Source organism: Pipistrellus kuhlii, unplaced genomic scaffold (genome assembly GCF_014108245.1).
Source record: "Pipistrellus kuhlii isolate mPipKuh1 unplaced genomic scaffold, mPipKuh1.p scaffold_m20_p_2, whole genome shotgun sequence".
NCBI classification, from domain to species: Eukaryota; Metazoa; Chordata; class Mammalia; order Chiroptera; family Vespertilionidae; genus Pipistrellus; species Pipistrellus kuhlii.
The window spans coordinates 16,088,947-16,332,739 of NW_023425515.1; the positions used below are offsets into that span (position 1 = coordinate 16,088,947).

At 39.6% G+C, this 243,793-nt stretch overlaps 2 protein-coding genes across 5 annotated transcripts; one reads left to right on the forward strand and one right to left on the reverse strand.

The window, feature by feature from the left end:
* Nucleotides 1-47,198: 47,198 nt before the first annotated feature.
* Nucleotides 47,199-229,041, reverse strand: PLCH1 (phospholipase C eta 1). Of its 4 annotated transcripts, XM_036444237.1 has the most exons (24): nt 228,841-229,041; nt 203,527-203,645; nt 124,781-124,927; nt 122,243-122,486; nt 115,928-116,057; nt 111,851-112,021; nt 103,946-104,039; nt 101,350-101,553; nt 93,744-93,864; nt 89,626-89,797; nt 86,115-86,222; nt 73,232-73,393; nt 70,465-70,536; nt 66,753-66,847; nt 66,326-66,423; nt 62,825-63,004; nt 62,626-62,733; nt 61,175-61,299; nt 58,058-58,142; nt 56,038-56,184; nt 55,729-55,808; nt 53,923-53,982; nt 53,163-53,517; nt 47,199-50,366 (listed from the first exon to the last, which is right to left on the reverse strand). In XM_036444237.1, exons 2-24 carry the CDS (start codon nt 203,603-203,605, stop codon nt 48,289-48,291), a joined length of 5,115 nt encoding a protein of 1,704 aa, XP_036300130.1. In that variant the 5' UTR covers nt 203,606-203,645; nt 228,841-229,041; the 3' UTR covers nt 47,199-48,288. The 4 variants fall into 4 exon arrangements, with proteins under 4 accessions (XP_036300130.1, XP_036300134.1, XP_036300133.1 ...); XM_036444241.1 differs by lacking the exon at nt 53,923-53,982 and having other exon boundaries at nt 47,199-50,363; nt 66,753-66,844; XM_036444240.1 differs by lacking the exon at nt 53,923-53,982 and having other exon boundaries at nt 66,753-66,844.
* LOC118722588 (MICOS complex subunit MIC27-like) lies at nt 208,236-209,751 on the forward strand. Its single transcript, XM_036444246.1, has 2 exons — nt 208,236-208,828; nt 209,046-209,751. The coding sequence occupies exons 1-2, from the start codon at nt 208,267-208,269 to the stop codon at nt 209,288-209,290; spliced, it is 807 nt and encodes a 268-aa protein (XP_036300139.1). The 5' UTR covers nt 208,236-208,266; the 3' UTR covers nt 209,291-209,751.
* Nucleotides 229,042-243,793: the final 14,752 nt, after the last annotated feature.

Here is a 243,793-nt window from a genome sequence, read left to right on the forward strand (position 1 = left end):
CACATTTCAAAGTGAAGGAATGAATCCTGGTGTTGCATGTGGTGGTAAAGCAAATCCTCCAGTGGTTTGCATAGCAATATGTGTGAACAGCAATGCAATCTGTCTGCTAGGCCCGCTGCCCCCTCCGGGATGCCATCCAGTTAGCTGTTTTGTATCACATAACCCTGCGACCTTGCTTACAGCTGGTGGACCAAGGAGGCCTGCCTGGCTGAAGAGCTGCTTGGCTCAGGAACCTGCCAAACAGGCACAATTGTGACTGAATTGAGCTATTCAGATCTCACCACTTAGACCGGTTGAGAGTCTTGCGTTTAAAAAAAGAATTAGCAGTTGGTAGAGGGAATAAAAATAGTCTGCTTACCGAATAGGCAGACAAAGTTCCTATCTAATCACCAGTGCCAAAAAATGTTATTTTTGGAACGAATTGCCATTTTTAAATTGTGTAAAGCATTAAAGTAATCATCACAAGGGGTGGGATCAGAACTTCAACTAGTCTTATTTATATTTGCCTTAGAACTTCCTATGCCATTTACTTTGAAATCTGGGGTAGGGAGGGGGGATTGGCCTACACATTTTCTAGTTCAAATATCTTTTTAAAAAAATACATTTTATTGATTTTAGAGAGGAGGGAAGGAGAAAGAGAGATAGAAACATCAATGATCAGAGACTCATTGATCGGCTGCCTCCTGCATGCCCCACACTGGGGACTGACCCACAAACCAGGCATGTGTCCTGACCGGGAATTGAACTGTGGCTTCCTGGTTCATGGGTCAACGCTCAACCACTGAGCTAGGCTGGCTGGGCTCTAGTTCAAATATCTTAATATGAAACTGAAAAAATACACAGAGAAGGGGCAGAAAGAAGCAATAGAAGCCAGGCGAGAAGAGAAAATGCAGCAGCCAGAGGACAGGAGCAACAAATGCAAAGTCAAGGACATGCTGAGCCCCCTGGTGACCAGGCAGCAGAGAGGGAACTCAGGCACCTGTTTCTGAGGGGACATCTACTGAAATGTCCCAGGTGCCCCAGGGCTGCTGCTGTGGCCTCTCTCACCTCCCCATGCAGTCTGCTGTGTATCCTTATATCCCGAGCCTGTGTCTTTGCTTCAAGAAGCTTAAAAGAGCCAAACTATGGCATCATGTGAGCATGTAAAAGAAATATATTCACATATTATCACCAAAGCCAAAGGTAAGGAACTTTAAAGGGAGTGGACAGACTATCATGATTTATATGGCTCGGTTGAGAAGTTTAATTCAAGATGAACTTTGAGTCGAAAGGCAAACTGTGCAGAATGTGGAATAACTTCAGAACACAAAGGCTGGGATGAATACAGGTGAAACCAGGTCTTAAATGGCAATACTCAGGAAGCCAGGGATATGTGGCCCAAGTACTGTGAAGATCCAGAATAATTCTACTGTTTACATTTTAAATTCGAAACCCCAGTCTTTAAGCATAATTTCCTGTTCTTATCATCAGTCCCACACCCACTTTCCTGCGTTTTCACAGCATTCAGTCCCTTGGTGCCTGCTTGGAAGTTAGTGAGTTCTTGTCTCTATAGATGCTCAAGAAGGAGAAGGATGATTATCTATCAGGGATATGACTCAAGGCTCCCCTGGCCTTCTGAGAGTTAATGCTGCCCTAAAGGTGGAGAGATACAGAATTCAAGGACATATTACAAACGTGATTCACATGCTTGAGTCTGGTAGCTGCAGGGGCCTGACCTTCCAATAATTCCCTGTTTAATGACCAAGGTTCTAAATTAGGCTCTAAACAACCACAAAATAATTAAAGTGGTAAATACTGAAAAACAGGAGCACTGGGTTAGAAAACAATTGTGCCAATTTAAATAAGCTGGGTAATGTTATAGCCAGTGCCTTATAAAAGGCAAGATATACAATGACTATAAATAATGTGTAACCTAATTTATGGGAGGAAATTGGTGCTGCTTAATAATCCTACACAATGTTTCGGTTTAAGACTTTTTAGGGCCATGACATCAGCCTCAAGGTCAATGGAAACTTGCCTCAGTTATTAGACTCCAATTTAGATCAAACTCAATTAGATGAAACTTACTAGTTCTGAGAAAACATAGCATAAAATAAACTGTTCATAAAGTTGAAAACTGAATGACAGCAACAACAAGCCAAATATATTGAACAAATCTGTCACCAATCTGAAATCTGTAAATGGCAATCAATCTCCAGACTGCTGGGACTACCCTTGCATAGAAAGTCTACATTTGTTGGACTTGGGAGTACCATCTTTTATCTTTACGTTATCATCAAGACAGACAATAATTAACTATCCATCTTTATTTAGCTTTAAAAAATCAAATAAGAGGATGTTTTATGCACCAATGACTGTCTCAGCCATTGGCTACCAATTTATAAAATTAAGGAGTAGAATGTTAGGATAATCCCAGGTGACCATGTAATTATTTTTCTCTTCCTCAGGGAGCAAAAGGAAGTTAACAGAGTGTAACCATTGTTTGTGCCTCTTTTCCAGAAGGTAAATACACTGAGAGAGAAGAAAATGTAACACCTGTCTAAGATGCTGCTCAAAGTTCTCTGTTAGATTGTACTGACTCACTCTCTACTGTTCTTATAGAGGAGAGAAAGAATCTCATTTCTCATGGTCCTGAATGAGTTAAAAGAATTATTTTTTTAAATATATGTTATTGATTTATTTTTTTATTTTTTTTTTACAGAGAGGAAGGGAGAGGAATAGAGAGTTAGAACATCAATGAGAGAGAAACATCCATCAGCTGCCTCCTGCCCACTCACTACTGGGGATGTGCCCGTAACCAAGATACACACCCTTGACAGGAATTGAACCTGGGACCCTTTAGTCCGCAGGCAACGCTCTATCCACTGAGCCAAATTGGTTAGGGCGAGTTAAAAGAATTATTGACAGACACAACTGACCCCAAATTTCTGCTCTAAAGGTCTGCCTCCCCATTACTTCTATTCGCTACTGGATCAGCCACTGCATTTCTACCAAAGACCTATGAGCAAAACCTCTCTATTACATCCCATTACCGAGCGAGCTCTGTCTTGGGATCCAGACTATGCGGATCTTCAAATTTCACATTTAGCAGAAAGCTGGAAGCAAAAGAGATAATATATGACTATTTCTTAGCATTGTGTTTGAGTGAAAAAAAAAGGGAAACAGACCCTTTCACTTAGCATCCTAAAATAGCCATCCAACTGCAAAGCAACCAATAGCAATAACTACAAACCTTGGCTTTAGAGGCATCCTCTAATTTAGGAGAAGACCTATGACACTTTATTCAGTGGTTGACTGACTAATAACTACTATGTGTCCTTGCAACTCCAGGACATTGACACATGTGCTTATGTGGTGAGCTGTTTACATTAGCCAGTGAAATAATCTCATGCAAATGTTTAGACAATAGTAAAAGAAATGCAATGAGAACAGCTTTAGCATTTTCACAAAGGGTAAGTCACGGGGGTGTAAAGTACAGCATAGGAAACATAATAACTATCTACAGTGCCAGGTGGGTACTAAACCTATTGGAAAATCACTTGTTATATGAATTTCTAACTACGATGCTGTATACCCAAAAGTAATATAATATTGAATGTCAACTGTAATTGAAAATAATTTTTTAATCCTCCTTCCCTCCCAAAAAACGCTTATCATTGTTTATCTGGAAAAATAAATATTAATTTGATGTTTAAGGGCTGCCACTATGGTGGATGATTTTAATTCCTCTTTTAAAATATGTCTAGAACTCGGTTAGGTAATACAAACCTAAAAACAATTTGAAAAATACTTCAGCTGTGTGTATGCTATGGAGTGTTAAGCAGTTCCAATGAAATAAATAGGGGGAAATGCATCTAGCTCATTAGCTTTATTCAGCCATCCCCTTTATGACCAAAAATTCTTCAGGAAAATAATACAATACTGAAAGCAAGTTTGAAATTAATGTCTCAGAGGGAAATGGTCCTAAACCCTAAGTAAGTTGAGTTTTAAAAGAAAAATAACAAAACCACTAGCTTGAAAGCAAAACATTTTTTTAAAAGGGATGCAGTAGGGACTATTTCGCATTTTAAGTAATGAAACTATTTCATTTCATACAAGCCAGGTATGATGTTTACACAAACCATTAGAAGTTGCTGGAATTTATGAAATCCTAAGGAATCTTATAACACAGGCTGTATGATGGGTCACACAATGCTGACTATAAACTAGCAGAGATAGCACAAATTGAGATTTTGAATTCCCAAAAATGAGATCTGACATGTTTAATGGGTGTGCTTATATTAATTATGGCACTTAGGAGCCTGTATTAGAAAGACACTAAGCAAGTCCATGTTCTCTTGGAATGCGGCTGCCCACATAAGAGAACCTAACAAGTCAATTGGGGTATAAGTGGTCCTGTCTCAAAGCCAGTCCAGGAGAGCCCAGAGCTGATGACTTCCTGTCTCCCAGCCACGCGCAGTTGCCTTGGTGACTTTCTCCCTCATCCTGGTGCGCTCTCCAAAAATACAACAAGCCAGATGCCTGCGGGTTCGCATGTGCCTAATGGAGCCACGCGGAGCAACAAATGACCTGGAAATATTTAATGCAGCTTTTGTCAGAACTAATTACTGGGATGTTCTCATACCCACTCAGGGACTAATTTACTAGTTTGGGTATCATTTCGGGTGCAAAGCTATGGGCCAAGGCTGCTCCCCACTTCACCGCTGCATGCAGAGTCTCTGGATATGTGCCCGGACCCGAGAGGAACCACTCTCAAGGGTGGGACTAAGGAGAACACAGCCCATATAGAATATTGCAGAGGTGCTGGCCTGAGGCATGCCTTCAGGGCCTTGGGTTCTCAAGGAGCTCTCTTTTTCTGGAAAAGAGAGGCCCAGTATGTTTCCTACAAGTTGTCCTGTGACATGTTGCCACTGCATCTATGTACCATGTGTTATGGACTAAATATAATATTTGTGACACCCCAAATTTGTATGCTGAAACCCTACCCTCAACGTGATGGTATTAGGAGATGTGCCTTTGGAGGTCATTAGAGTTAGATGAGGTCATGGAGGTGGAGCCCTTGTGAATGGGATTAGTGCCCTTACAAGTCACAAGGGAGATCAAGTGTGGGCAGACAGGAATTCCCTCTCCCTCTCTCTGTTCTCTGAGCTGTTGGGATTCAAGGAGAAGTCTGCCTCTGTAACCCCACAGAGGGCTCTCACCAGAACCTGGCCATGCTGGCACACTGACCTTGGATTTCCGGCCTCCAAACTTTAAGAAATAGCTTTGTGTTGTTTATCAGATACCAAGTCTTTGTTGTTTGTTAAAACAGCCTTAACTAGCATACCGCCCCATAGCAGTGAGCACTAACATAGCAATTCCAATATGTTCCATATAAAATTATTCCAATTTTATATGCATATCACGAGGGTACAGGGCTCTCAGAGCGTAAAAATCAGGCTTGCGCTTGGGGTACATCGATGTCTAGTGGGATAGGCTCAGCCCCTCAGAGCACCCTCTCCACTTGCCACCCTGCCACGGGTCTGGAAAGGGCCTAGTATGCCGGTGCTAAGGGCTCCAGGTAGTCTCTCTAGATGGCACCTTCTACTTCATTCAACTCCTCACTCAGTCTCAGGGACTCGTGTTGCACACCCCTCACTTTGTTTCATCGTTGTTCTCCTTGGAGACTTTGGAAGGAGAGAGTTGAGTACAATATTCTTTTGTTCCTGGCTGTCATCATCAGTCCTTGCTAAGCCCTTGTCTTTTTGGGTTTTTTTTGTTTTGTTTTGTTTTTTTGCTTGTTTATTTAAGCCCTTGTCTTGTCTTATTTCTGTATTTTCTTCATCATAACCCAACCAATGCTTAATTCCCTTCCCCCTAACCCAATGGCACTTATTCTAATGTGTTTAATATATATCCTTGGGTCTTAATGTGTCTTGGAAAGATATGCAAATATGATTTCAATTGATATAAGTACTACTATATTGAGTTTCCAAGAGGAAATGACTCCTTCCTGGATATAATATTCCCTGTGACTGCTTTGTGCAATTCCTTTATTTGCACCCACTGTATTACCAAGTACAGCCATGTGGCTCCTTGAGATTCTCAATGGGGAGGCCTGACAATTCCTGCTCCTCCACATGATATCATCCAACTTCTAACTTTTGGCTGTCTGATGGTTATAAAGTGAGTCTTTTTATTATTTTCATTTGCATTTTTCTGATTTCTACTAAAATTGGACATCTCTTCACATAGTTGTTACCCATTTAGATTTCTCTTTCTGAGGATTGCTTACTCTTTAGACTATTTTATGTCTCTTATAAGGTTTTTAATTTTTTTATTATAACACTTTTCTTCATCCCTTGTAGGCTAATTCTAACTACTTTGTTATATTTGTTGTTAGAAAGTGTCTCTTTCTATAGCATTTTCTAGAAAATTATTGCTATGGTTGACTTTTCTAAATTTAACTAGAAAACTTCTAAACACTCTTATTAAACTAAGAGTTTGTTTATTAAGCTCTTTTTCTATGTGAATTCATATGTCCTCTGCAAAAAAAATGATGAGCTTGCTCTTCATTCCAATTGTTCTATCTCTCATTTCCATTTCTTATCTTTCTGCATGAGCCAGGATCTTACTATTTATAGAATAGTAAGCAGTATTGATATGCCATATTCTTCTTTTGTTCCTAATATAAAAAGAAGTAAAGTAAATTTAAAGTCTCTCCATTAAACATGATGTTTTCTGTAGAGTTTTGTACATAATATTTACCAGGTTAAGAAATTTTCCTTCATGTCTTAGTTAACTGTGAAGTACTATTGTCCATTAAGAGAAGTTAAAATTTATCAATTTTTTCTATCTATTAATGTGATGGGTTTTAATGATAGATTTTCTGATTTTATGTTAGTCTTGCATTTCTGGGATCAATACTATGGTACTAGATCCTATTATCCAGATATATAAAAGCCTAAGTGACCATCCAACCAGTAACTATGACACGCAATGACCACCAGAGGGCAGATACTCAGTGCAGAAGTTACTGAGCTGTGGTGACTTGGCAGCTGTAGTTCTCAGGTAATGCATCTGAAACCAGAGAGGAGGGAGCCCGATTCCAGGGTACATCACCCAAGAACTGTCCTCTCACAATCTGAGGCCTCTCAGGGGATGTTGGAGAGCCAGTTTCAGCCCATCCCCACTGGCCAGGCCGAGAAACCCACCAGTACATGAATCTGTGCACTAGGCCTGTAGTATTTATATAATATGTAATTGTCTTTCATTATCTAATATTTTACCTAGAAATTTTCTTTCTCTGTCATAAATACAATGTAATTATTTTTTTTCTTTTGTTTTACTGACTCTGTTTTAGGAATCAAAATTATGCCAGCCTCAAAAACAGCTAGGGTTGCTGTTAGTGTTTTCAATTTTCTGGACCAATTTACTTAGATGACAATTATTTGCTCCTTAAAATTCTATTAGAATCCATCCATTAAAATAACAAGACTTAAACTCCTTTTTGAAGATCGGATAATTTCCTTTTCAATTCCTTTAGTAGCCTTTGGTCCACTTGGAATTTCTGTGTTCAGATCTGAGAGTGATGGTTGCTTATAATTTTATTACCGTATTTTTCGGACCATAAGACACTCCGGACCATAAGACGCACCAGTTTTTAGAGAAGGGAAATGAAGAAAAAAAGATTCTGAAACAAATAGTGTCCTAAAATATTTTATGTGCATTAAAACCCAACATCACAGTCATAAACACATGTAATCAACCCTGTAAAGTAAACAGCAGCATTTAGAACCATTTTAGAGCCAGGCAAGCACACAGAGACCACACAGAGCCAGGCAAGTAAAAAAACTTTTTTAAAAAGTATATGTGTAGGCTATATTTGGATCATAAGACGCAGGGACTTTTTCCCCCCACTTCTGGGGGGGAAAAAGTGCGTCTTATGGTCCGAAAAATACGGTATTTTAAGACCTCTTTTAGGTCTTATAATTATTTCCTCCTTTTCATTGAGTGTCTTATTTGCATGTTCTCTTTTGTCCTTTATTAGTTTTCTCAAAGATTTGTCTAATCTTCTTATTTTTAAAACTAGTATTTTGAAAGTTTTCAATATGTTATTCTCTATTTTTATTGCTCTTCATATTTTTGCTCTAAGACTTATTCTTTCCTTTCTTCATTTTTCTTGGGTTTTTATGGTGTAACTTTTCCTATCTTCTTAGTCAAAACACTTTATTTTTTTATATAAGTGAAAGCTATAAATTTTCCTTCACAAATTGATTTAGCTCTACTCAACACATCTTGATATTAAATGCTTTTATTTTCAGTTTCCTTTCTGCAATTTTTTCTTAAATACTTCTCTTCTAGAAACTTCCAATCTGAGCCTTTAATTGATTTAGTCCATTTACAATTCTGTTCATCGGATTTTTCTGTAATTTTATTTCATATTTTCAATTATCATCATGTTTTTAATTTATCATATATTTGTGGAGAAGCAGGTCCTTCATTACTAATTTCTATTAGATAAATTAATATATTTTTCTGATAGTTTGACAGTTCACATTGTATTTTTATTCTTCTGTTCATTTCTAACTTCTTAAGATCTATATTTTTTATTGTTTCCTATCAATTTCTTAATATTCATATTTATATATTCTGCTCAAACAAGTCAAGGGTGAGAGATACTATAAAATGCCCACTCAACAACTGCTTAAACTTCATACCAGCATATGGAGGCTAGAAAACTGAAAAATGCATTCTAAGATTTCTGTGCAACTAGAGTGCCAGATATGGCTTATGCTTCTTCAGTTCATTGCATGCAAACTAGATCTTGAATTTCACTCCTTGAAATGTCTAGGAATACCTTTGCCATCTATTCATTTGAACATTTATTGATGTGAATCTACAATAAAAAAATTTCACACTTGTAATCTATTCTACTAGTACATTTTCAACTGGAATCTACAATGTGTACCTGGAGAACATTCTTAATCACCACATTAGAAATAGTTTCTCTCCCACTTAGCTGAGCTTTTGAAAGAATTCTCTCTCTCTCTCTCTCTTTCTCTCTCTCTCTCTCTCTCTCTCTCTCTCTCTCTCTCTCTCTCTCTCTCTCTCTCTCTCTCTCTCCCTTTCCTTCAGAAAAAAATTTTAAGAGTTTATTTGAGCCAAATTGACATCATATGCCAGGGAACAAGAACTCAATTGCTCTGGAGATACTATAGATTTGCCACTCAACAACTGCTTAAACTTCATACCAGCATATGGAGGCATGAAGTTTCTTTTGTGCATTTGAAACTAAGGGGGGCAGGGAGCTAAAGAAACTTCTTAAGTACTGAAAGGAATTTTAAAAAGCAATGGAATAGTTAATAATTGTTATATTCCTTATGTATTCCTTCAAATTTTTGAATTGTTTTCTTGCTCTTTGAAATATTTGGATGGCTTAAGAGATATTTTTTTATTCAAATCAAAGTATAACAACTGTTTCTAAAAGATGTCATTTGGGACACATTTAGATTTGTTGGAAGGTCAGTCAGAAGTGATACTGAGTTCAGTAAATTGCTACTTGATTTACAGTCAGTGGAATTGGCATTTTTTTCTTCGTCATTTTCTTCCTTGGCACTGAAAATACTGGAAACGGTATGTAAGAGTTGTTGTTTTAAATTTATTTTTGTTTGTTTTATTTTGCTTTTAGGACAAATTTGGAAGCCTTTTTTCTATAAGGCCCCACATGTATCCTAAAAATATAATTCCTCTAGCAGGGGCCAAACTCTACTCAATGATAGCCCTCTGCCCAACCACCACAAAACCTGGTGTGAGCAGAGTCCATCCCACTCTGTGGCATGGATGCAACCAGGCCCTCTGGGGCCAGCAAAGTCATGGGGTGGGCCCAACCTACCCAGCCCCTGTTGAATTTATTGCTTTCTCCAGATGGTTTTGGTTCTGGAGCTCCCTGCTTGCTACCCTCCTGACCTCAGCCACACCCACTCCATTTCCATATTTCATTTTCACGCCTGGAAAACCAGCCATGCCCCAGCTCCTTGCCCTGCCCAGGAGGGAGGTAACTGAGCAATGTGAAGTGTAGCCATTGTGCTCTCGTGAATAGCTGAGTATCAAAATGCTTACCACATGGGGGAAGATGGGAGAGAGGAGAGTTGTCTTGCAAAGAATACAGCATGGCTAAGGTCTACAATGCTATGGTCATTTAGTAAACGGGAGGTGGGAGGAACCATCTGTTTACTGTGCTAAGTAAGCAAAAAGCAGACATCAGGGGAGACAAGTGACGGAGTGGAAGTAGAGTTGAACTGAAATTCAGGAGACTGGTGTGATAGCCCCAGCTTTGCAGCAAGATGATCTTGGGAAAGGTCAATTAACCCCTGAGGACCTCAGTAGCACATCAACAGTCTGGGACTAGATGACATCAAAGCATTTTAAACCAGCATACTTTCTTCTTGACCCCAATTGACCGCTGCTACTACTACAGGCATATATCAAACACAGCCGTTTTTAATAATATGGATTCAATATGCTAAATGGAATGTCCACAGAAAACCTAATTCGGTAGGCTGTTCCTGATGTGACTCCAATGCCTTTGAAAAGTGTACTTTGGTCTGCCCAGCACTGACCCCAGCTGACTAATAAAGAACAGTAGCTATATCCATATTAAAAAATGCTTTGTCACCCGCACAGTAGTTAATATGGTTGATTCTGTGGCAGAAAGTTTCAGTTTTCAGTTGGTTTGTTTGTAAGCTAAAATGGAGTCACTTTCCACAAAATTACTTTCTATACATTTTGGTAATAAGCAAGACAGTGGCTGCCAGGCAAAGAGGAAAGGTCATATCTTGAATGGTGACAAGCATCGCTATTCTCACCTCAGATGGCAAGATAGGCAGGTTACTCCTAACATTTCCTTGGCTCCTTTCATTAGCTTGGACATTTACATAAATAAGAATTATTTCACGTGTATTTTTCAGAAGTTGACGATTTAGGATTAACTCCTCATATAGAAAAATTGCTGTTAATTTGTAGGGCAAAGAACATAACTATGACTCAAGGCACAGGTTCTGATATTTTGCACACATTGCAAAAAAATATTGAATTAGAACATTAGGCTCATCTCATTTTTCATTGATCCAAATGCCTGGTGCAAAGAAAACAGTATGATTTGTATATATACTATACCAATAATTGAATAGTCTGAAGTGGCATTAGAATGAAAGCATTAATGTTGTTAAATTGTTTTACAGAAAAAAGCATGGAACAAAATCAAAGTAAAAAGAGAACATCCTATGAGGAAGAGTTTACTGGGTTGAGACTATTTATTATATATAAATAATCCACTAAAATAACTCCCTATTTAAAACAGCATCATCTTTTTCCCTCTGTATTTGACTCTCACACTGATATTAAGGGCTAACTTGGTTTTATATTAGAATGATCAAAGATATGTAGTATTTTATATATATTATATCAGAGAGGAAGATAAAGGGAGAGAGAGACAGAAACATCAGTGCTGAGAGAGAATTATTGATTGGCTGCCTCCTATACTGGGGATAGAGCCTGCAACCCAGACATGTGCCCTGACCAGAAATCAAACCCTGGCCTCCTTGTTCATAGGTTGATGCTTAACCACTGAGCTACACCAGCCAGGCTTAATGGATATTCTTAATTAAAGTATGATTTTCTATCAAATATACTTTTAAAAATCCCTTGTATCTAAACTTTAGTGTGTTTTTGCAAAAGTCTTTTTATCAGAACTCTTTCACTTAATCAATAGATACTTAATTGACACTGCTGTGTGCTGGGATGATTAAATATCCTTTAAAGTATTAATTAAGGTTAAGTTAAATGATGAGGGTGAGTTTCTAGTCCAATAGGACTGGCTTCCATATGGGAAAAGGAAGAGGCACTAAGGATGTTTGCACACAGAGGCAAGACCATGTGAGGACATAGTGAGGAGGGAGCCAGCCATCTGCAAGCCAAGGAGAGGGACCACATGAAAAACCAAATCTGTGACACCTCCCATCTCAATCCAAAAAAATATATATTCAGAAAATATTAATACTTTGTTATAAAAAAAACATGTAATTTCAGAATCTGAATCCCACCTCCACATCAAGTAGTATAGAACTTAACATCAATGCACCCAGGCTCTCCCAGGGCCAAGGCATGGAGAACGGGAGGTGAAGGCCCTTTCTGGCCTTTGAGCCTTATGACATCCTTTGTCGACATTACTCCTTCAGGTTGGGATATCTGTGAAGCTGAAATGGTCCCATTGGCCTGCATGCATCATCACATTATTTTTCTTTTCTGAGGTCATGTCACCTCCTCTTATATTGTATTACTCTTAGACTTGATCATGTTGAGTCCTGTTCTGTGTCCTTTGCTTTAAAGGCCCCCATTCTGTTTTTCCTCTGGCCTCACCTCTCCCTATGGGCAAGGAGTCCATGAAGCAAAGTGGCATGCCCCTGTGGAGTCTGTGTTTCCCTACCAGACCCATTCCTCTGGGTTCCTGGGATACTGAAATTCCCTAATCAGAAGGCCCTGAGCCCATTTCTTGAGCCTTTTCCCAGGATGGGGTTGATAGGGAAAAAAAAGGACAGGTCTATATAAGGATAGGTATGGAATTCTGGGGATCCTGAGAATTCTACCTTTGAACCTGATCTTTCACATTATCATAAAAGCTTTAAGATCCATCTTGCGAATGTTTGGACTTGAATGAGACCCATCATCTTTTTTTCCTTCCAATTTCTCCCTTTTGGAATGAGAATGTCTATCCCAGATTCACAGTTGAGAGGAATTTTGGGATGGGACGAATGTATTCTGCATGCAAGAAGGTCATGAATTTGGAAAAGCCAGGGACAACATGTTATAGACAATGGTGTGCCCCTCCTAAAATCCATACATAGAACCCATAACCTTTAATCTGATGATACTTGAAGACAGGGCCTTTCAGGAAGTAACAGAGGTTAGATGAGGTCATATACGGGTGAGTCCTCATGATGGAATTGGTGCCTGTATGAGAAGACATATGAGAGTGCTTGCTGTGTATTCTCTCCCTCTCTTCCCTGTGGGGCACTGCAAGAAGGCAGCTGCTTGCAAGCCAGAAATAGAGTCCTTGCTAAATCAGTCAGCACCTTGATCTTGAACTTCCCAACCTTAAGAACTGTGAGAAAATAAATTCCAATATTTAGATCATTCCATCTATGGTATTTTGCTATGGCAGCCCTGGCAACTCCTGGAGCCCTGTCAGAAATGCAAATCTCTGGGCTCCACCCCAGACCTACTGACTCAGAAACTCTCGGTCTGGGGCCCAGCAGTCTGTATTTGAACAAGCACTCCAGGGGATCCTAATGCTTGCTTTTACTGCTCCAGGTACCATTTCTATTCTTTTATGTTCCTCCACCAGAACAACTTAGAGAATATTTTTTATGAGAACTTAGCTTTAGACTTTTTAGAGCTAAAAGTGCTCCTTATTCCATTATCAGCAGGATCTCAGATACCCCATCAAGTTTTTGAATACAAAATGCAACTGCTGATATAATGTATGTTACATTGATGTGCCTGGTTAAAAATACCCCAAAAATCAACCAGTATGCTCTATCTCCAAGAATTTTCAGATGCATCCTTTTGTTTCAAAGCAGATACCCCCCACCCCCATTTATTTTATCTTCTTTAAAATCTTGGTGGTAAGGCCTTAGAAAGTACATTTTGGAAACACATATCTCCTTATATGTATATAGGCATTAAAATCACAAGGAGAGCCTGGCTGGTGTTGCTCAGTTCAATTCCTGGTCAAGGCATATACATGGGTTTCAGGCTTGATCCTGAGTGAGGGGCATGCAGGAGGCAGCCAATCAATGTTTCTCTCTCATGGATGTTTCTCTTTCCCTCTTCCTTCCTCTCTCTCAAATCAATAAAAACATATTTTAAAAAGATTTTTTAAGTCACAAGGGTATATGACAATTGCTTATTGCTTCAACCTCTTTCCTGAGATTCTTGGAAGAGTTATGTCTTCATAGCAATATTTAAATAGGGAGGGAATTTGGTATAAAAATAATAATTAATACTTGGATTTAGGTAAGCACAGCATGCCAAATTTTCATATGTGCCCCGGAAGAAGAACAGAAAAAGGAAGTCATATGTCTTAATGTACTTGTGAGACACCCTTTACATACCTCATGTTTTATTCAACCATCACAGCATATTGAGGTTGGTAACATTATCTCCAATTATAAGGGAACAAAATGTAGACTCAGATAGCAGGCATATGTATCTTACTAAAGGAAACTTGGTCAGCCATTAGAAGTCTTGGGATTTGAACACAAGGTTGTCTATGTCTAGGAAAGCTGCCACATTCCCAAATTATCACAATGCCTGTGGAAATTGCACGACAACCTTACAATCTGATCATCTTTGCAAAAAAACATCTGCAATATTGCAACTGGTTTGTTCAGGCTCTCATAACTTTTGCTGTATTTGCTAGAAGAATCTCCTAATGAACATCTCTAGTTGTTTTACCCATGTACCTTGGCTAGAAGTGGTTCTCTGAAAAGTGAATTTAATTACATCACTCTTCCAACTAAAAATTCTCAACCTCAGCCTTCAAGACTAAGCCCAAACTCCTTGACATGCCATCCAAGGACCTTCCCATCTAATCATTGGGCTACATGATCAATGCTCTCCATGTCATCTCCCACCACTCCACTCCAGGAAGTCTATATGCTCTACCTTTACCACTTACAATCCCTGCTCACATCATGTCTCTTGCCTCTCTTCCCTGACAGATATTCTTCTTTCCACTCAGAATGCTCTTCCTGGCCCATTTTTACTTAACCAGCTCCTACTTGCTTTTCCAAGCCAAGCTGCAGATTCACCTGTTTTCAGAAGCCTCTCTCAATCTGCGCTGTCTGATTGGAGTGTGTCTCTTCTGTCTCACTGTTCCTTCTGTCACGGCACTTGCCATGGTGTATTAGAACTATACACTTATACAATGCTTTGTCCCAGGGCCTGCCAGCCCAGGACCACTAACTAAGTGAGCAATGGTTTCCTCGTGCAAGCCCACTCTGCCTGGGCTTTGTGCACCTTTGAAATTGCCCTTCCACATTTGTGGGAGTCCTCATGTGAAATCTCAATTTGCTCATAATTAATTCCCTGTGCCTCCACAGCCACAGAAGACCTATCTGGAGACTATTTCCAGTCGGTCTCCAAACAGTTTCCCCTTCAGGACTACTTTCCCTTCCACTATCTACTGCTGCTACTGAATGTGCTGCGTCCATTTAATGTTCCAGGTCCTTCCTCAAATGTGACAGAATCCACGTGGTGCCAAAGCAACTACATTGCTTCGTCAGAGATTTTTGTGTGAAAACAATTACTTCTGTTTTATTTTGTGTTTCACTTACAGTTCCCACACTCTGCCAAAGCTTCAGACAAAGGAGGTATGGGCCCCATTCCATTCTCAAAGCTAGTTTGATAACGAAGACCATAAATTTGAGCTTAGCTTGTCCTGACTATTTCCCAGGAGAAATTCTTCTCCTGGAGGCTCCTTATTTTCACATGCAGATAGATTCCTAGTAGTTTGGTCCTCTCAGTAATCTAGATTTTTCCCCAGAAAGTTCCACTCCCAGAAATAAACTCAATTTAGGCTTAAACTGATTGTCCCCACTACTCTCTCACTCATAATGCAAGGTAATGGTATTAAAAATAAAATAGGGCATGGCTATTATTTCTCTAAATTGAAAATACTATTGCAACCGAATACTTCATGGAAAGAAAAAAAATGCATACTTTCCAGAGCCCTAACTTCAGTAAAAGAGAAAACTTAAGGTGTTCTTCACAGGGGTGGTCTCTGGCCTTGGTGTTTGCTTTCTTGGTTCTTCTAGCCCTGGGAGCCTTACCTTGCTAGGAAAGGAACAATATATGAGGCTGATTGAAGCCAGAGCTGAACACAAAGTGCCACTATGGTCGTTTATGATTAAACCTCCCCTGGGTAAAAAGTTGCATACATACTTTGTAGTTTCCAAACATCCTCACACAGCTACAAATTCCCCAGAATCCAGCATTTTACAGAGAGTGTTTTATAGCCTGGCAGAGCTGATTTCGTCTCCTACAAGAGACAGATGAGAATTTGGCCAATGGGCTCCAAAGAAGTCTCTCTTTTAAAGAAGGGGATAATTATCATCAAATTTCTTTCTTTTCCTTTGAAAGTGACACTTTGCTAGATTCAACACATTTTTACCTTGATGAGTGTTTACCTAGGGAAGTCCCAACCCAGAAACTTCTAGTTCAAAAACAGCTTGTGTGGCCAGCCAATTTGAGGAAGTCTAGTTGCGGGAAAACCCACTAGTTAAAAGTGAGGCTACAGAGCTGTGTGGCAGGATTCAGAAAGAGAAAGCTTATTTCCCCCCAAATTGGAAGGCCAATGCCTGGCTCTTAGAAAAACAAGCACATCCCTGGTGCTAGAAGTGTAGCCGTTGCCATGACACCCATCCAGCTAAAGCTTCAAATGCTACAGAGGCTCCACAGAGGCCAGATCCTCAGAGCTGATGGTGACAGTAAGAAGCAGCTGCTAAGTATATCTTAAAGCAACAAGAAAACCCCTCTGACAGGCTGCAGAGGGTCTCATGTTTAAGGTAAGCTCTGGGCAAGAACAGAGCTGCTATGGATAAATTCCTTGTCTGCTCTTTTAAAATGCACTATACTAGGGCAACAAAACCCAATCTATAGAACACTGAGAGTATCTACCTCCTTCAGTTTTCTCTGTACTATACATTGTAATTCTGTCCCTCTTTTTTCTTTTTTTTTTTTCCTTTAGCACATTAGGGAACTTTTTTTTAAATTTAATTTTCATGGTTTGATTTTAGCATCCATTTGTCCAATTTCTTCACTTAACACGTGAGGAAATTCATGTTCCAAGATGTTTAATACCTAGCTCAATCAAGTTCATATCCTTGGTAAATAATTGAGCCAGGTCTGTCTAATTCCAAACAAGATCTATACTTTTTCTCATTGGTCTATATTGCTTCCCTAAAACTACTGGCAACTATAATATATCCTCTTAATTAAGAATGATTTGGGCTTCAAGTAACAATAATAACAAAAAACTGAGTGTCTTAAACTATAAAGAAAAGAAATCTGGAACCTGGGTAGTTACAAAACCCACTCAAAGTCAACCTAGGGTCAGGACTCTGAGGCGGCATCTCTGCAATTTTCATGTTCTTCCTCACGTGATCACAACATAGTCATTGCAAATGCAAGCATAAAGTCTAAATAATCATATCCAAGATCAGGACAAGTGAACAGCTGCATAATAGGAGGAGGAAGATGAATTAGAATCATGATGATGGTCCTTCCTTTTATCAGGGAGTAAAATTCTGCCTAGTTTTCTCCCAGTTGACTTTCTCTTGTTTCACTGGACAGAACCTTGGACAATGGTATCTGCAAGGGAGACTAAAAAGTGATCATTTGGCTTTTCACTGCTGCTACTACAGGAGGCAGTTAATAGAAGTGCATTGGGATGGCCATTAAGAAGCCAACCAAAAGTGTTTGTTCCATGTCCTCACGGCCTCCAGGGAACCTTTGTTGTATGGCACACTTCCTTGATTCAGTGCTCATAATCTTTTTCTAGAATTATTCTAAGAGCCTCTTAACTGAGAGTCCCTAATCTATAATCTATCCATTTAGTGGTAGAATTTGACTGAATCTTGAGTTGTCTTCTTTATACTTTTCAACCCTTCCTATCACCGGACCTAACAAACCAGCCCTGTATTTAATACATAAGCATTTTGAGAACAGTTATTTAGATTTTCTATGTGGAAAATATTTACAACAAAAACACAGCAGAAGAACCCACTGTCTTTCCTTTCCCCCATAAGCAGTCTCATCCTGCTTAGTCCTGGTGTCAATCACACAACTTTCCACATGACAGAAATCCCAGATGAACTTGAAATGTTGTACCGTGTCTAGAGGAAGAAAGAAGCGCACACACTCAGATGCCAAAATCAAAAATGGGACTTATAATCCTTACATATTTATAAATTGAATGGAAATTTACCGTTTTTTTTTTATTTTTATTTTTAACCCAACCATTGCAGTCTTAGTGCTGGTTTTCAGATTTATTGACTTGGAAAATTAAGACTTTCCTAGGGGATGTTTTATGCTTGCCATTTAGTAAAGTCACTAACGAGTTGACTTAAGGCCCCAGACTCAAGAAAACTTTATCCAAACAGCCACAGAGAACATCTGAACTTATTTTCTGTTTCCATAAACAAGGGCTGGAATGGTGCATCAATACACAGCAGCAATGCCTAAGCGCCTAAGCACCTAAGCACTGCAGATTCCAGGAGGGGTCATTAGCATTGTATTCCATGTAAATGGGCCCTCTCTGGAGCTTGACAACAGCAGCCAACCAGTAGCTGCTACAAAACCCAGCAAACAGCACACCTATTAGCCTGAGAAATTGTCCCCAGAAGATCTGTGCTCAGCAATGAGACACTTTTTTTTTTTTTTTTCTGCTTGGACTTTCCCTGTAAGATTATGCATAAAAATTGTTCTGCTCAGAGCCCAGGCTGATTGAAATCTGAGCTGTTCAGTTGTCTTTCAGTCTTCATACCAGGATGCACAGCTCCGGCTTTTAAATGACAGGAGAGAGGGCACCTAGGTTCTTCAAATCCTCTCTAGGGAATGAAGACAAAGGACATGATGAGGGAACGGAGGTTTGGTGAGGATCAGAGGTAAGTGCCAGGCAGAGACTGAGCAGAATTGGGAGGACTCAAGCTATTAGGTCTCTGGGGGAAAAAAGATGAAGACTACTATTTTTTCAGGCAGAAACTGTGCCAATTTGGGAGAGCCTGAGTAAAGTGTACTGGAACAGAGAATATAGATTAAACCACGGGAATCAGATTTAGTAGAAGAAAACAGGCATGGGGTTTTTAATGGTGCTTTTCATTCATTCAGCAACAGTAGACGTTGTGTCTATTGTGCAGGCACCCTGCTATGCCGGGTACTAGGGTGGGATTCAGCAGTGGAGGCAGACACCATCCTTGCCCCAGGTACAGTAGCTTACAGTCTGGTGGGCAAGGTAGACATTAAAAAATTATCATACTAATAAGTATTCGATACAGTACCCCAAAACATGGCAATTTGGCATTTTGAATATTTCAAGCTAAAGAAATTCGAATAACAAAAAACAGCATATGCAGGTAGAACTTTTGACTTGCCACTAAAGTAAGTCACAAAACCTTTATACAAGAGGTGCCCTCACTACACCTGATGGAGTGTCCTATCTACTTCAGTCTATCTCCTTGGGCAGAGAGAAATCTGAAACAAGGCCTCGCTCAGTTCTCTCCCCAACCCTCTCAACCCTCCTCCACCCCATTTACTACACTGAGCTCACTGCTGTCCTAACTCCTCTTCTATAACTTTCTACCCTTCATCAAACGTAACATAAAAGCACTCAGGATTAACCATTTCTTTGGGTCTTCAAGTCCTTATGAAGGCTCCCATGTCACATAAAACATAAATGAATTTGTATGTTTTTCTTTGTTAATTTTCAGACCCAGCCAGGAATCTAAGAGGATCCAGTAAAACTATTTTCTTCCCTCCACAAGCATTTCAAAGGAAAAATACAGCACAGCCAAAGAGTAAAAAACACAGGAACATACCCAGACTGAGGCGGAGTGTGCACAGGTGGAACAGGAACTTTTAGGTGTAAAATACGACAGTTTTAGGAAATTTCAGAAGTTTTAGAGGACCATGGAGGAAGCACAGGGCTGCAGAGAAGCAGAAGGTATATTTCCATAGACTAAGGGAGCTGAAAAGCTGCAACAGGTACATTTCCATGGAATGAGGGAACTGGGAACAGCAAAAGGTCTACATTTACAAAATAAAGAGAAGGAAGCCTTCATCCAGAAGGAGAAGAAGAACGCCCAAAGGGAATAGGAAAACAATAAGGAAGGAGGGAGAAGAACCTCACATGTCCCATATGATGTTCAACCTTTGAGTCCAGGAGTTACTATAGCAACCAGTCCAAGGGAACAGTGACCAATCAGAGGGAATATCAAGGCACCAGGATCTGCAGCCGTTATAAGCCATAGGGAAAAGGAATTCAGTGGGACCCTTTCCCCCTCCCCATATGGGAGTCCATTCTGTGGGGCTTTTTCCTTCTCCCCTTATGGGAGTTGTACTTATTCTTTAATTACCACCTTTGCTATACTGTTACAGAAAACCTAAGAAGAACAAAGCAATACTTAGAGAGATGGAGTTACATATATTACACGTGGGTCCAGAGGAAAATGTCTCTCAAATTCTGGAACCCAACATGCAGGAATTTTCCCTATCTATATGTTTTTACCTTCTTTGTCTCCCAAATATGGAGTGTTTCCAGCCCCTTTTGCAAGTTCTTAAAGAACCCATATGTAGTGGGGCCTTGAGATCTCAACCAGAGGCCTGGCCTATCACCAGCACTGGTAAACTTGTCTGGGAAAGGTTTAATGGCCTCTCTGAAGTGGGAGTAGTCTTAGCAAGCAAGAGTTTACAGAAGCCAAATAGCAGGTTTAAAATTTCAAACAGCAATTTTTATATAAGATGGATGTTTCAATACCATCTTCTGTCCATGGATTCATTCTTCGACTCCGGCGGACAAAGAATCTGGGTTCCAGTCCAAAAATTCTGTTTCACTGGGAAGTGATGATTAAGCCCATGACCGATGAGTAGAGTCCAGCCCAGTGAAGAAGCCACTGGGTGCTGGAGGCAGAGGAAACAGCAGGCCGGGAGGCCCTGTGTGCAGAAGAACTTGGCACATTTGAGGACAAAAAGGAGGCTAGTGTGAGCTTGCTGGGCACTGCAAAGCCCAGAGCTCAGATTGGCTACAGGGAGCAGAGGCTTTTCTAGAAAAACCTTTTCAGGTCCTGAACTTCAAATCACATCTAACAAAAGAGTTCCACTGGGCAGCTTGTCAACAACTGTGCAAGAGGCCACCTTGCTCTGAACCATTGTTATCTGCACTGAACCTTCAGCAGAGCATAAATGTGTGCCCTAAAGTGATTCAGAGGTATTAGTAGAGGAAGAACCAGGTCCAAAAAAGGCCAATGGCTATTCAAATCACTGATATTGGGATACTGGGTCAGGTTACCGAGGCCTCCCTTCAATCACACATTAACAATTGCTAACTATTCAAGGTAGGGGAGTTGGCTTCAGACCAAAGCACCAGCTCCTCTGCAAAAAGCTCCCTCCCCTTCCTGTCGCTTCTGCTGCACACTATTGACAGGCAGGCAACCTGGCCAGTGACTTCAAGGTCCCTTTATTTCCTAGCATTTGGAAAGGGAAGAATTTCTATAATATGAGGTTTCAGGGTTCATTTATTCCAGTTGCCTGTTACCTGTTGCAATCACAATGGAAGCCAACTAAAGCAATCCCACCCGGTGGACAGGAGGAGAGAGAAGAGCTACATGAGTTCAAGGAGGCTGCCTGCCATCCAGGATGGTTTGAAGGGCAGCTTGTCACCCTACAGCCTTCTGCAGCCCCTCATTTACATAACAAACTCACATCCTGGGGCTCAAGCAGCTAATTAGAAGACAAGTTTCTCCCTAAACTGGAGGTTATCTTCCTCCATCATGCAAATAAGGGCAGAAGTTGTTCATTCCTTGCATTCTAATCCAGGCACAGGCTTGGCCAAAAATAAAAAATAAAAAAACCTTCCCACACTAACTTCCACTAAAATGCTAATGTGGAACTAGCTTGAGCTCTTTAGACCTGTGCGCACAGAAAGAGCCAGTTCCAACCCTCTCCAGAATGGACTTGGGCAAAATAGCAAGGTGGAGGGCATCATTCTGTTTTGTTTTATTAAAGTCTAAAAGGACTCAGTAGTGAGAGACTAACTATGCAATGAGACAACAGCCAGACAGTATATAAAATAGACCTCTGACCCACAGCCTACGGCAAGGAACCCAGGAAAACAATCCATTATCTACCTTAGCCAGGCCCAGAAGCTGACCCACGGTCTAAATCAGACTTATAGGAAGTCAGACATTATCTCTAGCAAAATCCAGGAAACCAGACAAAAACCCATGTAACAATCATCCCCAAAAGGCCAGGACTTGATTAATAACTGATAGCTTTCCTGCCTCCAATATAGGACCAATTAGAGAGGACCAGGTATGCACCCCCAATCAATCACAATGGAACCCAACTAAAGCTCCCCCGGGCCAACCGCCTCCAAGCAGGCATACCTCAAGCCTTCCCTCTTCCCAATGGAATGCTGTCCCGCTCCTCCACCAGCCTCAGTGTGTCTGCCAAAAGCTAAATGACAATAGCTGGCTCCCTTGTTGTAACAAAGTCGACAACACAGCCTTTGCTTGTTTTCATTTGATCAGTCTCCAATTCTCTCCACACTAGGATTCCATCATTTGCTGGGTACCTGGCACATCACTGGTCATCACCTCTGGACCTCAGTTTCCGTCTCTGTACAAGTGAGTTAGTATTGCTACCCCTGTCCCTGCTATGGTATTATGAGGAAGAAATAAATGCTTTGTAGACTAAAGCACTAAAGCAACTAAATTCTTCTATTAGCAGAGGCAGCTGGGAGTTAACAAGAGAGGGGAGCTAGACTGGCTGGGCTTGATTGAGTCTGGACATTATACTTAATCAGGTTTAGGTCTAGAAGTTACAGTTTCATACGCCCCAGGGAATAGCTGAATCTCTGCCAAGAGACTTAACATCACTTAGTCCCCATAAGAGGAGAAAGGACTGGCTTTCCAATCTCCAGAGGGAACCACTGTCTGCCCGGATTACTGAGGACAAGAACCTGAGGGGGAGAAAGAAGGGTAGAAAAGAAGAAATTCCTGTGTTGAGGCCTACACAGTAGAAGCCAAGATGATGGCAACCATAAAGGGGAGATGTCTAGCCTGAGAAAAGGCTTGGACTGGATGAGGACATGGAACCCAAAGGGTCTAAGAAAGGTATAGAATAGGGAGAGGACTCCACACAAGCCCACGAAAAGCCAGGAAAGAGATTGGTGAGCTTGCTTGAAAGAAAGCTTAGCCCTTCCCAAGCATGAGAGAATGAATACAATCAAAGCTTAACAAACAGCCGAAACTGGTTTGGCTCAGTGGATAGAGCAATAGCCTGTGGACTGAAAGGTCCCGGGTTCGATTCTGGTCAAGGGTATGTACATTGGTTGCGGGCCCATCCCCAGTAGGGGGTGTGCAAGAGGCAGCTGGTCGATGTTTCTCTCTCATTGACCTTTCTAACTTCTATCCCTCTCATTCCTCTCTGTGTAAAATCAATAAAATATATATATTTTAAAAAAGCTTAACAAAGGCCCTGCTCAGGAGAAAGTCTTCGCCCCTTCCTTTGGGACTGTCTGCTCTTTGCAGCAGCCCCATGGCTCCAAGCTCAGTCCCAAGCACAGACCTGGTTACGGGGCAGTCGGTCAGGAACAGAGACTAAGCTAACTGGATGGGGACAGAGACTGAGCTGGATTAAGCTTTGGCATGTCCTGAACTGAACTACAAAAGTGTCTGGTGCCTTGCAGATGCCAGGCCAATGGTACAGAATCTCTGGACCCCAGCCTTTCTCCTCAGCTTGTGCAGACAAGGCTGGACTTCTTTCACAGCAGGACGGAGCTGACCACCTATCACAGATGAGACTCTGAATTTCTATTCCAAAACACCTTACCACCACTCCTCATCCTCTCATGTGTGAGTCCTTGACATGCTTTTCTCATGACTGTGGAAGAGCCCTATTTCCACTGGCCACACTTCCTACTCTGGGTGTCTACACTGTCCTTCCACCACTTTCCTCTGATCTTATCCTTCCTCCTCTCATTTCACAACTCTTGGCCTTAGTTCAGCATTTTGACTTTACGATATAAAACATGTGAAAAAATCATGTAAATGTCCATTGATACAGAATTTTAGAAACTGAGACATGTATTTTTCTCCACTGACAATGATTTACCCGTGGTCGGCAAACTGTGGCTCACAGGCCACATGCTCTTTGGCCCCTTGAGTATGGCTCTTCCACAAAATACCAAGGCCTAGGAGAGTCTATTTTGAAGAAGTGGCGTTAGAAGAAGTTTAAGTTTAAAAAATATGTCTCTCAAAAGAAATTTCAATCATTGTACTGTTGATATTTGGCTCTGTTGACTAATGAGTTTGCTGACCACTGCCTTAGCCTCTCTACCATCCTTTCTTCTCTCTCTCCTATCCTTCACCCACTCCATGTGAGTTTCTCTTCCCTAGGTATGCCTTTTATCCTGCCAGCTTCTCTGTTGTTGTTTTTTTCTCTCTCTTCTTCCTCTGTTGTTATTGGTGGCTTCTGTTCTCTGATGCTAGATTTGGGGATTTTCAAACATAAAATCCTGCAAGTTTTCCCTATTCAAGTACAAATGTTGCTGTGGTGGGTCTGAGAGCATTTTAAAAGAAATACAGTTTCATTACTTCGAAGGACAAAAAACGATAACACTGGTTAAAAAGGGAATAACAAAGCCTTGAAGGACTCAGAGTTGCAATTAGCCTATTCATTGTGTGAATGCAAATTCAGGTTAACGATAGATAAGCATTTTCCTTGTTTGTGCTCTTAATTCCATTAGCAAATCTTATTCTCTTAGTTGCATAAAAGCCCATTACAAAGTAATGTTCATTGCAAAAATTAATCCCAGGGTCTCCTATAATTGCAAATATGAATCCCTGTTATAGCTCAGTGCTTTGCTCACATGATTGCAGGCAATTCTCCACACAACATAACTGTGTACCATACACTCTGTTGCAGCAACAAGGCCTGCCTTGCATGTGTGTGCCTAGAGCAGTGATTCCTGGGGAAAATGGTTCTCAAATTTGAGGATGACCCTGTATGCTGCTGTCAGGGCCAGGAAACCTTTTCCCTTACCCCTCTTGTCCTTCTGTTGGTAAAATAATTTAAATGACATACTGCAGATTAACAGGAGAAAATAAAATTTTAATACATGCATGGGGAATTCACATAAGCATGAAAATTCCAAAGACAGTGAAGCTGCTTGAAAAGTAGGTTCCTCATGCCTGGCTTGGATGGCTCAGTGATTGAGCATTGACCTATGAACCAGGAGGTCATGATTCTGTTCTCAGACAGCACACATACCCAGGCTGTGGGCTCGATCCCCAATGTGGGAGTGCAGAAGGCAGCTGATCAATGATTCTCTCTCATCATTGATGTTTCAATCTCTTTTTCTCTCCCTTCTTTTCTAAAACCAATAATATATACATATATATATATATAAAAAGTAGGCTTCTAATCAATAAATTAATACATAAAAGAATAATCAGTTGACATCCACAAAGTGTCAGCATCAGATGGCAGCTTTAAATCTACAGTGCTGATGATATATGAAGTGAAATTTTAGTTGATGCAGGAAGCATATGATTAGGAGTCCCCATCAATCATTCCATGTAATCCATGCCTTACTCTTTCTTTAAAAAATGGTGCAAGATAAATCCTGCCAGAAACAGTGATTATTTTCCATAATATTCTGAAGCTATAATAATGTAAACTCTTTGAGAAATGGTAATAAACACTGGTGATAATAGTTGTGATTTCCTTCTGTTAGACAGTGGGAGGTTCACATACTAAGAATGCCAGAAGTTGGGAAAATAATGTGTTAAATAAAGGGCACTTCTAGTAGATGTTGCAGGTAAATACCAATTATTGGTCTACGTCTGTCAAAGCAGGTACATTTGAAAAAACTCAACATAATCCAGAATTTTTTTAAAAAAATGTTTCTGACAGAATGAAGAGGACTTTTTATATTCAAGACATCTTATACAACTGATATGCAACAATCTTGTGAAATATACTCCTATACAGTGTCTCATCATCATTATCATACTATTGCTAATGCAATGGTTAATGATCCTAGTTTTAATAGAATTGATGAGTTGAAATGGAATCATATCATCAATCCTGGGATTATTAATAGGTAATAAGATCAATACTGCTCCTGTTATTGGCGAAGGGTTTGAGCTTCCTATATGGTAAGTATATATTTGGCAGGTCTTGATATACAGATTTCTTAGGAGAGAAGATATATGGGAATTAAGGCAACAACTACCTCTAAAACTGTAAGAAATACTAAAATAATATATTCAATTGAGAGCACCAAAGAGCTAGTTGACAACAGGGCTAACATTCCATCTCTGATGAGGAGAATTACTACATGGCTGTCACATTTGCTGTAAGCTGCATGTCAAGGGCTATTGGTTGACTATTAATATGGTTCAGAGATAAGTAAACAGATGTTCCATTGGGTAGAAAATGTACTTTTGATTATCGAGCAAACCAATAATAACTGTCCCTGATAGTTGTAGTTTTTTATATTTGAGTGATTGTAATAAATGTCTGGTAAATCACCCCTAACAGTTTTATAGAATAAATAAAATAAGTCACATAAAGATTAGAGATCAAGTTTGTTCTTACTGGCTGTAGACTAATCATCGCTGGAATGTAATGAATTATGAAAAATGGTTTGGTGGGAGAAACAGGATTGTTGGAAATATCAACAAGATGACAATAAGTAACCCTAATAATGTGGAATACTAAAAAAGACAAATATATTTTGCTTCTTTTTGCTTCTCAAGGGGCTGTTTCAAGTGTTTTGAGCAAGCATAATAGTGTAAAAAATTGAATTAGAATTTTTAAATTGAAAATTGCTGTGATGTTAGAATTTCTGATAAGACAGTAATGTTTCCTGGTGCTGTATCTAATTGGGGTATGTCATCAAGGAACAACTTATATTCTCAATGTTTAACCAAAAATTAACGAAACAAGTTCCTTAAATTGTTTATAGTAAAGCTGCAATTCATCTTTTGAAATATTCTACAGGTGCCATTTCAAGTGCTACAGTTGAGTCACAATTTCGAAGCACCGCTCTTAACAAATACTAGATCTTGTGAATCTTACCACTTTTTGATTTAAAACTTCTGAAATAGCATCTCTTTTTGTTTGTTTCTTTGTTTTGCCTGCAGCTGGCATAGCTCATGAGTAAAGCACATCTCTTTATAAGATTAATATACTGATTAAAAGTTCTATGGGTGGTATTATTTATCAAGTTCTGGGAGACAAAATGTCCCAGGTTTTGAATCTGCTGCTGAAGTTATGTATGAATCAAAGTTAATCATAGTCTGTATAATTTCAACATCATTGATAGCCTTTATGTTGTTTTTGTGGTTATGAATAGGCTATTAATTTTATCCACTAAGTGCAGAATTCAGCAAAGAATTCATAAAGATTAAAAAAAGAATTAAAGTAATTGCAGGTAACATGGTTCAAACTCTTTCTACTTCATGAGTATCTATTGTGCTTAGGGAAGATAATTTTGCACATAATGAGATGCAATTATAAGGACATAGTCACAGAAAGGTAGCTATTTTTCTTAATAATAAAAGCTCCATTTTGAAACTATAGTTGGAATCGGTATACCATCATGATATAAGGACTTATAGCTAATAAATAACTTTGACAGATGAGTATAACTATTTTTACTTATAGTTTATCTGTGAGAAAAATCTTAGCTATAATGAGATTAAAGCTAATTTTGAGGAATTTGATTTTCCAGGAGATGGTTGCTTTAATGTTTCCAGTGTTTTCAGTACTTAAGATTGTGTAAAAGTTGATTTTTCAAATGTTTGATATAATGGAGGGCATACTTCTGTTTTAAGGCAAATGTTTTTTTAATTATAAATGTTATTAGTATTACTGTTCTCAGTGAGATAAATGACCCTCAATGTGAGAGTGTTTGATGCTTTGTAAGCATGTAGAACCTAGATAGTATGAGTATTGTCATAGCATACCAGAAAGACTACAACCATGTTGTTAAATTAACATTTGGTGATACTATTGTAAAGTGGACTTTTGGCTCCTGTAACATATGATGATTATTCTGAAATAATAGGTATCAGTCTGCAAAGCCACCTGCTGCTACAGACAGGTCATGGTGGGAAAGGGGCAAAATCAAAATATGCATTGTTGGGATGGTTAATTTTATGTGTCAACTTGACTAGACAATGGTAACCAGATATTTGATCAAGTAGACTGGTATGATGCTGGGAAAGTACATTTCAGATGAGATTAACATTTAAATCAGTAGAGTTTGAGTAAAGTAGATTATTGTTGATAATGCGCATGGGCCTTGTCCAATCAGTTGAGGGCCTTAAGAAAAAAGATTGCTCTCCTGAAGGAAAAGGGAATTCTGAAAGAATTCTGCCAGGCTTTGAACTCAAGCTGCAACACCAATTCTTTCCTGGGTCTCCTGTCAGCCTATTTTATAGGTTTGGAATTTGCCAGCCTTCATAATTGTGTAAGTCAATTCCTTAAAATAATCCCTCTCCTTCCTCTCTCCTCTCTATCTCTTCTTCACCCTCCATATCTCTCTTGTCATGCCTATTTCAAATTTAGTTCTTAGAGAGGAAATATCTCAGCTCATTCAAAATAAAACTAAAGGGCAATTCGCTCAAAGAATACTAATGAATGACAGATATTGTCAGAGAAAAGTTAACTACTCTAATGATTTTTCCTTGCTTTTGGTAAGAAATTATCTTTCCCTTAAAGAAAAAAGAAAAGGCCTGTACTTGGCAAAGTTGAAATGATTCATCTTATTCCTCCAAGGTGAAGTGACCCACATACTATTTCATCATTTCAGACTAGCATTCATGTTAGGTTTCAAAGAAAATGTGATTGCTCATAGGTAAAAACTAAGCATACCACAAGGAAAAGTCATAATATTCAACCTTTTCATCCTTCTAGTTTGCCTTTTCCCTCCTTCCAGCTTACATCTCTTTACAGCTTGTCAAAATGAGACTCATTTACAAAACCAAGTATTTAGATGAGAAACTTTTTGCCTCAGTTTCACTGTATGTGGAAGACAGTTACTGGGGAAAATCTCAAATATTTTCTTTCATCTCTCTATTTATCTCAGTTCCTTGATCCTGCTCTTTTATGAATGCCCACAGTCTAAATCTTATTTTCTTAAGAATCATAACCCCAACATTAGGAAGGAGAATGATAAATTTGTTTACTTCCAATGGACATGGTTTCTCCCAAAACATTCCCCCTAATTAGTTGGATTTTCTAGCTTTCTTGCACAGACAGCATGGAACTTTGCATGTATTTGTTTTGTCCCTCCCCTTTGGTTCCTGGATAACTCCGAAAGATTTAGTTTAGATGTAATCTCTGAGCTTCTCTCCTTCTTCCTTTAAGACAGGTGCCCCTCTTTTCTGTTCCCACAGAGAGCTAGGCATGGTGCCTAAAATATCCAAAGGCCAAGATTTGAACCCTAGTTTTCCATTAATTAACTTTTTTTTTTCTCTCCTCTAGTATTTTGGTTTTGATGCTCTTCATGCAATATAATCCCTTTGTGGACCTGCTTCTAAAACCAAAAACAGATGTTCACCACCAGCATAAGGGACTCTTTTATAGCCAATGCAGAGCCTGGATTGAGATAGGCAGAAAGCTGGAAACTTTTCTAGTGTGCTCTAGAGCTCTAGTAGGACCCTCAGACAACAACAAACCAACAAACAAAACAGAGCACGTATTCTCCTTTCTGAGAATGGTGAGAAAGAGCAAATGAAGCCTAAGAGAAGAACGAATGGGACATCACATGAGAATTAACAGACATCTTGAGCTTGAAACACTCCCCAGTGTTTGTTAGAAGAAACTAAAAACCTAGAATCTTCTGTGCTTTTAAAAATGTAACATTGGCTGAGACCGGTTTGGCTCAATGGATAGAGCGTCGGCTTGGGGACTGAAGGGTCCCGGGTTGGATTCCGGTCAAGGGCATGTACCTTGGTTGGGGGCATATCCCTAGTAGGGGGTGTGCAAGAGGCGGCTGATCGATGACTCTCTCTCATCGATGTTTCTAACTCTCTATCTCTCTCCCTTCCTCTCGTTACAAAATCAACAAAAATATATTTTAAAATGTAACATTGGTGCGTCCAAATATCATTAAATTCTTTTGGAAGAGGAACCTATACCATATTCGAGACATGAGACAATATAAACCCAGCATTTTGGGGTTATGCATATTCTGAATAGAAATGCATAAATAGATTTATTCCAGGCGAATAAGCACAAGGAGGCAGCTACTGATTATATAAGTAATTATTCTCCCTTAAGAAAAATATTTTACAACAATAATGGAGCAGTGAGGAGAAATCAAGCAAGTCAAAATGCCTTCAGATACAACGAAAGGCCTGGGAACTGCAGAGAAGGACGCCATGTGTGAAGAACCCACTCAACTTGGCAGCTCTTAGGAAATATAATAATTCAGGATCAAGAACTTATGGCCCCTTCAACTGCTCTAACAAGGAATTCTAGGGTACCAACCCGCACCTAACCTGCCAAAATATAGTAGATTCTGAGGAGGAACTATATTTTATCCTTAAAACTAGAGGTAAAATTGACAGGGAGGTGGGAAATGATCAGAAATGCCTACATGGAGAAAAATACGAGTAAAAATAGTACAATTCTCTCCTCATCAGCTCATCAAGAACCAAAAATAATTTTCCCTCTGGTTATTTCTTGTTAGTGGTCTGCAAAGCCCCTTGAATATTAATTTAATCATCCCCTCAGATGATATATTAAAGAAAATAATTTGTTTCAGAATTCTTGGGAAATTTTTTCTGGGTTTCAGACATCATCTACTGTATTCCCTGTTTTTTTTTTGCCACTAAATAAAGCATGTGAAGCATTCACTGAGAAATGAGAAAAGCTCCCTCAAGCATTTTCAACACAGTGCTAGGACTAAATTCAGCTTTGTAAAATCAATAGATTTGGTAACACTTACAAATCCAAAAGAATGTCAATGTCTTCACTTATATAAGTGGTCAGTGTTGACATCAAGAAAAAGAAAAATTACTGAGAACCAGCTTGATAAATATGTTCTTAAGAAAAGCATAAAATGGACAAGCAAATGAAGGTCTGACCTCCTCATCAAACAGAGGCAAGAACTTCTACATTTAGACTTTTTTTCCTCTGATAGTAAGACCTCTGAGAAATAACATTTTCAAAGGTTTTTTTTTTTTTTTTCTTACCACTGTTGACTACAGGATATTTTGAAAAGTGCAGTCATCGAAAAAAGCTAAATGGCACCACATCAACTTCATCATCTGTAGCCATTTGGATTTTAATTTTCACTAAAGGTTATTCCATTCTCCCCTCCCCACCCCACTCCAACTTCCACTCTACAGACCTGGAACTGTCACCTTCAGCTCTTTCTTTGCTCTTTGATGCCTTGAAATTAGTTGTTTTCAGAATATGTTGCATGACAGAGAAGAAGGGGATTTAATAATATATTATAATTTACAAATCTCACTTGGCAAAATATGTGCACATAAATCAACATTTAAGGCCCCAAATCTTTTTAGTCTCCCACTGAATACACTCAGTGTTCCACATGTGAATACATTCAGAGGAATAATGCATAATGAAAGTGCATTACTTGATAAAGGTGGCTAAAACAATAAATAAATCAACAAGACAAACCTAACTTTGAGCTTCATTCAAGCCTTTAAGATAAAGGTGGGAATCAGTCATTTAGTTTTGTCCTAAAGCTGCCAAGGTGAAGGCCTGAGGGAGAAAAGCATCTAGCCTCTAGCCACAATAGTAGTATCATACTACTAAAAAAAAAAAAAAAAGAAGAAGAACTTTTACACACACACACACACACACACACACACACCACACACCACACACACACACTCATATACATCCTAAGAGAGTTTGGTAAAATAAACAAACTGGGCAGAGATTTTGGAATAGGGCAGAACTAAATTTGAATCCAAGGTTCTCATCATGGTCAAACTACTCTTGATCTTGGTCAAATAATTTAATCTTCTTGAGCTTTAAGTCCTTCATATGGAAAATGGAGGAAATTAAATCTACTTTCCAGATTTTGTGAGGATTAGTAAGATATTACGTGTACATGAACCTGACAGATAGTAGGCACACATCCGATGGTGGTCATCACACCTTTCATGTTCCCCACTCCCCAGATGAAATAGGCTGGCAAGAAACAATAAAGGAACCATAACTCTCTACATAGTGAAGAAAAACCTCACCTATGTTTCTGAAACCCTAGTATTATTGGCTTCTCCTAGAAAGGGTGAGGTAAATAAAGTCTAGATTTAAATTATCTTACTGTTAGCTCCTCAGATACATAGAGTCAAAAAATATATAAAACAGTACATTTCCTTAGATTTGACTTATTACTGGGGTAAGATGTTAGTTCTTAACTATTAACTCACCCACACAGCCATCACCTTACAGAGAACAGAGAAATCTCCTCGCCTACTTCAGCATTATCTTCCCTCAGGTTCCTTGGACATTGAAGAGGCTTCTCTTTGACTTTAGAGTGCCTTTAGAATATTTTTTTTGTGTGTGTATCCAGATAATCATCCCTTCATTCTACTAAATGCCATCTACATGGTTCTTAGGCAGATAATTCTGGGAGGTAGAAGAGGTAAGAGAGAGAGGGGAAAAGTCCTTTATATGGATGTCCTCGTTTAAGGTGTGATAACTTCCCAGTGATGAGCACTTACACACTATACAGAAATCCTGTCAGCCTCTCTATAGTGTTCTTATATGTTTTTCTACCAACAAGAAAGAAAAAAAGGAGAAAACAGACCCATCCTGTTATGGCCCCCCTCCATGGAAGCTTCCCATTCTCACAAAGACCAGTGTCCTCAATCCCTTCTGTAGGTGAAAAGATACTGAGTTTTCTTCATACTTTGACAACACCGAGTCTCCAGATTTATTGTAGCTGGTCTCTCAGGGCAGTCTCCATCTTAGAGTAACAACATCCCATTTGGCTTAAGGTAACCACTGAAGCAGACATGTCCATTCCCTGACCATGTTTTCTCAGTACTCACTTCTATTCCCAGAAGGCAGCTCACTGCAAAAATCCCATGACTCCTTGCCCAAGAAGTTTGGTCTAGTTACAATAACATATCAATTCATACACAGGACAAGCCAGAAGTACCCAAGAATTGATGTCCCAGAAGTCCTCAACAAATCATGTAAAGGATACAGTGAGAAAATATCTTAGCTTTCTCATCTTTCAGTTGAATTAACTCCGGTGTGTGTTCTAAGCTGTTTCCCTGAGATTAAATTCCAGTTGCCTCGAGTGGGAACTGCTTTGATAACACATCCTTTATTGGTTTCCTTCCCTTTGCTGCCTCTCTTTCCCACTCCCAAATAAACCTCCCTGGATTTGCTCCCAAATGAACCACTTGCTCTTGAACCCTTGTCTTAGAGTCAAACTCTGGGGGAATCTGAACCAAAACACCATTCCTGCCCAAGCAGACCCCATCTTTTGGGGACTGGCAATTATGGTACATTACATGCTCTGTCTCTGACAGTTGGACCTTGAGTGGAATCGCACACATACTATTTCAGGAAGGCCAAGGCTATTCAAAGGGTGTGCTCATTAGTTCTTTATGGACTGCTGTAGCCCCCTACCCCAACATAGGTTATTCTTGAGTCAGGTTCCTTAGTTGTTCTGCTCAATTCTATGAATTACCTTATATAATTTCAATAAATTCATTTTGGTATAAAATAGCTACAGTTGCTTTCTGTGACTTGCAGTCAAAGAAACCAATGAATATAAACGAGATGATATGGTAAGCCTTTTACAGCTATAAAGATTTTGTGATAAAAATAAATGAGTTATTAAAAATATTAGAACACTAAATGCCATATATTTATTATTCATAAAATCAAGTCAATAGAAGTCACATTAAAATGTCAGTGTTTGTATGTGTTGTTTTTTTCACATTTTACTTTAAATAGCATCTTCAGCTGGTAAGAATGTCTCTCTAATATTTCTACTCAATTTCCATGAATGGTGATTGATCTGGAAGAGTAAAATAACTGGGGGTGGAGGGTCATTATGGTTGCTGTTGTTTTGTTTTTTATCTGGGGTGGCTATTAAATTCCCATTTCCTAGTGTAGATCTTTAATTAAATGTTCCTAAGAGTAAAACGTTCTTACTCTTTTTTCTATACAAATAATCCATAATGCTCTAATCATAGAGAAACCTACTTATGCTAATTTTACATGATTGAGCAGGATAATTCATAGAGAAAAGCTATTTAAATATGATTTAAAGAGAGGCTCCTAATACTCAAATCTAGGAAAAGTTGGGAAACAAAACAAATAATGAGGGTAATGGATTACAACCCAGAATATAAAATGCATGTATTCATGAGTCCACAGCTAACTGACTAAGAAAATAAATTGTAGAGTAGAATTCCAATTAGTAATTGTAGAAGGAACAATGACAATGTAAAATCATCATTTGGTAACATTACAGTCATAACTATTCCAGCCAAGAATCATCAATAGATGCTAAAATCTGTAGGTGAAAGTGTGATGAGAAACAGAGTATTTACACAGTCTCAAAAACCCTCCCCTAAGATATCTACCATATACAAAGTGAAAAATAGTAATGTTCTAATGGAGAGACTTGGAAAACTCTGCTTTGTCCAAGTAATCCAAGTGAACATTGCCATAATGATATAAAATGACATCATAGCTTCCTGACTTGATCTGCTGAAAAGGTGATGACTAATTTTCTGTGTCCACTTGCCTGGCCTATGGGGTAAGTACCAAGGTATTTGTTCAAACATTATTCTGGGTATGATTGTGAGGGTGTTTCTGGATGAGGTTAACATCTGAATTGGTGGACTGAGTAAAGCAGACTGCCCTCCCAACATGGGTGGGCTTCATCCAATGGGTTGAAGGCCAGAGTAGGATAAACAGGCTGAGTAAGAACGCTTTCTCTCTGCCTTACTGCCTTTGAGCTGGGACATCACTCTTCCCCTGCCTTTGAACTCAAACTTCCACTGAAAAGGTACCATTTGCTTTCTTGGTTCTGGACTACTTAGGCGCCATAATCGTATAAACCAATTCTTTCTCTCTCTCTCTCTCTCTCTCTCTCTCTCTCTCTCTCTCTCTCTCTCTCTCTCTCTCTCTCTCTCTCTCTCTCTCTCTCTCTCTCTCTCTCTCTCTCTCTCTCTCTCTCTCTCTCTCTCTCTTAATTCTCTGGAGAACCCTGGCTAACACAGATATTTTGGTACTGAAAGTAGTTGTGGAGGAAAATAAGTTTAAGAATGAGTTTTCTGAATTGATTCTGGTGATTCTGGGCTTTTTTGCTCTCTAATCTAATTAGATTTAAAGATGCTAATGGCTCTTTTTCCAGTGGTAGAGAGAGCACTGATAGTCCATGGCTTGATCTGGCAATAGAGATACACAAAATGTCTGCATTGGATGCTCATAATCAACCATTTATAAGAAGCAAGGAGCTGAGTGTGAACATGGCACTTACAAACATTTTTGGGAATCTAACAAATATAATGAGGTTGGTTGGTAGCTCTTAATGTTGTTAGACAAAGTAGTGAAAAGAAAATGATGAGCTCATGGATACAAATTCTTAGCTCAGGTACCACATTAAGGACCTGAAAACTTCTATTAGGGTCCACAAGGACCCTAATCTCCTGTAGCTGCAGGGCTGAGATTGCTGAAAAGCAAAAGCAGATTCTCATCATGTTATTGACTGAATTACAATACAAGTTGAACTCCCAGCCTCACAGAGTGTCTACAGTTAAAGTGAGGACGTTGAATTGGAAAGAATGGGACCCTGAAAGCTAGCATGGGGACATATGGGGATCCCTGACAAAGCTGTGGACACTGAGCTCCCAAATTCTGATGAGTATTCTTCGCCAGTGGAAGAGACCAACCCACCCTGAGTGGAAGCAGCATTGCACCAGGTATATGAGATTTTTATCAATAATGCATGACCTAAATTTAATTATGACAAAATATGAGACAGACCAAAAATGGAGGGACAGTTATTTTTCAAAAGTGTCAAGGTCATGAAAGACAAAAACAAAAAACAAAACAAACAGGTTAAGGAACTTTCACAGATTAAAGGAGACCAAAAAGGTATGCAACTAAATGCAATGTGGAATTCTAGTGTGGAATCTGGTTCAGAAAAAAGATCATAAGTGTGATAATTGATAAAATTTGAATGAAGACTATAGATTAGTAATAGTATTGTATCAGTATTGACTTCCTGTTTCTGACCATTGTACTGTGGTTATTATAAGATGTGAACATTTGGGGAAGCTGGGTGAAGGCTGTGCAAGAATTCTTTGTGCTATTTTTATAACAGTTTTATCAGTCAAATGATCTCAAAATGAAAAAAGTTCAGAAATGAAAAAAAAAAAGTTCAAAACATTACTTAAAGTAAATTACACAAATGAGAACTGAAATAGCAACTGGAGGTGGAGGATACATGGAAGGAGTAAGTGTGAGAAACCCAGAACATTGATTATGCCCTCTGACACTGTACTGTGGTCTCGCTGTGAAAAGCAAAATGGAAATAAGGAACTAGCTTTAAAAATAAATCACACCATAGCCTGAAGAATAATGCCAAATGATGACTTATTCAATGCATAAATGTCAAGGGAATACAGAGTAAAAACAAATTGAAGAGCTTGGAAGTCTTAAGAAAAATGTGACTATAAACAAGTGATGAATTTTGATATATGAGTGATTTCTTTCTTCTATAATTTTTTATAATAAAATATAAACATGTGGCTGGCTGAGATGGCTCAGTGGTTGAGCATCGACCTATAAACCTGGAAGGTATGGTTTGATTCCTGTTTGGGGGACATGCTTGGTTTGTGGGCTCAACTCCAGTGAGGGGATGTGCAGGAGGCAGCCGATTAATGATTCTCATCATTGAAGTTTGTGTCTCTCTTTCACTCGCCCTTCCTCTCTGAAATCAACAGAAATCTTTTTTTTTTTTTTTAAGAAGAAGAAAAGAAAATGGACTTTCGAGCAGAATTTGATTTGAACTGGCAATGTCAGGCTTTATCACAAGTACCATTTTGCTCCAAATTGGCAGCTGGGAGAATCAGCAGAGGGCAGGAGACAGATGCTCCTAAGTGTGAATTTCTATTTGAGATACATCCTCAGTCAGTTCATATATTCTGTGTTTCGAAAACATGGACACCAACACTCTGGACTCCCGGAGGTTAATTGAGTAGGAAAAATAACATGATGAAACCATTTGAGAAAGATACGTCCTGGGAACTGAATTTGCAAATGAATTTCAAGTAGGATCAACTCAAAAGCCAAGGAGATAATGAATTACAATCGAATAAGACAGGCAGGGCCGCTTCTTTGAAGAGGCTGTGTTTCCTTATTAAAATACACACACTATTCTTCCCTTCCACAAAGAAACGCATTCTCTCAGAGTTTGCTTTTATTTATTTATTTTTTAATCCTCGCCCGAGGATATTTTTCCATTGGTTTTTAGAGAGAGTGGAAGGGAGGGGAAAAGACAGAGAAAGAGAAACATGGATGTGAGAGAGAGACACCCCCCCACAACAGAGTCAGGGATACAGCCTGCAACTGAGGTACACACCCTTGACCAGAATCAAACTGGGACCCTTCAGTCCATGGGCTGACATTGTATCCACTGAGCCAAACTGGCTAGTGCTCCAAGTTTGCTTTTTGGGGCCATTTCCTGTTTTCCAGGCTATGGTGGAGAGAGGTATGCACAGAGAAACAGTTCTCTCCTGCGGACATTTGATGATGGGAGCATGATGATAAATGAGGACTGACATGCCCTAGCAATCAGGGAGACGAGAGGGAGAAGGGATGGGAGAAGCTGGAGATTGCAGGAATTTATCCTGCAGAATGTGAGCCCCGTTCTGTTGTCAGACCTGCCTATTATTCATAAAAGGCCAATAGCTTGACCTTGCAAATTTACCTAATTTTTTCTAAACTATGTGCAGAACGCCTTCTTCAAATGCTGTCATCTTTCCCTCCGTGACACTCTCCCAATTTCTTCCTTCATTACTGCATGTTTCTCATCTCCTTTCTTCTGCTTACCATCTAAAAACCTTTTCTGCTCTCTCTACATCCTCTATCTGGGCAACCCCACCTGATCTACCTGTGCCGGACATTCCCAAACCCATATCCAGCCCTGATCTCTACCTGACACTCCAGGCTGTCAACCTGACCTCTCCAAATGGGTGTCTAATGGGAATCTCAAATTATCCTGACCATGAGGAGTCTTTCCCCTGACCCACCCATACTTTTTCCTCATCTCAGTAAATGGAACCACCATCCACCAACATGTCCGTGACAGGAGAAAAAGAAGCCCCTTCTGCATGTGTTCATGTTATTTCCTCTTCTTGGGAAACCCTTCCAGCTCCTTCCCCATCCTTTTCTCCTGAAAATTTACTATTTAGCCTTCAAAAATCAGTTCCAGCATCATCAGCCCCAGGCAGGGCTAAGCACATAATGTTATGGACCTAAGACATAATGAAAACGTTCATGGAAAAGTCAAGATTGATTGCCACCCAACCCAAGCATAGAGCCTCTACCCAGGGGCACACCTGGTACCTGAGCTGAGGGTGCAAGAGAGGTCTCCACCCAGTTGCCTGCCAAACATGCCTGTGGTGCTGCCTGCCCAGGTGGGGACATCTGACACCTTGCCTACCCAAAACACTGCAGGGTCCAAGCCTAATGGAGGGCGATGACAGCAAGTAGCCACCACCACCCCTCCCCCTACTGCCTGCCTCTCTGCCCCAGGGCTGCTGAGAATCCCTCCTAGGAAGATAGGGAAGCAGCAGAAGGTAAATCTGAACTAAGCCTCTGGCATATGCTCCACGGCCCATTGGACTTTATTTGCAAAATATATTCTCAAAGATAAAACTAGTAAAAGTTTCAAAGAAGGGACCACAAAGCATTAAACCCCCAGCATGGGCGCTTCTGAGCATGGATCCTAAGCTACTAATTGTAAGCCAGTAATGCCTGAGATTGTCCCTGACCAGCCCCACTCCACCCCCCCCAAACTGAGCTAGCTGCCCCTTGCTGTGCTCTCTGCTCACCCCATGTTTGCCTTTGTCAGATTATGTTAATAATATCTATTTATATGTATGTTTCACAAAATCTTTTGTAAAATTTATATAAGGTTAGAGAATTCGGCTAAATTTTTTAAAATTAATTTCTAGATCTTGGTATTAAAACTGCTTCTAATGGGCCTTAGAGAAAATGTTAAAATGACCAGACAAATCACTAACTGGCTGAGCTAGACCAAGAGTATGCACTGTTGTTATTTGGCCCTGCCACCATCACTTGCACCGTGACAGCTGTCTGCTCACCTCCCAGAACATCCTCAGCAATGGATCACACCTGACCTACAGTTTTACATCCCAAAACTACTATGCCCACTGCCACCACCACTATTTGGGGAGTTCCCATGTACAGCTCTAGCTGACAAAGAGAGTTCTGACACCTGCCAGACTACACCCACGGAGGCTCTGGCTTCCTCAGGTAGCTGGAAAAGGCTATGTAACACAGCTGGGAAGGTGGAGAAGATAATAATCTAAGAAAGCAGATGTCAACAATGAAAGGCAGGAGACAGACGGAAATCAACAGGTATTTGTCCTTCATTTTTACCCTAATAGACAGAGCTGAAATGCAGTAATTTCATTTGGCCTCTCTGGAAATGTCTTACAAGACTGAGCAACCATCTATGTTAGCTCTGAATCCATGACCAGCTTGGTAATTCTTCTTGTCATTTCCCTCCCTCATTCCTTGCCTGGTTCCTTTCCCCCTTACTCTTGCTTCCCTGGGACTGTACCTCCATAAAACATTAGTATAAAAGCTGTCCCTCAGATTGTCTTCTGTAAAAAGCCAGCCTGAGGCAACTGGTAGCAGAAGTGGGGTAGTGATAATGGCTGGCATGCTGTGGCATCGGAATTACTGATGCTCTTCCCTATGGTTGATTGGGATAAGGTGGAGGTTTAGTGTAAGCCTTAGGGATATCAAGTTGCCACTGCAATTAATCAGTATAAGGGTAATGATAATTATGGGACTACTGCCATGGTTGGCTACTTATGATGGTATTGAATTCCTTGACAGGCTCAGGGCAGCTGATTGTCCTTTTAAGACATTCTGTGAAAGGTATAGATAGCTCTAAGGCAAATGGTAAAACCAGATTATAAATATATCAAGAAAGAACCAGAGAAACATCAATTGGGGAAAGTATTGAGGATGTTAGATCAAGAATCTGGAATTTAAGATGGACAGGAGAATTCATTCAAATGGACAACTCATCCATAATTTGGAACTTCATGTCTAGCAGGTCTTAATGATGTCCCAATAATGTTTAGTGTCTACCAGTCCTAATGTTATCTGGTATCACTGCTGAAAGCCTGCATTCACAATGGCTTTGGAATTGTGTTGGAATTTACTTGGCAGAAGAATGAGGAAGGGGTCAGAAGGCTCAGGAAAAAAGGGAGAATTAGAATGAAGACATGCAAACTCACCACCTGAGTATATTCTCCAGGGGGGACTAGGGCAGAATACCTTGACTAAGAAATGCACTGATCATGGGGGCACAGACATTGCTGAGAAACTCACTGTTGGGTGTCTTTTTTCAGGCCAGGGTTGACAGTGGAAGATCCTGGCATACCACTGGGCTTCTTAATATCATTGGGAATATTGGGGTTCTGGAAAAATCAGAGGCCAGGTCAGTATAATTGTCATACTAAGCAGAATGGCTTAGAATGGCAATCAAGGTGTTTTGGCCCCAAATGCCAAATGATCTACTATTACAGCTAATCAATGCTGTTTTCCCCAAAGGTAAATAACAGACAAATAACCCTCTAGAATAGTGGTTGTCAGAGCATGATCTAAAGAGCAGCAGCTTTAGCATCATCTTGGAACTTGTCAGAAAAAAAAATTCTCAAGCCCACTCCATTTGGTGACATGGCCCAGCAATCCTTTTTAACTAGCCCTCTGCTTGATTGGATACATGTAAATGCTTGAGAACCATTAAACTAAGGTTTGATTTTTAAAGCCAAAAAGAATTGGCCACTGATGAGCATAGGCTGATGTTAAACACTATAATGGGAAATTGCAATTTCTAGTTACTAAATATAAGTCACTTCAAAGATCCAAAGCCCATTGTTGGAAGGGAAATCTGTGTCCCCACAATGACACCAAAAAAAAAAAAAAGCAAATAATTCTCCAACTCTTCCAAATTGGCCAGGATAATTGTGCACTGAAAAAGGGGAATAGCCCTGGCTGGTGTGGCTCAGTTGGTTGGGCATCATCGCATGCACTGAAAGGTCACTGGTTTGACTCCCAATCAGGGCACACACCAAGTTGCTGGCTCAAACCCTGATCAGGGTGTGTGTGGGAGGTAGCTGATCCATGTTTCTCTCTCACCTCAATGTTTCTCTCTCTTTCTCTAGGAGCAATAATAACACATAAATAAAAAAAAAGAAAGAAAGAAAGAAAGAGAATATCCAGACTTCTTGAGAATGGTGAGAATGAGGTAACACCCGACACTGACATCAAAACATGGTCCTCCAGTTAAAATGGAACCTTGTAGATACCAGACTACAAATAGTGTTTGAGCTCAAGTCCATCTTGATTTAATAGATTCAAGGACTCACTCTGTTGCTCTTTCTTTAGTCTCTGAATGCCTAATGGGATAAACATGCTTAGAAGTTGTCATTTGGTTTTCTGACCTGTGAATTAAGGAACCTTATGATAAAAAGGTACAATGCATCTTCCTTCCAGGCCAAAACATTAAATCATCAGTATCACCTCCCTGAAAAAAATTGCAGAAACTTGTTGCAACAAAGATTTAAAAGATTCAGGGATGGAGGTTCCCATAATATACCTATCTGGCATATTATTTCACCCATCTGGCCTCTGCAACAAAAGGCATATGGCTCTTGGTGGGTTGCAGTGGATTATTATAAACAAAGCAGTATCACAAATGACAGTCTCTATGCTTAGATATGAATTTTATTGGAGTAAGTCAAATCAACCTCTGGCATATCCTTTGAGGCTTTTTCTCTACTGAATCTTTATATCTGATTATTTTTAAAATATATGTATATTATTGATTTTTTTAAAGAGAGGAAGGGAGAGTCATAGTTAGAAAAATCAATGAAAGAGAAACATTGATCAGCTGCTTCCTGCATACTCCCTACTGGGTATGTGCCAGCAGCCAAGGTATGTACATGCCCTTGACAGGAATTGAACTTGGGACCCTTGAGTCCACAGGTCGATGCTCTATCCACAAGCCAAACTGGTTAAAGCTTTATTTCTGATTCTTATTAACAGAGAGGGCCAAAGGCAGTTAACCTTTATATTGCAAGGAGGGCAGTACATCTTCACTCTCTTGCCGGAGGTCTGTGTTAATTTTCCTGCTGTCTGTAATGGTCTATTCCAGAGTGGTATCAATCATCCTGATATTCCGCAGTCCATCATACTAGCCTTTTATACTAACTGACATTTTACTAATTGGACCTAATAAGGAAAATGGGTCAAGAACTTTGAATGCCATACTAAAACACATAGATGTCAGAGGGTAGGTGGTAAGTCCTTGATAATTAAGGAGCCTGACACATCAGTGAACTTTTTAGGAATCCAGTGGTCTGGAACATGAAGGGACACACCCTCTGAAGTAAAGACTGATCATGGCACAAGTAACTGTGCAATGGGAGTTGCCTGATATACGCTTGGTGTTAACACAAACTCCCAGAAAAAGATTGAAAGGCATAGAAACAAATTACTGTGTTAAGGAAATGGTATCCTATATAATAAAAGCCTAATATGCTAAGTGCTTGGTTGTCCGGTTGGCCATCCAACCAATCAAAGCATAATATGCTAATGATATGCTAAGGCTGCTCAACTGCTCACTATGATCTGCACTGACCACCAGGGGGCAGACGCTCTGACCAGTAGTTAGCTTGCTGCTGAAGTCCTGCCGAGATTGGAACTGAGCGAGATGGGCTGGACACACACTGGAGCCCTCGATGGTCCCTCCCCAGCCTTGATCATACACCAATGTGTCCCTTGGCTTGCCCTGCACCCTCTTGCAATCCAGGCTGAGGGACCCTCTCCCCCTCATGCTCAAATTTTGTGCACCGAGCTTTAATCTTTTAAAAAAGGACACAAGTAACTCAGAAGATGCAAAAACTATGACTTGTTGGCTTAGAACTCCATATTACCTGTCCCTGTTGCACAGGTGCCATTTCCTAAGCTCATACCTATAGCCTCATGGGAAGTTACCCATAACCAACTGATGGATAAAGAAAAGTCTTGAACCTAAGTCTTGATCAAAGACAGTTTCAATGCCATATTGGAGTTCTATAGAAACGAATCACTGTCACAATACAGTCTCTCTCAGGAGTGACTCTGAAAATATGGGAATAGCCACAGGAGGTTCAAGGGTGTCAACTAGCTTCTCTTTGGCCAACCCACTGCTTGCACAATAGGCAAATGAACCAAGAGGCCCTGGTGAGAAGCTCAGAACCTATACATGGATCCAAAAGCAGGCGCTCCAGAAACCAAGAGATAGAACTTGGCTTATCCTCTCTCACCATCACTCTCAATGACCCAGTTGCAGAATTTGTACTTTCTGTCCCTACAACCTTGTATCTGCTGGGTTTGGAGATCTTGATTCCCAGGGGAGCATTGCTTCCCAGAAAACACAGTATTTTATTGAACTGGAATTGAACTATTTTTAACTCAGCATGCCAATGGACAATAAAAGAATTTCTATACATAATGGTTTGATTGTCATTCCAATTGTTGCTACACAATGGGGACAAATACAAGTATATCTACATTGCAGGACTCACTGAGGCACCTCTTGGAGATTCTGTGCCCAATGATAGTTGTAAATCTACACTCACAGCAACTATTGCCTGACTATGGAAAACAACTGAGAGTTCATGTATACTAGGGATGAGAGACTGTGCAACATACCAAGCAAGCAACCTAGAGCAGCTGATATACTGACTAAAGATGAGTGACAGACAAGGGAGTTGATAAATATCAGCTTTGACCCTGGGTCCCACTGCAGCAGTGAAAACTATTGTTTGGTTTCTAATCCTCTTTAAATCTCAGGTGATTGAAACTTACCACTACTTGGAAGGATTGGCCTTGCACCTCCATTTTTAAGAAGTAGAGAAAGCAATCTGTTTTCAGACAAGATCTAGGATATCATAATAGGATGCAAGTGAATCTGATTGGTGTAAGGATGTAGTATAGGAAACTCAGTCTATGAGTTTCCATCACTCCCTGTCTACCCCATTCCACCCAGACAGCAACCATTTGCAATGCTTCTAGCTATTTGAAATATAAACTAGTGTCTTAAGTCCCAGCCACTGCCACTGAATACTGAAGGCCCCCACATTTATCCCCAAATGACGGGGAGTGACTGCTATACTACAGGCCAGAGGCTCAGACTGCCCCAGGGGCTGCCTGGAAGGGCTACATAATACAACCTGGACATATAGGAAGTTAATGCCTTGTAAGGTGAACTTTACTACTGAAAGATAGTAGATGGGAAGGACACCAGGAAATACATTTCTCACCCTTCCTTCTCTCTGATAGACTGCTCTGAGGTGTGGTGTTTCCATAGGCTTTTCAGGAGCCATCCTGCAAATCTCAGCATCTGGCTGATTGTGTTAGGAAGATGTGGTGATCTTATTAGCTCATCCTCTTGAATTTTTTTTTTTTTTTTTGGTGCCTCAATTGCCTTAAACCTCATTCCTGCTTCCTTAGGAATGCACCCACCTCACCACCCCCAATACAATGTTAGATTTTTGCTGTAGATACTGAGCAAGAAGTCAACTATTTTAGTTTCTTTTAAAGAGTCGGTGATTCAGGACTCTGTTTCCAATCTGACATTAAGGAGCTTGAAGTCTCCACTCCATTCTAACAGCAGTTATAAAGCAGAACAAAATGAAAAATTAACTTTTTTTTTAAAGATCTGTCACAGATATAAGGTCACAGGGCAAACGCCTGCTCCAAAAATTGGAGAGAATTTTTATACTTGAATACAGAAAATCACAACTTACCAGAGCAAAAACCCAGGAACAGTCACCTCCATGGGAACCAATGCCAGAGTAGGAAAATCGGTAATGGATGAATTACTGGAGGCTCTGTGTGGACAATCTGAGAATTAAAAACTCCAGGGTGAACCAGTCACAGGGCCCCCACACCTTTGTGAGTTTTGCCTCCAGGAGCTCCACTAGGTCCTCACAGTGAATAGAAAATTTCCCACAAGTTTCCAGCAGCGCAGGACAAAAAAGAACCATGTTAAAATATGCCAGAGGATTTTGTTCTGAACAAGCCTGGTACCTATTTGCAGCCAGTAAACATTTGATAAATTGATAAGAGAACACGGGCAAATGTGAGAGAAAACATTTGTCCAATGTCTCAGTTTGTTGTGTGTGTGTGGAAGGAGAAAAAAGCATGGAATCTTGTTCTAGGCCTTGAGCTAGGAAAAGGGCACAGGTCTAATTACTGCCCTCAGAGAAGTCAAAGTCCAGTGGAGGAGGCAGACATGTGAACAGATTGATACAATGGAGGGGAAATGGAGACCCCCAAATGGAATCAAGTAATTCTAGATGGATTGGGTACAACCAGGGAAGAGAAGATGACAATCAGAGAAGACTCTCTAGAGAACAGGATCTTCCAGGATACATCTCGGAAAACGCAGTGTGCAAAGAAGGAAAGGGCATTCTAAGGCAGAGGAAACCAGGTTGTAGAAAAAGACAAGGACACCAAATCAAAGAAGACCTTGTGTGCAATAATATGGAACCTCATTTTACAAATACGGGGTTCCACTAAAGGCTTTTAAGCAGGAAAGATGGCTTGATCAGATTTATGTAAAGAAACTTTACTCTGTCTTCTGTGAATATTGTCACTGCTGTAGACAACTCTCCCAGCCACCTGTCACTGCTCAGCCTTAGAATATTCCATCTAGCTTGTAAGAAATAAGTCAAATGAGAAAACTTTGAAACTGCATAGTCAGAGATTCCTGGACTTGCTAGCTCACAAAAGGAAGAAAAAAATTGGAAGCCTGTTACTATCTTGCTGGAGATCTCACCTGCTATTTGATTTCCTTGTGACTGTGTAAGATTCTGATCCATTCTACTAAAAAGTGAAAGAAACCATGCTTTGGAATCTAATCTGAGCACTGGAAGTTTGTGGTAAAATTTAAGATGTATTGCCTCCTTTGCATTATTAGGCCATCCCCAAACAGTAATTATGAAGTTGCTTTCTCTTTTCTTCATAAATTCTATTAGTAGAAGAAGATTGCATGTATGAGCAACAAACACACATGGACACCAAGGGGTTGGTCTGATAACCCATCACTTGGCACCAAACATATTTTACTACTTTGTGACAGGATTGACATCCAAATGTTAACTCCTGGATTTCCGTAAGAACACAAATTCTGTCAAATTACAATAGGCAGGCAGCTATAGTCTATCCCTTTGCAAATGAATTTCAACACAATTACATCGTGCCAATCTCTTTTAAGACAAGGACACTTTAAAAACAAGCCAAAGTCTAAAGATGAAACTTTGTGGGTTCAGAACTCCCAAGAAGACAAAAACATCTCAAGTTCACTAAGGGAATGAAGAGGAGTAACTCTCCCCTCCCACCATTGCATCTCCATCCCAACCAGCATCCCAGTGTTTGTCCAAAGAGAGGAGGACCTTCAGCATTGGGGAAGATCAGAACTGGGGACTGAGGGTAACCAGGGTCTGATTGCTTTTTTTCCCACTCCTCCCTCACACAACAAAGCTTCACGTAGTCTGATTTGCCAAACAAAGCATCTTGCCTGCTTCCCCCCAACCCTGGCCCTAGGATTTGGGAAGGATTTTTTTTAATCTTATTGTTTAAAGTATTACATAGGTCCTCCTCCTCTTTCCCCCTCACCCCCCTAACCTCTTCCAGCCCATTTCTCTCCTCCCCACATCCCCCCACCCAGGCCCTCACCACCCCATTGTCCACGGGTTATGCCTATATGCATACAAGTTCACTGGTTGATCTCTTCTTAACCACCCTCTCCTGCAGGAAGGAATATTTTTAAACCAGCAATATCAACACCAACTGCAAGGAACTCATTATATTTGACTTCTTTTCAAGTCCCCTTACAAATATGGCCTTTGAAGCATAATGAAAACACCCAGAGACATAAATTGCTGCTTAAAACTGTCTCCTGTAGAACTTATCCCTTCTGCTGCAAAAAGATGAAAAGGAAATACTTTCAAGTGTTCTGAGTTCTGAACTTAATGGTCCATCATATGAACTTCAATTGGGGGGGGGGGCGGGGAAAGAGGGGAGGGGTCACCAAGTGTTTAAAAATCTGCTTTAATTATATTTTCATGAATTCCCAAAGAACATCGTTGCAGTGAATGTTACAAAAAAGCAGAGACAGACATCTGAACATGCAATAAAAAAATGGATTCACAGTGAAAATAATGTATGTTGGTACTAAAATATAGTTACTTGGCTCTCTGAAGGAAAAGGTTTCTTCTAATTATCTGTTCACTTGGGTTTTATTAGGAGAAAGTTTTGTGAGTTGTTTTTTTTTGTTTTGTTTTGTTTTTTCCTCAAAAGCTTTGGGGGAAGTTTTCAATTTCTGCTACAACTGTTGGCTACTGGAAGTCCCTCCTTCTGAAAGCCATTATTTGCAGCCTATTATTCAATCAGAAAATTCAAAAGTACAGCAAACAGCTCAGCAACTGTGTTCTTGTTACATACAAAGCCATTAGCAAAAATATGTAACAAATTTTAGGTCAAACAAACAAGTTTGACCTTATACTAGCATACAGAAGTTTGCTTTATTCCACACCCTCACTGCCTGCTGTAAAATGAGAGGGTCTGAGGGGGGAGTAGCTACCAGAACTCTTATTCTGGTTGAGGGAGAGGAATCTTAAAAGGTAAGGTAACGATTTTAATCACCTTTTAACCGAGTTGTAAAAACGCATCTGGGCTTCTCAACAAAGGAGGAAGAATAGGAACGATGATAATGGCTTTAAAAATAAAGAATGCATCCCTTCCTCCTTTGCAAAGTCTCTTAGCTAACTCAAGTTGGAGAGTGAAAATGACTGCGTTGGTGACTGTGATCTGAGGTGAAACATACATACACGGTCACCCAAGCTGCTGAGAAGGTTCACATGAAGGGCATGCACATATTTCATACCAACAGAGTTCACACTACAGGGGAGAAAGATCATACAGGTACGTGGGGGAATGCCACCCAAGTCTATACATAATCGCATACACAGGAAGAACTCATGGAGTCAAAGGGAGACCAAAATACAAGTTTAAAAAACACATGTCCAAACCATTTCAAAAGCCAAGGACCCTGCTTGCTTACTGAAAACTCTTGACGGTCCCACAGAATACCTTGTAAACATTGGAAATGCAGCGTTATGCAATTCACAGTCTCAAAAGAAAATAAATTTCTGGTTTATCATCGCTGCTTGGCTCTGTCTGCAAAACAGAATGATCCGAACAGAGCTGGTCGGCGTGGCCCGCGTGCAGGGCCGCGCATGCCCCCTCGGGGATGCCCCGGCCCTCCAGGCCGCCGGCCTTGGTGTTGCTCAGGTAGCCGGCTATGTAGGAGCCTGTGGAGTGTCGGTTCCCCGAGGGCGCGGGCGCCGTGGGCTTGTTTCGAAGAACCACCCCACCCACGTGGGTGGTGGGGTTCCCACCCCTTTGCCTGTTGGCTTCCTGCTTCTCCTTGGCGCGGCTGGCGATATTGCGCACCCTGCTCTGGCTTCTGGACGACAGCTTTCTGACCAGCGCCCTGGGGAGCTGATGGGCATCCTGCTTGGCGTACAGCACCTGGCAGCCGTCTTCCTGGTCCAGGGACACGAGTCTCCGCAGCTGCTCGGTCAGGGCATCCATAGGCTCTAACGATTGTGTCTTCACAGCCACCCCCTTCCTGTCCCGGATGCCCGTGGTGACAAAACTCTTGCTGATACACTGGTACTTGCTTTCGAAATTGCAGGCGATGTCCTCCGAGGTCAAGTCCCCCAGGCTTTTGGATTTGCAAGGACTGGGTAGCTTCAGAGCAGGCAGGGCAGGCTGCTGCGACTGCTTGGGGGCAGGGGCATGCAAGTCGTGGGCACCAGACAGGGGCACGCAGGTCTGGTTCGTCTTTGCATCAGAACCGGAGAAGTGCTTGTGCATAAAACCAGCACCCGGATAGGCCAGACAAGAACGACTCTGACTTTTGACATCTTGACCAGTGTTGAATGTTTCAGAGACAGGAGGCGGGAGCATTGCTTTGCAGTAGCCATTTCTTGGGCCTCTTTGAAAGTGGTCTACCACGTCCCGGCTGTACTTCAGTTTGAAAGGAGACTCTAGGGGACTGGTGCCTTCTCGCCTGTAATCATAGGTGGTTATGGACAGGTTTTCTGAGTCTCCTTCTATTTCCACGAGACTGCTCCCCCCAGAAATTAAACAGAGTGTGGGGTCGGCGATTCCATCCCCCAGGGTCACGTCGGTGGAAGAGGCGAGGCTGTTGTTCCTCAGGGTTCCCCAGTCTTTCCCATGGGTGGGACTTTTTGGTAGCCAGCAGTGAGACGTGTGAGAGGAACAAGGCAGGTTGCTGTCCGCGCCCTCTGTCTTGGCCTTAGCTGAAGGATCATCATCTAGTTTGGTTTTGGAGCCGTTAGGAGTTTCACAAACCACTGTGTGTGTTGAGTGTTCAGAGGTCTCAGGACTTAATGCAATCCTCTCAGGAGTTGAGCAGAATAAGGATGCCTTGGGTTTTCCCTTGGGAAAGTCATGCTTGAAGGGCGTTTTTAGGTCCATGATGGGCAAGGGAGGATGGTCTGACCTCACACGGGAGCCGCGAAGAGGAGAAACAACCGTGAGGTTAGACTGATCCCTGGTCTCCTCAAACTGGCCAATCAGTGCTGAGATGGAGCTGCCCGGCTCATTCTCTTTCGTTAAGGTGACATTGTCGATAAGACGGGAAATGTCACTCTCCTGCAGAATCTTGGTAGAATGTAAGTCAGGTGTGTCAGGACAGAGCGTTGAGACGTCTGACAAAGAAAAGGATGTTGTAGCTCTACCCTTACTGCCATTGCCATCCACGCTTTTAATCTCCAGATCACTCTGAGAAAGGATGCTTCCTGACAATGTGCCTTTCCCTTCCCCAGAGCCCCCAGCATTCCCATTCTCCTTAGCTTTCACCCTGTACGGATCTTGCGTGAGGTTAACTGCAGGGTTAAGAGCCAAATGCTTCTTTGGGGAGAGAGGTTTGTTGGGGCAGCGGTGTTCCTGGCCTTCGCCTGACACGGTTGGTTTGGTCCTCCCGCCCTTGGGACCTGGCACTCCCTCCTGTTCTGTGATTGGCATCTGGGTGGTGGACGCAGCAGAGCCCCCTTGGCTGATGTCTTTGTGGAGGAGAGCGCTGGAGGAAGAGGATAACTTTTTGCTGAAATGTGGAAAACGTTGGTCTTTTATGCTTGCCTTCCCATTTCTGCTGCCATCCTCGTCCTCTGCTGAATGAAACAAACAACATTTTAGGTGACATGGGGCACTTTATGTAGAAGCTGCACACACTCATGTTTGTCTCCAGACAGACAAATGGAGAATGTAAATCTGTCACATCGTGAGAGGATATAATCATGGGTTGCATAGATTTTCGACAAAGTATCTGTGTGATGGAATGGTAAAATATATGTATAGGAATTTCATTGAAGTTTCCTTTGAATATTGATTACATCAGTTAAGAATGTAATATTCATTATCCAAAATAATAATAATAATAATGTCAATGAGTTACCATACTTTTACAGTGAGGATTACCTTAAGTTGTTTCCTATTCAGATTTGTACTACACAGAAGCATGGCAATAAAAACAGAACAAGACAGCTCTGTTAAACAAAGTATTGTGGTACCTGTAAGCAAGATACTATAAGTTTTCAGAGTTAAACATGTATTAACAGTACAAATCATATTATCTTTAGAAAAATTGTTCTGGCAAAAGATATAATTAATTTCTAAAACAAAAGGGAAGGTGCAATAAGTATATTAAAATGTCAATATATTGGCTTTAAAATGTAAAATTGAAGAATCGGTCACTTATTCTATGCCACTGTGAATGCCTAATTTTCTGTTATCATATTTTTGTTTCTAGTAAACACACTTTATATTGCAATCTCCCCTACACGAGGCAGCAAAATATCAAGCACAGTAAGGAAAACTGTAAAAACGCACAAATCACAGCAATTTGGGGTACCCCACCATGCTTATTATAGTGCTAAGACAATATTGGGTGTTTAAGTATTCTTGATCAGATTCTTTTAATACTATTTCAATGCTTTCAGTCATGATCTATAAAAAATAATTTGTTTAATTATTAAATATTTTCCTAACTAAAAATATTCATCATAAGTCTTTAATAAACCCTAAAATTATAAGGAAAATAATTAAATTTCCAATGATGTTACTACTCAGAGTTAGGCACTGTATGTTTTTGTGGAGGAATAGAACGATGTATAGAATTTTATATTCAACATTTTCACCAATTAATATTTTTCTACATTATAACTTGAATCATTCCATGGCTATATATTAATCCACATTTGCCACAAACTTTATATATACATATACATATACATATACATATACATATACATATACATATACATATACATATACATATACATATACAAAAGACTAACTTACATTATTGTTTTTAAAATGGAAAAAAGAAAATCACCTCAATATTGCTTTCTAACTCACCTTAATGCTATTAACATCTTAATTTTGGCACTGACAAAATTTTTTGGCATTGACTACCAATTTTTATGAAATGTAGTTTTATTTTCTCCCAAATGGAATGCTAATATAAATTTTGAAGCATGTATTTCATCTCTCCCCTGATATTCCTCTTAGCAAAAATTTAAGACTTTTAAACTCCTTTTTTCTTATTCAAATAAGCCATTCAAAAATTGGTGTGTCTCCCTAGAATATCTTTAAAATAAAAAAAATTAATATAAGCAAAATGGTGCTTGTGAGAAGTTGATTATTGAAATTAGACTGTATGACTCAAAGGAGAATTTCCTAAAAGAAATAGGTATCACATTCGACTTGTCTGAAATTATCCTGATTTAATTAGAACATACTTGTTTCAGAGACATGAAATGAACACAGTTTGGGTGCTAAATTATTCTAGAATAAGTCAGGAGAAGGAGTCACCGACACAAGCCAAGAAGTCTTTGGTACATTGCAAGGCAAGCCTCACTGCTTATCAAGTTCTTGATATGAGGGAAATATTCTGCTCAAATCAGGGAACAGCTGGGTAACAGGCTTGAGGAGCCTATAACCCGGAAGGAGCTGCAGCCTGGCTGCCTTCCCAGCAGCATCCAGGGATCGGGGAAACGAGGCCACAGGAAAACAGCGCCTGAGCCACCTCTTGAGGAATCAGAAATGTTTAAGTGAGGATAGCAACTTGCTTTAACATCTGGTTTTTCCTCTTTCTCCATGAACATTCCCAATCACAGAAATGTTTTATACGTTGGGAAGAGAAATATAACTATATCCAACTTCAGAAAAATCAACACATTCCTATTCAACCTGGGAACAATCAGTATATAAGGTACCCACCGAGAAAACCAAGGTCTTGCTCGTTTTCTGCAGGTGTCCCCTCTCCCTTCCAGACCCAGCAGATCCCTGCAATCGCCCCTGCTGGTGTCTCTTCCCTCTCTGTCACTTTCAGATGGCAGTGTGAGTTTAGGCTTAAGCTCTTCTACCACCCTCTCCCCAAAGTTTAAAATCTGGTCTAAAAAAAATAACTTTAGTGCAGCCGATGTTGCTCAGTGGTTAGTCTGGCTGGTGTGGCTCAGTGTTGACCTTTGAACAAGGAAGTTATCCTTTGATTCCTGGTCAGGCACATGCCCAGGGTTGCAGGCTTATCCCCTAGTAGAGGGCTTGCAGGAGGCAGCTGATTAATGAGTCTCATCATTGGTGTTTCTCTCTCTCCCTCTCCCTATCCTTTCCTCTCTGAAATCAATACAAATACATACATACATATATATACATATATATATATATATATATATATATATATATATAATATTTATCTATACACATATATATTATATATTCATATCTATATTCATATGTATATTCACATATATATTCATATATATATTTTTTTAAATAACTTTAACAACTACTTATTTTTCAGTGTGTTTTACTTTGACTACGCATGTCAACCACACATTATAATAACTAGAGACCACAATGCCGCTCACAGGGCTTTCTTTGCAGAGTAACGTAAAGCAACTTACCCAGAGAGCTTTCTCTGCCGTCGGGGTCCTTTGCCGTCTCGGATACCGGCAGCGACAGAGCGCCCAGGAAGCACTTGTCCACGGGCATGGAGGCCGGGCGCGCCTGCAGGCTCCTGGCGGTCCTCCTCACCACGCCATCCGGAGCCCGGGCGGCCTCGGGCGCGGGCTCCCTCACCTCCACCACCTCCTGGAAGCCCACTTTGCTCTTCTTCCTGCCCTTGGCCGGCGCGCTGGCCGTGCGGCGCAGGATCCGCTCCCCGATGGACCGCTTCCGCACATAGTGGGCATTGCCCTCCGAAGAGCAGTGCCTGGGGTTCTTATTGAACAGGCCCTTCAAGCCCTGGAGCTGTCTGTTCTGCAGATACAAAAAGGACCCACCGCAAAGTCAGTGCAGGCACGGGTGTCCACAGCGTGCTCTTTTTAAGATGACAGCTCATGAAAAAATGGAATTACAAAATGGAAACCATCAGCCATTGCAAGATATTCAGACCAAGGAGACGGCAGCTCACAGCATGTTTGCACAGCGTCATGCACATCTTATGCACCTTACTTCGTTCCCTACCCAGAGGTGACGAGGGGGCAGGAAAAGCTTTCACAGTTAACGGACTGTTAAAAACTTCGGCTGCCTTAAAGCAAACAGATGTGTGTTTCAAACTGGGAAGCAGGAAAATGGAGTGACATGAGAGAGCATGAGGCCATAACGGTTTAAAAAGAGACGTATGTCAGCAAGAACAAAGCATCACCATGCGGAGCAAACTACCTTGGTAGCTCCTAGAAAGTGCAAGATAGTGTAACTGGGGTTGAGTATCAAAGGGCTCCACTGCAAGGGGAGAGACAAACAGACAAATCACAGTTTGGGCTCAGTTCACGGTGGCACAAGTGAAAATGAAAGAAAAAAAAAATGCATAGAGGCTTCTCTAAACCCTGTCTTGGGGTTTCAGTGATGTCAGCCACAGGTTCATTCATGGCTCCACTCACCACCACCGCATGGAAGTTTGTGCATCCCAACCCAAACAGACCTTCAAAGTAATAAATTTTATGACGTCTAAGTGGACACTGTTTAGGAGAGAGGAGTCCTGCGGAACATGTTCTTTTTCATGTTTTTATTTATTTCTGGATTAAGTTTTTAAACAGCTTCTGAATTTTATTATTTCCCGTCAAGTATGATAAATGCTAGAAAAAAACTACTTAGTTACCCTAGGATTCCTAGAAATCCAAGAGTCATTTTTCGATCATTTATGTCTGTGTGTATTTAGGCCAGAGGAAAAAAATATCAACAAGCAGCACAAACAGAAACCTAGGACGAGGCGTAGAGAGTCAAGGAATAAAACTGCATCACTCTTAGAGATTAGATTCTCAGACATCCCATCACATAAGACTGATGTGAGAAACATACACCCCTAATTGGGGCTGAGCTCATCCACTCCTTAGAAATTGCCTTTTGTCGTGGTAAGATTAATATCAGCCAACATTTTTGAGCATTTATTATGTGGCAGGCAGCCTTCTAAGGATAACAGTTATTTATTTATGAGGTAGGCACTATTTTTACTCCACACTTACAAGGTGAGAAAGCTGAGGCTCAGAGGATGTAGTATATGCCTCTGCAGCGAAGCCCCACGCTACGCATTCTTTCTGGGAAAGAACCACCGTATTCCTGGGCCTTACTCAGTGCTCTCAGAATCCCTCCGAATCCCAGCTGGTTCTGCAAACACATTCCAGTGGCCAAGTCTCCAATTACTTGGCACGACCAGAGGACAGCCTATTGATTTATAAACCTCGAGGGAGTCGTACCGTGAAGTGAGCGGTGTCAGGAGAGAACTAGAATATAATACATTTTTGTGGTCTTTTTCTTAAGCCCTGTGGGTGGCTTTAAATTTCATTCTTGAATTTTAGGTTTTCTATTAAATATAAATGGCATCCAATGAAGGCAGCCTGCCTAGAACTGGCTGGAATCACAGCTTAGTTAGGACAAGTAATTCATCACACATCTGAGGCACACACATTTTTCATTGCAGCCAGCTGGGATTTTTTAAGAATAAGAATTAAAATTAAAAAATCAACATTTAGCTGAAACCGGTTTGGCTTAATGGGTAGAGTGTCAACTTGGGGACTGAAGGGTCCTGGATTCGATTCCGGTCAAGGGCATGTACCTTGGTTGCGGGCATATCCCCAGTAAGGGGTGTGCAAGAGGCAGCTGATCGATGACTCTCTCTCATCGATGTTTCTAACTCTCTATCTCTCTCCCTTCCTCTCTGTACAAAATCAATAAAATATATATATTTTTTAAATCAACATTTAACTCCATCTCCACTGTGTTAACCAATGATCACTTGAGAGAATAGTTTTCTGTCAAGCCCAGAGGGACCTGCTGGGAGGAAGGAGTGGGTACACACCCCTAGGAGCAGGTGGATGGGGACCTGAGCACAGGAGAGCACAGGGCTCCATGAGCTTCCCTACAATTTTCTGCTCAGGAGGTACAGTCCTTTGATGCAATTAGTCAGTAAGTAACTTGGTTAAGGACCATCTGATTGTTACATGTAGCTTTAACCCCTGTAATCTTGCTCACCTTTCCATAGATTTCATTGATGGTTATGTGAACAAATATGGATGCTTCTGTCAGCCCTTCCAAATAGACATGCCGGTAGCCTGATAAGAGAAGAGAAGGCAGTTTTCTTTCATTGCACTTGCATTTAGCTTCCCCACCGGTACAATCAAATTAGGATTTTGACTTTACATTTCACAAAGCACATCCACACACATATTGCCACACAACGCGTTTAACATGTCACACATTGTGTATATCAACACCCTATATTAAATCTTCCAAAGAAAATGAAATGGCCAGTCTAGAGAGGAAAGGCCAGGCCGTACCTACCAGGCACTAAGCTGCTGAAGGTCACGGTTCGTTGTCCAACGAAGTCTCGTCCAATAGGATCGTGATCCCACACAAGGAACCGAACCAAAGCTATTTCTGGCATGTGTACTGTAAATGTCAGGGTTTCTTCCCACACAGGGTTAAATCCTCCGAGAAACAGAAAAAGAAAAATCAGAAAAGCAAAGGGGTTGGCTAAAAATGAATTGGCCACAACATCTGCAAAGCAGGCAGTGAAAATTGCTTGCAATGGTTATTAAACTCATACAGAAGACCAAGCCGCCCCATGATGCCTTACTGAAATAAAGCCTCGGAATTTACCCCATTGCTAGAAAATAATTGGTAAGAAAATTGCCTGTAAATGATTACATTTATTCTAATAATCTTTGATGCCAAATTGCACTGCAGAGAAAGCTCTATCACACAATATTCAGGATGCTTCAATGAGGTCAAAATAGCTATAGTAGGGATCTAACAATGTTTTAGCATAAAATTATAAAGGATGATTCCCACCCCCATCCCCACAAGAGAATTATGCCTCTCGCTCATCAAAAATTCTGCTGCTGCAATAATCACTAGCAAGTGTTTCATAAGGAAGGTGTCTTGCAGATTTCAATGCTTAGATATCATGCTATTTAATTCTTAAGGCAATCTTCTAAGGGTGGTAGATCAGGGTTTGTTTTTGTTTTCTTCTATTGAAGAAAAAAGAAATGTGTATTACCAACATTCAAAAATTACACAGGTAACACATACTCCTTTTTTTTAAGTAGGAAAATAATTTTATAGTTGAAAACTTGATGTTCAGAGAAAATAATGTGCCTAGGGGCACACAATTAGTAACATTGCCTAATTAGACTATTTATTAATGATTACTCATGGCTTCTTGTGAAGCAAGACCTTACTACATAAAGATGAAGTATTTTTATAGCTACTAAAAATAAATAGAAAGGTCTATAATCCAATTCAAATTCTATATGAAAAAAAAACTTTATTTCTTGGTAAGATTCTCTCAGATAAAATAATTATTTAAATTGATAAAAATTTAAGTACTCTATAAGTTTTTCCTTTCTGAAAAGGAATATAAATTTTGTTATAATGTATGCACTTGGGGGCATCAGCATTTAACCCTGTTAAACACTTCCGCTAATGGTGTAATTATGGACTGAAAAGCATTGAAACACAGTCCCTCCTGAGCAAAAGAAGAAATTTTCTTTGTCTTGACTTAGTGATGACCTCTCAATTACTTCTGGGTGAAAAAAAACTTTGAACACTGATAGGAAAATGCAATATAGGAAGTTCTTAAGCATGGTACTTAAGTAATAAGTCTGTGCTACTCTTCTACCCCCAAATTCCTCTCCTTAAAGTAGTGCTTAGAAAAACTCCCCTTCAGAACGCTCTTTGAATTTCTCATCTCTCCAATGTTCTGAGAATTGAGAAGAACAAGTATGCAATAATGTTTATCAAACATATGAACAAGCACAATTTTAGATGATTGCAAAGGAAAAGACACGAAGGTTGGGTAGAGAAAGTGGTCTTTACATTAGAGCCAAAAATACAAGGATGCTGCCCATTCGCCACATGTGCATATTCAAGAAGAAGACTTGCCAGAGCATGCTGCCTGCGCCTTAGAGTCTCACATGCTCCAGAAAACAGGAGAAATCATCAGGACATAGATGTCCATAATAAAAACACAATATAAAAACAGGACGGAGGCATTTTCCTAAGTGGAGTTTTAACTCAGCCCTTTAAAAATAGAATTTATTCTTTTCATGAGGAAAAAAAAAAAAATTTGGTTTGAAAGCAAAAATCTCGAGAGCCTACATTGCAATGTCCATCAAAACATCTCATTCATTCATTAATTCTATGTTTACTTAGTTTTATGTGTTGAATAACCCTTAACAAACTCAGGTGGCAGTTATGGACTTTAGGAATTTCTGTTCTACATAGACACATTTTTTCTGTTTCAGTGTAAATTCTATTTCTAGACCACCCTGATTAAAGTGAACACAGGTTATCATCTTACCATTGTCATCCACCACACGGGTTTGATCTTTACAACAATCTACTGGCAATCCAATAATTTCAACTTCAACAAAAGGATCGATGATCTATAAAGAGAGTGTATTATAATGATTCATACATTTCTATGCAAGTGTTAATTAATATGAGAATACTGGCCCAAAGGTCTACAATTCAGCAGTAACCCATTTTATTAGGTACTTAACAAGAAAAAGAAACTGTACTAGGTGCAATAAATACAGCTACATGGGACAGAAAAAAAATGGATTAAATTTTTGTTTGCCAATATCTATTAATGCTATACAAACTTTACTCAATGATCTACAACTTCAGTTCAGGATATACACCCAACATATATGTGAGTTTTTGTCTCTGTACAAATGCTCAGAGCAGCTGTATTCATAATAGTGACACTGAAAACAACCTAAATGTATGTTATGAGTGGGATGAATAAATTATGAAATATCCATTTAATGAATACTATACAACAATGAAAAAGAACAATTTCCACTATCCTATCTAATAAAGAAAGAATATGCTAATTGTCTTCCCCGCCCTCAAAGATGGTGGCACCCACAACCACAAGATGGCGGTGCCCAGTTCCCTCAGCCCCCCAGCCACCTAGGGCTGACCCAAGGCACTGGCAAGCTTCTGATGGTGACTTCCCAGCCTCCCAGGGCCACCTGAAGCTCAGGTAACCAGGGCCAGCCAAGGCTTGCTCTGCCAGCAGTGGCAGCAGCAGAGGTGTGATGAGGCATCGCCTTCCCCTGATCGCCAGGTCACCTCCCACCCCTGAGGGCTCCCAGACTGTGAAAGGAGACAGGCCTGGATGAGGGATCCCCACTCCAGTGCATGAATTTTTATGCACTGGGCCTCTAGTATAGACATAATGTTGAGCAAGCCAGACACAAAGAGTGAATACTGTAAAAAGTAATTTACAAAAAGTTTGAGCACAGACAAAATTATTATGATAGGAGTTGGTGTTTGATGAGGGAGCAGTACTGACAAGGATGGACAGAAGCTTTCTGAGAATTCTGTCTTTGAATTGGGTTATATAATAATTAATAGAGGTTATCCTCATTGATCTGTGAATTTTGATGTAGTTAAATCAGTGGTACTAGAATATAAAATTAAATACTATAAAATTAAAAAAGATTTTAAAAGATTTAAAAATAATAAAAAGAAAAAACATGAGTGTTTAGTCTTCCTCCCACTCCCTCCACATCACCCCTCCTCTAGGAGAAGGCATCCTGCTTTGCTGACCATCTGGAAGCTCATTACCTATTGCAGGTTCCAGATAATGAGCAATGAAGGACTCAAACCCAAAGGGAACCAAGAGAGCAGAGAGAATGTTTGAAGTCCAAGAAAATAACATTTTTAGAAGCTTAGCAAGTAAAGAGAATGTAGATCCCTCATCTGTGAGCCAGAGATAACTGTGTCTGCTTCACCTCACCGTGACCCAGGTGAGACACGAGAAGAATAAAATCAGACAGTAGCAGCAAGTCCACAGAGAAATTGGGAGGTAGGGCACCTAACAGATGGTAATTTACTAGATGTGGAAAGCAACAACGACGACAAGGAAAAAAAAGTGAAAATTAAAGATGACAATTTCTGATTGGGAGCAAGAAAAATTGTCATTTGATTCTCAGAAATATGAATAACATGAGAGGATAATGGAAGCCAGGGTGGGAAGAAAAACCTCTATCTTTATTTTCATTACCCTTTGACTAAAGGACAACATAGTAGTATTAGTACTGCAGTTTTGTCTCTTATAGAAATCACAGATGTTCTCATGTCATGCTATGGTTGTTGAAGAAATCTTCATGAATCAGCTATACTCATCACAACTTAAAATTCTAACAATTATTAGACCACCTCCAATCTTACTATTTACTTACTGCATTAATAAACATGTATATTTGTATGTCACAATTTGTTTATAATATTTTGATAATTGAATTTTAATGTAACTGGTTTCTGTGTGGCCCTATTTTATACATTTAAAAACATTATTCTGAGAAAGACCTCATCAGACACCAAAGGGTTCCATGGCTCAAAAAAGTTATAATATCCTAATAAAGAACCTTATAAGCCAAGATAAGGAGGTTGGACATTGTTTTAATTACAAAGAAAGATGATCCCTATACATTTAAAAGATTACTCTAACTCCACAGACTCTGTATTAATTACAAAGGTAAAGAGATGCCTATTTAATAAAGACAAAGAGTTTATGGTGATACTAAACTGTAGAGCTGCATGGTTTCCCATAGCATTCACAATCCAGAAATGATGGTTTAACAGGTAGGAGTGGCAAAGAGCCTGATGGGCCACTCCTGAGAGGATGGGCATGAACATAAATAGGAGGAGCTGACAGGTTGGGAGAAAATTGTGGCCAAGAAAGTCAAGACTAGGTGTAATGGGAACAATTGAATAAAAGCTCTGTAAAGACAGGATGCTGTGGTCATAGAGAAGACATTTTTAAAAATATATTTTATTGATTTTTTTTTTTACAGAAAAGAAGGGAGAGATATAAAGAGTTAGAAACATCAATGAGAGAGAAATATCAATCAGCTGCCTCCTGTACACCCCCCACTGGGGATGTGCCCACAACCAAGGTACATGCCCTTGACCGGAATCGAATCTGAGAACCTTCACTCCACAGGCCTATGATCTATCCACTGATCCAAACTGGTTAGGGCTAGAGGAGACATTTTAAAACCATGCTATAGAGGAGTAGCAAGTAATGGCAAGGTTCAGAATGTGGCCAAGAGCAGGTGGTTGATGTGCAGCAGAGAGGAGGGGATGAGGAAGGTGGGTGGAAAATTAGTCTTATGCAATGCTTCTATTAATAATAAAGTTTTTTTTGTACCCCAATGTTAGCATTTCCTATGTCGGTCTTGAATAATAAATTGAATCATATAAACTCATGCCTCCAAGGACTGGGTGTGCTTTGCCCGTAAGAGCTAGTTAATATCCAGTGAGCTGAGATCAGTGGCTCATTTATAAACACACACACACACACACACACACACACACACACACACAGTACCTGATATTTTGGATGAAGTGTGAACCCAATAAGATAGTCACAAAATTAACCACTGGGTCACACGTGGCTTACCTCTCCTCGGTCTCCAAACATGGAGTCTGGAGGTTTGGGAAGCTGTTGTCCACTGATCACTTTCAGGATGAGCTGCTTTTTGGGGTTGGCAGGAAGTGGGTCACCAGAGAAAGGGTTGAAAGTACCTAAGCCAAGTAAGCAGATGTTAAAATATAACATTAGTAGCATGGAAACACACACACATACACACACAGCTAAAGCTTGTAGAAAAAAAGAAATGACAAGTGCTGAGTTACTAGATTGTGTCTTAGAGCCAAGAAATTATCAGATAACTATCATTGTGGCCTCTGCATGAAGGCAATAGCAGCTGGCATTTCCATAGCTGTGGCTTTTGGTAGAATCCATGCTCCCAAATCAAAGGAATGGGCCAATTTAAAGCATGTGTCTGCAATGCAATTATCAACCGTGGCATGGGGGCAATAGTATAGGGAAGGGGAACAGTTATGTCAGATTTAAATAATTTCCTAACCTAAACTATATTGGCTATAGAGTGAATATAACAAACAGAAAGACAATCTGAAATTAAGTAAATAGCAGAGAAAAAAAAAGTACATACAAGGTAAAGAATCCTGAAGATACACCTGTCAACACATTTTAACCTAAATTATTAAAAATCCAATTTGGAGAATTTTAATAAGCAGAACCAAAAAGCATGCCCCCCCCCAATCTAAAATGACATTATCTTTATTTCTTATTAGCACTATTTTGTACTGGAATTCCAATTTGGAGAATTTTAATAAGCATGGTTTTTTTTTAATCTAACACTACATTATCTTTCCTCTTTTATTAACACTGTTTTGTAATTGGACCATATTGACTAAAGAGCTAGATAAGCCCAGCAGGTGTGGCTCAGTGGTTGAGCAACAACCTATAAAGCGGGAGGGTCAGAGCTCGATTCCTGGTCAGGGCATATTCCCGGGTTGTGGGCTTGAGCCCCACTGTGGGGCATACAGAAGACAGCCAATCAATGATTCTTTCTCATTATTGATTTTTCTCTCTCTTGCTCACTCCCTCTCCCTCCCTCCTAAAATCAATACAAATATATTTTTAAAACTACAAAAATAAAGGGCTTGATAAAATTGTTTCGGGTGGTATTTTAATTTTGCCACCAGATTTCCAACTCATACACCCTAAGAAAGCTTCTGAGATGGCTCAGACCTTAGTCATGGTAGACAGTCCAATTTAGAAGTAATTCTCAATGAATGAATGTCATGCTGGGCACTGGATTTCAGATGACAATCCATTGCTACCCCTGTCCTCTTTCACATGCAAAACCTCAGGAGGGAACATTCTACACATCATAGCGTGACAAGAGTTTTAATTTACACTCCAACTTGAACCTACCTCTTTTTTTAAATCGTGTTGCTAAATACTGGACATCACACTTTCTAGAGAGCTCCTTCAATAGAGGTCACCTGCCTTCAGATAACAACTAGGAAATTAACACATACCTTTGCACATTTGCTGGGGTTTGAGGACATAGCCACAGTTTCCATTTGTCTTGAATTTGGCTCGGTTTAACTGCATGATTCGCCCTTCAGACTGGTAGTTCAGTGCCACTGCGCAAGTTCAAGGTTTGAGAGAATTAGGCAAAATGTCAGCATAGACTCAAGACATGAAGAAGACCACACCTTCCCAAGGGGTGCATACCTAGCTGGCAGCCTGCGTTCCAGTAGGGTAGTGGGTTGAAGTTGCTGGAGTCAATACGATAGGCAGAGGGGTAAATCCTTGTGAGTTGCTTTTGGTTATAAATCATGAACTGCTCTGATTTCTGCTGAACCACCTGGTGTGCTCTTGTTTCACTGAATGATAACACGTTTCCTGTGGTTCCTGAAGTTTTCAATAAAGAAAAGACAAAAGTGAGAACTACAGCAAAACAACAACAAAACAAACAAAACAAACAAACAAAAACAAAAAAAACACCCAACCACTTACCAAAGACCTAATAATATATCAGATTATACCCACTGTAAAAATGTGGAGGCAACTCTTGAGCAAGAAAGAACCATATAATCCCATCCTGGGACTGTTTTGACATTTTGAGGCCAAAAATGAACTGTGCTGAGATAAGTGCCTGTTTTGAGGTCCCATGTTCTCCCAAGACTTAGACCAGTGTTTTTCAACCTTTTTTGGGCAAAGGCACACTTGTTTCATGAAAAAAATCACGAGGCACACCACCATTAGAAAATGTTAAAAAATTTAACTCTGTGCCTATATTGACTATATATAAAGTAATTCTCTTGAATAGGAATCAAATAAACACAAAGAAAGTATTTTATAATTACTTTATTATGAAATATTAAGTAAACAAAATAGTGAAAAATTATAAAATTCTTGTCTTGTCTGCACCTACGTACGGCACACCAGGCAACATCTCTAGTGTGCCGCGGAACAGCGGTTGAAAAACGCTGACTTAGACCATCTCACTAGTTCTCCTCTATCTAGCTGGTATGAACAGGGTGGGCAGGAGAAAAAATTTCGGTGCATAATTCAAAAAGAATGTCTTTGCCAAAGATATAAACAGCATAGATAAATAAAACTATCTGTGTAACTTAGTCTTGACAACAGGGAGACATTCATTGAAGGCATTCATCTAAAAAAGCACACATGGGAATCATGTATTAACTAATAGCATTCAGAAATAAAGAAAAAAAATACAATTCCAAAAAAACTAAATTTGAGTTTTTAGGTTAATTTGAACAGAATTATAGAACTATAATTATATTTGGGAGATAAAAATTACAATGGAGAAAGAGTTCAAAAGGCATTATAAAGAAATAATGTTTCATAAATAAGAATAAACATCCACCTCCCCAAGTTTATAAGCAATGGAAAAATAACAGGAGGTAAACAAGCAGGAAGCTTATATTAAAATGCTTGCTTGGACATCAGGACGGGTCAGTCCAGGGCCAAGGATACTGCAGGTTTGGGGTAATGATGGGGTAAACCTCCAAATATTTAATATCCTACCCTTTCCCCAATCCCATCTTTTGCTCCTTGTCTACAATATCCCCAATACTACCACCTCTTCCCCAAACATCCACACCTCACCCCCAAAATGACCACCATTTGTCTCCTGGACCTGCTGGGAAAGGTCAGTCTAGATAAAGAGCCAAACTTGCCCAGAGCCTCATTTTCATTCCAATGTGTTCTGTGACAGCTGAGCATGTCTGAACCCACACTGTGTGACATGGCCCATGAAACCAAGGAGTAGAGCTATCGTCCAGCCGGGCCACTGACCCGAATTATATCCTGATTGTGCATGTTTATTAGAGCACAGTCTCCCAGGGCCCCATTGTCCTTGGGGGTTGTACAGCCTTAGGTAGGAAATACTGGCCAGAGCTGGAGCTCGAAATAGTCATAAATACAGGTGGGAAGCAAAGCAATTAGAGAATTCATTTTTCATCTGATGATGTGCTTCAGATTAACTCTTTCCCTATCATATATAGTTTTTTGACATTAACTTATTAACATAGTTCACAGCACAATTATTCCAAAAATGATGTTATTTGAGGATTTTGATGAATACTTTGAACATGATGGGAGAAAATATAGTCTTTTTGACAATTTAATGCAGATAATATAGTACGGTAATCAGTGTCACCATTTGCTGTTTCTCCACATAAATATGCATACCACATTGTCATCAAGATGACCCTGATAGGCATATGTCAATTAATACATTAATGCAGTTGAGTTGCTTTGCATCAGAATAAGTCATTCGCTCATTGTCTATTGCTCATTTTAAGGCTGAAAAGAAAACCCACAAAAGAGAAAAATAGCTGAAGTTCAAGACCTAAACAGTACTCAATACTATTTTCTTTTAAGCTAATAGAATTATGATTTCCTAAGGCATTTGTTAGAAATTATATTCCTCCAAACCAAAACTCCTTCAATTCCATTGAACCACTCCAGATTTATTTTCTAGCTGTGGGCAGTTATTACAAGAATGTGTTTGTTGCCAAAACTGGTTTGGCTCAGTGGTAGAGCTTCGGTCTGCGGATTGAAAGGTCCCGGGTTCGATTCCGGTCAAGGGCATGTACTTTGGTTGTGGGCACATCCCCGGTAGGGGGTGTGCAAGAGGCAACTGGTCGATGTTTCTCTCTCATTGATGTTTCTAGCTCTCTATCTCTCTCCCTTCCTCTCTGTAAAAAATCAATAAAATATAGATTAAAAAAAAAAAGAATGTGTTTGTTGTTCACATGCTGAGAATTCTACAGGTTATTATGTTCTCACATGAAATTAATTTAAAAATGTTATGTCACTACTTGAAGAAGAAATCTACAGATAGAAAAAGATACACTTGCAAGTTAGAAGTGGGGAAAAGAGATCTGAGGAAAAATTCTAGAGGTTTGTGAGGACATAAGTCACCACAATGTCATTTCCCTTCTCTAAGACTTACTGAGAAAATGGGAGATTTTGATTTACATTTAACTTCCACTCAATTCAAAGTAGATTGAAAAGCCACATGACCATAGTTTATGTCTATAAACATTCATTAACTGGACAAAACAGAAATGAGAAGGGCTGAGAATAAAGGGGAAAAGAGCAACTAACAGGAAAGCCTAGGATAAGAACAGTTGTGACTAGAATTTCTCAACCCAATTTGTGGTAATTAATAGGTGAAAATTCAGTGAAGGGTCAGCACTTCTGAAATTTTTCTTTCTTTCTTTTTTTTGTTTTTGTTTTGTTGTTGAAACCTCAATCTTTGGATTAAATTGTTTTCATCAAAGTCAAAATTTCCAGTGAGAAAATAGGAGGCTTTTCAACGTGTTCTTGAAGCCAATTAAATTTCTTCTTTTCTCCTGGATGTTCACATTGGGAATGGCCATCAAACCAGGGCAGGTCTCTATAGTTCAAGTGTGGGGGAAGCCCTACTCTGACACATATGTCTTTTTTATAATAAAATCCTCTTCTGCCCTGAAGGAAGTTTCTCTGGCCTCTAGACAATCATGCAACCCCAGTAGTCAACAGAGGCCTCCCTGTGAGCTAAAAGCTTGGTACTGGTAATCAGTTTCCTGACAACTCAAGTTGGATTTTACCCAGTTCCAAAAATGTGTGCTGATGATCTGATTAACAAAAGATTAATTAACTGTTGACAAAGAAAGGTCAAGGATATTTATCCAGAAGAAAAAAACACTCAATCCTTACCATCGTCCACAATGTCTTGGGCTGCCACAGAGTTTGTGTACACCACCAGATCAGAGAGCTCTCTGCAGAGCTTCATGGTTTTCCTCCTGCGGCCCAACCTGTAAAATACACAAGGGACTCATGATACTTTAGACCTGGAAGAAGTGTGGGCCTTTGTTGACTCTACCTTGCTTACCTGCTCCTCATGGAGTCAGGCCAGCATGTTTCCTAGTTCAATATTTTTTCTATTATTGTACAAAACCTTACTTATATGGTGAATTCACAGCTCATTCAAAATCAGTCTCATATCCAGTTATCTTTACAGGCCTCTCTGCACTGAGCACCTTACCTTGTGATCCAGTTCTCAAGACACAAACAACTAAAACAGCCAAGGTGATGGGGATGGAGAGGCCCAGAGAGACTGAGCAAGAAACATGGAGACACCTACCTGTACAGCTGGCCTATCTCTTTGCCAGGATTCTGCTGTGCATCCTCCTCCTCATCATTACTGTAAGATTTAGACTGTGGTTTTGTGGTTTTCTGCTGGAAAAACAATCAGTAAACTTAAGAACAAACTCACTGCATCAGGTAGATCTACAATATTCACAGGATGGAATGGGCTTTCACACACACACACACACACACACACACACACACACACACTAACTTGGAGGGAGAATAAATGCCCAGATATTGCAGATTGCCTGACCATTAATAACAAGCATGGCCATGGCCATAATTATAATACTAAGGCAAAACTGAGGATTTCATGCTCTAAAATTGACCTGTAAGCCACATAAAATGTAACTCTTCGAAAGACCTTATTAGTCATGCATTGACAGTCTCAATAAGGAATGATAGTCAAAGAAGTAACATCTATTTAAATACTATTAAGGAATAACATATCATCTTTATAGGAAGCTCACTATTTATGTTGACTTTTAAAAGGCAGATTTGATTTTTAAAAAATCCAGAAGTATTATTTTTATCTAGAGGCCTGGTGCATGAAATTCATGCATTGGGATAGAGGGTATTCCTCAGACCAGCCTGTACCCTCTCCAATCTGGGACATCCCTCTCACAATCCAGGACTGCTGGCTCCCAACCGCTTGCCTACCTGTCTGCCTGATTCCCCTAATCACTCTGCCTGCCAGCCTGATCACCCTCTAACCACGCCCCTTCCAGCATGATCAATGCCTAAATGCTCCCTGCCAGCCTAATTGCCCCTAAGTGCTCTCCCCTGCCGGCCTAGTCGCTCCCAACTTCCCTCCCCTGCTAACCTGGTCACCCCTAACTGCCTTCCCTTGCCAGCCTGGTTGTCCCTAATTGCCCTCCCTTGCTGGACCGATTGCCCCTAACTGTCCACCCCTGCCAACCTGGTCACCCCTAACTGTCCTCCCCTGCAGGCCTGGTCACCCTCAACTTCCCTCCCCTGCTGGCCATCTTGTGGCAGCCATCTTGTGCTCACATGAGGGCGGCCATCTTGTGTGTTGGAGTGATGATCAATTTGCATATTACCTCTTTATTATATAGGATTATTATAATAACTACCATGCCTTCTTTTAATCAGTATGCATTCAAATAACCATCTATATCAAACTGCTCAATTGAGGGTTTTTTGTGTGTGTGTGTGTGTGTGTGTGTGTGTGTGTGTGTGTGTGGTTTTTCTGTTGAGATTTTGACCTCTTTTAATTTCTAGCAGCAGAATGAAATTGTTACTCATAGGAATCAGGCTGAAAGGCTTCAGGAATAATCTGGTGGTATCTGGATACATTCACTGTTAGACATAAAACCTTTTTGAAATGATGAGGTTTTGTTCCCATCACATTGGAGAGAACCCCAATATTTGGCAACACATACCTTCACAATACAAATTATGGGGAGAAAATTACAGAAAACCTTGCCATCAAAACAGTTTTCACAAACAAAGGCAAGACCTTCACACAGAGTGCCCTGGACATCTGGGGAATGTAGCTTTAAAAAGGAAAGGGGCTCCATACTCACATTGCCATTAGCCCACATCATTTTCAGATTGTCTCATACTCAACAAATAAAAAACTAGCTACACTGTTGGCATACACACTGAACTCTGTAGTACTCACAGTGAACCATCAATTTGTTCTAGAATCTTCTTAGGTGTTAGTTATGACTCACAATCCTTGGTGCACATGGTGTGGGAGCCCTAGCCTCTGAGGATCTCATGTGCAAGCCGATCAACCTATCTAACTTCCTATTGTGTTTTCTTTTCTTCTTCTTCTTTTTTAAAATATATTTATTGATTTTTACAGAGAGGAATGGAGAGGGATAGAGAGTTGTAAACATCGATGAGAGAGAAACATTGATCATCCCACTGGAGATGTGCCCGCAACTAAGGTAAATTCCCTTGACTGAAATCGAACCTGAGACCCTTCAGTCTGCAGGCTGACACTCTATCCACTGAGCCAAACTCGTTACGGCCCTATTGTGTTTCTTAAAAGGGAAGGACAATAACATCTATTTTAAAGAATTATTATTGTGGTGGTGATTAAATAAGATGGCATGGGAAGTCATCCTCTAAGCTACATAATATTAACTTTCAATTTTAAATACTATTAATATTTATTAAAATAATATATAACTAATCTGTGGGCATTCATTTTTATGGCTTGAGACATAATAAATTCTATTTCTATGGTAGCACAAGTACAACATAAAAGGTATACTTTGGAAAAGAACTTTAATTTAAATCAGTAGCTGTAATCAAGAAATGAAATATTCTCTAATTCTACATATAATTAATACCTTGAGGTGTTAAAATAAGTGTCTTTTTGAAGTTCATTTTTAACATAAAAGGTAAAAAGAATTAAGAAATGAATCACCAATGGCAGATTATATTTGGGGAAATGATGATATATTTTCTTTAAATAAAGTTTGAACACTTTTTATCATGCTTAATGTACCATGTAATCCATTTTTCATTTTACTTTTTTGCTTAATGTTTTGCATGATGAGTTCTTTAGAGTGATCATCTTTTAGTGGCTGCATAATTGTCCATTGTGTGAATGAATCATGATTCACTTAAGAAGTGCTTATGGGTGAACATTTTGGTTGTTTTCAGTTTTTTGTTATAATAACTATTTTGGGGACCTTTTAAGAAATTATCCTACTGATGGGGCAGGAAATTCCAGATACAATATTCCTTAACACAAGAACTGTCCTTAAGAAACCTCATGCACAAAGTTCACCATCCAATAATTGATTAATTATATAACCTTTTTATTGAGGAAAGTACAAGAATTATAAGCACCCAGCATGATGACATGCACAAAATGAAACCATCAAATGAGGAAATGAATTATTATCTACACTCCAAGGCCTTTTGATTCTTCCCAAAGGTAACTACTAATCTGATTTTTACCCTATAGATTTGGTTTTGCCTGTGTTTAAACTTCATATAAATGGAATCAAATTGCATGTACTCTCTGGCTTCTTTTGCTCAATATCATCTTTATAAAAATCTTATTATTGTTTATAATTGCAATTTTGTCCTTTTTGCTGATAAATACTACTTGTGTAAAAATAATTTTTATTCATTCTATTATTGATGGACATTTAAACTATTTCCTATTTGTACTATTAGAAATGCATATTCTCAATAGCATTGTATGAGAGTTTAACTTCCTCACTATCACTGGGTGTTGTCAATCTTTTTATGTTTACTATCGTGGTGGGTGTGTATGGAATCTCAATCGCATGTTAATTTATATTTCCCAGATAAAGGTGAGCACCTTTTCCAGATTAGCCATTTCAAGTCTTTTGTTAAGTGCCATTTAAATCTTTTGCCCAGTTTATTATTATTATTATTATTATTATTATTATTATTATTTAGGGTACCTGTCTTTTTTACTAATTTGCAGGTATTCTTTATATTGTCAGGATACAAGACCTCTAGCGGATGTATGTATTGAAAATATTCTTTCCTAGTATTACTTGCTTTTTGATACTATTGATGAAGAGCAATTCCTAAATTTCCAAGTAGTTTAATTATCAATATTTTCCTTTTCTGAGGTCCTATTTAAGCAATCTTCAGTTATTCCAAGGTCATGATGATATTCTCCAGTTACCTTCCTGACTTAATTTAACTTAAGTGGATTTCACTCATTTTTCAATCTCAATTAGTACCTTATGTTTTCCAAAGTTGGTCATGAGAGATCGTCCATGTGATTTCTTTCCACTCTCCGTCACATCTGGATGCTGAGAAAATAAACCATAATATAACTATTTTTCTTCTTTACTTTTATCTTTTCCTTAGTTTTGACAAAATGGCAGGCAAACCTCTCTGTCTGCCTCTAGGTGGGAAGCATGAGGTCACTTCCTCCTGCTACGCCCCTCCAGTACAAGGTGGCAGAGTCTGCCAGGAGGGCACTGACATGGAGAGGCCCAGGTACCAGCCAGGAGATAGGAATAGTCAGCAGCTGCCCAAAGCTGGGGTCAAAGGCCTCTCAGTGGCCCATCCAGTACCTGATCACAAGGCTCTCCACAGCATAGGATATAGTCTTTAGAATGCCATGAGTGGGGATAAAACATCTTTAGTTAAAATAGATTACATTTTGAAAGATGGTGAAAAACAAATAATTAAGAGCCAATTCTACCAAAAAAAAAAAAAAAATCACATTGATCAAACACTTATTTGGAATTTTGAAAACATTAAATATAAATAAAATCCAAGCATATGTATGAGGTAATAAGATTATTTTTATTTCAGTAAACCAGAGCAAAGCTTAGCTATTCTTTGAAATAATTCCCTCTGTGGTGAGCATTGGAAAGATATATGGTGGTCTCTGAATTTTCCCCATGTGGGTTAATTTTCTAGGCTAGAAATCTCCCTGCTCAAGCCTCTCTCTCATTAGGATGCAGGAAGGCCACTCTGCTAAAAAGATTTAGACTTTTCTTAAGTTATCAACCCTAAAAATGTGTTCATTACAAATGACATGGTTTAAGGAGAGACCAGCACAGCAGGCCATGTCCTCCCAGAACTTCCTGCTAAACCGAGAAGAAACAGGGATAACCTCATACATGGAATACATGTGGGTAAGCAAAACTATTTAAAACCAAACAGCCAGGGAGGGCATCCATATGGACTAATCAGAGATGCCATTTAGAATGGGGAGTGGGAAAGACTATTAATTGGAGAAAGAGGCAGTTCAGAAAATACTAGTGGGATAGGAGGCTATCTGGTAGTTTTAGTTGACAGTTTATATATGTGAACTGCCTTCGAAGATCTATTAAAGCTGATCACTATCTGTTCAAAAATCCTGAAATTAAGAAGGTAGCAGATGTGGTCATAAAAGCAACACTGCTCTCTAAGTTAGGAGACCTAGTCCTGCCACCAAGTGGCTACATTGTCCTTTGGCAAGCCTCTTCTGACCTGTTTTCTTATCTATGAAATGGAGGAGGAATGGCCCAATTAAATTCTAAGCTCCTTTCAACTTCTAATAGCTCATCTATAGGGAGATCATGCCACTTACTGTCCCAACAGGACCCATTTAAGAGTGAAATGGGGTACTTTTAATAATTACACTAGGACAATAGGTATAAATCAGGGCGGTCCCAGGCAAGTTAAGGTAAATGGGCGTCCTATGTAGTAGGCACCTACTAAGCCCCAAGGATTATGCTAAGTGCATTACATATATTCTCATTTAATATATACAACTATTGTTTGAGACAAGTATTATTAAAACATCAATTTTACAGATTAAAAAAAAATCTGAAATATAGTGAAGTTAAAGAATATATCCAAAGTTACAAAGCTATCGCTAGTGATCAAATATGGATTCTTCTTGCCAGGCTCACCCCCGTCCCACTACCTCTTTATATAGAAGTGCAATATAAAATATATCCCTCCATTCATTCAACAACTATTTATGAAGGTCTTGCTAAGTCCCAAGCACTAAAGAGCAGCACAACAATGGTTATCAAGAATGAAATGGTTCTGGTCTTCATGGAATCTATAGTCTAGTTAGACGGACAGACACTCAACAAGTAGTTGCCAATGTTCTTTTAAAACTTCAGAAAAGAGAAGATAAAATAGGCTACTGTGGGCAATATAAAGGGGATAGCTAACCCAATCTAGCACTCAAGTCAGGACTCTTTTAAGATATCACATTGAACCTGGAATTTAAAGATTAAGCAGTACTTAGAACAAATGTGGGAATGGGGTATTCCAGGCAGAGGAGACGTAATGTGAGGAAGACAGTGGCATAAACATGGCTGGTATGACAACTGTGAGAAGTGATATGACAAGGAAAATAAGGAAATCTAAGACTGGAAAGGTAGGCGAGGATGCAATGATGCAGGTCCTTGGAAAGCCTCGTCGAAGAATTTGTTAGTTATCCCCAGCGTAATGGGAAGTCACCAAAGAATTGTGAACAGTAGAGTAACATGACCAGATTTGCATTTTTAAAGAACCATGCTGATTTCAGAGTGGAGATTCTATTGAAGAAGGGCAAGAGAAGTCTAGGTGAGAGCTGACATTGGCCTAGATTGGGACACAGCCACAAAGACGACGGAAAGTGGACAGATGGGAGACACATCCAGGAAATACAATCAACAGGGCATGGAGGCTGACCAAACCCAGACAGAAGGAAGGCTGCAGTATGTGGTGGGCTCAAGCTTCTCTGCTCATCCGCACATGCGTGAGGAAGGTGAGTCCAGGGGTGTTGGGCTTTCTCCTGTCATTTTCAGCTCCACCCATCTAACTTTTAAACTATTTCTCACATTATTTTGCAATAGGAGATTTTTATTTCTCAAGCAATAGAAAGAAAGGAAGATACAATAGAAATGGATGAAACTGGAGAAGCATTTCCCAAATGACAAATGTTCAGAAACAACACATGTGATATGCTTTCTTTTTCCTGTAGAAGGTCAAGTACCAGAGGGCATCTTATACCTGCTTCAGGTGTGCATGCAAGCCTTCATGCGTGGCCTTCAGTAGAGCCCTCACTGTGAAACTATCAGGATCTTCTTTGTCTCGAATTTGAGATTCTTTTAACAGTGACTCCAGTTTTTTCCTTATGAAAGACTCCACCTGGTGCTCAGTGGTCCCGTTATTCTGCAAAGAATGAAGTGATGGAAATGATTTTCCTTAAGAAATACAAAAATCTATTAGAATACCCCCTTCATTCAAGCCAACATTGCTTTTATAATTTGATTCTCTCTCAATTTACTGTAATAAGTTAACCTTATTGTACCATGTCGGTCCTCCCTCTCCCCCCACCAATCCCATTTAAAATTTATTGTCTTGACTACATTCAACCCTCTTACAGTCTTATTTTGTCATTTCCATTTCAGAGATGCAAAATCTGATGCTTAGAGAAATTAAATAAGCTGCTCAAGTTTTCAGAGCTGGTAAACAATTGACATAGAATTCAAACTCAGGTCTCTGCATCCTTCCCACTGTGCTACTTTATGCTTTCAAATGAGGAAAAGCCAGTAAGAATTTTTGGAGACTAAGTTTTCCATATCCACATAGGTAAATCTGAGCAAAAATATGCTATTTAAAACACACCGCTTTCTTCACTGAAGGGAAAAGAATGTTATGGAATCTCTGCATGATAATTAAGATTTCAACAGTGATGAGGAGAAGGGCTTTCCTGCCATCCATAGTTCTAGCAAAGGTAAAGCATGTTCTATAAACACAAGAATAGATTAGTTTTCCTACAGCAGAAATTTATAAAGGAGGGTAGTGAAAGATAAAGCTGGAAGATAGTAGAGGCACTTGAAAGCAGGAGTGGAGTCACTGACAGTCTCTGGGTAGATAAGTGCCTGAATAGCATTTTAGACATATTATTAACAGGTAGTGTGTCTGAGAGAGGAAAGGTGCGTGAGGTGCGTGCAGATGAAAATCCAGAACCATGGGCCCCACCACAGCACTGAGAGCCTAGGCCAAAGCACTGGTGGGCAACAGAATAAAGAGAAGACAGAGCTTGAGAGCAAAATTCATTTTGCACAAAACAAATACACATCAAGCTGCTGTATGCCAGGTGAGAAACATTAACAAGGCACAACCCCACCGAATTCTTGCTGTCACAGAGATAGACAGCCTCATCAATGGATAATTATAGAAGCAGGTGCAAGTAGAATGACAGATGTAAGGGGTATCACAGGCACACAGAGGAGAGGGATGTAGGAGAGACTTGGGAATGTAGGAGAGACTTCCAGGAGCAGAGGACTCCAGAGCCAAGCTGTAAAAATATGAGTGTATTAGTTTTCTGTGGCTGCTGCAACAAACCACGTTCTGGTTGTTCAAAACAACAGAATGTTATTCTCATACAGTTCCAAAGGCCAGAGTAAATAAAATCAAGGTTTATAGAGTTGCACTCCCTCCCAAAGATGCTAGCTTTCTTGCTTCCTTCAGTGTACAGTGGCACCAAGCATTTATTGACTTGTGGCAGAATAACTCCTGTCTCTGCCTCCTCCTGGGTGTTCCCTTCCTGTCTGTGTCCTCTCCTTTTCTTTTGAGGACATTTGACATTAGATTTTTAAGTCCCACCCCGTCAATCCAAGATCCTTAATTACACCAGCAAATACCCTTTTCCCAAATAAGGTCATATTCACAGGTATGAGGGATTCGGACTTGGACAAATCCTTTGGTGGCAATAAATAAATCTACTACAATGACTAAGAGCTGATAATCTGGCACAGTAGGGTGAGAGTATCCAACATGAGCAAAAGCATGAGGAAAACAATGTCCAGGTGAACTAGTAACCATCTGAACATGGAGAAAAGAGTACAGGGAAATATAGGAAAAAACAAACAAAACAAAAAAACACCAACTATATTGTGCCAACACTCACAAAGCACACTCATTCTATATAATAAAAGCCTAATATGCAAATAGATCAAATGGTGGAATAACTGGTGGAACAACCAGTTGTTATGATGCACACTGGCCACTAGGGGGCAGATGCTCAATGTAGGAGCTTTCCATAGTCGGCAGGCCCCAAGCCAGTCAAGGTGGGTGCCAGAGCCCACCCCACCCCAATCACCCTGCTGGTTGGCCTGCAGAGGGAGGCAACTGACAGCAGCAGTTTGGGGTGGGACCAATGAGCAGGTGGTGCCAGGCTGTCCAAGGCAGGTGCCAGTGGTGGCCCCCTGATCACCCTGCTGGTCACCCCACAGATTGGCCTGACTGCCAGCCAGGCCTAGAGACCCTACCTGTGCACGAAATTCATGCATGAATTTCGTGCACCAGGCCTCTAATATAACAATATTTCATTTGAGCTGCCAGACACCCTTTAAGGTAGCACTAAGGTTAGAAAAACTTTACTCATAATAATATAGAAGCAGAAAGATTCAAAAGCTTGTCCAAACACACATGCCTATGAAGTGGCTGGGACTTGAACCTAAGTCTTCCAACATGAAATTGTGCCTATTTTACCATACAGTGCACACATATTTCAGCCATTTCTTTTATACTGTTCCAAATAAAGATAAATTCTTGAGTCAAGTCAATCATGAGCAGGCTCATATTTTAAACAAGCATTATTCCCTTTTGACACCTGGAAAATATATGGCCAGTATCCCTCATTGGAAAATACTAGGTTTCACTTAAGGTCGGAAGGGAATCCAAGAAAAGAACTCCAGGAAGCAAATCCACAATGCATTTGATCAAATGCCACAGAGCCTGGCAGGGGGCATGCTTGGGTGGAAGACACAAAGAGAAAGCCTGCAAGAGCTCCCGGTGTGCCCAGGTCATATGGAATGCCCCCAGTTCCCCTCCCTATCCTTCTCTGGATCAGGGCACACGGAGTCAGAGACAGTGGGGAGATGAACTGTGGCCATTATACCCAGACACAGCAAGGCTAACCATACAAAGCCAAGCCAACTGGTGCTGGTGAAATCATGAATGATTAATGCAAAGGCTGTACTTATTCACTTTGCAGCCTCTAAACATGGGGAGTTGTTGCTGAAGGAATGATATGCTATGATTTTGTTTTCTGTGATTTACATTTTGCCATAGAATAAATAAATAAAAATATATTAACAAATAATATATTTTCATTAATATATTATCACTGGGTCTGGGAGCCCAATAGCACTGCTTAAAGGAAGCTGAGACAGACACAGGGCCTCACAACCTGCCAGCCATTGTGCAGCAGCACCAGGGACTACAAGCTGAACACCACATGCTTCTTGCTCTTTTGTTCCCTGAGCCAGTGGGAAAGGGAGGATGCATGGTGATGAGGGGGAGGGGAAGGCAGCCCTTTAGTATGGCAAGGAATGGTTTCCCCAAGGGAAGTAATCACCATTGCGAACCTCTTTTCTGATAAGTACATATGATCAGGAATACCTACTACAAATAAATAAATCAAACTTATAAACACATTCATGCTTTGTCTCCAGATGAAAGAAAAGGATCGCTGAAAAAAAGTGAAGGGTTACCAAGAATCTTGGCCACTGCTCCAGGCTGGGAAGCATCAGGAAAAGGGAAAGATTGGACTAGAGGGACTGACCCTTAAAGGCTGACCTTCTCAAACAGTGGTGCTCTACACTGAACACTGGAATCACCAGATGAATGTTTCTAAACCACAGGCCACACCCAGACCATTTGCAGGGGACTCTCTGGGCAGGGACCTTGCACTGGGATTTTTGAAAGCTCCTCTGTCATTCCAATGTGCAGCCAAAGTTGAGCATCTTTGCTTTAAACCAAACAAGCAAACAAAACACTGGATTATCTCACCATCCCTAAATGTCTTCTGGCTCTCTGGGCTTGAGTCTGGAGGCAGAAGGAACAATATCATAGATGTGCTTACTAAGTGAGTGCTCTACAGCTTTGCAAACCCATAACCTGAAAGCCTTAGGCTGAAGAGCAAATGCTACTCAGCCATGTATTTCCATCCTCCACTGTTTCCTGTCTGCTCCTTAGCTCCCTTAAAACACCTTCTTCTGTTCAAGGACCAGGTGAGGACTTCCTTGAACAATAATCATGCTGCTGCTGCCATTCTTGTTACTGATGATGTCTAGCATATACTGAGCACAAATCATGTGTCAGGCATTTTTCTGAGTTTTTTGCAGGGAATGAACTTAGCCCTCATTTTAAAGTTAAATTATTTTATTCTCCTAGCACATAAAGAGTCAAATTTTGCAAACAGTCAGAGAATGAGAGTGACTTATATTTCCAACAGGGAGAAATCACTTATTCTTATAATAATAGAGCCTGTTGATTTGATTTGCTCTCAGTACAAATCAGACAGAATATATATAGAATCCTTATTTTTTTTCTGTTTGTCTCAAGTTGCTTTCAAATAGCAACAGGTCTTTCAAAAGCACAGATTCTCAGGAGGATTCGGAGGTAATTTCAGACGGCAGAACTCTCAAGATTTGATTGCTTGTCACCCAATGTCATGGACCCCTAGGATTATAGATCTGCTCCTTCTCCAGCTCAGATGTCAATTTTGGCCAGGACAGAATACTACTGCCATAGTTCAAAACCAAGAGGGACAGTCAATTTCCAGGAGTGTGAATGCAATTTATAAAAGGGGTAGTCAGGGAGGGAGGGAGAGAGGGCGGGAGGGAGGGAGAGAGAGAGAGAGAGAGAGAGAGAGAGAGAGAGAGAGAGAGAGAGAGAGAGAGCACCTCAATAACATTTTGAAATGTTATGATGTCCATTTAGAAAAAGAAAATAAAGAAACTCAGGTTTAGAAAGGTGGGTGAGCTCCTCAAGGTCATACAGTTAGCAAGTGGTAGAGCCAGCTTGGAACTCGGGTAGCCTGGCTCCAGAGTCTGTGTGTTTAACAATTGCAACAGTCTCTCTCTAATCTCTGGGTATCTCAGCCTGTCCTGAGCTCTCTTTCCTATGATGCCACTTCCACTAAATCAAAACCAAATGACCTATCAGTTTAAATTTGTAATTCATTTCTTGCTCAAAATGTGATTGTGCCTCTACAGTTAGATGGACTCAACTTTGAGGGGGTCATACACAATTAATGTCACTCTGAAAGTCAAGGATAACCCATGTATTTCTCCTTACCTGAATTAATCACATTGAAATGAATAATTTTGTAGTTCTAAGAATCTTCTAGAAAAGCTTCATGTGATCCTACTTATGTAATATGAAATGAGGGGGGATCTCAGGAGGAGGCAGTTCCCAAATCACTAGATAAGAAGGGTGAATACAGAATGAAAGAGGGCGAAAGGGGAAAATCCCACTCAAAATAAAGCCTTTAACTAAAAACTCTAAAACCAATGGGGAAAAGTAATGCCAAGACAGAGAGGTAAAAACATCAACGCCAGGTACAGGAATTCACACTTTATAATTAGTGTATTTAGATGCTCAACAATATGAAGAAATAGCTCCATAAAAACACACAGAAGAAACTAAGAAGTCAAATAATTAAATAAGAGCAAGTGTCTATAAAAAAGAACCAATAAATTTTGAAAATAAAGAGTATAGTACTGAAATGAAAAGAGCAACAACTAAATAAACTCTAGACCAGTAGTTGGCAAACTCATTAGTCAACTGAGCCAAATATCAACAGTACAACAATTGAAATTTCTTTTGAGAGACAAAATTTTTAAACTTAAATTATATAGGTAGGTACATTGTTATTAAATTAATTAAGGTACTCCTAAGCTGGTCTTTGCTAAAAACTCAAGGGGCCAAAGAGCTGCATGTGGCTTGCAAGCCACAGTTTGCCAACCACTGCTCTAGACCAAAGTCAGAGAGATAATTAATGAATTGAAAAATAATATTGTAAAGGCACCCAGAAGTCAGCACAAAGATAAAAATATATATATGATGACTAAACTAGAGGCCTGGTGCATGAAATCTGTGTAGTGTGTGTGTGTGTGGGGGGGGGGGGGAGAAGAACAGTGTCCCTCAGCCCAGCCTGCACCCTCTCCAATCTGGGACCACTCAAGGGATGTCCGACTGCTCATTTAAACCCAATCCTACTGGGATTGGGCCTAAACGAGCAGTCGGACATCCCTCTCACAATCCAGGACTGTTGGCTCCCAACTGCTCCCTGCTTGCTCCTAACCACTTTTGCCTGCCAGCCTGATCACCCCCTAACCACTCCCATGCCATCCTGATTGATGCCTAACTCCTCCCCTGCCAGCCTGTTTGCCCCTAACTACCCACCCCTGCAGGCCTGGTCACCCCTAACTGCCCTCCCCTGCAGGCCTAATCTGCCCCCAACTGCTTTTCCCTGCTGGCCTGGGTCCCTCCCAATTGCCCTTTGGTGCAGGCCCGGTCGCCCCCAACTTCCCTCCTCTGCCGGCCTGGTCACCCCTAACTGCCCTCCCCTGCTGGCCATCTTGTGGTGGCCATCTTGTGTCCACATGGGGGCAGTCATCTTTGACCACATGGGGGCAGCCATCTTATGTGTTGGAGTGATGGTCAATTTGCATATTATTCTTTTATTAGATAGGATTGAGACCTAGTGCATGGGTGGGGCCAGCTGGTTTGCCTTGAAGGGTGTCCTGAATCAGAGTGAGGGTTCCCTTGGGGCATGGGGCGGCCTGGGCAAGGGGCCTATGGTGGTTTGCAGCCCTGCAACACACATATCCCTCCCCTGATGACCCAAGCAGAGGCCCTGGTATCTGGGACTTATTTATCTTCTATAATTGAAACTTTGTAGCCTTGAGTGGAACCAAGCCACCTACTCCCTCCTTGGCTGCAGCCATTTTTGTTGGGAAAAATGGCTTCTACAATTGAAACTTTGTAGCCTTAAGCAGAGGCCAAGGCAGGCCAGGGCAGGTGGAAAGCTTGGCTTCCTCATTGCCAGGCAAACCCAAACCTCCTGCTCTCTCCGTGGCTACAGCCGTCTTGGTTGGGTTAATTTGCATACTCACTCCTGGCTAGTGAATGTAGCGTAGGTATGGTCAATTTGCATATTACCCTTTTATTAGATAAATAAATTTAACATAACTTCCAGAGAAAAAGGACTGAAAAAGTGGCATAGAAACAATATTCAAAAAAACAACAAAAAAACAGGTTGATTTCCAGAATGAAAGAAAATATGAGCTAATAGGAAATGAATCCTGAATGCTAAGAAAATAGCTAAATAAATCCACCGCTAGTCATGTAACAGTGAAAATACAGAACAATGAGATGGAAAGGGAAGACAGATTACCAACAAGAAAAGAAAAATTAGACTATGAAGAGACTTCTCCTCAGCAATTGTAGTTCCCAAAAGACAATACTTTTGAAACACAAGGAATATATATATATATATATATATACACACACACAGTCACACACTGCTTAACAATGGGGATGCATTTTGAGAAATGTGTTAGGAGATTTTGTCATTGTGCGAACATCACAGTGAACTCAGACAAACCTAGATGACATAGCTTACTAAACACCTAAGCTCCATGGTATAGCCACTGCTCTTTGGCCACAAGCCTATACAGCATGTTACTGTATAAAACAACAGTAGATTAAATCAAGCACAAGAGAAAATGATAAAATCAAGAGGCACAGTGAACATGAGATGTATGAGGCTACTGCCGGTGTAACACAGCATACTGTAATTTTTTTTCATAATTAGAAAAATACACTCTAAAATAATGATAAAATGTATGGTACATACATAAACCAATAACATAGTCATTAATTATCATCATTGAAGATTATGTGCTGTACATAGTTGTATGTGCTATATTATATACAACTGGCAGTAGGTTTGTTTTCACCAGCATCGTTACAAACATGTGAGCTATGTGTTGTGTTATGATGTTACCATGGCTATGACATCACTAGATGATAGATAAGAATATTTCAGCTCCATTATAAATCTGAAGGAACCATTGTCTTTATAATCTTAAGGAACCATTGTCATATATGCGGTCCGTGGCTGACCAAAATGCCATTATGCAGTACAAGACTGTAATATATACACTATGTTAGACCTTAAATGTTCACTACCTTAACTCTTTGACAGGATTGCAAAGTGTAGCAGGTAGTAGAAACCACTGGAATTTTCCAGGGATCTTCCAGGCCACTTTGCCCATTCCCCACTCCTTGCTGCCAGGATACAACAGCATGTCCAGCATGTAGGCATTTAGTCTCTGTGTGAATACTTTCTGTAGCAAGACCTCACCACCTCATGAGGTAACTCATCCCCTTTATGAGTGTTGACAACTCTCAGCCCAACGAGACCGATAGGCCTTATAATAGCTCGTTTATAAAATAAATAGCTTAGGAGAAAAGATGAATTTGTGGTGAAAGGAGTAGGAAGAGAGGAAAACAGTGGCTAGGCCTAGGGTGAGATGCAGACTCAGATTGCATAATGTTTCTAGGACAGTAGTGTAATAAAAAGTTGTTACATATTACTATGCTAGGATTCCTTTAAAACTGGTTGGAAGGCTTGGTGTTTACAAGATGAACTTCACAGAGGATTTTAGAAGAGGAGGAAAAAATCGGTGAAGTTGAACTTTAGTGGTGGAAAGTCTGTAAGGCACCTTGACATTAGAAGGCCCCATGAAGATGAATAATGGTGAGTGGGCTTGCTGAATCCTATCTGGAAACTGCTGGAGTTGAAAGGAAACTGCTCCCTGGGCCTTTGAGCTGTGTGATTCTCGGATCATGGAACACACTGCTATACCTCATGGCTAAACCATCACAAGCCAGAGTTTCTCTATGGCTAAAGCCACAAAACAGTAGGAGGCAGAAACTTAAAGGATTCAATTAATTCAACAGAAAGGAATTGTGACATGAGAAATACACTGTCTGTGTGATTTGAATCCCTTAGTTAGAAATAGCAGTAGACTAACAGGAATAGGAAGCCTGTCTGAGGGCTCTGCTTAGCACGAGGTAATGCTGGGCGAGCCACAATCCTGCTTCTGACCTTTGCATTCACTGTTCCCTCCGCCTGGAACATTCTTCCCCAGATACCAGCATGGCTAACTCTTCACTTCCTTCAGGTCTTTGTTCACATGTGACCTCCCCTCTGAGACCTTTGCTGCCCAATTTAAAACTTCAATAGACCCTTCACATACACACACTTTTCCACTTTTTCTCTCGTTTCATCCCTTTCATCTCGTTTCATCACTGCCAAGTACACTATAGATGTTATTTGGTTATTTTAATTCTTGTCTATCTTCTCCTTCTCTCAATAATGTATAAACTTCATAAAAGCAAAGATTGTTTTCTGTTTTGCTTACCAATAGATGCCCCAACTCCTATAGCATGATGGTGGCATCTCCAATAAGAGATGCTACATAAAAATTGGTTGAATGTGCAAATGCATCTGTTTAAGCCTCAGGAGTTAGTATTGCAATGTTCATGAATGCTAAGTTAAAATATTTATTGCAATAATTCAGATATAACATAAATCTGACCCACACCCTGTTGCATTACAACTGAGGTTAAGAACTTTCTCTAAGGTTTCACATAGTTATGCATAGTCCATCCTCTTTTGCAGAAATATGATCAGGCATTCAGAGTAAGATCAGGCAATTTACATTTGACATTCAGATAATGCATTTGAGCCCTCTGCTGACAATAGGAGTATAAATTGACTGATTACAGGATAACACTTTGGTTTCCAAAAGACAACAGCCCCATTTCTTAGAAGTGTTCAAAATTAGAGAAAAAAGATTTGGAAAAATGAAGTAAAAATTACAAACTTCCACTAGAATGCTGATTTCATTTTTCTTTTTAAGTGTATTTTTATTGATTCCAGAGAAGAACGGAGAGGAAGAAAGAGATAGAAACATCAATGATAAAAGAGAATTTGGATCTGCTGCCTCCCACATACCCTTCACTGGGGAACAAGCCTGAAACATAGACACATGCCCTGACCATAAATCAAACCGTGACCTCCTAGTTCCATGGTTGGCAAACTGCGGCTCGCAAGCCACATGAGGCTCTTTTGCCCCTTGAGTGTGGCTCTTCCACAAAATACCACGGCCTGGGTGAGTCTATTTTGAAGAAGTGGCATTAGATGACGTTTAAGTTTAAAAATTTTGGCTCTCAAAAGAAATTTCAATCGTTGTACTGTTGATATTTGGCTCTGTTGACTAATGAGTTTGCCGACCACTGTGACCTAGTTCATAGGTTGATGCTCAACCACTGAGCAACACCGGCCAGGCTAGAATCTTGATTTCTTTATGTATTTTCTCTCTAAAAGTAAAACAAAAACATGCTTGTAAAATTTCACAATTAAGGTGTTTTCCACCTTCACTGAGGGCCCAAATCAAAGGATCTAAATTAAAAATCATAACTATCTTTATGGAATCATGTTTGAAACTATCTTCCTGTATGGGCTCTTAGAAAGCAACTAAGAAGCTTTGAAGATAAGAGAAGCTCAGTTGGATTTTTAAAAAATATATTTTGTTGATTTTTTATAGAGAGTTAGAAACATTGACTAGCTGCCTCCTGCACACTCCCTACTGGGGATGTGCCCACAAGCAAGGTACATGCCCTTGACCAGAATAGAACCTGGGACCCTTCAGTCTGCAGCCAACACTCTATCCACTGAGCCAAAGTGGTTAGGGCTCAGTTGGATATTTTAACAGGTGAAGTTACTGATCTTTCCCTATTAAGAAAAAAAACTATAGCTACTTAATTTTATAATTAAAGATATTTAATTTAGAAAGTTAAAAGGCTCCCTGGCATTAAAGAAAAAATTATATAAGTGGGTGGATGTAGAAACCAGACAACTTGGGTTTTACTCAGAGCAAAAAATAACTACATTGTAATAATAGCTAAATTTTCATCATCATTTTCACTAAAAACAGCATCATTCCCTAAACCCACAACTCAGTCAAACCTCTCTGTTCCCTGTTTCAAATGATAGATTCCTCTGAGGCTAGCAACCAAGAGATCTTGGAACAGGATGCAAAGATAATGAAAATCAGAGACAAAAGTCTGGTTTGTAAAACAAAGCTAAAAAACATTTGAGCCACATTACCCGTAATCACAAGTAATTAATCACAATATGTAAATATCTGGTAGAGTAAAAAAGAAACTACTTAAAATATTAAGTGCATTTTCACTTATGTAAATAGGTTTAGATTAATTTTCTAAAACCGGAAGCCCCCTTAGCAAGTGGTAATAAACTGAGCCAAGATAAACTATCAAAAGGCGAGAGATGAATATAGATGGTGATTTTTCCTTTTCTCTTCAAGCTGAATCTTTTAAAGTGTACCAAAGCCGAGAAAGAAGTGTCTACTGAGACTTCAGCTGTCATTCAGCTCTTGCCTCCTTTCAGAATGATGCTGGCTCCCTTTGGTACCTACAGGGAGGTAGCACAGTTACTACTGTCTAGAAGGGAACAGACCTGTTTTTAACAATGTAATAGATAAACTCAGGGCAATGATGCAAATTAGAAGAACTTATACAAAACTTCTGTTTTATTGAGAGCAGAGTAATACAGTAGTCCTGATATCTAGAGCAATACTACTTTCCTACATAGGTGAAATTGTAAGCCCTATAACAAATTAACATGAGCAAATGGTACTCTCAGGGTGTCATGTGATCCTGACAATCACATGAGTTGCAGAAGATGGGGGTGGAGGGTGAGGTTGAGAAATTCTAGTCCCCCAGGTGGGAGGGGGTGTCCCTTTTAGCCTTACATTTCCCTCTGGCTTGCATTTCCCTCAGATGACCTGGCTGAATAATGCTTTAAAAAATATATATATATAGATATAGATATAGATATAGATATAGATATATAGATATATAGATATATAGATATATATTGATATATATATATAATTTTATTTTATTTTATTTTATTTTATTTTATTTTATTTTATTTTGCAGCTCTTGCCTCCTTTCAGAATGATGCTGGCTCCCTTTGGTACCTACAGGGAGGTACCTACAGGGAGGTACTAATTTGCATCATTGCCCTGAGTTTATCTATTACATTGTTAAAAACAGGTCTGCTCCCATCTAGACAGTAGTAACTGTGCTACCTCCCTGTAGGTACCAAAGGGAGCCAGCATCATTCTGAAAGGAGGCAAGAGCTGTATATATATATATAATTGATTTATATATATAAAATTGATCTTTTACAGAGAGGAAGGGATAGGGAGAGAGTCAGAAACATTGATGAGAAAGAAACATCAATCAGTTGCCTCCTGCACACCTCCCACTGGGGATATGTCTGCAACCAAGGCACAAGCCCTTGACCAGAATCGAACCTGGGACCCTTGAGTCTGCAGGCCGGCGTTCTATCCACTGAGCCAAAGTGGTCAGGGCTGAAGGGTGCTTTTTTAGAACTGCAGCTCCTTGATGTAGGACAGGGGTCTGAAGCACCAGGCGGGCAACAAACTATTCCATGCCCTTTTATTTAAGATGTGGCGACTTAAAGAGCAAGCCAAGAGTCCTATGTCTGAAGGAGCTGGGAAATCCTCTGGCCCATGATCCATTTTCTTAGCGTGGGGATGTGCATCCTAAAGCCCCCGTGCAGCAAGGTGCTATGAGTCGGCCGTGACAGGCAGCATACGGGGCTGCTAGCAGGAGGCAGAGAGACAATAGGAAAGCCAGTCTATTTTACAAAGACAGTGACATTTGGAACTGCAATTTGAGTTTTGCTGAAGTTGTAATAGCAGGGGATTTGTCCCTGGAGACAGGATCAGATGGGTTAATCACTAACATTCAATCCAACTGGAAGACACAAGACTCCTTGACACATTCACTCAGTAAACATTTGAGTGTCTGTGTGTAAGCACATGAAGTAACTTTCAATAAACATCCTTTTTTTAAATCCAATAAATATCCTTATCTTGGTGAGGGTTCCAACACAGCTGCAAGTTTAACTGCAGCATTTTATTGCAGCACATAGAAGGTAAGAATTATGGCCAACTCTGTCACTTACATAATGGAGCTTAAACTTGCACTCATCTTCAATTTCATCTGCACTGTCTTCATCTGAAACATCCCCTTCCTCTGCATCATCTCCAAGGTGATAAGGCAGTTTCTTACCCTGAAATGAAATAAAACACTTAATATAAAGATGAAAATCAATTCACAATAGCCAAAAGATGGAAGCAATTCAAGTGAGTCAGTAAACAAAATGTGATATGCATACAATGGCATATCTTTCAGGCAAAAAAAGGAAGAAAATTAGGACACTTGCTATAGAATGGATAAACCTTGAGGACATTAGGCTAAGTAAAATACCCATGACAAAAAGCAAACTATATGATTCCAGTTACATGAGGCACCCAGAGAAATCAGATTCATAGAGACAGAAAATAGGATAGTGGTTATCAGGGCTGTGGGGAGGGGGAGATGGGGATTTGTTTAAGGGGTGTGGCATTTCAGTTTTACAGGAGGAAAAGAGGTCCGAGGATTAGTTCCATAGCAGTGCGATGTGAATGTACTTCACACTACTGAAATGGACATTTGAAAGGGAAGAGATGGCAGGTAAATAGTAATATTGCATTTTACTACAATTTAAAAAAAATTTAATGCAAAAATAAAAATGTGAAATCCTTTGTCCAATCATTACTTCATACTGACTAGTAAGCAGACAGTTTGAGTTATAGGCAAAACAAGGAAGAAGAGACTTTCAAGAAAAGGTAGGTTAATTACTTCCAACTAATTATACATTAATTAGAGATGTTATATTTACAAATAAAAATCAGGCTTACTTTTGAGAATAGTTGACTCCTTATAACAAGCATAACCTCATTCTACATCCTTAAGAGAAGCTATAAATAGGGTTGAAAAGTGTGTATGTGTTTTACTTATCCTATCTAATAAAAGAGTAATATGCAAATTAACCACCACTCAGCTACACCACAAGCCACTCCCACTAGCCAATCAGAGCAAGTAGGCAAATAAACCCAACCAAGATGGCTAAAGCTGCAGAGAGCAGGAGGAAGGCTTGGGTTTTCCAGGCAATGGAGGAAGCCAAGCTTTCTGCTTTGCCCTTGCCCGCCTAGGCCTTCACTCAAGGCTACAAAGTTTCAATTATAGAAGGTAAACAAAACCAAGCAGAAATGGCTACTGGCCATGGAGCAAGCAGGAGGCTTGGCTCCACTTCAGGCTACAAAGTTTCAATTGTAGAAGATAAATAAATTCCAGATACCAGGGCCTCTACTTGGGTCGCCAGGGGGTGTGGCTGGCCTGCAAACCACCACAGGCCCCTCACTCAGGCCGCCCCACACCCCAAGAGAGCCCCCACCCTGATCTGGGACACCCTTCAGGGCAAACCAGCTGGTCCCCACCCATGCACCAGGCCTCTATCCTCTCTAATAAAAGAGTAAAATGCAAATTGACCATCACTCCAACACACAAGCTGGCTGCCCCCATGTGGTCAAAGTTGGCTACCTCCATATGGACACAAGATGGCCGCCATCACAAGATGGCCAACAGGGGAGGGCAGTTGGGAGGCACCCAGCCTGCAAGGGAGGGCAGTTAAGAGGGACCAGGCCTGCAAGGAAGGGCTGTTGGAGGTGATCAACCCTGCAGGGGAGGGCAGTTAGGGATAACTAGGCTGGCAGAGAAAGAAAATTGGGGCAAACAGGCTGGCAGGGGAGCAGTTAGACATCAATCAGGCTGACATGGGAGTGGTTAGGGGGTGACCAGGCTGGCAGGCAAAAGCAGTTAGGGGCAATCAGGAAGGCAGGAAGGCGAGCAGTTGGGAGCCAGTAGTCCTGGATTGTGAGAGGGATGTCTGGTTTCCCATTATCAGGATTGAGCCTAAACGGGCAGTCAGACATCCCTTGAGGGTCCCAGATTAGAGAGGGTGCAGGCTGGACTGAGGGACATGACCACCACCCCCCAACCTCTCCAGACCCCATGCACAAATTTTGTGCACCGGGCCTCTAGTTATTATAATAATAAATAACTTGCCTATCTCCAAAGTAGTACATAGCCATTCAAATGATACCTTTTGGATCAGAAAACTCTCTGATGCTAAAGGAACATAGGAAAATCAGTTCCCTTGTTTTTGCTTTAAATGGGAGCATGATGGTTTATAGTTCTAGAAAACCTCCTTAAAGTCTGAGGAATGACCCTATTAGCAAATAGACCTTGGCTGCCTTGCAATACTTCACTCCTAGTCCACATTTCCCACCACTCTTTCCATTGAGTTCCTCAGATTCCAAGCTCTGACTCCTTCTGACACCTATCAGCCCTGGGACATCCTGTGTCAAATGACCAAAGTCCAGGGATTCAATCCATATCAATATTTACCTTAAGTTTCACTGTCTAAAATGCAAAGATTTCAATCAAATGGCCTTACTCTGCATTGAACCTTCTGATTGCTGGCTAAAGATAATTCAAGAAACATGGAAGCATTTACAAGCTGATAAAGGTAACAGTTAGCTTACTAACCCAGCCATCAGTATTCATCACAAGAGTTTACTTTAGAAAGATTTCAAGAAAATTGACAGTGTTATCCCTGGCATTATTTGGAGTTTGTATTTAAATGCTACCTTACAACAGCTTTTTGATGGAGTCGGTCTATAATTTTCATTTAACGACAGAAAAACAGGTTTGACCAACTCCAAAGATGAATACATCTTTCTCATCCACTGTCCTCCCTTAAGGTTTTGCTATGACATCACAGTTTCTTTGACTTTTTTTGCACCTCATATGTGATGCCTGGCTTTTCTGTACACACCCATTTTAGGCAACATATAATCCAGTTTGAATATTCATACCCTACTGCTCTTCCTTAGGTTTTTAGTCACAAAACAATACAACTATCCGAGATGGTTTTAATCCAAACACAAAACGAACTGGAATTAAGTCAAGTCACAAAGCAATCTGCTACCTCAAGGAACTGTCTTTCTGGCTATTTCTTGCATTCATAATATTCGTTGCAGGGATTAAGTTTCCCTTCTCACAAAAATCTGCTTGGGAAATGTCACTTTAGTCATCAACTGCTCCTTTACATACACGCGAGTCCTGTGGGTGCCATGTCTGTGCTATGCTCTGCTGGGATAGAAGCTCTTCTCATTTAACCAGGGCAGAGCAACTGTGAAGACCCTCTTCTCTTCCCCCGCCCTCCTGCCCCCGACAGAAATTGGAGAGAAGAACCTGAAAGAAATGCTTTCAGATATGGACAGAGGAACCCTGTACCCCACACAGTTCTCCAATATGAACCAATACAAGACTAACGAAGTAAGCCTTTGGCTTACAGTATTGATGTTCTCACTTCATAAAAATAAATTCCAGAATCTGTGATCACTCCATAGTTAGCTTTTTCTTAAGGCATGACTATAAATAATTTGGAGCAAAGTGCATACACAAATCAAGACAACCCTTCATGTACGAGCTGTAATTATTATTCTCCTGAGAAACCAGTCTGTAGGGAGGGAGGGAGGGCTGAGTTAGTCATTCATGCCTTTAAATGTGTTCCTTTGGGTAGTTACCTTCACGAGGATTTTGCCTTTCAGGCTTTGAGGGCTTGGAAGCTGCTTGGATTCTCCTGGGTCAATAGATGACAGGTCCAGCTTGTCCTGGAATATTCCTTTCAGGTACTGAGCAATCTTCCTTTGCTGCTGGATACTGCAGTGGTTCTCAATCGACAGTATGACCGGGAACCTGCGAGAACAGCAACACATTCTAAAGGCAGAGCACAGCAATGATTTCAGCAATCATTCTGTGTCCATTATGTTCCTGCAATCCTAGTAACTTGTGAGAATGTGAGTATTAAAGTGCTTCAAATGAGGACAATGAGAGATGTATTAAAAAAAAAAATACCTCCTCTGGGTATATTTTGCTAGATATAATGGATGAAATACCAATCCTTATGGGATTGCTTAGTTCGATATTTTGGATCATGGAAAAAAATAAACCATATCCCTCTAAAGATAGATAGATGATAGATAGATAGATAGATAGATAGATGATAGATAGATATAAAGATACATAAATATATGTAGATATAGCTATATAGAGAGAGATTGATTTAAATGAAGGAGAAAATTTTAAGAGATATAAGAAACTTAAAAAGTAAAACTCATATAATGTAATTTTGTCTTATTCAAATGTCCAAAAACATCTCAGAGACCCCTGAATATTATAAAATGCAGATGTCTACATTTAATATATAATATATATTAAAAATAAAACATACAAATAAAATACATAATCAGGCCCCAGCTTGGATACTACTCTTGAAGATAAAATAATAGAATTTATCAGATCCCATGAAAAGTATTTCAGTCATTTGTAGATAATTATATACTAGTCTTTGCTTTCAGAAAAAAAGAAAAGGAAAGCTCAAGCATCCCATCTCCAACAGCACTCGGGCTTCTGCGCGGAGAACTTGGGACCAGAGTGAAGTGATCAGCAAAGGCAACCTGAGAGGTGGCACCCAAGCCAGCAAAAGAGCAGAACTGATTGTGTGATATTCCTCCTCTTCTGGTTTTTTTACCCCCTAATATGGAGAAATTATTTCAAATTCAGATTATTTATTTTTTTCAGTTTTCTATCACTATCTTCAAAAGTAGTAGGTAATATATAGGGTGTCCCAAAAAAATGTATACACATACTTTGAATAATTTAAAGGCAGTGTTTATTAAAATACATTTCATTTTCAAAATTGAGCCAACAGCTGTTAAAGTATGTATACATTTTCTGAGATACTGTATTTTTCCAGTTACAAATCAATATTTAAATTGTCTAATATATCTATGTAGAGAAAGTTGTTGGGGTTTTTTTTTAATTTCTGGGCTTGTATAACAAGCATAAGCTCCACCATATATGTTGTGACCTCCTGAAATTACATTCTATCCTCATTAGTAAAACATGAGGATAGAATATAATTTAAGAGCTGATCTCTGTGGCTGAAGCTGGATTGGTTATCTGACTAAATCTCTTTGCTTTGGTGTCCTCACACGGATTTTACATAGAGCAGTAGAAAACGAGATAAAAAACAAACTAGCAACCCTTAGTGGTCTATGCAATCACATCATAGAATCCTAACAATGAGTGTTTAAACGATCGACCTATTTATACAAAGCCTATTTGTGTCTAAAGATGCTTGATATAAAGCAGTGTTTTTCAAAAGGGGAGGAGGGCAACTGTCTGCACCCACTCTCCTGGGCCAGGGGACATCTATCAATCTCTGAAGACAAGTTTGGTGGTCACAATACGAGGGCTGCTACTCACATTGACTGGGTAGAAGTCAAGGATGCTGCTAACCATCCCCCATGCAACAGACAATCCCACAACAGCAGTTACCTAGCCCCAACTGTTAACAGTGCAAAGGTTGATAAACCCTGGTTTAAACATGCAACTAAAATTTAAGAAGGCAAAGAAGAATGGACTTTTAAAGTGTGCTAAATAGGCTTGTGAGTTGTTTTAATTTGAAGTGCTCTTCTTAAGAATTCCAGAACTTGAAGCAAGCACTGTCAGGTCACCAGAAACTCCCTTAAGGTACACAGATAACAGGTCTTCTCAACAGGCTACTTCACATATTGGGAATGGAGTAGTAAAGTCCCTTCTTCAACTCAGCTAAGACTAGCAGTAATGGTACATCCGAAATCAGTACTTGAGGTTCTTCCAGGAAGAACATACTGTAAACTAAACCTGCTACGCAGTAAGTGCCTCTTATTAGAACAGCATTTTAACCTCATGGTTCATTTATGATAAGACCAAATATTAAAAATTTTAAAGGCTACTAACTTTCATAAGATGAATTTAATACAATTCTAATTTGAATTTGCTTCTTTAAATTCAAAAATTGTTTCTTGCGTGTCTGCCAGGCAATAAAGAATGAATAAGACATAGCCTCATATTTTCAATGAGTTCCTGATCTTAAAGACTTCAAAGAGAAAGCAAGTAACCAACAATTATAAGAAAGTGCTATATGACATAATAGAAATATGCTCAGGCACTAAGAAGAGAAAAAGGGAGCATTTAATTCAGCTGGAGGCATCAGTAAGCAGTAAGTCTGCCAGAGGGACATTGCTTAAACAGTATGGTAGGATGAGTAACAGTTAGGCAGGTGGAATAATGGGGAAAGGTGTTGCAGAGAATAGCATATGTCAGAGTAGGGAGTTGTGAAAAATCCAGGATCACTGGGGAATCCTAAAGACAGTCTGTGAAGGCAGAATCCTAAGTCTCGTGGAAGAAGACAATGGAAGAGAAGGAAGAAGCCAGGCTTTGAAGGGCATAGAAGACACATCTGTGTACTAGAGGGAGATTTTGGGTGGGACTTTAAGGCAAGAAAGACAACTTGCTTGTATTCTCAGAGAGAGAAATATTGCACCAGTGTGGAGATGAGCAAAAGGGGAAGTAAAAATAAAGAGAAGACAATAGAGTCAAAGGGTTATTTAGGAAGTAGAATTGAACAGAATTGGCTGAATTGAGAATGACTCCCAATTTCTGGCTAAAGCCACTGATAGACAGGGCTACCACTAAAAAAAAAAAATAAAAAAAAATACAGAGCCAGAGTAGGTTTGGCAGAGTGAGATAGTAAGTTAAGTTTAGGGGATAAGCTGCCTGATGTTAGAAGTGTTATTTTTTTTTTTCAGTGTTGTGGCTCCCTGCACCTACTATGCCTTTCTTAGAGTAGACACCATTAAATATCTAAATAAATATTTTAATAAATAATGGCATATACTAATTTTGCCATTTATAGGATGGATATGCAGATGAATGTTTACTAAGAATTTTTCTATATAGTTCTGAAACGTGGGGGGCAAGTAACCAAAAAAGTGGGCTAAGAGCAACAACTTGAGAAATAATGACTATTAAAGAAATGATGAAATGAAATAGAAGACCACATAGGCCAAAAATGGTGAGAAATAATGACAGCAATGGAGGAGAGAATATTATACTAGAAACCAAAAGAAGCAAGTATTAGGGAGAAAATAGTCAACAGTATCATAGACCAAGGAGGGGTCTGCTAACATAAGCTAGACACTGCATATTTGGATATCCAGCAAGTCTGGGACCTAGATATTATTTTACTGAAATTTAATAAAATATCAAGAAACTACTATGTATAGTAACCCATGTTTCCAGACTTTATAGACACTCTTGTACACCATGGTTTAGAAATTTTGAGATCACTCTTTGCAAGATCACACTTTAAAGAGGCAATGTCTAGAGACAGGATGGGGTACAGAATAAATGGAGCATGAGAAAGTATGTACATAGAACCCATATATTTGTTTTATGTTTTGTTGGGTTGGAAGGAGAGAACCACGGTAGCAGAAAAGAGATGACTAGCCCTAGCTGATTTGGCTCAGTGGATAGAGCGTCGGCCTGCGGACTGAAGGGTCCAAGGTTCAATTCCAGCCAAGGGCAAAATGACTGGATTGCAGGTTGGGGCCAATCAATGTTTCTCTCTCATCACTGATGTTTCTATTTCTTTCTTCCTCTCCCTTCCTCTGAAATCAATAAAGAAATATATTAAAAAATAATAATAAAAAGAGATGACTATTCCAAGGATAAGTGTGTGCTTTTGTAGTCACATTACATCGGACGATGCTCCATGTGTCTCCTTAGCTTCCCACCCAGGTGTTGCTACACTTACTCATTCTTCACAAAGGCGTGTTTGTTGATGGTCTCCACAACATCTCTGAAGGGGATTTTTGAAGTGAGAGTATAACCATGGTGAACGACTGGCTCTCCATCTGGGCCATCCCAACAGTCAACTGCCAAAAACAGAACTTCACATCAACAACCAAAAGTTTCTGACATTTACTAATATTACTGGAAACATCAGACAAATGTTATTTTATTTTTTGAGATTATACATATACCATGTTATGATCATGAGGATGTCAAACAGAGAAATAGGTGTTTATTAGAATAAGGAATTAAAGATAATTTGTGAGTGCTTATACGTGAACAAAAGCGTCATATTCACAGTCAGCTTAGCATGTACTATAAACTCTCATTAGAAATTGATCTGATTCACCCTGGTCAGTGTGGCTCACTGTTTGAGCAGTGTTTCATTCTCCAAAAGTTCTCTGATTGATTCCTGGTCAGGGCACATGACAGGGTTGTAGGCTTGATCCCCAGTAGGGGGTAGGCAGGAGGCAGCTGATTGATACTTCTCTCTCATATCAATGTTTTCCTCTGTAACTCTCCCTTTCTCTCTTTCTAAAATCAATAAAAACATTTTTTTAAAAGAAAATGAAATTGATCTGAATCCAATCAAGTGTTCCAAGGACAGTGATATTTCTTAACAGGTTGTTTCTTTAATTTCATTTCTTCAGTTTACTAAGGTCTTTCAAAAAGTCACAGTGACTACCTCAATAACAAGGATTTTCATTACTGTTTATTTAAAACCATTACATTTCCTTTAGATTTATTTCTATTTTATTAATTCTACAGTAGTTACAAAATAGCATCAACTTCTTAAGTTCAAATCCCCAGGTGCTGCCAAGATTTATGTGAATTTGGGCAAATGATTGAATCATTTAATGTCTTACTTTTCTCATCTATAAAAGGAAAATAGCAATAGTACTTGGTCATAAGCCTTATTGGTGATTAAGTACATGCAGAGTTACTTAGAATATGGCACATAGTAACTGATATGGTTATTGATAAACTGATATTGTTATATGTATATACAATCTCATTAGCTCCAAACTGGAGAGACACTGGCTTCCTCATCATCCTCCCTGACTTAGAGTTTGCCTTCTCTTGTTTTATCAGACTCATTTCTCAAAACACTGCTCCTTTTGCTCAAAAGCCTACCAGGTACATAACACAGCATCCAACACATATTATATACCCAGCAGATATATGCTAAATATCCTACAGCAGCCCCTGCCTGCTTAACCCCAAGGCCCCTAAATCTGGTGCTAGAGACTGGATAGCCATTCACTCAGCCTGCTTTCTCTTTCACCCAGGCTGGACCAACTAACCAGTCTTCCTTGCAAAGGGATGTGGTCATCAAAACGTAGGCAGAAATGGTGGGTACCACACCTAGGTCTGGTCTACAAAACCTTGCCCTACACCAAGCATGTCAAACTTTTGGCCCTTGTGGCACGTGGCCCACAACAAATATTTTTGTGACCAATATAATGGTATATAAGAAACATTTTAATAAAAATTTTGTAACTTAATTTTTACAATATCCTGTTATACATAATTATTATTGTAATAACGAACTACATTTGCTAATGACTGATTATTATAATCGTGTTGCATTCATTTCCCTTACTCGCCTGATGTACAGGCACATCATTTTGCTCCATGAATACTTTAGCAGCCAATTGCCACATCATTTGTCTTGTACTGAATTATTTGGTGTGTGCAACAGGAAATATTTTGCTTTCAGAAAAGAAGAAAAAATAGCTTTATTCGCGTTACACTTATTAATTTGTGCAGTTATTTAGTGTCTGGTAAGTTAATGTTCAAAAAATATTAATTTTTATTAAAATGTTCTATTATTTTATATTAATAATTTTTCATTTATTTTCAGCCCTTTGTATTCAGCATGTCTCTATCAAAATAAAACTAGGTATCTATGAAAATTGAAGTTTTTGTTTTTTTGCGGCCCACGTAAATTTAAACCTTGTTTACTTGGCCTGTGTTAGCCTTTGAGTTTGACATGCTTGCCCTACACAATCATTCCTGCTCTCTCTTCTGTGACTTAGAAGCCATTGTTGAAGGTGGCACAGCCACAGGATAGAAAAAGCCTGGCCACTAAGATTCACCCATTAGGAGCAACCGTTTTGAATTTCATATAAGCAAGAAATGAACTTCAGTTGTTTTAGGGAAACAGACTTTAGCTTTGACAGTTAAAGGTTCTAGTATTTTCTTAATTAGTATCCTATCAATAGCTCCTATCTGACAAGTCAACCTTATTTCTCCTACAGCCAAACTCACGGACTTGTTCTTCCAGGTAGGCAAGTTTCCTCACATACAATCCTGCCTCATGCCTTCCCTTCTTTCATTGATGGTCACTGAATTGCCTCCTTTCACTTTCACTCTGTTTATCTAAATCCCAATCCAGGCTAAGCAGGATTCTCTGTAGAACCTTGACAGTTCTCATGACATTGTCCTCCCTGATGGGAGGGGGTCACAAGCTCAGATGCCAACAAGAGCCTAGCAGGTAACACAAATGAGACTAGTAGGTCAACAGCAAAAGTATGTCTAATGAGACAACGACTTCTCACTCTGGTTACCAAATCTGAGAAAAATCCAAAACCTAGGTGCTATTGCTGTAAAATTTTCCATAGTGTAGTTATTGACAATTAATCTATTTTTAAAAATACAATGTGGACCAAACATAATTCTGCAGGCTGGATCTGGCTTAATGGCATGCCAATTGACACTGCCTTTTAATTAAGGCCACACAGTTCAGGACCAAAGCTATTCTCTAGTTTAGTAACACGTTTCCTATCAATATATGTTGTGTGTGTGTGTTTTATATTATCTCAAAATAATATCTCCATTTCCTTCTAAAACATGTTCACCATAACCATAATGTAATTTGATGGTTTATGTCATATGTCAGCTTGGCCGCATTTTGGTCAAACACCAGTCTAAATGTTGCTATAAAGATATTTTTGTATGTAATTAACATATACATCAATAAGTTTTTGGTAAAGCAGATAATTCTTCATAATGAGAGAGGTGGGTCTCAGCCAATCAACTGGAGACCTTAAAAGCAAACTCTGATATTTCCTAAAGAAACAATAAACACACACACACACACACACACACACACACAGAGAGAGAGAGAGAGAGAGAGAGAGAGAGAGAGAGAGAGAGAGAGAGAGATCTCCTATTTGTTCTGTTACCTAATACAGTTACCTATATTAATCAATTAAGCATTAGTTGTTAAAATATTTTTAGGAGAAAATATTGAGAAAATAAAAGAAAAAAAGAACATTTCAAGTTAATAGCATAAAAATACTGGAAACAAAGTTTAAAAATAAATATGCTATTGAGAAGACCAAAAGTTTTAGAACACACTATGCAGGTGATAATATATCAAAAAGATTTTCTCAGAAAAGAAGTTCCATCCATCCTTTGACATACACTTGGCATTCTTTCATTGCTCTTTGGATATAGGTGTTGAAAGAATAAACAGGTGTTTCAAAAATACAGAATTTTAACAATTTATACTCTGATTTATAGTCTCATTTTGGATGAGAAAAGGCATAACAGGGTTCCTCACAAATGAACTAATCTTTTCAAAAAAAAAACGCAATATAGACAAGGCAATGCCATCCCTGACCTGACTATCATGGACACATACAAATGGCTCTTAGAACTACACTGATCATAAAAGGTGCTCTTTGCTGAGAGTTTCACACAGGCAGAATATCCATTGCCAATGATGGTTTGCCTAATGTTCAGATTTTAGGTCTGATTTCTTGACTGTCTGTTATCTATAGTAATCTATAACAATAAAAGTGTAATATTTTAATTAAGCCAGATGTTCTTGTGGATTCTTCCAGATGAAGCCGAGACTATGAGGGAAGCCTTTGTGCCAGGTGCCAGAGGGAAGCTGGTGCTGGCAGCCGGGGGAAGGAAGGCCTACTCTTGCACAAATTTTGTGCATCAGGTCTCTAGTATGAGGATAACAACACTCCCAATGGTGCTGGCATCCTAACAGGTGGTATCGGTAACCATGTTCAAATGGCAGTAATTCAGATTTGCTGTAAAAGCTCATGCTGTCATGAGAATGCTGGCAAGGTCAAATTCTTCTAACCAATCCCTCAAGCCACAAAACAGCCAGGGCCCATTTTTCATCCAGATAATAAAATAGAGGCCCCTGAAAGCACTCTGACAGGATTGGTCAATTCTAAAGGCCGAGCAGCAGCTAACACGACATCTCTTCATAATGTCACTTAAAAACGTTCCACCTGATAGAGCTCCCAGTGATAACAGGAAAGGTTGTAAACCGATTATACCAGCGATGCAACATCACTTCTGTAATGAGAGTGAAAATCTCCTGGGCAGAACATGCATATTTATTAAGCAATTCAGGCTGAAAATCAGGGGAATAAAAGGCCTTGTAAAAAAATGTTATCAATTTGATTTTCTGACAAGCCCACTTTACCAAGAAAGTCTGACTGATTACTCTTCCCTAAGACACTATATACATCCTGACCAAGGACATTACTGCAGCTGAACACTAGGATGGAGTGTGCCATCTCCCTCCATTCCCACCCCTGCCCCGTATCTCTATGCTTGTCAGACATGTATAACTTGTTGAGCACTGAGGGAACAAAGGGTAGAGTAATGGCTAGGAGCAGAATGCCACCTCAAGACCTTTTGTTGCTTGAAAGCTTTTTCTTTATGTTAATATTTTATGATCATCTTCATTATTTAGTTGCTTAAGTTACTCACTTGTCAATCACTGTTGTCTGGGGGTGTTCTCTGAATCCACAGCAAAAATGCCATGTCTTAAAGCATTATATCCAGAGTGCTAAATCTGTAGTGAGCTTAATGGTTCTCTACACAGATAGTTATAATGACTATCCACTTTTTAAATATGCTAATTTACTTTTGTAACTTTACTACTATTTTATATATAACATTACATCTTATACTTTTACAGCAGAAAAATCTCCAAGCCAGAAACTATCTGACAAAGGAAGACCCATCCAGTTAACAGGTTTGCCTTACTGCCTTACTGCTTCATTCATTTCCCTAGGCTACTCCAACACCCAAAGAACAACCTCTTGTCCATGTTGACTCACAGTGTATCCCCATCAAAAAGCAATTTCCATTTGATCCATGAGATCTTCATTTTATTAAAACAAACTCCCTTTTATTATCAGGCCCTTTTTGGGATTCTCCCTCAACCTCCTTATCTCAGTTAATAACTAGATTACCTAGAAGGACACTACTTCCTTTCTCCACAGATTCTTTTTCGTATAAATCAAAAAACCAGGATGCATTCTTTAGGACTTTATTGCTACATTTAAACAATTATTCTTCTACTAGAGGCCTGGTGCACGAAATTCATGCAAGGGGCTCAGCCCTTGAAGCCCTGGCTTCATCTGGATGGTCATTCTGCTGTTCTGTCTAATTAGCATATTACGCTTTTATTATTATAGATATCTGGCTTACAGTTCTTAATCTCTAACTTTTCATCTTTTAATATTTTAACTTTTAATCTCCTAGTCAGCATCATTTGTGAGTTAAAACATCCATGTGGGCAATCTACTCAATCTCTTAGCTTTGACCTCCTCAACTCCAACAATCTCTGGCTTCACTCCATTCATGCTAGCCCCTGGCCTCACTTTTAACTGCATCCAAAATCCTACCTGGTGATCATAACTCTCTGTTCTTGTTTTTTGTGTGATTACAACTTTTTCCTTATTTCTCTTTGAGTCTTCTAGTCTCATAACCTCATTTTGTAGCCCTTTATTCACTTCACTTCCTTTCTTAGACCCATGGGCTTAATGTCAATTACTTAAAAGAGCTCTTACCAACACCTTGAAGACATTTCATCAGACCTAAAAATCCAGAAGCTTGGATCAATTCTATAATCTGTCCACACTGCTCCTGTATCTAATCTGCTGGGGAGAGGGTGGAAGGAGTACAAGCATGCTGATTTTTTTAAAGACTATTTTTGAAATTAGTTGGGGCTTTCCCAACTGATCTTGCCAACTCCTTACCCATTACCTGATGACGTCTGCAAGTTTCTGATCTTTCTAAGCCCCCAAGCCAACCTCCACCCATTTTATACTTAGTAGATGATTCTCTCTCCTAGTTCCTTAAAGAAAGAGAAATTCAGACATGAACCCCTTTTTTTAAAAAAATCCCTGTCCTTTTTATTTCCTCTAAAAACAAACCTCTATCCACAGTTTATTCTCTTTCATATCGCAAAATCTTCCCAGCCCTGTATCATCGAGTCCTTCTCTAATGCAGAAAAATGCTAAGGCACTAACCTAGTTTAGCTGCTCCCTTGACATCTTTGACCATTCCTTTCTGATATTTTCATCCCTTAGGTCCAAGTGTTAGTTGTCCCCACTGGATCCCCTTGCTCTTCCTACTTCTAAGTGTTGGTTTAAGTCCTCAGGCCTCGTTCTCCTGCCCACTCTTCTTAGTGATCCTGTACACTTTTATAATTTTTAACTACCACAGATACAGCTCAGAATTATGGAATCTTTAACTTGCCTGGATGCTCCTACTGAGTTCAGATATTGTTATCCAACTGACTGATGAAAATGTCCACAAAAATGTGACAAAGCCACTGTGAATTCAACAATTGGAAAACTGAACCAGTTAATGCTCTTCCCCTTAGATTCCCCATAGTATGTGGTGGTGCTATCCATTCATTCTAGTTCTCCCTTTCATTCTTTACATTCTTTACTTCTCTCACCAGGTCCTGTTAAGTTTATTTTTTTAAATATCCATATAATAGTCTTTCTCACTTAGTTCATGGTTTTATAACCCTTCCTTTGAATCTTTGCAACAGCCTTCCCATCATTCTATTTGCTCTAACTTCATACCCCTCTTCCAAACACACATCCGAAAAAAAGTTTCCTCCTACACTGTTGACCAAGAAATCTTTCTAAACTTCAAGCCTAATTATATCACTATAAGTATTAAAACTCTCTCTTGGACCCTAGATACCAAAAGCTGAAGTTGAAATTCCTCTCTACAGCACTCATAACCCTTTATGACTAACCCAAGTCTATCTTCTCAGCCTACATGATTTGTCATACTTTTCTACCATGTATATGATTCAACTGCTGGAATTCTCATACTGTACTATTGCTTTTAACTTCCACCCTTCTACTAGACTACGGTCCTTGGAGATAGAAACCATGTCTTACATCTGTGTACTCACCCCCAGGAACCCACTATAAATCGAAAAAATTTTGGCTGATTGATAGACCATGAAGTATTCCGAAAACAAATAGCCATCTTGAACTATTTTCCCCACTATTGAATTAAAAATACCTAACTAGAAAAATTTTCATTGTTAGTACAATTTTTCAGCAACCAAAGGTGTTATTTCCCAACTGCAAGCACTGATCTCTCTCCCTCCTGATAGAGAAGATTATGAGTTAAGAAAGATTTTACAGTATAATGGAAGGAAAATTGTTGTCATTAATGTGCATACATTTTTAAGGTCTCCATTATTTATAGTAGACTTGACGGACAGCTAAGGACGTGTTCACCGACACAAACCAGAGCTCAGGCAAAGAACATACCTTCCACGCAGCGACAGCCCTCTTGTAGCACCCGAGCGTACATGTCCACCTTGGACTGAGAAAGGAGCTGGTCCCCAGTCAGGTACGTGTTGTGAGAAGATGCGATGTAGTAGTTACACAGGGGCTGATCCATGTCCTGGTACACTTCATGGTGCAATGGGTTAAATATGTCACAAGCAGGACTTCGCATGAAGCTGGTGAAGCCTTTGGAAGAGAGAGTGGAGTACTATAGCTTTCAAGCATATGTACTAGTACTTGATTGACTGTAATAGGAACAAGAGAGATCAAAGTATGTTCATAGTAATTATCTTCATGATTACCCTCAGGATTGCCTTGCCAGGGAACACTGAAGCAATGAGAAGATTTGTTGGGTCAAGTAATGCCAAACGCTTGAATATGACTTTTGGGAGTAGCAGTTTAAATATAACCTACAGAAAAACAGACTTTTTAAGAATTTTGATTGAGTGTGTTTCCTACAAAGCCATTCATTAACTATGAGCTAAAGCTAGGATTATGCTATGTGACCTAATTGGTGACTGGCGAGATGTTAAAGCATTATTTATACTAAGCAGTAGAATGCTGTACTAACAATTTGATAGATTATTAAATAAATTTGAAAAATAAGCATGGCCAAATTTAGGGTGTGATTATTTAACTATGAATTGGATTACAAAGATGTTGCTAATTGCCAGCACATTTAATAACTCTGAAATAATGCTTAAAGGTTGTGTAGAAAACCCTATCAGTTTTTCTACAGTTTTTCAAAACACAACGTCTAAGTAGAAGAGGCATTCATTAATATACAAATAAATGCGTGAATGACTCACAAGTACTTAAGTGGAATGGTTATTAGGGAAAATTGTTTCAAGGATTCAAGAATCATGTAGTAAAACTCTATCTGTAAATATCCTCTGAGACTCTGGATAATTTCTTCATGCCTTTCCTTATGGACAAAACTTAGAAGTCATGTTTAATCCATCTTCTAAGGCCACACCAAGGAAAAGATTCACTTCTTAGCAAATGTCCAAATCAGTTTATTTTTTTTCTGGCTGTCTTTAAATGGTTTTTGATTATTCCTCTTCATTTTAATTACTCTCAGGAAGTAAGTACATGGCACCAAAACCCCCTTGTCCACACAGCCTGGGAGCAAGGGGACTAGGTCAATGATAAAAATGGTGAGATGAATCATGGCTCTGCATGCTCTTCAAGGCAGCAAATGGCCCAGTGGTCTTTTACTAAGATATCTATTCTGTCTGCAAAATTCTCTTCTCCTTCTCCTTCTCCTTCTCCTTCTCCTTCTCCTTCTCCTTCTCCTTCTCCTTCTCCTTCTCCTTCTCCTTCTCCTTCTCCTTCTCCTTCTCCTTCTCCTTCTCCTTCTCCTTCTCCTTCTCCTTCTCCTTCTCCTTCTCCTTCTCCTTCTCCTTCTCCTTCTCCTTCTCCTTCTCCTTCTCCTTCTCCTTCTCCTTCTCCTTCTCCTTCTCCTTCTCCTTCTCCTTCTTTTCTTCTTCCTTTTCTTATTTTTTGAAAAGTTTCATAATCAAAACTTTACAATGTTTTTAACAAATGTTTAAATAAACACTTCAAACATCAGAAAAATACAGAATGCAATTGAGTTTAACTTAGTTATTATATTGAACCCTAGTTCATTTATTTTGTTATTGAAATTCTTTTTTTATATAAAAAAATAATAAAAAATAAAGATTCTCTTCTTTAGTAGAAGCTTGCAATTGATTTTCTTACATACTTTACATACACACAATTTAGACATGCATGTAGCTAGTAGCTACATTCATATCATATTATTTATATATAAGATCCTTGGATCTAGATTCTGAGTATCTGTCTGTCAACAAATTACTTAACTTCATTGAGCTTCACTTTTCTCGATGATAAAATGAGATGATTGTATTAAAGAGATTTGTGGTTCCAACAAACCTCTCCACTGCTACCAACTGGGTAAAACTGGCTCATTGTCAACATTTTTAAGAAACATGTTTACTTTCAAGTCCCTAGTTTTCTAGATTACTTATTTTAGGGCCTAATGTCCCTTCATAAAATTATCAGGTTGAGGCTATTCCCCAAAATTAGCTATTTGAAAAAAGGCCAAATATTTCCTAGTATCTTCATACATAGTGGCTTGAAATTGACTTGCGAGGAATAAATTGTCATTGCAAAAGTAAGAGAAATGGCAATATGATGGCATCTGCTTTGTAGGAAAATAGGTATTGGAATCATCAGTAATTCCAGAGATCTCTCTGATTTCTTTTCCTAAAATTTTTGCAAGAATTTAACTTAGTGAAATAAATTCAAAAATGCAAAATTAGCCGAGACCGGTTTGGCTCAATGGATAGAGCGTCGGCTTGGGGACTGAAGGGTCCCGGGTTCGATTCTGGTCAAGGGCATGTACCTTGGTTGCGGGCATATCCCCAGTAGGGGGTGTGCAAGAGGCAGCTGATCGATGACTCTCTCTCATCGATGTTTCTAACTCTCTATCTCTCTCCCTTCCTTTCTGTACAAAATCAATAAAATATATTAAAAAATAAAAAATAAAAAAAATAAAATAAAAATGCAAAATTAAGAATTTTTGTTATTTTACCTTCTATGCCAAGAACGTTTTTCGCCTTATTTTCTTCTGAAACTTCAAATTTTCTTATGATGTCAAGGCAATAGTCTGTTGTCACGTTATTCATCTAAACAAAACAGAACATTAGTCAAGTACCTGAAATTTCATGATACGTGTTCCTCTATATCAGTGGTCAGCAAACTCATTAGTCAGTAGAGCAAAATATCAACAATACAGCGATTGAAATTTCTTTTGAGAGCCAAATTTTTTAAACTTAAACTTCTTCTAATGCCACTTCTTCAAAATAGACTTGCCCAAGCTGTGGTATTTTGTGGAAGAGCCACACTCAAGGGGCCAAAGAGCCGCATGTGGCTCATGAGCCACAGTTTGCCAACCACAGCTCTACACTAAAAAAGCATAGTGCAAAGTGGGTTAATGAAGGTGTTTGTAGTGTTTGTATTTACTAATGTACATCCACTCTCTGCAGAAGATCATGATCTCAATCTTCCTTGTATCTTTCACATTCAATCAGTGAAAATAATCCTTCCACTACTAGAAAAATGTGCTCTATGAAGCAATAAAATTAATTAAATAGAATTAATAATCAATGTAATAATAAATCCATTGCCAAAAATCCACTCACTGTGAGCTAGTAGCTATGTGCAAATGCAGACACTGAAGTTGGCTAATCATAAATTTATGTTGAAAGAAAATTATTCTTTACCAAAACAGAGTGTTGTAGGTAAATCTACCGTGCATTATCTGTATATATCCTTCCACTGAATCATGAGAGCAGCCTGTCATATTGATTCAGGAACACAAAGGTTAGTAAGAAAAAACAAACAAAAAAATAGGTGAGATGGCTAGGCTTCTGTAACAGAAAGCTCTGGAGCTGGATGGCTTGTCATTGATGGTGTGATCTTGAATGAGTCACTTGCTTTCTCTGTGGCTTCCTTATAAGGTAGCTGTGGTGATTAAGTGAATTAATATTTATAAGAATATTAATGGGAGGCACCAAAAGGCAGGACATGATATATGACATGATATATGCATGAACCTTACATACTTAGTGTCACTGGGAAAAGTAAACTCTTCAGGAATAATTTCTTTAATTAAGTATCAAACAAAGGATGGGATATTTGATCAAAACTCCATTAAGCCCCATAGTTTAACAGTGATCTTTAAAATGAAGAATGATAGAGGAGGCTAATCTTGTGAGCCAGTATTTCATATTTCAGTGATACTTCTCAGAAATGATATTATCACTTAGCAAAATCTAATTTTTCTAAACAGTCTATTTAATAGCATTTAATTTTTTTTCATGGGGGAAAAAGTTCTGGTATGTGCTTTTTTTTTTTCCTATTTGAAGGACACAGAATACTTCTTTCCCCCCGAACTAGCTGCATAATGTATAATTCATCCTTTGCATAAAATGTATAATTCTTACTTTTTCAGAGGCCAACATTACCAGACACCATATGAAATTATCATAAATAAATGAAGCCATGCTATCTGCAAGGAACTCTACTGACCAAGGCAGGTTTTGAGCATCATTAATTTGTCTGCTGCCCACTAAGTAGATTCATCACAAGCAGTCCACAAGATAAATACTTCTCACAAAGTAAAAAGACTGAGTTTATATTGCAATTATTTGGAATGGAGCTAACTGCAGATGAGCAAGAACATGTTACTAGTTCAAAACTCAAAGCAAAATATGCTAGCAAAAAAAAAATCATATTCCCAGACCCTTTGCAAGTTTTCTAGCAAAGCTTTTCCAGTGACCTCTCTGAAATCAATAAAAATATTTTTTAATGAACAACATAAACTGGTGAACAAAAATAGATTCAGAGACAGAGAACTAATGAACAGACCATCAAAACTCAGAGGGAAAGCAGGGGAGATCAACCAAAGGACTTCTATGCATGCGTGTATATATAAGCATAACCAATGGATGCGGACACTAGGGGGGTGAGGTCATGTGCTGGGGGGTGGGAGTGGCCATGAGAGGTCAATAAGGGGGAAAGGAGAGATATGTAATATTATATGCAATACTTTAAACAAAGAATTAAATATCTATGTGTAGATATTTAAAGTATCACATCCTTAATTTAAAAAGTCAAAACAAAGATACTTAGACTAAAAGCAGACACACACACACCCATACCCAAAAGCACATTGGAAAGCTAAAAATGCCAAACATTCCTAGCTTTCCTTGTGGGATGAGTCTTCATATTCCCAATATACTCTTAATAGTTATGTAAATGATGCTATTTTTTATTTTATATACTTTACACATTATCTATTAACTATTTATGTGTTAGATAAAAATTTAGCTCTTTTGACCAGCAAAACTGGCTTTCTCCCTCTGCCTATCTTCCCAATATGATTATATATTAATTTTTATTAAATTACTATTCACTGTGTAAACTGTTCTGTCTATGCAAATGTTGAACACTGAGTGTGTTATATGATTGTTTCTTTTCTTATAGAATACTTTTTAAAATTTAATTGCTGCAATTCATCTGCATTTGGTTAAGACCCTATCACAAATGTTTACTTTATCCTTGGCCCTGCAAAATTTCTCTATGATTTGGCACTCAGCAAACCCTGCCTATCTAGAGATTACTATCTTTTGGTGCTAATCATTTTTTGTTGTACTATTTATTTGATAATTTTCTCCCTTTTATTGCTTATCTTTTTTTGTAATTCCTGTTATTCAGAAAGTGCACCTTCTGGATCAATCTACTGATTTCCTTCTCTTTCCTCTCTATTCTCCATTTCTTTATATGCAATGTTCTCAACTTTATGTTCTAAACCATTTATTGTCCTTTTCTTCCTCTGAATCTTTTATCCATTTTTAAAATGTCCTCCAAGTTTCTTGACTCTATTTGCTTACCTTGGTCTCTTCACTTTAATAGTAGAGAATTTCCTCAAATATGTCATAAGCCCTAGCTATTTAAAACTCATTTTTTAAATTGGCTATTTAAAAACATATTTAGCCCTGGCCAGTTTGGCTCAATGGATAGAGCATTGGCCAGCAGACTGAAGGGCACTTGCCTGGGTTGCGGGCTGAGGCAGCTGATCAGTGATTCTCTCTCATCATTGATGTTTCTGACTCTCTCGCCCTCTGAAATCAATAAACATATTTTAAAAAATAAAATAAAAACATATTTAAACTATGGCAATAAAAAGTGGTTGGATGCTCTATATTCATGAATAGAGCTTCCTGACTCGTGGGCTTCACTGTGGCATTCTCTGGCCAGACTATTTTATTAAGAGACTTTTTATGTAAACATCTTTAGGTTTCGCTTTCATGGATTGGTGTGTTCATTTCCTAGGGCTGCTGTAACAGACTACCACAAATTTGGTGGCTTATTCTCTCTCAGAACAAAGAAGAAAAAGGAGCAACTGGTAGAACAACCTCAAAAACATGATGTACAAGTTTATGTCAGATAAACGAAGTTACAGAAGAGGAGGACCCTCTAGTACAGGATCAGAAAAGCCCTGAAAATGCCCCTGGAATGAACACCCCCATGCATATTTCAGATGAAAGAACTGCATGAAAAGAAATCTGCTTTTGTCTTACACATGCAGTTAGCCTTTGCTCTTAATCACTAACTAGGAGGTTTTTCAAACTATAAGGGTGCTTCAACATTTCTGCCCTCCCTTCCTCTCTTCTTAGTCCTTAGGGAAAAAAAGATAAAAAGAGGGCAGCAGCTTGCTAAAAAACATTGTCAAGGAGGATGGGAGAATTCAATCAAATGATCATCCTGAACCAAAAATCTCAAAAAGATTGAACACAAAACACATGCACCCCCAGTGCCAAGAAACTGAACTCTGGAGAGACAGGTTGGTTATGTTTTGGCAAACACGAGGGAGGGGAGGTGGAGACTGAAATGAATAAACTCAAACAGCTCTCGTACTTTGGATACACAGACTGGTAGATGTCCATGATCCTTATCTGTAGATGCAAGAAAAACCTCAGCCAGGTAGCTTATTGCTTATCTAGCGCTTCTTCAAGGATATAAAAGAGTAAAAATTTCCCTTAATACATGCACATTTTACAGATGAAAGTCCTAATCAAATAGCACTTAGAACTGTCAAAGACATAAACTCAATTTTCAGGAGGCCTCAGTAAAATAAAAATCTGACCCATGGGTGAATGATTTCACATAATCCTTGATGACATATGTGGCCAGCAGTGGATTTTATTTCCAACAGAGTAAATTTAATACTGTGGTGTCTACACCAATCTCATGCCACCAGAAACAAACGAATGACATACTGTCATATGGATCAAATTGGCTCAGATGTGTTTCATTGTGAAAATCCTGTTTTAAAACTCAAAACCCCACAAGATTCTGGATTAATGTCTCTCTTGCCTCAGATTTAGATCACATCCAATTTTTCTCTATTTTAAAGAATGCTGAAATGCACAACTTTATAAGTTTTTCTCTATACACAATTATTTCCTTAGGATAAATTAATAAAAGTAAAATGGAGTGGTCAAAGTATAATAAATTATGTAAAATTTGATAAGTAAACTGACCTGTAAAAAGATTATATGAGTCTATAACTTCACCAAAAATATAAGAAATGGACATCATTTTGTGTAGTATTTTTTCAAACCTTTATTAATTTGATGAGTAAAACTGTTCTCTTGGTCTTATTTCACATTTCTAAATAACTTATGAAGTGTGAACATTTTCCATAGGTTTATTGACTTTTTGTGAAATTTTTATAACTTGCAAATATTTTGTCCATTTTTCTATTGGATTTTTTTCCTCAATAACCTATGATAGACCTATCCATATTACAGAAGTTCACTATTTCTATCTTTTATATATTAGAAATATTTTCCCAGTTTGTACTTAATATTTTATATTGATAATATTTGACCACATATAAATTTAAAGTTTCAGGACATTAATATTTTTCTTTATGGTTTATGCCTCTTGATGTATCTTTCTTTTTTTTTTTTTTCCAGGTTATTCTCATATGCAGCTTCTAGCTAATTTAGAAAATTAAACTGGATACATCTGCAAGGGGCAGATGTCACAGAACACTGGCTTCTATTTTCCCCAAATAAAATTCACTGGTTGAATGCCACTATAACCAAATGGAGGGAAGACACACGGGCCCAAAACAAATGACATCCACTATTGCTATTCAAATGGATTAGGTTGATTCCACTAACTCAACTGAAATGAAAGTCAGTAGCTTTAAACATTTTAATTTTAATTTCTCACATTGCTGTGCTTGTGAATATCTGTCAAAGGGTTTTCTCAGTCATCATTCCAATCAGTTTTCAATTTGACATTGTGAGATAGGGAAGGGAGATGTCAGCTCCCCTTTGTGTAGATCAAGAAACCAGGCTCAGAAACCATATTGATTGATCTGCCTAAGAGTTTCCAACCAATAAAGTTTACAGGGCATGGAATGTAGGCCTTGTGGGCTCCCGGTCTAATGATCATTCCACTTTGCTATGAAGTGCTCTTCAGATGAGAATGGAGAGTAGTTATAATTGCAGGAAACAGAGAAGTAGAAATGTAGAAAGGCCACATTATCTTAGTGTTGTTGTTTTTTAAATTACGCCTTTCCCAATTTCTTTTTTTTTAATCTTTATTATTGAAAGTAAGACAATGTACCCCTTTTCCCCCTCATTGGCCCCTTTTAGCCCAGCCCTCCCCCCAACCCAGGCGTTTACCACACTATTATCTGTGTCCATGAGTTATGCATATATGCATATAAATTCTTTGGTTAATCTCTTCCCATCCTCACCTTCCCTCTGAGATTCATCAGTCTGTTCCCATTTTCTACCTGTCTTATTGCTGACATTAATAGGGCATCTCTGCCTTTGCCAAATTACCAAACTAAGTAAAATTATTGATTTAGATAAAACATTTTGCTATTACTATCTGGTTTCATCCTTCAAAAAGCAACAACAAAATTACAAAATCTGAATCTGTTATTCCTAAAATGTATGAGATTGAGGTAATGGAGCAAAGTATTACCAGGTCTAGTGTCTTTTCCTACACTAACCAACTCCCTGATTGTCTGACATTAACTGGGCGCACTAACTATGGAGAGTTACCATTAGACCCACAGGCTAAGAGCTTAGTCCATGGTCTGCTCCCAGCTCAGACACCAGCCACAAATGAAGTGTCAGGTTATCCCCTTTTCTACCTACCCTACTACAATTTGGGGGTTCTGTCAAAGAAAAACCAGTAGTTAGAGCAGTAAAAGAAGATTTTAATCACTGTGTACTGCAATAAGGGAAAACTCAGTATACAACTGATTCAATTCCAAATACAGGATGAACCCATGGAGATTTGTAACCAAAGAGCAGGCTGGGGCTTGGTGGAGAAAACATCAGGGATAAGAGGGATCCTGGCTGAATTGACCAAATCAAGTTCCTGCTGGAGGCAAGCCAAATAACACCTTGTGGAGAACATAGATCAGGAATTTTTTCAGATGTGGAGGGTGATCAGATGGTTCTGGTTTAACTGATTTTTGTTTCAGGATTCTTGTTTCAGCTGAGTTTTGGAGACAAGGTGCAAGGACGGGGCCTGGTTTAAAAAAAAAAAAAAAAAAAAAGCGCTCACAAGAGGCTGCCTAAAGTTTAATCAAAGGGAAAAATCTTTGTCCTTTCCCATGGCTTTGTTTCCATAATTCACTAGAATGACTCACAGAATTCAGAAAAGTGCTTCACTTACTGTTACTTGTTTATTATAAAGTGTATCACTCAGGAGCAGACAAATGGAAGGATGCATAGGGCACAGAGGGGGGATATGTGAAGACTCCTTGCCGCTAAGCATTTCTATGTGTTCACCAAGTGGGGAACTCTCCAGCCTGCTTCCCCCACTCCACTAGTTTAGGGTTTCTTTTTATAGAGGTTCCACTGATCAAACCATTCCTGCTATTTGTGACATGTTTAAATCCTAAAGGAATGATGCTAAGTGAAATGTGATACAATATTACATTTATATATGAAATGTAAAAAAGTCAAAATGATAGAAGCAGAGAGTAGGACTGGGGGGTTGGGAGTGTAGGAGAACAATGTTGAATGATTGAATAAGATCTGGAGACCTTATGGACAACATGGTGACTATAGCTAATAATATTGTATTATATACTTAAAATTTGCTAAGAGAGCTGATCTTAAGTATTTTTGCTACACACACACACACACACACACACAAAATCATAGCTATATGAGGTGTTGAATACTATTACGTTAATTAGCATTGAGATCATCATTTCACAATGTATACATATATATATCAAAACATCATATTGTACACCTTTACTATTTTTATTCATCAAGTAAACCTCAATAAAGCTGGGGAAAAAATTAATGAGAAACAGAGTTTAAGGTAATATATATATATATATATATATATATATATATATATGTGCAAAAAAACAAGACTTGGCCACAATTCAGCTGACACAATATTAAAAGATCTTATTTAAATATATTTAGGAATTCCCTTTGCTAATCAGGACTTAATTTACTTAGCCTTCTCATATGGTCAAATGCCAATTTCCCATCAGAATTACCAATGAATTATTATATTGGTAGTTAGGATTTATGTCATAGTTAATAAATACTTAGCTACATTGTTATTATAAAGAAAATTACTATTGTGACTAAAATGAAATGTGTAAGTTACCATTGTTTACTTTTTGTAAAAATATACATATCTATGCTCAACATCTTTAAGGTAAAAAATTATATGTGTTCAATTTATCATTCCCTCTTTAAAAAGCTGCTGAAACACGTTTTAAATAACTCATAGTAAGATTTTTTTGGAATTGTGATGTTTCTACCTCTACCCTAAATTTAAACTATATCTACATCCAACCCGAAGAAAATACCTTGCATCTTTCACAAATATTTTTAAGTAAACATTCAACTCAGTAGTCTAATAATACCTTTTGTTCCACCTTCAAAAACTGAGCCAGTTCTTCCACAGTTAGGTGATCTTTCTTGTCACTGTAGCTCAAGAGCAACAAATAAAGGTCCCGTCTCAATGACATCATTTTGTAAAAAACACAGAACTCTTCAAATGTCAGAGTTCCCTGATTCTCATCAGTATCAGCTTCCTGAAAGAGGCACATTAAAATCACGTCAGGGTGAGAGTTTAAAACAGGAAATTCAGTGCTGGTAAATATTTACTATGAAAAAGAGAGTGCACATTTTACAAATGGTAAACATTCTTTCCTAGCACAAATGGATCAGTTTTAAAATTGGCTATCTATTAGGCTACAAGCAACATCACAAATTATAAAGAATCAAGCTTATTTTAAAAACTAATTTCTCTCAGAACTGTAAATTTATAAATCAACAAAGAAAGTTAAAAAAAAACACTGTGTGTCAGAACAACATAATACCCTTCTAAACAGAAACTAAAACATATAGAAGTGAACCACATATTAAAATATGCATCACATATTAAAATTTGTGTGATGAAGTGAAAGCAATAGAGGAAACTTGAAGTTTTCAATTTATTTGAAAGCAAAGTAAATTAAAAAAATAGAGAAGTTAATAATTCAACTTAAAAATCTAGAAAAAATAAGCTAAAGAAAAATAGAAATAAATTATAAGCAAAAGCAGAAAGCAATGACATAGAAAACAAATGGACAGACAAAGGTGAACAATTAAACCAAAAGTTTTAAAGAAACTAATGAAAAAGCTATCATATGTCCAAGCTATCATAAACAAAAGAAGACACAATAAACACATTAAAAAAATGCCAGTCTCTCATCACTTTCTGAGCTGCTTTTCAATCACATATAAATTTATCTATGACAGAAGCTCTGCTGATTTTGCATTGTTAGCTTACAGCTCTTACAGCCATCAGCATCATGGGTACCTCTTTGCCTTTATTCCACAGAAATCTGAAAAATCCATCTGCGTGGATTGGTAGTTCAAATTATTTGTTTCTAGCAATTATTAAGAAAGAATCTTTCACCATGTATCTTCCTTCTGATTGAATGAATTTGTCATAAAACTGTTGGGAATATATCATGAAAAATCAATCCATTTACATGCTCTTCTTCATTCTACATGTACATAATTGCAACTGAACAAAAACTGACAAGGAATCAATGGCATTTTGAAATACTAGATTTTGTGAAGTACAGGCAGCTGTGATATGATTTTAAACATAGATTTGAAAGTCAAAGTTTTTATGAGCAAACGCTTTGACTAATATTTAATCATACCCAAGTTTCTTTGTGAGGCTGATTGCCATTGCCTTCTGTCACTTTAAAAGTAGAGATAGACTGGTCCATGGAATATCAATTTGGGTGTTTGAGCCTCCTGGTTGTAGAGTTTTTGGATCCTAAGAAATTAGGTCTAATGGTCATGTTTCTTCCATAATTTTGTTTCAAAATATCTAACCCTGGCTACAGAGATGAAATATTTTTCAAGACTTCCTTATGTATGCCTAAGAAATTAAGAATAGTAAAATTCTGATGTTTAAATCATAGCATCAAAGATTTCAAAAGAAGCTATCTATACATTAAATGATTTTATTTTTTTTGAAAGTCAGTTGAGCCCTAGCTGGTTTGGCTCAGTGGATAGAGCATTGGCCTATGGACCAGAGTCCTTTGTTCAATTCTGGTTGCAGACCCAATCCCCAGTAGGGGGCATGGAGGAGGCAGCTGATGAATGATTCTCTCTCATCATTAATGTTTCTATCTCTCTCTCCCTCTCCCTTCTACTCTGAAATTAGTAAGAATATATTTTTTAAATAAATAAATAAATATTAAAAATCACTTGAATCTTGCATTGGAATAAATAATCAAAGAAAATGTTAGGGAGGCTTTAATGTCTTTATTAACAATTCAGTAAAAATTAAGAGAGAGCCGAAATCGGTTTGGCTCAGTGGTAGAGCATTGGTCTGCGGACTAAAAGGTCCCGGGTTTGATTCCAGTCAAGGGCATGTACCTTGGTTGCGGGCACATCCCCAGTAGGGGGTGTGTAAGAGGCAGCTGGTTGATGTTTCTCTCTCATCGACGTTTCTAGCTCTCTATCTCTCTCCCTTCCTCTCTGTAAAATATCAATAAAATATATTTTTTTAAAAAATTAAGAGAGAGAATGTTCCTGAAATAATACTAAGATCCTTGATTCTCCCACCAAAAGTACTTACAGAACCCTACAAGAAGCAAGGCCCAGCAGCAATGTTCTACATGCAGCTGCAGGCCCAACAGCTTCTCCACTCACTTCTGGTCTGATCAGTTCTTTAAATCAAATGTCATAAAAAGAGACCTTTAATGTTTTCTTAAAACTTCTCTAAAGGGTTTCCTGTGAGCCCAGAGACCTTTGACATACACATTTCCTGATTCACCCTCTAAACTGCTTGATGCATTAAACATAAAAGGTGTCTGAAGTGGAAAAACACAGAAGTAAAAATAGATCAATATCTTACGTTTCTACCCTATCTTCCAAAAAGTACCAAGAAAATTATTATTTTTGTAGACATAAACTTTACCCTCCTTTTTTAAGGTTGGCCACTCTGATTCAATCAGCAGCTACCTCTTCAGTACTATGAACACCTCCTATGGAAAGGTTCAGATGGGGATGTGGAGTTCACAACAGGACAAAAGTGAGATATCACAGAGAGAGCCAGGAACATGGCAAATCTTTTTTACACAGTTTAAAGAGAAATCACAAAATACATGACAACCCATTCCAAAGTCCCTCATTCTATCTCTGGGATTTCCTCTACAGCATATCTCATTCCTTCCTCTCAGGTTGTTCTCTGGTGCACTGGGACCAAGTTCCCTACAATGCAGACCATATCCAGCCTAGAGTTTCAAATGACAGGACCACTGTAGAGATCACAGATGGAAGCCAGCCTCCACCTTCCATTCATTGTTTCTGCCCTTACCCCCTCTAAGGACAAGTGGTTAGAAAACAAAGAACAAAAGATCATAAAATATTTACCCCCTATACTTCTTTTTAGAGGTACAAAATACCACCTATGTAGTCAATGAGAAAATCATTGCAAATCATGGATTATTCATGTGACTTACCTCCAAAGAAGAGGCTTTCCTGAATTCATATCCCAGTAATCTACACTAATAAAAGAGAAAGTTGCAAATTGACCATACCTTTGCAATGCCCACCAGCCAATCAGGGATGAATATGCAAATTAACCCAACAAAGATGGCAGGTTATATTGCATACACAGGCACTGAGCAGCTAGAGGCGAGATGCTTGTGTCATTGCCATGGCAGCGACACAGGCATTCTGCTGCTGGGGGTCTCTGGGCATCATGGAAAGGTGGCTTCAATCAAAGCAAAGGTGGTGCTGGCAGCCAGGGGAAGGAAGGCCCATTCCTGCATGAATCTTCGTGTGTGGGGCCTCTAGTTACTAATAATCTAACACTGTCTTCACACTAACTCAAACTTAGCAGAGCTGACTTCTACACATTATATGGAGGGCTAAGTTTGGTCCCAAGGATTTTTTTCTCAAGGAATTACCAACAGGAAAGGAGCATCTCATCTAATACCAACAGGCAGTTGAAGAAACTTGGGGAGAGCTCCCTAAAGAGTAGCAGTGATACAGCACTTCTAAGTCCTATGGATTCTGAATTTTAAACTCATCTAAAACAAAACAAAGGACTCTTGGGGATTTCAACAAGTGCAATTTTTTTTTCATGTCTTTATTCTGATCCTCACAACAGTCTGTGAGGTGGACAGGTGAGATATTGCCACCCTCTCTAGGAGACTTGATCACATTTACTCCATTATTTGTTAGGTCAGATGCTTATGATCACTCTCTGAAAAGAGCAACAAGGCAGTTTAGGAAGTGAAATTATAAATGAAAGTGTGTTTTTCCCTTGAAGGAACAAAATGTCTCTGTTCATCAAAGAAAAACAAAGCAATACACAGCAGGTAATACTAGCTTCCCCCAAAAAATAGCCCTTTAAAATACCCAAATATACTAATAACCACTCATGTGCATTTTAGCTAAGGCAAACTTGACTGTCAAAAACGTACCTGAAACATTTGTCTGACTTTTCTTCGGGGTAGGTTGACATTTAGTTTATGCATCAATTGGTGTATCTCTTCAATATTCAATAAGCCGTCACCATTCTTATCAGCTTCCTCAAAGGTCTGCTTCACCCACATGGAGCAATGTCAAGAAAAACACTTGTGTTTTCACAAAATTAAAGCTGCTCTCTATCGGAACACTCAGAAGAAATTCCTTTTGGGAGGCTCTTAGTGAGCTACTAATAGTGACAACAGAAGAAATGGGGGGAGGAGAACATAAACGGATGATTCCCTTCTCTAAAATGAGTCGAGCCATGCTATTGTGAGGGCTTCTCCAACGCCAACATTGTTATTCAATCTGTTAAAGTATCTCTACTGTGATGAAACCCCAACTATTCCAAGCTTAGGCCTTCTCTGTCTATAACCTCGCTTTAGTATCTTTTTTACCTTCACAATACTCCATGGGACACAAACTTTTCAATTCCCTTTTCTGAGTTCCACTCCTACACTTAGAAATTTAGACCATCTAGTTCAATCTCCTAATTCACATGAGGATATAAACGAAAGGAGAAGGAGAAATTTAGTAAGGATTAGTAAGGGAATCAAGTACATATGGTAGGTGCTATCATTAACATCATCACCTTTTACAGATAACAACTCTGAGGCAAAAGAGTTTAAGTAACTCACCCATGTGAAGTTGGGGCTGGAACCCAGCACCAGTCTGAGTCTTCAACCACAACACCATATTGCTTCTAATAGATATGAGTACTGCATCTGCCTCCAATTCAACATGTTCATACTGCAGAAATAGCTTGAATTACACTTTACACTGGATGAATTTTTTTTTTTTGTATAGCCGATTAAGATTCATTATTCTCATTATTCATTCACAGTTGAAGTTTTCAGGCCTAATTGAAATGTAATAATCATGAACATTCCAAATCTGTTCCCTCAATTAACGTAATTAAATGTGAGTCCAATTAAGGATGTCATACTATTATTAAGACATTATCTAAAACCCTATCACATTATGACAAAACCACATGAGAATGGTTCCCTAACTCAAATAATGTTCCCTATTTTTGATATCAGCTTCCTTTTTATCATTCATTAATTTCCTCTTTCCTTTTCTCTCCTCATTTAAACAAATATTATCTGCTTCTGATTTTTTTTAACTGTTCTGTGCAATTCTTGGGTACATATACTTTCAAGATAGCATATTTTAAGAATATGAAATCACTCAATTATTAACTAGTTAATTCAAATATGGAAACTTTCTACTGCCGGTAAATATGGACAAACAAATCAGGTTGAAGAACTATTACCTAAGCTTGTATAAATTCTATTTAGAATATATAACTTTAAGATGTTAAAAGTAGCTGAAGCCGGTTTGGCTCAGTGGTAGAGCGTCGGTCTGCGGACTGAAAGGTCCCAGGTTCGATTCCAGTCAAGGGCATGTACCTGGGTTGCGGGCACATCCCCAGTAGGGGGTGTGCAAGAGGCAGCTGGTCGATGCTTCTCTCTCATCGACGTTTCTAGCTCTCTCTCTCCCTTCCTCTCTGTAAAAAAAAATCAATAAAATATATATTTAAAAAAAAAAAAGATGTTAAAAGTAATTCACATGGTAACTACACAAAATATAGCCATAGGATATATGCAAAAGAGAATGAGAAATGACTTAAATATTACACTGCAAAAAAAAAAATCAACTAAACACAAAAGAAGACAAGAATGCAGAAAATGAGGGACAAAACCATAAGGCATACAGATAAGAAATGGCACAATTACAGAACTCCCTTCTTATCAGTAATTACTTCAAATATAAATGGACTAAACTTTTTGGTCAAAAGTCAGAGACTGGCATTGGTGAAAACACATAGCACAACTATATGTTGTCTTAAGAGATGCACTTGAGATTCAGGGGCACAAACAGGTTGAAAAAGAAAAGATGGGGAAAAATACTTTCTATGTAAATTAGGGGTGACTATACTAGTGAAAAAAAGGTTATAAGAGACAAAGAATGACATTACAGATTTATAAAAGGTTTGATACAGCAATAAGATACCAATATTGCAAGCATTTATGCATCTAATGACAGACCATCAAAATATATAAAGCAATACCTGAAAAAATGAAAAAGGGAATAGTTCTATAATAATAGTTGGAGGCCTCAATATCCTACTCATAAGAATGGAACAACCAGCTGAAACTGGTTTGGCTCAATGGATAGAGCATTGGCTTGGGGACTGAGGGTCCCGGGTTCGATTCCGGTCAAGGCATGTACTTTGGTTGTGGGCATATCCCCAGTAGGGGGTGTGCAAGAGGCAGCTGGTCGATGACTATCCCATCGATGTTTCTAACTCTCTATCTCTCTCCCTTTCTCTCTGTACAAAAATCAATAAAATATATTTAAAAAAAAAAAAAAAAAAAAGAATGGAACAACCAGATAGAAGATAAGTAAAGAAATAGAGGACTCAGCACCATAAACCACCTAGATCTCACAGACTCACACACAACAACCTATACAACAATAACATACAAATTCTACTCAAGTGCACATAGGACACTTTCTAGAATAGACCATCTTTTAGGCCACAAATTAAGTCTTTAGATTCACAAAGATAGATATACAAAGTGACTTTTCTGATCACAATGGATAAAGTTAGAAGTCAGTTACAAAAGAAAATCTGAAAAATTCACAAAACTGTTAAATTTAAACAATACATTCTTAAACAGCCAATAGATTGAAGAATAAATCACAAGAGAAATTAGAAAATACTTTCAAATGAATGAAAATTAAAGCACAACATATAAAACCTTATGAGATGCAGTGAAAGCCATGTTAAGGAGGAGATATAAAGCTATAAATTCTTAGATTAAAAAAAAAAAAAAGAACTCAAGTCAACAACCTAAAAAACTAGGGGAGAAAAAAAACTTAACCCAAAACTAGCAAAAGGAAGGATATAAGAAAAGTTAGTACAAAGATAAGTGAAATAGAGAATAGAAAAACAATAGAAAAAATAATCAATGAAACCAAAAGTTAGTTATTCAAAAATATCAACAAAATTGACAAACCTTAAGCTAGATAGCCTAAGAAAAAAACAGAGAAGACTCAAATTACAAATATCAGGAATGAAAATGAGATCATTACTACTGATTCTACCGAAATAAAAATATAATGAGAGTAGTAATTACAACCATACACCAACAAATTGGATACAGATGAAATGGAAAAATTTCTAAAAAACACAAAACCTACCAAATCTAATCAGAAAGAAATAAAAAATCTGAATATATCTATAACTAATATTGAGATTGAATCAGTAATAAAAAATAAGAAAAAGTCTCTCAACAAAGTAAAGCCCTGGTCTTGATTGCTTCACTAGTGAATTCTACCAAACATCTAAAAAACTAATACCAACATATCTTAAATTTCTCCAAAAAAATTTAAAGAGAGAACATTTCCTCACTTATTCTGTGAGGCCAGTATTACTCTGATATCAAAGCCAGACAAGGACACAAGAAAACTACAGACCAATTTCTCTTATGAACATTGATTTTTTTTTTTTTAAATACTCAGCAGCCCTAGCCGATTTGGCTCAGTGGATAGAGTGTCAGACTAAAGGATCCCTGGTTCAATTCCTGTCAAAACTACATACCTCAGTTGCAGGCTCAATTCCTGGCCCCAGTCAGGGTGTGTCCAGGAGGCAATCAATCGATGTGTCTCTCTCTCATTGATGTTTCTTTCTTTCTTTCTTTCTTTCTTTCTTTCTTTCTTTCTTTCTTTCTTTCTTTCTTTCTTTTCTTTCTTCCTCTCTCTCTCTCTTCCTCTCTCTCTCTCTCTCTCTCTCTCTCTCTCTCTCTCTCTCTCTCTCTCTCTCTCCCCTCACCCCCTCTCTCTGATTCTTTTATTCTCTCTCTTAAAAATATTTGTTTAAAAACTTTAAAAAGAAGAATAAAATTGGAGAACTAAAACTTCCTGATTTCAAAACTTACTACAAAACTACAGCAATCAAAACAGTGTGATACTGGCATAAAGACAAATATATACACTACTGGAATAAAATACACAGCCCAGAAAGAAACTCTCATATATATGATTGAACGATCATTGACAAGGGTGGCAAGACAATTTGATTAAAAAATAAGTCTTTTCAACAAATAGTACCAAAAAGAAACTGAACATCAATATTCAAAAGAATGAAGCTGGTCCCTTTACCTAACACCATTTACAAAAATTAACTCAAAATGAATTAAGGACCTAAATGTAAGAGCTAAAACAATAAAACTCTTTGAAAAAACATAGAACAAAAGCTTCATAACAATTTATTTGATGATGATTTCTTATATAGGATATCAAAGGTACAGGAAACAAATGGAACTTCATGAAAATTTTAAAATGTTATGCATCAAATGACACTGTCAACAGAGTAAAAAGACAGCTCACAGAATGAAAGCAAATATTTTAGAATTATCTGATAAGAGATTCATATCCAGGCTATATAGAGAACTCCTAAAAGTTAATGACCAAACAAAAAATGCCAACCTGCTTCAAAACTGGGCACAGGACTAAAGTAGCCATTTCTCCAAAGAAGTTATATGAATGGCCAACAAGCACATGAAAAGATGCTCAACATCACCAATATTAGAAAAATGCAATCAAAAGCCCTGGCTGGTTTGGGTCAGTGACTAGAGTGTCAGCCTGTGGACCGAAGGGTCCCGGGTTCGATTCTGATTAAGGGCATATGCCTGGTTGCAGGGCTCAATCTCCAGAAGGGGGTGTGCAGAAGGCAGCCAACTAATGATTCTCTCTCCCTCTCCCTTCCTCTCTGAAATCAATAAAAATATATATTTTTAAAAACTACCACCTCACACTCATTAAAATGACCACTATCAAAAAAATAGAAAACAAGTGTGGTGAGGATGTGGAGAAATCGGAACCCTTGTGCACTGTTGGTGGGAATGCAAAATGATACAGCTGCTGTGGAAAACAGTATGGCAGGTCCTCAAAATATTAAATATATAATTAACAAAAGGAAGCAAACACATTGAAGATGGCAGAACCTAGGTCTCTGTGACATCACCGGGCCACTGGTTAACCAACCCTGGAACTGCCCCATTTCAGATCTGTTGTTCATGAAGAAGAAATACTCCTTATTCAATAAATATTGCTTTAAACAATATTAGTATGGTTGTGTGGCTTGCACCAAAAAGCATTCTTACTGGGTCAGTATTTTTGTTTGTTTTTACCAAAGGTTAGGAAGTTAAGAAGCAAACTAACAGAATAGAGCACCAAACGCTGTCCCTATGTTTGTGTTTTCTTCCTATGTTTGTGTGTTTTCTTCTCTTATGTACCCCAGTTGCATTTATCTTCATGCTGAGAATAATGATGAAAGCATCATGGCCCCTCAGCTTAAGAGGTCACACTGTCAAAACCCTTTCCTGGGCTGAGTATTTCCACTCTGCTCCAACAATACCCCAGGTGAGGGATTACAGATAGAATAATGTACATCTATCACCACTCTTGGCAAAAAATTAAGGCGCACAGTCCAATGACAGCAAGGAAATGGTATTACTCCCTACACAAGGACAGGAGGCACCTGTACTCTAAGGCCATTCAAAATGCGCAGAAGAAACAAGAAAGCAGTCTCAGACCCTCACTTCACAGCTAAGAAAACTGAGGCCAGAACCACCATGTCGCATGCCCAGCTGGATCCCAGCAGGAGAGGTGCCTTTCAGACCAAGTGCCTCAATCATTTAACTTGTTGGCACCGCAGAACCACAGGAATGGGTTTAACCAATAAAGAAAACTCAGCCTCCAGTCTCTCAAGCAATTTACAGAGGATAAACGTTATTAAGTAAAAAGAAAGTTCCCCTGGAGTGTCAATCAGTTCCGTTTCCAAACTGTACGTTAGAAAAGGGAAAAGAAAAGTAGAAAGGAGCTAAGTCCTAAGTACATAATTGAAACTCAAAAAAATTTATTTGTTAAACTAAACTGGCTCTAACAATGCAGGGTTTTTCTCTAATACAAATAAATGCTTTCCTGGTTGCCTCCTCTCTCTGGGGAAACTTCATTTTGGATATTTCTTAGAGTTAAATTCAGTCTCTTCCAAAGAAGTCTGTTCTGACTTTATATACGCTTGTTTTTATGTGTTTCACACATTCACTTACTTTCTGTGAGAGTGAGGAGGTAATTGTGAGGGCTAGGGGTAAAGAAAGAAAAAAACTGGGGGGACAATAAGCATACACACACACACACACACACACACACACACACACCATTCCACACAGAACTCAAAAACAACGCTTTAGGAAGGATATTGGTCATGAGTCCTTTGCCTTTTGGCAAGGGAATCTTCATCACTGATGCCAGCCATCAGGTACTTGAGGCCTGTGATCCAGGTGCGGGCCTCCTCGGGGTTGGAGGTGATGAGGTCCAGGGACTCCATGTGGTTACCATGGTAGATGGTAAAGCAGCAGCTGGGGTCAAAGTTCCCCTCCGCTTGTCTGTGGAATATTTCAGACTGCCGACCCTCGGTGACTTTGTAAATGGAGTCGATAAGTACTGTGAGGCAAGTGAAACACATGGCAGGTGAAGAAATGGATACGGACTAAGAAAAAGGAAAGGCAAAATCACTTTAAACTTTCAAAAGTAAGCATGAACAAATGCATTGCCTGTGAGCTGTGGTTTTATGTCTAACTGTTTTATGTCTAACTGCTAGGAACATTTTCTACGTGAGACCTGACCTTCCTGGGCAGACTGGGCAATGTCCTCCCAGGCATTGAGTCAAGATGGATTGAAATTTATGATAAAATGATATGTATGCCCAGCAGGACAAGAAGCCTGGTAGAAAAGGGAGCTGATAAATATGCCAAATTTATAGTTCACCTATTTATGCAGGGAAAACATACAAAGACCTAGAGTCAACTTTAGTGTTTTAACATGAGAAGATAGAAAATTGGAAGGAAAAACAGTGTAATGGCAACCAAATAGCATAGTGAAAAGAGATTGGCATTTATGGTAAGGATTCCACTAGGAGACGGTAGAGCAGGGCTTAGAGAGGTGGAAAGGAAGAAAGTGGCATCCCAGGGAAAGAGGCATAAAGATATAGAAGCATAGGGCCCACTCCAGGGATGGAGAGCAGGCCATTCAAGCTGGACTGCAAAGCTCAAGAGGGGAATCCAGGAGTGAAAGCTGGAGAGGTGGTTAGAGGCTGGATCATGCAGAGCCTAGAACGGTAGATGAGAGATTAGCACTACGTATGCAGTGGGGCAGCACGGAACATTTGTATCAGAGAAGCACTACAGGGATATATGATGTGCTTTAAACTGAAACAATATGTCTTCTTTGCCTCTCTATTGATAAGCACAAATCAGAAGAGTTGCATATCCTGTTCATTGCCTACATATACCATCCTTTTCTCCCCCCGCCCCCCACCTCTGCCTTAATAGCAGATTTTCTTCTGGTATCAACTCATGGTCGCTTCATGATTCAGGAAAATGAGTATGTGCCCAGCCCCAGGGCAAATCCTGGTGGGGCTCAGCCATGGGGTGTCCCCATTCATATTTCTTATGATGGATTTAGGTGTGGGAATGCATCCCAGCTCTAACCAAGGAGACTTGGGGCAATGTGCCATGAGTGAAAAGTCTAGAAAGAGGTTCTTCTCTTCTAAAAAGGAAGTAAACAAAGAGAAGGTCCCTTCCTGCCTCTTCACCGTTGTCAGGTTGTGAGGCCCAGAACAGCTGAATCCTTGGTTACAAAGCCAATGCACTAGGGGCAGAGCCAAGAGCACTCAGCAAAACAGAACTAGATTGGCCTGCCAATCTCTGGGTTTCTTGTCATGTGAGTTAATAAGTTTGTTTGTTGTGTAAGCCTAATTTGGTCCGGGTTCTCTCCTACTGGCAGGGGAAAGCATAAGAACTGGTCAAAGCAGGAAAAAAAACTAGCAAAATGGAAATTGGTTAGGAGACTTCGCAATAGGCCACTGGAAAGGTGACGAGACCTGGGACAAGGTTCCTGTGACAACAGGATGGAAGGAGCAGATGAGAGAGGCATTACAGGAGACCACCGGACTTGGTGCTGAGTAGAAGGTGTGAGAGACAGGCCTTAACAAGGAGACAGACAGATCAAAGCTATTTTACTTGATTTCATTAAAACAATTTCCTTAACGTATTATTCAGTCAACTGTGCTCAGAAAATGGCAAAACACTTTAACCGATCTACATTCATAACATCCATTGGAATTATGATACCCATAAACTTTCATAGGAAAATGAAAGACCTCAGGCTATAAAATCTCATATGCCAAATAAAATATACTGTATATACATATACATATACATATACATATACATATACATGCGTGTGTGTGTGTGTGTGTGTGTGTGTGTGTAATATCTCCAACTCAGGGGAAATATTAACATTTACAGCATTCATGAACAAGAAAATTTTTATGGATTTAAATTCCCAAATAATTTAAAAAGCAAAAATGGTTATAACTTATTCCTCCTCTCCATATCCTTTAATAGCTGACCCCAAAACTTGAAAAATATGGATGTTCCAGAGCACATGTGTCAAACACAAGGCCCGCGGGCCAAATCCATCCCGCCAGGCCTTGCAATGTGGCCCGCACCGCGCTGTCATCACTGCACTCCGCTGCGTTTCCATCACAATGACAGTTTATAACTGTTCAGTAAACCATTCGGCCCGAGATTTAGGCTGGATTTTAGATTTTGGCCCCTTCTCTGATTGAGTTCGACACCCCTATTCCAGAGGTCTGAAGCTTCCACAGAACCCACCCAATATAGCCCAGGTGTTACTGTGTCAGGCCACACACAAAATTCAGAGATGGATCTTACTTTTCGCCTTCTCACTCTTCCTGGACGGTCTCCATCGGAGGCGGGTCCGGTGCTCATCCAGGTAAAAGAGACGGACGAGCCCTTTGGTCCCACGCTTTAGTTTGATCATCTGTGTCCCCGACTGCATTACACTCATGCATCTTTCAACTGTAAGAGATCAAAAGCATATTCAGCTGTCAGACAATGCACAAGGGTACTGATGTTCAGAAACTTCACTGTCAAATAAAACCTCTGATTTACCCCGGAAGACACCCAGGATCAGAAGGCAAGCTTGCTGAAGGTACTCTGGAAAAAGCTGTTAAGCAATTGATTCATCAGGCTTAAGCCAGGAAAAAAATTATACTTTCTGAAATAAAATTGTACTTCCAGGTACACAATGCATTGCTGCTGCACAAAGTCATCTTTTGTTCAAAGGGGCAACACATTGTTTTTTGGTGTGAGTCTGATAACCATTTGATACTTGGATCTATATTCATAAAGCAAGGTCTCAGATTTCATGTTAGATCTTCTAAGTTCTTACATAGCCAGTTGTAAAAGTATCTTACGATAATGCTTTAAAAAGCAATAAACAGAAACATCATTGGCAAAAATCTTTCAACAACTGCTGAATTGTATGATGGCTACATATGGGTTCATCTATACTGAGTGGCCAGATTATTTGATCTCTGAATGCATAATAATCTGGCCACTCTGTGTGTGTGTGTGTGTGTGTGTGTGTGTGTGTATGTGTGTGTGTAATATTATATATATATCTTATATCTTATTTATCATATATCATATGTCATGTCATATATCATATATCATATATCATATATCATATATCATATATCATATATTATATATTATATAGTAGAGACCCAAATCATGAATTTGTGCATGGGTGGGGTCCAGCAAGCCTGGCCAGGGGGAGGGAACATGGGTAGTTGGCTGGCCTACCTGCTGGTCTAACTCCTGGTGGAGGGGACAATTTGCATATTAGCCTTTTATTATATAGGATATACACTGAGTGGCCAGATTATTATGCATTCAGAGATCATAATAATCTGGCCACTCAATGTATATCTATATATCTATATATCTATATATCTATATCTCTATATATCTATATATCTATATCTATATCTATATCTATATCTATATCTATATCTATATCTATATCTATATATATATATATATATATATATATATACATATATATATAAATATAAAAGCCTAAGCAACCACTACAACTGGTTGACCAGTCGCTATGACAACACACTGACCACCATGGGGCAGATGCTCAATGCAGGAGCTGACCCCTGATATCAGTGCATTCCCACAGCCAACCTCAGTGCATTTCCACAGCCAACCTCCCTTAGACTTTTATATGTAAACTAGAAGCCCAGTGCATGAATTCATGCACAGGTGGGGTCCCTTGGACTGGCCGGTGATGGGGGCTAATTGGGGCCAACTGGGGAGAGGGACCATGAGAGATTGGCCAGTCGGCCCCTCTCCCCCCACAGTGTGTATCATAGCAACCCGATGTTCCAGTAACTTAGGGTTTTATATATATAGATGTATGTTTAAAAATAACTAAATATCATTTTAAATATAATTAAAAAATCAAGTTTTCACAATTCAACATATTTTCCCCCCCAGCATCATAACCCTCTTTCTTTCCTGCCAAAAACTTTCTGGTTATTCTTTGAGTCATTAATTTTTCTCTCCATTTTCAGTCATGTGAACTGTTTAAAATTTATCTACCCTTCAGCTCCAGGATATCTCATCACTGTGATTACAGTAATTGGTTCAGAAATAGGCATGAGTTTGTATCTAAGACAACTGGGACTTCTGGGGGAGGGGGGAATGGATTTTAACCCCTCTATAACTAAATTTTGCAGCCCAGGGCTTCCAGATTCCATCTGGGATCCATGAAAAGCAAGTCTGCTTGAAACAGAACCCAAAGCTGAGCTGATAAATAGGAAGGGAGAAAAATGCCCCAATCCTGCTATTTGAGCCCTGTATTGAGCCCCTCATGAAACTGGGGACATATCCCTGAACTATTTCATTTCTGCTCAAATAGATTCAATTTGACTTTTCTGGCACTTGCAACACAGAGTTTTAACCAATACACTCAATAATACTTCTATTTCAGCTTGAGCAGGCTAATTAACCTGTCAGGTTCTGATTCTACCTTTAGGATTTTATGAGGCTAAACTGAAAGTTGCTAACTTCCAGAGATAGAGCCTAGTGACAACCCTTGTTGAGCTAAAAGGAAGGCTTATCCTAAAAGAAGGGGCCTGGTGTATAATAGAGGGAAATAAGGGTCTAGACATAAAAAGACGTGTTGATGAATTAAACTGCAAGGATTTTCCAAATAGAGAATAACTTGGTGATTGAATTCTAGTAATATCCAAATAGCCTCTTGTACAAGTGAAAGCTATCATTTAATTCTCTCTGCTTTGAGATGAACCTTGTTGGGAGAGACCATTGGTGTTTCCCCATCACAGGTAAATGGAAATACTCTTTTCCCATTTCATATGCCTTTGGTGGCCTGTCAATCACCAACTAAGACATGGGCACCTGGCTTAAGCTTCCAACAAATCTGTCTCCCTCTACAGCAGCAGAGCACTAAATAAAAATAGCACTGAGCTGTTGCAATGGCCACGACTTAAGAGACGCTCCTGGTTGGCCACTCCAAGATTCCACAGTCGTCGGAGTTATTCTTCCTGAGGGTGACAAATTATTCTATTTTCCCCTTGATTCTGCAACTTATGCAATATTCCTCCAAATGTTCTTTTATCATATCAGCTAGAAACAGCTTTTACTTCATCAACAAATACACAGGGACATATATAAAACCTTGGAAGCATCTGGCTGAGTACCCACAAATAGTAGGATGCTAAAAATAGGTCAAAGTAACACTGTAAATAAACTTTAACAACAACGTTAGACTTCAACTTGGCTGGCTGAGTATCTTATCTTTACTAAGAAATATCATTTGACTCCCATGGCTTAACATTGCATGTGCAAGGTACTCTTTAAAAGTTCCTCTAACCAACATTCACTATATCCTCCACGAAGAGGCTTTGTTTCACCCCAAAAATTAAGGGAGAACAACATAAAGTTAAGTATGATTTTAAGAACTGATATTACAAGGCAATGGAAGTGTAGCTTGCTCTTACTCACCTTACCTAATATATCAAATACCCAAGAAATAAACATAATGCTTCTTAAAATGTTTACTTTGAAGCACAGAACAAAATTTGAGATTTAGTTTCACCCTAGTAAATTTACCCATTACTGAGCACCATTCATTTAAGTAATGAGAGCCACGAATTTCAATTCTTGATGGTTACATTGACCATCCCATACCAGTAATTAAAGGGAGAACAGAAGAGAGTATGTCATCGTATCAAGAAAAATCAAATAAAACTAACCAAGCCAAAACACCCCCCCAAAAAACTCTATTAGAACTTCAATAAACAGATGTGCACAGAGCAACTCCTAGTTCTAGGCACAGGGCTATGTAATGAGGGAAAGCAAAAAGACTTCTCTTTACCTTAAAGAGATTGAATTTTAAGAGAATGAAGCATCTAAAGAGATTATTATGGTAGTTCAGAGCTGTTATTAAGAACAAGTTTGGATCTAGACAGCCTTGGGTAGAACTCCAGGTCTGCCACTTAGTAGCTGTATGACCTTGGGCAATATAGTATTTAATCCCTCTGTGTCTCCATTTGCTTATCTATAAAATGGGGGATAATATTACCTACCTCTTGAATTGCTGTTAATTGAATGAGTTTATTCCAGTGGAGTACTGAAAATGGTACCTAGCATATCATAACCACTGTAAATGGTAGTTATTATTATGGTTTTATTATTGAAATGTTTTAAAAATAAGTGCCAAGTCAGAAGTAAAGACATAACTGCCATGGGGGTCTATAGAAAAAGAAGTTTACAGTGAGCTGGAATGGGAATAAGTATAGCAATAAAACAGAATCAGTGAAGACTTGGGGGCAGGAAAGAGGAGAAGTATGATCACAGGGTAGGGAAAGACTGGCCTCCATTTCTGGAAGAGTGACTCAAAGGGCACTGACAGAATCCACGGGCCTGATAAGACTGGGCTGTAGAAGGTTAGAGGTGTTGTTATAACATAGACAATGAGAGATTCACTGGATATTTCTGAGCGAATGAGTGACAGGATAAAAGACATAATTTAGGACTGTATGTCTCTGTGGAGAGAGAATAAAATAAATTGTTTAAGCCAGAGTAAAGAAGTTGAAGTAACTGAACCATCACAGATCTATAAAAAAAGGACTATAAATCCATAGACTGTCCACATACCCAACAGTGCCCCTGCTTTGCTCACACTGCCTTTCATTCCCCTTCCTTTTCACAGTCTCATTTCTTTTCCCTGAAATGGAATTGCTATGGCTACAATAGCTCGACAATTTAACAGGAAAAGCATAGTGATATAAACGGATAATCAGCTACTTGAGCTAATAAATACCACCTACCACTAAGCAAATACCATCCAGAGAAACAAAAACATTTTAGAAAACAGAATCCAATCCCTTGGAGGGGGAGTATGTTTACACAAAATATTAAACATTCACTAGCTTCACGTTTATCCCGCCAACTCAGCCGTGGGCTGACTCCAGCACCATCCAGGAGAGCGGGCAAGCATACATGATCCAAATATCCTTACAGAGCTGGCTTTGAAACAATACACTGCCTAAATTGTTTATGGAGCTGCTTCCCACTTTCTCCGTGATCCTTTCCTGTCACAATGAAAAGCTATTCGGTTAGAGTGAAATGGAAAAATCAAGTCCAACGTAGTCCTGAGAGTCAGTCTAACCCACTTCTCCCTTCCTCAAACAGGCCATTGAGTTTTCCAGTGAACTAGAGAAAGAAAATCCTCAAATCATTTCTTGTAATTCATCCCAGGAGGTAATGATCACCAATGTTGGAGACTTCCAGAATCCTCTCAGTCACTTGTGTCAGCATAAGCCAATTTCTTCATGTTCTGCCCTCAGTAGAGAAATTAACAGTAGTTACTACCCCCCTTAAAAGTCATTCTCCAACCATTCTGGGTCGGTCAATTCCATTAAATGGGATGAGAAACAAGGGAACAAAGAAGGAGTTCCAGAAGCAGGTCAACAAGGACAGAGTCCCAGTGGCTTAGAATGGTATACTCTCATCCCACATATTTCCAGTGCTGGAAGGTGTCTGGGGAAAGTCTGCAAATGTGGGCTATAAATTCAGGCAGCTACCCACACATGCATAATCCCTTTGAGCCTACGTCATTCTCCCTATGATAGCCTTAATATTTTTAGAAAACACGTTATGTGAATATAATGCAGCAACGTTCAAGAATACTAAGGGAGAAATGCCTATCAACCCATCACATAATACACATTATGGTCCAGATCTTAATTATGTACATAATTTGACACACTGGTTGCAATCATGATACTTAAGCCATTTGGCCCTCTGCTTTACTTCATTTGAATTATAAACATTTTTTCATGTTTCTACACAGTCTTAATAATTATCAATTTAATGGCTGCCTTATAGTATAGCATAAATATTTAAAGAGCAGAAGAGAAGCGTAGAGAACTATATTCTAACTTTATTACATAATTAGAGTTTAAAGCCTAACAGAGTCTCATCTATAAAATGAAAGGGCTAACAAAATTGCCTACAAAGTCCTTTAGAATTCAACTCTCTATTAGGATTAAATCAATCATTTTGCTACAATCAGTTTAAATAAGTAAATTTCCTTAGAGGTGATCAGTTCAATAAATCCTTCAAGCAGAAAATATTGTAAATATATATATATATATATATATATATATATATATATATATATATATATATATATGAAATATCCTAATACAACGTATGTATCCTTTTGTGGGGAGAGTCCCAACATTTCCACTACGTGCATATGATATCAAGAGGGTCAATTCTTTCAGCAATGTTTGAACCAGAGGTAGTCACAGTCTGTTAGGAATGCCAAACATGCCATCCAATGCTGATTTTTATAACAGCTTTAAGATCTAAGTTATATACATTAACATTCACCTGCCTTAAATGTACAGTTCAATAGCTTATTGATCTGTATATTAGCAGTTGTGTGATGATCTACTTTTAGGACAGTTCCATCATCCTAGCTCTATTCTTTAAAAAGCCAAGAGGCAAAGTCATCTCCAACAGTAATAAGCACAGCTGGGACCCTGCTCCTTCTCTGCTGTAAATGTCACCTGGAGACTGCCTCGCAATCTAGGGTTACAGCCATGCCTGCATTAGGCCATGTAATTATATCACTTACACTTTTTTATGAGCAGGCCTATTACCAGACTGCTTTCCCAATCAAAACAAAAGTCCACATCATCTGCAGGAGAGTCTTTTCAGCAAAAATGTTCATGAAAAAAATGTGAATTGATTTCTTGCCAACTTCCACCGATCAGAGTAAATCTGAGTGACTGAAAGGGATTAGCTTCTGAAAACAATTTCATTTCCAGTGGAAAAAGTGTCAAATGCTACAGGTAATGTTCCTCTCAGAGGAAGAAAAGGGAGAGTTCCTAAAATCACCAGAGAAGTAAAGGGTATGTGTAATTCTCAGCACAGATCAAAAACAGATCCGGAGCCTAGTGCACAGTGAGTGTAAGACACCTTGCTGAGGGCAGTGCAGCTGGAGGGGTCGGCCCACAGGCTCAGGGCCAGAGAGCCGGGAGCGAAAGACAGTTCTGGTTATTCCCTTGACCTAAAATTGCATTTTCCTCCAAGTCCTGAGTCCATGGAGCAACTGACCTGCTTTCCATAAATATTTTATCTTTCAGGAAGACAAAATTCCTGTTCATCCAAAAGCCTTTAAAGAATAACTTTAAAGAAAAGAAAAAGAAAACTGATTCACATCTGGACATTTGACTATGGACATGAATGTTTTGGATGACATTTATATAAAATATAACTGCTCTTCACAGAAAATGGCTTCACCTGAAAAGCTCTCCCTCACCAATAGTCGGGCTTTAAAATAATATCAGCTTATGAATAAATGTGTTTCCAAACAACCAGGGAAAACTCCACTCTTATTAAGTCATGATTCTTCCCAGTGAAGAGCAAACAACGTGGAGATCGCTGTGGTTTGTATTTTTTTTGTTTTTGTTTTTGTTTTTTTATGCCATTGCTTAAATCACTCCTATGGCAAAGATGAGATTATTTGAAAGGTTTTAGAAACTAATTGGTTAGCAGTAACATTTTGGAACTTGTTTGCAAACCTATAGGCACACAGTCAATATAGGTACATTTGGGGGAATTTAAGTCAGAGTGAAAGAAATTAATCAGTAATTTTTAAAATGTCAGAACCTTTTTTTTTCCTATTTTACTAAAGCCTTACATAACACTTTTGTTTTTTAAATAAAATCTATATTATATTCAACAATTGTTTCTGTTCCATAATTGTTAGCTCTGGAAATACAAATAAGAATTCATAACAATAAAGTTTTGTTGGATTTATTTAATGTCCTATTGGGGAAGGGGACATGAATTAATTTTAAATTTAGTTTCATCTAATATGTAAAGAGTTTTCTACTTCAACATAAGATCAGAAATGACAGTGTCATCAACATTCTGCAATATGGTTTGTTTGTTTTTTAATATTTTTTATTGATTTTTTTTACAGAGAGGAAGAGAGAGGGATACAGAGTTAGAAACATTGATGAGAGAGAAACATGGATCAGCTGCCTCTTGCACACCCCCTACTGGGGATGTGCCCACAACCAAGGTACATCCCCTTGATCGGAATCGAACCTGTGACCTTTCAGTCTGCAGGCCAATGCTCTATGCACTGAGCCAAATCGGTTAGGGCAGTTTGTTATATATATATTTTTTAAATCCTTTAAAACAAACAAATCAAGTACAGACTCAGAAGCAGAGGAATAACTGATGGTTGGCAGAGCAAAGGGGGATGAGGGAGGAGTAAAAAAGGGAAATAAGAGGTACAAACTTCCAGCTATAAACCATGGAGATGTAGTGTACAACACAGGGAATATAGTCAACATGCTATAATGACTTACACAGTGACAGATGGTTACTAGACTTGCAGTGATTACATCATAAGGTATATAAATATTGAATCATCATGTTATATGCCTGAAACTAATATAACATTATATGTCAATTATACTTTAATTTAAAAAAATAAAATTCATACATGTGTGAAATATATATATTAAGACCACAGACCCTGTTTCATCATTTCTTCAGTAATATGACATTGGACTAGATATTTGGGGCAAAATTCCTAAGCCATATTAAGTATTGGCCTTTATTGATAGTGTACATTGACATCTATTAAGTCTATTCCATAGTCTGCCATCCTGAATGTACATTAAAATCAACTGGGGACCTTCTTAAAGTGTTGATCACACAGCCCCACTACAGAGCAATTAATTCATCATCTATTGGGGTTGGGCTGAACTGACATCTATTTTATTTTATTACTGGAGGCCTGGTACATGAAATTCATGCACTGGATGGGGGATCCCTCAGCCCAGCCTGCACCCTCTCCAATCCAGGATCCCTTGGGGAATGTCTGACTGCCAGCAGTTGGACATCCTTCTCGCAATCTGGGATCACTGGCTCCTAACCGCTCACCTCCCTGACTGCCTGATCTCCCCTAACCACCTCTGCCTGCTGGCCTGCTTGCCCCCTAACTACGCTCCCCTGCCAACCTGATCACCCGCCCCTAACTGCTCTCCCCTACCAGCCTGATCACCCCTAACTGCTCTCTCCTGCTGGCCTGATCACCCACCCCCTAACTGTTCTCTCCTGCTGGGCCTGATCACCCACCCCCTAACTCTCTTCCCTGCCAGCCTGATAACCCCTAACTCTCTCCCCTGCCAGCCTGATCACCCCCTAACTTAGGGGTGTCGAACTCAATCAGAGAAGGGGCCAAAATCTAAAATCCAGCCTAAATCACGGGCCGAATGGTTTACTGAACAGTCATAAACTGTCATTGTGATGGAAACGCAGCGGAGTGCAGTGATGACAGCGCGGTGCGGGCCACATTGCAAGGCCTGGCGGGACGGATTTGGCCCGCGGGCCTTGTGTTTGACTCTTGTGCAACTGCTCTCTCCTGCCTCTCCCTTGGCCCTAACTGCCTCTACTTTGGCTGCTGCCACTATCACTTTGTCCGGAAGGATATCCGGAAGATGTCCAGTCTAATTAGCATATTACCCTTTTATTAGTATAGATGCTGCCAAGGGAGTCTACTGTACATCCAGAGTTAACATTATTGACATATATATTATGTGGCTTATTCTCTTAAGATCTCTGATGTTAGAAAAACAATTAATTGTCTCTGTAGAGCAGATGACCTTATGGCTGAGGTCATAAATCTAGTAAGTGGCAGAGTCAGATTTGAAACTAGGTGGCCTGAATCCCAGGGCAATTCTCTCCATTTCACCATGTGGAATGTCTGCCTGCAGGTCCTGTCTGGGCCAGTAACTGGCTGATCACTGATAAGTCCTTTAAACAGCTTTGACTCCAATTTTCTGAAAATAAAGAATCTATTTGCTGGTTCCTAAGATCTTTCTTGCCAAGCACTGGGAATCTATAATATGCCAGGTCTAGCTTTTGGAAATGTTATGTATCATAGTGATAATAGGGGTGGGATACAAAACATATGAACAATAAGGATTTGGGTTGGGGAAGAGGGGTGACAGTACACAAATATTGGGTGAACTGCAGAGGAGACAGAATTTGAGGCTGACTCTTGAGGATCATAATAAGAATACTTGGTAGATTTTTTTAAAAATTGTACTTATTCTAGGGTTGTGTAAATTTTTTTATCTTCAGAGTGTATAAATGGTGGCTATGACTATTTAAAATTAATTATAACTTCACACCTGTTAGAGTGGCCATTATCAAAAAACGAGCAGTAACAAGTGTTGGAGAGGTTGTAGAGAAAAGGGAACCCTCATTCACTGTTGGTGGGAATGGAAACTAGTACAACCACTATAGAAAGCAGTGATGCAATTCCTCCAAAAATTAAGAATAGAAACCTGCTGGCATGGCTCAGTGATTGAGTGTCGACCTTTGAACCAAGAGGTCATGGTTTGATTCCCAGTCAGGACACATGCCCAGGTAGTGGACTCAATCCCCAGTGTAGGCCATGCAGGAGGCAGCCAATCAATGATTCTCTCTCATCATTGATGTTTCTTGCTCTCTCTCCCTCTCCTTTCCCCTCTGAAATTAATAAAAATTTATTTTTAAAAATTTAAGAATAGATCTACCATATGACCCGGCAATCCCTCTCCTGGATATATACCTGAAAAACTTGAAAACATATTCACAAAGATATATGCACCCCTATGTTCATTGCAGCATTATTCACAGTGGCCAAGACATGGAAACAACCAAAGTGTTATACAATAGAGGATTTGATAAAGAAGATGTGTTATATATATAATGGAATACTACTCAGCCATAAGAAAGGATGAAATACTGCCATTTGTAACAGCATGGATGGATCTTGAGAATATTATTCTTGGTGAAATAAATCAGAAAAAAATAAGAACCATATGATTTTACTCATATGTGGGATATAAACTGAAACTCGTGAATACAAACAATAGATTGGTGGCTGCCAGAAGGAAGGGAGTAGGAGATGAAGGGGGTCCTAATATATTGTGATTGGAGAAGATTTGACTTCGGGTGGTAGGCACACAGTGCAATATATAGATCTTGTAACAGGAATCACACCTGAAATCTATATGCTCATTTTAAAAATACATAGAAAAATAAAATAAAATGAATTAAAAATACTCTGTTCACCACATTAAAAAATATGCCTTGATGTTTATTCTTATCCTATATAATAAAAAGCAAATATGCAAATCAACCGAACAGCATAACAACCAGGCACTATGATGTGCACTGCCACCAGGGGGCAGATGCTCAATGCAGGAGCTGCCCCCTGATGGTCAGTGCACTCCCACAGGGGGAACACCACTCAGCCAAAAGCCCTGAGCCGAGCGGGCTCACAGCTGGCAAGTGCAGAGACTGCCATCTCCACAATAGCGCTAAGAATGTCTGACTGATAGCTTAGGGGAGTAGGCTTAAGCTATCAGTCAGACATCCCCTGAGGGCTCCTGAACAGCAAGAGGGCACAGGCTAAGCTAAGGGAACCTCCCCCCACCCTCTGAGTGCACAAATTTCATGCACCAGTCCTCTAGAGTTAAGGTAAAAATTTTTACACAGTCTTAGTAATTACCATTTTAATGGCTATGTTTCATTTATTGCTTACTCCTAATCTTGGCTGTTTCTTGGGTGACATTGGGCAAGGGCGATGTCCTTGCCTAAAACCAGTAAAATATTTTCTCTTAGTTCTATAAGACAGCGTTTTTCAACCGCTGTTCCGCGGCACACTAGTGTGCCGCGAGATGTTGCCTGGTGTGCCGTAGGTGCAGACAAGACAAGAATTTTATAATTTTTCACTATTTTGTTTACTTAATATTTCATAATAAAGTAATTATAAAATACTTTCTTTGTGTTTATTTGATTCCTATTCAAGAGAATTACTTTATATATAGTCAATATAGGCACAGAGTTAAATTTTTTAACATTTTCTAATGGTGGTGTGCCTCGTGATTTTTTTCATGAAACAAGTGTGCCTTTGCCCAAAAAAGGTTGAAAAACACTGCTATAAGATACAAAAAGTATCTCTACTAGGCAAATATTTTTAAAGTTTACCATGCCACACATTAATTTTAAAGTACTAGCTTATTATTTGATTGCTGTTTTGGGAGTGTACATTATTGATAGGAGGCAGAAGTTGAATGCAATCCTTGGACAAATCTAATTTCTCCTAAGGCAGCAACTGGATCCCAATCTTGGCTTTCTTTAGAGTATAGACATCTCCAGATATCCTTGTTGCTTACGAATCTGCATTTAAAAGTTCTCCCTGGTAATTTTGAGGCATGCGGAAGTTTGCACACCACATCTCCAGACACCACTACACCCTACCTACTTAGTATGTGGTCATTGGGAGCCAGCCAGTTTCCTTCATTGGACCTTAATTCAGAGTCATTTGAGTGACAGAAGCAAAGGCTTACTGCTCAGTTGCATATTAGCTCAAGGTCTCACCCCATACTTATAAAATATGAAATATCCAGTTAAAGTGAGGATTAAAAGATGAAATGCTGATGGTCAAATAATCATTAATGCTTGTTTCTCTATAATCTCTTGTTCTGTTGGGGGCTGCTCAATACCTCACAATTTTATATGTATCCTAACTTGAACATAGGTGCTTCCTTAGTTTTGATCCATAATGACCAGTAGCATTTTATCTGACCTCACACACACCCCATCTAGACTCATGTCTTTGAAAAGCAAGATACCTCTATAGCAGTGATTTTCAACTGGTGTGATGCAATACCTGACTATTTAGTCAGGGACACTGACCTCTTAGTCAAGTTTTTAAAAAATGATGACAGCCAACACAATAGCTATCCAGTATAAATAAGTCAAAATTATAACCAAGTTTTGTAATATCAGCAAAATATATATTTGTGTGTATACTACAGAATTTCAGTAATTAGTTTATGTGTGTCATGAAATGAAAAAGGTTAAAAATCACTGCTCTATAGAATATCTATACAGTGTGCTACATACACTGACATAAAATAAATATCTGTTGAGGTAGTTATTATCTCATCCATTTCTTAAAGTCACTGTGCACAGTTTCTACTTGGGTTTAATTCCATTTTAAAGAAGAATAGCTATTCTGTATTCCAAGAATTCATATGCAGATGCCTGTTCTGTATTCCAAAATTCATATGCTCCCAGCAATTTCCAGTTCTTACACTCAAATTCTTACTTCCTCCACCAATTATTGTTTTTTAGTTTCCTTTCATTATTATAGTGTCTCTGTTACTGGTTTTAAATGCTTGTTTATGACTAAGCATTGCAAATGAAATACCACGTGTTTTGTTACTATTTTACTCTGGTGTTTTACTTTTTGGTTATATCAAACTTATGCATTAAATCATGTTCTGTTTTAAAAAAATAAAAAATAAAATTTTTTTTAAATAGAGAGCGGAGGGGAAAATCAAGAAAGCTTAATTGATTTCATGTAAACTGTCCTAATTTTATCCACTCAGGTTTCACTTCTGTGTCTATATATATATATATATATATATATATATATATATATATATATTATCATTGATAATATTACTGATGTCTCCCATTCTTCCCTCCCCCCTATACTCCCCTCCTCCCAACCTGTACCCACCCACACCCAGGTTTTCATCCCCTATTGCCTGTGTTCATGGGCTAAGCATATAAGTATATACGTCCTTTTGTTTCTCTCTTGTGTGCCTTTAAGGCTCTCCATCTAAGAGTCAAAAACAGAAAATGGAAGAGGTGATCATATTTTCTCTAGAAAACAAAGTGCCTCTCCACCCACAGGCCTGCGATGCTCTCGGCCACTAGTCTCCCAGGACTGAAGACTGCAGAGCCCACCTCCAGCATGAGCAGGCCTGGTACCTGCCAGCCACAGCCAGTTGGAAATCCAGTTGTATGGTATTTAAAAAGCAGGCACTTTATTTCCGTGGTAGGTGTTTTTGTGGGGAAAAAAGAATCTATGCTAAACAACAAGAACAACAACAACAAAAATATTTTCATGTGGTAAGGAAAATGCCTGGGAGAATCCCCTCAGATTTATTTTTTTTAAATCATTTGTCTTCACCCAACCCTGGTCCTAATATTACAAGTTTCCTTTTTAAAAACTGTAGTATCGCCGAAACCGGTTTAGTTCAGTGGATTGACTGTCAGCCTGCGGATTGAAAGGTCCCAGGTTCGATTCTGGTCAAGGGCATGTACCTTGGTTGCAGGCACATTCCCGGGGGGGAGGGGGGGTTGTAAAAAAAATTAATAAAATATATATTTTTTTAAATGTAGTATCACATAAACATCACTAAGTAACCAAGAATCCATCATAGCTAATGTGTGGCATTTTGATTGGAGTTACTATCCCAAATCACTAAACTATATGTCTTAAATTAAAAAAAAATCTAAAAATGGAAGATAAAAAACTGAAATTTTCTTTTAAGCCACGTTTGCATATATAATCAGAACAGATATGCTAAAAAGTTTTCTAAACAGTCAATCCCAGAGAAAAGGCCTACATTAAACCATAATTGCCTAGATATAAGATTTCTTGAGTCTTTCTGAATTCAGAAGTAATTATACTAATCACTCACGTGCACATAAATACAGACATACACACTCTTCTTCAGTAGAACCCGGCTGACCACTGAGCAAGAATAAACAAGGCTGAGCCGTGTACATGATTAAGCTGTGCTTGGTGGGATATTTCAAGTAAATCATTGGAAACATACAAGAATTGATGAGAGAGAGAAAAAAAATGTCTTGGAGGACAGGAGAGTGTTAGGGATGAAGCAAAAGAGAATGTAGGAAAAATATTAAAAACAACAATGCCAGGGACAAGAATGAGCAACTTGAAGTAAAAGTTTAGATGGTGAAGAAGAAAGTCAGCAAGAAAGACACAAAATATAAGAAAGAGTTGTGGTTCCAGGAAAAGAAGTAGGAGGTAGGTAGGGAAGGTGACAAACACTTGACAGCCATGTTAATGTCAGAAACACAGGACACTGGGAGAGTCACATATGACACTGAGAGGTCAGTGAAATGCAGGGCATATCGTCCCAAACAAAGCATTGAGGCAACAGTGTAAGTCAATACTCCATAGCTGCGCAGCCTTCCCAGGATGGCTGCTCTCCCTGCCTGGGCCACATTCAGTACAGGAGTGAACAATACCTAGCCCCCGTCATTTTGTCTCCAAGTTTGTTTAATCTGTACGTAGAACAGATCATCCAAAAAAAAAAAAAAACTGGGCTAGACTCAGAGGAAAGAAGAATGGCACTTGGTGGAAGAAACATCAGTAACAAGAGTTGCAAATGACACTATCTTTCTGGCAGAAAGTGGCCGTGATTTAAACAACTTCTGGATAAAAGTGAAAAAAGAGGTGCTGAAGCAGGACTACATTTGAACATCAATGAAGACAAGCATTATGACTATAGCAGAAACACACAACTTTAACATGGACAAAAAAAACTGAAATCATTAGAGATGTTGCTTACCTAGTTCAGTCATCGTTTCAGATGAACACTACGGCCAAGAACTCAGGAAAAGGCTGAGACTAGGAAGGGCAGCCATGAAGAATTAAGGAAAGATCACCAAGAGCAAAGCTGTGTCATGAGAGACCAAGGCCAAGATCATCTACACCCTCGATTCTCAATTACCAAGTCAAATGGGGTGTGGGGGGAGGGGAGGGAATGATGCACTTGAAATATGGTGCTGGGAAAAGGGGGATATATATCATACTTTCAACAATAAAGAATTAAATAAAAAGAAAGAAAGAAATACAATGCGGGAAGGAGAGCTCCACAGATACCCTGGACTGCCAGAAAGAGGAACAAGTAGATCCTAGAGCAAATTAAGCCTGAAGCATCGCTGGAGGTGACAATGACAAAACTAAAGCTATCCTACTCCAGGCATGTCATGAGATGGCAGGGTTCTAAAGAAAAGATACTAATGCTCGGAAAAATAGAAGGCAACAAGAAAAGAAGAAGACCACATACTAGATGTATTGACTTCATAGCAGAAGCCAGAGGCATGAGTCTACAGGATCTGAGCGGGGCTGCTGAGTCCAAGATATAGGAGACAGGAGTCGGAGCTGATTCAAAGGCTCGTAATATACAGAGATCCTCATCTCATAAGGCTGCTTTCCTGAAGATCTATTCCAGGACAATTATGTCACAGTCTCGCATGCTATTTTGAATTTTTGCAACTGATTCAGCACTGTAATTGCTGGTAAGTACTGTAATCAGAAATTCTTTTCCTCTCGCAGAGCAAGGGCAATGTCATCATCAGCGTTTATCCCCACAATCCTGATCTGAAAGACAAGAGAGCACCAACTAGTCCTGCATCCTCCTGCAATCTCAGAAGAACACTTGCAGCACTGTGAAAGCAGTGTGATGCTAGTGACAGAAGAAACTTTTGGTTGAATGATACAAAAGCATCTGTCAGCATTTAGGAAACAATTATCACTACTGACCATTTCAATGAGCCCATCCTAGGTGAACAGTGACCAGAGGACAGCTTTGTTGTTAAGCACTTATCTCAGCAACAGAAAAACAAACAAGGTTCATTTAACTAAAATTTTATTTCCGACCAATGTACCATTCCTTCTGTTCTTGACATGTGGGACCCAAGGTTACACCGCCCTGGCTAGCTTGACTCATCTAAAACATCTTTCCATTTCACAGTGACCATCAGCTCTGCCAGATGGTGGCTGTAGCTTGAGAGAGCAGGCCATCTCAGCAAATGGTAACTACTGTGCTGGAAAAGAGCTGCTCTCAGTGGCAGAAATATTCCAACTACCGAATGCTCCAAGCGGAACCCCCACTAAACCAGTTGGTGTGCAGTCACAAAGTGCTCTATTCCAACTCACCTTACACACACTACTTATATTGCAACAAAAAGCCACGTCTTCTTTAAATTACCTGCCTTACTTTCATCCAGAATTTGAAACTATTCAGGGCAACTCAATCAAGTATCTACTGCCTTCTAGAGACATCATCATAATCATGAACAAATTGGCTATAAAGCAGTTTAATGATGGGGATTATATATTTCCCAATCCAAAATGCAGTTTTTAATATACAGTTTCGGCCTTTCTCTTCTGTATTCTGAGATGATTAGGCCCAAGTCAATTAACTGTGTCTCTGTAAAGCCATGCCCATGTAGGCACTTTAAAATGCTCAATCATCCCTGAAAAAAATATATATATAAAATTCTGAATCACAAAATATTATTTTAATATATTTTATTGATTTTTTACAGAGAGGGATAGAGAGTTAGAAACATCAATGAGAGAGAATCATCGATCAGCTGCCTTCTGCACACTCCCCACTGGGGATGCGCCCGCAATGAATGTGCATGCCCTTGACTGGTATCGAACCCAGGACCCTTCAGTCCGCAGTCTGAAGCTCTATCCACTGAGCCAAACCGGTTTCGGCACACAAAAAATTTTTAAGGGCACTGTTTAAAGCAGGAGTGTGGGAATCTTTTTTCTGTCAAGAGCTATTTGGATATTTGTGTCATTCACAGGCCATACAGAATTGTCAACTTAAAAATTAGTCTGCTATATTTGGTCAAACATTTAATTAACTCACCCCTAATGCCTTAGTAGGGCAGGGCCAAATGATTTTGGGCCATAAGTTCCCTAACCCTGACTTAAAGAAAGATCTCATAAACAAAAAATACTGGTGCAGTTTATTTAAAATTGAAAGAAAAAAGAAAGGAAAAATGGACAGGAAAGAAGAGAAGGGGAAAAAGAACAGAAAAGAAAGGCTTTCTTAAAAATTTATCTCATTTATGGGAGTCCTTTATTAGTGAACTAAAGAGGAAGTCTTCACCTGATCTCTAATATTAATGCTATGAATACTCATGGCAATCACATTAGGGAAGTGATTGCCACTTGAATTTTTTATATTAATAAAAAGCTCATTTCCGCTTAGATACACATGCAGCAAAATTCTTTTCTGGAAAAGAAAAATTACTTTCATTTCTACTGCTAACTTTGTCAATGATGGCAATGGGCTACCATAAAATATTTCCAGACCCAGCATTTCCTCCCCTTGATTGTGAAGAGCTCCTAAGTATCTCCTTTGTACAATAGTAGTTAGTTCCACTGACATAGGAAGAGGGGAGAAGGGGTAGGAGATACTGAAGAACATGAAGAGTGTCACCCTGGACAAGAGAGAGAGGTTGATAGCTCCCTCTGGTGAAGAAACAAAGGTTGCCTACTATTCAGAGGCCCAGCTTCTCAAATATATTATAGTTCAAAAATATAAATGCCCTAAGGGAGTGTTCAGCAAACTCATTAGTCAACAGAGCCAAATATCAACAGTACAAGGATTGAAATTTCTTTTGAGAGCCTAATTTTTTAAACTTAAACTATATAGGTACATACATTGTTATTAACTTAATTAAGGTACATAGCATTTTGTGGAAGAGCCACACTCAAGAGGCCAAAGAGCTGCATGTGGCTCAAGAGCCGCAGTTTGACAACCACTGCCCTAAGGCTACATATTTTGCATCTCCTAATCTTATTCTACTTATTGTCTGTCTCTCCCAGTAGAATATGTATCCATGATGTTAAGAATTTTTTTGTTTTTATTATTGCTATATTCCTCATATCTGTGAGGAACAATGAAAATACAGTTGATGAATAAATCAAAGGATAAATCTTAACAGAGGACATCATACTGTTGCATTCCTGACTACTTTTTTTTAAACTTCAGATAAACATACATTTAAGGGATTCTGTGCTAAAATCCATGTCTTCTCCAAATTTCTTTAAACTTTTCTAAGAGTTTCAATAACTAAGCCTAACTGACCTATAACTCTACTGATTATAGGGTGACAGGAAAACTTGATTTCAATATCAAATTAATTTAACTTAAAAATGTTCAACCCAGCCAGCATGGCTCAGTGATTGTGCTTTGACCTATAAACCAAGAGGTCACAGTTCAATTCTGGGTCAGGGCACATGCCCAAGCTGTGCTCATTCTCCAGTGGGGTGTGCGCAGGAGGTAGCCAATTAATGATTCTCTCTCATCATTGATGTTTCTAGCTCTCTCTCCCTCTCCCTTCCTCTCTGAAATTAATAAAATATATATATTTTTTAAATGTTCACATATCCTTCTGAAAGGATCAATCTAATTTCTTGAAATCATGACTAAGAGAGGGATGTATTGTAAGTCAAAGAGATTGGCCATTATCCAATGAAGAAACACAGTGTGCTGTGCAAGTATGGTATGCCTGCACTGTAAGAGGAAAAAACAACAAACAATGTTCAATTGTGCCTCCTACTGATAATGGCAAATAAGAAAGAAACACTGCCCAGAGTAGCACTGAACAAAATAAGCCTCCTTTTCTTGAATCACAAGATCAGAAAAGTTGTCTGACCCTTCTCTTTCCCATAAGGCTCACAGAGGTAAGAAGGGCTGAACCTGTGGGGCAGCAGGTCACCAAGACCAACAGTGGGCAGTAGGGCACTTGCAGGGAAATGAGGACTAAATAAAGACTACAAGGATGCGCCCTATGTTTGGGGGCCAGAGGTAGGCTCACTAAGATGCAGAGCAAAGGTGTGATTCTGGGCTCTAGAACCGAGGCTGAAGAGAACTGCTTCTGATGGCTTTCAGAACTACTGCTTCAGTGAGCAGAGCCCAAGAGGAATGAGAAAGCAGACTGAGCTTCTCCATCAAAAACAGAACCATACCTCATGCCAGAGAGAGAACAATCACAGAATGAAAGAGGGGTGGGAGCAGAGAGAGGTGCTCAGGAACCAACTACACTGAGTGGCCAGATTACAATATTATGACCACCTCATCAGTACTTCGTTGGGCCATCTTTTGCCTTCAATACTGTGGCGATTTTTCTTGGCATTGACTCCATGAGAAGTTGAAAGGTGATGGGAGGAATCTGACCGTATGCCTGATGAATAGTTCTGTGAGATTTGATGGTTGTGGAACCAGGTACCTGATGGCTCTTTTAACTTCATCCCACAATGCTCAATTGGATTGAGATCTGGAGATTGTGGGGGCCACCTAAGCAAGGTAAAGTCTCCCCCATGTTCTTGAAACCACTCCTGCACAATTGTGGGGGCCACCTAAGCAAGGTAAAGTCTCCCTCATGTTCTTGAAACCACTCCTGCACAATGAGCCGTAGCATGGCTCATTGTCTTGTTGGAAGAAGCTATCTCCATTGGGATACACCATCAACATGAGAGGATGAACTTGATCAGCAACAATACTTAGGTATGTTGTGCTATTCAGACGTTGTTCTACACGAATTAAAGGGCCCAAATCATGCCAGGAAAACACACCCCAAACCACAATTCTGCCCTCACCAGCTTGAAGGGTTGTACTCATGCATGTGGGCTGCATGCTCTCATGCTGTTTCTGTGAAATTCTCACTCTGCCATTTGCATGATGCAACTGGAAATGTGATTCATTGGACCACATGACTTTTTTCCAATGCTCCACTGTCCAATCCTTGTGTTCCTGTGTGAATTGGAGATATTTTATCTTGGTAACTGCAGACAGCAAAGGTGTTCAAACAGACTTCGGCTTCCATATCCCATATGATGCAGTGTATGGCTAATTTGCCTACAAGCATCAGGTGGTCAAATAATCTGGCCACTCAGTGTATGTTCCTAATGTATCTCTTTAAAGACAGAGTGGAATGTCGACCACATGGCTGAGTCTTACACTATTCTCTGCACTTGTCTGTACAGCTGAGATATCCCCTAGCAGGGGTCCTCAAACTTTTTAAAGTGGGGGCCAGATCACGGTCCCTCAGAGAGCTGGAGGGCCAGACTATATGAATTACTAATTCCTACTGTAACACCTCGGCTGCGCTCACTGCCCAAAAACCTGGCGGGCCGGATCAGACTCCTCTGCGGGCCGCATGTGGCCCGCGGGCCGTAGTTTGAAGACGCCTGCCCTAAGGAGACAGTACAGTTCAATGGTACGAGCCTGGACTCTGGCTGAGCACCTCGAGCAAGTTAGTCACTTCTCTAGACTCACTTCCTTCATTTGTAACATGGTATGATAAAGTATCTGCTTCGTTCAAGACTAAATAAATTGACATAAGCAAAGTGCTATCAGCAATGCCTAATACATAATAATGCCAGACTCCTAAAATGCCATTTATTTAATATTTTAAAATTAAGATTTCCCTGCTCTATTACTAGCTACAGTTACATGGCCCATTTGGCCTCCATCTTCTTTTTCCTTGCCATCCACTTCTCCAACACTCCAACTCCCAAAATGCTTAGTAATAGTTCCTTTCACACCACTAGGCATTTCTGCAGCTTCTATCACCTCCATCTGGTATTTCAGTCAACTCGAAAGTCTGGGAGCAGAGTGCCCATTTGGAAAAGAAGAATGTTCAACCCTTCCATCAGAGCTTACAGCAGTTGTTGATAAGCTAAGTCCCTCAGCCTGCTCTGAGAGTATACTATGTACTTTACTGCAATATGCAAAACAAGGTTCAGACTTGATTTTTAACCTATTCCACCTCAAAGGTTAGACAGGCCCTTTATCCCAAACAAAAACAGTCTTTATGGCTGCAGTACACCCTGTTTTTCTGACATGTGCCTAAATGTTTGGCTTGCAAAGTAAATTCTACAGAGATCCATGTGTTTCTTGCCTGCCAGTCTAGCGGTACCACCTGATGAAAAGTCATGCCTTCAGGCAAAACCCAGCATGGAAAATGGATTTTTAAACATTTAATAAATTGTTGCTTTTCCTTAAAAATTGAACTCATTAAGATAATATGTTGAACTATTCCTGAATTGCTAACTATTAAATGCTTTGGACTGCAAGTTAAAAAAAATAATAATAATTAATTAATTAATTTAAAAAAGATCAATTATAAGCTGCCTAAGTAATGAAGAGGGTTTTGTAAATTCCCCATAAGAAGTTTGAAAAGAAGTAACATGGGTAATTTATGTCCAAGAATTCACCAAATGTCCAAGTTTTCTTCCTAAACTGATAGGCTGCCAGATGGCTGCAGCAGCTTCAGGCACCATGTCCCTGGGTCATTTCATGCAGCTTTTTTTCAAAAGAAAACTTTCCCAGAAGTGCCCTGGTTTTCTTCGCACCTGATTGGCCAAAATTGGTCAGGTGTCCCTGCCTACACAAAGCATTCAGAGGAAACTAAAATAACCAATCTAATCGAGACTCCCCCAGACAGCAGATGCTCAGACCTCCCTGGAATAGGATTACCCTGACTGAGGCTCTGTTGGGGGGAAAAAGGAAGCTGTTGTTCTTATTATAACGAGTTTAAATCAAGATAACTTTCTGGGAAAGTTTTTAAGTGGAAGCTTCTAAGTATGATTTGACTTTTTCAATTTCAACTAAATAATTAGATTTGGTGTCTTAAAGTGTAATCTCAAGGCCCATGCCAGTCTGCAAACTGGTTGTGGCATGTGCAAAATGAGATAAGTATAGAAACTGAAAAAACTTAAGAGACTTTTATCACAATAAACAGATAATTTTATAGTTAAATCTAATAAAGAGTTTGGAGTTTGTCTTTTTTTTTTAAATATATATTTTATTGATTTTTTTACAGCGAGGAAGAGAGAGGGATAGAGAGCTAGAAACATCAATGAGAGAGAAACATTGACCAGAGCTGCCTTCTGCACACTCCCTACTGGGTATGTGCTGGAAACCAATGTACATGCCCTTGACCGGAATCAAACCCGGGACACTTCAGTTCGCAGGCCAACGCTCCATCCACTGAGCCAAACCGGTTTCGGCAGCTTGTCTTTTTTTTTGTTTTTTTTTTAATCTTTGTTTTTATGAGCAATATTTGATTTTTATTGTATTCTACAAAAATGACCAGTCCACAGTGGCCTCAAAATTGGGACAGGGCCCTAGTCATTCACCAGTGATAGACTGCCCTATGCAATTTGCCTAACTTTAGTTTACATGTTATACATAAAACCAGTTAAATTCTACCTTTTACTGTCGTAACACATCCAAGCAGCTTTTTCCACCCAAGCTCACTAAGGTCTAGGACTTTTAGAGGTAAATGTATGATTTGAACATTGTAAAATATACTTGGATTTAAAAATTACATTACTAAATAAAACTATCTAGGACTAATGAGCCTTAGTCCCAAATTCCATTCACCAGTGGAACTAGTCCATTCCAGAAGAGACTCAACCTTTAACTTGGGCCAGCCCCTGGACACATCATGTAGAAAGCAAGTAAGAGACAGTTGTGCATGAATTTGACCAGGCCAGCATCAATGGGAAAAACTTGTTAGGTCTGTGGTAACACAACATGAGAAAAGTCCTTAGGATGAACAAAATGTTACTATCATTAAGAATTGGATTTAACTGACCAGTTTGGCTCAGTGGATCGAGTGTCAGCCTGCAGACTGAAAGGTCCCAGGTTCAATTGCTATCAAGGGCATATGTCCGGGTTACAGGATCCATCCCCACTATGGGGGCATGCAGGAGGCAGCCAATCCATGGTTCCCTTTCATCATTGATGTTTCTCTCTCTCTCTCTCTCTCTCTCCCTCTCCCTTCCTCTCTGAAATCAATAAAAAATTTAAAAATAACTGGATTTAAAGTTAATATCACTTTTTACTTCAAAGGAGAATAACACCCACATTCAATTAGCACTTTAGGTCTTCTGCTATAGAAAATGTGTTTTGTAATTAGTCTCATATCTTATCATATGTAGTTTTTCAGACAGAAATTGTATTAATTAATTGAACCTCTTCATAAAGTACTGGACATACCTATAGTTAATACTGAGCATTAGGTGGTAATTTTTGCTAGTTATGATGCTTCATAATTAGTATACATCAATTACACATATTCATAACCAAACAAAGAACCTCTCACCTACCTGGCCATGTTTTGTGTAGTTTTTTTTTTTTTTTTTCAGTAGATTTCAAATCACCAATTGCTGAGATAATATTCATCTCAAAATGAATTCAAATTGGGTCTTTAACCGGGCTTTTATAAAATTACTAGAGGCCCAATGCATGAAATTAGTTCACAGGGTGGGTGTTCCTTAGCTCAGCCTGCACTCTCTTGCAATCTGGGCCCTCTCAGGTAGGGTCCCTAGGCCTGGATGGCAATCAGGGTCTATTGGAGCCTTCCTCCCCCCAGCTGCTGGCAACTGGCTCCACCCCTGCCACTGCCACTGCCTGCCATCTGTGCAGCATTGCCCCCCTCGCCCCTGCCACCAGTCACCTCCCTCTGCAGGCAACAGGCCTGTGGTATGATCACTTGCCTGGCCTGGGCCTCCTTCTGTGGGGTGATCATGGGGTGATGAAGGGGCCCCCTGACCAATAACATCGTACCCGCCTTGGCTGACCTGGTGCCAGTGCATGTCATAGCATGGTCATCCAGAAGGTTGTCAGGACACTTGTTCTGCTGTTTGGTCATTCAGTCGAAGGCTAATATGCAAGTCAACCAAACAGCAAAACAACCAGTCACTGTGATGCACACTGACCCACCAGAGGGCAGATGCTCAACACAGGAGCTGCCCCCTGGTGGTCAGTGCACTCTCACAGGGGAGTGTTGCTCAACCAGAACCCCAATGGCAAATACAGCAGTGATAGTGGAAGAGCCTCTTCCACCTCTGCGTCTGTTGGACATCCCTTGAGGGCTCTCAGACTGCGAGAGGGTGCAAGCTGAGCTGAGGAATCCACCCCCCCACACAAGTGTACAAATTTTGTGCACCTGGCCTCTGGTCATGGATTAACATACCATCTTCACATGAAAAGCTCCCCTGACATCCCTGAGAGCAACAGCCAAGGTACTCACAAAGGAGTCAAGAGGTTCAGCAGTTAAGAATTTTAAACTGATTCTTGAATGGAAGCTTGATAGTAAAGCTCACTCTGAGAGTTAGCACATCTCTGATGGCATTTGTTAGTGTTATGCTTTTTTCTCCTTATTTATTTCCCACTGGTTATTGTGACATGGCTCTCTTTATTTTAGGTATTCAATTTTTAAGAACCAAAGTTCAATTAAGCTCCCTCCATCACTACAGGATAATTTGATTTCATATACAATATTTAACAAATAGGTTCACCTACAAGTCTCTTTGTGGGAGTCTCTTACTGTTCACTATGACCCTAAAAAATACTCAAGAGACAGAATTCTTCAACAGTTCCCTTTACTGAACTTAAAAATATAATGCAGCCGGCCACTGTGGCACAGCGGTTGAGTGTTGACCTATGATCTAGAAGGTCACAGTTCAATTCCCGGTCAGGGCAAATGCCCATGTTGTTGGCTTGATCCCCAATGTGGGGCATAAAGGAGGCAGCTGATCAATGACACTCATCATTGATGATTCTTTCTCTCTCCTCCTCTCCCTTCCTCTCTGAAATCAATAAAAATATATTTTTAAAAAATACAATGCTGTACTTCCCACCAGCGCAAATCCCTCACCACTACCAGTTCCCACAAAGAGCTAAACTGAAGCCCGACAGAAGAGAGAGACAACGCTGCATTTCTGCAAGGCTCTCCTCCCTTGACTATGGACACACCGAACAGCTGACTTGGCCATCAAAGCTCACTCTCCTCTTCCCAAAGCAGCCAGCTGTAACTTCATTTCGGACTTAGGCTATGATTTTTTTTTATGCACATAAATGTTTATTTGTAAAATCTTGACTTTGAGCTATCCCCAACTCTAAAAATAACGTGGGCAAGTTTTATCATCTTAAAGCTTCAGCTTCCCAGATTATGCCAGATCTATCTCTTGCTATTTAATTAATGTCAAAAGCATAATGTGGTAGAATGTTGCTGTTGGAAAATTTCTATTTTCCCAACATGTCTATTCTCATACACATAACTAGAATGAGTAAAACTTCTGACTAAATCATAGGCACATGTACAAGCAATGATTAAAGGGTTTGACTGCCTGCCATAATATTGGAACAAGATCTGGGGACAAGTACTAATGAATTAAAGGTTATAACCCTGGACAAGCAAGTAAATGCAGCTTACATATATAACATTATTTTCCTCAAGATTAGTTTAAATTACATATGATTACATTCCATAAATTTTATTATAGCACCTTAAACAATCTAGATAATCTAGACAAATAAAAAAATAAGATGCAAATTGACCGTACCTTCATGACACCTACCAGCTAATCAGAAGTGAGCATGCAAATTAACCCAACAAATATGTCAGGTTAGTTTGTTTATGCAGGCATCAAGCAGCCAGGGGCAGGATGGGATGCAGGTGTTCTGCATCGCCCCAGCCACTCAGGGCCTCTCCGCAGCATGGGAAAGTGGAAGGTGGCTCCAGCTGGAGTAAAGGAGGTGCCAGCAGCCAGGGGAAGGCAGGCCCATTATTGCACAAATCTTCATACATCAGGCCTCTACTTAATAAATATTTGTTAAACAAATGAATAAATAAAATTAAAAAACAACAACAACAAGATATCACCTGGTTGGAAAGGTAAATTCTTCATTGCATTAGCTTCTCACAAATAAACCATGTAGATGGCAATCAGTCCATAGTACCAAAGAAAAAACCCAAGTCCATTTGAAGACATTTGAGAGTAATGAGAAGAGGGGTATGCACAGATCACAGGCTGAAACCTAAAAGCACTCCCTGGGTTTTTACCTGGGAGCATTGTAAACACTCCCACTCTTAAAAATGGCAGCCCGTCTTCATAGCCAGTGCTACCCATGTGACCATCCCCAGGCTCAAGGGAGGGAGTGCTGGAGCATCTATCAGATTCACATTCCCAGAAACTTGTATCTGAGTCTGAGAAACTAGTCTCCATCTCTGATGATCACTTGCAAGCAAGTGAGCTAAACTAGGGAGCTGTGAAGTGGTCCTTTCTGAGCACACCGAGGCAGAGAAAGGCAGTGTGCAGACAAAGAGAGGGCAGATGGCAGGGAGAGCCACGGAGATCATGGGTAGGTACCAGAGAGCCTAAGTTCCTAGCTCGAGTCTCTTGTGAAACCTGGCCATCCTTGGTTCCTGGATAAGACAATATCCAAGTTATGTGGGGAATAAAATGGTGGAGTGGGGCCCTGACCAGTTTGGCTCAGTGGATGGAGCATCAGCCTGTGGACTGGAGGGTCCTGGGTCCGATTCCTGTTGGGGGCATATACCTGGGTTGTGAGCACATCCCCAGTGGGGGGGGGGGGGGGGGGATTGCAGGAGGCAGTTGATTGATGTTTCTCTCTCATTGATGTTTCTGGCTCTCTGTCTCTCCCCCTTCCTCTCTGTAAAAAATCAATAAAATATATTTTTAAATAAAAATTTAAAAATAAATAAGTAAAATGGTGGAGTGGGATAAAAATAAGGACAAGGAGAAAGGATGCAATACAGTTTGACTTCCTTTGCGGGCTCTGGGAGCCACTGAAGGGTTTTATAAGCAGAGAGTGACCCATGATCAGAAATCATCTTTACCAACACGACCCTGGCTCAGAGCAGAGAATGAGTTGGAATAGAGCAAGAGCGCAATGAGGAGGCTTTTGTGGAAATTCAACAGCCCATGTCCCAGGGCAGCGTCTGTTGCTTGTGTGCGCTGCTGCCTGCTGGCATAATTTAAACAGATGGGCTCTTTGTCTTCAAAAGCGCATGTTTTATGTAAGATTTCTAAACAGTACATGAAGACTCATCCTTTGGCACCCCGGCACAATAAATTATTAGACTGTTGGTCTAAAAATCTCCATGATTATGTAATTAAATCATTAGGACTAGAGATTAAGTCACCAGGGAGCTCCCATTATTTAACGTAGCGGTATTTCAGGATCGCCTAGGGAGCATATCACGTTACTGCTCTTCAAGCATGGTCTTTAACATTCCCTCCTGACTGCTGTAGCTCTTTCCTAACCCTCTCAAAGAAAATGTCAACAAATGCATTTGTAAAGTAACTCTTGGTAGCAGATACTTTTGCTAATTTCACAAAATCTTCCTAAACTCCTTCAGATTTGGGGCTCTCTGTGCTTCCTCTAAACATAACTGAATATTAAAACTGACTCAGGAGAGAGGTAGAATGCAAGTCAGATTTTGAAATGCAGGCCATGGTGGCTGTATATTTAGAATGAACTTAGCTTTGTATAGCTATTCTGTCTCTACAACATGTGCAGCTACTGAAATACGTTTTTCAAATTGATTTTCAATCTGAAAATAAACCACAAAAATAAGTGCTTTTTAAACTAATTTATTTCATTGATCCTGATATTTACTATTTCTTTATCTTAAAAAATCTTGAGACTATAGACTGAGAAGCTATTATGCTAAGTGAAATAAGTCAGTCAGAGAAAGACAACCATATGACTTCACTGATAAGTGGAATCTAAAGAGCAATACAAACAAACAAAACAAAACAGAAACAGATTCATAGATATAAAGAACAGAGTGACAGTTGCCAGACGGAAGGGAGGTTGGGGGACTGAGTGAAATAAGTGAAGGGATTGACAAGTACAAATTAGTGATTACAAAATAGTCATGAGGATGTAAAGTACAGCACAGGGTAGTCAATAATGTTATAATAACTATGTATAGTGCAAGTTGAGTACTGGAAATACCAAGTGGACAATTTTTAAAGTATATGATTGTCTAACCACTATGTTGTACAAGTAACATAAATATTAGGTCTAGTAATAATTAATGTCGTTTTCTAATACTTTTTAAAATCGAATTTATTTAAACAATACAACAAAATTTAATCAACAATATAGTTGCCGTTGTTTTCTACTACTTGTGCCCAATGCTCAGGAAGCATTTTAATCCCTCTGTTGTAAAATTCTTGTGATTTTGATGCAAAAAATTCGGTCAACGCATTTTTGAGGCATTCTTCATTATTAAATTTTTTTCCAAGAAGAAAGTTTTGCAAAGAACAAAACAAATCGTAATCGGAAGGGGCAATATCAGGAGAATATGCAGGTTGAGGGAGAACTTCCCATTCCAACTGGCGCAGTTTTTCAGCAGTGATTCTTGCAGTATGCGGTCGTGCGTTATCGTGGTGAAGAATTACGCCCTTCTGATTAATCAGCGCGGGTTCTTTTTCTCTTAAAGCTTGGGCTAACCTTTCCAATTGGGCACTATACACTGCACTTGTAATGGTTTGGTTAGATGGTAAAAGTTCATAATGAAGAATTCCTTTAAAATTGCACCAAACACAACATCACTTTTTTCGCATGCAAGTCAGGTTTTGGCATGGGCTGCGGAGCCTCATTTTTGTCTAACCATTGAGGCCGCCTTTTCAAATTAACATACAGCACCCATTCTTCATCTCCGGTAACAATTTGCTCTAAAAACGGCAAACGGTTTTGACGAGAGAGGAGCGGACTGCAAATTGGGACTCTTTGATTATGGTTGTTGTCGGTCAACTCATGAGGAACCCATTTTCCAAACTTTTGGACTTTGCCAAGTGCACGCAATTGATTGGAAATTGTTTTTTGTGAACAATTTAAAGTTGTCGCAAGCTCTTGTTGGGTAATTTGAGGATTTTGCACCAAAAGAGCTTGAAGAGCTTCTTGATCAAAATTGGACACACGGCCTCGACCACTCTTGTCCTCTAACGAAAAATTTCCCTTGCGAAATTTCTCAAACCAACGCTGGCATTTTCTGGCGCTAACTGCATCTTGACCAAGAGCACTACAGATGTTTTTTGCAGCCTCACTTGCTTTTCTTCCTAATTGGAACTCGTAAAGCATGCAGTGCCGAATATGCTCATCATCCGCCATCTTCTTAGCCCTAGTTTTGCAACAAAAACCAAACCAAACACAAACTTTTTCAAGCAAAACTTGTTAATTGCACTTCACACGTTCTGTAGATACCACGTGTTTGAAGGTTATGTCAATACAAGTCAATGCCAAGCAAGATTTTAAACGAATGTTTAAAAACGACATTAATTATTACTAGACCCGATAATATTGAATCTAAACTATAATTTAAATCTTTAAATCAAATTTTTTTCATCTTGAGAATTCAATTCAGTGTTTCCTGTAACCTGCCTTTGTATATCTTTTCCTACACTTAAATGGTCAAAACATATACTGCCTTGTATATCTACCTATATAATAAGCCTCCAAACCCCCTAACTATTCTTGATCCATTTTCTGCTCAAAATTGTGGGAGGGGATTTTCATCAAAGCTACTTTAGAGCACCTGAATCCTGCCATTGAAAATTCACACTAAACACCACACCACCAAAAAAAAAAAAAAAAAAAAAAAATTCTGGCAGGAAAGTTATGAAACACTAGGCCAGAAGTTAATTCTGTTTAGATCAGCCAAAAAAATCTTAATAAAACTGCTAATTCAAAGACTCACCAGCTGCTGAAGGGTGGCATGCTAAAAAAATAGGTCAAGGGCAACTTGCCCAACAAGAAGAGCAAAATCATTAATATGAGAATAAAAAGAACAGCTAAAATTTATCGAGCAAATAATATGTCCTCACCCCAGTATTCACGGCGCTTGGCATGCTTGGAGTCGCTTAATAATCCTGTGTGCAGCACTATTACCATCCCTACATCACAGCAGAGACATAAATAAGCTAAGTAGCTTCGCCCAAGGTCACTGAGCCAACAAGCTGTGGAATACGATTCCAGCATCCACAGTGAACTACCTCTCAAGGCCAAGATGTGACTTCGGATTTTCTAGAAATCACTACATTCTTTGGCACAATGACAGCAGAAAGGAAAGAAAAAATTTTTTTTACTCAGGGTGCACTGCAGGCTCTTCCACACTGCCTCCACCATCACTTTCATCGAAAGTCATTTCTCATTTTAAAAAGACAGGTCTATAAATAAACCGCACCCTTAAGACTCCCGTTTTAAAATGGCATTCAGTTCTCATCATTTGCAGCAACCTGGATGGAATTGGAGAACATCACGCTGAGTGAAATAAGCCAAGCAATGAAAGAGAAACACCACATGACCTCACTCATTGGTGGATGATAAAGATCATTATAAACTGATGAACCAAGAGACAGATATAGAGAAAGTAAAGCAACAGGCAGACTGTCAAATAACAGCGGGGAGGGGAGGAAGATCTGGGGGAGATAATAGATCAACCGAAGGACTTGTATACATGCATATAAGTACAACCAATGGACATAAAACTCTGGGGAGGGAGGGGATGTGGGGGAGGGAGGGAGGGGGGCAAAAAAATCAATAAAATATGTAAAAATAAATAAATAAATAAATAAATAAATAAATAAATAAAAATAATTCAGAGAGAAAAATTTAAAAAAATAAAAAATAAATAAAATGGCATTCAGTGGGCCGAAACTAGTTTGGCTCAGTGGATAGAGTGTCAGCCTGCGGACTGAAGGGTCCCAGGTTCGATTCCGGTCAAGGGCATAGTTGCAGGCACATCTCCAGTCTGGGGTGTGCAAGAGGCAGCTAATCGATGATTCTCTCTCAGCAATGTTTCTAATTCTCTATCCCTCTCTCTTCCTCTCTGTAAAAAATAAATAAAATATATATATTTTTTAAACTTTAAAAATAAATAAATAAATAAATAAATAAATAAATAAATATGATATTTGGTGGAACAGTCCTGCAACACTCAGAGGTGAAATGTATTTCCCAGTTCAGGATCGCAGGAACCCCCTTACAGGCGAGGGGGACTATCAGTGCATTAGGGCTCAGAGTACCCGCAGGTCACAGAGTTCCCCAGGGAACACAGCCCAGGCTCTTCCAAAAGGACTCACACCCTCAGCTCTGTCACACACACCAGGGACAGGGACACCGCAGACAATGGGCTGGAATATCAACAAAGAAGTCATCCTAGCATATTCAGCAATTTGGATTGCGCCCATTAATATTGTTGCTCCTTTTAGAACAAGTGCTCTGTTGCCAAGGATCTACCATTCAAGTGGTAACCATTACAATTTTTTCCCCCATGGAATTTCCTTCCTTAGCTGCCGTTCACCAAATTTTAACTAACTGACCTTCGTGATTTTGTGGAAATATAGGTTATGATTCGCTGATTTAAAATAAAAGTCCTGGTGGTTAATCTAACACTTTATTCTAAATAGCTGCCTGTCTTCCATGCTAACTATAATAGTATAGAATTTTTGCCTTTTCCCTCATCTTTCCAAGACATTAAGCTTATGATTGGGGTTTTTAAGTAAGCAGCAATTAGAACTCAATATAGAACTAAAACCGAACATCCCTATTTTCTGATTCTGAGAGATAAGGCTTTAGGCGAACAAGCAAAAAAAGCTATGATGATTAGCTAGTCCAATTACAAAATACAGAACAAGAATGCACACCTATTCTCTTATGAATGATGTCAGGCACAGGATTGGACAAATGGCAGAAAATTCACATAGATAGCTGCTCATATTGGAACATTACCTGAAATATTTAAATGTCCATGGGCATATATAGAAAACACATTCTCAAACATTGGAGCCTATATTTCCTTGGGTAATATTTTTCAAATATTTTTCAAATATTATCCAGAGAAACACAGATTTGGCTTAATTTTGTTATTTGTTTTCCTAAAAATAATGGCCCATGTGATTGGATACACACAGTTGCATGTTCTGTTAGTTATTGAAAGCAAGGTAGGTTTAGGAGTCCGTAACAGTCTACACCAGGTAAATAGTGACCTACATATGAGAGCGAGTCATTGGTCAGTTGCCTCCTGCCTACCCCATACTGGGGATCAAGCCTGCAACCTGGGCATATGCCCTGACCAGGAATCCAGCTGGGGACCTCTTGGTTCCTGGGTCAATGCTCAACCACTGAGCCATGCTGGTTGGGCTGGATTGGTTAGTTTTTTATATGAAAGGTGTGCTCATGGGTGAGTTGTTTATCATCTCTAGGATTAGCTAACCCTGGGATGGGTAGTCCCCCAGGTTAAGGCCCCAAATCTGAAAGCATCAGAAGACAGAAAATAAAAAGAAATGGTTAATATAGGTGCCAACACATTATCCTCCCTGCCACTCCTAGTTTAGTCTCAGGAATAGGTAGCATCACCAGCCACCCACTGGCCCAAGCCAGACACCTTGTCACTGCTCTTTTCTCCATTCTCCTACACTACAACCTAGCTTCTCCCTCTTGGGTATCTCCCCTGTCCCCTTACTGCTCAGTAATCATCTCTCAACTTGGCTGTCACACCATAACCTTTTAGTATAATTGACATTTTGAAGGCTACCTAGTGGCATGATCCTACCTCACCCTCTCCTCTTTTCAACACTGACAACAATAGTAACCTTCTTAATGTGCAACTCTAACCTCTTAACTCCCATGCTGAAATCCTTTGAAGACCTTTATTTTTAAAAAGTGAAATCACATCTCAACTTCATAATAAGAGGCCCCTAAAATCCTTAGTAAAACTGGCCTTCTAAGAATAGTTCCCATTTTAACCTGACACTCCTTCGAGTGACCTTGAGGGTAAAATCACCACAATTTGGAAAACACAGGTCCAAACAGGGAGTCTACACCAAGTCTCTCCTGGTCAGTGCTCCTAACCAGCCTCCTGCCCCAAGCTCTTGCCCTTGGCAATCCACTAATTCTGAAACTGTAAACCCAGGAACACACTGTGCTGCTGATAATGTTTTTGACATGATTTTTCTGGGCTGCCTTTCCATGAAACAGCTCAATGAAGCAATGGAGTACAGAAGACATTACAATACTTATATTCCTGTTGGGGCTTAAAATACTAGTATATCCGCAAATTCTTGGATACTCCTGTCATTGAAAGATCAAGTTCAGTTCTCCCACCTCTTTGATCTAGGCTGGCCTTGGTGACTCGTAGGTAACGAGCAGAATTCATCCCGAGAACAAAAGCTGAAGGTATAGAATCAACCTGTTTGCAGCTGAGCAAAATTCACCGTCACCTTCATTCCCCTCCCAGAGAGTGAAGCAATGTTATACAAATGCAGTACCATGCAGGGCCAGCTCCATTTGCTCTTCCTAGTCAGCAGGCTGAGAGTATAAAAGCTTAGCTAATAAAAAATGCATGTATTCTTCACCTCAGAGTCAATAAGGAAAATGAATGTGCCCTCCCACCCAGCATAACAACAAGCATTTGTGTACCTAACAATGCAAATAACTCCCTACATACACTTTCACAGTTCCAGGATGAAAGATGTTTGATTACTTCATTCAAAAGTACTTTAATAAGAATGCTCCTGGGGATGGTACCAGCAAGCCAAGGCACATATCCTAAACCTTTCTCCCAAACTTACAGAATCTTTAAGATAAATCAAAAAATGCAATTAACAATTTGTGTTTTCTGTGTAGATCAACAATGCAGACAATTTAGAAGACCAGAAGGGGTGGAGAAAGATGTAGATAGAACTCTAGGAAAAAATGCAGAATCCAAATATCCAGATGTTCTTTGATATGGAAAAGGGTTTAAGTGATAATTAGCAAACACTTAAATCTATCTCATCCCCTCACTCTAAAACTTACTGAGAACTTCCAAAATCTTTCTTAAAAAGAAATAAATTTTAATATATTAAAAGGAGACCCAGCCGGGACCGGTTTGGCTCAATGGATAGAGCATCGGCCTGTGGACTGAAGGGTCCCAGGTTCAATTCCAGTCAAGGACATGTACCTTGGTTGCGGGCACATCCCCAGTGGGGTGTGTGCAAGAGGCAGCTGGCTGATGTTTCTCTCTCATCGACATTTCTAACTCTCTGTCTCTCTCAATTCCTCTCTGTGTAAAATCAATAAAATTTTTTTTTTAAAAAGAGACCCACCTAAAACAGAATATACATTAATTCTTTTTATACTGAACAAGTGTTAAGCATCTATGGAATATCTAATCTGAAACTAAGAATTTCTGAGCCTACGGCAGAGCTAGATTTTTAAATCTTGTGTACTTGACCAGTTCTCCTTTCTTTCCTTCACATCGCTGTCCCCATCATATGTAGAATAGGGAGTTGGGCAGGGGTTTTTTTTTTGTTGTTGTTTTTTAATATATTTTATTGATTTTTCACAGAGAGGAAGGGAGAGGAATAGAAAGTTAGAAACATCGATGAGAGAGAAACATCTATCAGCTGCTTCTTGCACAACCCCCTATTGGGGATGTGCCCGCAACCAAGGTACATGCCCTTGACCAGAATCGAACCTGGGAAGTTTCAGTCCGCAGGCCGATGCTCTATCCATTAAGTCAAACTGATTTTGGCTAGGCAGAGTTCTGAGAAGGAGCAATTTGGGCTTTCATCCTGCTGTGTTTACCAGAAATCAGAAAAAGAAGAACTGAAAGCTCCGAAGAGTTAAAAATTTGACTCTTGGGTCAAATGAGATTAAAAAAAAATACACACACACACATAATTTAATCAACAATGTTGTCATCTTAAAATACTCCGGCCCTGAGAGTAAGTAGCAAGATAGCTCAGGAATTTAATTCTTCCCCAACCCCAAGGGACAAAGTGGTAATACCGGAGATTTCCTGACACTCAGTTCAACAGTCTTACGTTCATCAAATCAGATTAAAAACAAACAAGAACAGGCAGAAGGACCAGCACCATAAGATGCTAGTGGTCTGCAAAGGAAAAATAAGCCATAAAAAGGCAACTTTAGGGTGAGTGGGACCACTTATAGCCCAGGTACGTTTGCATAGGCCTCTGGTCTACCTGTCCTCCCTGCAAAGGAGGCTCCTCCTGGACAAAAGTTCCCGTTTCCCTGGCTAATGGCCAGCTTCCAGCCAGGAGAAAGGCCTGGTCACATTTAAATTACACAAAGTGCCGAAACCGGTTTGGCTCAGTGGATAGAACATTGGCCTGCGAATGAAAGGTCCCAGGTTCGATTCCGGTCAAGGGCATGTACCTTGGTTGTGGGCACATCCCCAGTAGGGGGTGTGCAAGAGGCAGCTGATCGATGATTCTCTCTCATCGATGTTTCTAATTCTCTATCCCTCTCTGGTCCTCTCTGTAAAAAATCAATAAAATATATTTTAAAAATAAAAATAAATAAATTACCCAAAGTGCCGCAGTTATTTATCTAGTCGTCTGTTCTATCTTTTAGCAAATAAATAGCGAGTGTCTGCAGTATAACAAAGTGTATTTCTGGGGACTAAAGACACAGTAATGAGAATGACAGACAGAATGCCTGTGCTCAGTAAGCAGAAGAAATGCACAATTAACTACAAATTACACAAAATATTTCATAATATTTGTCAGAAGCGCTACAGAAAGATAAGTATATAGCGAGAAAACAAATGACATAGCACCTGCCAAAGCTTGAGCTATCAGGGAAGGCTTCTCTGAGGAGGTGGCTTTTCATCTGCGCTCAGGCGGAGATGAAATCAGCAGTCAGCCAGGGAGAAGGCAAGGGGAGCAGTCCATTGCAAGGACACGTGCAGGAACACTGAGGCAATATGGTGGGAGAGGAAGTAGAGCCAACCTCAAAGGATCTCTCCGACCAGGCCAAAGATCTTGGTTTTCATCCTAAGAGCAATAGAAATCTGCCATAGGCTTTTACTAAACAGGAAGGTGAAGTGATGAACGTGGCATTTGTAAAGATCAGACTGGCTGTGGTTCAGATGATACTTTAGGAGGACAAGACTGGGGCTGTCTACCAAGTACACTCAGTGACTTAGATAAGAGCAGAACTGACATGTGGGCTAATAACTTGGGGTCCTCTTCAACTAGAAGTCTTTTTTTTAATATATATTTTATTGATTTTTCACAGAGAGGAAGGGAGAGGGATAGAGAGTCAGAAACATCGCTGAGAAAGACACATCGATCAGCTGCCTCCTGCACACCCCACACTGGGGATGTGCCTGCAACCAAGGTACATGCCCTGACCAGAATCAAACTTGGGACCTTTCAGTCCACAGGCCGACATTCTATCCACTGAGACAAACCAGTCTCAGTTTCAACTAGAAGTCTTCACATATTTGTTTAATACTGATTTAGAGACATGTCTGATACTGTTTGATGAATGTGGGACAAAAGAGTCTCTCCTCCTTTGCCTTAGGTCAGTGGTCAGCAAACTCATTAGTCAACAGAGCCAAATATCAACAGTACAATGATTGAAATTTCTTTTGAGAGCCAAATTTTTAAAACTTAAACTTTCTTCTAACGCCACTTCTTCAAAATAGACTCGCCCAGGCCATGGGATTTTGTGGAAGAGCCACACTCAAAGGGCCAAAGAGTAGCATATGGCTCGTGAGCCGCAGTTTGCTGACCATGGCCGTAGGCTATTCTGTTTGGGCCCCCAGATATCCTGATCAACAGAAAAAACAGGCCACCCAGTAGACTTTGTCCTCCCTACAAGGAGGCCCAGAGACCATCTGACAAGCACATACCCCTCAGGCAGAGCCCCACATATGGTGTGAGGGTTGTGTAGCACACAAGTAGCACAGTGTACACCCCATACTACAGTACAGAGAATCCCTGCTATGGGGGATTGGGGCGGGGGGGAGAAGGTCTCACTTCTCTACCCAACCTGTTTTCTCCATTTCATATTTTCAGCTCTGATTCAGAGTAGGATGACTGCAGTGGGAATAGCAGGAAAGAGAACAATTTCAAAGTAAATTAAGTAGAATTAATCAGACTCAGGTAGCGTGTGACAAAAGACATACAGAGAATGAGAGAGGACAATGTGATAATTCTGCAATTTCCTGTGGTCTTCCTCAAACTAGTCAGAAAAAAAAAATAACAACAACAAAAACACCCTGTCATATACATAATAAAAATACATACAGAGCCCTTTATAGCTTGTATCATTTCACTTTCATTACATTATGTGACTATCATAACAGCTCCATGAGACAAGACAGATATAATTCTTGTTTCAATAGTGGAGCTCATCGAAGATCACACAATTAGTGTACAGCAGAAAAACAAAACCCAAATCAAGAATTCTGAATGCAAACCCATGCTCTTGCTGTAAAACACGTTGCCCTACGTGACAGCATAATCTATTAGTGCCACAAACAAGCACTCATTGGGCTCCCATTATCCTGGAGAGCCTGCCAGGGGAGATAACCACTCAAGCCACATGTTATTTGCGAGCCTGGAATGAGCCTAAGTCACCAAACTGGAATACTTCTCTTAAACTAAAGAAGGAGAGGCAAAGCACACTATGAACAAAGTCAGAAATTAAAAGAAAATGGGTGAAGATATTTGCAATATATGTGACAAATATTGTATATGCTTCATATTTGATGTGCTATTACAAGTCAATAACAAAAATGGTTATATGGGGGGGGGTGGCAGGAGGAGGGGGATAAAGGGGTAAGGAAATGGGAGATATCTGTAATACTATCAACAACAAAAATATATATAAAAAAAAGAGCCGAAACTGGTTTGGCTCAGTGGATAGAGAGTCGGCCTGTGGACTGGAGGGTCCCGGGTTCGATTCCAGTCAAGGGCATGTACCTTGGTTGCAGGCACATCCCCAGTAGAGGGTGTACAAGAGGCAGCTGATCGATGATTCTCTCTAATCGATGTTTCTAACTCTCAATCCCTCTCTCTTCCTCTCTGTAAAAAATCAATAAAATATATATTTTTTTAAAATGGTTATAGAAGAGGACATTATCAGTACACATGAAAAGATGGTCAACAATGCTAACAATTCAAGAAGTGCAGATTAAACCAATAATAACCCATTGCTGGCTACAGTACAGTCTGATACCATGATTTTTAATAAGAAATCTATATTTGGTCTTCCTCCCTGTCACACAGCTCCTAAAATCCTTGGAATTTCCCAAGTGTTGAGTATGATCAAGGTGTCTTTTGTAGTATTAATAAGGTGATTTCTTGACAGCCCCTGGGTAAACTAAGTATGGGGGCTGGTTGTCAGTGGAGCTCCCTTGACCTTCATGGAAGAGAGAGGGGCTGGAAATTGAGCTGAATCACCAATGGCTGTGATTTAGTCAACCATGCCTAAGTAATGAAGCCTCCTAAAAACCCAAAGGTCTTCTGGGTTAAGAGCTTCTTGGTTGGTGAACACTGGGAGATTTGGGGAGAATGGTGCACTCAGAGAGAACATAGAAGCTCCTCCCTCTTTTCCCCATATCATGCCCTATGCATCTCTTCCATCTGGCTATTCCTGAGTTAAAATCTTTTATAATAAACAGGTCATCTAGTAAGTAAATGTCTTCCTGAGTTCTGGGAGCAACTCCAGAAAATTAATCAAACCCAACAAAGGGATCATGGAAACCTCTGACTGAAAGTCGATTGGGATTTATAATTGGCATCTTAACCTGGGAGCATTCTTGGGGGACTGAGACTTTAACCTGTGGAATCTGATGTTATCGCCAGGTAGCTAGTGTTTGAATTGAGTTCCATTATAGGACATCCAGTTGTTATCGGAGAACTGCTTGGTATTGGGGGGATAGGGAGAGAGATCCACATATCAGAATTGGGAGAAATGTAATGGGTAAACATGCATTCTCACAGATTGGGGAAATTTAGCAACACCTAACAAAATGTTCCTATTCTTCAAGCCTTCAACTTCAATTCTTGGAGCTTAAAGGCTACACAAGGATACAAGGCATATATAAATGAACTAGAGGCCCAGTGCACAAAATTCATGCATGGGAGTGGGGGGGAGGGGGTCCCCTCAGCCCAGCCTGCACCCTCTCCAATCTGAGACCCCCTTGGTGGATGTCTGACTGCCAGTTTAGGCCTGATCTGGCTCCTAATCGCTCACCTGCCTGCCTGCCTGGTCACCCCTAACTGCCCCCCGCCCCTGCTGGCCCGATTGCCCCCAACTGCCCTCTCCTCCTGGCCTGATCGCCCACAACTGCCCTCCCCTGCCAGCCATTGTGTGGCAGCCACTTGTGTCCACATGGGAGTAGCCATCTTGTGTGTTGGAGTGATGGTCAATTTGCGTATTACCTCTTTATTATATAGGATATTCCTGTATTATTAACTTTCCAATGACAAGCATATATTATATATTTTTTTAATTAGTAAGGATATTTTAGTATTTAGAAAACCTCGGGAGCATAATGTCCTTCAGCAAAAAGTAAAATAAAATGTTGCATAAGCATACTCCACTCTTATTCACTGTACTTGTGTACTGCTAGCATTATGTTTTAATATGAAATCACTTTCCAGCTGATCTCACTTGAAACATTAGTATATGAAATCTCAACTTTCTTCTTTTACTTTTATTAATAGGCAAATTTGCTGTTCCAATTTCCTTTATTAAAGGGAAAATTCGAAATCCGTTCTCAGAAATGACCAATTCTCACCTCAGATAAACTAAAAGGAAAGCTCCATCTCTATCAGCCTCCACTTTCAAGTCCTAACTCCCTCAGCTTTCCTCCCTCCAGCAACCTCTACAAATATGTAAGATATGCCTCACTGCCTTTGGACTTATGCAGGTAATCATGCAGAACAAGCTTATTAATTTGACTTTCACAGTGAACATAATGATCAAATTATTCTAAAGGAGCAGGAGGACAGAACAGAGTCCGGTCGTCCCACGCAGCCTGCTTTGAGCTGAATCGCCAATGGCTGCGATGCATTTACTTCCTTTACATCTAACCTTACTTCTCCTTTCGCAAAGCATTCCAGGAGAGTTTTGGCAATGAGGAGCCAGTTAACTTTAATCACTCATGTTGCTAGATCCCTCAAGCAGTATAACATTCACACTGAAAATCTCTACATCATACTCCTTAGATCTGATTAATTTATAGCTTGCTAATAATCTCCATTGGCACCACATCATGTATCTAATGCTTGCAAAGAAGCCAGCATGGCATCGATGGCCAGGCAAAGACTATTACCCACCAGAATCCCATGGAGTCAGTAGGACAAAGCCACATTCGGTTACAGGAGGTCAGAATTCTCCTTCAGGTGCATAAAGGGAAAGAGTTCTGTTTTGTTTTATGTTTGAGACCCTATTGAATACATTCAGATTTTCTGAGCCTGCTTTGAACATAGCATTACATTTTCAAGATCATTTATCCACCAAACATTTAATACTAGATATCATCTACCATTCGTAGGGTGCTAGGTATATGCAGGAAGATCATTAAGGGCTTTAGTTTCTTTGCTTGTGCTCTAGCACTTGCTACCTGGCTTCACTGAGTTATGTACCACAGCCTCAGGCACTCTTTCACCCGTTGACCATTTCTGCACCAAGCTCACTACAACTTCTGCCATCATTCCTGGTGACAGTGACTTAATATTAGATGATACACCCAATATGCTGGGATTTTTGTTCCTTGGCCTCCTCACTTCCAATAATCTTTCCTACACCCTGCTAATCCTCACACTTTAATGATCCCACCCTAGACCTCTAATGATCACTAGTTGTATAATTCCTAACATCTCCACTTCAAGCTTTACACTAGACTACCACCACTGGTTTTGGTTTTTTTCCCCTTTCCTCTGGTATCCTAATGACAAAAAAAGAGAGAACACTAGCAAACCTACCGTGTTTCCCCAAAAATAAGACATGCTCCGAAAATAAGACCTAGCGCAACTTTGGGAGAAAAAATTAATATAAGACACTGTCTTATTTTCGGGGAAACAGGGTACTCAAGAAAAAAAAGAGAAAGTATAATAAACAAAATAAGAACTTGCAAAAGGGAGAAAATATTGAAACAGAGTATGTACTTAAAATACCAAAAGACAATATTTCACCAACTCTAGGCAAAAAAAAAAAAAAAAAAAAAAAAATGGAAACCTAAGTCAAAGGGATAATTTCCTAAAAAATACATTGTTCCCAATTTGGCCCCAAATACAGATAATATACTTAAACATCAATTTTCATATATGAAATAGAAAAGATTCTTCCTCAAAATGAAAACAACCCCATAGCCCTAGCTGGTTTGACTCGGTGGATAGAGTGTCAGCCTGTGAACTGAATGGTTCTGGGTTCAATTCCAGTTGACGGCACAGGCCTGGATTGTGGGCTCAATTCCCAGTGGGGAACGTGCAGGAGGTAGCCAGTCAATGATTCTCTCTCATCATTGATGTTTCTATCTCTCTCTCCCTCTTCCTTCCTCTCTGAAATCAATAAATATATTTAAAAACAAAAACAAAACAAAACAAAAAAACAAACCCATAAGGAAGGACCAGTTCCATGTGGTTTTGTGGGGAGAATTTTAACAAATCTTCAAAGAACTGATGACCCTTATGCTACTTAAACTGTTACAGAGTATAGGATAGAAAGCATAAACTACCAAATGCATTTTATGAAGCAGGTATAATACTAATAACTAAACTTGACTTCATAAAAATTGTACAAAAAGAGCTTCAAAACAACTTCACTTATAAAATATTGACATAACAATCAGATATAAAATGTATAACATGTAAAAATTATAATAATGCTTCAACAAATGGGATATTTCCATGAATACAAGGAAAATTTCATTTGTAAGCAATCCATAATGTAATTCACCATTTTAACAACTATAAGAAGAAAAATCATATGATTATTTTGAGGGATATTAAAAGGATCATAAGGGCCTACTATAGAATTCATTGTCATTTCTTATTCTAAAATAGAAAGCATCTAAATCACAAAGGAATTTAAAGATGATATATTTATATAGAGCATTTGAAAATATTTATATTTCCACCAAAAAATTATTTGAAATAAAAATCAATGAATTCATTAAAGTTTCAGGATACAAAATCAATATACAGAAATCAATTGTGCTTCTACAAACTAACAAAATTCTGAAAATGAAATTCTTTAAAAATCTCATTCACAATAGTATAAAAAATACTTAGGAGTAAATTTAACCAAGGAGGTAAAAGATCTATACACTAAAAAGTATAAGACATTGATGAAAGAAATTGAAAACAAATACAAATGAAAAGATATCTCAGTTTCATGGATGGGAAAGGTTAATATTATTAAAATGACCACAGTACCTAAAGCCATTTATATATTTAATGCAACCCCTATAAAATTCTAATGGTATTTTTGTAGAAATAGAAAAACAAACCTAAAATTTGTATGAAATCACAAAAGATCACAATTATCCAAAGCAATCCTGAGTAACAAGAAAAAAGCTGGAGGCATCATACTTTCTTATTTTAAATTATATTACAAAACTATAGTAATCAAAACAGTATGATATTGGCATAAATATAGGTACATAGACCAATGGAACAGAATCAAGAGCCTAGAAATAAATAAATATATGTGATCAACTAATATTTAACAAGGGACGTATAAATACTCAATGAGTAAAAGATAATCTCTTCAATCAATGGTATTGGGAAAACTGGATAACAACATGAAGAAAAATAAAATTGGTCTATATCTTATTCCATTCATAGAAATTAACTCAAAATAGACTTACACATAAGAAATGAATCCATAAAACTCCTAGAAGAAAACACAGGCAGGGGGAGAGTTCCTTGACATGGGTCTTGGTAGTAATTTTTTTGGATATAAAACCAAAAACACAAGTAACAAAAGAAAAAAATGGGACTATATCAAACTAAAAGCTTCTGCACAGCAAGAGAACAAGAGAAACAATCAACAAAGTGAAAAAGCAACCTATAGAATGGGATAATGTTTGAAAATCATACATTTAATATCAAAAACATATAACTCAATAGCAAAAACAAATAATCTGATTAAAAAATGAGAGGAACTGAATAGACATTTTTCCACTAAGATATACAAATGACTGACAAGTAGATGAAATTTGCTCAAAATCTCTAATCATAAGGAAAATGCAAATCAAAATTACAACTAGGAATATATCCTAAGAAACCAGAAACACCCATCAGAAAGAATATATGCACCCCTATGTTCATAGCAACATAATTTACAAAAGCTAAGATTTGAAAACAGCCCAAGTGCCCATCAGCAGATGAGTGGATAAAAAAGCTGTAGTACATTTACACAATGGAATATGATGCAGCTATATAAATAAATAAGTAAATAAATAAATAAATACCTCTTACCATTTGCAACAGCATGGATGGATCTGGAGAGTACTATGCTAAGCAAAATAAGGCAGTCAGAGAAAGATAAATATCACATGATCTCAAATCATATGTGGAAACTAATGAACAAAATAGATCCAGAGACATAGAAGCATGGGACAGATTGACAAATTTCAGAGGGATAGCAGGTGTTGGTGGAGATGGGTGGATGGGTGGACACTGATTAACTGGGGAATTTATATGTATATGTACATAGCTTGTGGATACAGACAATACAGTTGTGAAAGCCTGGGAGGGATGAGTGTGGGGTGGAGGAGGTCAATGGGGAAAAAAAAAATAATAAAATAAAATAAAATAAAGGAGACATCTGTAATACTTTCAACCATAAAGATAAATATTTTTTAAATCACAATGAGATATCACCTCATACCTGTTAAAATGGCTATCATCAAAAAGTCAAGAGACAAGTGTTGGCAAGGATGTGGAAAAAAGGAATCCTTGTACACTGCTGGCAGAAATGTAAATTGGTACAACTGCTAAGGAAAACAGTGTGGATGCTCTTCTAAAAATAGAACTACCGTATGATCCAACAATTCTATATCTGGGAATATATCCAAAAGAAATGAAAACCATCTCTAAGAGCTACCTGCACTCCCATGTTTATTGAAGCATTATTCACAGTAGTGAAGACATGGAAACAATCTATGTGATGTGCTATACACACAAACCCACACAGGGTATTATTTAGCCATGAAAAAAAAAGGAAATCCTATTTACCACATCATGAAAGAAACTTAGCATCATGCTAAGCAAAGTGAGTCAGACAGACAAAGACAAATACTAGATGGGATCTCTTTTATGTGGAATCTGAAAAAGCCTAACTCATAGAAACAGAGAATGAAAAGTGATTGCCAGTGGCTAGAGGGTGAGGAAATGAGGTGATGCTGGGCAAAGGGGACAAACTTCCAGATATAAGATGAGTAAGTTCTGAGGATCTAAAATTCTTAAGAATGCTACAGAAACTCAAGGCATTTGAAATCGAGATGGCAGCAGCAAATCTCAAACTCCAAGGCTATTTGCAGCCAGCTACTGTAGGTGTTATACAATAAGGACTCTTCTATAGTTAAAGGTCCTCGGAATCCCACTGTGTGCTCAGCACTCTACAGGGGAAACAGCACAGTTTCTGTGCCTGAGAAACATATATTCCAACCTAATATCCTAATATTAGACTTATTGAGCTACAGGTGCACCTGAACTTTAGCTAAATAGTTTCAAAGGCTGCGGAGGGGGGTGCAGAGAGGAAGGTGTCTAAAATAATTCTTTCACCCACTTATCCATACCAGTCTCTTGAGCTCTGCCGCATCTTTGGTGCATTTGGGTTTTATATTACTAGAAGAAAATCAACATGCTTCTCTTTTAAAAAAAAAAAAAAAAGTCTTTTGTTGAAAAATAGATTGATAATTTTCCTTTTCCTGTGTACCTTAGGGTGAGTGGTTCCCTTAGGGAAGGCGTCCTCAAACTTTTTAAAGTGGGGGCCATATCACGGTCCCTCAGAGAGCTGGAGGGCCGGACTATATGAACTACTAATTCCTACTGTAACACCTCGGCTGCGCTCACTGCCCAAAAAACCTGGCGGGCCGGATCAGACTCCTCTGCGGGCCACATGTGGCCCGCGGGCCGTAGTTTGAAGACGCCTGCTAGGGTGACTTCATAGGTAATTGAATTTGATATGAAATTTACCAAATAGCAAAGGTCTAATATGCTCTGCAGAATATATAATATCCCATATAGCTCAAATCCCTACCTGCCTGCATATTTCAAACATAATGCTACATGGAAAACTGACATATGGAAGAATAGAGAAGTTTTGTCCCCTTAGTAAATCAGCAGAATTTATAGAGAAAGACCAAGAATTAACCCATCCATATTCTAGCTGTACAGTTTAGTAAAAGACCTTAAAGGTACTGTTTGGACAAGCTTCTAATTCACTAGAATTAGAGGAACTAAGGCCATAACCTTAAATCAATCATTTTCTTTCTCATAAGCTTGAGACTAGCAAAATAAGAAGCCAGAGAGAACAGTGAATGCATTGCAAGCAAATAGCCCCAGTCCCCATGAGAACTCTAAATCATTCATTGATATTTGCTTCCTACGTTTATGTATTTCTTTCTCTCTTTCTTTGCAATAGTTAAAAGGGGTATTAAATCTTTAGTTTCAATTGCAAAACTCCCAATAATTTATCAATAAACAATAATTGAGAACCAACTCCATGTAGGACATTGTTGTAGCTTCTAGTGATGCCAAGTGGAACGAGATTCTGCTCCTGCTCTACAATTTTATTTACAGCAACACAACCTGCTATTTTCAATGGCTAAATTCTACAAATTCTATGGGCATATCTTGTGGTTTTGCACCCTTTTAAAATCTAACTGCTCAAAACAAAAACAAAAAAAGGAGAAAGCTACAAAAAATGTATGTGCTAAACATAGCTGCAAAAACACCTCCTTTGTAATATGTGATTTAATCGAGTTAGACAAGTGCCTTTGGTTAGATTTGAGTAACTCAGAATATGTACAAAAAAAGTCAATCTTGACCCAGTTCTATCATTAACTAGCTGCTAAAATCTTTTGCTCTTTTCCCCCCTCTTTCCTCTAGGGCTCCTCTCTCCGCTTTCCATAAGCCAGTCCAAGTGTTCAACCTTCTGATTATTTCATTTGAAGAGACTGCTGCTCCAGATATTAGCATCTATAAAAATAATATCTCTTAGCAAACTTCTGTCTCTCATGCATAAGAAGGGATCTGCCCATTCCTTTTGTATCTTCTCCCACTAAGCTGTGTGTGCCTCAAGGAAGGACTCTGGCTTATTTATCTTACTTACCATGCTTGGCAACTAGAGTAACAGCTACTAAGCAATCAATAAATGTCACTCCACGAACTTCCCCTCCATCATCTATCTTAATGTCTCCACAAGCTCAATACTGAATTTGTACCGGCTGATTATAAACACTTAACTTGCCAATAATCATTAGGAGAAAAGACTTGCTAGCAAGTTTGCACCACCCTTGTTCAGCCTGGTAGGCCTTCAAAGTAGCAAAGTCAGGCTACATAAGAAGCAGAAACTAACATTAATGAGACAGTGCACTTGGAATATCAAAGCCAAGTTTCAGTCATCTGTACTGCAATTATCACTCCCTTCATACTTGCCAACTGTTCAATAGATTGAACAGTAATGTGTCATAAACAGTGTGATGACTATACCAATTATAAAGATGAGAAGGGGCATTTGCTTATGTTCAGAGAAAAACCTGGCAAAGGCAGCACAGAAAAGGGGATTCTTCTAGGACTGTACTCAAGGTCCCCAATTATCTTGGCTGTTTGGCTACTCAAAGAGCACAAAGAAGCCTAGGGTGCAGAGGCATCTTCCTACTGAAATTGTTTTCCATAACTTCTGAACTACAGGCCTCCAAGAAAGATTTCAGCCCCTTAGTCAAGATTCTCTGAGCATCTATTGTTTCCCAGACACTGACCTAAAATAGCAAATGAGTAAGACCTCAGACATTCAGTCTCATCCAAAGGTCAGCAAACTTCTTCTGTAAAGGGACAGATAGTAAATGTTTTAGCTTTAGGGGCCATAGAATCTCAATAACAATCACTCAACTTAGAGTGTAGCTCAAAAACGACCTTAGAAAAGAATGTAAACTATTGAGTATGAGTGTGTCATTAAAGCTGTGTTTCCAAAAACAGGCAGCTGGCCAGGTTTGGGCCCAACAGAGTTTGCCAATTCTTGATCTCATCCATGAGTCAAGTACATATTTTTTAAAATGCAAAATAGTAGGATCTGTGTTCATGAAAGTTTCTCCTTGTATTTGCACATTTTAGAAACAAATAAGCTATTTTATATCCGCTGACTCAAAATTTAATCTGCACACCAAACCGTTGTAGTGGATAGGTCTTTTACCTCATTTTATAAGTGAGAAAACTGAGGCTCTAGCAACTTAAAGAACTTTAAGTCAGTGCACAGTGAGGGGTGATTTTTTAAAAGTTATTTACTGTACATTTAGGTGGTTTCCCTTTTATTGCTTTTTACAAAAAAAAAAAAATACTGCAATCAACATTCCTATTGCTATATCTCTGTGCAAGTACCTTTACTAGTTTCTGGAAGTAAAGCTGCTGAGTTAAAGGGTTTTGTCCATTGTCAAACTGCCCTTCAGAAATACAAATTCAGATCCCCACTAACCATGCAAAAAGTGCCCATTTTCCCCCACCTCTGCTGACACTAGATATTTTTTTAATCCTTAGGCAATCAAGTAAGAAAAGCACCCTGTAACTCTTTTAATTTTTGGAAACTCAATGTTTTTTAGTCCTCTCCTTGGAAGTTTTAAAAAGATTCTCTCTGTTTGGTCTGAGTGCTTCCTTTACTCAATCAGTCTAAAATGACTAGACACAGAGGGACTTGGGGATTTGAAAGACTTAGCATGAGAAAAGTCAGAGCAAATGATCAAATATTAATTCTTCTCAGGGAAAACTGGATATTGTGGGAGAACTGTGATTATCAAAATTGAGTGGGTAAGCTGTTTTTGCATTTATATAAGACTAAATAAGCTGTTTTGCTAATTAAAGCCAGCTGAGGGTTTAACTTACTGCATCCTTAGTTTTTTTCTTTTCACACCTTTATCATATGCTTAACTTATTTTTGGTTTGGTTATACAGGAGATAGGTAAAATGATAAGTATGTGATGAGGGTGAGAAGAAAACACACAAATAGAGCACTGCCATAGGTCGTCAACCGTAAGAGAAAGGAAGGAATGGAACACAGACAACGTGCATGTGGAAAGTACTAAAATGAGCAAGCATGGATTGTTAGGGGAAAGATGTACAACTTACTGAAGGCCTATGTACCAAGCACTCGGTAAGACTTGTTACACTATCATCTCATTTAATTCTCACAACTTCTCAAAATGCAGAGAATCCGTGTTTTTTAATGAGGAAAATGAGTACCAGTGAAATTGGCCTGAGTGATTACTGAAAAACCTAAGCTGCTTTTAATACTTAAAAGCCCAGTGACTGAATGGTGGAACCACCAGAATAACTGGTTGACCCATTGCTATGACATGCACTGACCACCAGGGGGCAGACACTCAATGCAGGAGCTGCCCCTTGGTGGTCAGTGCACTCCCACAGTGGGAGCACCACTCGACTGACCAGGATGAGTGGAACTCCCTCAGCGGGCAATCCCCACTGGCCACGCCCTCCACCAATGCACAAATCCATGCACCAGGCTTCTAGTTATTAATAACGAATTACGATGTTTGCTAATGACTGATTATTATAATCATGTTGCCTTACACCCAGGCATACCATGTCTCTCCACTAATACTAGCAAAGAATATTTTAACAGCTGATTGCCACATCATTAGTCTCAGACTGACCTGTTTGGTGTGAGCAATAGGAAATATTTCCCTTTTGGAGAACAAGAAAAATAGATTTGTTTGCATTACGCTTATTAATTTGTGCATTATTCAGTGTCTAGTAAGTTAATATTTAAGAAAAAATACTAGTTTTTATTAAAATGTTTATTATTTTATGTTAATGATTACTCATTTACTAGTATTTCAGCCCTTTGTATTTAGCATGTCTCTATCGAGATAAACCCACATTTCTATGAAAATTGAAGGTTTTGGGGGGAGGAGGGGTTTTAGGCCCACCTAAACTTAAACCTTATTTATTTGGCCCATGTTAGCCTTTGAGTTTGATATGCTTGGTTTACAATGTTAGCCAGGGCTTGATCACACCGTTTGCACTAACAGCTGACAGTTTCATCAACTTCTTACTCTCCTCAATCCTCAGGGCTTCTGTCAGGCCTGCCAATTGTGTGCTTTTGTTTTTGTTCTTATTGACACATCTCTGAACTTAGAATAAGAAAAGCCAAGGAAAGCATCTTAGAAAAATCCCTTAGCCCAACACAAAGGGTGGTATCTGCTCCAAGATCTTCCAGCTACTACATGTCAGAGCTGGAGTAATACCAACCATTGATTCTTATCTTGCATCTGATGTATAAATAAAGAAAAAAAAAACCTAAATTTTATTTCAATGAAATGAGAAAACTAGGGCAAGGAAGTTTAAACACAAAAAGGAAGACTTTGGGGAAGAAAGATCACAACCAAGAGAAGAATGAATGCCCCAGAGTGGGGAAAGTAAGAAACACCAGGGTAAGAACAGAAGAACTTCATTCTTCGTTTGTTCTATTTTTCATTTGCCCTCATGTATATACTGTATATTGCTTCCATTCGCCACTCCTTTAGGAAAAAAAAGAGTACAACTTTGAGACAGGAAAAAACAGTGAGGGAATATAAAATTAAGTTCAGAATGACCATGTACCATGATCAAATATGAAGAGGACTGGCCAGCCAACTTCTTTAAATAAAATGAAAAGTCGTAGATGAGAAACTCGAAACATAATCTCTCTTCATCTCCCTCTCCACCACCAAAATTTATATATTTCTATTCATTATGCCTCCATGCCTGCCTTCACTCATGTTCCTAGTTAACTTTCTGGACTTTTCATTTTTCAAAACATCAATGAGAACCTGAGGAGAAAGAATGAGCAAATGTAAAAAAATACAAAAATGAGAATAAGGAAAGTATAAAATAATTGAAAATAACCTTCTAATCTCAGTATCAGGAGAATGCTCACTGTATGAGGACATTTTAGTTACTAAATATAGGTGAGTAACTAAATAATACCCAAATAAATAATAGCTGAAGTCCTATCTCATGTTCATTCTGGGATTCAAATAGAAATAGGAAAGTGGGGTTATGGAATGTCCCACACAATTACAATTATCATTCTTCTTGTTGATCACATAAAAATGTAAGGCCCTATGAGATCTTCATTACTAATGTGATTCTTCTCTATGTACACTCCTAGAAGAATGCAAATCTACAAGCCCAAATATCAACCATGGTACTATATGAGGGGTGGGAAAGGCAAACAGAAATTTCATTTAGTACTTAAATATAAATCAATAGTGCTTGATTTATTTTTAAAAACAATCATCGATATAACTTTGGACATTCAAAATGAAACAAAGAAAAAGAAAAGGGCAAATGATGATGAATACACTTAGCCATGAGGGGGTATGTGTGCAAAGAGAAATTATAAAAAATAAAAATAAATTATCCTTTGTGGCTTTTATTTCATCTCCTTCTCCTGATTTTAAATCTACATCGGGCAGGGGTTGCCCCAGATTCCTGTTTGCATATTCTCTCAAGTTTTATCTTTTCTCATCCTCCCTAGAAACACAGACATACTGATACCATTTTTTAAGAAAAACAAGAAGGAACAGGTCACTGGTTTAGACCAAAACCTTATGTTATATGTATCTACTAACCATGATTAATTTTTTAAACAGATCAATAGAAACAATCATTCACCTTTCTTCAAAGAGATAGGTGAAGTAACTCTAGCTCACTCATGGTAGCTTCTGTTTTGTTGACAAGTAATTAGAGATAGTACAGGATCATTTGTCAAAAACTCAGTGACAAGGGTTCATGGCCTTATGTGTCTGAACTAATTCCTCAAGTAGATTGCAGGACACTTAATCTTTGGCTGTTTGAATCAATTCTTCACAGTACTTCTTTTCTATAATACCATGCTTTTTCCTAAAATACCACTTTTTTCCCCTAAAACAGCAATTTTATATCATCCATCCACTACAAATCTTACCATTTCTCCTTTTCTTCACTAGATCCAACCCAAACTTCTCAGAGAGATATCAAAAACCTTGTGTGATGTGGGCCCACCATAACCATTTTCACCCGACTGCTTCCTTACACCACACCACTCTTCTTTCTGTCTCTCACTCAGGAAATAGTCATTTACAGGTCTATTTACTCAAGAGAAAAACAGGCCAACCTGTAGGCTACGGAAAGGCAGAGAAGTTAAACTGGGTTGTCTTTATAGAGAAGGTAGAGAATTTTTACAGAAAAAGCAATCAATTGTTTCCTTCCTATGAAAATAATATCAAGAAGAAAAAGCATGATTGCAAGTTCAGGTTCCAAAGTTGGCCAACAGCACTCAAAGGTCAGCTCGCCCAATTACAGTATGACCTGGAACGAATTATTTTCCTCTCCCTGCACCTCAGAATCCTCATCCCAAAATGGAGGTAGCAACTATACGTGCCTTGTTGAGTGAGGATGAAGACTATAACTGTAAAAATTATTATTAGTATCAGGGGGGTGAGGGCATAAATAGGAGTGGGGTGAGAGGCAATGGGGGAAAAGGACACATATGTATCACCTTAATCAATAAAGAAAAAAATTATTATTAGGCACTCAATTTTTCTAATGAGTTTGAGGCGATTATCTGATATAGTGATCTCCAAAATCTGTCCTTTTCCTTGGCATCTTTTTCTGAAGCAGTATCCTTAACTAGAATGAACTTAGGTGATGACTTTGCTCTTATGAGAATTTACATATTCACAACAATGTAATATTATATAGTTACAGTATATAAACTTCTCTTATTAATAATTTTTTAAACTAACCTATGATTAAAACATGGAAGGAGTAATTAAAAGTACAGAAAAAGAATGGAAAGATCATTATATGTGATAGAAGTTCGGAGGGATAGTAAGAGAAAGGACTGGTAAAAGGAGTACTATGATCACTAGTATTTCTATTTGGCAGAGCAGGAAACGAAAGTGTAAGTGAATTGTCAAAGTTTAAAGTTAATCAATAGAGTAACTGAAAGACATTTGGAGGTGATGGAATTCAGTGTTTCCCAAAGTGTGGTATACGTACCCCCAGTGTTACGGGAAGAGTTTGGTGGGGGAATGCGTTGCACAGTGCTTAGCTGCGCCTAATTCTACGTTCTCATGAATACGAGGGGTACTAAGCATTACGAAAATTATAGAAGGGGTACACATATGTCAAAAGTTTGGGAAACACTGGAATAGGTGAACTAATTCCTCATCTACCACTGAAGATAATATCAAAATAGAAAAATCAATAGATAACAGTATAAGTACATCATTCAGAAATATTAAAGTAACACTAAAACCCAACAAAAAGTGAAGTAAAATAGTTTATTTTAATAATAGTAGTTTATTTAAGAAAGAGTTGAAGAGGATTAAGAGAGGGAACCATACTTTCTATACCAGTTCTTTTATAAAATGTTAAATGTTTTATAGTATATTGAAATTTTCAACTGTTTTTAAAAATAAAAAGATGTAACTGAAAAAAATCACAATACCAACTAAAACCATAAGAATAAACCTACATGAAAAAAACCCAAAATCTTAATTAACATAAAAGAAAACCTAAAATATGGTGGGTTCTACCATGTTCCTGAAAGGGAGGATTCTATGTCTTAGAGTTGGAGTTCTGCTCAGTTATTCCATAAATGCAATGCAATTCCAATAAAAAATCCTAAAGGATCATTTTGAAGACTAAACCAACTGTTTATAAAATTTATCTGGGCCCTGGCTGGTTTGCTTCAGTGGATTGAGCATCGGCCTGCAGACTGAAGGGTCCCATGTTCCATTCCAGTCAAGGGCACATGCCTGGGTTGTGGGCTTGATCCCCAGTGGTGGATATGCAGGAGGCAGCTGATCAGTGATTCTCTCTCATCACTGATGTTTCTTTCGCTCTCTCACTCTCCCTTCTTCTCTAAAATCAATAAAAAAATATATTTTTTTAATTATCTGGAATAGAACAGAACTAAAAAAAAAATTTTTTTTTCAATAAGAACAATGATGGAGAACTTGCCCTAACAGATAGTTCAGAACTAGACTAATAGATCTGTGGAACAGAATAAAGTACACGGTATTATGAGTATCATTTTCATTAAATAAGAAAATCGCCATTTTTAACAAAGTTAAATATTAAGATATGGCCACTGACCTCCCTACTCTAAAGTGATATTTGGACTGGTTTTGCAAGCAACATGACAACATTCAAATCAATGTCCTATAACCTAAAACAGGTTGAGGTGGAGTTCTCTAAGTTTCTTGGGTAAATACATTTTTTGATCTCTGAAAAAAAAAAAAGAGAAATACTCATAACTTGCATAATCCTATCTAATGGACAAGAGGTTTCAAATGTAGTAAAAACAGAAATGTTAAGTTTCATATCAGGCAATTTCTAATTTATAGCTGAATTATCCCAACTACAAAATAGTAACTGGAAAAAAAAAAAAGGCATGTGCAGAGGAAGAAGCAGTGTGAATTCTAGGGCAGCTTTGATCAGGGCAAAGGCTACCAGTGTGCACTTGAGAGTACAATATTTTCTCATGAAAGATCTATTTAAGCTAAGAGCCTTAAGTTGAAATCATTATATTCTTGCCCATTTACTGCAACCACCTTCTGGTGTCCCTTGCTCCAGCCTCATTCCTCCCCTCAGCCTCTAAACTATTGATTGATCTTTCTGAAGAGAGATCTTTCTGAAAATCAAATCAGATTAGTCTCCCCCCAGCTTAAAATGTTCTGCTGCTTTGCCATATATATATGTGTGTGTGTGTGTGTGTATGTATGTGTGTGTGTGTGTGTGTGTGTGTGTGTGTGTGTGTGTATATATAAAAGACTTCATATCCAGGTTAATATATTTGAACTTCATATATATATATAGTTCAAATATATTAACCTGGATGTGAAGTTTTTATTATAACACCTGGCCCTTGCCTGCTTCTTTGTCTTTGACCTTTGCTTATCTACCTGATATAATTATTTGTATTCTTCAAGTGTCAGTTCACCTCCAGAAGTCCTTTGCTGACTTCTCCACGCTCAAGGTACCACTGGAATGCTCCCCTATCCCAGTGTTACCGTAATCACAGTGATACAAACATGTCTTTGCACTGTACTATGAGTTACTAAAACAGAGGTTAATACATTTATTTATCCTTTATATCCTCAATGAGCACTTTGTATGTATGTAAAGCATTCAATATATCTGTGATTGTGCCAATTATTAGCAGTTAAAAATTCCATAAGAAACTCAATTTCCCCTCCCGAAAAATGGTCTTGTACAGAGAATTCAAATGACATAATGAGGGAAATCACAAGTATCCTAATGTTTAGCATCTCCTAAGAAAAAAAATCTTTGTGATTGAAAAGAATAGGTCCAGCCATCATGATCAAACTTGATTTTGGCCACAGATCTGCTTCATGTCTTGGAGAAAATTGTGCAGTCTATGTTTCTTCTCAAAAAAAAAAAAAAAAATGAGATTGCTGTAGTTTCTCCCTGCTCTAGAAATCTAGGACTCACTCAGACACTGATATCAGCCTTACAAAGCATCCACACACAGCATGTAGTTACACAGAGTCAAAGGGAAACTTAGTAGCAGATGCTACCAAAGTTCTAGGCAAAGTGTGTGTGTGTTTATTTGCACTCTAAAACAAATGTAATTTCTTTTCAATTATAGTAGATGAGATGTGCATTATTCTTATTTCTATGATTACATCAGTTTACATTTCTGTGGCCCTTTTCCATATTCCAAATGCTTTCAGACTTTATACCAGTAATCTTATAAAAACCTTGTGAAGAAAGCAAGAGAGTACTTTCATATCTTATAACTGAAAAGGAAATTGGGGTTGGCAGACATAGCAAGATTATAAAAACACTTGCCTTAGATGCCTAAAGCTTGATCTGACATCTGTTTTTATGTTGCAGTTTAAGTCCCTTACACATTCAGTACTGATTGCTTTAAGAATCACTAAGATGAATTCTAATCAGGAAGTGAATAATAATAATTTCCTAGGTATATGCACAAATACAAAATATAGGAGCAGACCTGAGTTTTACACTTAGTATACAGTTTTAAAACTAAGGAGGTGCCATCTAAATTGAGGTTTCTTCTCTCTGGTATTCCTGGCTCTCCATGAACATTTTTCAACTTTGTATCCCCATCCATTGAAACCACTTCCACTAGCATTCCTGTTAATAAGACAACTCAGGTTGAATGAGAAATCGGACTCCATTAATGTTATAACTCTGAAGTCGATCTGTATATTTTAAGATGTTCCACTTAAAATTGCTCTGAATTCAAAAGAAATGATTTTAAAATATCTTGGAACCTACTAAGCTGATTTTAATACCAAGATGTACAGTCAATAAAGGAAATTTTTCACTCTGCAAAATAAACCATTAAATAATTGAAAACCTATGAATTAAATGTGAAATATATATACTCATTTTAAAAAATATCTAGTCAGACCAACAGTATGTAAAGACATCTACCTTGAAGCAAGATACCTTATACTTGTCAACTTTAAAAGCTTATACAACCAGAAAAACTCATTCCAATTTCCATAATATTTAAGAATTAAAGCTTAGATTATGTGGTGAAAGTAATGGAGGTCATTCTTGTCATTACTTCCATGATGTATAAAACAGCAGTCCTGATAGTGTTCTGTGCAATTCAATTTACTCCCACATTCAACTCCTACACACAAGAGTTTCTAGACACAAAAGTCAAAACTCTAAATGGAAAATCCTCTAACGGCATGCCAGGTAAACCAAATTCTACCCTGTTTTTGTATAAAAGGTCCTTCCAAGGCTTAGGAAACTCAGATATACTCCAGATCTCTCAACCAGGGTCCCATTTCTCTTTTTAATAAGAAGCAAGCATCGATGCTGCGACTGTGAGCATGACACATCGAAGGTGATACCACAACTAGCAACAATCTCAAGGCAGGTTCTCTGAACCAGCACCGGAGTGATAAAGTTCCATTTGAGTAGATGCACATGCATAATCCGAAATGCCAGACCAATTTCAGTTTGAAGACAAGTTTAGAAGACATTTCTGGACATTCCATGTATTCTGTCTGACCAGGAGGACACATTTCTGATCATTCAAGAACATCTCCGTGTATTTTAAATTTCTGTTCTCCTAATTTGTCTTTAAAATGTTCCCCTCACGCTACTGGAGCTAACAGATAGGCTGTAAGAACGTGATACATGGATTCTGCCTCCATTTTATCTATGCCAAATGTTGTTTTAGAAAGCTAATTATAAACATATTATGTATCATTATAAAATAATTGCAATTATGAAACATGGCTATCTTGGATACAATTGGGAATCATTCTGTCCAGGTTATCAGAAAAAAAGTGAAAACATAGCTTAATTCATCATTATTCAAATTGAAAATAAGACTTGACAATGTTTAAATTAAAACCCGCACTTTTTAAGCATTAGATAAAACCTTTAATTAAATCTGTGCTTCAACCTAAGAATGCAGAAGGTTTTGTCACTGACCACTGTATTACAATAATGCACATCCAATTTATCAGCATGCAAATTCTACCATTATAAAAGTACACATTTGCAAGAAAACAAGCTCTTTTGCCTAATAAAAAAATACTTTTCATCTCAAATATGCTGTCAAGAGTCAGATAAATCTTTAATTTAACTAAACATGAAACAAAATAAGAAATGTATACCATCTCTTATTAGGACTATTATACTTACCATAAAATTAGTAGTATGACTCTTACCTTTTTCTGGACTTAAGTTTTTATACACTTCAAGGTCTGCCATCAAGTTTAATACTGTTACACATTATTGGAAAGAGCAGTAAAATTTCTCTCTAAAGGCAAAGCCTTTTCCTGATACACATCTCCAAAAAAGGAAAAGGAAAAAAAAAAAGGCAAAGAAATCCTTAGCAGTCCCAAGAACTTGGCTCACGCTGCCCTGCATAGCATGATGAGATCTTCCCAATGCAGGCTTTATTGTGTGGAGAGAAAAAATCCAGGAGATAGGGGAATAGAACTTTGTCCCAAAGTGAAAAGCACAGCCAGATAAGAACACTGGAAGCATCTGCTCAGGGCTGCCGCTATTGTGGGAATGCAGGCGCTGTGGCTACTTTGGGTATGAGACGTGCGTGCTTAGTGCAGCGCTGAAAGCCCACGAGCATTATGCACATTTAATGTCTGGGAAGTGTAGGACTTTAACCATCAAAGAAAGCCTCCTCACCTACAGAGGGCATTGAGAAAACACTGATTGCCATGGTAGTGACGCAGGCTGAATGCAGAAAAGAACATGCACACACACACACACACACAGACACACAGAGAGAGAGAGACACACACACACAGAAGCACACACACTCTCAGAAGCAAGCATCACTGCGTTGGAGGCTAAAGCAATCCATTAAAAATCAGGCATGTGTGGTCCTCTATACCACACACTACTTATGTGCCAGTAAGGCTAAACACATTTATTGACTAGTATTGCCCTGTTTTTAAAAATCTTCCCTTGATTTTTATTCTTACTCCACATACAATGATTACATAAAGACTGGAATGTTTCCAACTTAGAATGAATGAGGTGACAGTTTCAAAACACTTGGACAGTGAGAGTTCCTTCTCGGGTAAAAAATAAATCATGTGCCTGTGAGCAAAGGAAGTAGCATGAATGGCTCTAAAAAAAAAAACAAAAAACAGTTTTTAGTGAATGAACCAGCATATTATTATAATACAATTTTTCCTGAAGAATATATAAGAATTACTTGCATGTTTTAATCAACTTCTTTAAAGAAGTAAGTAGACAGACAGGCAAACAGATATCTCACAAGCAAATTTACTGTAGTCTTGCATTCAGAGTTGTAACCAAGTCTTTGCATCTGAGAATTAACCCCCTTACTCCCAGAATTCTCTGATATTAAGCTCCCTTGCCCTTTTCTTCTCCCCAGCTTTAGCTGTGCTCTGAGGCTCTCAGCACCTCCCATCCTGGATATGCCAGTGTCAAACCCCCATATTCCATTGCCTTCAAGACTAATCCACCCACTCTTGGTAGGCATCAAATTCTACCTCGATTCCCATTCACCTCTTTTCCAATTTCTTAAATATTCTTGAGAAATTTGAATTTCAAAGTTGTATGTATGTGTATGCAAGTACACATAATTAGAATATTCTTTTTGCAAGATATATCCGACATTGATACAGACACAACTACACAAAATAGCAGTTAAGAGTTTTTGGAGCTCATCTGCTTGGGTTCAAATCGGGCCTCTGCCACCAACAATCTGTGTGACCTTAGGCAAGTTATTTAAATTCTTTGCTCCTTGGTTTCCTTATTTGTGCAATAGTCAATAATAGCTCCCACCCTAAAGTGATATTGATAGTATCCATTCTATACACAAAATGCTTAGAATCACAATTATTTTATATTATTATTTTACTATTGTTATTGGCCTTGAAATTCTGGGAAAAAACAGTGGACTTCACTGTTTAATCTGAACTAACCAGGACTTTGAACACAGCGTGGCATCCCAAAACTTGAGATCTCAGAAATATCTACTCCTGTTAAATAATTCAAATCATTGATGCTCCCAGCTAATCTTATAACACAAAATTGTTTCCATAACATGAAAGTGCCAAAGGATGGGTTCGTACTTCCTTTGGCTTCCCAGAACCAAATCTACCCAAAAAGCAAAGGGCATCTTTGGGCTGAATTCCCGAGAGAGAGAGAGAGAGAAAGAGAGAGAGAGGGAGAGAGAGAAAGAGAGAGAGAGAAAGAGAGAGAGAGAGAGAACCCTTCCCTGGCTCAGTGGTTAGAGCATCGACCTGTGCACTGAAAGGTCCCAGGTTTGATTCCGGTCAAGGGCATGTACATTGGTTGCGGGCACATCCTCAGTGGGGGGTGTGCAGGAGGCAGCTGATTGATGTTTCTCTCTCATCAATGTTTCTAACTCTCTATCCCTCTCTCTTCCTCTCTGAAAAAAATCAATAAAATATATACTTTTTAAAAAAAGAGATGAAGGTCAAAGTTCTCCCAAGGAAAGCTTGGAACACCTCCCTTCCCTTTTTCTCCCAAATAGCAATCTTGTAATACACAAGGGAGGTCAGGAGAGGAGAAGGGAGTCAACTGCTCCTCACCCTCCTCCTCCACAGGAAATCTCCCAAAAAATTCTTCATCCCTCTAATCCTCTCACCCTCAGAGCACTCCAGGCTCCACTCTGGAAAGACCAGCAGACAGGTCAGATATGGAGCCTAACAATACAGCATATAACCCCTGATTACTCCTCAGTGTTCTCCCAACTGAAGGTCGTGTACACTGTCAAGTCTAGGTTAACCAGCTTTGGGGAGCAGTGGTGCTTCCACTAACAGGTCACCTCAAGAACCATATGGCTTTAAAATCTTTTTCTTTCCTGAAACCCTCATTTGAAAAGGTTGAGCTTTTTCCAGATTAATTCTAGCCCAGAGCTGGGCATATAGTAACTATCTTAGCTGTCTCCATTTTTAACCATTTGACCTAATATGGAAGTACCTTTCACTATTCAGTGAAAGATAGAGAAAAAATGTATTAGAGTTCAGCTCCTGAATTTAAGAGTAAAGGAACTGAAACCCAATCTGACATTGTTTTCCTAATTTTTCACATCTGAATTCTAACTTCTGTTGTTTTTAAATATATTTTTTATTGATTTTACATAGAGAGGAATTGAGAGGGATAGAGAGTTAGAAACGTCGATGAGAGAGAAACATCGACCAGCTGCCTCTTGCACACCCCTACTGGGGATGTACCCGCAACCAAGGTACATGCCCTTGACTGGAATCGAACCCGGGACCTTTCAGTCCACAGGCCGACACTCTATCCACTGAGCCAAACCGGTTTCGGCTAACTTCTGTTGTTTTTAAAGAAATATCACCCCTAACCGGTTTGGCTCAGTGGATAGAGCGTCTGTCTGCGGACTGAAGGGTTCGAGGTTCGATTCCAGTCAAGGGCATGTACCTTGGTTGCGGGCACATCCCTAGTAGGGGGTGTGCAGGAAGCAGCTGATCGATGTTTCTAACACTTTATCCCTCTCCCTTCCTCTCTGTAAAAAATGTCATAAAGTGAAAAAGTCAAAGGATGGGCTTCAGAGTCCAGTAAAGCAAAGTTCTAAGTCCTAGCTTTCTCCTCTACTCACTGCATGATCTTGGGGTTTTATGAGTAGGGTGGTCAGATAAAAGAGGATGCCCAGTTAAATCTGAGCCTCAGATAAACAACAAATAACATTTTAGCATGCATATGCCCCATGCAATTTTTTCTGTATTTTTATTTGTTAAACCTGACGACCCAACTGAGGAGAGCTCTCTAAGCCTAACTATTTGCATCTGGGGAGTGTAGTGCTCACTTCAGAGGATATATCTAAAGGGTGAATGATCTCATAGAGGCCAACCCCAGTGCCAGGACAAGTAAGTACTCAATAGCTAGAAGTTAAGTGAATGGTCGCTCCAATCACTGGTTTGATATAACTTAATTTAATAAAGTATCACATTGAAGAGGTTCTACTGTACTTTCTCCCTACTCCTCAACCTCACCAGTTGCATAATTCTGACCAAGACAAACTCAGGGCAAAAGTATGACACTTATCTGCTCTCTGCAAGTCCCAAATCCAATCAGAAAACCTATCCACACAAACACGGGAGCCATCTCACTTTCATGAGACAATTGTTATAAAAGCTACCAATTATCAAACCATTTGGCCTAATATGGAAGTACCTTTCCATATTAGGTCAAATGGTTTAATAGAACCCATATTTTTAAAGTGAAGAAAACAAATTAAAGTTGGACACATTGTCCATGATCACACAGCTGTGCTAGAACCAGGAGCAAAACCAAGCCCACTCCCAGGCCAGGCCCTCCCCATGGGCACCATGCTTCAGGTCATGGGAACCATCTGTGAGATTTCAAACCTACCTCTAAAACTCCTCATTTTTTTTCCAATTAGAAACTATTCCCACACAATTGTAGAAGCTATGAGTACCTCCGGCATCGACACGCGGAAATGCTTAGGAAGAAAAATAGTCTATAAAGCCATGATCCTTACTTATTCATACAATTTTTGAAGCAGAGTCAGCTTTCCTCACAAGAGGCACAGCAGTGCAAAGCAAGCGAAGAGCAGCAGTGGCTTTGCAGTGAAAGAGCCTCTTGGTGGTGCCCAGCTGGCTTACCATAACTCTTTTTTCTTTATGGGAGAGGCCTAACTATACATCGTAATGATATAGAAGGTGTCTTATCGGTCACACACGGTTGTCAAATAAATCAGTGTGGAGTTCCCCTACAATAAAAATCTGACATGCATCAGTGGGCAGCGATTGCCACCCATTTGTATGCATCTGAACCCCCAAGACAAGCTGCATATTAACCACATTTAATTTTGCTATGTTCCATAGGACAGAGAGGAGTCACCCTTCAGCCCAACTGCCTTTTTGAAATGGTGCCTCCTTGATCATTTATTCATCTTCCCTCTGAGATCTTGGCTTTAAAATAAAATTTCTCATTATTTCTTGGAAAGGCTTGACTATTTATCAGTCATGTCACTTGAGACTTTATGGGTTCGCATGAAAATTTACGGGCACATCACTGTCCATTGATGGAGATGTCAATGTGATTCAAAGGAAAATGCTTGGGAGCCTGACTTCAGCTTGAGCTACCCATGAGCCACAGAGACCTTTCAGGCAAGATTTTATTCATGGACCCTGTGAGAGACCTAGGAGCTTGCAACCAGCGAACGTATAGGAAGAGCATTTCAACTGCTCTTGGTAGAGACTCAGTTAAATATGAAATTCAACTGACAGTTGGGTTTCGTGAACTCACAGCCAGCTATAAATAAAGGTACCCAGGTTCATAAATCAGCGTCTGTCTGCATCTCTAGCATCAGTTCTGATCAGTGTTAATTATAACATTAACAGAGAGAATTAACCAGAGACAGGTAGGCACAGGGGAGTCTCTGATGGTTGTTGACAGTGACACATATTAAAACAAACATCTACTCTGAGAGCTGAAGCTTTAATTACATTCTCAGAACTCCAGGAGGGACATTTTCAAGTCCCCTCCCCACAGCACTCAAGTCCCCTCCCCATGTGTACCCTTGAACAGAGACTCCCTTTTTCCTCTGAACTGAGCAGCTGGAGTAGATATGTTAATAGAGGACATTTCCCCATGCCTAAATCTGACAGCTCTGGGTCAAATAGAAGGCAGATGATATCTACTCAGGGGTCACAATGTGGGCACTCAAATGGGAGGCACGTGTGGATATCATAACCCAAACCCCTTATCTGGCAGCACTGAACCCTAGAACACTACTCACACAGACTGATCCCATCATGCAAACACAAAGTTAACCCTAAGGAAGGAGGAGTAAAGGAAAAAGGAGAAGAGATTCTAAATTATTAAACAACCTCCCCGCTAAACAAAGCTCTTCTGAGTATAAAAAGAGTTGAGAACAAGTCTGATCCCCTGAATCCAAAGTCAATAGCCACCAAAGCTCAGATCAAAGAGACAGTCTCTTACAAGCCAGCTCAGCCCAAGCCAGGGCCTGGCTAAGGAGGATCCAAACTGCAAAGCTCCTTCAGCACCGAGAGGGGACCCCAGCCTCTGCCAACATCGGGGTTGTTGCCTTAGCATAGCTGACCAGAGTATCTCTGGGAGAGCTGAGTGGCCATGAGCCCCCGGAAGGACAGGAAAGCAGATGTGCTCCTCTGAAAATCTAATCCTGAAATGTCTGGGAGAGATATTTTAGTAATAAAACATGACCTTCAGGGAAATGATGACCTCAAAGGACCTAGACAGAGACACATCACCCCTCTTTCTAGATGAAAACCAAGGAAAGAGATTCTACCGACAACTCTGGTGTCAATATGCCACAGCACACAGTACTATCACAACTGTCTAAATTCCTAATCTAAATACCCTACAGAAATAAAAAAAATTTAAAAAAACTCCTTTGTCACTTTCTTAATGAAACAGAAAGTGGCTGTTCTCCTCAACCTCAATAGTGCATTTTTTATACACATTAAAACTTTCAGATGTCTCTTTCTTCTACAAGTCAAATAACTTCGCTACTTTAACCTTTCTCCTTATATTATTATCTTCCACAACAATCGTGATGTGCCAAAATTTTTTTGTTCTGCCTAAAAGGCACCTCAACAGGTAGATGGGACATAGCAACTAGGAGGACCATAACATAAACAGGTGAGCAGGAAAGGTGAATGTCTCGTTCACCGATGTGTCCTCGGGAATATATTAGGACAGAAATGAGCACCAAGAAGGTCTGAGAGCAGGAAGACCCACCCAACACAGAAACTCAGATTGTGGATAGTTTTCCAATTCCCAGGAAGACTGCAAGAGATGGGAGCACGAAGAAAACCAGTTGCTAGGACTGTGAGCCTTGGTGCTGGTCAATGAGGGAGTGACCACAGGCAGCCTTTTCTGCATAACCAGGGAGAAGATTAAGACAGAAACTACTCCTGGGCATTTCCCTTGTGATGGAATTAGCAATTCATGAAAGTTTTTCAAATGGCATTCTAGTTAAAAACTTACCCTAGGAATTGAGGATGAGAGAGAGAGAGAGAGAGTCTGTGGTACCAAAAGAAGGTAGAGTTCCTTAGGAGGAAAAGAGAAAGGTTGGTTCAACTACAAATCTAAAGATAATTAAGTACAGTGGCTGAGAATTGAAGGCATGGAGTAATTAAAAGCAACATGACAGACACCAACTGTGTAATGAAAATTTAAATCTTGGTTCTACCAGATAGCTGGGCAACCCAAGTCAAGTTAATTTCCCCACCAACAGATTAGAAAGCTGCTAGCTGAGCTTCATAATCTCCAGGTCCAGTGAAAAAATGAAAATATAGGACTTTTTTGTTTTCAAAAAATAAAGAATTTCAAGATAGCAACGGCAGAGCATTACACCAAGCACAGGATGCTTGTAAACCCCACACAGGCCACACCCATGAATCTGCCCCGAACCCTAAAACTAGATAGGTTTTATGAAGCCATAACATTTTCTCCATCTGTTACTATCTTTCTCCCTGGTCTGTTTCCCTATAGATCTTAGTTGGAAAAAATATTTTAAAAACAAAGGATCTTAAAAAATAATAAAGGGTTCCATCAATAGTGTTTCCTTAAGTTGAAAACTGCTGTGGTTCTATAAGGGAATATTCTTATTCTTGGGAAATACACTGAGGTATTTATGGGCAAAGGATCATGAGGTATGGAACTTATTTTCAAATTATTCCAGGAAAGTAACTGTGAGTGTGTGCATATGTGTGTGTGTGTGTGTGTGTGTGTGTGTGTAATGATAATCATATAGGGTAAAGGCCAACAGTAAACAAATCTGAGTAAAGGCTATATGGAGGTTCTTTGTTATATTCATACTAGAGGCCCGATGCACAAAATTCATGCAAGAGTAGGCCTTCCTTCCCCCCGCTGCCGGCACTGGCAACCGGGACCTGGTCTTCCCTCACAGCCCCAGCTTTGTCTGGAAGGTTGTCTGGAAGGACATCCAGAAGGATGTCAAGTCTAATAAGCATATTACACTTTTATTATTATAGAAACTTGAAACTTTTCTGTGAAGATAAAATTATTTCTAAAGAAAAAGCAAACATAACATAAAGGTCCCATCTGAGCACAGAAGGAGGAAGAGGTAACGGCAAAGAGAGACAAGGTTGTGAACTCTATACAAAGAGAAGCTATTTCTACTTTGTTAACTCTGGAACCCCAGTACAGAACCCAGACCAACAAATATTTAAAGCAAGCAGGAGAAAAGGCAGCAATATCCTGTGTTCAAACTGAACTGGGGAATAAGAACCTGGAACACAGACAAATGATTGCTAGTTAGGCCAGTGCTTGGCAATCAGGGAGCTGCCTCTGTTTAGAATAAGACCAAGGAATCGTGGGCACAGGGGCACATGTGGAGTGGTAAGTACCACATCCTGCACCACACTGCCCAGGGCCTTGGGTCTCACCACTTACTAATAATGTAGTTAGACCTGCCTTAGGCCCACCACTTAACCTTCCTAAGCCTCAGGATTCTGAGTGATAGTGTGGGAGGTTGCTAATTAACTCACCACAAACTTACTGGCCATCTCCCACATGCCAGGCATGTCTCCTGTTCCCCAGAGCTTTCATTCTAGAAGGGATCTACAAACTGACTGCATGAAATAATTTCTTGAGGTCTTTCCCAGCCATGAAAATTCTACACAAAACCTCTGAAGCTTTTCGCTTCAAAGATAAGTGTGAGTATTACAGCATAACCACCCTCTAACAGCCTCATAGCAAAGGCACCTCTTGAAGGTGAAAAACTAGATGAGGTGTCCAGTGTTTTTTAATTTAAAAAAGAAAACAATCCATCCCCATGAACAGTGAAGTGCTTGAGAGCGTATATAACTGAGCCTTCTATCAATAATCAAGTTGGTTTTCACAGCCAAAATTCTTATTTCTTGACAAGTCATACAAATAGGTATTTTAAAACTCTAATAAAGCTCTATACCTAGAAAAAAAATACTATAAATGATAGAAACTCTTTTTAAGGCAATAAATGTATCAATGAGAAATAACTTTGAAGTGTAGATTAATGATTAGTATTAAAATTTAAAACATCAAAAGTATTTTAATTTTCTGCTCCATTAGTTCTCCTCATTCATAGTCAACTAGCACAAAAATGATTACAAAGGCTAATTTTGTTTAAAGACCTTGGAGAAAAGAGGAAAGAACTGATCTTTCATGAATACTAAAGATGATAAAATAGGAAACCAATAACATTTTATCACTTTATAAAAAATTAATTCAATCTAGAAAATAATCTAGTACTATGATTTTATGCTGAACTTGTTATCTAGCCAAGAAAAATTTTTATGTCAGAAGTATCAAAAACATGGTACTTACATATACCAGATATTAAACCTCTGCACTGATTTTTATAATTTAGGAGAAATGGCAAGGGATAGGGGATCGAAATATATAATTAGAGAACAAAATAAGGGGTATATGAGAATATTATTTCCCTGATGGGTTCTCAGGAGCTAACATAGGCGTACATCTATGAAAATGGTCTCAAACGCAGGCTGCAAGTTGAAATAATTAAACTAAAAGTATTTGTCCTTGAAAAGCAACCATCCCCACCCTGGCCAGTGTGGCTCAGTTGGTTGGGGTGTTGCCCTGTGCACCAGAAGGTCACAGGTTCGATTCCAGTCAGGGTACATACCTAGGTTGTGGGTTCCAGCCCCAATTGGGATGAGAGGCAACTTATTGATACCTTTCTTTCCCCCCCTCCCCCTCCGTTCTCTTTCCCCCTCCTCAAATGATATAAATCCCTCATTCAGATGGCTTCTCAAGTCCTCTCTAGTTTCAATTTGACAAGCATCATTTGCAGACCAGGGAGTTGCTTATATTTTTAACTATATCTTCCTATGTTTCAGTCAAAGGAGATTCAAATTTTTAAGCCAATTTTACAAAGAAAACTACTTGGGCATTTGTAGCCCATGTGTCTCTTATTTGGGAATCAGCACATTGGGATACCATTTGGGGTCTTTGTCATTAGCTGTACACCTCACACACGTTTCCACCCTCGCTCTGGTTGGTGGAAAACAGTTCTTCTCTTTCCCCACACCCCATCCTTCTTCCACCTGCCTGTTCCCTGAAGAATAAGGACTAGTCCCTTGCTCAGAGGACTCACACCCAAGCCCAGTGGGTCTATCAGAGCAGTGCTGTTCACACTTTACAGTGTATAAAGCCCTCCTGGGAATCTTGTTAAAATGCAGATTCCAATTCTGTTAGTCTTGGGTGGGGCTATGAGTCTACATTTCTGACTAAGCAGATACCAGCTTTCTGCTCCCATGTCCAGTTCTGTAAGCTCCACCTTCTCAGCCGGAGGACAACTAACTCATCATGGTATCCCATAGCATCCTCTAATAGCCTTTAAAGGGTCAAAGCTCTTTTTAAACCTTAAAACCCACTCCCCTCAGTTGCTTTAAAAGATACAAGTTTGTGTAGTACATGATTGTTTCACAATAGTGGGAAAACCCTAGATTTAAAAGTATGACAAATTCCTTTGGGTCACCCACATGTGCAAAGAAGGAGGTATCGTGCAAAACAAGAGTGACCTGAGAGGTCAAGATTTCTCCTTTACAACTCTGAAACCTCTAGGAATATCACAGGGACCCTGAGCATCATTTTTCTCAGACGTAGAGTTGATGGAGGTAGACAGATGTCTACAGGCTGACAAAGCTTTCCTTCCACAAAATGTGTGTGCGTCTCTTAAGTCTCTAGGTACACCTTAATTTCCCAAGGTGGATAAACAATTTAATAATATTCAGGGTTACATCTGATGTACTCCAACTACTGTCCTTCCATTTCCTGTTTCTTATTTATTTCTGTATCAATTCTTTAAGTTATCCTGCTGTGGACTGTGTTGTCCTCAATATGGATTAATCAAAACAAAGCATGATTAATTAGGGCTAGGGTACATTCTTTGTTGCCTGTAGTTACAGACCTTCCCAAAGTATTTCTGTTTACCAGCAGGAGGCTATAGATAACATTGTGAAGTCAGTTAATGCTCAAAGATATACTACTGCCTTTATATCATGTAACAGATATATTGACTGTGAAGTTAAGACAAATCACATTTTAAGAGCACTATGAAAGAATGATATTAAAAGGAATGTGAAATAAATCTGTTAGAAAAGAAAAAAATAACCACATGAAGGTAAACACTCCTCTGCATAAAATCATTATTTTCATGCACCAGTTTTGCACAAACTACCAAATACATACTGAAGTAAATCAGTAAACTAATAACCTAATTTAGTTCTGATAGGATCAATATTTTAGTCAATTAGCCATTGTAATCCAATGATTCTCGCACTTCCCACTGCATCAAAATCACTTGGGATAAAGATATGTAAATATATAGGTAAAGATGTAGATAGAGATAAAGAAGGGAAGAAGGGAGGGAGGGTGGGAGGGAGGGAGGAAAGACAGCTGGGGCCCACCCCCCAGAGTGATTTAACTGGGCTTGGGAAGAACCCAACCATCCATGTTTTCTAAGCACTGCAGCAGATCCTAATGTATAACAAGAGTTGAGAATCACTAGTCTTTCATTTTTAATCATTTTAAGTGTAGCCTTAAAACACATGCTGAAATTACCGATTTTTTTTGTTTCTTTAGTCTTTTCTGTACTCTAACTTTTCTCCAGTGAGCCTGTGTTGCTATCATCAGAAAAAAAAAAATAAAGTGAAAACATTTTCTCAAGGAAACCCACCATTCTTAAAATCCCAAGCATAAATAATTCTTCTCCATTTCCTATTTATTCTATATTCTAACATATTATTTATATCCATATCCTTCTTCCTAGATGCCCAGTCTTCCCATACCTACAGGGTTAGCATAAAATGGGCTTTACTCATAGGATATAAGCATTATCCAATTCATAAATTCTATAGTTCCATTTCCAAAAGAAAATATGCTTTTGTCACCTTCCTTAAATCTGGGATTTTCAACCCACCAGAATCACTGGAGGACTTCTAAAAATCACCCCAGTCCCTGGATATACCTCAGACCAATGAAATCAAGGCTAAACCTCTGGGCTGGCTGGGCCCCACACAAAAATATGCATATTGATTCCAGTGTGCAGCCAAGGCTGGCAACCATTGGCTTAAGAGTTAATTACAAGTCTCCACACCTGGAGATAAGCTTCTGCTAGCTGAAAAGCACAATACCTTGAAATTCTGACACTGGTGTAATTTCAAAGACTGGTTGGTGATTTGCGGCTATGCATTAATGTTCGATTTCAAGTTGGCAAGGAAATAAAAATAAAACACTAAATAATAACTGTATTCACTGGTCTTCCTTTTAATTGGGCAAAGTCACCATCTTCTGCATTTAAATACAGGAAATTCTGAGAACACTGTTATGTGTCAGTCATGTATTCCACCGAAAAGACAAAAATGGGGGGGAGGGGGAAAGGTGAATTAAAAATGTCTTCACAGAGTCCACATTTATCCTACCAGGTGGGTGTTATTTCTCTGAGTAACTTTTCTACCAGGAAGTGAGCTTTGTACTCTCACATTGCTTGAGATTCTAAGATAAAAGGCCTGTATGCTGACCATTTTCTTGTTTGTAAATCTGAAATAAAAGTGCACGTTCTTAACTTTTAAAGAAGCTGTGTGCTGTTTAATTATTCGCCTCATGTACCCCCAGGCCTCCTCTCTTCAGAGAAAACTGGTGCTTTTGTTTTTTGCAGGTCTATTTTATGCTCTCTGGGGTAAAAATTAACCCATAGACAAAACTTCTGTGATGAGATTTTTCAGACACAAGCAGCAGAGAATTTTAATAGTATGCAAAATACTGCAATTAACAGCTTTTACTAACAGTGTCGTTTTAATGAGCAAAACCTCCATTTTCAGAGTTGAATAAAAATAAACACATAGAAATAACCAATGGAAATTCTGGAAAGTATCAAATGAATTCAAAAAGTCTGGAAAATTCTTTTAAAGGAATGGGTTTGTCCTTTTCCATATCAAGGCATTATACCTTTGTAATAAGCTTTTCTAAAGCACACTAGGATTCTCAGCAGAAGTGGCCTTTCCCTCTCAATGTCAGGAAAGAGAGGTTTATGGGTATTCTTTTGTTCAAGGCAAAAGCACGAGTGAATGCAAGAAAAGGGTTTGCAGCCAGAGAAATGAGGCATTCCACAGCACAAACGTTAAAGGCCAAACTTAACAGAGCATGCCAAAATGATAAACAGGAAGTTGTTCTCATCTCTTTTATGAAATAAACTGAGTAAAGTCACTCAGAAATATCTTACTGAGTGTATGCAATGCACTCTACTATGGACTGCAGACAGAAGTCAGGATAGTCTTTGTCTCCTGGAACTTAGAAGGTAGAAGGGGGGGGGGGGGGACAGAAATTAAGCCATCACAAAATTAATTGTGATAGTGCAATAAAGCAGCAATGCAAGGAGATAGGAGAGCCTAAGACGGGGTCTGACATGGTCTGGGAAGGGACCTTCACTCAGATCTGAAGAATGAACTAAAAGCTGGCTAAGAAGGGATAAGTTTTGTGGGCAAGGAACATAAAGGTTGGTGTAGTTGGGGTGCAAAGAGGGAGGGAAAGGGTGAGATAGGGCTGGAGAGGCAGCGGGTCCCAGTGGGGAAGGAGGAGTTCTGCTCCAGTATGTTGAATCTGAAGAGCTGGAAGGCATCAGTGGAGCCCTCAAGTAAGAGGTGGAAATTGGGGAATGGAGCACAGAGGGTTGGTCTAAGCCAGAGACCCACTGTTGAGAGTTACCAGCATATAATTAGGAGTTGAATCTGCGCACATGGGTAAAACACACGCTAAGCTATGGGCTTTAAATTAAAAATCGAGATATTCTTTTGAAACCAACAGGTGGCACTTGTAATAACCCCCAACATACTTGTTGAAAGGAATGAGTCCTAAAAATATATATAAACTATTACAGGTTTATCAGGATGAATTTTCATTTACACAGCATAAGGGACAAACTAGAATTTTCAATCTTTGTTATAATAGATGGGAGACAGGAGTTTGTGGAGTATTTTTTATTACAAATGGAATCACTAACAATTATTACTGTTGTCCAAGAAAGAAATCTGGACCTGTGTAAACTAAATTTAATAATTATGTTGTCCTGGAAGAACCCTAAGTCTAGTGTGTTGCCTGGTTCTGATCAATCCAGCTATACAATCTTTCAAGAAGCAAGCTGAACAAAGAACACCAGCACCAGTACATTTAGGGAAAGGAAGTCACCCAAGCCAAAATGTTAATGGACAAGGACCAGCCTGGAGTGGCTCTACAAGTGTCCAAGGAGAATTGTCAGGGCTAAGGGGATGGAATTCCATCCACTCAAAATCCTATTACCTGAGCCCTATTATATTTACAATGAGGTGCCTGGATTGGCAGAGATGGCATCACCCCAGAGACAAGCAAGAGGGCAGCTACAAAAAAAGGATTCAGAGATTTCTTATGATGAATGTGTATAGGAGCAGCCCTCAAAACAGTGTGAGAAGAGACTACAGTTGATAGATGTGGGACGAGAAAGAAGTCACAATTTGCGAATAAAGTGGCTAATGAGAACCATAATTCATTTCGACATAATTCCACTCTCCTTCATATTTACCAGGCAGGATCTGGCATTCTTCTTTGTCCAGTGAGAATGGAATTCCAGTGAAGGGGAACTTCTCTATTCTTTTTCTTTTTTATTTTATTTTCTTAATTTTTTAAAATATATTTTTATTGACTTCAGAGAGGAAGGGAGAAGGAAAAAGGGATAGAAACATCAATTATGAGTGAGAATCATTGATCAGCTGCCTCCTGCACAATCCCTACTGGGGATTGAGCCCACAATCAGGGTATATACCCTGACTGGGAATCGAACCATGACCTCCTGATTCATAGGTCAACACTCAATCACTGACTCACACCAGTCAGGCTCTTTTTCTTAAAAGAAACAAAATACAATGACACTTGTCCAGAAAGATTCCTTGTCAATCCTAGCTATTGGTTTCCTCATGGACAAGAGGAATTCATAAGCATCACACACACACACACACACACACACACACACACACACACACACACTGCTTCTTTTAAAAAATATGTAGCCCTAGCCAGTTTGGCTCAGTTGATATAAAGTGTCAGCCTGAGGATTGAAAGGTCCCAGGTTCGAAACTGATCAAGGGCACATGCCAGGGTTGTGGGCTGGATCCCCAGTGGGGAGCATGCAGGAGGCAGCCAATCAATGACTCTCTCTCTCCACTGATGTTTCTATCTCTCTCTCCCTCTTCCCTCTTCTCTGAAATCAATAAAAAACATTAAAAAAAAAAAAGAGAGAGAGAGAGAGACATTGACAACCTAGAATTTAAAAGAAAAAAGTAGTTTTTTGCAAGTGCAGAGCTAACAACAGAGTTTACAATTAAAAGGAAGACTTACCTCTTCTTCATCACCACCTTGACAGCCGTTTCTTCCCACATTCTGGCCTATAGGACACTCCCATTCACTGCACACCCACCCATGGTGCTGCTAGAGGAGAACTTCGCAATCTGGCCAAACCCTCAATTTTAATGCCATCTTTTTTCTTTTTAAATATATTTTATTGATATTTTACAGAGAGGAGGAGAGAACGATAAAGAGCTAGAAATGTGGATGAGAGAGAAACATCGACCAGCTGCCTCTTGCACACCCCCTACCGGGATGTGCCCGCAACCCATGTACATGCCCTTGACCAGAATCGAACCTGGGACCTTTCAGTCCACAGACCTACGCTCTACCACTGAGTCAAACTGGTTTCAGCCAAACCCTCAATTTTAGAGAGACAGGCCAACTGAGGGTCTCCTAGGTGACAAAGGATACACAAGTTAATAGCAAAACTGGAAACAAAACTAGTTCCAGGATCCCTTTCCAGCCTACTTTCCTTTATAAACTAGCAATCTGGTTTCTGTACTCACTTCACTGGCTAGGCCTCTGGCCATGAAAGAGATGCTGGATTAAAAAGAAATTTATTTACTTAAACCAAAGTAATTGGTTTCATTAGAAGGTTGTTGTGAGGCCAAGTAAAAATACATATGAAGCTTTTTTTTTTTTAATCCTCACCCACAGATATTTTTCCCATTGATCTTTAGAGAGAGATTGGAAAGTAGGAAAGGTGGAGAGAAAGAGAGAGAGAGAAACATAGATGTGAGAGACATATTGACCGGTTATCTCCTGAGCGCACCAATCAGGGCCAGGAATTGAACATGAAACCAAGGAAAACTGAGACCCTTGAGTCTGTGGGCTAACACTCTAACCATTAAGCCAAACTGGTGAGGGTGATATGAGGAACTTTTTTTTTTTAATATATTTTATTGACTTTTTACCTAGAGGAAGGGAGAGAGACAGAGAGCCAGAAATGTCGATGAGAGAGAAACATCGACCAGCTGCCTCTTGCACACCCCCTACCTGGGATGTGCCCGCAACCCATGTACATGCCCTTGACCAAAATCGAACCCGGGACCTTTCAGTCCGCAGACCGACGCTCTACCACTGAGCCAAACCGGCTTCGGCGATATGAGGAACTTTTTGAAAAGACATACTACATAAATATTTAATAAGAGAACAATCCTTAATTTTATCCCCAGATAGTAAGAGATACTCATAATTCAATTAAAAATATTTCTAGTCTAGATTTATGATGGTTATTCAGAAATATATTCACATGTTAAATAACAAGCCCAAAATGGAGTCACTTGTGCTAAGTCCCATGTCAGCAAACAAGACTTATAGCTAACCTAACTACAGTTACAACTTCCCTTAGGAATGTCATCTTACTCAGCCTGTCTGGAATTTCCGGGTCAACATAATGAGGTAATTCTCCTAACAAACTTTCTTGTTCCCCAAAGATAGGTGACCTTCCCCAAAACAATCATTTTTTTAATTTATGAGTTTCTTGTCCCATCCCCTCTCTTTCTTTAAAAAAAACTTCCCCTTTCTTTAGTCCTCCAGGGCTCCTTTCTACTTGCTAGATGGGATGCTGTTCAATTCATGTATTGGTCAATAAAGCCAATTAGATCTTTGAAATTTACTTGATTATATTTTTATTTAACATTTATAACAAAATGAAAGCATTAGAAATAAATTTCAATATAGTAAATTGGGATGATACCATAATAACTTATAGGAAAGCAATTACTGTATTTTTCGGACCATAAGACGCACTTTTTTCCCCCCAGAAGTGGGGGGGAAAAGTCCCTGCGTCTTATGGTCCAAATATAGCCTACACATATACTTTAAAAAAAAAGTTTTTTACTTGCCCGGCTCTGTGTGGTCTCTGTGTGCTTGCCCGGCTCTAAAATGGTTCTAAATGCTGCTGTTTACTTTACAGGGTTGATTACATGTGTTTATGATTGTGATGTTGGGTTTCAATGCACATAAAATATTTTAAGACACTATTTGTTTCAGAATCTTTTTTTCTTCATTTCCCTTCTCTAAAAACTGGTGCGTCTTATGGTCCGGAGCGTCTTATGGTCCGAAAAATACGGTAATAACTTTTCCCAATATCACAATAGTAACTAGCAATGCATGAAAACAAAAATTAAGTCACCTCCAAGTATATTCTATTATTCTATTATTCAGCCCTAGCCGGTTTGGCTCAGCATAGAGAGTGTCAGCCTGCAGACTGAAGGCTCTTGGGTTGATTCTGGTTAAAAGCGCATGCCTGGGTTGCAGTCTCGATCCCCACCCAGTGAGGGGCATGCAGGAGGCAGCTGATCAATGATTATCTCTCATCATTGATGTTTCTATCTCTCTCTCCTTCTCCCTTAGTCTCTGAAATCAATATATATATATATATATATATATATATATATATATATATGAAAATTCAAATGTTTGAAAAGCTATGTGCATAAGAAATTGTATATATTAATTAAAAATACAGTGATTGTTGGTTAAAGAACCTGTCCTGCCCTGGCCTGTTTTCTCTGTGGTTAGAGCATGAGCTCATGGACAGAAGGGTCAAAGGTTCGATTCCCAGTCAAGGACATGTACCTTGGTTACAGGTTTGATCCTTGGCCCTGGACAGAGCACATTCAGAAGGCAACCACTAGATGTGTCTCCCTTACATTGATGTCTCTGTCTCTCTGTCTCTCTCTCTCTCTCTCTCTCTCTCTCTCTCTCTCTCTCGATCACGGGGGGGCATGGGGGGGGGGGAAGAGGAGGGGGGGTGGTGAGAAGAACCTGTGTCCCAGGTTCAAAAAAATGCTGCAATTTACTTCAACCAAGAGAAACAGCTGACGATATAAGTAATTTTTAAATAAGAATACTTTGGTGAATATATAAGTCATTAAAAGGTTCAAACTATACAAATCTTCCTTTGCCCAAGTATTTTTCTCTGTTTCAAACATATCAGGAGAATAAAGGCAAGTAGAGAAAAACTCCAGCGAATGGCTTCTTTGAAGAAGTACATAATCCCCTTAAATTTAGTAGATTCCCTAAAAATCTGAGCAAAAGACAGACAAGTGGGAAATACTAAAACAACTTTTCATAACTCTTAACAAGATACCTGTCATCCATGGACACAAATTAAGTCAAGTCAACCAGCTCATTTCTGTTGACTAGCTTCCATTTACCAGATTTTCCAAATAGTTCATTTCTATATCTGGATTATTGCAAAGATGAAATAGATAAAAGACTGACAGAAACAGACTAGTAATGGGGTTTCTCTTTGGATTATGGGTGATTTTCTAAATTGTTTCCAATGAGAACCTACCTCCTCTGTACTCATAAAATCAGGCTATGAATATGTTTCATGAACTATGAAACAGAACACCTATGTCACATTCTTATTGTTACTTGTATTGACCATTTTAGCCCCTATAACCCTCACTTTAATGTAGTTTCTTTCTGCTGGGAATTCCACTTAAACCTGTGTAAAAGGAGTCTAGCCCGCACAATTTGCACATCCAAGTCTGTATATTTTATGAGTTAATTATCTTGCAGAGGAAATGGTTGTTTTCTGTTTGTAATGGACAATTTTCTTTTTGTTTTAATAGATTTAAATGTTAAAAACAATTATTGGGAGTCCAGGAGAAGCCAAGTTAATTCACAAAAAAAGCTTCCAAATGCCCATCCTATTGTATGTTCCTAAAGCCTCTCTAAAAGAAATCTGACATTCCTGACTAACCATGTCCTATCCCTTTCTTCTCTCAGAAATGTTCTGAAATCCTCTTCAAGGACGTTATTACTAGAGCTCTCTGGGCTTAAAATATACCAAGAATCCTGACAAAACTCCATTAAGTTAAATAAGTTCCTATCTTAAAAATATAAATTTTCTACAGAGGTAAAGAAGAGCAGAGGCATCATTCTTTGCTGAATTACATAGCCTTAGGCATAAAAAGCCAAAATGATATTTTATGCTACCAGAACTACTTAAAGCACTGCTTCACTATAAATGAATAGAATTAAAATTCTAATTGGCTTTAATCATTTTAATCCTGAGCAGATGTAAAATCTCTGCAACGTTTCAAAAGGCATAATTCTTGAATGTAAAAAGTAATCTGTTTGTATTTTAAGCATTCTACTGCCCTCTTGTGTATGTCATGTTTAGTGAAAATGTAGCTCACAAAATAAAGTAATTCTTATTCACAGAAATACTTCAATGGGATCTCAGAAATTAGAACTCAAAAGAACCCCAAAAACTCATCAAGACCGACATATACATTTAACAGAGGAGAGAAATAAGATCCTGAAGGATTATATAACCTGCTCAAGATCACATAGGGCTAGTTAATAGAGGAGAAAATACAGTTGAATAGAACTTAAATATCTCATTTAGAAATCTAATTTCTAAATTAGAAATCTCTAATTTCTCTACTGAAGTGTAGATGGCAGCCAGGAAGACAATAGTAAGGTTTTGAAGTTAGGCAGAGCACAGTTTGAATTTTAGAAAACCACCTCACAGCCTCTCCCAAGCCTCTGTTTTCCCCATCCACAAAATGGGATGAGTGATAACTATTGCAAAGATATTGAAAGGATTCAACACAACAATGATCATCAAGCCCTCAGCATAAACATCTGCAATATAGTAATATACTCAGTAGTTATACAACTATAAGCATACATAGGAAATTGTTTTAAAATCGTTATAAACCTGAGATCTCTGGACAAAGGCATCCTAAAAATAATATATGAAGGCATGAAAATCTGAACTTCTTCAAAACTGGCACAGTATAAAGCTAGTTTTTCTAACACGTGTGTTTCTCCTATTACCGTTTTTAATACAAAGTTCTAACCTGGAAAATATTATGCTAAGCGAAACAAGTCAGTCTGAGAAAGATAAGAATCACATGATCTCACCCATATGGGGAATCTAATGAACAAAATAAATTGTTGAACAAAATAGATCCAGAGACACAGAAACATGGGAACAGACTATGGAATCTCAGAGGAAAGGCGAGGGGGGAGGGAGAGATCAACTATAGAACTTGTATGCATGTATGCATAACCCCTGAACACAGACAATGGAGTTGTGGAGGTCTGGGTCAGGGTGTGGGGCAGGCTAGAAGGGGTCAAAGGGAGAGAAAAAAAAGGGACATATGTAATACTTTCAACAAAAATTTTAAATAAAAAAAAGCTCTGAGAGAAAATATCACACAGCAAACACTGTGAGTGATGAAGCAATGAACAAGGCCCTTCCATGAGGGTCACAGAAAAATAAGACAGGACTCAGCACCCCAGGTTAAGTCACAATTCCCAGGTGTCCTGTGCTAAGGGCCCTTCCTTCACCCCTGCAAGGCCAAGAGTCCAAGAGCTGGAAAGGTGGGGGCCAGCATTTCAGTTCTTCCCTTGCTAATGATTAGCTCAACCTGGGCTGGTCATCTCATCTCTGCTCCCCTTTCTTGACCTAGAAAATAAAATCATCGCCTACCTAGGAAAGTCCTATAGTGAGGTGGTTCAAGGAATGTGGGTGGAAAAACATCTTGTACACTCCTAAGTGCTTTAATAGAGTTTCTTCTCTTACACATTTTAAAGTAATAAAAACACTGTCCATCACCAAATTGGAGAAGAAAAAACCAAGCTTAGAAAGCGGAAGGCAGCGGAGATTATAGGATTCTGTCCAAGTACTCCACTGCCTGTGAAATCTCTTTTTCTGCTACAATTCCACAGGCTTTTGTGGAGATTACGCCAAAAACTCTGGAAACACGTAAATCCTTGCCTCTTAAATAAATGTCACCCAGAGGTATCCTGATGGCAGGATTGATGGAGCTTATCCCTGAGGGTACACCACAACGTAAACAAGCCAGCAGGGTAAAGGCAAGCAGTCTTTGTGCGTCACACAAATGACTAATCCCGGTTCCTCTGTGATTTATGGCTGTGGCGATACACCCCAATAGCGCTGGTTAAATGCTGTGAACTGCTCTGTTCTGGTTTTACACGTGGCCCGATTGAAGGCACGCACTGAGCTGGTAATAAGCCCTGATTGATGACTCACAAGTTTCAAACATCTGAAAGGGGTATTTCTGGAACTGACCATGTAGTAGAAGAGAAAAGGCACTGACCGTGGCACGGACCTAGTAGCTGGTCTTGCTCAGTGGATAGAGCGTCAGCCTGTGGACTGAAGGGTCCCAGGTTCATTTCCGGTCAAGGGCACATGCCCAAGTGGTGGGCTCGATCCCCGGTAGGGGGCATGCAGGAGGCAGCCAATCATGATTGTCTCTCATCATAGATGTTTCTATCGCTTTCTCCCTCTCCCATCCTGTCTGGAATCATAAAAATATATTTAAAAGAAGAAGAAGGGAAAAAAAAGAAAGAAAAAAAAAAAGGCAGCGACATAAACGACCTGTAAGGCAGAGAGGGATTGCACACGTGGTTGCCGAGGTGGGGCACACTTACAACTGGGGGGAAGGGGCCCAATGGGGCTCCTGGGTAATTATCCATAAACAAGTTCACTCAAGCTCTTGGTTCAACCCAACAATTGTGACACCCTTGAGCCCAGAGGCTGTCAGAAAAGTGCTGTCAGAGACACAGCAAAAAGACACCCACACAAACACCCGAGGCAGCTCACCGTGAAACACGCTGTTGTCCACCAGAAAATGCCTGCGGTACTGCACACAGTTCCTTCTCTCCGAGTTCCAGTAACTCATTGTCGGAGGAGTTCTGGCTCAGCATCAAAACTGGATTGCCCTGTCCGGGGAAAGAGAATGAGACAGAAATGAAGAAAAGGACAGCCACACGCTCACACTGGCAACAGAACAGTGACCCCGCATTAGGGGGGCAATACATCGTACATACTTCTCCCAGGAACCCCCCAGGCCCTGAGAAATGTCCCAGAGTCCTCCCAGGGGGTAGAATATCATTTTCCATATAGCTGCTGTCTACAGGGAAAACAAACCTAACTGGGAACAAGTTTCAGGACTGGTTTATTTGCTCCAGGCCTTGGCCATATTCTGCCAGGACCCTAACCTGTCGATGCTGGTAACTTTTCAGGATATTGCAGTGGCAGGGGTGGGAGGTGACTCACGAAACTGTGACTGTCACTCCCAGTTGCTGAATTTCGTGTCCCTCCCTCTGGGGGACTACGTGACCCATGAAGATCTTAGAAATTATAGCAAGCAACATCCATGTAGCCCTGAGGAAGCCAAACGCAGTAGCGGTGTCCGCCTCCCTCTTTTGGATTCTTCACAGGTGTCCCTGTAGGGCCAGTAGGACCTGGCTCTACTCAGGCTGAACTTACTGGTGCAACTGGAATGGAACACAGGCCTCCAGGGTAGGGACCAAGAAGCCTGCCTACTCCTCCGCAGGGCTCGCCCCTCCGCAGACAGAGAAACACAATGCTAAGTAGAGCAAAGACTTGAAAAGCACAGATCCGAACTGATGGCTTACACTCCACACTCTGATGTGCATAACCCCGAACAATCCCCCTTTGTTCCCAGGATTTGGCTAAAGCAACTTTTCAGAATTCCAACTCCTTTTTTTCTGGTCACAGAAGAAACCCAGGCAAGGCCGGCACGGAGGAAAGCCCACAGGTGGGAAACAATTTGTCATCTGTCCTATTAAAACAATCTGGCGTTTTGTCAAGGTGCGCCAGGATGAAGTCAGCCCCTTGGTGAAAAAAGTAAATAAATGATCAGAGCTTTGTCTGTTCATTCGTGGGACAGCCAGTGCAAGTTCCTAACTGCTTTGACCAGAGCTTTATCCCTGGCTCCCTAAAGCTCATTCTTAACCCTCCCCAACGGTGATCTGATCTCACTGACTCCGACCTCTCCTACCTTTTCTCTGGCTCCAGGTTCTTCTAGCATCCTCCCCTCCTGGCTAAGTCTGTCTGGCTCCTGCACCCTCAGGCTGAAAATGAGTCCCAGCATTCCAAGATAAAATCTCCTACTGGCCCTACTGCAAAACACGACAGAAAAGGGCAGATTGTGAAGACAACCTCCCTCACCTGCCCTCTCCTGCATACTACAGAGATCTCTTCTTTAAAAAAGAATTTTAAGAATATAAGTAATGCTTAAATTCTTTTTATTTTTTAAAAAAAAATTAATATATTTTATTGATTTTACACAGAGAGGAAGGGAGAGGGATAGAGAGATAGAAACGTCAATGAAAGAGAAACATCGACCAACTGCCTCCTACATGCCCCCTACTGGGGATGTGCCTGCAAGCAATGTACATACATGCCCTTGACTGGAATCGAACCTGGGACCTTTCAGTCTGCAGACCAACACTCTATCCACTGAGCCAAACCAGTTTCGGCCTAAATTCTTTTTAATTGAAAGTCCCCTCTGCCCTCATTTAATGTCCTTATCCTAGAATGACCAATTTTGTTTAGTGTGTGTGTATATCATTCCAATTCATTTCCTATGCATATCTATAATAATAAAAGCATAATATGCTAATTAGATCAGACATCCTTCTGGGTGAAGCTGGTGCCAGCACCCGGGGGGGGGGGGGGGGGGGTAAGGAAGGCCTACTCTTGCACGAATTTCATGCATCAGGTCTCTAGTATATATATATATATATATATATATATATATATATATATATATATATATATATATATATATATATACATACACATACATACATACATGTATATATGTAATCCTCACACGAGGATATGTTCATTGATTCCAGAAAGAGACGGAGGGGGACAGCATAAAAGAGGGAGGGAGGGAGGAAGAGAGAGAGGAAGAGAAGAGGGGGAGAAGGAGAGAGAAACATTGATGTGAGAGTAAACCATCAATCAGCTGCCTCCTGTATGCACCCAACCAGGGATCAAACCCACAACCTAAGCATGTGCCCTGATTGGGAATTAAACCTGCAAGCTTTTGGTACATGGGGCAACGTTTCAACCAACTAAACCACACTAGCCAGGGTTATATTTTAATAAGAACTTTTTCCAAAAATTGGAAATCATTTTCCATAATATCAGTAGTAACTGTTTCCTACAGAGAGTGTCTTTATGATTTACATTGAAAATATTTTAAGTTACATGGAATTAAAGAGGACCCTGTCTATATCCATGATCATTTTTCCTTCCCCCATATTCCATTCTATATTTTGCACTCTCTCTTCATTCTCAGTCCAAGGAAGAAGGTTATTGGAAGATGAAAAGGTACTGTGCATTTGTATAATGTTATCAAAACACATGCACATACCTGACTCCCATAAGGCTTCCTTTTAACTGGATGAAAGAAGTAGAGAAGAAGGATTATATTAGAGTAAATGATTAATTCACCCATGCTACTAGGAAAAGGTAGCAATGGAACTTGAAATCTTATTTCAGATTGCAAACCCAAGGTTCTAGCCATGACGGGCTAGGAGGAACTAAAGTGCCCTGTGATGTGGTGGTTTTTAAATATGTCCTACAAAGTCTTGTACGTTTCTCCCCTTCAACCGTAGAAGAATCTAATTTGCCTTCCTTGGCCCATGGGCTGGACTCAGTGGTTCATTTCTAACAAAATCAGATGGAATTGATGCTATGAGTCTTTCAGGACTAGGTCACAAAAAGGATACTGCTTCTGACTGGCTCCCTGTGTCTCTCAGGATGCTTGGCCTGGGAACCTAGCCACCACGTTGAAAGAAAGCCTAGGTAGGAGTGTTCCAGCTGACAGCCCATCTAGGCCCTCAGCCAACAATCATTAACCTTAGACATGTGAGTGAATAAACTGCAAAGGATTCTAAATCCAACTTTCTTTTTCTATTTTTCTTTTTTTTTTCTCATTTTTTAATTAAGATATTATATGTGTACATACCTTACCAATCCCCACCTAAATCCAACTTTCAAGACTTCCAGAGGAGGCCCCAGACAGAAGAGCAGAGGCAAGCCATCCCCACTGTGGCCCCATCTGTATGACTGATGCACAAAAACAGTAAAAGATAATAACTGTTGTTGTTTGAAGACACTAAGATTTGGAATAATAGGTCCTGAATATAGGTAACACCATCAGATATATCCAATAAGGGTAAGATTTTCAACTCTTTGAAGACAGAGACACAAATCCACAGAGATGCCTATCATATTGAGACAGTTGAGCACTGATTCATGGACTAGGCTTTCCAACTTCCAGATCTTTTTGTTCACGCTGCAATCACTGCCCTTTTCTTTAAGGACTGGGTAAAATGTCACTGCCTTCCTGAAATGCCCCCAGGACTCTCTCCCTCAAATTTACCTAAAACTCTCTTATGCACTCAACTGTTATATACACATTAGAATCAATTACTCTGGGTAGCATTTGAACCCCCACTCTCAGGCCATACTCCTGGCCAATTACATCAGAACTTCAGGGCATGGGATTCAGGCATTGGCAGATTTTAAAACTCCACTGATGATTCCAAAGTTCAGCCAAAGCTGAATACCACTTATCATGTACATTACCTCTATTCCTTGAAGAAACTCTTCTGTGTGGGTATTTAATTCTTCAAAAAATAACAATTTAACCTGCATTAGAAATGTACTTCCAATGCACCTTGAATTGAAATTATTTGATCACTATCCAGGCAAAAGCAAAGAGGTTTAAAAATGGATTTTTTTTTTAAACTTTCCTTTGGGGCTCACAAAATGCTTAGTACCCTACTAAGAGGCCTATGGTATCAGATTCTACTATTTCATGGTCTACTTTTTTCACTTGCAACTTACAAGTGTGTTGACATTCAAGTCGTATCAATGAATATACTTCCACAGAATAAATGTAACTTGAGCCAGTACCGGTTTGGCTCAGTGGATAGAGCGTCGGTCTGCGGACTGAAAGGTCCCAGGTTCGATTCCAGTCAAGGGCATGTACATTAGTTGCGGGCACATCCCCAGTAGGGGGTGTGCAAGAGGCAGCTGGTAGATGTTCCTCTATCATTGATGTTTCTAGCTCTCTATCCCTCTCTCTTCCTCTCTGTAAAGAATCAATAAAATATATATTTTTTAAAAAAGAATAAATGTAACTTGAAAAAGAAACTGTAATCAACCCTGCTCAAAGATTGCACACTCCAAAAACTCTAAGGCAGCAAGAAACAAAAGGAGCTTTGTAAGCATGCATCAGTGAACTAATAAAAAATAACTTTAAGTTAAAATGCACCTAACCTCATTTTATAATTGATTAGTAACTTCGAGAATCATTCTACATTTCTAACTTTTATCATATTTACCTGTTCCAGGTACATGATTAAAATTGCCAATGTCAATCTCTATGACAGTCAGAACACTGCAACAGTAGACACCAACAATGAAGAAAACATTATATCCTAGGATGACACCGTTAACTAAGAAAAGCAGGACGGCTCCATCAGAAAACTTGGGCATGACAGGGTCACAGATATGGCGGCCGTAAGGATGCAAAAGCTGACAATCATGCCTGCAGGGCTGATATTTGCATCTATAACTGTGCATGCAGCCAAAGAAGAGGAATTCAAAAAGCAGCTAATGAAACCAGAGCAGCTCCCCTTATATACTTCACCACCTCTTCAATCTAAATATGTTGAAGAGCAGCCAGGTAAATTACAAATGGACTTTGCCTCCATCCACACTACAACTGGTCGTTACATTGGCTGGTGCAAGGGTGTTTATGTATTTGTGAAAAATGGGATAATGGATACAGTTCAATTTGGAAAAGATGCATATGTTTATCTGAAGAATCCACCACGAGATTTTCTTCCAAAAGTTGGAATGATTACAGTTTCAGGATTAGCAGGCTTGGTTTCAGCAAGAAAAGGTTCTAGATTTAAGAAAATTGCTTATCCATTGGAATTGGCCACTTTAGGAGCAACTGTTTGTTACCCAGTTCAGTGCATAATAATTGCAAATGTCGCTGAGAAAAAGGCATATGCTACAAGTCAAAACATTTTTGAAGCAGTTAAATCACTGTGTACAAAAAAAAACAACAGCCAAAACCAGTTTAGCTCAGTGGTAGAGCATCGGTCTGAGGACTGAAAGGTCCCAGGTTTGATTCCGGTCAGGGGCATTTACGTTGGTTGCGGGCACATCCCCGGTAGGGGGTGTGCAAGAGGCAATTGGTCGGTCTTTCTCTCGCACCGATGTTTCTAGCTCTCTGTCTCTCCCCTCCTCTCTGTAAAAAATCAATAAAAATATTTTTTTTTAAAAGGAGTCACTTCCTGAACCTAAAGAAAAAATTAAGCTAGAAAGCTCTGCTGAAATAGAAACACCTGCAAAAACAGCTCACAACCCGAAGCACTCAGTGGGTTTACCAACAGAACTCAGATCTGAAATGAAGACAAAATCAGAATTCACCTCAGGTGCTACACAGTTTATGCCTAACCCCAAGCTTATGGATTATGGACAGTCCCATCCAGAAGATGTAGATATGTACAGCACTAGAAGCTGAAATAGTCTACGTAGAGAATTACAAGATGCGTGAAGTTCCAAATGATAATGAAAGAAATCATGTAATGGGTAATTGTGATTCATAGAGCATAATTTAAAGCAAATTTATCCCATACAACTTCTACTGTGTAGTTTGACCAATCAAGGAAGTGATTAAAACACAAACAGAAAATATAATCGAAACATTATTAAATGATTGGTGAAGAGGCAGAGGTGAAGATGCATTTGATGACAAGAGTATTTATAAACAACAAATAGAGTAAATATGTGAACAATTATGAGACTAAGATCTGAAAAAATATGTATGTACTTATACACACATATTTTAGCTTTTTCTCACTTATCAATTCTTCTGACATTAATGTCAGCTAAATTAGAATGGTTTGTGGAAGGATATATTCTCTATCCTTCTCTTTTTTCATTTCCCAGAGCAGGAATAAAATATCCATATTTTATGACAAAGAAAGAAAAGAAAAGCAGGACGTAATTTGAGTGAAAAACATGTGTCGATGTTTTTAAAACTCTACAAAGGAAAAAGAAATCCTTCACACCAACACCCATTTATCTAGAGCCCTTAAGAAAAAGCTCACGGTGGCAGCCATCTACTGGTTGCTTTCTCCCACTTACTGTCCATGAGATTTAGGTAGTGTCAGCTTCATCCCGACTCAGGTGGGCACATGGCTTGGCCCTGACAAATCAGGGAACTGCCATGGTTCAAGCCATTACAGGGGAGGTGAACATGGCCCGTTTCAGACCACTGAGAGTCAGATATGGATTTCTGTTTCAACTGTTGTAGAAACTTCCTTGTCTATTTGTTGGACTTGAAATTGTGAGGCTATCTAGTTGTGAAGTCACAAAACCTAGATTCCAGGCAGCCACCTTGTCATTACAAGGGAAAATCTGGGCAAACTGGATCCAACTCAAAGGAATGAAAAGACTAAGTCTTATTGATATAATTGAAATCACACTGAAGCTGGAGCTGTCACTGCACCCTTTAGTTAAACCAATACATTTTTCTTTTTCATTTTGGTTAGTTTTGTTTAAACGCCACTGAGCTGGGTTTTCTGTCACTTGCAACCAGAGTCCCAACTGATGAAATGTGTCAGCAGAGCCAAGAGTAAAGAAAACCCACCTGGCAGTCACAAGCTCTCTATTCCGGTTTCAATCTAACAACTGGTTCACTGGCAGACCTTGGGCAAGTTGTTCTAACCGGTCCTCTGAGAGTTGCAAAATATGGCTCTGAATTTACTTGGGCTTTCCCTGGGGATCTGCTACATTCAAGTTTTGTTCTGGTAGCAAAGGATTCCCTAACACCCTCTGAAGGCATTTAAGCAGAATAAAACCTGAAATCTTATCTTCATCTTCAGAATTCCCTTAGCTGTTCTTACACCTGAGACAAATCCACATCACTGCTGTAACCGTCTTTCATGAAAAACTACAAATCTGTTCGAGTCACTTAAATGGCTTCATAAAAGACAAACTATATGGGAATCAGAATTCTAACACAAATGGGTGTGGGAATAGGATAACCTTTAAAAGAGAACTTGGGGGAGGGGTATATGTGTGTGTGTGTGTGTATGTGTGTGTGTATTTTTTTTTTTAAGTAGAGGGATTTATCTTCTACATGCTGACTACTATGAGCACCTCTTTATCTACTGGGAGTACCACTACCACAGCTCATTCTACCTTGCACCCGCCTTCCATTAAATCAACTATCCCACGCCTTTACATTCTTTTTTAATAATACTATTTGTGGTTTATACAATATTTATATCTTACATTTTTTTAATGACCCTTACAATAACTCTGTGACCAATGAGTTCAAAGAGGCTAACAGGAAAACAGTAGGTTGCAAACCCACTGTCCCCAGTCCAGGGCTGTTCTTTGTCCTACAGTGTTCCCCCTGCAGTCTGCTTCCCTAAGGAAAGAGCCTAGTTTCTCTCTTCATGATAGAAAAGACTAATTCTTCCCACCTCCACCATTCAACCCCACTCCACTTGTTCCTCCAGCCAGGAGCTGTCAAAGTATACAGATCGGAGAGAATCAGAGCAAAGTGTTGCTTGGTTGCTTAGTTGGTTGCTTAATTGGTTGTTTTTTTAGTATCAAACAGTGGAAGATTTCTTTGCAATGAAGTTTAAGTAAGCTACCTGATCAAGTTTAAAAATTCCAAGGCCAAGTTTTCTAGCCAAACATCACTATGAAAATTGTCTCAAGGGCTCATGTGTTCTCCAAATTGCTAACAATAGGAAAGAAGGCTATAGCCATACATAAACATAATGCATAAATTCACCCTGTTGGAAAAAAAGAACAACTAGCTCATGGGATGTAGTCAGGTACCAGGGGCCATGGGAAAACGCCCCACTGGAAGTCAAGAAGCCAGTCCTCCCTCTAACTAAACTGTGTCCCGTAAATCACTTCACTCCCTGGGCTTCGGCTGCCTCATCTATGTAACCAAAAAAGGTGGTGGTGAATGAGATGGTCTCTCAGAGCTTCCAACCTTAATAATTCACATTGTATTAGTAAGTATTATAGGCAACCTCTCCTACTACCCCAATCCATTCATCTTTAATTATAAATTAAAATAGTCCTGAGAAATCACAGAGTTAATTCCCATTAGTAATACAGCACTTAACTTATATGAAGAAGTGCTGATTCCCTTCCCTTTAAGCCTTGCTGAGAGACAAAAGACATAATTAGTAAGCTTTGACAGTAATATATGTAAAACATTAAGTGCTTAGAAACAGGAAGGCACAGGGGAAAAGGTCCCAAAACTAAGTCCTGAACCTCATAGCCTCTGACACAATACATTTGAGAATTTCAGTATCCAGGTCCCCTTAACGTTGAGAATTCAAACTACAGACAGTTCCCAACTTATGATGGTTTGATTTATGATTTTCCAATTTCACAATGATGATGATGATGCCCATACAACCATTCTGCCTTTCACTTTCAGTATCGTATTCAATAAATTACTTTATTCAGCATTTTGCTTTAAAATAGGCTTTGTTTTAGATTATGTTCCCCAGCTGTTAGTGTTTTGAGCATGTATGTTTAAGGTAGGCCAGGCTAAGCTGTGATGCTCAGTAGGTTAGGTATATTAAATGCATTTTCGACTTGGAATATTTTGAACTTACAATGGGTATGTCTGGACAGAGCACCATGGTAAGTTAAGGAGCATCTGTAAATCCAGTTAAGAAGATAGGATTTCAAAGAGAGCTGCCCCTTCTCTCGTTTCTCCACTAATTTTAAGGCAAATTAAGAGAATTACACAGTGCAGGGAGGGGTGGGAGGGGCCAAAGCTCCTCTACCTCTGGCCCAGGCCCAGAAGTGTCTTGCCTCTTTCCACCCTCACCAGTCCCCTCCCCCACTTCCCACAGGTTCCTAAGCATTGACACACTGGTTGTTAAAAGGCTCTGCAAACAGCCTAATTCCATCACTAGCCCTCTTCCAGCTATGTACACAAAAAGAAAGAAATAAAAGGGCACTTTGTTCATTTTTTTAAAGTTCACAAGAGTTACCACTAAACCCCAAGGTCCCAGTATGTTTTCTTTTAGTTGTCACTTTCTGGCTTAATACATTGTGGTCACAGATCTAGTCTGTACCATACCAGTCATTTGATCATTGTTAAGACTTGCTTGATGACATAGTTGGAGATTACCTTTTATAAATTTTTATGTGTTTGAAAAGAATGTGTTCTACAGTTTGAGACGTAGTGCTCTTCACGTGACTATCAGCTCAAAATTATTGATCATGGTGTTCAAATTATGTATGTGGTAACTGATCTTTTTCCCACTTTATCAAGAATGGAGAAAGTATATTACAATCTCACTGGGGATATATATGCCTCTCATTGTAGTGCTGTCAGTTTTTGTTTACTATACCAGCGTTTTTCAACCGCTGTTCCACAGCACACTAGTGTGCCGCGAGATGTTGCCTGGTGTGCCGTAGGTGCAGACAAGACAAGAATTTTATAATTTTTCACTATTTTGTTTACTTAATATTTCATAATAAAGTAATTATAAAATACTTTCTTTGTGTTTATTTGATTCCTATTCAAGAGAATTACTTTATATATAGTCAATATAGGCACAGAGTTAAATTTTTTACATTTTCTAATGGTGGTGTGCCTCGTGATTTTTTTCATGAAACAAGTGTGCCTTTGCCCAAAAAAGGTTGAAAAACACTGTACTATACATTGAGGCCACATTATTAGAGGCATACAAGTTTTTTATATTTCTCAGTTGCAACTTTCTAACCAATATGACCCTCATTGTCTCTAAAAACATTTTGGGGGGCATTTAAAGACTATTTTGTCTAATGTCAATATTGCCAGCTTTCTTTCGTTTTTTAATCACCTATTTATCTCTATCTACTATTTATTTTTAGCCTTTCTGTATTCTTATAGTTGGACACGTTTTTAATCAATAACATACATCTATTTTTTCATTTTTCTTACACTCTAACAATATACAATACCTTTAGATTTATTATAATTACTGATACATTTGGATTTGTTTCTACGTCTTATTTTGTTCTTGCTGACTTACCTATTTTATATTTCTTTTGTCAGCTTCTTTGACTTCAAGATTTACTATTTTTCTCATTTCAAATTTTTCCCATTAGCTAGAAAGGTATTCATTCTTTTAATAATTTTAGTGACTGCCTTAGAAATTTTAACATGCACATTTCACTTATAAAAGTCTAAATTTAATCAATATCGCTAACTTCCTCCTGAACTATGCAAGAACTTTAGAAGATATTAACTAACTCCTTCTGCTTCTCCAATTATGTCACTAATTTTATGTAGTTCCCACTGAAAACATCATCATTATTATTTTATACAGTCAATATGTATTTTAACTTGCTGATATTCCTTTTCTTTGCACTTCATTACTTCCTGTTTCTGAGACCTTCTACCTGGGAATAATTTCTTCTTCCTGAAGTACAGTTGACTCTTGAGCAAGGTGGGAATCAGAGATGCCGACTCCCATGCAGTCGAAAATCCACTTATAACTTTGCATTCATGGATTCAACAAACTTCAGATCAAAACCATGACTGGGAATGCAAAAATACTATTTTTCATCCAGAGTTGAATCCTCAGGTGCAAAATCCAAGGTTAGGATGGACCGATTGCACTTAACTGGGAAAAAAAATCCAGGTGTAAGTGGGCCTGCAGAATTCAAACCCATATTATTCACGAGTCAACTGCCTATCGTTCTGATGAGTATCTGCTAGAACAAACTCTCCCGGTTTTTGTAGATCTGAAATGTCTTTATTTTGTCCTTGTTTTTAAAATATTTTTTTTTAAATTGAACACTGAACTGACAGTTAATTTCTATCAGTGCATGAAAAATAATATCCTACTGCCTTCTGGTTTCTACTGTTGCACTGTCAGGATGATCTGTCACGTCTTTGAAGATAATCTGCCTCTTCTCTCTGACCTTGGTGAAGATCTTCTCATTTATCTTTTGTGTTCTGCAAACAGTCAACACAATATTGAAGGAGAAAAAAGTTGGAAGACTAATACTATCCAACTTCAAGACTTACTCTAAAACTACAGTAATCAAGAGAGTGTGCTATTCGAGAAAGAGTAGACAAAAAGATTAACAGAACAGAATAGAGAGCCCAAAAATAGACCCACATAAATAGAAATCAACTAATCTCTGACCAAGGAACAAAGGCAATATCATGGAGCAGAAACAATCTTTTCCACAAATAACTTTGGAACAACTGGGCATCCACATGCAGAAAGATGAATCTAGAAGCAGACCTTATACCCTTCACAAAAACTTCCAGTGAATGAAAGATCCTAATGTACAATGCAAAACTATAAAACTCCTAGAGATTAACATAAACCTCGATGACCTGAAGCAAGCATTGTCAAACTCAGCCACTGAGTTTGACATGTGTGATTGGTGATGACTTTCCAGATACAATACTAAAGGCACTATCCATGAAAGAAAGAATTGATAAACTGGATTTCATAAAAACTTTTAAATATGTCATGGCCTGCATCACAGAGCAGGTCTCAATCCTGGTCAATAAGAGAATATTAAGTCTCTATCGTCAGTTTGAGGAGACCATCAATAGGTACAAGCAGCCCTAACCAGCGCCGGCCTACGGACTCAAGGATCCCAGGTTCGATTCTGGTCAAGGGCATGTACCTTGGTTGTGGACACATCCCCAGTAGGGAGTGTGTAGGAGGCAGCTGATCAATGTTTCTAAATCTCTATCTCTCTCCATTCCTCTCTGTAAAAAATCAACCAAATATACTTTTTTTTTAAAAAATAGGTACAAACAGGATGTGCCCAACCCTGACAGTGGCAAGAAGAGCCTGAGATGAAACATGAGGCCTTGACCAGTGAGACTGCACTGCTGCAGACCAGGCTGAATACAGAGGGCTCTGCCCTGTGCTACCATGTGAGCAAGGAGAAGCTGGGTGCCCAGGTCAAGAAGCTGGTGCTGCATTTGGTGGTGGAAGCTGAGCAGCTAGTGGTTGGCGAGCTCAAGGAAGACATCTACATGGAGAACCAGAAGGTCATGTCAGGGAAGTGACAGGAGCTGGTCACCAAGATTGACTACATCTTAGATGCTCTGTAGCCCCCACCAGTTGTCCTCAGAGTGGTCCCAGTGTGAACATCAAGGCTAATGAATACTGGCATCTATATTTTGCCTTCAAGGAACAGAAGTTAGGCCCTGCCTAAGGCAATACAAGAAGCTTGTTTTGACCCTCAAGTCTTCCTTTAAAAAAAACACACCAAACACTTTAAGTTCCATTAAAATCAAAATAAAGTGTTTTGAATGCAGAAAATTTAAATAGTTGATTGCTTTTGTTTTGTTCTAAAGACAAGGATATTCTTTCAAGCCTGTAAGCCACTTGTTTTACTCTAAATCCTGATGTGTGGGTATTTTGCAAGTGTGTGTGTTTTTTAAAGCACGTGAGATGAAATGAAAATGAAGCAGGGACTATGAACATTTGTTTTGTTCTACTGGGGAAAAAAATTTTTTTTAACTTCCACTCTGTGAATGATAATGTCAAGAGAATGAGAGAGCAAACTGCAGACTGGGAGAAAATATTTGCAAAAAAAAAACCCCAAAACATAATAAAGGACTGTTATTTAAAATATACACTGAGCAACTAAGATGGCCCTGGTTGGGTAGCTCAGCTGCTTAAAGCATCATCCTGATACACCAAGGTTGCAGGTTTGATCCCCAATCAGGGCATGATCTCTCTCTCTCTCTCTCTCTCTCTCTCTCTCTCTCTCTCTCTCTCTCTCTCTCTCTCTCCAAAAAAAAAAAAAAAAAAAAAAATATATATATATATATATATATATATATATATATACATAATTTTTAATGAATAAGAAGATAATGTTTTTCAAAAGGAACTAAGGTTCTTCACATCATATGTCATCAGAAAATGCAAATTAAAATGAGATGCCACGCGGAAACCGGTTTGGCTCAGTGGTTGCGGGCACATCCCCAGTAGGGGGTGTGCAAGAGGCAGCTGGTCGATGTTTCTCTCTCATCGACGTTTCTGGCTCTCTATCTCTCTCCCTTCCTCTCTGTAAAATATCAATAAAATATATATATTTTAAAATAAATAAATAAAATAAAATAAGATGCCACTACACACCTCTTAAAATGGACAAAATTCAGAATACTGACAATGCAAAATGTAAATTCTCATTCATTGCTGGTGGAAATGTAAAATGGAAACACTTCAGAAGACAATTTGGCAGTTTCTTACAAAACTAAACATATTCTTGCGGGCATATCCCCAGTAGGGGGTGTGCAAGAGGCAGCTGATCGATGACTCTCTCTCATCGATGTTTCTAGCTTTCTATCTCTCTCCCTTCCTCTCTGTACAAAATCAATAAAATATATTTTTTAAAAAAAACTAAACATATTCTTACCTTACAATACAACAGTTGTGCTCCAGAGGAGTTGAAAACATGTCCATCTAAAAACTTACACATGGGTATGTATAGCAGCTGTATTCATAACCGCTAAAACTTGGAAGCAATCACAATATTCTTCAGTGGGTGAATGGATAATCAAATGTGGTATATTCACACAATAGAATATTATTCAATGTTAAAAAGAAATAAGCTGACATTTGATTGGAAGATGGCAACACAGGTAAATGCCTATGCCTGCTGCCTCCCATAACCACATCAAAATTACACCTAAAATACAGAACAACCATCATCCAGAACCACCAGAAAGCTGGCTGAATGGAAGTCCTACAACTAGAGAATTAAAGAAGAAAGCACTCAGACTGGTAGGAGGTGCTGAGGCGTGAAACTGGCTGAGCCGGCACCCACATGTGCCACCTTTTTAATTGGGAGGGAGACCATCTCTGTGGAGGCCCCCAGAGGAGTAAGGGGCCCCAGCCCCACACCAGACCCCCAGCCCAGGGTCCCAGAGCTGGGAAAAGAAGTCCCTATGGGCAGTAAGAACTATGGACTGTTAAAACCAGTGGGGATTGGGGCCCAAGTGACACAGAGGCTACTGAAGACCCAGCTGTTCCTCTTAAAAGACCAGCACCACAAACTGAACTTACAAGGTCCCGCTTCCTCTGAGCTCCATCAGGGTGAGGCTCTGGGGAACACAGATACATACGAGGAGGAACTGGATCGTCTGGCATTGGGGCAGGAATTCAGGGTGGCTTTCTCCCAGGTGGAAGTGCTCACAGGGGTCACTGTTCCTATGCTAGGACCTGTCATTGCAGGACTGACTGACAGCCATTTCTGTTTGCTCTGCCCACGTGATTCCCTAAGACCCAGCCTCATCCAATTTACAACCCCCTGACGTAGCTTTTGCACATGAATGGCCTGCCCTTATTCAGGTTAAAAGATCTCAAGCAAGCTGTAGCTGGGTCCGGGAGCCCCAAACCTATCAATAAAAGACCCAAGACTGGAACCAGCACCAGCCTGCCTTGCTTCATAGCTGGGCCTCATCTGGGCACTTCTGAACCCGATACAAAGAGGATACAAAGAGGAGGAATCTGCAGCTCTCTCTGTAGCTCCCACGGGGTAGCCCCACGCAGTGGCTGACTTTGCACCTCCCAGAAGATGCAAGAGCCAGTGTACCCAGTGGTCAGTGTTAGACCATACCATATTACAACTACACGTACATAAGCGACACACTCACGAGGCAGACTTAGTGAGCACCAAAGCCCCACTGAAGCAAGTCCTGTCTCCTGCACAGCAGCTCTCCCACTGTAGTTGCAGATGGTCCTCACAGCCAATTGGCCTGAAGGTCAATTCCTCCCAGTGACACCAATAGCAATCAAGTCTCAACTATAACAAGACTGTGCTCACAGCCCACAAAGGGGTGCATCTAGATCTCCCTGCTCAGATGACTGGGGAGGCTGAGACAGTGGGCCCTATAGAACACCTACTACACAAGGCAGCTCTACCAAATCAACATAGCAGATATAACCAATTCATAAAAACAAACACAGGGAAGCAGCCAAAATATGAAGACTAAGAAACATGTCTCAAATGAAAGAAATGGAAGTAAGCAAACTACTGGATATAAAACCATGATTATAAGATTACTCAAGAATCTCCAAATAAACGAAAAAAGACCAGTCAGAAATTAAGCAAACACTGACTGAAATAAAGAATAATATACAGGGATTCAACAGTAGAGTGAGGATTCTGAGAATCAAATCAACAATTTGAAATAAGAAGCAAAAAACACCCAACCAGAAGAGCAGAAGGAAGGAAGGAAGGAAGGAAGGAAGGAAGGAAGGAAGGAAGGAAGGAAGGAAGGAAGGAAGGAAGGAAGGAAGGGAGGGAGGGAGGGAGGGAGGGAGGGAGGGAGGGAGGGAGGGAGGGAGAGAGAGAGAGAGAGAGAAAGAAAGAAAGAAAGAAAGAAAGAAAGAAAGAAAGAAAGAAAGAAAGAAAGAAAGAAAGAAAGAAGCCAAAAGTATGAAGAGAGTGTAAGGAGCCTCTGGGACAACTTCAGGCATACCAACATTCAGGGTGCCAAAAGGAGAGAGAGAGCAAGATATTGGAAACCTATTTGAAGAAATAATGACAGAAAACTCGCCCTACCTGTTGAAAGAAATAGACTCAGAAGTCCAGGAAGCACAGAGAGTCCCAAACAAGAGGAACCCAAATAGGACCACACCAAGACACATCATAATTAAAATGCCAAGGACTAAAGACAAAGAGAGAATCTTTTAAAAGCAGCAAGAGAAAAGCAGGTAGTTACCTAAAAGGGAACGCCCATACTGCTGTCAGCTGATTTCTCAACAGAAACTATACAGGCCAGAAGGCGGTGGCAAGAAATATTCAAAGTGATTAATGGCAATGACCTACAACCAAGATTACTCTACCCAACAAAGCTATCATTTAGAATTGAAGGTCAGATAGAGAGCTTCACAGATAAGAAAAAGCTAACAAAGTTAATCACAACCAAACCAGTATTATATGAAATGTTGAAGGGTATTCTTTAAGAAGAGGAAGAAGCCGAAACTGGTTTGGCTCAGTGGATAGAGCGGACTAAAGGGTCCCAGGTTCGATTCTGGTCAAGGGCATGTACATTGGTTGCGGGCACATCCCCAGTAGGGAGTGTGCAGGAGGTAGCTGGTCGATGTTTCTCTCTCATCAATGTTTCTAACTCTCTATCTCTCTTCCTTCCTCTCTGTTAAAAAATCAATAAAATATATTTTAAAAAAGAAGATGAAAAAGAAAAAGATAAAAAAAAATATAAACAACAAAATGGCAACAAATGCATACTTATCAACAATTGGATCTAAAAATCAAAATAAATGAATAAGAAATCTAATGAACAAAATAAGCTGGTGAATAAAACAGAATCAGAGGCATGGAAATGGAACAGACTGACAATTCTCAGAGGGAAGAAGGAGTGAAGAGGGGGACAGGAAGAGATTAAACAAAGATCTTATATGCATATATGCATTACCTATGGACATAGACAATAAGGTGGCAGAAGCCTAGGGTGGGAACTGGATGGAGGGGGTCAATGGGGGGGGGGGGAAGGAACATCTGTAAGAATCTTAATAATAAAGATTAATATATATATATATATATATATATATATATATATATATATATATATCATGTAAAAGTTAAGTAAATTATAAAGAAAGAAATGAACTATCAAACCATGAAAAGACATGGAGAAATCTTAAATGCATATTAATAAGTGCAAAAAGCCAAACTGAAAACCCGATATACAGTGTGATTCCAACTGAATGACATTCTAGAAAAGGCAAAACTATGGAGACCTTGAAAAAATCAGTGGTTTCCTAGGGGTTTGAAGGGTGGAGAGACAGAGCATGGAACTTTTAGGGCACTGGAAAAACTCTGTATGATCCCATAATGATGGGTACATTTCATTATATCAATACATTTGCCCAATCCCACAGAGTGTACAATACTAAGAGTGAAACCTAGAATAAAGTGGCCATTGGGTGATTATGTGTCAAGGTAGGTTCAACAATTGTAACAAATTTTAACTCTGGTGGAGGATGTTGATAATGGGGAGGCAATGCATGCATGGTAGCAGGGGATACATGAGAAATCTCTGCACCTTCCCTCGATTTTGCTGCGAACCTAAAATGACTTTCTTTAAAAAGCTTTTTAAAAAAGAATTAAGGAGCTTGATGCTGATATGAAATCATATACAAGATACATTATTATAAGAAAAAAAATACAGAATCATGTGGATGGTGTACTACCATTTGATTTTTAAAAGGAGGAAAAAAGCAAACATATGTAATATCCTTTTTTAAAAAAATACAAAAGGAATAACACTGTTGGTCTATAAGAGAAAGAACTGACTGGCTGAAAAACAGAAGTGTGAGAGAGAATATTCACTAAATGCCCATTTAAGCAGTTATTCAGTTATTCTTTTCTAACAAAAAGTAACAGCTGTAAGAACAATTCTGGGAGAAAAATAGATGCCTTTTTATTTATTTCACCCAATTTTAGATAAGAAATTTTCAAGACTGAACTGAGAACTGGCCCTGACTTGAGTTTTTACTTTTGACTGAAACTTGGACATTAAATAATAGTCTTCACTTTTCTCTTTTGACAAGTGAAAAATAAGTTTGTGTTTACTCTTTTCTAAGACCGTATTTTAATCATGTGCCCAGTAAACAGAAAAATACTTTCAATTCACAACCTATTTAAAACAAGAAAAGCTATGGTTCAGAATAAAACATTTGTATACAAGTTTCTTTTTTTTTCTTTTTTCTTTTTCAATTTGAGAAGACATTCACATTCAGAACACTGCTTAGGAAAATAAAAGAATAATCACATTACAGGGATTTCTCTGAAGGGTAGGGAGCTGCAGAGGAGGAGAAGAATTTCTAGCCTCATTCTTCTTAAAAAAGATATTTTTTAATTAATTTCTTTTTTTTAACAGAAAGGAAGGGAGAGGGATAGAGAGCTAGAAACATGATCAGTGGCCTCCTACACACCCCCCACTGGGGATGTGCCCACAACCAAGGCATATGCCCTTGATCAGAATTGAACCTGTGACCCTTCAGTCCACAGGCTGATGCTCTATCCACTCTGCCAAACCGGTTAGGGCTAGCCTCATTCTTTTATAAGCAAGGGCACTACCAACATACGATAGGGTTAGTAGCTCAGGAGTGGGACAAGTCTGATTCACATTGGCCCACTGAGTCTGGCTGCAGCCAATATCTGATGCTTTATGAGAGGAAAGGAAACTATGAAAAAAAATTTTTTTAAAGCCTTTCACAGCCCTGTGATCAAAACCCAGAAAAGCTTAAAGAACACTGCTTTTAAAAGTTACTAAATGTAAAAAAAAAAAATTACTGAATGTGAATTTTGGTGAGACTTAGAGAGATAGTTAAGAAAGATAATTGCTGCTAAAACTGGTTTGGCTCAGTGGATAGAGTGTCGGTCTGCGGACTGAAAGGTCCCAGGTTTGTTTCCGGTCAAGGGCATGTACATTGGTTGCGGGCACATCCCCAGTGGGAGGTGTGCAGGAGGCAGCTGGTTGATGATTCTCTCTATAGACGTTTCTAACTCTCTATCCCTCTCCCTTCCTCTCTGTAAAAAATCAATAAAATATATATTTTTAAAAATAAATAAAATAAAATTGCTTCCCAGTCTCCTATTTCTACTACTTAGAAGCCAGGAAGTAGTTATTTATTTATTATTAAAACCCAAGTATTTTTTTTTTAATTTTACTTTTATTTATTAAGTTGAAATTTCAAAATTCAAAAGAAACAAATCATATAAATGAATAGCATATACAATGAATATACCTGTCTCCCAGCAACCAACATTATTAGTTTCTTGTGTGTCCTTCCAGAGATATTTTATATGTATAAAGAAACCCTCTCCCCCCCCACAAAAAAAAGAAAGAAACCCTCCCTTTTTTTTCTCAACCCTGCCTTTTCTTTTACACAAGTGGTTGTATGGAATCAATAGTCTTTAAATTAAAATGAAAAATCAAAAGCATCTTTACATAATTCTATTAATAACTTCTTAGATGAGCCCCTTACTCTCTTCTATAAAGAAATCTTTCTCTAAAAAATCAATTTATTTTCAATAGCTCCGATTATCACTCAAAGTTAAGAAAGAGTTGTCTGTCAAAAAGAAATAGGAGGTCTAGAGAACTAAATTTCATATGATGGCACAGCAAATCAACTCACTTCACTTCTGGTCCAGAATTCTGACCCCTTCCAAGTTCCCACCAGGGGTGGTTTTGCAGGGGTTCCATTAGGGCTCCATGGAGACCTATTCTGAAGTCCAGAGGCCCCTTCAATGAAACTGAAGAGGGAGAGAAGAGGGAAGCGGGAAGCTGAATTCAAATGTTTGGCTCTTGTGACTAGCAACAAGGAAGTGAAGGCAGATGAAAGAGAAACCATAATTGCCTTCGATCCGTTAATCAGTAACGCATGTACGCTAGCAGTCAACTAGATCCTTCTGCCTTCCAGTGGCAATTTAACAGGTGAAGTGTAGGCACCTGAACGGCAGGTAAAGCTTGGGCACCGGAATGGCCGGACAGCTTTGTACTAAGTCCTTTGCTAAAATTCAGAACCAGCCACAGAGAAAAGAGGCTGTGGTGGGATAAGCTACAGAAAACAAACTCAGGAAGAGGGAAACCCACAGAGCCTTCCGGGGTTCTGGGCTGTATCTGAACTCCTGTCTGAATTAAAGTGCAGTTCGGTGTGCTTTTAAGTTATAGGGTGCTACAAGAACACTAGGCCAGGCATCTACCGGCAATGTCAAGGTTCAAGTCCCAACTCAGTGGTGTGAGTGTGGACATTCCCGGGCCTCAGTGTCTTCCTGGGTAAACCAGCTTGAAAATACTACACATCTCAGTCCAATTTCCATTTTCCAACACCCCAGCAGAGCAGTTTTAAAAATCTTCAAAACTCCAGCTCCTGCCAATAAGTTTAGACATTTTCAGCAACTGTCCAGGGTGATTCTGATCTCCAATTTGAAAAACATTGCAGGAAGACGCCATCTGCTTCTACCCAGCACTAAGTCTCTCAATGCTATCCCAAGAAAAATGAGTGAGCAAAGTTTATAGAAGAGAAAACGAATACTTAAATCTTGGGATGCCAAGAAACACATTAAATCCATGAGGGGCTCTCCTAGACCCATGGTGGGCAAACTGCGACTCTTGAGCCACATGGGGCTCTTTGGCCCCTTGAGTGTGGCTCTTCCACAAAATACCACGGCCTGAGCAAGTCTATTTTGAAGAAGTGGCGTTAGAAGAAGTTTAAGCTTAAAAAATTTAGCTCTCCAAAGAAATTTCAATCATTATACTGTTGATATTTAGCTCTGTTGACTAATGAGTTTGTTGACCATTGTCCTAGACCCACCACAATTTGACAATTTAGAAGTAAAGGGTGGGCTACTTTGATGTCGAAAAGCATCTGCAGAGGAGAACCTAAACACCACTCACTTCTAAACAAATAGCCAACATAGTTTATAAACAAAGTCTTGAATGTTTTTCTGGAGCCGGGCCTGAGTTTATAACCTCCTAACCTCCACATAGGAAGCACAGCTCACCAGAAAGCTTGTCAGAAACACTTCTACCTGTCTGTACTTTGGATGGAATGGTAAAGTTGAAAAGAAAACCACCCAATATTTTTCACAAATATAGTCTTGCTTTTCTGAGTGGCAATGTGATATGATACAGCATAGAGGCAGACAGACCTGGTTCAAATTCCTGGTCTATTCCATCCATACTCACTGAGATCTTGGGCAAGAAACTAACCTCTCTGAGCCTCACCAGTAATATGGGATAATAATTTCTGCATCTCTTGATTATTATGAGTTTTTAAAATGACATAAAGTAAATGCCCAGGCACAGGGTTGGAAAGCATTGATACTCATTTCCTTTTCTTCCAGAACCCCTTATCTATGATATTTACTGGACAATAAATTACCAGAAAAACGGTTACCCCTGTATTAAATCTAATCATGCCAGGATCCCTCAGGCCAAGATAGCTACTGAAAAAGACTTTTTGTATTTATGCATGTGCACCGTATACATTCTCATGATACATATGTGCTTATAACAACATGTATAATCCAAAGGTGTCCACTGCCAATTCCACCCACTGAAACTAGATTAAATCACATAACATTGCTGATATTTGGCCATTTTATATCGACAATGACAGCAATTTCATATAGTTTCAAATACCAACTGTAGGGCAAGGATTTCCTATCTGCCCACCCCAGACTTCCTGAGATTATTAAAAGCCAAAACCTTGGCATTTTCATCCCAGTTCTGCCATTTATTGGCTGTGTGACTTGGTGAGAAAATTAATTGGCAACCGTGGACTGGGGTTTCCTGGTTTATACAACAAACATGGTCTCTACCTTGGTATCTTTTTCTGTAATTTTTATGACACTAAAGAGGCACAGGTGATGTCATTTAGTACATCCCAAATGCAGCATTGGTGAGAATGTTTTTAATGTTGCTATAAAAGTTTTCTCAGTTGTGCCTTCTGTATCCATCCTAACCTCCTACTTTGAAGCGCAGAAGACTGCGACCTTGATGATAACAAGCTAAAGCTGTGTAAACTTCTTCACAGGGTTCTTAAAATGCACTTTGATTTGGCACACCCTCCCACAGCAGTGCTGGATTTCTCCTTAAACAAAAATGGTCACGGGTGTCAAAGAGATGTGAGTGAGTGCCCACTGGACTGTGTCTAAATGATTTTCCTTGTGAGCACAGCCAGCCTAGAATGAGCCCCCGTGAGGGAGAAGAGGGAGCATGCTTCCCAGGCAGAGGAGGCATTGTTGAAACTAATGAGTTCTGCACCACTTGGTCCACAATCACAGCAGAGTCTGATTTTCCTAGACAAAGAGCAATAACCAAATGAGAATGCTCTTCAGCAAGCTTCTCTGAGCTGATCATTGTTGACTCGGGATGTAGTATAGTCTCCCTACCCTTCCACATCCTACCAATGATAAGAGGAAAACATTTACCAACTTTGGTCAATATTAGGCCAGGTTTGTCAAGGCTAGAACGGATTTTTACAGGCTAAACTCACTAAAAATGCCTAGAAATCACTCCAGCTCAAAAATTAAAATGTTTCAATGCCCTAATGTATTCCTTTTATCCATCTATCATAATTTTATCTCCCCCCTCAACACCCCCACCCCCATTTTGGGGTTGGGGGGGGGGGGGTTGGTTTGCCTTATTTTTTTGCTCAGAGAAATAATAGTCATGATCCTTCAAGCATGCAGGCCAACACTATTCTTAGAAGGGAGCTGCAGGAGGTTTATTATGCCATGAAATAGGGAGTCAGAACAAAGGACTACTGAATCACTCACCTTATCTCCATCTAAGAAACCGGAGAATTACAGGGTTTCTCTGTTCCTCTCCAACTCAAGAGCTGCACTTGCCAAGGCTAGGTTTTAGGGCCAGAGCCTATACTACAAAACTGTAAGCAGTTAGATGCCCACAATGCTTTTTACCACAAATATAGACGCTTATCTAAAATGCTCCAAAAACAATGTTCAGCATTTTTTTTTCCTAACCAAAGTTTAAGCACTTGTTTCTGAATCTGGACATCTGATTGCTCAGCACTAAATAAACTGTTCTCCTTAAGAGAACCATACATAGGAAGCACCTTTACCCTGAAAAAAACCTGAAAGGCATTAGAATTATTTCAGAATCCACAGCTCTTCCTTAGTTCACTGAGGGCAGGAACCCAGATTTATTTATCTTGCCTTATGTGCAATTAGTTTTCAATAAATATGTGTTGACTAAATAAGTAGAAAAACGTTTAATTAAGAGTTTTCGCAGTATATTTTGACACCTTCACACGAAGCACTTTTATCATATTCTATTTTGATAATCCCATCCTTATACTACTTTAGAAACCGCATTCTAACAATAAATGTAACTGCTGGCGGTGATGTGGGAAGATGTATCAAACAGAAGCAGTACCTTCAGCTGCTTTTATGAAGAATCCGGTGCAGCTATAAATCCTGGCTCTACCCATCAGCCTTCACTCCCTTTGTCTCATTCCCACCGCCTCTGCCCAGCCTCCCCCCAAGCCCTCCCAATCTCATTATCCATGATCTGCTAAACTGCCGTCTACCTCCTGGAGCCAGCAGAAACACATGTCACTGAGAATTAGGGAATTGGAGCCCATCACAAGCCACCAAATAGGGTCACACAGTATCTGAACCTGAAAATGAGTTTTTCTTTTTTTTCTTTTTTTCTTTTTTTTCTTTTTTTTAACTGTGAGAAAAGGAAGGGAAACTTAATGACACGTTTTGAAGCATTTGATCTGGACAGAGTGCACGATGTCCAGGCATTTATAATAAACGGGATGGGAAAGATAACAGGTGACTTGCTAATCATCTGAAAAGTAATATGGACTTCCTTTGCTGATGGTGGAAGGACAGTGTCTGCAAACTTCTTCCATGAATATAGCCTTGAAGGCAAATTACTTAAAAACAGGACACGGCGATCATTACTTCATCTGAGGTATGTCTACGGCACACTTTACCCAAGGAAGAGAACTCCATGTTACATGCATTCTAACCCATGTTTATGTAATAAAAGCCCCCTAGGTATACCCATCACACTGCCAAAAACTGTGGCAACCTGAGGGGGAAAAATGAGCGCGGAGGAGCTACAGCTCCTTCTGCATACTCCTTAAGATGTGTACCCAAGCCTGTGTGTGAACAAACGGGGGGTTTTTAAAAAGGGGGATGGAGCTGTCAAGACTCACAAGTTTAAGAAAAGAAAAATGACCCTCCTGCAGAAGTTTTGAGAAATCTGACTGGCGTGCTCAAGGCTTGATGACACATTCCCTGCAGATGGTTTGTTAAGACTGACCTCAGAAATGGCCAAAACGCCAGAGCCACTGGGGGGGGGGGGAAAGCAATCCCCTCTCCTGAGATAGTCTTCGTCTGTCTTCTCTGGCGTTTTCTTGGGTCCGTGCTGGAGCGCAGCCCGTCCTCACCGGCGGGCCCCAGGGAGACGCAGGTGCAGCGGGCGGCACCCGCCCAGCCCTCCGCCGCGGGCCCTGAGGCCGGGGCGCTCCCGTCCCGCAGGCACCTGATCTGTTTGGAAAAGCCTAACCAGGAAGTCACTAGATTGCATTCAGCCTCCGCTTCCCTGCCTTAGAAGAAGGAGGGGAGAAAAAAATCTCCATGACTACTCCAATTAGCAATTTCTCATCAAGTTCTGCGTCTATGATCCCGGCGGCAATGTGGGCGCACGGGGGTGGGGGGGGGGGGCGTTTTATTTTTTTAATTGAGTTGGTTATTGTTCTCATGCCGAATTCCTAAGGTCTTACCCAACTGATTCCACGTTACAAACAACAAAGAAGAAGTCCCGATGGGGGGGTGGGGGGGACCGGGAGGCACAGGCGCTCCCCGGGGAACGGGACTTTGGGGGGGCGCGCAGGGTGGCGTCTCGGACGCGCGGCTCCGTCGCCATGGGAACCCCCGCGCAGGCGCAGAGCGCGGGGGCCGCAGCGGTCCGACCTCCCCTCCGCGGTCCCGCGCGGCTCGGGTGTCCCTCTCGTTGATTTCCAGGAAAAGGCAATGGAGTCAATCCTCCCCGCACGGAGAGCGCCCCGTCCGCTCGACAGGGTCCAGCGGGAGGTCCCCGAGCTCGGGAAGGACCGTGGGACCCCCTCCGTGCAAAGGGCACCGTGCTCCCCGGGCTGGGCAACCAACGCCAACCTGCTCTCCTCTCCGCGGTCCCCGGACCCCGGGGGAGATACGGGGTGGGGGGATGTAGCATCCAGCAAGTACGCTTTAGCTTCCACCCGACGACACCCCACCTGCCACCCTAAGAGACCCGAGAATTAAGTTCTTGGCGTGCGCTCACACAACCCAGTCCTTCTGAGTGATGGGACCCCAAGACACAGACCTGCTCAGAGGCTGGCGGAGTCCCCATGCACACGGTCCCAAAGAGTGTGTCCCGGCCCGGACTGCAGAGGGGAGCTCGGCCACCTGCTCCCTTGCACCCCTGGGCTGGCAGACCGGTGCCCCCCCCCCCCCCGCCTTTTTTCTTTCTCGTTCCCCCCCAAAAGCACTGACCTGCTCCACTTGGAGTGTCCGGCAGAGGAAAGATCCTGCGGGGTCCTCGGCTCTCAGGAGTCACCTCCAAAGTGCAGGGTGATGAGTTACCGACTCCTGTGACTCAAACTCCAAAACCCTGTCCAGGGTCTGGAAAGACCCCCCCAAAAGGGCACTTCTTCTTCTCCTCCAGTGAGCAAAGCCCCTCCTCCCCAGCAAGACGGGGCCACACAACCTGCTTTCTCATTCAAATCCTCACGCTCCTCGGCAGCCCCCTCCCTCCCTCTCTCCCTCCCTCCGCTCGCAGCTCCCGCGGAAATCAGGAACTGGAGCTCCGGGGAGTGGACTGGAGCTCCCGCCGCCTCCAAGGACTCCAGTCTGCTGGGGGTATGGGGCCGAGGGCAGGGCCTTGACCTCTGGGCCTGCACCCCCTTGCGGGGTTCCCCGACAGGCAAGAGCCAGAAGGACTTGGGAATGAAGTCTTTTCCTCTAGACTGAGTTTCAAGGGACCCCAAATCCAGGTACACCTACCCCCTGGATATTCAGTTTAGGGATGTGTGTTCGGTGGGTGGGAGGGGAAAGGAGTTTGCAATCGTAAAGAAGATTGCAAACCGCCTGTCTGATCGCCTCTCCTGTTTTCTACCATTCTAAGAAAAATTAGCATATTTTACGGCGTTGCAACCAAGGAGATCTGCTTTGAGTAAAAGACTGAGGAAGAGAATTCAGGGTATATTTTATTTGCCCCTGCCACCTCTGCTTCCAGATGCTCCCCTTAAGCATTAACTGGCCTGTTATTCCATCAGATCCGTTTTGAGGCTGCGGGCTCACACGGCCAGTCTGCGGTGAGTTAGGGTGTGGCCCGGGGAGGCGTGCATACAGTAAGCACTCAATGGGTGCTGAGACGTTGACATCCATCCACTGAGCGCACCAGAGAGGTGAGCGAGAAGGCTTGGCTTCTGGAAGGCTGACAGCCGCCGGCCAGGGCAGCCGAGGAGTGATCCGGCTTCGGCGCTCCAGGATTTGCATTTATCAGCCTTCATTCAACCTGCCCCATTGTTAGTTCAAAGCCTGCCTGGGAGGGACTTGGAAACTCGGCTGGGCACTCACCTTCGGTTTAAAATTCTCCACCAATAAGAAGGTCCTAGAAAGGCTGGCCGGTGCGGTTGGCAGGGGTTTTCTGGACTTTGTGACAACATAAACAAGCCATGTTTCTGTTTCCATACGTGAGTTTGCTCAGGAAGTTAACAAATGAGTGCCCGAAGCCTGGCTGCCCGTCCACTCTGACGGACACACGGACACTTGGGGGGGGGGGGGGGGGGTAGCACCGTGACCTCTTAGCGAAAGATCTAGGGTTTCACCTTTTCATCCCACTTAGCCGATACCATAGAAACAACCCGTTTGCACTATTCAATTCAACAGAGGCAATTACAATGTCACAGCAAAGCACCATGGGCAAGAAGAAACTTTATCCTGAAAGCAATCCTGGATTCTCAGGGGGGGGGGGGAAGGAAAAAACCATCAGAATAGTCCCTTGGATTTCTTCCTGCCCGGGGTAGGGTTCCAGGAAGAAATCAGTTTGGGGGAAAAAAAAGACATAAAAGATCTTTGAGCCCCATAGAAAGAAACCTCCCCAAACTTACTTTTTAAAAAATACCCACACAAATTCCCAATTTGTCAGAAATTAAATAGATAATCTTTCTTCCCCCAAATTGTTTTTTTTTTGCTTTGTTTGTTTTTGTGTTTGTTTTATTTTTAATATATTTTTTATTGATTTCAGAGTGAAAGGGAGAGGGAGAGAGACATAGAAACACTAATGATGAGAGGGAATCATTGATTGGCTGCCTCCTGCATGCCCCACATTGGGGGGATCAAGACCACACACCAGGTATGTGCCCTTAGCCAGAATCAAACATGGGACCCTTCAGTCCACAGGTCCATGCTCTATCCACTGAACAAACCAGTCAGGGCTTACTTTGTTTTTTATTTGTTTGTTTTGTTTATTTTTTGAGATTTGTTTTGCTTGCAATCTCCACAGTAAATAGAAAGGCAAAAAAGGAAAGACAAGATAACCCTTCACACAACTAGGTGTCTTTCTCATATCTGAAAAACCAACCCAGATTCATGCTTTGAAATAAACTCAGACATATAGTAGTAAAGTTCATAGCAAGAGCACCTGTTTGAAATGCATTCTATATTTGGACAGTTTTAATGCCCATAATTGTGTGAACTTTAAGGTTGTTTAATTATGCAATATTTTAAACCAATTAAAAAAAACAAAAAAACAAGGCAAACATCCATGTAATATTCTTGCTTCCCCCTACCCCCTTTTTTAAACAAAACATTGCAACTATTGCTAAAATCACATCTCCCTCTCTTCCTCCCCCAAAAGCGACCAATCTGAAGTTGGTGTTGTTAGCGTAAAGAGTGTGAGTCATACTAAGGCTTGGTCTTCCGTGTTTAGGACATACACCTTTTGTATATGTCCACAAACCTTGTTTTTAAAACCTTTATTGTTGAAGGTATTACATAGGTTCTCCTATTTCCCCCATTAATCTCTTCCAGTCCGCTCCCCTCCCACCTCTCCATAAGCCTTTTAATGTAGCTTTTCCCTCTGAGTCTTTTTATCATACCATTAACCAAAGAAAATCTACCTAGAACTAAGAAAATGTTATATCGATAAGTTTTTGGGAAGCAGGGCAGAACTACGTTTCCCTGCTGTGACAATCAGAGGAAATAATAACAAAGGGATTAGACAGTGGTTAGAAAACAGCCTCTGTAGGTTGGTTGCCCAAGCCCTTCCATGGTTACCAAAAAGTCAATAGAATAAGAAAACACCCAATATACTCCTTTCCTTCACTTGTGATGGAAAGAATTGGAGAAAATGGGATCTCGGTTACCACATCTTTGAGCTATATGTCCTATATGGTAATAAAGTACCTTTTTTGAATGGTCTTGTAAGTTATAGTAATCTTTTTGTAAGGATTTTCCAAGCGTAAAGGGCTCCTACTAGGAGCTCCAGGTTGACACCAGCCCTGCTGAAAAGCCTGGAGTTGAATCCTCCTAGCTGTCCCATTCAGGGGACCTACATCCGTGCCGTGAGTTACAACAGAGCCCCTGCCCGCAGTCCTTTGACTTAACCTCCTCCCAGCAGTAAAAGGGCTGTGAAAGCACAGATTTTTCTTGCATCCCATTGACGGGTGGTGAAAGGCATCCTTCCCAACCCCCACCCGCCCCTCGCTTCCAGAGTGAAGACTCTCATTAATTATACTGGCACAGCCCTGCCTGGCCTCCTTTGCTAAAGAGCTGCCAGATTTCTACCTATCACCTCTGCCTTGACACAGAGTGTGCGCTGACACCAGGATCACAGAAAACCCTGTAAAAGCTGCCTGGTACACGGTGAGATGATGGATGTACCCTGTGGTTGGGCTTGTGATGCTGCATATCATTAGGGTTTGTTAGAAAACTCTACCGGGAATCTGTGTTGGAAGCAGATTTTTCTTTTTTCTTTTTTTTTTCTTTTTTTTTTCTTTTTTCTAGCTGTACAAAAATGGTGCTTTCAGTTGCCAAAAAAAAAAAAAAAAAAAATAGCCATATTTAAAATACTCATATTTAACCAGCAGTAACCTTTAAGTCATATCCATGAGTGAAGGAGATGAATATTATCCCTATTTCAGTCAACGCATCAAGAAGTCAAGAGAATAATCAGAGTTTAACGATTATCAAGGAGGAGTCATCCCTCTTTCAACACATTTTTGTTGAGTACTTGCCATGTACCAGGCACTGCTCTAGATGATAAGTCTTAGCTGGAGTACAGATTGCACTGAAGAACAAAGCAAGAGCTGTCTTTAAAGCCTTACTCCCCATGCTGTTCAAGACTTTTGGATACAAATAAGAAAACCCCATTTCAGACTAGCTTGAGGGGGGAAGCTAGTTTACTCACTCTCGCCTTAAAATAGGGGGAAAGGGTAAGGCCTTCAGGAATGACTGGTCCAAGAATTCAGAATCATTCATCTTTTGCACTCATTCTTACTTTTTTTTTTAATATATATTTTATTGATTTTTTATAGAGAGGAAGGGAGAGAGATAGAGAGCTAGAAATGTCGATAAGAGAGAAACATCAACCAGCTGCCTCTTGCACACCACCTACCAGGGATGTGCCTGCAACCAAAGTACATGCCCTTGACCGGAATTGAACCTGGGACCTTTAAGTCTGCAGACCGATGCTCTACCACTGAGCCAAACTGGTTTCGGCTCATTCTTACTTTTTAAAAATATATGTGTTATTAATTTTTTTTACAGGGAGGAAGGAAGAGGGATAGAGAGTTAGAAACATCAATGAGAGAGAAACATCAATCAGCTGCCTCCTGCACACCTCCTACTGGGGATGTGCCCACAACCAAGGTACAGGCCCTTGACCTGAATGGAACCTGGGACCCTTCAGTCCCCAGGTGGATGCTCTATCCACTGAGCCAAACCGATTAAGCCACTCATTCTTACTTTTGCTTCTATTCTTTCTCTCACTGCTTTTCTCAATGTTTTGGTCTTATTCTCTCCCACTACATGTGTGCTTCCTCTATAGGCTGATTGATGGGGGTGGGGAAGACATTACCAGGGACAGCTCTCCGCTAGTGATCCCATTGGAAAGAGAAGCCTTCTTGCTTTTACCATCTATAGACAAGGTTGTAGGAAAGGATTCTAATTGGCCTGGTTCAGATCTTGTGTCCATCCATAGGCCCATCAATATGGTCAGCCCAAGCAGAGTGTCTGTGTGGCCAGTCCCTGGTTGCCCCCCTACCCCTAAAGTCAGGGTGTCGGGGTAATCATGAGCAGCAGCCCCGCCAGAATTCCTAGTAGATAGATAACACAGGAAGGATCTGTTCCCCAAGGGAGGGTAGGCAGGGGTTCTGGCAGATAAAAAGAGCAGGTGTTCCCTGCAGTATACCCCCTCCTGAATCGGCCACCTGAGAAAGACACAAACACCTTTGCACAGATTCATATGTATATGACAGAGGTTTCTTTTTCTTTAAGAAGAAGAGAAACTTCCTGAGTCTATCAGGAAGGACTGGGGGGGGGGGGGGGGGGGGGGGGTAAGAGGGGGTGGCAGTTGGGGGTGGCCCTTGTTGTTTTGTTTTGTGTTTTCCGTTTCTCACAGAAATTTTCATATGCACACAAAAGTAGAATCATAATGAAGCATGATGCATTAGTCACAAGTTTCAAAAATGATGTGAATATTTTGGCCATCTTTTCTATATTCAGGAATGTGGAGAATTCACTGCAACACTTAAATGCAAAAACTAACAGTGTTGCAGTGCTATGATCTTGGTTATGGAAGAAATGCATGCCTCTAGAATAACTGAACTAAATAGGACCAATACACATTACAGCTCTTCACAACATGCCTGGTGCAAACTGAGCTTCTACAAGTGTCAATTATTTTTAGTTATTGTCAGCCTATTTAAAGGACTTACAGGCTAAAAAATAAATAAATAAATAAAAACTCTACACACTGAAATGTATTTTTCCTATGGAGGAAAAAAAATTAAGGCTATACCCCTTACCAATAGACAATAACATTTTTACATGATTCATTTTTAAAGGTGCTATTCATACTTTTTCTATATCGTTTCTCCTTTTAGATGACAATGCCAAATGTTACCAGCAAATGTACTTTTTCACCTTTACAAATAAGGAAAAAATACAGATGAAATTGTCAGGATGAGAAATGAGTTAGGGCTAGGTATCACAATTCTAAATGCTACTTCAAAACTTTGGCAAAATAATCCATCTTGTCATGGACAGAAATATTGTAAAAGAGCAGTGCTGTGCCCACCTAGGTTTAAGTTCTTCAATTCAACTATGAGTTTTCTGATACCCCAGTTATGCTTCTCAAGAGGTTTTCAGTTCCCAGCATAGAACGAATACCTTTTAAAAGGCAGAAAATATGCTAATGAAAGTGACATTTTCCCTCTTTCTATTTTTCTCCAACTTGCTTCGTTGTTTTTCCTGCTGGGAGCTTGGAGAATTGGGGATAAAAGTGTTTTAGGGGACACAATAGTGCCCCAAGGCAGAGCCCCTTTTCCTTCTTCCTCAGAGCTTCACAACTCAGCTCTGTGAGGTTCCTTTCCAGAAAGACCTCCCACAGAGCCAGTATCTTCAGCTTTCAGGATGGTCAGAGCCTGCTGGGCAGAACCAACAAATAACTGAAGTCCATACTGCGGCTTAGGAAGTAGTATTGAAACTCTGAAATGACGTATTTCATTATGCTATAAACTGGGTTCCTCTTCCTATACTACCCTTAAAAATCCTTGCCCTCACCGGGTGTGGCTCCGTTGGTTGGAGTGTCATCCAGTACCCGAGAAGGTGGTGGGTTCGATTCCAGATCAGTCCGAGGTCCGAGTATGTGCGGGAGCAACTGATCAATGTTTCTCTCTCAGTTGATGTTTCCTTCTCTCTCTTTCCCTCCCTTCCTCTCTCTAAAAGAAATACCAATTTTAAAAAATCCTGCCGAAACCGGTTTGGCTCAGTAGATAGAGCCTCTGCCTGCGGACTGAAAGGTCCCAGGTTCGATTCCGGTCAAGGGCATGTACCTTGGTTGAGGGCACATCCCCAGTAGGGAGTGTGCAGGAGGCAGCTGATTGATGTCTCTTTCTCTCATGGATTTTCCTAACTCTCTATCCCTCTCTTCCTCTCTGTAAAAAATCAATAAAAATATATATTTTTAAAAAATCCTACAGAATCCCATATAATTTTTAAAAAGTATCTTCATAATCTATCTAATTGCAGACCAGTTATCCAATACAACAATCTTTTTTGTAGACATTGAACAAAAGTTTGGAGAAATGAGTAAGTTATATTGCAGAGACAAAAAAAATAAATAAATAAATAAATAAAATAAAATCCCTAGCCAGTCTGGCTTGGTGGATAGAGTGTCTCCTGCAGACTGAAGAGTCCCAGGTTCAGTTGTGGTCAAGGAGGCATGCAAGAGGAGGCAGATCTTCTCTGAAATAAATAAAAATGTATTTTTTAAAAGAAAAAAACTGATAAGACAGAATGTAAATCCTAAAGCTTTGAAAGCTGATAGGGGTTACATCATTAAGAAAATCCTGTTTTTTTACTATTTGGAATTTTAATAGGGTCTGCACACTCTATTACCAACATCTGTGTTGTGTGTTTTTTTTAACCAGGAAACAAATGGTTAGGTTTTGCCACACAAACATAGTAAAAGAAGAAACTGCATTTAAAAAGCTGTGTTAGTTTTTGCTACTGTGTGTGTGTGTGTGTGTGTGTGTGTGTATTTAAACTAAATATGTTTTAGGGGCTTGATTTGCCCAAAATAAATATCATTTTTAATGTTTGACAATTTTAGAAAATGTTCTTTCAGAACATTAAAGACAATTAATTTTCATGATATAGGTCAGGATCTTAAGATGTACAGGCAAATACAATTTCCAGTGAGCAAGAAATTGGGCTAACTGCAGTGGAGGAAGCAGATATGATCCAAAATTTAACAAGGTTTGGTGAATAGGGAAGACAGGCATATGAAATACCGTAATTGTGACCAGTGCTAAACTAGGTATGTGCACAGTGTTGTGGAAGGACAGAAGAGGGCGCTATTATCCAATTTCATTACTAAATTACCTACAAGCTGTGTTTTGGTAAGTAAAACAGACAATAGAAACAATTATCCTACTACCTCCATGTTTTAAAAACTTCATTACTCTCTGAATTACTTGTTGTCCTCCCTTTAGTTATCGAAATCTAGTCTTTGGGTTTCTTCAAAAGACTGTGCTAGAAAATGAGTTCTTCTATTGTGACTTTCCAGTGACTCATATGTTTTTACATTGCACACATTAAAATATATTTATAACAAAAAATTAACGAAACAATGCCTATCTTTTCTACGTGCAATGCACCCTGTTATATTTTAATCTTTCTTTTTTCTTTTTTAAATGCTGGTGGCAACCCATTAAATTGATTCTACGTCTCACTGAGTTGATGGCCTATAGTTGAAAAACACTGCTCAGATATGTCCCTTAAAAATGTAAAAGAAGCAAAACATTCTGAGTATATGTATTCTGGTTTGTTTGTTTTTTTAAAATAAATCTTTATTGTTCAGATTATTACAATTGTTTCTCCTCCCCCCCCCCCCCCCACCCCCGTCCCCCATAGCTCCCCTCCACCTGGTCACCACTCCACCCTCTGCCCTTACTTCCTCCTTACCCTCCCCCTCTCCATCCTCATCCATATGATTTTTGTCCAGTCTCTTCCCGTACCCCCCCACACAGACACCCCTTTCCCCCTGAGAATTATCAATCCCCTCCCATTCTATGTCACTGATTCTATTATATTCACCAGTTTATTCTGTTCCTCAGATTTTTAACTCACTTGACTTTTAGATTCACTTGTTGATGGATATGTATTTGTTGTTCATAATTTTTATCTTTACTTTTTTCTTCTTTTTCCTCTTTTTAAAGAACACCTTTTAGCATTTCATAAAATACTGGTTTGGTGGTGATATACTCCTTTAGCTTTATCTGATCTGTGAAGCTTTTTATCTGCCCTTCAATTCTGAAAGATAACTTTGCTGGGAGAGTACTTTCTGAGTATAAAGATCAGAACGCAAACAAGTGTGGTCAGCGGGACCCCTGCTGCACACCTTTTCCCCAGTAAGTTGAAATTGATAGGTTTCAAAGCCATATAGGATTAAATCTCAGGGGAGGGGGACAGGGAAGGCCTGTGATTGCGCAACACTTTGGCCAGGAACCCACATCAACAGAAAGAGGCTTATAACGTTGTCCAACCCTTAAAGGGTAGATCTTCCCCCAAAGATTACTTTTGAAGAGGCTATGGAGGACAGCTCATCTTCAGAGAGCAGAGCAGGGGCACCCAGACTGACTGACCAAGGAATTCACACGCACAGGATTGGGAGTCATCATTATCTCCGCCCAACAGGGTGAGACATATGCTATGAACTACTAACATCCTAGTTTCCCTCCCTATTATATATTAGGTGCATTGACATGTGGCCTTAGGCTTCCAGATCATGAGGAACTATCTCTGGGCATGACCAGAAAAATTCTTATCACTCAGAGATCCCAAAATAGCTCATGAACTTACTTCCTATAGGAGCTCTACCTCCTTTCAAAGAATACTGAACCCTCAATCTAATTCAGTTTTACGATAGGTTGCAAAACTTCCAAATATCTAGCTAATTAAAGGCATTATTCCCTGTTTTCCATCATTGACACCTTTTAGGGGGTATTTTAACATTTGTTTAGTATTTTGATGTAATATTTTTTTAATATATTTTATTGATTTTTTACAGAGAGGAAGGGAGAGAGATAGAGAGCTAGAAATGTCGATGAGAGAGAAACACCGACCAGCTGCCTCTTGCACACTCCCTACCAGGGATGTGCCTGCAACCAACATACATGCCCCTGACCGCATGAATTGAACCTGCGACCTTTCAGTCCGCAGACCAACGCTCTACCACTGAGCCAAACTGGTTTTGGCTTGATGTAATATTTTGCTATTCTGAATGGAAGTTAGGTGAATACTACTAGTAAGCTCAATGGCCATCTTGAAATAGAAGTATAGTTGATTCATTTAGAAAGGTTTTTTTGCTATTTGCATTCTTGTTAGACCCTCAGAGCAAGGATGATGGGTTAGGTACAGAAGTTCACCAGGACAGAAGCTCCAGATGCCAAGCAAGGAGCAAAACCAAGAAAACAAGAACCTCACCGCCAGGGTAACCTATCATCCCTTAGCATCTCTGTGGTCATGTGGTTTGGACACCAGATCTTTCACATCTCAGGTCATGTGGTTTAGACCCCTGACCTTTTCCTCCCTAGAGATAATATCTAGGCCTCGGTTGCATTTCAGCTCCAGGCCCAGAAAAAGCAGCAAAACCAGACCAGTGGCACAACAGCCGCCTCAGGACCAGCTGGATTGACTAATGACTCCGACCAATCAGTGGAGACCATGACCCTGAAAGAGCACACCTGGAAAGCTGATGAATATTCTATTGAAATCCTCCCCCAAGATGTCCCCTAAGATTTCCACCTGCAAAAAGGAACCAATGGGTGCTCTCCCTGCAAGGAGCACATGCATGCTATTCCCTTCCTTCTCTCCTACCCCTACAGGCAAGTATTACCTCACCTCAAAGGGACCCCAAGAGACTTTCAACCAGGGGAGCAATGGGCAGTGGAAGTTCGTCTCAGGCTTACCCCCTGAACCTGCCTCCAAAGCCCCATTTTATCTGGGTAGCCCTTCTCTTTGGGTATCCCAATCTCCCATACCCTTTTCCTTAAATAAATTCCATTTTCTTTCATCACTGTCTGAGATGGCTATCTAGCTTTGCCCACTGTAACCTTTCATTAACATTTGAAGTTTTAATCTTTTTTTTTTTCTTTTCTTCAGCCTTCATTTTAAAATTTGCATTATTTTCTTTCTGTGATTTGCCATCATCGAAATAGCTGCTTTGGAAATAGCATTAGAAAGGTTCCAAACCACTAATGGGGATTCAGGACACACCACCCCAAAATATGGCATCTTGACATCCTATATAATAAAAGCCTAATATGCAGATCAACTGAACAGTGGAATGACCATTCGGCAGAGAGCGGGGGGCTGGCGAGCGGGCAGTGACAGGCCAGCCAAAGTGCATGCCAGCGGGTAGAGGGAGGAGATGGCAATAGGTGGGCGGCTATGGGTGGGTGGTGGTGACCAGTGGTGGAGGGATGATGGGGGTGCAGGGCTGGCTGCTCCCATCAGCACCTTCCTTGATCTGCCAGACTGCAGTTTAGGCTCGCTCCCAAGCCATCAGCTGGACATCCTCTGAGGGCTCCTGGACTATGAGAGGGCACAGGCTGAGATGAGGGACTATCCCACCCCACCCCACCCCAAGTGCATGAATTTTTGTGCACTGGGCCTCTACTAGTTAATATTTTAAGCTGAAGGAGTCTGAGAAAATGGCCAGAGCAGAAAAGTCACTTGACCTTTCACGGTCCTTCTTCCCAGAAACAGGTCATAAAACCCTCATGTAAGAAGTGCCTGGGAGGAAGGGAGGAAAGGAGCATCCTTATCTGCAATGGCAAAGGACGCCAAGAGGAATCCTAACAAACAGGTCTTGCTAAGTTTCCCCCAGGTTACCACAATTACCTCCTACTCCTTAGCCACGATATTCCTCCATGGCCTTGCACTCTCCATCAAACCCAGCACAAAATAGTCAGGTCTGTTTCATTGGGTCATTTCCTTATGAACCTCCCATGTCACATAAAACCCATTAAATAAAGGTGTATGTTTTTCTGTGGTTAATCTGTCTTTGTCGGTGTTTAATTTTCAGACCCAGCCAGGAACCCTAAAAAGGGTGAGGAAAACTTCTCCTCCCCACACCATCTCCATTCCAGCTTATCCCTGCAGCTGCTGCTGCTCCTTGGTGTATCTGTCTTACGCAAGTGATTCTGTTGGTGCCTTGAACTTCTGAAATTCTGCTGTTTCTTGGCTTCTTGAACCATGGTGTCTTTTTATGAAAAGCCACTGTCTTCAAATCAATGCCATAAACAACCACTGGATTTGGGTCAGACTCTGACAACAAAATGCCTGCTGACAGCACATGGAGTAACGTTACCCCAGGAGAAACTCACATGTCAAAGATGCAAACTCACCTTGATGAGGAACCAGGTGATGCTGGAGAAATCCAGAAGAGGCTAAAACTCTGGGCCAAGCATTCTCTGCCTGCTGCAGATGCAGTTAATTCTCCTAAACCAAGTGTACCAGGTTGGTTTGAAGTACTGGCCACTGCACTAATCACCTCACATCATAAAAAATATTTTTTTGCTAATCCTTGCCAGAGGATATTTTCCCATTGATTTTTAGGGAGAGTGAATGGGAGAGGGAAAGACAGAAACATCGATGTGAGAGAAACACATTGACTGGAATTGAACCTGGTCCACAGGCTGATGCTCTATCCACTGAGCCAAACTGGCTAGGGACACCTCACATCTTTACCACACTCGGAGTTACCACATAGTCCAGGAATATGTGAGAGAAAGTCTAACTTTTGGAATCAATGACTAATATTTTGAGTCAAGTTTTTTAAAGATGGCATTTCGGGCAGCAGATTCCCCAACTAGTGGGAAAGGTAAGCTGATTTAGAAGGTTTCACAACCAAGAGACATAAGAGGTCCGAGATAACGAAGAGTTTGTGGGGCAGCAACCACCCCTTCTCTCTCCCCTTCACATAGGGGAGGAGGATTTGACATTAGCACTTCACTCCCTTTTCTACAAGATTGAGGGCACCATATAGTCTTTTTTCAGTAAGTTAGGAAATAGTGATTATCTCTTAACATTGGCTATGCTACTAGACCTGCCAGCACCTCACTCTCCTGAGACAAGGAGAAAGAAGCATGACAAAAAGAGGGAAGCAAGAGAGAGGAAGTACCCAGTGGAGAGCCTATATTCCCACTTAGTACTATAAAAATACACGAACTTCCTGTAAGCTGAACTAACTCCATGGAAGTGGCAGGACTGAAGCCAGATTGCTAATATATCCCTCCTCCCAACATAGTGGAGTATACACCTGCGAGTGGAGTGATTACAGTCCAGTCGCCTTCCACAAGCAAACTCATGTGTCCTTGCCATCCCAGATGGTAGGGGATCCAAAAGTAATAGGCTCTAGACTAGATTCACCTGGGAGTTAAGTAGGTGGGGAGAGAAAGCTAAGACTATCTCCCAAGAGAAGGGACTAGGATAGGTAACCACTTGAAAGCCCTCGTGGAACAATAACTACCAGATGTGCCAGAGAAGAGCCAGCATGTGCACACCTGTTCCGTGGATGGAACCTACAGAAACATCAATGCAACAAACAGAAGGCAAAGGGTAAGGAGACCCTGGGTGTCTGTTTTCCCCTGGTTGCTAGAAAATGCTTTCAGCTGCCCAATCATAACAGTGCAAGATCATGCGTAAGGGCATAGTTTTTACTCTCCTCCTAAGTTTTATTCGTCATTAGCTATGATAAGCTGGCGTTGCTGTCAACATCTCATGCATAAGAAGCCTGGTTAGGAAATGAAAAACAAATAAAACCTGAAAAAGGAAATGTGGATCTAGAAGAAAACAGATTGATATGGGTCATAAAAACCCAATCCTTTAGAAAAACAACAAGAACTAAATTCATTTATATATATATATATATATATATATATATATATATATATATATGTGTATATATATATGTATGTATATATATAATGAAATGAATTTAGTGTGTGTGTATATATATATATATATATATATATATATATATATATATATAAAGTAAAGGGGCCTAGATACCCAGATGTCAAAGGAAGGAAGGCCAAGGGGGAAAGTGGTTATGGATTCTGTTTTGAAGTCAGGAGGGAGACCAAGAAATAGTAAATCCTCTGTTTGAGACGGCGAAGAACTGGGGCTTTCGTCAGAAATTCAGCCTAAAAGAAAAGTTTCCACTTTTTCAAATGGCCCTCTCATAAACATCTCCAGTGACAAAGATCTAGCTTCTCTGTAAGTATCTAGTTCACCTTGCTCTTGTGCCATCAAACAAGCTTATCTACAATAGGCACCAGAGACAAAACACAGAAAAGCAGGGGTTGTTGGCCCAGATAAAAGCTACAGGCCAAAGGGATTCTTCCTAACCTTCAAGTAGATATTATCCCTGCCACTGTTTAAGTGGAGAGCAAGAACATTCAGCAAATGGTGACTGCACATGACAGGAGTCCCATTGATCTATTTTTCTTCTTGCCCACTTTGTCCATAAAATCAGTTCCTTACTACATCGTCAAGGAAAAGGTTAGACTGTATCATCTAGAAAGACCTGCACCACTTAACTTTTATCTGGCTTAACTGGAAAGACAATTGAACACTGGCTGAGCTGCTAAAGGTCATCAGAACTAATCCCAGTGGTAACTAGGATGAGATCTGACATCACTTGGAAGCAAACTGGAAATACAAAGTGCTCAAGAGCTTGCCACAAAACTTGTCTAAACATACTGCTAATTTCCCCATAAATAAAAACATCCCCTTAAACCAAAAGCAAGAGCAATTGAGGCTTCAGACCCAGATAATTAAAAAAAAAAAAAATAGTATATAACCCTCACAGACTGAAATGCTTGTGCTCTCTCTGACTTTATCTTAATTCTAGCCTGCGCTTTTCCCATGGCCTTCAGGAGGATGGTTCCCGAATATAATTACAGATATGATCATTATGAAGGGAATTCTGCTTGAGGCTGGAGCTTTTGGCAAGGATTTGCAGGAGCCTCAAGATCAGACTCAGATTAGCAGGGATCAAAGAGACCAGGAGCAGAAAGATTTAGAGATTTTATGCTCTTTCTTTGATCCCTGTTGGGGCCTAGGTGACCCAACTCTTGGTCTGCCCATTTTCCCTCCTGTCAGGTAAAAGAAGCCTGAATTCTGGGCTCTTATAAAATGGATTTGCAGAGGGTTTAAAGGCCCCAGCTCCTTAAACTGGCACCTTCTCGATTAATAAACTTTTCTTTACTCCAAACTGACATTTTGAGCGTTGGCCTTCTAAACCATCAGGCACTTGAACCTTGAATCAGTAACATAACATCTTTCTTTTCTTTTACAGAGAGGAAGAGGGATAGAGAGTTAGAAACATTGATGAGAGAGAATCATCGACCAGCTGCCTCCTGCACACCCCCTACCAGGGATGTGCCTGCAACCAATGTACATGCCCTTGACCGGAATCAAACTTGGGATCTTTCAGTCTGCAGACCGACACTCTAGCCACTGAGCCAAACCGGTTTTGGCCAGTAACATAACATCTTATTCTACCCCAAAGGTGATGAAATCAAATCACACACACAAAGAAAATCTTTGAAAAATGTGTGACCTCACTTAAAAATTAATGTTGGGAAATCCATTTTGTTATATTTTAACCAGGCAGCAGCAGCAGCAAACTTCGCACTCTGTATTATTG

What these genes read in the sequence shown, in the direction of transcription:
- PLCH1 (XM_036444237.1), bottom strand. Translation starts at nt 203,605, where the DNA reads ATGAGTTACTGGAACTCGGAGAGAAGGAACTGTGTGCAGTACCGCAGG. An exon ending in CCAAGACATTGTGGACGATG is followed by an intron (nt 63,005 to 66,325) that starts GTAAGGATTGAG and finishes TGAAAACTTCAG; the next exon opens with GAACCACAGGAAACGTGTTA. An exon ending in CTTCAGCAGCTTAGTGCCTG is followed by an intron (nt 55,809 to 56,037) that starts GTAGGTACGGCC and finishes TTCTCTTATCAG; the next exon opens with GCTACCGGCATGTCTATTTG.
- LOC118722588 (XM_036444246.1), top strand. Translation starts at nt 208,267, where the DNA reads ATGGCGGCCGTAAGGATGCAAAAGCTGACAATCATGCCTGCAGGGCTG. An exon ending in ACTGTGTACAAAAAAAAACA is followed by an intron (nt 208,829 to 209,045) that starts ACAGCCAAAACC and finishes ATATTTTTTTTT; the next exon opens with AAAAGGAGTCACTTCCTGAA.